Source organism: Typopeltis vanoorti, chromosome 3, assembly GCF_054136105.1.
Source record: "Typopeltis vanoorti isolate ZY-2024b chromosome 3, IOZ_Tvanoo_1.0, whole genome shotgun sequence".
NCBI classification, from domain to species: Eukaryota; Metazoa; Arthropoda; class Arachnida; order Uropygi; family Thelyphonidae; genus Typopeltis; species Typopeltis vanoorti.
Genome location: NC_143551.1, coordinates 175139213 through 175383005, shown reverse-complemented (window position 1 = coordinate 175383005; position 243793 = coordinate 175139213). Strand labels below are relative to the sequence as shown.

At 36.4% G+C, this 243793-nt stretch overlaps 1 protein-coding gene across 1 annotated transcript; it reads left to right on the top strand.

Moving 5' to 3' along the window:
• Positions 1-1865: 1865 nt before the first annotated feature.
• On the top strand, positions 1866-146226 carry LOC150108757 (uncharacterized). Its single transcript, XM_090416214.1, has 8 exons — positions 1866-2257; positions 28124-28233; positions 35220-35345; positions 49768-49966; positions 54573-54593; positions 74574-74716; positions 106094-106177; positions 144525-146226. Exons 1-8 carry the CDS (start codon positions 2062-2064, stop codon positions 145260-145262), a joined length of 1617 nt encoding a protein of 538 aa, XP_090272340.1. The 5' UTR covers positions 1866-2061; the 3' UTR covers positions 145263-146226.
• The last annotated feature ends 97567 nt before the right edge of the window (positions 146227-243793 follow it).

Below are 243793 nucleotides of genomic sequence, written 5' to 3'. Positions count from 1 at the left end.
TAGCAGAGTTCTGCCTGGAGGGTTATAAACGGAATATATATTTAAGATGCCTGCATTAATGGCGTAAATTTCTATGCCAATTTTTTCCAGATCAGTTGTAGGAATCTTTTTTATCTCATTGTAACGGATGTTTTTCTTGATAAAGATTGCAGTACCTCCACCTCTGGCATTAGGTTTATCATTTCTAATTAAAGAGTAATTTCACAGCTTGGGATTATCACAGGGCCGTAGATGAGTCTCATTAACTAACTAACAGGATATCAATTTTGTAGTGAGCAGCAAGTTTTTGGAGTTCTAGAATGTTGTTGCTGAGTCCATTTGCATTCCAAAAGGCGACCTGTATGGAATTTATTGTGATTGCCGGATTATCCATTGATCAACGAGAATATGACTTGGGTATTTTTAAGAAATCTGTTTGTGTCAGCCTGGTTTGGATTTGATTTGCTAAAAGCTGATAGCATTTCTCCCAAAGTGGCAGCAAGCATCGCAGCAGAGGTTTGGCTGCTTGATATGGTTTCTGCCGATTTGTTGCGTGAGGAAACTACAGAGGCATACGATTTATCTGGTGTAATAGCCTGCACTTTAATTTCCTATTCAGGTTGTGTGACTCGCTTCTAAGTGGACGGGGCTACTGCCTCCCTAGTCCTTGTCAGGTTAGATAAGTGGAGTGAACAGCCCTTGTAGTTATCTGGATGTGGGCCGCCACAGTTGGCATACTTAGCAGGAGTGGTTCTTGACTTGGCACATGTATGCAAGGAATGATTATTTCTGCACTTTACACATTTGTTATTCCACCCTACAACGCTTCTGCGCATGACCATACTTTTGCGGTGGCATTGTCCGGCAGATATCTTCCTTCTGAGGGGTTCATTCATGATAACCAAGTTGCAGACAGGCTTAAGGTCATAAATCTGGCTTGCCGGCCATCAGACCTCTGCATATTTCATACAGAGGGGGGAAATAGTAGGTCTCGAACTGCGTTAGTTCCAGTGCAATGCGAGCTTCTCGAAAAACCGTATATAAAATTCAACTAGGCAGAGTCTAAAGGAATACATCCGATTACAATGACAGCAAGAACCACTACCTATGCCCTAATTGAACAATTAAAGCTCTGATCATGGCAGGAGGGTAACAGCAATAGCCAAGCCTCAGTTACAACTTCACTGGCTACAGCATTGCCATCTATTACCCTCTCCATGCCCTAATAGGGAGTAGGCGAGGCCTTTATACCCTATGTAGCTTTTGGAGACTGAGTGCAGTTCAGTCTCCACCGGTAGCCAATCAGAGATAGCTGGCCCATGTCTATCACTAATTATAGCAACCACCGATGAAGAGGCTGGCAAACAAGTGCTGCCAACTCTTGGACTTAACCCTAACAAAATATGTCGCTGTCTAAAATAATGTGGGTACTACGGTCGATTTTCTTGTGTTTACGGGACGAAAACCCGAGTTTCCGGAGGAATAACCCGCTTGCCCGTGACAGAGATCGACTAAGTCGGGAACCGGTGTATATTCCTGAAACATTTGACAGTACTGAAAATGTTTAAAATTATAATATTCTATTTGAAATTATTATTGACTGATGTGATGCTATTATTCAAGAAAACTTTTTTTTTTTTTGTAAATTTTTTCAGTAAACTTGTTTTGATTGTTCATCAACTAAATTACTCTTTATTTTTTTTTTAGTTTATCAGCTAAAGGAAAAGAATGTGAAAATGCCAATAGTTCGTAGAATCAATTGTCAGCTTAACTGAGGCAAAACTTTGGGCTAAAGACGAAAATTTACGAAGTTTCAGTATTAGTGTATTTGTACGGCAAGACAGCGTCTATTATCAGAATACGAAGGTATGGTCTAGTAATGCACGTTAAAAAATAATAAGCAAAAAAAAAAAAAAAAAAAGTGTAACCGGGTACATGTTTCATTGCCGCGTAGGATTATTTATTCAAAACCTCTTTATTACTGAATAAAATATTAATAACTTAAACTGAGGATATGCGTATAATCGCATCATAAATAGTTGCTCGCTGAGATGACATAATGTAATGTAGGCCATGCTTTAGATGAACAAATATCACATTTTAGATTTCTGTTCGGTTTCTATCAGTATCATGGCTGTAACAGAATTCGGAACTGGGAAGAGTGTTGTTGTTTTGGCTATTGTTGTAGGATGCTTTGCAATTCTCTGGCCAAAAATTTTTTACCCAATGATGCAAACAGCGTTTTCTATGACATCGCCGAAGCACGATAACGAAGATGGTGAGTAAAGCATGCTAATTATTTACATCAAATTATTGCTTTTGTGTGAGATTATTGGTTGTTAAATAGATAAATTTAGTTTGCGCGTGAAACCTGCTTATGAATTTAACAAATAGGAATTGATCGAGAATTTATTGTTGAATGCGCTTTTCGCAGGAAGTAGTTTACTGCGGAAGCCCATGTTTATGCTTATATACTGTTCCATAATAAGTCAGATGGAATTTACAAACTTTCAACCAGACACATTTCCTGTGAAATTTATTATTATTATTATTAACATATTCCTGTGAGGTCTTCTAATAGAAAATTTATGTTAAGCGGTCTCTCCTAGTAAATAACATCTGTCATATTGTCTCATGTTATTTAGGACGTCCAAGTGTAACACCATGTTTTTCCCCTACAGCCCAATGTATTGAAAAATTTCTTCTGTGTCAATCTTATATAATCCCTTTAGTAACTAATAAGTTTCTAACATATCACCTATCCTCTGCAATCCACAATCCTCATAGGAAACATTCCACAAAACTGTCACCAGCTTTGTCACTCATCTTCTCTGAATCCTCTCTATCACCTCTTGATCCCAAGAAATGCAGGTGACCAAATCTGTGCTCCATGTAAAACATATATTCAGTATACTCTTATACAACTTTATTATTATGTGATACCTCCAAACTTCAAGCAGTGTTCCCTCTCCCCCCCCCTCCTTTATTAAATTATAATAATCCCTTAGGGGTGCTTAAGGGTCAAAGCTGTATAACTGAGAGGAGACCTCCATATAGCCTTTGAAGGAATGCGGAGAACCGACCAGGGCTTCTGACCTAATGTCCAATCCTCACCTTCTCGTGGTGCACCCTGTTGGGTATCTACTTTGATACCGAACGAACGAGGATGGGCTGGCAATTTGGGATTTAGCCGACCAAATTGTATTTTTATTGGTTAAACCAAAATAAAAAATGATGGTACAACATAACAAAATTTCATACCGGCTGGGGCGTCGCCTGGTTAAACAAGGCCCCCGTTGTTTTTGTCAGGGAACCAGGGCAAACAGCGAAAAGTCAGCTACTGGAACAAATCTGAAAACAAACCCCAACTCAACATCACCAGAGTTAAAGATCGGTACTATCAATGTAAGAAGCCTGAATGGCAAAGAAATGGAGCTAGCTGAGGAATTAGATAAGTACCAGATCGACATAATAGGGGTGACTGAAACAAAAAAGACCAAAACTGGTGAGATCTTTCTCAGCAATAAATACAAAATGTTATATTCAGGCAATGACAATCAAGGAAAAGAAGGAGTAGCCATAGTATTCAACACAAAATACGAGGCTAATCTTCTTGAATGGTAGTCAGTCTCAAGTAGAGTAATGTGGGCAAATATGAGAATGGGGAATTGAACAATGAGACTTATTTGTGCCTATGGTCCCACAGAAGGTTCTACTAAGGTAGAAGTGGAGGAATTTTTTGACGCTTTAGAAATAGCAACTGACACAATGAAAAAGGAAAAGTTGGTCCTTGTTGGGGATCTAAATAGCAGAGTAGGAAATGATTGTGAGGCATACAAAAATATTTTGGGAAAATTTGGAGAAAAGAGCAAAGCTAATAATAATAGCAAATATCTGTTGGATTTCTGCTCAGGACATGGACTGGTTATTACTAACACCATGTTCCAACATAAAAATGCGCACAAATTCACATGGAGAGAAGAGGCTAGGAATAAGAAAAGTCTCATTGACTATGTTATTGTTGATAGTGATGTTTTCTCCCTGGTGCAGGACACCAGAGTGTATAGAGGATTTGAAATTGGAAGTGATCACTATTTAGTCTTGAGCAGGATAAAATTGAATTTCATATTGAAAAGAATGACATGTAAGAAAGTTTTAAAGCGAATAAAAGTTGAGCAGCTCTCAGATGTGAACTGTAGATTAAAATACAGAAAGATTATTGAAAAGAAAATGAAAGAGTTTGAGAACAGGAATCAAACCTTGGAGATTCAGTGGCAGACTCTGAAGAAAACATTGATTGATTCTGCCAGAGAGGCATGTGGTGAGGTTGTGTGCAAGGATAAAAAAATCAGAACTCCCTGGTGGACACAGGAAGTTAAAGAGGCAGTGAAGGAAAAGAAGAAAGCATATCAAAAGTACCTGGCAAATAAGTCAGCTTTTACTCTTACAGAATACAGAGACAAATGTAAGAAAGCTAAACAGTGTGTAAAACTAGCTAAACAAAAGTCATGGGAGGACTTTGGAAAGAATATAGAAAATAAATATCAGGAAGGTGGCAAAATATTCTGGAGGTTGTTGAAGAAGCTTAGGAATGGAGGAAAGAGTGCTGTAAAAGGAGTTAGAGATTATAAAGGTGACATGAAAACAGGAGAAAAAGATATCCTTGAAGTATGGAGTAATTACTTTGAAAAACTGCTAAAAGAAACAAGCAGCGATAATAGCACAGTGGTAAAAAACATTCAACAGGTATTCAGTCAGGAATACATACCCATACTTGAAGTAGAAAAAGCCATCAAAGGCTTGAAATGTGGAAAGGCAGCAGGAGTAGATGATATTCGGCCAGAAATGCTGAAGTATGGTGGTATAAGAGTCTTACAGTGGCTGCACTGCATAGTTTAGAAAGCCTGGACAGAGGAATGAATTCCCGATGATTGGAGTAGAGCTCTCATAGTACCCATATATAAAAAGGGAAATAAAACTGAATGTGAGAATTACAGAGGTATTTCCCTACTGAGTGTTCCTGGCAAGATCTATGCAAGTATACTTGAGAAAAGGTTGATAAGAATTGTGGAAGAAAAGCTTGGTGAAGAACAAGCTGGATTCAGGTCAAATAGAGGCTGTCAGGATCAGATCTTCACTTTACGACAAATAGTCGAGAAAGCATGGGAATATAACAAAGATCTGTATTTAAGTTTTGTCGATTTGGAAAAGGCATATGACAAGGTGCCAAGAGAGAAGCTATTCAATACGCTGCAATTATATGGTGTCAATGTGGCATTATATCAAGCAATACTTAGTCTTTATTTGAGTTGTAAGTCAGCAGTTAGAATTGAAGGAAGTACAGGAAGATGGTTTAATGTTAAATCTGGTGTGAGACAAGGATGTACATTATCCCCTCTGTTATTCATTATCTATATGGATCACATTATGAAGGAAAGTGGTATTAAACCTGATATCAAAATTGGAGATGTTAATGTCAGCTCTTTGCTTTATTATTATTATTATTATTATTATTATTGTTCCGGGAAACTCCAAGGAGTCGACAGACTCATCGAGGGAGGCCCTAACATCATGTCTGGAACAACTATTCAACATTCACACAGTATCTATCAATCATATCTTGCCTTGAACTCATTCATGGTCGTAGCACCCAAAACAGACTCTGGAAGCTTATTCCACTCATTCGCCACTCTCCAAGTAAAAAACCTAGCTCTAACACCCTTGTCAAACACGCTCTTGCCCAGCTTCCATACATGGCCCCTACTCCTCCCACCACCAGTCATATTTTCAAAAATATCTTCTGGATCAATCTTATAAAAACCCTTCGGTAATTTGAATGTCTCAATCATTTCACCCCTCCTTTGCCTATCGTCCAATTTCTGCAACCCACAAATCCTCAACCTATTCTCATAAGGTTCATTCCACAGTCCTGCTATCATCTTGGTCACTCGTCTCTGGACCCTCTCCACTTCCTCCCCATCACGAAGAAACCCTGGTACCCATAACTGGGCACAAAAGTCCAGATGGGGTCTTATCAAGGCTCGATATAGAGGAACAACAACTTGTTTGTCTCTGCATGTTAAAGTATTTTTCATAAGCCAAGTGATTTGGTGAGCTGTTTTAGTCACTTTTGCAATGTGCCCCCTAAACTTCAACCCCCTATCCACCAGCACTCCCAAATCCCTGGCCTCATCAATCTCCTGGAGTACGGTTCCACCAATGCGATATACTGCTGCTGTTCTTTTCACCCCAAAGTGCATAACCTTACACTTTGCCACATTAAACTGTCATTCATTTTTCCTAGCCCAGTCCTCCAAACTATCCAAATCATCCTGTAAAATTTTGACATCCTGTGCACTCACAATTGCTCTACCCAACTTTGCATCATCAACAAACAAGTGAACACTTCCTCTCAAATCCTTTCCAATATCATTGATGAACAAATTGAAAAGCAGTGGTCCAAGAACAGAGCCCTGCTGTACTCCTCTAGTCACAAGATGTCTTTTTGACTCCACTCCTGAATAAACCACTCTCTGGTATCTCTCCTTCAACCACCCTCCTATCCATCTTACCAACCCTATATCTATCCCCATCTGCTCCAGTTTTCTGATTAGGGTTCCATGTGGTATCCTGTCAAAGGCCTTGGCAAGGTCCAGTAGTATCACTGTAAACCCATTACTCCTATCCAGTTCAGCCGTCACTGTGTTATAAAACGTGAGCAAGTTACTGAGGCATGATCTACCCTTCACAAAACAATGTTGTCCCCCATACAATATCCCATTTTCATCTGTCCAATCCTGTATTCTTTTTTTGTCTAATTTCTTTAAGACCTTGACAATGATTCCTGATATGCTAATCGGTCGGTAATTTACAACAGCAGTCTTGGAACCACCTTTATGCAGTGGAACTATTTTCCCCTCCTTCCACCCGCTCGGGACTAACCCGGACCCAAGACTCAAATTAAACAAAATGGTCAAGGGTACTGACAATTCTTTAGCTGCTTCTCGTACAACACGAGCTGGTATACCATCCAATTCCACAGATGTATTGACATTGAGGTTATGCAATAGACTACTCACCTCCACTTCATTCACCACAATTCCTGTATAATCTACTGGTTTATTCATTTCTGCAATGTCACCACCTGGATGATATATTATGCAGATGATATTATACTTCTAAATAAATCCGCTACAAGTCTGCAAGATTCTCTGACTAAATTGAATAGCTGTTGTAATAGATATGGTATGAAGGTCAGCAATAAAAAGACAAAGACAATGAAAATAGGCAGAATCATTGAAAATGTCAACTGTGTTGTGAATGGAGAACCTGTGGAACAAGTAAAACATTTCAGCTACTTAGGCACAATTTTTACTGAAGATGGTAAATTAAATATAGAAATAGACAACAGAATCAGCAAAGCTGGTATGGTGGGAAGTCAATTGAATAAATTCATATGGAAATAGAGAGAAATTAGTCGAAACACTAAATTAGCTGTATACAAGACAGTGTTCAAACCAGTTTTAACTTATGGATCTGAGAGCTGGGTCAGAAGTAAAACACTTGACCAAAGACTAGAGACCGCAGATATGAGAGTCCTGAGAAAGATTAGAGGCGTGAACAGATGGCATCAATGGCAATATCACATTAAAAATGAGGATATTAGGAAAGAACTTGACATTGTCAGCATCCAGGAATGTGTTAGCAGAGCTAATCTCAGGTGGTATGGTCACTTAAATGGAATGGGAGAGGAAAGATTAGCAAAACAAGTTTTCTCTGCCAGGTTGGCAAGAAAATGACCCAGAGGAAGACCAAGATATAGGTGGATTGATACGGTACAAAGTGCCTTAGACGATAGAAATATAAGATCTGATAATGTTGGAGTCTTGACAAGTAACAGACTGATTTGGAGGAAAATTGTAGATAGGAAGTTAGTAATGATATAATTTTTTCATGTAGTACTGTCATATCCTGTGCACCCCTTGAGGATACATGGCAGGAATTTGATGATGATGATGATAATCCCTTTAGCATGTTATACATCTTGATCATATAATCCTTCTATCAATTCATTCTTTCTGTAAACTATATTCATTCAGCTTACCCTTATAAATAACATTCTAGAAGCGTAATTTAGTTATCTCTCTCTCTCTCTCTTTTTTTCCAGAATCTCCTTTATGAAAGAAACACATTTGGGATCAATTATTAGTCCAGATATATCAAATTAGCCAAGCAAATAAGAAAAGGGTGATCATTATGGGCGATTTTAATTATGGCAATATAGACTGGAATGATGAGATAGCAACTGGAAGTAAAGAAAATGAGTTTCTTGAGTTTTTGAGGGATAACTACCTCAGACAGTATGTAACAGAGGGCACTAGAGGGTTGAGGGTCTCAGATTTGGTCATCTCATCAGAGGATGTAATTATAAATAAGGTGTCAAATCATCCACCGATTGGTGAGAGTGACCATGAGGTGATTACCTGGGTGGTTGCCAGCAGTGTGAGGACCTCTGTGAGAAAAGGGTATATGTGGAACTACAAGGGGGGGGGATGTGATTATGAATAGCTCAGGAGACAGCTTGTGGGTATAGCATGGAATGAGGAGTTAGCTGGAAAAGAGATCAGTGCAGCTTGGTGGATTTTCAAAAACTATAGTAGATGCAATGTCTAAAACTATTCCAAGGGTGAGAAGGTTAAACAAGGTAGGTGTGAGATGGATGAATAAAGAAATTAAGCATGCGATACAGAGAAAAAGGGCATTATGGAGGCAGCATAAGAGAAGTGGAAATAACCAATTCCATGAGGTTTACAAAGACCAGGCAAGGAGGGTGACGTGGTTGGTGAGGATAGCTAAAATGAGGTATGAACAGCAGTTAGCTAATGAAGCCAAAAAGAATCCTAAGGAGTTCTTTCGATATGTAGCCAGAAAAAGAAAGAATGATTATGGAAGGATGACATTGATTGGAGAAAATGGTATAAAGACAGCTGTTGCAGAATGTGTGGTGGAGATACTTAATGAGCAGTTCATAAAGATCTTTCAATCTTGTGAATGTAACTTCATGGAGAAATTGAGAGCAGTTGATGATGGGGAAGGAGAGACTGACTGTAGGTGAGTAAGAGGTGTATGGGGAGTTGATCAAACTAGATGTTAATAAGGTTGTGAGACTTGATAATATATCACCACATATTCTGAAGGAATGTGCCAGTGAGTTGACACCTGCCTTGACATATTTTTTTAATACGAGTGTTGCACACGGTCAATTTCCTAAGGAGTGGAAGAAGGGCAAGATTGTGTCACTTCATAAAGGAGATGATCAAACTCAAGCATCAAACTATAGGCCTATCCGTGTGTCAGGTGTTGTGGTTAAGTTGTTGGAGAAGCTTGTGAGAACTAGGATCCAGAATTGGGTTGACAACAGTACTATTATCTTTGATGGACAGCATGAATTTGCTAAAGGGAGGTCATGTTTTAGTAATCGACTTACTTATTACAATAAAGTGACTGCTTCCTTGGACAGAGGAGAAGGATATGCAGCAATATACTTGGATTTCGCAAAGGCTTTTGATAGATTACCTCATGATAAGTTGACAGTCAAACTAGAACAGATGGGGTTGGATATTGGATTGGAGACTGGCTATCTGATAGATATCAACAAGTTGTGTATGGGGGAGCGATATCCAGGAAAAGGAAAGTCACTAGTGGAGTGCCTCAGGGGGGTCTGTTTTAGGGCCATTACTGTTTAACTTGTATATTAATGATATTGGTGAAGATTTGGATGGAGATATTCAGTTGTTTGTGGATGATGCAAAGTTGGGAACGAACCATGAAGAGTAGGGAAGATGTTGTAGCCTTACAAGAAGACTTGAATAAATTGAGTGATTGGGCATGGAAATGGGGATGGGAGTTCAATGTTGCAAAATGTAAGGTTTTAAAATTTGGCAAACAAAGATGGGATGTAGAATTTATGCTTTTTGAGGATATATTGTTGGAGGTGGAGGAAATAAGAGATCTGGGGAGGGGGTGATAGTGGATAAGGATCTGAAATTTAGGGGACACATAGCCAAAATTGTGAAGACAACACAAAGGCTTCTGGGAATGATGCAGAGGACACTGACTTGTAGAAGGGGAGATTCTTGTTCCATTGTATAAGGCTTTGATTAGGCCACACATGGACTATTGTGCCCAGATTTGGTCACCTGGTTTTCAGAAGGACGAAGAGATGTTGGAAAGGGTACAAAGGTGACTGACTAAAGTAGTTTCTAACCTGTGGAATGTCGAGTATGAGGAAAGATTTGATGTAATTTGGTAAAGGAAAGTGGACAGGAGGAAGAGGGGAGATATGATAGAGAACCTACAAGTTAGTAAGGGGTTGTTATAGGATCATTGCTGGAGAAGTTCTACAGAAAATAGTGGGAGATCGGGAGAGAACCAGAGGTCATCCCTGGAAACTGTATAAAGAGGGTGTGAAGTGAGAAGCAGGTTTTTTTCGTGTAGAGCTGTAAATGATTGGAATGCCTTGCCTGAGAGTGTGGTGTCTGCAAGGAGTTTGAGTGTGTTTAAGACATGGTATGATGAGCTGTGTGTGTGATAAAAGGACCTCCCAGATGAGTCTTTGACTCCATGAGGTCTTGGGATAATAATAATAATAATTTGTGTAATGTTGGCTTTACAGCAAGATGGCTTTATTATTGCCTGTTCTATCATAGCAGTAATAAGAAGCAAGTTTTTTTTTTGTTGACTATTGCAACATGACCCTAGAACCTCAGGTTCCCAACAATAGTCTATCACTCATATCTCACTTTCTGGATCTGATTTAAATCTCTTTGAAAAGACATGATATTAAGCATTGCTTCATATTACTCTCTCTAACATCACATCTGATAATGCCAAGTTGAAGAGATTTGCAAAACCATTGCAAATGAGTGGCTTTAGAATATTAAAAATTTTTAAAAATATTAAATATTTTTCTCAGTCATTTGTAATATGTTAGGGCCAAAATATTAAAAAAATATTTTGGCCCTAACATATTACAAATGACTGAGAAAAAAAATATCATCAGTGAAATGAAAAAAATGCCTAAATTGGTAGAGAATGTCAGAAAAGGAAAGAAGAATAGCTAGTTGGGAGAGTCAGAAAGAAGCAGAATTAGTGGCATAAGTGGATCCTTTTAGATCTTGTTTTTCTCTATCAGTTTGTTAATAAATAATTAGATCAGAGATTTCTGTAACATACAGTTAACTCCTTTAAAAAGACAGATGTATCTGGAAGAAACAAATCTTTGTCTTATGTTCCATGGAGTATGAAGAGGATAAGTAAGTACGCAGATATCACTACTGTATCTATGCAGATATCATATCCAGCATACTCATCACCCAGTCATAAAATGCAAGGTAATTACTGAGGTAAGATGTCTCCATAAAAAACTCACTGATCATTATAGAGAATGACTCTAGTCATCCTATTGACTTCCTCTCTTGTATTTTAGCCATAATCAATTTTTCTAGTGCCTTAACTACTAAAAGCTTGTGCACTTTGTGCAACACCATTTTCTTCCTTTTCTTGATAACTAATAATTAAGGAATTGACAGCATACACTAGAAATGTAAATTAAATAAACTTTAATATATACTTTCCGATATTTCGGCAAACGTCATGTTCCCATCTTCTTGGGAACTTAATACAAAGACACGTGCACACAAGTACTACATAACAGCAAATGAGAACCAAAGCTAGGAAGCTGACGTTTCCCTAAAGTCCTGATAGTGCCCCCTGGTGGGCTATATTGGTAGTTCTTGGCCTTTGGGCTGAAGTTCTTCTGATAAATGTTTCCCAAATTTGGGGCAGTCTCATGCATCCAAATTTGTTGAGGTTTGGCATATTCCTAAGGGCTGAGGCTGATTCCATGAATAGTCTTTCATATTTGAACTTGCTGCGGTGTATTACTGTGGCTTTTTTCCATCTTATTCTGTGGTGAATATCCAGAGCGTGGTCTGCAAGCCCAGAGTGGCTGTACTGGTGAAATCGGATGTAATCCTTGTGTTCTGAGATTCTGATATTTGCTGTCCTGCCTGTTTGGCCAAAGTAGGACAATTTACAGCTGCAAGGGACCTGGTATACACCAGGTAGGTCTAGGGGAAGTAGTTGGTCTTTAGTGGAGCGGATAAGGAATGCCAATTTTCTGTGTGGTCCGTAACAAGTGGTCAAGTCGTTTTTTTTTTTTAAGATTTTGTTGATTTTTTCCAAGGTGCCTCGGACGTAGGGAATGATGATGGATTTAGAGTAATCTTTTTTGTGAAAGGGGGGGGGAGAATAAATTCCTTAATTATTAGTTATCATATTATCTTCCTTTTCTTCTTCTCCTTTTAGATTTTTTGATGTTGCCTTTGTTTTCCTCTCTAAGTCTGTTATTAAATAATTAGATCAGGAATTTCTTTAACATACAGTTAATTCCTTTAAAAAATCAGCAACTTATCATCCTGTCTCATGACCTTGTTAATATCAAGTATGTTCAACACCCAATATACCTCCAGTTCATTTACTTCTGGTTTCCTAGGCGGTCTCTCTCTCTCATATCCCATTCTCGTTGTGCTTTGCAAAAAATTACTCTCTCATCCATAGAAAGACCTCGACACAGTATTCATCAAACGGCACCACTGTTATCTGTGGCAGTCATTCTGTTGCCATTAATTATAGAATGCTGAACAGTTCGAATTTTATTTTATTTTATTTATTTTTAATTTTATTTTTAATTTTTTTAAGCTAAAACACTAGTACCTTCAATTGGCATATAGTTATTGTGAAAATAGGCATTTTTTTGGTTTGTACAGTTGAACTTAATTGGTTGATGGACTGAGTCCTTGACTCTTTATCCCTTCATCTGGATTTTAGATTGTGGGTGATGAGATTATTGTGGGTAATTTACCCGCTCATTGTGAACATTGAGGCTGTATCAGCTTTCTCTTGAGGTGGAGGATTTCGGTTTTTTATGTTTGAAACAATCTGAGGGTTTGTAGTCCGTTGCCTGTCGAACTAGCTGATTTGGGTGATTATCCGTGATTGTGAAGAATTTCTCCACAAAGCCTGTCATGTAGGTCTTAATATCTGGAATGGCTTCTTGATGTAACTGGATGTTTCTGATGAACCATGGGGGCATCAAATGCCATTCTTAGGCATTTATTCTGTATTATCTAAAGTCTGTTGATGTTGCCTTTAGTTGTGTGACCCCAGGTTGGAGAGGCGTAAGTTAGTTGCGGTCTGATTACCGATTTGTAAAGGAGAATTTTGTTGCTTATGCTTAGGAAGTTCCTATTCAAAAGTAGATATAGCTGTGCTATGGTCTGACTTGCCTTAGTGGCGACACTATCCATATGTGACTTGAAGTTTAGACGTCTATCAAGATGAACGCCCAGATATTTGGTAGAATTGTGCCAGGGGATGATTTTACCAAACATTTGTATGCTTGTATTCGGTTCTGCTTTATGTCTGGTGAAAAGTACTGCAGAGCTTTTGTTTGGATTAATTGCGATACACCATTTGGTGTACTGATCCTCCAATTCATTGACTGCTCTCTGCAGCTTGATTGTGGCCAGGTGTGGACGGAGGGATCTAGCTATAATGATTGTGTCATCAGCTTATAGAGCAGTGATAGCTGAGGAACAGTTTGGGGAGATCTGCCATCTATATGGAGAAGAGTAGGGCAGAGAGCCTTGAGGGACTTCGGCCGTGATTCTCCTCTCTGTGGATCTGATACCGTTGAGTTTTATTTTAAATTTTCTGTTATTTAGATATGATTTGATAAGTAGAACTAGTGGTAATGGAATACCAACTTCGTGTAGTTTAAAAATTAGTCCGTGATGCCACACTATCAAATGCCTGAGTTTTGTCCAGGTAAACTGTGCCAGAGTGTTAGTGCCATTCATACCATTGGTTATATGTTCAATAACTCTGTAAATTTGTAGCGTTGTGGAGTGATATTTCCTAAAACCGAATTGTTCATCTTAAATGACATGGTTGATATCTGTTGCCTCTTGAAGCCGTGTGAGAATAGCACGTTCGGCTATCTTACCTATGCATGAAAGAAGGCTGATTGGTCTGTAATTTTCAGGAAACCGTGTATTTTTTCCAGGTTTGGGAATTAGGAAAACGTCAGCAATTTTCCATCGCTCTGGGAAATAATTTAGCTGGAGGATGGCATTAACGATGGCTACCAGATGCATAATCCCTTTGCAGGGTGAGCACCTTGTTTGTTATTCCATCTGGACCAAGAGCCTTTTTGTTATTTAGTTTTCTTAAAATCTCATATATTTCTGTTGGTGACACGTATTTGTTATTGGATTGGAGTGAGGCATTTTGAGTTATTTTATGCACTTGGGTGTGAATTTTACTTATGAAATTTATATCTGTATTGATATAATTGGGGCTGCATTGTTTTTCGAAGCTGTCAACAAATGCTTCAGCTTTTTCCCCGTCGTTGTAGACAACTTTAGATTCACCTTGGATTTGAGGAAATGTAAAACGCTTTGAACAGAGCGATTTCATCATTTCCCATATTGATTGATCCTCTATGTTTAATTGGTGAATTTTGTTATTCCAGAGTTGGTTACGCTGGTCCTTTAGGGCATATCGAACCTGGTTTGTTGCTCTGTTGACTGCTTGTTTATCCACTGAGTCCATTGTTCTCTGATGTTGTCTTCTCAATCTGTTTTTCTCTTGGATAAGATGTTTTATATTCCTCTGGGAGTTTTTTTGCTTTGTAGCAGAGATCTTACTTCTCTTTACCACCATGTATATGACCATATACATGGTGGTAAAGAGTAGAGTGTCCTCTTGCAATGAGTCCTTGGACTCCATGGAAGTGTTGTGTTGTAATAATAATAATTTAGCAGCTTTTTTCAATCTGATAAATGCATTATTATTCTATCCAGAGTCCAACTAAAAACAACATCTTTGCTTCCCATTGCATAGGTGTTGTTTACCCTAGTCTCTTTGCATGTAAATTTATGCATGGAAAATCTCCTTCAGAAATATTATTTACAGTTTAACTTTATAAACATTCTGAAAATGAATATAATAAATGGGTAATATATATATATACATACATACATACATATATAGAGTCAGGTCTCTTTTTATACGGTAGATACGTTCCACAGAAAACTGCATATAAAAAATCGCACAAAAGAGACCTAACTTACATTGAAAAATTAGAGATACGTTCCATAATTTTCTAAAAAAACCACATAAAACCGAAGCAGTGAATTAAAATAAACCTAAAATCATATAAAAAAGTTTATAAAAATTCAGGAAAATAAGATTTTCCCCAGTTTGTTTTAAAGCTTTATTCATTTAATTTTATTGAAAAGTAACAATTTTTTGTACATTTTTTCATCAGAATTATCATCTCTATTAGACAATATTCACCAACGTTTGGGAACTGGTGCGAAGTCACTTTCATCATCACTAGAAGAGATAGCGCATCCGATCTGTATAGTAAAGGCAATGGTTCTTCACAAACAGAATTAGCTTCACCCTCGTTCTGTGCTGATTTTTTTCTTCTGACAATGTAATCAGTGATTAAGTATCAGTGATAAAGTAATCGATAATGATTTTACTAATTTTTATGCAGCTCGCGATATCCAGACATACAGTTCCTCAGCTCACATTTTGACACTTAGTTTTATGCCAGACATGATAGATTTTCTTATTGCGACTTAATTCTTTTTAATTGCTCTTATAGTAGATACGCCTAAATTAAAATGTTTACCAATCTCTGTAGATCCCTCTCCTTTTGCTAAGCTATCTAAAATTGCAATTTTCATTTCCAAAGAAATTGCTTTTCTTTGGTGATTTTTTTCCTCCATTGGGCCAAATTAAATTTAAAATAAAAATGAGCAAAATTTAGACTTACAATAATGAAAAGACAAAACTTACTCACATGCAAAATTAAACTTCATGGACACTCACTGCTTACATGTTATGCCAGAATATGCTGCAACATGCTGTTCATTATATACAATGGGGAAACCCCGAATCTACATGAAATATGCACCGCATAACTTCAAAACTGCATGAAAAAGATACACATCTGAGACCCGAGTGTGTGTGTGTGTGTGTGTGTGTATATATATATTATGTTCCATGCAGTCCTTTTCGGCACTTGATGATCCTGTGAACAAAGGCTCTCCATCCCATTCGATCCCTTGTCCTTTTTTTTAAGTAATTGTAAGTTCAAGTTAGTAAATTCTTTTATGTTGTCCATCCAACTCTTTTTGTGGTCTTCCTCTTCTTCTCATTCCCTCAATCTTCCCAAACATAACTGCCTTTTCCTATGATTCATCAGCTTGCATAATATGACCATAGTACATCAACTTCTGTTTAGCAATCATCACTTTCAAGGGACATTCTGCATTTATATTCTCTAAAACCATCTTATTGGTTATTCTTGTATTCCATGGGATTCTTAATAGTCTCCTCCACGCTCGTATTTCAAATGAATCAATTCGCTTTCTGTCTTTCTTCTGAATAATCAAGCTTTCTAGCTTTCACATCCATACATCACTACTGGAAATACCATTGCCTTAACAATTCTAACTCGTGTGGCCTTACTCACACCTCTATATTTCATAATTTTTGTCAGATTTAACGTCTCTTTTTTCCTCATGACTATCCTTCTTTTAATTTCATCTTCACATTTACCATCAGTTCTGATTCTGAACCCCAGTAAATCATACCTTTCAATGATTTCTATTTTATCTCCCTCTGTTATAAATTCATTTTAGACTGGGTCAGTGTTAGACAATCACTCTAAAATTGGCAGACCTTCAACACCAACGACTGAAAGAACATTGAAAAAGTTCAGATTAAAGGTAAACATATTGAACACATTGTAATATAAATGGCATAAGATGTAGATCTTAATACACCTTGGATAAGATTCATATGCCTCCTCGTTCAGGAATAATACAGCATTAAATTTGGTAGGTACATTTTGGACCACCCTATATGTACATCCAAGCATAAGACAATAAAAAAAAAGTGCACAGTATGAAAATTTCTAAATTTATTATTCATGTTTTTAAATAGTGATACCATTCCTGCTTTTACTTGAAAAAGAAAATAATGAAATGAGAACATTTATTTATTTTTTTTGAAATTTTATTTAAAATATATATAATGTCATTCAATGTACAGCATCATATTAGTATTCTAGGGTTAGCTAATGTTATGATTCCATTAATACCCTTCTTTTCACTTGTCACGTAAAGAAAGATTTCCCTTAGTCAATTTCTTCTTATGCTTACTTTTTCTTTCTCGCATTTGTTACTTACCTTGCTTGCACTTTATTCTCATGTAACTGGTCATTTCCTTCCATCTTATACACTGAATTCAGACAAATCAGTGTATAACATTTTGTATAACTCATGATTTCAAGTAGAATGTGGGTACACATTTAAATTTTTGAATCGGCCACAAAGGGGTTATGTGGCATCGCTCAGCTGGATGAAACACTGCACTAAGTAAATTGTGTTTGAAGGAAGCTCTTTTCATGAAGGAATAAAGTTGTAAACTTGGATGTCTTGTAATGTCTCAAATACATGTAGATAATTTCACATGCGGAAGAATTAATGGAAAGCTTCAAGAAGGTTGCAGAATTGCTGATATTGCCAGAGAGTTTGGAATCTCTCATAGTGTGTTATCCTGGTTCTTGGCAGCATTTCAAACTAATGGAATGTTTTCCACACTTTTGCTGAAAACTACCCTCGCTCTACCATGGAACATGAAGACAGATTTTTGGTTATAACAGAAAAACATAATTGATGCATTATGGTAGGTCAGCTTGCAAGTCGGCTCCATTCATGCACAGGTATGTGGATATCTTGACAAAACTGTGACAAGATGTCTGCAACAAATAGGCCTATATGCCTGAAGTCCTGTAGTTGGTGTCCCTTTATCCACAACTCATTGTAGAGCACATTCTCACTGGTGTTGTATCCATAAAAATTGGACAAGACATCAATGGGCTGATGTACTCTTTACACATGAGAGTTGTTTTAGCCTTTCGTCTGATTCTAGACAACACTTGATTTGGTGTGGAAGTGGAACTAGCATGAAACCATCCTACGAGATCTCGACATCACATTTATTAACTGTTGTCCTCACTTTCTTATATTATTGTATAGTAAATGATTACACAGTTCAATTTGCTTCAACTTATGTAATAGAGTTCTATACCATGTGCATTTTCTTGAGGGTACGGAGAGCACTCTTGCCATCACACTTGCTCTGATGTGTCTGGCATCTAAAGCATAGGATTCATTTATTATTTGCAAGCCTTGCACATGTAGAAAACTGGACAGAAATGGAAGTGAACCTGGAATTAAAAGAATGCACAAAAGCAGGAAAAAAAAAAAAAAAAAAAACCAGCCCAATCATGAGCTTCTTATCATGGAATACTAGATATTGCTCTTATATCTTGGGTGGCGTGGCACATCAAAAACTTCTCTCAGAATGCTAGATTATGTCCAGAGGAGAGCTGTTTGCTTAATACATCTCTCTCTCTCTCATTACTTTCTCATACATGCTGTTTCTGCATTATATCTTCTATAGATGTTTCCATGGTCTCTGCTCCACCAAACCGGCCACTACCATTGCTCCACTCCCCCTCTAGCCTTGTATGAATACAGGCAACTGCTAGTCAACATCCATATACCATTAAGCTCCCTCACCTAAAACCACTTTTCTTCCTTCATTCCATATGCACTATTGTAGGAACAGTGAGGGCAGTTGCTAATGCTGCCAGTGTCAGAAGGGCACAAGTAATAGAGTATTATCACATTAAAAATTATCGCATAAAAAAAAAGTATGTAGCTATGAATTTGCCACGGTTGCCAAAAACTTAGCTATGTTACTATCCAGATTCCTCTGAAATAGTCTTTTCCATACCATTTCCCAAAGAACAACAACAACCTCCAGCTCTTCAAGAAACACATTAACTTTGTCTTTTTTTCTCTCTCTAATTACTTGCCTCTACATGGCACTCTAATGTATAGATCTTGAGACCTTTTGTGTGGAGTTGATATATATTTAAAAAAAAAGGGGGAGAGAACAAAAATACTGGAAGCTGCCATAACAGAAAAAAAAAAACGGGGAAAAAAAGGTTTAAAGAACTAAGAGGATATATTCAAATATATAGTGGAGTAAAGAAATATGAAAGAGCAAAAGCAAGAACCATTCTGATGATGTCAAAAAAAAAATAATAATTGGTTATAAATACTAGAATCGAATGCATCAAAGCAAATTAAATACTAAGAAGAAGATGAAACAGCGTGCAGACAAGGAGAAAGGTATATGTGTTGGTAGTTCATGCTGAGATTTTTGTCTTGGTTTAATTCAGAGCACAAGGCAGTACTAAGAAAATAATATATTTACTTCCTTAGTTGCTAATATTTCATTCATTTATTTATTTATTTTTTTAACCAGCATCTTCAGAGTGCAAATCAGTTTGTTACAGTACACAAACAGCAACGATTTGTTAAATGTGGGAAACAGTTTAAAATTATAACGGCAACATACAGAACTATAGACCTGATTGGCACCATCTATTGTAGGATACAGAGAGAAGTTGGCAAGTATTAATTTGATTTTAAAATAACTGTCTGACATTTTTTGATAAATTGATGCAACCATACTTGTTGAGGTTTGGTGAATGTTTTAAAACAGCTACTGATTCCAAAAAACAGTCCCTCTGACTTCTAATGACTTCTGTGAAGCAGTTTTGTTTTCTTCCATCTAATCCCCGTGAAAGGGTGTCCAAGACGTGGTCTACTAGTCTTGACTTGCCATAATGATGATGCTGAATGTATTTGTTATTCAAGGCAGATGTCAACAGATTTTCCTGCCTGTCCATAGCAGTAAGGTGAATAAGTTGAGCGGGTAAGCAGTGTTGAATTTCTACATTCAACACTGCCATGCTCAAACAGTGGTTTGGCTGTGCTGTGTAGATGATGTGTTTGCTATTTGGCTACATAGTTGCCAGTTTGATAGGTGGTTTAAATGTGGTGTGGAATTATTTGTTATGCATTCTAGATATCTTTTCAGCTGTGCCTTGAATGTATGGAATAGCAACAATCTTGTTATGGTCTTGTGCATTAGGGAAGGGAGGAGGAGATTTTTTTTTTTTGGGGGGGGGGATATTTAGTGTTTTCTCTATTTTCTGGGGATTATAACACTACTGCAGCAGTAATCAAACAGAACATGACAATAAACACTCGATATTCTACAAGATCATTCTATACAAAATCATAAACCATTATCCTGCTAATACACAAAAGAATAAAGTTTGTAAATTATAGAAAAAATGGTCACTTCTTGGTCCAAAGAAACTGTTAATAAGCTTAAGTCTTTTCAAACTCAAGATACACCCTTAAGCTCAGTTGTTGATAGCATAAACAGTTTTATATACAAACTTGTTAAAAATTCTGCACAATCACTACACTAGTTCTCCATCCCTTACAGGTATTTCTTTCTCCTTGATACAAAAGTATATTAAATAACCATATTCTAAAAAGTTCATGCATAATAATTAACTTTGATATTATTTCTCTATTTACTAATGCACCATTAACTAAGACCTTTGAATTGATAAAGTCCATCCCCCCCCCCCACAGATATATTTGAATTATTCAAATATAGTACTTGTATGATTATTTCATATGGTGGAAAGTAAAAGTGTACAATTAGATGGAGCAGCCATGGTTCCCCCCCCCCCCCCATGCTAATTTCTACATTCAACACTACTGCCATGCTCAAACAGTGGTTTGGCTGTGCTGTGTAGATGATGTGTTTGCTATTTGGCTACATAGTTCCAAGTTATTAGATTTTTATCCATTTAAATAGCCAATATATTAAAATTCACTACATAATCGAAAAGGAATCGGATAACTGTTTACCCTACCTACATACACACATGCATACATTAGTCACATGCCTTCTGAATGGTTCATTATCTTATTCTATTTACAGAAAGCCCAGACAAATTGGAAGATATTTGCACAATCACACCATCATCCAGCATAACAGTGTGCTGTTATGCTGGATGATGGTGTGATTAGCATATGCATGCACACAGAGAAGAGAGAGAGAGAGAGAGAGAGAGAGCCAGTCAGCCAGAGCCATCTTTTCCAGTGATACTGCTCTTATCACTTAACCCTCCTATCTTCACAACACTTTTTTTATCTAATGGATGTAATCCTAAAATGATTACACTTTTATTCTGAAAACACCCTCCAACTGTTCCTTAAATAATGTCTTTTCTTTTTAGGAATTTTTTTTTTTTTCAAGAATAGCATATTTTGAGTATTTTTTTGTCTGTAAATTGTGTGTATTCTCATAGCTGATTTGCCTGTATGCAGGATGAAAAACCCAAGTTTTAGAGAAAAAATCCTGTTACCTCAGTATGAGACTGGCTAACTCATCTTCAGTTGAAAAAGCCAATATAAAGAGTCCTCTTGTCACAACAAGAATTGAACTCGGATATTTTTTTCATCTGAAGGGTGCAGTTTCCTGTTGTCTTCCAATTGCATGCTGTTTTTATTATATACATGTATAAAATCCAAAGACATACTTCCAAAACCTTTTTTTTATTTCAAAAGTTGCTAAAACAAAAGAAGTTTTGTTTTGAAAGATGCCACAGTGTGCAAGCAGTTAATATGTTACGTACCTATTACGTACCAATTTAAAGTATGTATATTACATACTTTAAAGGCATTGCATTTTACATCTGCAGATAAGCTGAAATATTCATAAACATATAGTTGTTACTTTTTAGTGAGATATAAGAAAAGTAGATACACTGAAATAATATAGTTGTAGATCAAAAATTTATTAGATGTGGATAGAGCTGCACTGGTCAGTTACAAATAGTTCGGTTCCATAAAAAGAAACTGCTGGTGAGGTAACATGAGTCTACTATTAGAATCCAGAAACCTAACAGAATAAGTGTAGTATAAATATGGGGGGACTGCATATATAGAGAAAACAATCATTCAGTCTGTAGACCTGTGTGCAGTGACATGTTATTGTTGATGTTTCGGTGGTGATATTCATACTGTACTTTAGATTTGTTACATATTTAAGAATACAAATTACTCATTCAATGAATTAACATATATGATATTGCTGTATGAAGAAGCACAGTAACATTGCAGCCACTGTGTCTTTATACAAAAAAATGTTCAATACAGAAGTATCCAAATTCCAGAACATTTATTTTTCTAGATTGTTATTTGAAAAGAAAAAAATCACATATTGTCCATTATTATAATTGATAATATATAGTTGATAATATATGTCAAAATCCAGTCAAAACAATATATCATTCAAACAACAATTTGACTGGTGATAGTGATACAGAGCAATTCAAATGCAATTCAATTCTGCCCAAGAATCTATGAATAGTCTGTCAGGCAGCGTCGTAAAAAATATGGACTGTTCCAAGTAATGCTGTTTTTTATAGATCATATGGGGTCACTTCTTGATGTTCAATTCTCTTAAATACTTGGATAGCTTTTTTGAAATTGCACCAAGTGCATCAGTAGCTATTGGGATGACTTTGGTGTGTTTAATCCATATCTGGCCAACTTTGATTGCTAGATCTCGATATTTATTAATTTTTTTTCTTCTAGTTCTTTGTTGTTAATGTTGTTATCACTGGGTACAACGATATCAATAATCCAAACCTGTCGGTGTTCAATAATTGTGATGTCAGGTCTATTGTGTTCCAAATGCCGATCAGTTTGTATTCTAAAGTCCTAGAGAATTTTCATTGTTTCATTTTCCAATACCGTCTATTTTATGCTGCCACCACTTATCAGAAGTAGGAAAGCCATATTTTTTTGCATACATGCTAGTGAATTATTTTGGCCACTTGATCATGGTGGTATTTATAATCAGTTTGAGCTATCTTGCCGCAGTCACTGATTAGATGTTCTGCAGTCTCATCTTTCTGATCACATAATCTGCATTTGCTATGATTATTGATGTTCAGAATTTTTGCTTTGATTGCATTAGTTTGTAATGCCTGTTCTTGAGCTGCTAGAATAAATCCTTTTGTTTCTTTTTTAATGTATCCATATTGTAGCCATTGCCACATCTTGTTCATGTCAGTTTTTATTTCAATATCTCAAAGAAATTGGCCCTGCAAGGGTTTATTTTTCCAGTGCATGTATCAATTATTTTGCTGTTCCTTTTTATAATCAGATTTGTTTTCTGTTGCTTTTAGAAGGCCCTCTTGTGTAATTGCGTGAAGCATTTGCTCAGAGCTATAGTCGATTTAACATTGTAAACTAATTTCTCTAGTTCTTCTTCTTTCACAGTCTGTCTCACTTGCAGCAGACCCCATTCACCACTTCTTCTTGGTAGGTACAACCAGTCAATGCCACTTTGTGGATGTAATGCATGATGCATAATCATTAATTTTTCTAGTTTTGTGGTCCAATTTGTCCAGGTCTTCTTTTGTTCAATCTATTATGCCAGTTGTGTATCGGATCATTACTATAGCCCAACAGTTCATTGCTCTAATTGTGTTTAATCCATTTAGTTTTGTTTTCAAAATATTTCTAATGCTTTTGGTTATTCTGCTGCTGCCTGTTGCTTAACTTTCAAATGGAGAATATCACTGGCTTCTAATATTCCTAGATATTTATAGTGTTCGTTAGCTGAAATTGCTTTTATATGTCTCTCTTGATCAAAATTAAAATTGCTAATGTTATTAATTTTTCCTCATTTAAATTGTGCATTTTTCTAAACCAAATTTCATTTTGATGTCCTGACTGAAAATGTGAACTGTGTTTAGTAGAGAGCCTATTTGCTGTGCTGATTTTCCATATAACTTCAAGTCATCCATAATCTTCATATTATATTTAGGAATTTCATATCCAAGTTTTGTTTTCTTCAAAATCATAGACAAAGGTATCAAAGAAATGTTGAAGTGTAATTGGTGACAAGGAATCACCTTGGAAAATTCCACGTTTAATGCTAATATCTGCGAATTGTTCATTATTGACTATTAAAGTTGTTTTCCATGATTTTATAGCAGCAGTCAGAAATGAACATATGTTTTGGGAGGGAATCGAATGCTTTCTTATAGTCTATCCATGCCATGGATAGACTATAAGGATTGGGTTTTTATTAATAAGGATCTGGTCTTTTGTTCAACTAGATTTTTGAAAATTGCCTTTTTGTTCAATTGAATAAATCTGAGTATCTGATAAGTAGTGGTATATGGAATTTGCTGTGATTGCAGTGGACAGCTTAAGTATAGTTGGTAGGCATGTTATTGGATGATAGTCACTTGGGTCCGCACCCTTATCCTTATCTTTCATGAAGAGAAAAGTATGCCCAGATATCATCCAGTCTTCCACTAAGCCTGACTGCCATTGTTCTACCATTCAATCATGTATACTGGTTAGATGTTTTAGCCAAAATGCATGTAGTTTGTCTTTGCCAGGGACACTCCAGTTTTTTAATTTTCTAGCTTGTGCACTGACCATTTCTTTAGTGATAATGACATTTTGCATTTGTTTTTGTTTCATTTCTGATTCTATTTCCTTAATCCATGAAGCATCTTTATTATGTTCAATAGGATTATCCCAGATTGGCTTACAAAATTTGAGTGTTTGTTCTTTTTCTGGTGAATGATTCTTTGCTTTGTATTTCTCTGGAGAAACTGAAAGAATTGACATCGGTTCAGTCGAAATTGCATATTTTGTACATATTGGTTTATTTTTGCTTCATATCTTTTAATTTTCTGTGCAGTCATATAATTCTTTGTTTTAGCTCTTTGCTAACTTCAGCAATTGTTCTGCTGGCCAAATATATGTTTTATCATAGATTGAAAGCCACATGGCTATTTTTCTGGCAACCTTAATAATAATGAAGGAGATATAAATCTTTTGATGTTTAACTGCCAGTAAGCGAAACTCGAGGAACTCGGACTAAGATCTATGAGTTTCATGCTGAAAAAACTATCGGCAAATCCAAGTGTAAGTAACCACTTGGTAATGCAACACCAAGGCAACTCGAATCAAAGGTGGAGCAAGCTCCCTCACTATCCTTGATATTTTCTCACAATGTAAAAACACAGCCCCTAGGGGATGTAATACTGTAATTACATTATGAGGAGAGGTCACTACCCAGACCGGTTTCAACCTTTTTTGAGGTCTCATCAGTTAAACATCAAAAGATTTATATCTCCTTCATTATTATTAAGGTTGCCAGAAAAATAGCCATTTGGCTTTCAATCTATGTTATAATATACAGGCACACCTTTATGGCATTCGTATAGTGAAGGTATGCAAGTTCTTTTCACTTAAACCTTGTTATCTTCCAGTCTACTTACTCACTGATTAGACCTCAAAAAAGGTTGAAACCGGTCTGGGTAGTGACCTCTCCTCATAATGTAATTACAGTATTACATCCCCTAGGGGCTGTGTTTTTACAATGTGAGAAAATATCAAGGATAGTGAGGGAGCTTGCTCCACCTTTGATTCGAGTTGCTTTGGTGTTGCACTACTAAGTGGTTACTTACACTTGGATTTGCCGATAGTTTTTTCGGTATGAAACTCATAGATCTTAGTCTGAGTTCTTAGAGTTTCGCTTACTGGCAGTTAAACATCAAAAGATTTATATCTCCTTCATTATATGTTTTATCAGTTTGTTTTTGATGCTATTATTTTTCAGCCGTCCTTCTTTAAGGTTCCTTAAGTTGCTCAGATCAACTTGAAGTTTGTTGACTTTTCATTCCAACTGGATTTTCCATGGTGCAAATTGCTTCATTCTTGGCTTTTGCTCTTGAAGTTTGCAACCAGCTTCACTGTAATGATATAGACTGTGCTGTATAAGAGAGCTGATTTGTTTCCTTTATACTGTTGCGATTGTTTTTTTTTTCACAGCATTTGTGTATAGCTTAGATTTATGTAAAGCTTTTAATGGCAGTAGCCTTATACAGTCATTTATGGAGTTAATGTGTTCCAATATTTCTGACTTCATTTTACACTGTACTTCTGTCAAACCATTCTGAGGTATGTTGTCAACTTGATGCTCACTGAGTTAAATTCCAAAGTTAGATATAGCTACCTTCTGATGATTTGCTGCTACTGGAGTTGTTGGTTTATTACGTAACTCTTGCAGCTCAAGTTCAGTGAATATTTTGTTGCAGAAAATGAAATTCGTTTGGTCCATAAGTCTGTTCTGTTATTGTAGATTGTTTTTTTTTTCATATTAAATGCATACACTTGCTAAAACTCATTTGATCTGTAAAAAATTTCATAACTTCTCTGTTTTCTTCAAAAGTCCATTTTTTATATTTGGTTTCTTCCAGTTTTATTAGCTTCCTGCGCTGGTTGCCCAGCAAGGAACTGGGTTCTGTAGCCCACTGATGCCCAGGATCCCCCCAAATATCTGACACAGTCCTTGATGACTAGGGCATTGACTGATCCGGTATGGATTTCTTCTTGCTTTTCACAATTGAGATGGAACACTGTTAGTCTGGTTCCTCAGTTGAGAGCCGTCTGACTAGGATGGCCCTTCTGGTAGCTATGGTACTGCCAGCATAGCTCTCAACATCATTGAAGCACGCAAGTCCCACCACCAAGACAAGGCCGTGTTCCTCGAGGGGATTATTATTTATTTATTTATTATTATTATTTTTTTTTTGGTAGACTATGAAATCACAGAAGCATGGATCGAAGAGGATGCTGTGTATGCTTTTGAATGATCCCCCCTAGTACTATTAACAGGCAATTTTCTGCTTGTCACTACCTTTCTAAGTTTATAGTGTGGTGAATGTTGCATGCTTACTTGTATCCATTCTTTATATGTTCTGTTTTTAAACTTTACAAGTGCTGGATTTTGAGTTTTGAAAAGCATTCTACAAATGGCTACTGCAATAATGGATGCACTGCATCCACCACTAAGTGTTGTTGATAGGATGAAGCCTGCATTCAGACAGATTGAGATTTCAAATAGTCATAGTCAACATACCTTGACTGATGAAAATCCACACTATTTTCAGGAAATACTATTCCAATGGTAGTCTCCTGAGTTCTTATGTGCTGCTGCTCCAACTATCAAGACTTCTTATTTACCTTTTTTTTTAGTTTATCTGAATATTTAATGCAATTACTGCATTAAATGTTTAGATAAACTTTAGATAAACCACCAATAGTGCAACAAACAGTGTGGATATTTCATAATGGGAACTCGAGCCCATTTTTCTCATGAATACCAAGTCACATTAATCTATCTACTACATTGATAGATAGGGTAAAATGAACCATTTGTACATCCATATTCTTCTAATCTCATTTCTGACTTCTGTTATGAGCCCACCTGAAGATCATCATTTACACCCAGCAATATAGCATACAGGATGAGCTGTGGAATGCCATTGAAGACCGGAATAGCATTATGTGGGACATTAACAGGACATTTATACAAACATACTAGGGGGGGGGGGATCCATCCTCCTGGCACCTGAGTTCCGGGCTGGTAAGACAGAAAACATGACATAAAAACATTTCAAATTTCAGCTTATCTTTTTATATATAGAGAGTAGATATAATAACAGCACTGATGAAGACTTTAACCCTGCAACCGTCCGTCATGTCTAGACATCCAGCTAAATCTGGATACGATTCTGTAACACCCATTGAATAACATGGATGAGAAGTTCAGTTTGGTCTCACTATTTCATCCACCTTGGCCGGTAAGGAGGTTAAAGAAGCATGTGGGTTATCTTGGAGGATATGGAGGATTTAAGGTGGAACACTGTCAAGACCAGAAAAGCTGCTGACTACCAGGGTAAGGAAGTTATTGCAAATATTCATAGAAAGGTGAATTTCATAATAGCATTTTTGAGTAACAACACTGTTCATTATCATAACACTGTTTGTTCATACAGACATCTCAAGACTTCAGTGCTAAGCCTTGAAATGTATGTGGTAAAGTGACTAGAAACTGGATGACAGAGTTATGAAGTGTGTCATATTTTTACAGTATTCAGTTAAACTTTATTTCTTGGGTAATCAGTAAAGTTGTTTTGTTTTATACCCTATTATTTTTAACAAAATATTTTGTTGTACAGATTACGTTCGGGGAAATAGACCACCACACTTACATCCAGGTATGGTACATCCAAATTTAAGGGATACCGCTGGAAGTCATGGTGAGAGGGTTCATGTAAGAGAAGGTAGGGTAAGTATTATCCAAATTGATTTATATAAGTTAATTTGTAGCTTAGACTCATAATGTGAAATTTAGCATGCTTATTACCAAGTTGTCCTTTTCTATTCTATTATTTCACTCTTCCTTACTAGAGATAAACCTCTTCATCATTAACCTAGTAACTTGCAGAATATTAAGCATATTGTAGAATAAACTTAGTTATCCAGATACGAATTATCTGCTATTAATCAACAAGTGCTTAGTTCTGTAGTCATGATTATCAGTGATACGATAATCAAGATTGCTTTGTGCACTCCAACCCTCTGTTGTCTTGGTTTATAATTGTTTAAAAACAAAATAATGATTGCAATTCTTCATTTTTTTAAACATTATAAAAAAATAAAATAAATCCTTGAATACTTTTTATTCCCAAATGGAGTATGCAGAGTTCCTTTAGTCTTAACCTTTCTTGCAGATTGGTAGGCAGCTAGTCTCCATCCTCTAGCCATCACTGATAGTGAGCTTGAGGCTCTCAGTGAGTCGAAGCTTTCAGGGAAGATATTATGGTAGACTAATGCTGTTGTCTTGGGGGGGAGGGGAGGAATCCTAAACCTTAATAGGTATATATCTTAAATAGTATGTGTTCTACAGTCAGTTTTTTATTTATTTATTTTATTTTTTTATGTAATAATTTATTGAAACATACACAGAAAAAAAAAAGCCAGCACTTTATTTATTTATTTATTTTTATTTTTTATTTTTATTTTTTTAAGTTATTTCCTACTATACACCATTATCATGAACCCACTTTCTATAACAGAGTACTGAATAAGTCTCGGCCAGCATTCCATAATGTCCTTTAAGAATTCTAAAAGAAATTCACAGTAGCAAACTTTTCAGTATAATAAACTATAATTGACTCTGACTATAGCAGACATAGTTATAACAAACTCACTTGCTATACTGCATTGCCAAAAAGTTCCAAATGAAATCCAATGGGCACAATGCTATTCTAAATAAAATTCATTATAGCAAACCGTTTCCTGTATTTGTTACACACTGTTTTCTTTGATCCCCATGAGTGTTCTGTAGTGGGAGTTCATTGTATTTCTTTGATCCCTTTGAGTTCTTTATAGTCAGAGTTGGCTGGAGCTGTAATTTCATTAACATTAGACCTCAAGTAATTGCACTGACATCAGAAATTTCTGCCAATAATTGCTAAGACAGAAGAAATATTCAAAACAATAATGCAATGTGTACTTGTGTAATCTTGTTTTGAATATTTATTTTTGGTAATAACTATTAAGAAGCAGTTATTAGTAGGAATTTTTTGTGGTCTTTGCGGTTTCTTGAAGTGTAATTCCAGCTGTGATGGGTAATGAAATTCTAGCTGGTCAACTGTATGTGATGCTGGAATCCATGATGCTAAAACTGATCAGTCAGTTGTAATGTTAATTATATTGAAATAGCTATACTATATGGATATTGAAGGGAATCATTTTACTTTTTTGAGCAGGATAATTTCTTACAGCATCAGCAGATTCCACTTTTAAATTTAGTCCTGTGGCTATCCTTGTCTATTCTATTCTCTGAAAGTATATTATAAGATTGTAAATAACATGAAATGTTCAACATTCTTATATGCAAAAACAAACATTTTTCAGTTCTTTTAAGGTTACATGGTGATCAGCATTTATTTTGATAAATTATGGAGACTAAATTGTGACACCTAGGACAATTAAAAAATTGAATTTTATATACTATATGGTCTCCCAACCAACATAGCTGATAAAATGCAATTAGAAACTTCTAATATTTTAAATAATACTAAAGCAATAACTATCAACTTCACCAAAACTGAATTAGCAGCTGTGAAATCTTTAAAAGCAAGTCAGAATATGGTATGAATTACTATAGCCGATAAAGGGAGTGCTACTATTATTTTAAACTTGAACAACTTTTAAAAAAATGAATCAGTCTCAGACAACAGAATCTATCAACCTGTGAAATATAACCCAACTAATCAGATTAAAAATAAAACAGTAGAATTACTTAAATCAGTCACTTCTTGGCCTGCAGACGCAGTTAAAAAAAAAAAAAAACCACTGCACTAAGCTCATGTCCTAAAAATTTATGATTTGCCTAAGATTCATAATTTTTTTTATTTTGGTTTAACCAATAAGAATACAATTTCGTCGGCTAAATCCCAAATTGCCAGCCCATCCTTGTTCGTTCAGTATCAAAGTAGATACCCAACAGGGTGCACCACGAGAAGGTGAGGATTGGACATTAGGTCAGAAGCCCTGGTCGGTTCTCCGCATTCCTTTAAAGGCTATGTGGAGGTCTCCTCTCAGTTATACAGCTTTGACCCTTAAGCACCCCAAAATAAAAAATGATGGTACAACATGACAAAATTTCATGCCGGCTGGGGCGTCGCCCGGTTAAACAAGGCCCCCGTTGTTTTTGCCAGGGAACCAGGGCGAACAGCGAAAAGTCAGCTACTGGAACAAATCTGAAAACAAACCCCAACTCAACATCACCAGAGTTAAAGATCGGTACTATCAACGTAAGAAGCCTGAATGGCAAAGAAATGGAGCTAGCTGAGGAATTAGATAAGTACAAGTTCAACATAATAGGGGTGACTGAAACAAAAAAGACCAAAACTGGTGAGATCTTTCTGAGCAATAAATACAAAATGTTATATTCAGGCAATGACAATCAAGGAAAAGAAGGAGTAGCCATAGTATTCAACACAAAATACGAGGCTAATCTTCTTGAATGGCAGTCAGTCTCAAGTAGAGTAATGTGGGCAAATATGAGAATGGGGAACTGGACAATGAGACTTATTTGTGCCTATGGTCCCACAGAAGGTTCTACTAAGGTAGAAGTGGAGGAATTTTTTGAGGCTTTAGAAAAAGCAACTGACACAATGAAAAATGAAAAGTTGGTCCTTGTTGGGGATCTAAATAGCAGAGTAGGAAATGATTGTGAGACATACAAAAATATTTTGGGAAAATTTGGAGAAAAGAGCAAAGCTAATAATAATGGCAAATATCTGTTGGATTTCTGCTCAGGACATGGACTGGTTATTACTAACACCATGTTCCAACATAAAAATGTGCACAAATTCACATGGAGAGAAGAGGCTAGGAATAAGAAAAGTCTCATTGACTATGTTATTGTTGATAGTGATGTTTTCTCCCTGGTGCAGAACACCAGAGTGTACAGAGGATTTGAAATTGGAAGTGATCACTATTTAGTCTTGAGCAGGATAAAATTGAATTTCATATTGAAAAGAATAACATGTAAGAAAGTTTTAAAGCGAATAAAAGTTGAGCAGCTCTCAGATGTGAACTGTAGACTAAAATACAGAAATATTATTGAAAAGAAAATGAAAGAGTTTGAGAACAGGAATCAAACCTTGGAGATTCAGTGGCAAACTCTGAAGGAAACATTGATTGATTCTGCCAGAGAGGCATGTGGTGAGGTTGTGTGCAAGGATAAAAAAATCAGAACTCCCTGGTGGACACAGGAAGTTAAAGAGGCAGTGAAGGAAAAGAAGAAAGCATATCAAAAGTTCCTGGCAAATAAGTCAGCTTTTACTCTTACAGAATACAGAGACAAATGTAAGAAAGCTAAACAGTGTGTAAAACTAGCTAAACAAAAGTCATGGGAGGACTTTGGCAAGAATATAGAAAATAAATATCAAGAAGGTGGCAAAATATTCTGGAGGTTGTTGAAGAAGCTTAGGAATGGAGGAAAGAGTGCTATAAAAGGAATTAGAGATGATAAAGGTGAAATGAAAACAGGAGAAAAAGATATCCTTGAAGTATGGAGTAATTACTTTGAAAAACTGCTAAATGAAACAAGCAGTGATGACAGCACAGTGATAAAAGACACTGACCAGGCATGCAGTCTGGAATACATATCCATACTTGAAGTAGAAAAAGCCATCAAAGGCTTGAAATGTGGAAAGGCAGCAGGAGTAGATGATATTCGACCAGAAATGCTGAAGTATGGTGGTGTAAGAGTCTTACAGTGGCTGCACTGCATAGTTCAGAAAGCCTGGACAGAGGGACGAATTCCCGATGATTGGAGTAGAGCTCTCATAGTACCCATATATAAAAAGGGAAATAAAACTGAATGTGAGAATTACAGAGGTATTTCCCTACTGAGTGTTCCTGGCAAGATCTATGCAAGTATACTTGAGAAACGGTTGAGAAGAATTGTGGAAGAAAAGCTTGGTGAAGAACAAGCTGGATTCAGGCCAAATAGAGGCTGTCAGGATCAGATCTTCACTTTACGACAAATAGTCGAGAAAGCATGGGAATATAACAAAGATCTGTATTTAAGTTTTGTCGATTTGGAAAAGGCATATGACAAGGTGCCAAGAGAGAAGCTATTCAATACGCTGCAGTGATATGGTGTCAATGGGGCATTATATCAAGCAGTACTTAGTCTTTATTTGAGTTGTGAGTCAGCAGTTAGAATTGAAGGAAGTACAGGAAGATGGTTTAATGTTAAATCTGGTGTGAGACAAGGATGTACATTATCCCCTCTGTTATTCATTATCTATATGGATCACATTATGAAGGAATGTGGTATTAAACCTGATATCAAAATTGGAGATGTTAATGTCAGCTCTTTGCTTTATGCAGATGATGTTATACTTCTAAATAAATCAGCTACAAGTCTGCAAGATTCTCTGACTAAATTGAATAGCTGTTGTAATAGATATGGTATGAAGGTCAGCAATAAAAAGACAAAGACAATGAAAATAGGCAGAATCATTGAAAATGTCAACTGTGCTGTGAATGGAGAACCTGTGGAACAAGTAAAACATTTCAGCTACTTAGGCACAATTTTTACTGAAGATGGTAAACTAAATATAGAAATAGACAACAGAATCAGCAAAGCTGGTATCGTGGGAAGTCAATTGAATAAATTCATATGGAATAAGAAAGAAATTAGTCGGAACAATAAATTAGCTGTATACAAGACTGTGTTCAAACCAATTTTAACTTATGGATCTGAGAGCTGGGTCAGAAGTAAAACACTTGACCAAAGACTAGAGACCGCAGATACGAGAGTCCTGAGAAAGATTAGAGGTGTGAACAGATGGCATCAATGGGAATATCATGTTAAAAATGAGGATATTAGGAAAGAACTTGACATTGTCAGCATCCAGGAATGCGTTAGCAGAGCTAATCTCAGATGGTATGGTCACTTAAATAGAATGGGAGAGGAAAGATTAGCAAAACAAGTGTTCTCTGCCAGGTTGGCAGGAAAACGACCCAGAGGAAGACCAAGATATAGGTGGATTGATACGGTACAAAGTGCCTTAGACGATAGAAATATAAGATCTGATAATGTTGGAGTCTTGACAAGTAACAGACTGATTTGGAGGAAAATTGTAGATAGGAAGTTAGTAATGATGTAATTTTTTCATGTAGTACTGTCATATCCTGTACACCCCTTGAGGGTACATGGCAGGAATTTGATGATGATGATGATGATGATGAAGATTCATATACAGAACATAACACTTCAGCCAACAGTTGAAGGTATTGACAGTCCAATTATCATCTAGTTAAGAAACTAGCATTAACACTCAAGAAATTGGTAAGTCATTCCCCCTACCTTTCCCCCGACCCATATAAAAACCACACAATGCTATGTAAACAAAATTAAAAACATCATACCTAATGTCAATGACACAATTCTTCTTTTACAGGACAGATTTCTGCTCGATATCATGGTGCTCTTTGCCCATGCGTTATGTTCTGGTTATTTTGTGTGGCAAAATACTTTTTACCTACAAAAAGAGAAGGCACAGCCATGGGCTTGCTGTTATTCCCCGTTACTAGCTTTTATATGGAAGCTTTTAACCAACATGCTCTAGATTCTTTATTTTAACCCAAAGACTAGCTTAGGTACATTCATGATGTTTCCATTACCTGACCCCATGGCTGCTATAATTTAGACACCTTCTTCAGTCTTCCTTTACCATTTACTGTAAGCCTACACATGCTGGTTAATATATATACATAAACTCTTACCACCACCAACACAACAACTAGGTTTCATTTTTCACTGAAAAAAGGGCTTTAAAGATTTACTTCCTTGAGTAAACACTTAAGCATGAATTAGAAATTATCAGCAATACTTTCTTAAAAAAAATGGCTACAGCAAAAATACTATCAACTAAAGTTTTCACAAGGCTGCACCTAACAAGGGGTGCTTAATGGTCAAACTGTATAACTGAGAGGAGACCTCCACATAGCCTTTAAAGGAATGCAGAGAACCGACCAGGGCTTCTGACCTAATGTCCAGTCCTCACCTTCTCGTGGTGCACCCTGTTGGATATCTACCTGGATACTGAACGAACAAGGATGGGCTGGCAAGACTTGCACAGCAGCAGACATTTACCATATGGCACACAGCAAAGAGATTTCCTCACTTTCTTTTAATAGATTTTATTCTGAAGAGTTATATCCATATTTCTGTATTTATTTTTCCTGTTCTTACCTGTAACTTGTGCTGATGAATTGCATTAAATAGTTCAGTAAAGTAATGCATATATGGCAATAATTTTGAGTAATTTTTTACAGCATTTTTATTTTTACTCTCTCAATTTGCGATGTGCCTATTAAATTATCAATACCATTGATATTCCATTGAAATAACATGGATATGAAGCTTAACATATTTCATCCATATGGATGTTGGGTGGTTAAATTCAAAGTAATATAAAAAATATCTTGTTTTTGTATTAGCTTCTATGTATATGAAAGGAAAAAACTTACATTTCACTCATGGGTAGTTATATATATTATTTGCTTATTTTAGCTCTCATTTAATAAATGATGGATTTAAAACAAATTTAAAAAATAGTAGTTATCAGGATCTGTTGTATCCATGTTTTTTTTTTTTTTTATATATTGCATTATAAACATTGATCTAGATTTTGCATTGATTTTAAATATATTGTCATTTATCTACTTTTTCCCCCCCAGCCTTTTCCTCATCCTTCCAGTAGACAGCCAATAAAGTCTCAACCCAAATCTGGGGGTGCAATGAGTATAATAATGCCCATTTATACCATTGGCATTGCAGTATTTTTTTTGTATACTGTTCTAAAGGTGAGTTTTGAAAATGTTTTAAAGGTGAGCTGTTAGTTTTTAGATATAAAATTTTTAGATATAAAGTACATATAATATAAAAATCATGAAGTGTATTTAACATTTTCTGTGAAAAACATGAGAATGTTAAATATGATGCATTGGGAGAATAATATCCAGAAACTTAGATGAGGATTCAGAACTGGAATGAAAAAGCTCAAGACAGAAAGGAATGGAAGAAGCTGGTGCATGCAGCTAAGAATCTTAGAGGTTCAACTAGCTAAAGAAGAAGAAGCTGTTTGTTTTATAATTTAATGTTGAAGCATAGTTTTTTAATTAAAGAAATTTAATTAGTACTTATTTTTTGCGTTTTCATTAGTTTAGTTTAGTTTAATACCTCCACAGCACAAGAAGATCAATGGAACATTGGGCTCTTCCATTGGAAAAGACCCAAGTTCAATTCTCATCATGACAAGAGGAATCTTTATATGTGCTTTTTCAATTGAAGGTGAGTTAACCGACCTCATACAGAGCTATCAGGGTTTTTTCTCCTGGAAACTTGGTTTTTCATCCTGCATGTTGGCAAATCAGCCATGAGAAACACTCAATTTACAGACAAAAAATACTGTTGTTGGTAAATGGTAGTAGTGTCATAAGTGGAGAATTAGATAGTAAGGGAGATAGCAAGATGTATATAGCGGAGTAGAGTACAGTGCCCTCCTGCAATGATATCTTTGTATCTCATGAGTCCTTGGAGGCAACACATTATAATAATGATGATAATAATTCCATTAGGCTGTGAAACTGTAATCTCACAAGGGAAATGTGTACCTAACTTTCAACTGGATTTCAGTTGAAATCCAGCAAATAACTAGAATATCCCATAATATCTTATTCAAAGTAGAAAATGCAATTCTTCTGTTTATTGATCTATCCTGAAAGGACAGTAATGATCTTTACTAAGCTTTTCCTTGAAACATGTAAAAGATTGGTATTGCTATATTTGCTTATTTTGATACTTTTCAACAGATCTTTATTTACCAGGAAGGACAGAGTATATTCTTTATTTTTCCTATGGGAGCCAACTTTTGAAATGCCACCTTTCTCAAAATGTGTCCAAGTAAATTTAGATTGTCTCTCTGATATTCAGAATAAGTTTTCTTTTTATAGTCTGTTTTCCGTGGAATATATTCATTTGTAGCAAGACTTGTTCTTGACGCTTAACATGCATCTTAAGAATCATAGTCACTGCCTCTGTTTTTCTTTCAAAAGTTGGTAGCATTATCTATTAGTCTAAAGCAAAAGTCATAATTGCTATTATATAACAAGCAAGAATTGTAAGTTTTAGTTGAAAGTTTATTATTTTTCATATGTTTTTCATTTTGAAAAATGCTCCTTTAGCCATTTCTAATCTTTATTATTATTATTTTTTTTTCAAACTTAGAGGTTGCTTAAGGGTCAAAACTAGTTAACTGGGAAGAGAACTTCACAGCCTTTTAAGGAATACGTAGAACCATAAGGCTTCTGACTTAATTGTATAAAGTTTTACCACCGGGTTACAAAGTACCATATTCCCCCCCCCCCCCCTGCCTTATCTGTGGGTTCACTTTCTGCTTTCAGTTATCCCAACCCCAATCTGAAAATATTAAATGGGAAATTCCAGAAATAAACAATTTATAAGTTTAAATTGCACACCAGTCTGAGTAATGTAATATATCTCATGCCGTTCCGCCTGGGACGTGCATCACCCCTTTGTCTGTATCGATGCTGTACCATATATGCTACCCACCCATTAGTCACTTAGTAGCTGTCTCAGTTATCAGATCAACTGTCGCAGTATCACAGTGCTTGTGTTCATGTAACCCTTATTTTACTTAATAATGGCCCAAAGCGCAAGAGTAGTGATGTTGGCAATTCGGATATGCCAAAAGAAGCTGTAACATGCTTCCTTTTAAGTGAGAAGGTAAAAGTTCTCAACTTCATAAAATAATGAATAAGTAAACAAATAATAAAGTGTATGCTGAGGTTGCTAAGATTCCATTCATACTCATATAACCTTTATTGCAGTATATTGTTATAATTGTTCTATTTTATTATTGTTGTTAATGTCTTACTGTGCCTAATTTATAAATTAAACTTTATCATGGGTATGTATGTACAGGAAAAAACCATAGTATATATATATATTATTATTATTATTATTACGGGCAGCTCCAAGGAGTCCTCAGACTCATCGAGGGAGGCCCAACATCATGTCAAGAACAACTATTCAACAATCACACGGTATCTATCATACTTCTCCTTGAACTCATTTACAGTCGTGGCACCCACAACAGATTCTGGCTGCTTATCCACTCATTTACCACTCTCTCCAAGGTAAAAAACCTAGCTCTAACACCCCTGCTAACCACACTCTTACCAAGCTTCCATGGATGGTTCCTAGTCCTCCCACTACCAGTCCTATTCTCAAAAATATCTTCTGAATTGATCTTATAGAAACCCTTCAGTAATTGAATGTCTCAATCATATCACCCCTTTTCCGCATATAAACCAATTTCTGCAGCCCACAAATCTTCAACCTGTTCTCATATCTTGGTCACTCGTCTCTGGATCGTCTCCACCTCCTTTATTTTTATTTTAACCTTCTCGTGGAGCACCCTGTTGGGTATCTACCTGGATACTGAACAAATGAGGATAGGCTGGCAATTTGGGATATAGCAGACCAAATTGTATTCTTATTAGCTTAAACCAATATACAAAATAATGGTACAACATGACAAAATTTCATGCCAGCTGGAGCGTCGCCTGGTTAAACAAGGCCACTGTTGTTTTCGCCAGGGAACCAGGGCGAACAGCAAAAAGTCAGCTACTGGAAAAAATCTGAAAACAAAACCCTAACTCAATATCACCGGAGATAAAGATTGGTACTATCAACGTAAGAAGCCTGAATGGCAAAGAAAAGGAGCTTGCTGAGGAATTAGATAAGTACCAGATCGACATAATAGGGGTGACTGAAACAAAAAAGACCGAAACTGGTGAGATCTTTCTCAGCAATAAATACAAAATGTTATATTCAGCAATGACAATCAAGGAAAAGAAGGAGTAGCCATAGTATTCAACACAAAATACGAGGCTAATCTTCTTGAATGGCAGTCAGTCTCAAGTAGAGTAATGTGAGCAAATATGAGAATGGGGAACTGTACAATGAGACTTATTTGTGCGTATGGTCCCACAGAAGGTTCTACTAAGGTAGAAGTGGAGGAATTTTTTGAGGCTTTAGAAAAAGCAACTGACACAATGAAAAAGGAAAAGTTGGTCCTTGTTGGGGATCTAAATAGCAGAGTAGGAAATGATTGTGAAACATACAAAAATATTTTGGGAAAATTTGGAGAAAAGAGCAAAGCTAAAAATAATGGTAAATATCTGTTGGATTTCTGCTCAGGACATGGACTGGTTATTACTAACACCATGTTCCAACATAAAAATGTGCACAAATTCACATGGAGAGAAGAGGCTAGGAATAAGAAAAGTCTCATTGACTATGTTATTGTTGATAGTGATGTTTTCTCCCTGGTGCAGAACACCAGAGTGTACAGAGGATTTGAAATTGGAAGTGATCACTATTTAGTCTTGAGCAGGATAAAATTGAATTTCATATTGAAAAGAATAACATGTAAGAAAGTTTTAAAGCGAATAAAAGTTGAGCAGCTCTCAGATGTGAACTATAGACTAAACTACACAAAAATTATTGAAGAAAAAAATGAAAGAGTTTGCGAACAGGAATCAAACCTGGGAGATTCAGTGGCAAACTCTGAAGAAAACATTGATTGATTCTGCGAGAAAGGCATGTGGTGAGGTTGTCTGCAAGGATAAAAAAAAATCAGAACTCCCTGGTGGACACAGGAAGTTAAAAAGGCAGTGAAGGAAAAGAAGAAAGCATATCAAAGGTTCCTGTCAAATAAGTCAGCTTGTGCTCTTAGAGAATATAGAGACAAATGCAAGAATGCTAAACAGTGTGTAAAACTAGCTAAACAAAAGTCATGGGAGGACTTTGGCAAGAATATAGAAAATAAATATCAAGAAGGTGGCAAAATATTCTGGAGGCTGTTGAAGAAACTTTTAAAGGAGTTAGAGATGATAAAGGTGACATGAAAACTGGAGAAAAAGATATCCTTGAAGTATGGAGTAATTACTTTGAAAAACTGCTAAACGAAACAAGCAGTGATGACAGCACAGTGGTAAAAAACACTGACTGGGCATGCAATCAGGAATACATATCCATACTTGAAGTAGAAAAAGCCATCAAAGGCTTGAAATGTGGAAAGACAGCAGGAGTAGAATGCTGAAGTATGGTGGTATAAGAGTCTTACAGTGGCTGCACTGCATAGTTCAGAAAGCCCTGACAGAGGGACGAATTCCTGATGATTGGAGTAGAGCTCTCATAGTACCCATATATAAAAAGGGAAATAAAACTGAATGTGAGAATTACAGAGGTATTTCCCTACTGAGGGTTCCTGGCAATATCTATGCAAGTATACTTGAGAAACGGTTGAGAAGAATTGTGGAAGAAAAGCTTGGTGAAGAACAAGCTGGATTCAGGCCAAACAGAGGCTGTCAGGATCAGATCTTCACTTTACGACAAATAGTCGAGAAAGCATAGGAATATAACAAAGATCTGTATTTAAGTTTTGTCGATTTGGAAAAGGCATATGATAAGGTGCCAAGAGAGAAGCTATTCGATATGCTGCAGTTATATGGTGTCAATGGGGCATTATATCAAGCAATACTTATCATTATCTATATGGATCACATTATGAAGAAAAGTGGTATTAAACATGATATCAGAATTGCAGGTGTTAATCTCAGCTCTTTGCTTTATGCGGATGATGTTATACTTCTAAATAAATCGGCTACAAGTTTGCAAGATTCTCTGACTAAATTAAATAGCTGTTGTAATAGATATGGTATGAAGGTTAGCAATAAAAAGACAAAGACAATGAAAATAGGCAGAATCATTGAAAATGTCCACTTCATTGTGAACGGGGAACCTGTGGAACAAGTAAAACATTTCAGCTACTTAGGCACAATTTTTACTGAAGATGGTAAATTAAATATAGAAATAGACAACAGAATCAGCAAAGCTGGTATGGTGGGAAGTCAGTTGAATAAATTCATATGGAATAAAAGAGAAATTAGTCGGAACACTAAATTAGCTGTATACAAGACGATGTTCAAACCAGTTTTAACTTATGCATCTGAGAGCTGGGTCAGAAGTAAAACACTTGACCAAAGACTGGAGACCGCAGATATGATAATCCTGAGAAAGATTAGAAGCGTGAACAGATGGCATCAATGGCAATATCATATTAAAAACGAGGATATTAGGAAAGAACTTGACATTGTTAGCATCCAGGAATGCGTTAGCGGAGCTAATCTCAGGATCTCAGGTGGTATGGTCACCTAAATAGAATGGGCGAGGAAAGATTAGCAAAATAAGTGTTCTCTGCCAGGTTGGCAGCAAAACGACCCAGAGGAAGACTAAGATATAGGTGGATTGATATGGTACAAAGTGTCTTAGACGATAGAAATATAAGATCTGATAATGTTCGAGTCTTGACAAGTAACAGACTGATTTGGAGGAAAATTGTAGATAGGAAGTTAGTAATGATATAATTTTTTCATGTAGTACTATCATATCCTGTACACCCCTTGTGGGTACATGGCAGGAATTTGATGATGATGATGCTGTTTGTTCTTTCATTTCTGCAATGTCACCACATGCATGATGTACTCTTGCAAAGTGCTCACTCAGTAATTCTACTATATCAACTGATTCGGTTACCTCCCTACCATCGGCATTCTTTAAAATCAATCTGCCATATACGTTTTTTCTTTTAATTGCAACATATCGAAAAAACTGTTTGGGATTCTCTTTAGCCTGCATGGCTAATATTCTTTCATATTCCGCTTTTGCTTTTCTTACCACACTTGTTACCCTTCTGGCCTGGGTTTTATACCGTTCATGTGCCTGCCGGTCACCTTTCTCCTTAAATTCCCTCCACAGATTTTGCAGAAGGTATAGGTATACCTTCTGCAAAATCTGTGGACATCCACTTCATTCAACAACACGTTTTCAAGTCTCCTTACGCCGAATCCATTCAAATGCAAACCATCCATCTTATATAGATCCTTTCGCCCATCGAACTCACTCCACACGTCCACAAATTCCACACCACTTGTCATGAATAACCCACGCATAAAGTCATTTGCAATTATGGCCCTCCTAAACTCTTCACTGTCATACCGCAACAAAATACTAATCATCCTAACTCTCTCACTCTTTTCTTTTGCTACCTCAAACAATTCATTCAGGTCCTCTATCATTTCCATTTTATCTCCTTTCAAATCATTCATACCTGCCACTACTATAATTTCTTTCACCCTTTGCTTTTGCTCCCTAATAGACTCACTTACCTCCTTAACGGTCGCACCAGGTTGGTATGATTTTGTCAAATTCTCTACTATCACAACTCATACTATTGAATCTCCATACAGCACTCGCTCCTTCATTTTGTTTACAATCATGCTCTTATTTTTCCTTTCATACTTTTTTTTATTGGCTGGTACACTCAGGAGATATTTGTGCATACGCTCCGGCTGCCGCTTTGCTCCCTGTATCGCTCCGCTCAATACTGCGATCTCACTCATTGCATCTATCTCATCTTTTTTATTATCTATTAAACCATTAATTTGCTCTGTATTACTATCTTCATTCACACTTTCTACATTCATGCCCTCACAGCTCTCTGGTACAACCTCGCAATTTCTTACCATATCACTATTTTCTACATTCTGAGATTTGACATAAATATCACACTCGCGACCTGAAATACACTTTAATTCCTCATTTTCCTTACATTTTCTACACACATTTACTCCATTATCATCATCTAACCATACTCCAACCGCTCTCCACAACGCATACATTTCACAGATAGTACACTGAATAATCTCCTTTATGTTACCATTATTGAACAAAGATGGCGAACCATTATTACTAGCCACCATTTTCCTTCTTACTGGAGCCATGTGTGCTTCTATCGTATTTTATCAAATTAATAATTGAAACACCAAAAACACACAAACAGATACACTAAGATACAAAAAGCAAACAAAACTATGTAATATTCTAGCAAAATTGTCAATGATATATATATATATATATATATATATATATAGGGTTCAGTACTATCTATGGTTTCAAGTATCCACGGGGGGGGGGGGGGGTCTTGGAACGTATCCCTTGCAAGTAAGGGGGAACTACTGTATATTGTACTTGACAAGAAAAATTACATTTTTGTTTTTATTCTTTATGAAGTATACGCAAACTGATTTTGCATGTGAAGTATCTTCAAAACTAGTCTACTTGTTTATAGAGGCTGTAGATTTCACATTGGTTGCCTCATATCTCATAATATAAAAACATTATGAGAAGTGCCACCACCCAGACCACTTTGTAAGTAATGGGACCTTCTTCTAAAACTAAGTGATCCTTCAGATTACTCTAACCTCATGGAGTGACCCAAAGTATAATACTTAGTCAATACTCTTGATCACTCCTGAATACTCAATGGTGGTTCAGCCAGACAACACTTGCAAAAACCTTGGTTCCACCCAATGCTAGACAAAAATCATTGTAGACATCTCTTAAGGCTAGTACTACTGAAGGGATCCTGATCAGAGTCACATCAGCAGAAGCTATGCCATAAGCACACATCCATTGTAGAAGTCACATATTTTCTGAATGGTGTGTTACTATATTAAAAACTCTGGATCAGAGACAGTTGTAGATAGTTTTTCTGCAGGATATCAGAGTATATTATACCTGACAAGAAATTATATTCTTGTTTTGATCCTTTACTTAAGCAAACAAAGTAGTTTGTTTGTGAAATATCTTCATGACTAGGACATTTGTATATCAAAGCTGTTGACTTCACATGTGAAGCAGTTGATATGAAATCAACAGCCTCTATATGCATGTAGACTTTCTGAAGATACTTCATATGCAATTTAAACTTGTGTCAACTTATGGTGTATTAGTACTGAGGGCAGGCTAAGAATGTTTTTCTATTTTTATTAATTTTAGATTTTTTTTTTCTTTTTGCATTTTTTATTTATTTTTTTAGTCTGGAAACCACCTCCTCATCCTTCTCCCCCCCCCCTGCTTGAAGCCACTTAATTCCTCCAGTCAGTGGTCTCACACCGGATAATGAAATGCATCTCCCAGCTAAAGACAATCATAAACATCATGCCCATGGTTAGATTTATATTTGGATACTACTGAAATAAGTTATATGTGAAGCTTATATTTTTGATATATTTTATCCATGTGGATGGTTAAAACAAGCATATAATTTTTTGACAAGTATAATATGCTTCTCACCTTCTCACCGTTAATAGATATCTGCCTAGATCACTGAACAAATGAGGATGGGCTGGCAATTTGGAATTTAGTGGACCAAATTATATTCTATATTGGCTTAAACCAAAACAAAGGATGGTACAACATGACAAAATTTCATGCTGGCTGGGATGTCACCTATGCTGCTATGGTTTTTGTTAGAAAATCAAGGTGAACAGTGAAAAGTCAGCAACTGGAAGTAACTCCAAGACAACATCAGCAGAATTTAAAACAAGCACCACCAGTTTAAGACATCAATTAAAAAAAAAAAAAGAGAAGTGGAACTGGCAGAAGAATTAGAGAAGCACCACCATAATTTGTGTTACTGAAACAAAGAATACCAACACAGCCACGATTCTTCTAAATAACAAATACAAGGGTGGTCTGAAAAGTTCTTGGCCTCAACCATAGATGGCAATACTATCAACAAGATTTTTTTTTTCCTAAGCTGGTACATCTGTCATACGCATCGATGTGAAATTGCAAGTCATTCTATCAAGTAATTTTATACAGCTGTCTGAAAGCAAAAGTATTATCTGTATCCCTTGTAATGGATAAAATCTGAATTTATAATTCTTTTGCAAAGAATTTTATAATTCTTTGCAAAAGAAGGTTTAATGCAAAAGAAATTCATTCAAAGTTCATAAAAGTTTATGGGCACTCTTCTCCTTCCTTTTTGACAATTAAGAAATGGGCTGCCGAGTTAAACTTGGCAATACCAGCCTTGAAGATGATCCATGTGAAGGACGTCCAAAAAGTGTAACAACACGAGAAATCACTTATCAAGTGCACAATATGGTATTGAATGACCGGCGAGTCAAAGTGTGTGAAATTATTGAGACTATAGGCATTTATTTACTGTAGGATAAATTTTGCATGAAGAATTGCAAATGAAAAAGCTTTGTGCAAGTTGGGTGCTGCACTTGCTCACAGCAGATCAAAAACGCACTCGTATGAAAATCTCTGAACAGTGCTTGGAGCATTTTAACAAGAATAAAACTGACTTTGTGTGTCAATTTATTACTATGGATGAGACTTGGATTCACCATTACACACCAGAATCCAAACAGCAGTCAAGACAGTGGACAGGAGCTGGTTGATCAGCGCCAAAGAAAACAAGGTTATGGCGTCGGTGTTTTGGGATGTTAAAGGCATTTTGTTTATTAATTATCTTGAAAAGGGTAAAACAATAACCGGGGAATATTATTCCAATCTTTTAACCAGACTAGACGAAAAATTCTTGAGAAAAGACCCAGTTTGCAGAAGAAAAAATCATTTTTCATCAGGACAATGCACCTGCCCAGAAAGTTATTTTGGCAATGGAAAATTAAGGGATCTGCATTATGAATTGTTAGAACATCCACCCTATTCCCCAGATTTGGCTCCCTCTTCTTTCTCTTCCCAAAACTAAAGCTCTTCCTTGCTGATCAGTGTTTTTCTTCGAATTAAGAGGTGATTGCAGCTGTAGAGGGGTATTTTGCAGATCTTACTAAGAACCACTACAGGGATAATGGTGCTGGAGCATCGCTGGAATAAATGTATTAGTCTTAAGGGAGATTATGTTGAAAAATAAAAATAATGTTGAAATTATGGATTCGTTTTTTTTCCATTGTTAGGCCGAGAACTTTTCAGACCACCCTTGTACAAGATGTTATATTGCAATAATAGTCAGTGTATGGAAGGAATAGCTGAAATATTCAACACTAAACATGAAAATAAACTTATTCACAGGCATACAGTATCAAGTAAGGTAATGTGGATAACTGTTAACATGGGGAATTGGACAATGACACTTATTTGTGGTGACTGTTTGAATAATTAGACAAGACAGCTAACATAAAGAATGAGGAACAGTTGTTCTTTCTTATAGACCTAAATATTGCAGAGAAAGAAATGCAGAAATATTTTGGAAAAATTTGTAGAAAAGAGCAAAAGTTAAGAGGTAAGCTGTGGATCTTGAATGGTGGAAACCATACTGGTGGTTGCTGATTAAATGGTGAGCCCTAAGTAGTGAAGACGTTGGCTATTAATGACTTGTTCTCCATTCTAACTCATAGACATTTTTTATTAATGCTGGATGCATTTTGTCAACATATTTTGCCCTATGGCTGAGTATCTTCAGAAGGCTATGTAACATAAGTAAAGAAAACTAAATATTTCCCAACAGCTGTCAACTAATTGGAAGGCCATTCTGATTTTGACTGATTTTAATAGAACTGATTTAAGTAATATGCTTAACATTCAAGACCTCTCTTATGCCAGCAGTCACATACAGAGTTTATACAGCAATGTAGAGACCGCACGTAACATGTCTAATAATTTATAGAAATATTTAGTTTTTTGTCAGCTTTTTACTTAGGTTAAGTAAACTGAAGATATTAGCCATATGGACAGCAAAACATGTTGAAGAAATACATCATCATCAAATTCCTGATGTGAACCTCAAGAGGTTCACATCAGGAATTTGATGTGATATACAGGATATGATAGTACTACATGAAAAACTTGCACCATTACTAATTTCCTATCTATGATTTTCTTCTAAATCAATGTGTTTCAGGATTTATTCCAATAGCTGCCTTTTCAATGTTTGCCCTTGCAAAAACCATGGGGGGGCCTTGTTTAACTGGGTGCCATCCCAGCCAGCATGAAATTCTGTCATGTTGTACATAATTTTGTATTTTAGTTTAAGCCAATAAGAATACAATTTGGTTGGCTAAATCCCAAATTGTCAGCCCATCCTCGTTCGTTCAGTATCCAGGTAAATACCTAATAGGGTCCAATCCCCACGAGAAGGTAAGGATTGGACATTAGGTCAGAAGCTCTGGTCGGTTCTCTGCATTCCTTTAAAGTCTATGTGGAGGTCTCCTGTCAGTTATATAGCTTTGACCCTTAAGCACCCCTGACCAATGACATTATATTATGACCACCCATGACATTATGTCAGTTTAAATGGCTTAAATCACAGTTTAAATCACACAATCTTCTACTGGCAGCAGCAGTGCAACAGTAATGTTCCTGAATGAACGTACTCCAAAAGTCAGGCAGACAGCTATCATTTAATGATAGGTTTTTAATGGGAATAAAGTGGATAGTAGAAATTCTCATTCACTCGATGGTAAGGATAATTTCAGGGATATCAACTCATTTTAGTAGACATGCTTATAATGTTATTACCATGGAATCAGATTTCGTGTGGAATTAAGTCTGAAGATTAAAGTTATTATTCTGGGTACACTAAACATGTACACACAGATTTCTGGCATATTACTTTTCTTCAAGGCAAATCCAGTAGTAAACTAATAAAAATACATAAATGAAAAGTTTTCAAGTATTTTCTCCTAAAAGTGAGAGTGAGAGAAAATCATCTGCAATCTTCAAAAGAAGATATTCATAATAAACATTAAACTATGGCAAAAGCCAAAATATTTTAAATTACAAATAATCAAATGTTATTCTTACTACAAGAAATACTACAAGCAGGCTTTATAAGTGGATGGCAATTTCCCTCCCACAGGATATCTCCTGGGCCATTTTTTAAAGCTTCTAATGCTGTTTGTTTATGTAGTTCAGTTTTGAAGTGTTTCCAGTTATTGGCTATAATTTTAAGTTTAGGAATTGTTGACTGATATTCTGATATATTTTCATTATGCTGTCTTTTTCTATTTCGCCGTATCCTATCTCTCCAGCTTCTGTTCTTTTGTGACGATGACCACCTGTCAGTGTGATTCATGTTATTTAACTGATGAGATATATATCTAGTTTGATCATTATACCTGTCTGATAATGTACAATTGGATATACAGTGTTCTTGTCTGTACACATCATTTATGTGTTCTGCTGAGCGACCTGAAATATTCAACTCCTGTGGCTCACCAAATTCTTGTTTATTACAGTTATCATTTTCAATATTAGTTTCTTTATGTAAGTCTGACCTATACATTCTATTTATAGAAGATTCTTTAACATGGTGTTTGTAATGCTGAATATATTCATTCGATGCATAAGCTTAATGTTTCTTGATTTAAATTTGGAACTTGTGCTGAAGTATCTTCAGATGTCTGATCACAGAGAGAGAGAGAGAGAGAACCAAGCGTATCTGAGTTTATATTATGTTGGTTATCATGAACAACAGGACTGCAGTTAATAAAAACAATGAATAACCAACTTAAAACCTGGTTTTTCATTGTTCATGACTCTCTCCATTATTTTGGAGAGGACAGAGGTGATGGCAGTTGGTAGGTTGTTTGACTGTAGACTTCTATCTTCCATTTTTGAATAGGATGGATACGATATTGCTTCCATGCATTGGGATAAGTACCAGGCTAAACATAATAGAATACATAATAGAACAGAGGTGATGGCAGTTGGTAGGTTGTTTGACTGTAGACTTCTATCTTCCATTTTTGAATAGGATGGATACGATATTGCTTCCATGCATTGGGATAAGTACCAGGCTAAACATAATAGAATATAGAGACAGTGCTGGATGGGTGTTAGCTCTAGAGCACAGTGAGAACAATTGGAAAGGTGCCATCAGGACCAGAAGACTTTTTTAGTATCCAAGTTATTTAGTAATTTTATGATGGATTTTTTTTTTTGTCAAAAAATTACAGTAGGCATATGGTGCTCAGATTCTGGTATGGTAGGAGGCAGTTTCCCTTGGTCATCAATGAAGGAGTTCAAGGAAAAGAGCAATGCTAGGAGGTCAGCTTTATTTTTGGGTGAAGTAACCATGGTACAATCAGGATGGTAGAATCAGAGGAGAAAGTGCAGGTGAGCAGAAGTTGCATCCGACAGCCTTAGCAAGGAACCAGAAGGTATGACTTCCATTTGTATAGGAGAAAAGTTGCTGTTAAAAAAAAAAAAAAAAGAAAAGAAATTCACATTTGATGTCCATAGACGCCGTATGGTCACTGCTGTACCTTATCTCGCATGGTTTTGGCAATGATGTCTTCTGCTAGAATAAGTGGTAGGGTCGCAGATTCCCTTTCCACCAAAGTTTGTAGGACAATCACAAAAACCTATTCCCATGGTGGGATTCGAACCCGCAGTTTTTTGGCTGCAGAGCGGACATGCTAACCAGGCCAGCCAATCACCGAATGCAACACGGCGTCCCCACGGTTCACAAAGTTTCGACTGCATTGCAGTTGGGGTGCTCCATCTCGTGGAGCACCACGATAAAGTTGCTGTTGGAATTTATTAAATCAGATTTCGATCTGCTGTTGACTGTTTTGCATTTGTTGCATACTTTGATATAGGCAGAATATGAAGCTGGAGTTTTTGATGTGAGCCATGTTAAACTGGAGTTTTTTTCTTTGATTGCGTTGATACACTTTCTGTTGAACCAGGACTTGGAGAGCAGATGAGGATTTTGGGTAGATTGGGGGATAAAGGCCTTCATGCCAGTGAGGATAATTTCTGTTGACTGGTTTGGAGCAACTGTTAGGGTTGGATGAGTGGATATAATCAGACTAAGGAAAGGAGGGATAGAAGATCCAAAGGATCCCAAATGCCACTTTTGTGTTGCTAGAGGATGTGAGGTTGGGAGTGGTTTGAGGAAGGTTGTTCTGTGGTTTTTCTTCCCATTTTATATGGGGTTTTCCCTCTCGCAAAGCAGGCAAACCGGTCTTAAGAACACAACGCTTCACAGACAATTATGCATGGTTGAGCATGGGGGTAACAACCCCACCTCGCAGTGAGTTACGAAACCCAGAAATGGAAGGCCAGGGTTCTACATGGAGCTGTAGTGCCAGAGAAGAAGAATTGTTTACTGACTATGATTCTATATAAGTTTTCTACCTTGCATTAAATCTAGTATTGTGATAATGCTGAAAGATGGTGGTATAGTACTGTTCATTATCTTTAATTATGATGCATGAATAAAAATCTGTAATGATTATTTTTTTTTGAATGTGATATATTTCAAATTGAAGTGGAATTAAGTGTTATATTTCTGAAAAATTTTGTATGTCTAAATAGTTAGTATTTAAGAAACCTACTGAAGAGGAAGAAGAAAAGAAACCAATTATTAAAGATTTTCATATGGATCCAGACTATCATAAGTTTGTGTGTGAAGAAACTGAAGAAAATGGGAAGTCAAATATGCGACGATTCACCCCCAAAAGAACATTGGAATGTGAAAATGAAACCCACAAGTCTAATCCAAGCTTTGGAAAAGGTATGTTTTGTAATTTCTCTCTCTCTCTCACTCTTCCAAATGTGTGATCTTGCATTCATGCATGCACACACATAACTGAACAACACACACACACACACATACATACATACACACACACTGCTTGGGAAGAAGTCACTGGAAACCATAGCATGAAGAACAAACAGCCATGGCACCCACCTTAATAAGATGTAGGTCCTTTTCACCCACAAGTGTATAATAATGATCAATGGGAATTTTGAACCATTCTTCCTGTAGGCATGTAATGAGGTCCTAGACTGTTGTGGGGCAGACATCCTTTGACCTTGTCCGACACCCCAGTTCATCCCACAGATGTTCAGTAAGGATGAGATCATGACTCTGTGGAGGCCAGTTAAGTGTGATGAAGTTCATATCCACAAATCACACAGTTACAGCAGCAGCAGCCTTCCTTATGACACGGGGCATTGTCTTTCTGAACGAGACAATGGTCAGTTCTATAGAAAAGCCACAAAGGAGGAAGCATTGCATTGTCCAGAATTTTCAGATACTTCTCATAGTTCACTGTTTGTGGCACCACAAACAGAAGTCCAAGCCAAACCAGGAAAAATTGGATCATACCATCACATCTGCACTTCCAAATTTCATAGTTGGGGTTATGCACTGTAGTAAGAGACATTCACCGGGCATCTACCACACCCATGCTTCTCCATCTTCTCCACAATGCCTGTTTTAAACTTCGTCAGCTCCCTTCTTACAGCCATTTCACCTGGACACAGTTGCACTGACATGACTTGTTAAATCGCGAGATGCAGCTTGCCCATTGGAGTGTTTGTTGACTTCTTTCCCAAGTAGTGTATACTTCTATGTTTGTTATGATGCCAGTACTAAAGTACTGGCATCATAGCATGGAGAAATAAGTGAAGAAAGGGATTGTTTCAGAGGACAAATTGAGCTTGCAATTATGCTACAATTATTATTACATGCCTGAATTAACCGATTGTTCTTCAGACACTCCACAGAGTATAAGTTTAAAAAAAAAAAATCTTTAGTGTCATCTGAAAGGATACATTAAAACATTTTTCCTAATCTAGATTCATAACATTTTTAGTGTGGACTGGACCTTTGTCTCATGATATACTTTATTTGCCTTTACTGCAGTCATTTTATTTAGCATTTCTCATTACAGTAGACTGCATTCCATGGATATATCTTTCATTTCTCATGCAATATTCTATATTCTTAATTTTATTCTTCTGCCATTAACTGTATACAGTTATTAATCTGTTGGACTGAACTATTCTTTCCATATTTTCACATGTTTGATGAGTTTGTGGTCATTCAATTCTTTCATCTCACACATCTTCCCATTCCTCTCAAACCTCTTATGTACACTAAACTTTTTCATGACATCATCACCATAAACCACTCTTAACATGTCTAATTTCACTTATGCTTTTGACTAACTTTGTGCAAAACTTGATGTTAATGTGTTCATTGTTCTGAATTCTGTTTGCTTATTTTTTCCAGTAAAAGCAACAAATACATACGTGTGAGTTTTTCAACTACTGGGTTAATTGTTTTGATATAGCTCTATGCCGTTGCCTTGAATGGTATCAAAACAATTAAGTAGTGCTCATGTACATGTCAAACATGCACAGTCACATGGTTTTGCTGACTTGACATATGCATGATAGTGCACAGCCATTCTCAGAATTTAACCTCCCTACTGGCCCAGGTGAATGAAACAATGAGACCAAATTGCACTTTCTTATCCATGTTATTCAATGGGTATTACAGAATCATATCCAGATTTAGCTGCACATCTATAGACGTCATGGCTGGTTAGGGGATTAATTGTCACATCTCATATGTCTTACTTCCTTGAGATCAGCAGCAAACATGCTACTTATTGCTACGTGTTCTTGAATCCAATTTTCTCCTTTATCTTTCTAATGAGCTTTAACATCTTTCCATTAACAGATTAGCAAGAATATTTGAACCCCATTGAAGAATGGTTTGGAGATCAGAATATCATTCTGTAGAAGTTTATATTCATGGTGTATTGGTAATTTGTATAATTCAAGCCTTTTTAAAAATATCAAATGAGAAACAGGAGTACATTGTGCCATCATCAGAAAAAAAACTGTATTTGATTTCCAGTCAGTTGGTGAAGATTGATATATAAAAGGAGTGTAGGTGAGAGAACAAAGCCTCTTGGAATGCAAGCATTCATTTGCAAAGTTGGTGTTTGAGGAATAAAGATTCATCCACTATTTCATGTAATGTGCATTCAGATAGAAAGCTGGTAATCTAGTTGTAGATGTTGGAAGACAGACTGTATAATGGGAATTTACTTTATAGGCCTTAGTGCAAACCTTATCAAATGCTTTAAAAATATCAATAGCAACTATATGAGATTTCCCAGATTTTCCATTGCATTTGTCCAAAGGTGGATGGCATAAGCAGAAAGGTTTCTCAGTTGATTGACAGACAGAATCTATACTAATAATCATTTATTAATTAAAAGGCTTCATGATAATTTTGAAGTTGAGTGTTAATGGGTTTCTTCCTTAATTGAGAAATATTTTAAGCGAGAGAAATTTAATGCAGTTTGATGATAAAGATTTGTTACTTTGTTTTAGGAGTGAGTGGAATATTGCTAATTTACAATGTGCAGAATTCTGTTTGATTTCTAAGGAACAGAAAAGAATAAAAAGACAACAACGAACAGGAATACAAGCTATCAGAACAACTGGAGAAATTAACAGAACCAGGAGATATTTGGTATCCATGGTCAGCATTCTTCTATTTCTTTCAGGCAAAACAAAGAGTGCTTTGCATGTTGCATTGTTGTAGCAGTAAGAGGACTTTTCCAAGATCAGCAGTGAAAGAACCGAAGGAAAAGTAAGATTGTCAGGTGATTATCAGATAATTGACATAATGAAGGAAAGCAGTATTAAATCTGATATCAAAATTGGAGATGTTAGCCTTAGCTCTTTACTTTATGCAGATGATGTTATACTCCTAAATAAATCCACGACAAGTCTGCAGAATTCCCTGACTAAATTGAGTTAACTGCTGTAATAAATTTGGTATGAAAATCAGCATTAAAAGGACAAAGACAATGAAAATAGGCAGAAAACATGATCTGCATCCTGAATTGCAAACCTACAAAACAAGTAAAACATTTCGCTATTTAGTATACCTTTTAGTGAAGATTAAAATTAAATTTGAAAATAAACAGCAGAATTAGCAGAGCTGGTATTGTAGGAAGTCAGCTGAATAAATTTATATGGAATATGAGAGAGATTTGTCAAAACACTAAACTAGCTGTATACAAGGCAGTGTTCAAACCAATTTTAACTTCTTGATCAAAGGAAACCATAGATATGAGAGTCCTGAGAAAGATAAGGAGATTGAATAGATGGCATCGGTGGCAGTATCAGTTTAAAAACAAGGATATTAAGAAAGAACTTGACATTGTTAGCATTCAGGAATGTGTTTGTAGAACAAATCTCAAGTGGTATGGCCACTTAAACAGAATGGGAGAGGAAAGATTAGCTAAACAAGTGTTCTTTGTTAGGATGCAGGCAAAAGACCTAGAAGAAGACCAGGATTTAAGTGGATTGATACAGTAAAAAAAAAGTGCCTTAGAACAGAAATATAAGATCTGATGATATTGGAATGTCGACAGATAACAGGCTAATCTGGAGGAAAATTATTGATAGGAAGTTAGTAGTGATGTAACTTTTCATGTAGTACTATCATGTGATCATGTATGATAGTACATCAAATTCCTGACGTATACCCTCAGGTATATGTCAGGAATTTGTTGATGATGATGATGATATAAATATTTGTTTTCTGATTGAAAAGACTTGGTTTTAAAACTAAAATGCAATGAAACTAAAATTCCTTGAATTTTAGATGCAAGATTTGGATCTAAAATGCAAGAAACCTTTGTGAGGACCTTTCAACTGAGGATGAATTAGTAGGCTTTATACAGGGATTGTAGAATTTTCCTCCCCAAAATTTGGAATTTTGTTGTGGTGCAAAACTAGTAAGCTGGAGAACACAATCAACTCTCGCTGTAAAAAAAAGCTCATAGGAATCACTGAAATAATTTGTTATAGTGGATAATTTACTGTAGTGAATTTCTTTTAGCAAAGCAATGTATCTGTTGAGGCTTTCATTTGTTTCGTTATAGTGAGCAAGCTGGTTATAGTGAGTCAATTGAATATTGGCCTCATAGCTTAGTAGGCCAGAATTCCAACCAGCAACAGTAACTTTTACAATATTAAATATGGATTGACATTTAAATTCTGGTTTTAGTCATTAGGCAGCTAGGATAGATTTTATTTAGTTTTGAATTGTTATTTCTCTTAACTCTTATCCCTTGTCAAGTACGATGCCAAATAACAAGTACTGCCATAGCACATTACCTATATATAGGCAGTGTACTATGGCAGTGATACTATGTTTTGAAACCTTTCATGTGTGGGATTTGTAGAATTTCATTTCATATTTTCAAATTCATTATTGAAAATTCAGTATATAGAAACATTTGCTTGATTATTTTTTTTTAAATATAAAATGTCCTTATATTTAATTTTTTTATTTTCCATAGGTGAAGACAAACTGGACGAAAGTAAGTAGTTTATTAGTAATACTTATATTCAGAATTATAGTTCCTTATTTAGAGTTTGCCTGCTATAATCAGAAAATTCTGTTGCTTTGATTATGTATTTTAAAAGATAATGCTGTATTTATTCAATACTAAACAACTTTTCATGTAAATCAAATAGAAATAGAGGATATTAAATATATATTAAATAAGGGTTCTATTTAATTCAAATCACCAAAATGAAGCCATATGGCTCGTTTTTTGATATTAACTTTTTGTGTGTTTTGGATTATTAGATGTATAGCTTTAATTAATAATAATTTGATTTTATATTTTGCAGGAATTTAATTTCTGTAAACCATATAAGGAAATTATTACTAGAGGAATTTATTCTATCTGGATAGGTTTAAAAAAATGTAATATTTTAGATCTTTATTAAAATTTGTCAACACTTTTCATTGTGGATTTAAACTGCAAAGTTTTTATATCTCTCACCACTTCAGCACCATAGGCTGGCTAAGGATGTTTTAAGATCATTTTTTATTTTTTTTTTGTATTTCGTTAATTTATTTTTTACATAGTTTGGAAACTTTACAGAACAAAATTGGAACTTTTTCAAGTCACTTCAGACCTCCAATAAGCAGTACAGTGGTCTCATATTAGGCAGTGAAATTCATCTCCCACCTAAAGACAATCACAGACATCCATGCCTAAAGTAGGATCTGAACCTGCAGCTTGTTGGTTGGAGAGTGTGTACATTAACTACTTGATCAGTCAGGTCAGCTAAACAAGAATTAAGGTAAAATTCATTTCTTTTTTTCTTAAAGACCATTGATATACCAGTTCAGAAATGTACATCGACATTTCTGGTAAAATATTGAAGTTGATTCTCTTAAAAGCTGTAAGACTTGCTATTGCTAATGTGGGTGGTTAACAATCAGTTAGTTATTAGCAGGACTCAACATATAATACACTCACCCATTTATCCATGGTGAGTAGATTTTGTCAGCTGGTGACTAGCTGCAGAAAGACGAGACAAAATAAAAACAAAATATTTTTATTGAATAAAAAATAATTTTCAAAATCTTTTAATGAAAAAATATATATAAAATCACTAGTCCCTTTATAGATCTCTTATAAACACTTACTGCAGTGTTTCCCAACCTTTTTGAAGTCGTGGACCCCATGTAGCGAATGTTATTTCACCGCAACCCCCATAAAATCCGAAATGGAAATTTTTTATATTTTACATATCATAAAGATGAAGTAATAAATTACAATTATACAACACTAAATGTGTCATTTATGACAATGCAATGATGTTATAAATGGAGATATTTGGAAGAATATGAACATATCAATTAGGCCAGGTGTTGTGAGCAACATGATAAGATAAAGTTTAATGAAAACAAACTATCCCATGGACCCCCTTTGAATTACTCGCAGACCCCTGGGGGTCTGCAGACCACAGGTTGGGAAACACTGGCTTACTGGAACATTAAAAAAAAATGGGGGGGGGGGGTTGAAGCGAGTAAATATTTTGCATGGCAAGTAGGATATTTTTGTAATTTGCTGAGCCATGGTTATTAGCATATCTCTTTGTATTTGAAAAGTATATAATGTATCTCAAAATGTCCCTCTCACCTGGGCATTTATATGAGATGCATATTGAAAGCCATATACAGTAGACTTGCGACTATTCGGCTTCCATACTATCCGGAGCCCGGATTTTCTCACAGAGAATTATAATAACACAGTAATTCTCCATGATAAAATGAGGAATACGTATTGTAATTTACTTTGCCAAGGCGTTGCAAGCTGGCGTCTGCTAGAATCCTCCTACATGCCGTGTGCATAACACAAGTTGAGACATGCAAAGTGCGGATTTTCCTGCTTTGTCAGTCGTGTATCAGATGTCCACAAGTGCAGAATACGTTTGCCACTGTTCCTGGTTACGTTAGTAAATTGTTGTTTGGTGTGCTTCGTTGTTTTTTTATTAAAGATTATGAGATGGGTGATAAACGAAAAAAGGTTGTAGTGACTATGAAGAAGAAACTATGTGCTATAAAGCGACTAGACTCTGGGGTAATGGCAAAAACTATTGCTTTGGAGGTAGGAGTTGTGAAAAGTACAGTTGGAGACTGGAAGAAAAATCGAACAGAAATTTAAAAGTGGTGTGCTGCCCAAGCTAGTGGAAGTGGAATGAAAGTAAGAAAAAGATGCTGAAAGGTAAGCATAAAGAAGTTGAAGCTTTATTTTTGTGGCATGAACACTTAAGAGGAAAAGGCTTACCTGTTACTGGGCCGATATTGCAGGAAAAAGCATTGCAATTTAAGCGACAAATACATGTAGAAGGAGAAGATTCAGAATTTAATGTCAGTGATGGATGATTAGATCGGTGGAAAAAACGATTCAGTATTCGCCAGATTACCATAAGTGGGGAGGCTGTACCTTTGTTCAAAGACTATCTTTTTTAAGCTTATTGAAAAGGAGGGAATTTCTGGGGAGCAGTTGTACAACTGCGATGAGACCGGTTTAAATTATAAGATGCTCCCTATAAAAACGCTTGTAACAAAAAAAGAAGCCGCTGCACCAGGATGCAAGGAATGAGTCACCATCTTGGCTTGCAGTAATGCAACCGGCAACCACTAGCTTAGGCTTACGTTAATAGGAAAATCAAAGAAACCTAGAGCTTATAAAAAACTGAAAAATCAGGAATCACTACCTTTATATTACACACATCAAAAGAAAGCAAATTCAGAAATCTTTAAAACCTGGTTCCAAAATGAATTCGTACCAACTGTAGAAAAATATTTGAAAGACAACAATTTGCCGAGAAAAGCTGTGCTACTTCTTGACAACGCGTCTTCGCATCCTACCAATCACACGAACTCACAGATGGAAACATCAAAGCTTTATTTTTATCACCCAATGTGACTGCTGTTTGTCAGCCGATGGACCAGGACATCCTTGAAATGCTAAAGAAAAAGTATCGTCAGCGTCTTCTCAGTTCGTTGATATCAGTGATTGATAATAATGAAGACTGCCTAAGCACTCTGAAAAAGATTGACTTGCTAGATATCATAAGCATGGAAAGAGATTCGAAACATATCACTTGTAAAGTCTTGGAAAATTCTTTTGGACCATGAAGGTGCACATTTCAACCTTGAACCCATGTGTGAAACCGAAGTGGAAGATGAAAACGATAAACTTGTTTCGTTGCTCAAAAATGTACCGAGCTGTGATGACGTCAATGCAGAGGACATTACAGAATGGATGTCAAACGACGAAGTTGATGAAATAAGTGACAACGATATTGTGGAAATGGTGACACAGCGAGAAGAAGAAGAGGAGGCATCCTTAGATGATAGGAAAAATCTTATCCCACATTTGGAAGGGTTCAAGACGATTGAGGCAGCACTGCAGTACATTAGTGAGCAGGAGGAAGCGACGCCAGCTGATATCATCTGCTTACGTAAGTGGAGGGACATTGCATCGCAAAAGAGGGCTTAAAAGGGTGAAGCAGTTATTTATCAAGGACTTTTTCAAAAATTAAAAACTGTAAGTTTTGACTCTTTCATCTTAGGCCTACCTTTTCACATTTGTGTGAAAAGGTAGGCCTAGAACTCTGGCCTGTCCGACCTACCCTTCTGCCACATTAGACTGGATAGTCGAGAGTCTATTGTATATTTAATAATTGTAAAAGGTGTCTAAAAATTCACGGAAGATTTAAATTTAGCGCCATTTGTGCAGTAAAGTGTTGCCAACGAGAAAAAAAAAGACAGCATGACAGCTGACAGTTCAGGGTTATTAAAAATGGAGCGCTACACTAAAGAAGAACGCATTTTCATTGTTGAGCAGTATTTTAAAAATAATGAAGGTTTGGCAGCTGCAGTTCGCAATTTTTGTACAAAATATGGTCGGAATAGTGATTTAACTTCATCAACCGTGAAAAGATTAATTAAAAAATTCAAGGAAACCGTATCAATCAGTGATCATCCTTCAACAAGTCGTTCAACAGAACACATCGAAAGCAGTTTGTGAGAGTGTTGCTGAGAGTTCAGGAACATCAATTCGGCACCGTGGTCTTGAATTGAGCATTTCGAGAAGCTCTCTACAGCTTATTCTCACGAAAGATTTGCATCTTTATGCTTACAAAGTTCAATTGACTCAAGAACTGAAGCCTACTGACCACACACAGCGAAGAGAGTTCGTTGAATGGATTATGGAACAACAACACGTGGATGCTTATTTTTCGAACAAAATCATCTTCAGCGATGAGGCTCATTTTCATCTTGATGGCTTCGTTAATCGACAAAATTGTCGCATTTGGGGTTCAGAAAATCCACAAGTGATTGTTGAGAAACAAATGCATCCACAACGTGTCACTGTTTGGTGCGGATTTTGGGCTGGAGGCATCGTCGGTCCATTCTTCTTCGAAAATACGGCTGGTGAGGCAATAACAGTTAATGGTGCTCGCTATCGCGACATGATAATCCAGTTTTTTGTGCCTAAATTGCAAGATATGGATGTGGACGACATGTGGTTTCATGACAGTGCCACATGCCATACAGCCTGAGAAACAATTCAATTACTGCATGAGTCATTTCCTGGTCGTGTAATTTCCCGTTTTGGTGATCAGAATTGGCCGCCCAGATCATGTGACTTAACGCCATTGGACTTTTTTCTTTGGGGTGTTTTGAAGTCTAAGGTTTATGCCAACAAGCCCATGACCACCCATGCCTTAAAGGAGGAAATTGAGCGCTGTATCAACGAAATTCAGCCACATTTATGCAAAACGGTCATGGAAAATTTCGACAAAAGCGTGCGTATGTGCCAGCAAAGCCGTGGAGGCCATTTACCCGATATGCTATTCCATGCATAACTGTATACTTTATGAATCAACAAGACATTACAATTTTTAATTAAAAACCTGTGTTTTTTATCAAAATTACTTCTTGCGTGAATTTTGGGACACCCTGTACTTTGATATGCATTGAAAGCAAACCAGTTCAGAGTGCACTTAAAGAGCTGAGGGTTCTCTTTAGACAACTTTGATGAATACATATGTTTCTGTGGTTTAGCAGTTCAGTAGATAGCATGTGGTATTGAGATTGCATGTTTAAGATAAATGATGAGTTTAATAAAACTGAATATAAATATAATATAACCCTACGGGTTTCATAAGTTTCAGATTTACATTGTCAGAGGTATTAGCAAAAGATGTACAAAAAAGAGACTATAAACAATTATGCATATTAGATATTATCAAAACTTCACAGTTGGTGCATATAAATAAGTAACCAGAATAAAAAAACGTTAAATTTTAAACATTAAAAACATTAATTACTGTATATGTGATGGTACATTACTAGTTGTTACTAGTTCTGTGGCATTGCATGTGTCATATCTGATGTTCACAGCAGTTAGGTTTTTAATAAAAGCAGACCAAACTTGGTGTAGGATTAGGCCTTGATTTTTGCTATATTGTGTGAGGATCTGCAGCATTTGCAAGGCTTCCTTGAACTTTCTTATAAAAAAAAAAATTATGATCAATATAGGTATTTTTCTTTGTTGTTTCTAGTTGTATGGGATACTAACCTGATTTATGCTATCTTCTTTTTTCGACGTCTCTTATGTGTTCAGACATGCGAATTTCTCTTGACCTTCCCATCCTGGCCTACATAACAAATGCCACAAGAGGAATGAATCTCATAAGCACCTAGTTTTTTCGTGGTATGATATCGAGGTTTTGTTGGATGTAAGAATCTGTAGATTTTATGCAGTCATGAAAAAACTACTTTTAATGTATTCACAGAGCAACTTTGCTACTTCGTCTTTCACATTTTTGATAGCTGTATTATGAATTTTTTCAATCGTCTTGGGTTCATAACCATTGAGTGCAAGGTTATGTCTCACGTAGTGCAGTACATCATTCCTGTTAATTGACATACTGGACATATTGTATTGTTATATTTTTTTTTTCCTTTGCTCATTGTTATATCCCTTATCTCTTTATCCCTTTATATTATTCTTTGCGTGATTTACTTTCTTATATAAACTTTGGCTTCTATGACTTCGTGTATCCCTAAGTCGTCTATCTTACTTGAATATGCGATCTTATCGCTTTTCTAGCAAATTTCTCAATTTTGGGCCCCCAGAAATACCTGTTATCTGATCACTATAAGCTATCCTTATTCACTCAGGCAAATTTATTTACTGCGCTAACCTGGACCTTAAGGGTAGAGTTAAACTCAGCCTGAGGATAGTTATAGGGTATCAGGTGCTACTAATATCATTTACTATAATTCAGAAGCCTAAGATTTTCTAGTTTATTTGCAGTCGTACCCCTTTTCTCTCTTAATTGGGATATCCCCGCGCACATATATGATCACAGGTTCGACATTTTATGAAGGGTCAGTCAGCATGGTCAGAAATACAGGCATGACAGGTATCAAACAATTTTAATGAATTCATTATTTAATATAATACAGGAACAAAACAATTATTAATACTAAGTTAAACTCTTATTTTCCTCTCACGCTCTCGTTCTTAAAATATACATTGATTTCTAAATCTTTACAATTCAATTTTCTCAACTTATTTGACATTTTAGTTTACAACTCATTAGGCCAGCTAGGCATTTAGCACATTAATATTTTCCCTCGAGCGGATCACGACAAAATATCTAATAAACTAACAGTTCTTAAAATTCAGTCCAAAGGTATAGAGTTATTCACATAAATTTCAATTCTTCATACTTCCTTTTATCACATATTTGATAATACACTCTTTTCCGTACTGTTAGTCAATTTCTCTAAAAGGGGCTAGAACATATGAAAGTACTTATCTACACTGTTTTGGTTTCGCTTCCTCTTTCCTTTGTGAAGATTCTAGCTATCTTGATTCTACCGCCACGTGGGATTCACGTGCTCTTCCTGAATCTGGCACTGTTTCTTTGCTATGGATTTACTTCAACGCTTCTTTTCATTGATGGCCTACGTTCGATCTTGCTGTGCTCTGTAGCGGTGCCATGCTGGAACACGATGAACACTTGTAGCACACGGTGAGAATCCAGGAACAAACAAAACGGGGGGGGGGGTTCACTCCGTGTTGCAGGTTTTATACGCTCCCCAAGAGCGCCACCTTTCCAAGTCTGATTTCTCCTATCGTCCTGCCGATTGGTCCCCGACCGGGTGACCTCACCAATCCTCATACGGGGCTTTCTAATTCCGGGAATACATGCATCATGATATTTTCTCAGATGTAACACCCGCGGGCGCTTACGCTCCTCTTGTAGCATTAGGGCAACCTTTGCCACATCTTGCCGAATAATTTACATTCTTTTACGTGTAGAATATCACTAATAATTTCTCTTACAATTTCCCTTTTTGTTGACTTACAGTTACATTTGATATACAGATACATTAACTTCAATTCAAACAGTTCAAAATTTAATTTACAAGATGTTATTTCCTATAAAACATAGTCACCTGTGCTAAATGATAAGTATGCTTATTTAATTTATGTTTACTGTTAGACTCTGGAAGGGTAACATCATTTAGAGTGAGGTAGCCTGTTTCAGATCTAACAGTATGCTCTATTTCGTAGTGTTTTTATCATACCTCTTTTGTAATGGATGATTAGAGACTATAAACAATTACGCATATTAGATATTATCAAAACTTCACAGATGGTACGTATAAATAACTAGAATAAAAAAACGTTAAATTAATTACTGTATATATGATGGTACATTACTAGTTGTTACTAGTTCTGTGGCATTGCGTGTGTCATATCCGATGTTCACAGCAGTTAGGTTTTTAATGAAAGCAGACCAAACTTGGTGTAGGATTAGGCCTTGATTTTTGCTATATTGTGTGAGGATTTTATTCTGCTTGATTGCAGCATTTTCAAGGTTTCCTTGAACTTTCTTATAAAAAAAAAATTTATGATCATTATAAGATATTTTCTTTGTTGTAAAATTTTTTCAACTATTTTTCTTTATTGTTTCTAGTTGTATGGGATACTAACCTGATTGCTATCTTCTTTTTTCGATGTCTGTTATGTGTTCAGACATGTGAATTTTTTCGTGGTATGATATTGAGGTTTTGTTGGATGTAAGAATCTGTAGATTTTATGCTGTCATGAAAAAACTACTTTTAATGTATTCACGGAGCAACTTTGCCACTTTGTCTTTCACATTTTTGATAGCTGTATTAACAATTTTTTCAATCATCTTGGGTTCATAACCATTGAGTGCAAGGTTATGCATCGCATAGTGCAGTACATCATTCCTGTTAATTGACATGCTGGACATATATTGTATGCTCTATTTTGTAGTGTTTTAATCATGCCTCTTTTGTAATGGATGATGTGGTGTGAAGTGGCATGTAAAAGTGTAATCTTCCAGTTGCAGTAGGTTTTGAGTATACTGAAAAGGATAATCTTTTTTCTTTGTTTGTTTCAACAAGGATATCAAGGAACAGTAATTCTTTGTTATCTTCCAGTTCAAGAGTGAATTTTATATTGGGATGGCTTCTTTTTGTTCCCAATATTTGTCCTGAAATATGAAAGCACTGTTTTCCATACAGTGTTTGTATAGCCTTACTGTGTCTGCTGGGAAAGGGTTTACAAGCAGATCCACTGTGCCATCCCTAGGTACATTGATAAAACACTGGTTACGTCTAAGTTTGCTAGGATTTCAGATGGCTCTATATTTAAATCTTTAACCTTTTCAATAAAATGTAAGCTATTTGTCACGTGTGATGCAACAGAACATAACAACAACAACTAGCATTATTCCAACATGTATACGGTAATTAATTTAACTGTTTTTATTCTGCTTGATTACTTATATGTACCAATTGTGAAGTTCCGATAACATCTAATATGCATAATTAATTGTTTTTAGTCTCCTTTGTACAACTTTTACTAATACCCCTGAGAACGTAAGTCTGATAACTAAACTTGTAGAGTTATATTTGTTTAGTTGTATTAAATTCATTATTTATCTTAAAACGTGGTCTTAATACCAGAAACTGCCTACAAAAGTTTTTACCTCTTTTTATATAAAAAAAAAAAAAATCAGTGAATTTGAATGGGATAGAAATTAATTATTGATTTCTAATAATAGTTGTCTTGAAATTGAATAAAAGTTGTCTTATTTTGACTCGCAAACACACCTACAAAACAAGAAGAAACTCCAAATATGTTGTTGTTGTTGAGAGCTAGGACAATGAGTAGATGAGCAGAACAGATCTGAAATGTCATGTGTATGATGTTTGGAATGAGTCAATATTTCAGCAATTAAGCATTGTATTGTATTGTATAAATATAGATTTTTTTTAATATTAGAAAGTTCTATCCTCCATGGCTCAATGGACAAAACGTTAGAGATTCTACTTAATAGCATGTTGGTCCTCCTCTAGAGCAAATAACAGTCTGTACTCTCCGAGGCATTGATTCCACCAGACGTCAGATAGTTGCCGGAGGTAATTCCAGCCATGCCCATTGCAGCATTTGTCCACAACTGCACCTTAGACACCGCTCCCAGATGCATGGATCTGATATCGTATGTTATGTCATCCTAGAGAGATTCATCCTAGAGAGATTCATTAGACCACATGACTCTGGTCCACTCTGCTGAGGTCCAGTTTTGATGGTCCCAACACCATGCAAGGCACAATGCCTGATGATGAGTTGTCAACAGTGGTACATGATCAGGGTGTTTGCTCTCATAGTCCATGGTGTGCAGGGTATGTCATACTGTTTGCTCGCTGATGCTACTTGGACCTCCGACATTGAAATTAATATGAATGTGATTTGTGCTGTTTGCCCTGCAGTTGGTCTGTACGAGCCTGAACAATCCATGTTGACCCTGGTTTTCAGTGGTGTGTGTGTGTGCGCGCGTGTGGTTGGCCACCACATGCTTGCTGGGCGCTGGTACATCTGTTGATGGTATACTCGTGGTAATATGCCTACAATCAAAGTTGCTAAGATTACCACATTCACCCATGTTGGTTGATTGCGATACACTGTTGGGGAAGCCCTGATGTCTGCCTATTTACCATCTGCATTTGGTATGGATATCTGCATTTGATATTTCACTCTGTATGGGAGATGGTGGTGTCAACTTCCCATCACCCCTATCTGATGCTTTGTCCATTGAGTGTATTTTGTGAGATATCTATTTCTGTATCAAAGCCTTTCTGTGAAAAGTATTGCATAGATTCATTATAACAGATTTGCATATCCAACTGCCATTTTTGCACTATGCTAAATTACATACAACTATACCCTGACGTCTTATCAGATTTAAAGAAAGTGTATCACATGGATATTTTGTGATTTGCTGTTGAAGAAGGAAGGAAGCTTATCTGAACTATGGACACTGAACGGGCATTCTGATAATATCCTAATTTTAAGAAATAATTTAAATACTAAAATTCTATTACATTCTAATACAGGGATCGCCAAAGTTATTTGCCCGTCAACCCCCTCAAGCGTTTCTTGACTTTTTATCGATCTCCTATATTTTACTATTACGTAATTATAATAGGACAAGCAAAGAAAGACGCTTATGTGAGTTTTTAGATTGTTTATTTTATAGTTACAGTGTTTATTGTATGTATAATATAGTATATATTATTATATTACTATGACTAGTAATATCACTGTTATTACTAATGATATTAATAAACTACTGGTATTAATATCACTGGTATTACTACCAGTCCTGCTTAATTCTTCAACATAGGTAAGTTTAGTTTGTGAATGAATAACGATTGAATTATAATATGTATGTCGATGCACAAAATGAGACTGGGATCGAATACTTGTAAGTATCAGTAAATAAGAACCATGCACGTGTTGCAATCTCGCTCCCACTGTGCCGGCCGGCAGGAACCACCAACATCTGTTTATTGGTAAATACGTCATTTTGGCCTACTTGATTGGCCTCAGTAACTATTTTCATGACTTTACTGCATCTTACAGGTCCTATTCATGGACTCGCAAGATGGAGGTACTGATCCCATGATTCACTCTTAATTGCGTTGTCATTACCTCCATGTCTTTTGTCATGGAGGTAATCCAAGTTAACCGAATTAAATATTATCCATACAATGATGTCTTATATTTTTCTGTCGACCTCCAAGCCTGAATTGACCCCTAACAATGTCATATCGAACCCAGGGGGTCGATATCGACCCCTTTGGCGACAACTGTTCTAATATCTAAATATCAAAATGTAAGTAGACAATATAATAATAATACTATATAGCAACAGAATGACACGTATGTTAGGAAAAAAATATTTAATATTTGTAGAATTTTCAACTAGGTTTCCTAGCCATTGTCAGTATAGCTGAAAAGAGATAAACACAAAAAGAACAATTCTTAAATTGCAAGCACACAACAGTATATGCTATCAATTGCAGAAGGAGAACTCCATCTACAATTATTAGAATTCAAAGAAATAAATTGAAATAAATCCAATTTTAAGAAACATTGGAATGAGGAGTGTTACTTAGAATGATTTCTTTGGCCAAAATTGGAAAAGTTTAACAGATTTGTTTTTGTTGAAGTTCACACTATGAATGTGGGCTGCACAATTGTTTTTATATAATTTTCAAGAAGAAAATAACTTTTGTGTAGGACTTTAGTTTTGTTCCAATGAATTCTATGCCTAGTGGATGACACTTTGTTTGCTAATCCAGACTTATAAGACTCTTGAAGTAAAATATACTCTTGATGTTCTTCTAGATGAATTTGAACTGAACGACCCATCTGCCCATAGTAAGAAATGCTGCATAAACAAGGGATCCTGTAAACTTCAAGATAACACACACACACACACACACACACACACACACACAGAGAGAGAGAGAGTAAGATATTTGTCTTTCAGAGAGGCTAGGAAGGAATTTAGTTTATGAACTGGACAGAAAGAAACTTGAATGTCACTATTGCAAAGAAGTCTTGCAGTATTGTCTGATAAGCCTTAACATAGGAATTGAAATTCTAGAAACTGAAACTTCTTGAGGAGGATTAGGATGAAGGCAATAATTATTAATTATTTTATCAATTATTTTTGTATTATTACCATTAAGAGAGAAAGTAGTTTTGATAAATAATAGTTCATTATTTAAAAGAGAATCAGTAGAACATAGCTTATGTGCATGGTGAACTAGAGTTTTAATCACACCATATTTCTGACAGGGTGATGATGAGAAGCAGCATTAATATATTTACCAATATAAATTGATTTCCTGTATACCGAGAACTAGACTGTCATTAGGTTGATGTAGAGCCTATACAGGTTATAGTAGGTCTTAACAGAATATTTTCTTTATGTATCTTGGGTAGGACCATAAAGTTGGGGAGATTTATCATAATAAACTCTTAACTTTTTGATAGTTTCTTGATCCCAAGAATGAACTTCATCTAGGAGATTATTATGTTTGTTGATTTGTGATTGGGTAGGATCTTTGGAAAGTCGGTGTTATGGTCATGAAATAGAAGGTTAAGCTTTCTTAACTCTTTGGAATAATATGTTTGGAAGAAAAGTAATCTTGTTTACACCTGTAACAGAGAGGAGAGGGAGTTGATCCTCAGGAGAGATAAGTATATCCATCTTCATATGAGGTCTGAAAGAAGTGCAAAGATTGTATTTCTTTCAAGTTCTATTTTTTTTTTTTTTTCCCTGAGGTGGCCTGTATATAGTGAATTGTTACTGTAATCTGTATGTTGTGAGAGATGTGAGTTAAAAATGTTATTATTTATTTTGTCATTGTAGCTATAGAATATGAAGTATGGTGGATAAAGGAGAGTTCAGCTGTGAAGGAAGCCTGGTTGGAAGAGAGGTTGATGATTCTATTAACAATTTTTATGATGTCAGATTGTTGGGAGTGGGCTAGGGAGGGAATGATGGGAAGTATGTGAAAACATGTTTTCAGTTTCTAGAAAAAGCAAGAAGGAGTGCTAATGGCACTCTTTCTTTGTTTCTCAGTTTATCTTCTTTTTTTCATTTAGGTCAATCGTGATGATTATATAAAATTCTTCATTATAATTTCCATTTTTTTAAATTAATTTATTGCCAAAAACTACATAAAAAAAGTAAAACACTTCAATAAAATAAATAACTAGTTTTGTACAGCTCTATTGTGCACTTCTTCAGATTGAGACAAAACACAAATATAAAGAGGTATTTACAAAGAGATTTCTGAATTACGTGTCATTTTATAATTCATCCACATTCAATATCTGTTGTTGCATGTTGCAACAAATGTTGAATGTGGGAACAAGGTATTCTTCCAGTTTGCCATAAAATTCCCCGATTTCATCATCTGAGTGATCTGATGTTGTGGCTCATAGTTGTAAAATATTTAATTTAAAATCTTTTGTTTATATTTATGTTTTGCAAATTTAGTTGGTATTTTTTGAGTACAATTTTATATATTGTACTAATATACTGTATATCAGAGCTGGGGTTGTAATCATTGGAGAAGACTTTTCCAAATTCTAAGATTGGCAGATTTGAGATTTATAAAGTGTCAGGAATTGAGCAAAAAAGAAGTATTGTTTAGAACACCAAACTTTTTGGGAGCTGAAGAGGTTGTGGATGTGATGTGTTTGCATCCAGGAGAGGCTAGATGAGAAAGTCAACCCAAAAAGAGAAAACTGATTCTAGTTGGTGAGCAGAATGTCAATAGGAAGAATGACCTATTGTCTCTCTTTAGGTAAATGAGACAGAATTGTTTGGTGGCATCATTAAAACTCATTACGTTATCCTCACTTCAACTTTAAGGCCTTGATTATGGAAGATGTTGAAGCATGAATCACCTCAGCTACAAAGTTTTGAAAATGGAGAGTCATCAACAAAGTTAAGAATTGCATGGAATATCATGGAGACAGAGAGAGAGAGAGAGATCATCGATGTATAAGAGGAAGAGTGTAGGTAGAAGCACATACCTCTGGGATACTCCAGCATTAATTGAAAAATTGGATGAGAGGAAAGCATCACCATGACCAGAGAGGAAGCTGGGGGATCCACTTACAAAGAGTAGAAGGAAGACCATAAGATGATAACTTGGTAAATTGTCCATGATGCCAGACTCAAATGCTTGGAAATATTAAGAGTGACCACTTGTGTTTCTCTATACCTTTCCGTGGTTTGCGAAGGTGGGGTATGGTTAGCTAGGAGATTTGCTGTGGTGTGAGAATGGCAGCATCCATGTTGGTGATTAGTAATAATTGACGAATCTTCAAGCAGTAATGCATCTGGTTGTTGGTGACCTTTTTTCATCAATAATTTTTGAGAGGATCGAAGTGACAGTAATTGATGGTTGACTGTTATCTACTTTTTTGGAGATAGGCTTGGTAAAAGCTTTCTTCCAAGTTGTAGGATAGATGACAGCTTAGAGGATATAGATATTAGCTCTGGAATAAAAGTTTTTTTTAGTACAACTGGCATGATATCATCATAATCAGGAGAGAAACTAGTTTGTATCAGGGCTATTTGAGTATATTTTTGATGTTCTAGCAAAAGATCAGTAAAGGCATACTGTGGGTAGTTTGTCGAATTGTGAGAGGAGACTAATGCCAAGTGGTCTGCCTTATCTTTAAGAGATGTTACCATTGTACCATCAGGGTGTGGGAGGGGTGGATACATACTGAGAAAGAGGTGAACACATCTCTCCAAAACATTGACTACATTGTCTTTCACCACGTATATCTGTGCCCATCTGAAAAGTTGACAAAAATCATAAAACAAAATACAACCTTGTAACCATCTACAGGCTGTGCAAAAAAATTGGCATCCCTTATCCATTCCCTCAAAGACCAACTACAGTCTCTAGACTTGCTTTTTACTTGAGCAAAAGGACTACATCTGGTCCCACCAATACAGCCACCCAGAACTCACAGACCGTGTTTTGAGCACGGTCACAAGATATGGTAGAAAACGGCCAACTTACTTCAGCATAGCAAATACAAATATAAGAAGCTATTCTACCAGTCCATCTCTGCTTTCAAAAAACCATCCAAACCTCAAAAAATTTTGAGTTTGAAGCTCGTAAAAGGCAAATTTGTTTAACACTTCTGTGAAATAGGTGATTTTTATCTGTTTGTGTTATCTGTTTTTTTTTTTTTTTTTTTAGAATAATTAGCTTTTTATATTATACTGCTAGGGATTTTCATGTTTTAGTTGTATTGGGTATATGCCCTAATATTTTGTTGAGGTATTGCAATATTAAAATAGCATAAAACAGTCCAAATATGCAAAAGAACAATAGAGTAGCAACAAAGAAAGAATGTTAGCCTGAATAGTGAAGTTGAGAAGACAAAGTTTTGCCCCATTGAGAAACCTTCCAACGCTAAAACTAATGAGGATATTGAAAATGAATTAATGTATGAAATCTCAAGGCTTGAATTATTAGAAATACAGGCAGAAATGAAAGAAAGTTAAGCAGCATTTTTCTCAATAATATCTTACCTACTGAAGTAGGTAAGATATTATTAAGAAATATTAATTGGGTAAGTAAAGTAGGATATAAAAAAAGAAATATGTTATATGGTATAGTGATTTAATTATAAAGCATGCCATTCATTACCACAAAGTTTTCTGAGTAGTAAAATCAGGAAGTTAAAGAATGTAATTCAAAAGCAGAAAAGTAAAAGAATTGGTACTTCCGGTAGGTACAAATAATTTAAATAGTGATAAATACAGTTTGAGGGTGGCTGTTTTGTGTGCATATTGAAACACCTGTAAAATAGACAATTTTTTATTTTTAGATTAGTGTATCTTTACTATATTATTGTGATTTTTACTGATTTTATTGTATTCGGTATATTTGCTAATATATTTTACAACTGTCATATTAAGATAGTTTTTAAAAGTGGCACCAAAAACTCTGCTGAACAATAGAGCAATGTTGAAAAAATAAAAGTAACACTAGTGTAGAACCCAGAAACAAGAATCTTTATATTGATGACATAAATGAAGAAAAATTAACATATGAAATTTCAAAATTAAAAGGAATTACATGAAAATTAACCAGGTATTTGGAGAAAGCCGAAAAGCTGAAACACACAACACAAGCACACAGTAATCTACTATTTATTTATTCATGTTGGAGGTTTAATGGAATAATTATCAGCACTGAGAAAGGATTAAAAATAACTTTAATACTTCCACTATTTTGTCTCTATCACAGAAACATCTTCAGGGATTACAAAAAACTTTTTGTAACAACACACATACAAAAGCAATACAGTAGTGAGTGAAACTCAAGTCCTATCTATGTGGTGCATCCTCTATGGGCATTTGCAGGTGGCCTAAGATGTAAAGAGGGATCTCTAATGTTTCCCAAATTTTGGGAAGTTTAATGCAACTGTATTTGTTTAAATTAGGTTGATTCTTGAGTGCCGATGCAGATTCAAAAAACAGTCTTTCTCTTTTGAATTTACTATGGTGGAGCATGGTCATTTTTTTCCAGGAGCTTCTGTGGGTAGTATCCAAAACATGATCTGCAAGGCCAGATTGACCATAATCGTGATTGCAGATGTAAGATCTGTGTTGTTCTAACCAGATGGATGCTGACCTGCCTGTCTGTCTGAAGTAAGCCAGTTTACAGGCACAAGGTACTCTATATACTCCAGGCACTGAGAGAGAAGGGAGCTGTTCTTTGATGGAATGGATAAGGGTAGTAAGTTTATGGTAGGGCTTAAAAGCTGTATGAAGGTTATACTTTTTCAATGATCTGACTATTTTTTCTGATGTTCCATGGATATAAGGTATGGTGATGGTATTTCTGTAGTCCTTCTGAAGAGGTGGTCGGGAAATGGGGAAGGAATTGATTATTTTTTTAATCCTGTAGTCATTGTAGCAATTGGAAAGGAAGGTGTTGTGTGTGAGTTAAGTTGAAAGGGCAGTTTCACTGGAACAAAGATTGTGGGCTCTATTGGTTAGAGTTTTAATAATGTCATATTGCTGAGAGGGATGGTGGTGAGAGAGTTTGTGAATGTATCTGCCTGTATGAGTAGGTTTTCTATATACCAAGAAAGAAAGAAGGGTTACCATTAGGAAGGCGTGTTACTAAGGTGTCCAGGAAGGCTAAACTATTGTTATTTTCCTTTTTTCATAAACTGGATTCTTGGGTGTAGACTATTGAGGTGACTGAGGAAGGAATCTAATGTGTCTGGGCCATGAGGCCAGACACATTAGATATAAGGCTACTACATATCTTAGCCAGATATAGGGTTTTAGAGGGGAAGAGTCTATGGCTCGTTTTTCAAAATTTTCCATGTAAAAATTGGTGAGGGGGGGGGGGACCCCATGGCAGTTCCCTCTATCTATTTGTAGATTTTGTTCTTCTAAGAAAAATAACCAGAGTTGATGGAAAAGAGATCGAAGATATCAGAAGATGAAACGTTTTTTAAGAGTGTTAAGGTGTCAGTCAGGGGAATATTGGTAAACAATGAGATGATTTCAAAGCTGACCAATATGTCTGTACTATTTAAAGTAAGATTTTCAATTAAGTTTTTAAAGTGTGTAGAGTTTTTACATAAGAGTTGTAAGACCAGTGAGGGGGGGGGGTCATAGAGTTAGCTAGCTGCTTTGACAATTTGTAGCAAGGTGCATTGGTGGCATCTACTATAGGTCTTAGTGGAAAATTAGGTTTATGGATTTTAGGTAAACCATATATACGGGGGGGGGGGGCGAGAACCGAGTGGTTTGAGTTGTTTTGTAATGTCAGGGAGCCAGGAGGACACTTTTTTAAGAAGTTTTTTAATTTTTTAACTTGAGTTTTTGTAGGATCGTGTTCAAGTGGTATGTAGGTAGTGCGTGTAAAATATTTTCTTTCTTTGCCTTTTTGTTTATCAGTTTATTTATCTGATTACTTAAACTTTTTCTTGCCCCCTCCTTTTTCTGCTGTTAGGTAGACCTCGTGTAATAAGTCTATCTAAGGTAACAGTCCCTGAGCAATCGCACAATGTCAGTTAAGAAATTTATTTATTCATAACTACTGTGCCACTTAATTGATCTTTTTGTATTTAAAAGTCAGGGAGAGAAGATGACAAAATTAATATAACACTTCTATACAAATTCTTTTTATGCAAGTCGTGGCTCGTAACTATATTCTGTTCCTGCAGGTTCGATATTATTTTCGGGATAGTGCATTGGCTAAGGAGTGAGAACCAGGTAGTTACAAAACAAAAACATATTTATTATCAAACTAAAAGATGTGATACAGAGCACATAAAAGTTAATAAAAGATTAACTTAATCAAAAGCACTTTAACACACAAATTTACTTGCTATCTGAGCAACGGAAACTATAGTGCTTTCACTATCAGAAAAACCCTGGTTTGCCTTGATATAAAAGTGTCTTCTAAGACACAACTTGGCTTACAAGTATGCATAAGTATTCCAGGAGGGATTACATTCAACTTTCTTCCAATATATTCAAAACTTAAATGACACTAATTCAGACACTATCGCAATCAACCTGTGAATTAGACATACCTAACAATACATAATTTTCTGTTATTTCACATTCACTTTTCCCACTAGTCAACAAGTAACCTCTCAATCCTTTACGATTTTGAGTTACATACACATAACATACTACAACAAATTAATGGCTTACTTGCTAACAATCTCAAGAGGAAAGTCTGACATACATTCTATTATACACATTGGAACTGGAACATCCTTCGTCCGTTCGATCCTCGAGAACTTTTCTTCGGCGAACGCGCTGGGGTTCTGCCATAGCTACTGGGAGCTTAGAGTGAGCTGGCAGCGGTGAACATTGGGCAACGACGGCAGGAAAACAAACTTCCTGGATTTCGGGAAGGAACCCCGTAGAACAGTAGGTGAAGAGCCAAGGACCAAAAAGCCTAGAACCACGTGCTGTATTGCTTTTATTCCATTTTCAGTCTTTGTTCGTACTTAGGAGTATTCCAAGATTAGCCAGAAGCAATGAATGAATTGACGTCATCACTGGCCGCTTGACCTTATGATTTTGGTGGCATTCGGCGCTAATCCGGCTTAATTCTTATTAAGCTCTTAACAAGTCTAAAGTGCAAGTGCATTTTAACAGCAATTTATACTTTTACATTTTTATATTATTATAACTAAGTACATTTTTTTTTATAATTTCAGACAAAAAATATTGTAAAATATTTAGCGAAAATCCTCTAAAAAAAAATTTTCTCGCGATATTTTACAGCGCGATCACAGAGAATAATAATTATTTTCCGATTATATTCTGAGGCGTTAAGAACGACAGTGGCATTACCCTTATCAGCTCTGGTGATGACAATGCTTTTTTCTTTCCGTAATTTTCTGAAGGCAGAGAGTTGTCTGGAAGATTAATTCATTCTTGGAGGTGACAACTGAGAGAGAATGCTAGCTGCGTCAAGTCTAATGTTATTGGCTGTTTCTGGAGCTAAGTGACATATTCCGCATTCAATGTTGTACATTATTAATATCCAATACCGGAACTTCTTTAGGTGTTCTTCACTACTGTATTGCTTTTGTGTGTGTGTGTGTGTGTGTTGTTACGAAAGGTTTTTTGTAATCCCTGAAGATGTCTCTGTGACAGAAATGAAATATTGGAAGTATTAAAGTTATTTTTTATCCTTTCTCAGTGCTGATAATTATTCCATTAAACCTCCAACATGAATTCTGCACAGCACTTAAGCCTCAACACATGGACTATTTATTTAACCCTTCAATTATCAGAACAGCAAGTTCGGATAACTAAAGGGTTGAATAATTGAAGTACTGTTACATAGTGCTCTACAGAGAAATTGTGCAGTCTTGACATGTAAGAGTTAATTGAAGATTTGTTGTTTTGATGGTCAGATAAATGGTATATTACTGTACATATCTATCTATCTATCTATCTATATATATATATATATATATATATATGTGTGTGTGTGTAGAGATAATGGGATTTTTTTTTTTTTTTTTTTTTTTTTCTCCTGCTAACAGAAGACTATGAAATTTATCAACTGAAGAAAAGACTGGAAGAAACTGAAGCAGCCATGCAACATATCATGAAGCACATGGGTGCTGTTAGCGAATGTTTAGCAAGTGGAATAGTGGGCCGAGATCTTAATTCTTCAATTGATAAGGTACACTTCAAAATATTTAAACAGTATATTAGTTTGTTAAAAGCATTACACACACACACACACACACACACACACACACTGGTTTTTAAGAGGTTTCCTTGACTTATTTGTGGTTTCTGTTATTTTTCAGAACTAAAAATATAAAAAATCAAAATTGAGACAAATCAGATGTAACTAATGACAAAGTTAATAGGTAACTTTAACTGCATATAACTGGTATTTTGCACAGTCAGACTCTCAGAATTTTAGAGGTGCACAGGTGACAAGGAAATATTCTGATTATTTGGTACACATTATAGTACACATGTAGTTGCTGACTAGTACTGTATTTACAATGAATAAATGTTACTGAGATATTCACTCTCTTTTCCAGTTTTTAAACCTTCTCCCAGTCAGACCTGTGAAAGGTCATGTATTTTGAAAGTGAAAACTGTTTTTTTTTTGGAGATTGTAAAAAGCTTTGAAGTGTCTACACTAGATAGAAGGTTTTGACATTTACTGTATTTAATATAGAAGCTAATACTTCAGGACATCTCACCAATGTGTGATAAGAGATGTTCTTTATATATCCAATGTCTGTGATGGTTAGTTCAGGCTTCTTAGCCCTGTGGAGGTTGCGGTCGTAAAAATTGCAGGCTTAGATCGCTTGTATCCGAGAGATACATTCATTACTAGTATGTGCTAAAATGCGATCAAACATAAAAAAAAACAAAAAAAAAAACACTGCAAATATAATACATGATGGTTTATTTATTTTCAGTTACAATCTAGAAATTATTGAACAAAGAAAAAAAACAAAACTAAACCAATACTATACTGACATCGGAGTTCATGGTATCTCTCAGATGCAATTTATTATCAAATATCACTTTCGCATTCGACTCAATCATTCTCATCAACGGACTCGAGTAACACTCGCTGAATCTCTTCAACATCTGATGGATTATCCAATCGATATATTTTTCCAGCCATTTTCAACAGTAAATTTAAAAAAAAAAACAAAGCCAATACTATACTGACTTCGGAGCTCACTGTATCTCTCAGACACAATTTACTATCAAATATCACACACCTTTACATAACACATGTTAAACCAAAACTGACTGCATAAACAGTGTGGAATATCACTCTTAATATATGCATGTGCAGCTAGTCATAACCTCCAAGCTATACACTGGATATGTGTAAGAATATTTATATTTGATTATATAAAGAAACCTGTGGAGAATTCATGACTAAATAAACACACGTAAAACCACAGTAATAGGTTTTTTTTAATATATAAATATTTCGACCTAAATGTCTTAGGACATCATCAGTACAGTTGAGAACAATACTAGGAATAACATACAGATAGGGTGCATGAATACAATGGAATCCAAATGCATGCAGCAGCGCTTTTTAGCCTAAAAAAACAACAACAAACATTAGATTATTTAGATTAAATTAAAATTGAATTATTTTACACAATTTTGTATGACAATTTCCCATACTTTGGGAATGGCAAGAACATCATTGCTGTTTAGATTGGGTCTGTGAAGTAGGACTTCAGCACTTTCCTTATATAAACGTTCATGTTTGTATCAAGATCTGTGTAAAAGTTTGGTCTTTTTCCAGTGGATCCTATGGTTTGGGTTTTCAACTCTGTGTTGGGAGAGGCTGGATATCTGTGACTTGATGAGACGGATGTGATCTTGATGTTCAGAGATGCGTTTAAGAATAGATCTGCTTGTCTGCCCAAAGTACGACAGTTTACAGGAGCATGGTACCTCGTACACGCCAGGTAGTAACAGAGGTGGGAGTTTGTCTTTAGACGAAGGTAACAAGTTGTAGATCTGGTTGATGGGTTTGTAGGTCGCAGCAAGATTGTATTTTTTCATAATTTTTGAAAGTCGCTCCGAGATGCCTTTGACATAAGGTATGGGAATCCTATGGGCTTGTTCTCTAGGTTGATGTGTGGAGAAGTGGCTGATGATTTTTTGAGTAGTTTTAGAATTGTATCTATTTAGAATGGCTGTGTTTTTGATTATTTCCAATTTTTGTTTTAGAGATTCCTCAGAGGAGCAAAATCTGTGTGCTCTGGTTACCAGTGATTTGATGATGCCAAATTTTTGAGAAGGACGATGAGCAGAAGAGTTGTGGATATAGCAACCTGATAAGATCAGCTTTCGATAGACAGAAGTGGAGATGGAACCGTTGTCTTTTCTTTGGATGTATAAATCCAGGAAAGAGATACCCTGTGGAGCTTCTTTTTCGAACGTAACTTTGATGTGGAGTGAAAAAGGTTTATTTTATCTAGAAACAGATGTAGCTCTTGTTCAGAATGACCCCAGACTGCAAAGACGTCATCGACATAACGTAGCCAGATTTTTGGTTTGAGTTGAAACGCGAAAGTGTTTTCCTCAAGTCCTTCTATAAACAGGTCTGCTAAGTTAGGTGATAAGGGGGAGCCCATAGCTGTTCCCTCCTCTTGCTTGTAGATTTTTTCTTTCCAATTGAAGTAACCGGAAGTAATTGTAAATTTGAATAGTTCAACAATATCAGACGGAAATTTTTGAGTTAACAGGCCCACTGTTTCCTTATGGGGGATATTAGTGAAGAGGGAGACAATGTCGAAGCTAATTAGCATATCAGTTTGTAAAGTTGAGTGTCTTTTAGTTTAGCATGAAACTCTGTGGAATTTTTAATTGATGAGGCTGGGTACCAATGTGGGGATGAAGAAGGTTAGATAAGAATTTTGTTAACTTGTAAGTCGGGCTGCTAATAGAATCAACGACGGGTCTGAGTGGAATGTTGTTCTTGGGTAAACTGTATATTCTAGGAGGTCTAGCGTGGTATGTCTTGAGTAGTTTTTTTACAGTTTCTTCATCTAAAGAAGTTGTTTCATCAAGTAGCTTGTTCAGTTTCTTGAGCTGTCTTTTTTTTTTTTTTTGTCAAAAATGTCGCATTTCAACCCAAACCAAAAATCTGGATACGTTATGCTGATGATGTTTGCAGTCTGGGTCATTCCGAACAAGAGCTACATCTGTTTCTAGATAAAATGAACCTTCTTCACCCCCGCATCAAATTCACATTAGAAAAAGAATCTCCACAGGGTATCTCTTTCCTGGATTTACTCATCCAAAGAAAAGAAGACGGTTCCTTCTCCACTTCTATCGAAAGCCGACATTTTCAGGTCGCTACATCTACAACTCTTCTGCTCATTATCCTTCTCAAAAATTTGGTATCATCAAATCACTTGTAACCAGAGCACACAGATTTTGCTCCTCTGAGGAATCTCTAAATCAAGAATTGGAAATAATCAAAAACACAGCCATTCTAAATGGATACAATCCTAAAACTACTCAAAAAATCATCAGCCACTTCTCCACACATCAACCTAGACAAGAACAAGCCCATAGGATTCCCATACCTTATGTTAAAGGCATCTCAGAGCGACTTTCAAAAATTATGAAAAAATACAGTCTTGCTGCAACCTACAAACCCATCAATCAGATCTACAACTTGTTACCTTCGCCTAAAGACAAACTCCCACCTCTGTTACTACCTGGCGTATACGAGGTACTATGCTCCTGTAAACTATTATACTTTGGGCAGACAGCCAGATCTGTTCTTAAAATGCATCTCTGAACATCAAGATCACATCCATCTCATCAAGCCACAGAAATCCGGCTTCTCCCAACAATGAGTTGAAAACCCAAACCATACGATCCACTGGGAAAACTTCTACACAGATCTTAATACAAACATGGACATTTATATAAAGAAAGTGCTGAAGCCCTACTTCCCAGACCCAATCTAAACCGCAATGATGTTCTTGCCATTCCTAAAGTATGGGAAATTGTCATACAAAATTGTGTAAAATAATTTAATTTTAATTTAATCATCATCATCAAATTACATGAAAAATTTACATCATAACTAACTTCCTATCTACAATTTTCCTCTAAATCAGTCTGTTACTTGTCAAGGCTGCAACATTTTCAGATCTCATATTTCTATCGTCTAAGGCTTTGTACCATATCAATCCACCTATATTTTGGTCTTCCTCTGAGTCATTTTCTTGCCAACCTGGCAGAGAACACTTGTTTTGCTAATCTTTCCTCGCCCATTCTGTTTCAGTGACCATACCACCTGAGATTAGCTCTGTTAACTCATTCCTGGATGCTGACAGTGTCAAGTTCTTTCCCAATATCCTCATTTTTAATATGATATTGCCATCGATGCTATCTGTTCACGCCTCTAATCTTTCTCAGGACTCACATATCTACGGTCTCTAGTCTTTTACTTCTGACCCAGCTTTCAGATCCATAAGTTAAAATTGGTTTGAACACTATCTTGTATACAGCTAATTCAGTGTTCCGACTGATTTCTCTCTTATTCCATATGAATTTATTCAATTGACTTCCTACCATATCAGCTTTGTTGATTCTGTTGTCTATTTCCATATTTAATTTACCATCTTCACTAAAAATTGTGCCTAAGTAGCCAAAATGTTTTACTTGTTCCACAAGTTCTCCGTTCACGATGCAGTTGACAGTTTAAACGATTCTACCTATTTTCATTGTCTTTGTCTTTTTATTGCTGAACTTCATACCATATCTATTACAACAGTTATTCAATTTAGTCAGGGAACCTTGCAAACTTGTAGTGGATTTATTTAGAAGTATAACATCATCTGCATAAAGCAAAGAGCTGAGATTAACATCTCCAATTCTCATATCATGTTTAATATCACTTTCCTTGATAATGTGATCCATATAGATAATGAATAACAGAGCTGATAATGTACATCCTTGTCTCACACCAAATTTAACATTAAACCTTCTTCCTGTACTTCCTTCAATTCTAACTGCTGACTTACAAACTCAAATAAAGACTAAGTATTGCTTGATATAATTTTCCATTGACACCATATTACTGTAGCGTATTGAATTGCTTCTCTCTTGGCACTTTGTCATATGCCTTTTCCAGATCGACAAAACTTAAATACAGATCTTTGTTATGTTCCCATGCTTTCTCAACTATTTGTCGTAAAGTGAAGATTTTATCCTGACAGCCTGAATTTGGCCTGAATCCAGCTTGTTCTTCACCAAACTTTTCTTCCACAATTCTTCTCAACCGTTTCTCAAGTATACCTGCATAAATCTTGCCAGGAACACTCAGTAGGGAAATACCTCTGTAATTCTGACATTCAGTTTTATTTCCCTTTTTATATATGGGTACTATGAGAGCTCTTCTCCAATCATCGGGAATTCATCCCTCTGTCCAGGCCTTTTGAACTGTGTAGTGTAGCCACTGTAAGACTTTTATACCACCATACTTCAGCATTTCTGGTCGAATATCATCTGTTCCTGCTGTCTTTTCACATTTCAAGCCTTTTATTGCTTTTTCTACTTCAAGTATGGGTATGTATTCCTGACTGAATACCTGTTGAATGTTTTTTACCACTGTGCTATTATCGCTGCTTGTTTCTTTTAGCAGTTTTTCAAAGTAATTACTCCATACTTCAAGGATATCTTTTTCTCTTGTTTTCATGTCACCTTTATCATCTCTAACTCCTTTTACAGCATTCTTTCCTCCATTTCTAAGCTTCTTCAACAACCTCCAGATTATCTTATCACCTTCTTGACATTTATTTTCTATGTTCTTGCCAAAGTCCTCCCATGACTTTTGTTTAGCTAGTTTTACACAGTGTTTCACTTTTTTACATTTGTCTCTGTATTCTCTAAGAGCAAAAGTTGACTTATTTGCCAGGAACCTTTGATATGCTTTCTTCTTTTCCTTGACTGCCTCTTTAACTTCCTGTGTCCACCATGGAGTTCTAATTTTTCTATCCTTGCAGACAACCTCACCACCTGCCTCTCTGGCTGAATCAATCAGGATTTTCTTCAAGGTTTGGTTCCTGTTCTCAAACTCTTTCATTTTTTCTTCAATAATCATTGTCTATTTTAGTCTACAGTTCACGTGTGAGAGCTGCTCAACTTTTATTTGCTTTAAAACTTTCTTACATGTTACTGTTTTCAATATGAAATTCTGTTTTATCCTGCTCAAGACTAAATAGTGATCACTTCCAATTTCAAATCCTCTGTACACTCTTGTGTCCTACACCAGGGAGAAAACATCACTATCAACAATAACATAGTCAATGATGTTATTCTCTCCATGTGAATTTGTACACATTTTTATGTTGGAACATGGTGTTAGTAATAACCAGCCCATGTCCTGAGCAGAAATCCAATAGGTATTTGCCATTATTATTAGCTTTGCTCTTTTCTCCAAATTTTCCCAAAATATTCGCAGGGTTACTAAATCATTTAGGGAATTGCGGGCTAAGTAGATGTTCTTGGCTGTTGGGCTGAAGGTCTGCTGATGTATGCCTCCCATATTTGGGGCAGTTGCATACAACCAAATTTGTTGAGGTTTGGAGAGTTTCTTAGGGCTGAGGCTGATTCCATAAATAGTCTTTCGAATTTGTATTTGCTACGATGTATTACTGTAGCTTTCTTCCACCGTATTCTGTGGCATGTATCCAGAACATAGTCTGCAAGACCAGAATGGCTGTACTTGTGAAACCGGATGTAGTCCTTGTGTTCAGAAATTCTGATATTCGCTGTCCTGCTTGTTTGGCCAAAGTATGACAGTTTACAATTGCAAGGGACCTGGTATACACCAGGTAGGTCTAGGGGAAGTGGTTGGTCTTTGGTGGAGCGGATAAGGGATGCCAATTTTCTGTAAGGCCTGTAACAGGAGGTGAGGTCATATTTTTTTAAAATTTTGGTAATTTTTTCCGAGGTGCCTCGGATGTAGGGAATGATGTTGGATTTAGAGTAATCCATCCCCATTCCCTGGGGGGGGGGGGTTGTAGGTTTTAATATTTTGTGGATTTTTTTTTTGGGGGGGGGTAGGAAAATGGCAACGTGACGTTGCTGAAATATCGGATTTATTAAAGTATAATTTAATTTATATTCGAATCTACGTTGTTCAATTCCCTAAATGATTTAGAAATGCATAACCAACGTATAAGCCTGTCTACGAGAATCAACATCATCCACGGAGATACTATCGCACGGAAGGCCCGCCAATATGGTAAAATGAAGTTGAAGCTATCTAGACAATTAAATTGTCTAACTTTCCTGAAATGCTGCCAGAATAATAAAGTAATCCTGAACTGTGTAAAATTCAAACACCGTTTTGTTTCGCAAAAAGCTCTCTGTACATATAACCGCGCTAGCTACGCGTTGCTTCGCGAACAAATCACTGCCACGTGGTTTCTCTTAGCGGAAATTAATGAAACTATTCTTGCCTACGAAGATGAACTTTCATGCACTTTAAATCACGAACTGTGGTCTATTCTACTGCAGCGGTACATCTTGTGTACTGCTGCAGACAAAGAATTTGAAAAAATACGAGGCCGACAAATGAAAAAATTCGAAAAATTAAAAAAGAATTCTACTGTTAATCCAAAACTAGCTACCAACACCGTAATCAACCTTTCTTCAGTCACCCTGAAGCATGAAGCACTCAGCGCGCTTTCACATGGCCACAACTTCGCCATTGCACCCAGAAAAATACCTAGTGAGGATATTATGATCCAGATCGAAAGAGGAATCCGCCACCTTCCACATCAAATCGCCAAAAGTGTGAGACTGGATGTAGCTTGTGTCCTTTCCAAAACAAGACCACCAGAAACTACCAACATATCCAACAAGGAATTTAAAGCTCTACAGGAAATGAGGAATAATAAAGAATTAGTTATCACCAAAGCGGATAAGGGAAATGCAACTGTGGTACTCAATCAAAAAGACTACAAAGGTAAGCTAAATGCTTTAGTACTAGACCGTACTACTTACCTCCCCATTGAATACAATCCGACCAGCTCTCAGATTAGAACTCTCCACAGACTCCTTAAGAAAGTCACTTCTTGGCCTGTGGAAGTCACCAACAAACTTAAACCTTATAACTCTAGAGGCCCCCCCCCGATTATATGGACTCCCAAAAATATATAAACAAAATGTGCCATTGCGTCCCATAGTGGATGGCATTGATTCCCCCACATATAAATTAGCCAAACATTTAGCCAAAACGCTCACACACTACACTGGCAACACACCATCACACATAAAAAACTCAGCCCACTTTAAAGCCAGTATAGAAAACCTCACACTCCAACACACTGACATAATGGTTAGTTTTGATGTCTCCTCCTTATTCACTAATTAATGTCCCACTCAAACAAACTTTAGAGCTAATCCAAGCTAAATTTTCTCCCGATATCTCAGCCCTATTTCAGTTCACAATGAACTAGGGCTATTTTGTTTGGCAGGGAAAATTCTACAAACAAATAGAGGGGAACAGCCATGGGTTCACCACTCTCCCCACCCTTGGCCAATTTCTTTATGGAGACCTTTGAAGAAAAAGCCTTAGCCTCTGCCCCACAAAAACCAACCATATGGCTTCGCTACGTTGATGATGTGTTTGCTATTTGGCCACATGGTCTGAAACACTCCTCTCTTTCCTTACACACTTAAACAACCAACACACCAGAATCAAGTTCACCCTGGAAAAAGAGGAAAACAACAGCCTCCCTTTCCTAGACACACTAGTCACCCGTCAGCCTGATGGAACCTTGGTTTTCTCAGTTTATAGAAAACCCACCCATACAGGCAGATACATTCACCAACAATCCCACACCCTCCCTCACAACAATATGGAGTGGTGAAAACACCATACAACAGGACTAAACTAATCTGTTCTAACGACATGGCCGTAAACACTGAACTAAATCACATCCTCAACACTTTCTCAGCCAATGGCTACCCCCCCCCCTTCCCCCCCAAACCCACAAAATATTAAAACCTACAATTCACAACCCCCCCCCCCCCTCCACAACAAAGATTACTCTAAATCCATCACCATTCCATACATCCGAGGCACCTCTGAAAAAACCAAAATTTTAAAAAAATATGACCTCACCTCCTGTCACAGGCGTTACAGAAAATTGGCATCCCTTATCCGCTCCATCAAAGACCAGCCACTTCCCCTAGACCTACCTGGTGTATACCATGTCCCTTGCAGTTGTAAACTGTCATACTTTGGCCAAACAGGCAGGACAGCGAATATCAGAATTTCTGAACGCAAGGACTACATCCTGTTTCACAAGTACAGCCATTCTGGTCTTGCAGACCATGCTCTGGATACACGCCATAGAATATGGTGGAAGAAAGCTACAGTAATACACCGTAGCAAATACAAATTCGAAAGACTATTTATGGAATCAGCCTCAGCCCTAAGAAACCTCTCCAAACCTCAACAAATTTGGGAGGCATACATCAGCAGACCTTCTGCCCAACGGCCAAGAACACCTACTTAGCCTGCAAGAGGGCACCATCAGGACTTCTAGGAGAACGATAGCTTCATATCTTCATTCTCAGTTACTGTGTTGTAGTGCCTGCGTGCACGTGCCTTTTTGTAAGTTCCTTTTGAAAATGGCAACGTGACGTTGCCGAAATATCGGATATATTTATTAAAGTATAATTTGATTTATATTCGAATCTACTACGTTGTTCAATTCCCTAAATGATTTAGAAATGCGTAACCAACGTATAAGCCTGTCTACGAGAATTCGCAGGGTTAATCTGTAACAGAATTGGAAGAAGAACTCTCTTTAAGTAGCCATTGTAAAGGAAGGGTTACATGCTTTTTCTTTTCGTCTCTTAGGATACATATAGCTCTATTTTTGTAATGCTGTAATAATCCTCAGCTTTTGCCATGGTCATGTGATGGAGTGAGTTCACATGAAGATATATGCAAGTATGTGTTGGGTTATTTTAGATATCCAGTGATACATTGCCATCTACCTCTTTATTGAATAAAACATCTGGACTTTAAAGGGAGTTTGCCTATTCCTATTTCAACGAACTTTATTTTTGGATGGAGATCTTTAAAAAAAATTGTTTAGATCATTCAGGCTCTGTTAATAGTTCAGCAATATAATAATGTCTGGAATAATAGAGAAAACAATTTCTTGGGTGATGAGAAGACAATCTTATGATATGTTTATGCCAAGAAGGATTTTAGGATAATTATTCCAGACAAACAATCTTCAGTGTCTACATTTGGATGTTGTCAAAAGTATGACCGAAAAAAGGGATTCATATGAGAAATAAGATAATTAGGTTTTATTAGAATGCTGTGAAGATCAAATATTTAATGTCTTCTTGAAGTTTTGTTGATTTATATAGTGGACGTTTGTCACATAGGAAAAAGGACATAATGGATTGGATTTGCTGTTTGAGAATGTTGCTGATATACTTTTTCACCCTCAAAAAAAAAACTTGGTATCTATCAGTTTCTGCTCATGACACTACTCATTTGTACAATTACATAGCTAACACTATATAATTCCCAAATATGCTCATCTTTGGAATATTGTTTTCATATATAAGGTGCACCAGAAACTTCTCTAAGAATGACTTATACCATCCAGGGAAGGAAGATATTCTGGTTACTTGATGACTTGCCTCCCTCTCTCTTCCACAGATTCACTCCAATCACATTCTTCTAAGTAGAGTTCTACTTAGTTCATCTGGTCAAATGCAGTGTTCGACTTAACTGGTCACCATTATATTATTATTATTATTTCATGGGCACCCCCCATGGAGTCCTAAGACTCCATGGGAGTGCCCATGCAATAAACTAAACTATCAACAGAATGTCTGTTGTACCTCTCCTCAAACCATTAACAGACAAAGCACTCACAACTGACTCAGGCAACCCATTCAACTCATTTATTTACCACTCTCCAAGTGAAAAATCTACTCCTCACACCTTTGTTAGCTACACTCTCATCCAAATTCTAGAGATGACTTCTTATTCTGCCTCCTCTAGCCAAGTGCTGAAACATTTCCCCTCCTGCATTTATTTTATAAAACCTTTAAATAGCTTAAATGTATCTATCATACCCCCACACCTTTTTTTTTCCCTATGAACAAACTTTTTCAATGCACAAATCCTCAATCTATCCTCATAGGAAGCATTCCACAGACTACTCACTATCTTGGTCACTTGCCTCTGGATCCTCTCCACAAATTCCTCATCTCCAAGAAATCTAGGTGACCAGACCTGAGCACAGTAATTCAGATGGGGACACATTAAAGTTTTGTAAGGAATGATAACTCTCTTTTTTCTGCTTGTTAATGTGTTCTTAAGTAACCAAGTAATCCTATGCTACTCTGGCTACTTTAGCAGTATGCCCTCTAAACTTCAACTCTGTATCTACTACTACCCTGGAATCACAGACTTCATCTGTTTCCTGGAGTACACTTTTCTCAATGTGATAGAGAGCTTGTAATCTTTCTATCCCAAAATGCATAACTTCACACTTTTCCATATTAAATTGACATCCATTATCTTTTGCCCATATTGTCAGCTTGTTTAAATCATTCTGCAAGCTTTCTACTTCACTTGATTAACTGTTGCTTCCCTTCCCAACTTTGCATCATCAGCAAACAGCTGAATATCTCCCTTCAGATTATTTCCTATATCATTTATGTACAAATTAAAAAGCAGTGGTCTAAGTGCAGAGCCCTGTGGCACACTACTAGTCAACTGCCTTCTCCTGGATTCTGCTTCTTTATATACTATTATTCTTTCATATTATGTCCATAGAACATGATTAGTTTGCTGGTACACATCCATTTACTCATTGCTCATCAAACTTACTGAATCAACTTCTTCTCCCTTAGCTCTTTGTGATATTTCTACATCTTTTCTTTAGAACAGCCTTCTTCATTTCTCCAATGACAGCTTCTGTCTATGCAAGAAACACCTGAACAAATTTTTATTTTATTTTTTTGTTGACATTGCAATGATGGTTTCTTATCCATGAAAGGCTGTAAACTTAGAGTACATTAATACTGTAGATGGGCTAAAGATTCTTTTTCTATTTTTATTAATTTTTATACTTTTTTGTACACTATTACTGTGGATGGACTAAGGATTTGTTCTATTTTTAATGATTTTTATAATTATTTTTATTTTTTAAAATTAATTTTTTACCTGATCTAGAAACCCTGTTCTAGACTAAACATGAAACTTTTCAAGCCATCCCAAGCCTCCAATAAGTAGATGGTAGTTGTCTTACACCAGGCAGATGAAATTCATCTGTCACATAAAGACAAACATGTATATCCATGTCCCCAGCAGGATGGAAAGCTGGTATGCTAACCACTTGGCCAGTACATACATATGGTATTGTCATTATGGTAAATCATTCTGGTAGACCATGCATCACACTCCTTCACATAAAATTAAATGGAAAAAATACAGTATTATATAGAACCCAGAAAATGATCATTTAGACATATTTGAGAGAGACTGTTTTCTGAGTTGCCATAATGTTGAAGCACTCCAAACTTTGACAAGTATGGCTACATTAATTTACTAAATAAATTTGAGGAATCAGCCCAGCTACTATAGATTATTTAAAAATCCATTTTTGAAGGACTCTGTGATAGACGCTGCTTCATCCATTACAATTTCGAATTGTTTTCAATAGTACGAGTGTTAGTGTTGTCCGTTCTGCATGATCAAAATTGCTCAAAGGATGCAATTTGAAATCAGTGAAATATCAGCGGTTTAATAAATCATCATCGTATATTTTGTTCGTGTGTTATGGTTAGTCAGTAACTTAAAAATTTACTGTTAATAGTTACCAACACCCATGCCTTTCTTCATATGGGCATTTGAGTAGTTTACTTTGAAACAATCACAGATTCTGCTGTTTTTACTTTAGGCAGAGATCTTTTTAGATTGAAGTCACCTTAAGTACTTTTGGATAGTATGCAGATATTAAATGAATATTGTTTATTGTGTAAGAAATGCTCTTGTATAAAAATTGATAACCCAGAAATCCATTTCACTTTTAATTATAGTAAAAAGAAGCTTGGCTTCAGATATAAAAATAGCATTCTATGGTTTATAGGCTTCGAAATTTGTATAGAATTAGTAATTATCTAAAGGAAAGTAATTCTTGTACTAAAAAGGAAATTTTTTAGATGCTGAAAGTTATGTGTCTGCACCCCCCCCCCCCCTTGCTAAATAATGAAATAGTCTTGTTTGTTGAGTGAAATAGCTATGATTTAATGCTGCTTCTGCTTTCATGTCCCTTGCTAAATAATAAAATAATCTTGTTTGTTGAGTGAAATAGCTATGATTTAATGCTTCTTCTGCTTTCATGTCCCTTGCTAAATAATAAAATAGTCTTGTTTGTTGAGTGAAATAGCTATGATTTAATGCTTCTTCTGCTTTCATGTCCCTTGCTAAATAATAAAATAGTCTTGTTTGTTGAGTGAAATAGCTATAATTTAATGCTTCTTCTGCTTTCATGTGAACAATAGGTCTGCCTACATGGCAGATAGTCAGCATAAATTTCATTCAAGAACAAATTAGACATATGCAACTCAGCAGTAAATTGTACTGTGACTCTTAGGCATTCTGCATTCAAATACAACTTTTATCACAAATATTCTTTTGAATTGGAGGTGGGGAAGAGCAAAGTAGTTAATATATTAGCACGTGCACTTGCTAAAGGGCTAGATTATTAAAAAAAAAAAAAAATGTGAAAAGCATTCCACAGACATATGCCTGATTTCTTTTTGATTTCTATGAAAAAACCATAGAATTTTCCCTGCCAAACAAAATAGCCTGAGTTCATGGTGAACTGAAATAGAACTGAGATATCAGGAGGAAATTTGGCTTGTTGAGGTCCAAAGTATCTCAGTGGGATATTGGTGAATAAGGAGGAAACATCAATGCTGAAATTATATAAACAAATAGAGGGTACAGCCATGGGTTCTCCACCTCTGGCCAACTTCTTTATGGAGACCTTTGAAGAAAAAGCCTTAAACTCAGCTCCACTTAGACCTACTGTTTGGCTACGCTATGTAGATGATGTGTTCGCTATTTGGCTTGGACACACTCCACAACTTCTTATCATACTTAAACAATCAACACCCGAGGATCCAGTTTACCTTGGAAAAAGAAAACAGTAACAATCTCCCTTTCCTAAACACTCTGATTACACACCAGCCTGATGGATCCCTGGCTTTCTCTGTTCACAGAAAACCTACACATACAAGTACATACATTCACCAGCAATCCCCCCCCCCCCTTCCAACAATATGGGATTATAAAAACCCATAACAGGGAAAAGTTAATCAGTTCAGATAACAATGCCCTTACTACTGAACTTAACCATATTCTTAACACCTTTGTAGCCAATGGCTACAACCCCCCATAAAATCCAAAAAATATTAGAACCAATTAACCTCTTGCCCCTCCATAACAGGGACTACTCTAAATCTATCACCATTATTTATATTCGGGGTACTTCTGAAAAGTTAACAAAAATTCTAAAAAATATGACTTGACAACTTGCTACAAACCATATAAAAAGTTGGCATCTCTTATCTGCTCCCCCAAGGACCAGCTACTTCCCGTAGACCTACCTGGAGTATACCAAGTCCCTTGTAGTTGCAAACTGTCTTACTACGGCCAAACAGGAACAGGCAGGACAGCTAATATCAGGATATCTGAACATAAGGATTATATCCGTTTCCCACCAATACAGCCACTCAGGACTTGCTGACCATGCTTTAAAATCATGGTCAGCAAGTCCTGAGACCACCCCCTATAAAATATGCTGGAAGAAAGCCACCTCACTACACTGCAGCAAGTTTAAATATGAGAGATTATTCCTAGAATCAACCTGAGCTCTAAAAAAACTCTCCAAACCTCAAGAAATTTGGATGCATGAGACTGCCCCAAATATGGGAAGCTTGCATTCTTAGAACATCAGCCCAACAGCCAAGACTACTATCCAGTTTAGCCCACTAGGTAGCACCTTTTAGGACTCTAGGACTGACCTCAGTTGTTGTCTTTAGCCATATTTGTTCAGTGTTAGTGCTTGCATGCACATATCATTATTTTTTGTTTCCTGAAGATGGTAAGGTAACATTACCAAAATATAGGAAGTATTAATTAAAGTTTTTTTTAATTAATATAATAATATATGTTGTCTTTCCCTAAAAATTAACAGTTAAATTAGGAACTTGTTGATATATTTTTGTGGCCCTTGGCAGTAAACAATGTAAAATGTTTCATAGAACAGGAGTGGATGGAATGAAAGAGAAGAAAAGGTGATGTTATCTTGACAGTTAGAGGCTGTATATATTGCACATTCCTGTCCATTAGTGGCCTAAATTTTACTTAGTCCTAAACTCGAGTCCTTGTTAAGTCAGTGTTAATTATAACAAATTAGTGCACACAGAATCGTCAACAAAGTAAATATTGCATCAGAATACCACACTTCACTTTGTGAGTCCATTATTATTAGTTAATTCAAATATTACAATTTTATGTTTCTACTTTGTTTCTCACTAGATTGTTTCAGATAATTTGTTGAAATATAATTGAGGGGGGGGGGATTTCTTCTTTTCGGTGAGAGTGTCTGTTTTATCTATAAACAATCTCTGGAAAGTCCATACCATACCCACAGCAAAGCCAGCGTCATTACCTTCCATCACAAGGAAGTTTGTCTTCTTCATAGGCCGTTCTTGATAGTTTATTGAATCTTATGGATTCTTCAGTCACAGTTTTTCAGGACTTATGCCTAGAATATGCATAATTTTTCATGCTCAAGTTTTGAAACCCCTTTTACTGTTACTATTCACTCACTACATTTCACTTAAGTTGTTGCTGCTCTCTGGTGGTAGTCTTGTTCCCAAGTTACTTTTCTTATCAGAGTCACATATGGCTTTTAACTTTCTAGACTTCTAACTGCCATTCTAACCAATTACTCTGTTATTGTTAAATCTGTGTGTGTGTCAGGTCTAGGTTAGGTCTATTTTTGTTCATGATATCACATCTACTTATTTACATGATGATAGGGTATTTCATGCTTTTAAGTATAATGTATTATAACTCATGCTCATTCTCTTTTTATAGATAAGGTAATGATTTTAAAAATCTTACATGACAGATTGATATTGCAGAGATTGGTCTCTGAATGATGCCAGTGAGTTTTGTGCAATGAAGCAGCGTTTTAAATAAAAGAAAAGTAATAGCCCTATGCTATTGGTTTCTGTTCTTGGGCCATCTGTTTATTTGTTGATATTTTATGTCGATTGACTGGGATTTGCTGACAGCGCAAAGTTAGGGAGAATAATAGCATTGTTAGTGTTAATTCCCTTCAGTTACCAATTGTTTAATGGAAACATGCATGTTAGACATAACACTATTTTTTAAATAACAGTTTCACATATGTAAGGGAAACCAGAAATTATTATAAATACTCCTATTATTATTTTGCTTAGTGTAATATTTCTGGGAGAAAGCAAAAGAATTGGCTATAACATTTAAAATATGAGCACAAGAATCAATCATAGATCATGTGCATACTTCCATGTCTTGGTTGCAGCTGAGTGAGTAGGAGGATTCCAGGTAAACAGGTATAGTTATGTAATTTTAAAAAAAAAATAGAAACAATTAATTGTCATTACTTCCCAAAACTTAGTGATAGGCATACAGTCTGTTTGATTAAGATTAGGGCAGTGGCTTAGGGATTTGCACAATTCAAGAAATACACTATCGAATTTATACCTCTTGTAGTTAATGGCATGAGAATTAAGACCTGAACCTTTTAATTCCAAAAATCTTCATATCATTTTGATGTTCTTAGATCGGCAGAATAAGATTTAATATCCTCTTATTTTAATAAAATTAGGAATTAAGCCAGCATTGCAACTGGAATAAATTTTATTCTACCCAGATACATCATACTATTTTATTTTCAAATAATACCGAAATCTAAGAGTTTGAGAACCTTCTGAAGAATAATCTTAGTCCTGAACATTTCGATTCAATTTATAAAATTTATCTTTTCAGCTAGATGAGTTCATGTAAATTATAAACAGAAGTTGATTCATAAGTTTGAAATGTTAGAACAAAGAAGCTGTCGGTTTGTTCATCGTTCACCTAGCTATAACTCATTTGTCACCTCTGTCTGTGACAGATGGGTTATAAATTTAACTAACCTTTCACTAGTGATGAGTTAAGTATATCATCAAAAGTTCCAGATTTTGCATTAACACTTGAGCTTGTGGACTTAATGACTTAATACTTCCCACATATTTATGGCCTTCCTAAAGTGCACAAATCTAGTTATCCATTATGTCCAATTTGATTTTTTAATTATTCAGTTTTAATGAATTAATTTTAATTATTTAATTTGAGTTTTTGATTATTAAGTTGGTTTTAGGATCTACTTGGAAAATTAACTCAAGTCTTCTGCAAAACTGTCTTATATCAAAAATAGTTTTATCTTCAAAGAAAAAATTAAAGATCTTCCTCTTCAAGAGTCTGAAATGATGGTTTCTTTTGATGTGTTTTTTCCCTACGACATTGTTAAATTATTTAAGTTTGCTATCAGTGCTGGTTATTTTACTTGGCATAATAAACTGTTCAAACAAATCGAAGGTACTGCAATGCGCAGTCCTATATACCAGTTTTGGCTGACTTTATGGAGCACTTAGAAGGCTGAATTTTTAACACCATTTCTCCTCAATCCAGTATTTGGCTATGTTTCAGGGACAATTTCTTTGTGATCTAGTTCTGCTCTGAAACAGAACTTCAGTTTTTGGACAAAAAATTAACTCCTTATGTATTCACATAAGTTCACTACTGAGCATAGATATAACAACTGTATCTCCTTTCTGAATACTGTAACTCTACTGCTAATATTGAATTTCCTGTTTACAGGAGGCCATCCTTCATTAGCAGGTATATCCACATAGCTTCACATCATCATCCTTCACAAAAGACAGGTATTATTAAGTCTTGTGCACTGAGCATGCACAATTTGTTCTTCAATTATCTTCTATTAAAAGAATTAAATCAAATAAAACTCACTCTATCACTTAATATAATGAAATCATGATATAGAAAATAATCAATAATTATCATCCTTTTCCCAGACCAGTAGTCTGATGTTTTAAAAAACTGCATACCTTAATGAGACTTCTGAACAAATAACCAATATAATCTGTGTATCATCTTCAAACCAGCTCAGAGGCTGTCTTCTTTCCTAACACCTATTAAGGATAAATTATCACCTCTGTCCTTGCCTGGTTCAAATACCCTGTCAACTTTGTTACTTTGGACAGACTGGCTGTTCTTCTGAAATCAGAATCCAAGAACATCAAAATTATCAGAATGATCATTATGGGTGACTTTAATTTTCAAAACATTGATTGGGTAGAAGAGAAATCTAATGATAAGAAAGAACAGGAATTTATTGAATTGTTGCGAGACAACTTTCTCAAGCAGCATGTGAAAGAAGGAACTTGAGGTCAAAGAGTATTGGATTTGCTCATAGCTTCAGAAGGGATCTCTGTCAAGAATATGGCTATTTTACCACTAATTGGTGACAGTGATCATGTGGTTCTTTCTTGGGAAGTATCTACTTGTATTGAAGCTATGATTAAAACAGGTTATATGCTGAACTACAAAGCAGGAAATTATGATCAACTTAGAAGTATACTATCTTTGGTCCCATGGTATCAGTTACTGAATGGAAAAAATGTCAGAAATTCATGGGAATCTTTGAAAAAGTGCTTGAATGAGGTGGTGTCTCGATGTATCCTAGTGTTCGAAGAATAAATAGGTTGGAAGTGAAATGGATGTGCAGCCTTATTAAGCAAGAGATCCACAAGAAGAAGATGATGATGTGGAAAGAATATCATGAGAATAAGAATGACAGGAGCTATGAAATATATAAAGCTCAGGCCAGACAAGTAACGAGTATTGTGAGAAAAGCTAAAATGGAGTATGAAAAGAAATTGGCCATGCAAGCCAAAATCAATCCAAAAGAATTTTATCGTTATGCCGCAAGCAAAAGAAAGAATGGATATGGAAGAATAACTTTATTGAATACAGATGGTACACGAGTGTCGGAAGCCAAGGAGGTTGTTCAGTTAATGCATACTCACTTTGCTAAGATATATCAACCAGGTGTATGTAGCATGGTGTACAGTGCTACTGCTACATTGGATGAAGAGTTAGAAATTCATGAAAATGAGGTTGAAGAACTCTTACATAACTTGGATAAGAATTTACCAATAGGAACAAATGGAATATCAGCCCGTCTGCTAAAGGAATGTTCAGCTGAATTGGCTAGGCCTTTCACATATTTGTATAACTTGAGTCTCAGCTCAGGAATAATACCATAGGAATAGAAGGAATGTATGATAGTTCCATTGCACAAGGGTAGTGCAAAAACTGATGTGTCTAACTACCGACCTATTAGTATCTCTGGTGAAGATTTTAGAGAAGTTGGTAAGAACTCGCATACAGAAATGGGTAGACAAGCATTCTATACTCTACAGGGAACAGCATGGGTTTACTAAAGGAAGATCATGTTTTAGCAATTTGCTCATATTTTATATTTTATAACAATGTTATGGCCGAGTTGGATAAAGAGAATGGATACACTATGTTGGATTTTTCTAAGGCATTTGATAGGATACCACATGATACGCTGTTGCGTAATCTGCAGAATATGGGATTGGAATATAATCTATCGACTTGGATAGGGGATGGTTGACAGATAGATATCAAAAAGTGGTATACAGTGGGTGTGAATCTGCCAGATTTAAGGTAACCAGTGGTGTACTTCAGGGTTCAGTCCTTGGGCCATTATTGTTCAATCTATATATTAATGACATCAAGCAGGGTCTATCATCAGTTTTGCAATTGTTTGCTGATGATGCAAAGATAGGCAGGGCAACCGGGGATGCTACTGATATTCAGCAATTACAAAATGATTTGAATAGACTGGAAATCTGGGCAAATGAAAATGGCTGTCAGGTTAATGTTAATAAGTGTAAAGTTATGCAATTTGGCATGATTAGAGTTCCAGCAGCATATTATATTAGCAGGGTTATGCTACAAGAAACTGAAGAGCCAAGGGATCTTGGTATGTTGGTGGATAAGAATTTAAAGTTTAAAGGTCACATAGTAAAAGTTGCAAATACAACTCAGAGGATAATTGCTATGTTGAAGCGAACCTTGACATGCAAGGATAAGGAAGTAATTTTGCCTCTTTATATGGCTTTGATAAGACCATACCTGGATTAGATTACTGTGTGCAGATTTGGTCTCCCGGGTTCCAAAGAGATAAAGAAGCTGTGGGAAGGGTGCAAAGAAGAGTTTCAAAGATTATGGAATTTAGATTATAAGGACAGATTGCAAGTATCTGGATTGCAGACTCTGGTTAACAGGAGAAAGAGGGGTGATACGATAGAGGTCTATAAACTTTTGAATAGGTGTTATAGCATTTCAAATGATGAAATTTTTCATTATATGGAAGGCAGGGTGAGTTGAGTGGAATAATTTGCCCTTTGGGGGTAGTGAGTGCATCTAGTGTAAATGAATTTAAGGGAAGGTACGATAGCTGGTTTGGGTAATTTACAGCCTCCCTTGATGAATCCCTGACTTTCTGGAGGTCTCAGATAGTAATAATTATATAGGATTTCTGGAATCAGAAGGTTCAGACCTTGTTTCTTATGCCATCAACACTAGACACAGAGTTCACTGGAATCGATCAAAGATGTTTGCACTACAGTAGGTTTAATTTTGATAGTTTATTTCTGCCGTTCAGAGTGGCTGAGGATCACTCAAAATTTGCCAAGGTTGCACTCTTTGAGTGCGACCTCCGATAGGAGATGGCACTCAAAGAAGATGTTTATTTCTTAAATAATGGGAAGTCCTATGATACTGCCTTAATCTCAGTTGAAAGACTATGTCTGTCTCTAAGTTTTGGGAAGTGATTGCAATTAATTGTTTATATATATATATATATATATATATGCTAGGGTTGTTTGAAAAGTTTGGTAAAAAAAAAAAAAAAGTTAAACAAATTTTTTTTAAAAAAAATCACCTTTATTTCTCAACATGGTCTCCATCGAAGTCTACACATTTGGTCCGGCGAGTTTCCAATTTTTTATTCCATCTAAAAAGTAGGATTTGTCAAATTGTGCAAAATAGTCATTGACATCCTCGTTCGAGGAAACGTTTTTTTTGCACCGAGCCAAATTTTTAAGTTTGGGAACAAGAAGAAGTTACATGAGGCCAAGTTTGTAGAATAAGGTGGATGTAGAACCAATTCGAACCTCAATTTGTGCAATTTTGCCATTGTGATGGCCAGTGTGTGGGACGGGGCATTGTCTTGATGAAAGAGCTCTTTTTTGTGTGCCAATCTTGGCCGTTTTTTTCTTCAGTTCTTCTTTTAAACGGTCCAACAATGATGCATAATACACTCCTGTTATTGTCTTACCCTTTTCCAAATAATCTATCATGATAATTCCCTGGGAATCCCAAAAAACAGTGGCTATCACCTTCCCAGCTGACAAAACGGTCTTTGCTTTTTTCGGAGCTCTTTCACCAGGCATTGTCCACTGTTTTCACTGCTGCTTGGACTCAGGCGTGTATGTGTGTGTGTAGTGGTGGATCCAAGTTTCGTCTACAGTCACGAATTAATGCAAAAAAACTGCAAATTACAATTAACATCACCAAACACTGTGTTGAAATGTCTTTTTGCATGCATTTTTGATTGACAGTCAACAATCGTGGCACCCATCGCACACGCAGCTTTTTCATGCGCAATTTTTTATACAGGATGTTATTCACCCGTTCAGTTGAGATGCCTACATTTAAACACCCAAGTTTATCCAAAAACTCATTTATCCAAAAATAAATAGTCTTTAATGCTGGTGCAGAGTCCCCATGAACTGCATCTAACTTGACTTTGATCTGTGCAGCCATCCACTTTTTCAAATAAAAGTGTTTTATCACTGCACAAAACTTGTTTTTCTCCATTTATATGAAAAATGCCAACATTTTGGTCATTTTAAATGTTTGCCAAACAAGAACTATGCGTTGCACGTGGCTAAAATTTTGCCAAAGGTCATGAAAAAGATGACACTGGTATGAATGAACGAATTGTGTCACCGTCTATTGGAAATTTAACAAACTTTTCAAACAACCCTCGTGTATATATATATATATATATATATATACGATATATATATATATATATATATATCATATATATATAGATATGTATATTTAATTATATAACTACATTTATTTCCCTGGAACTTTAATGGCATATCTTCCTGTAGCCAGCTCTTTTTTTCTCTCTGAGTGATGCTCATGTTACATTGGGCAAAACAAATAGGAGTACTTAATAAATTCTAGTTTCTCTTATATGTGTGAAACCATTATTTAAAAAATAGTATTAATTCCCTTCAGGAAGATTTGAATTGACTTTTAGCTTGGACAAGTGAGTGGGATTGTAGTTTTAATATTAATAAATGCATGGTGTCGTAATTTGGGATGCCAAGATATAAGTATGCTATATACTTTATTGGTGAAAATGTGTTTCAGGAAGTGGATGAGATTTGAGATCTTGGGTTGATAGTTGACAACTGAAGTTTAGAGGACATATTACAAATTGTTTAAAGACTATACATCACATTGTTGCTATGATGTGGAGTTAAATACATTGACAACTTAGGATATGAAGGCTCTTGTACCATTGTATAAAGCATTAATCAGACAATCTATGTGGTCTCATCTCTGGTCACCTAGTTTTCATTGTAATGTGGGAAACATTGGAGAGGGTTCAGAAATGAATGACTAAGTCAATATCAGGACTATGGAATGTTGGTTATAGGATGAGATTGAGGAAATGTAAATTGCAGAGTTTGGCAGATAGGAGAGAAAGAGGCAATTTGATCAAGATGTTTAAGTTACACAGGGAATGCATTTTTGGAAATTATGGAGACAACTACCGTGTTTGAATAAAAACTTTAGTTTACTATTACTAAAATTTTACAATTCGACGTTTCGACCTTTATGTTAAGGTCATCTTCTGGAGCGTACAAATATACACAGGAAACAAGCTATACTACAATCATACTGGTTCGTTAAAGACACTGACTAACCACTACCACAATTGTTGGCCTGACCTCTGGTGGGGGAAAAAAAAAAAAAATTGTACATCAGCGCTAAAGTCCTATTATTTGTGTTGTCTACTATATACATATATTAACATTTTATTAACATCATTCCAGCCAGTTGGAGTGGAATGGTTTCTAATAATAGCAGATTGGCTAGAGTCCTGACTTGTGTTGAATCTTTCAAATTAGGTTGGCTGAATGTGTGCCATCCAGATCCTTGGAATTTTCATACCATCTTTATTGTTGATATTTGGGTGGTTTATCAGGATTTCGCAGGATTCTTTAAATTTTCTTTCGTACCATGTTTTTGTACGGTGTAAGGAGCAGGTGCTTTTCCAGTTGATTTGGTGTAAGGTGTTGAGTGCGTGGTCTGAGAGGCCTGCTTCACCATAATGGTTATATTTAATGTGTCTAATGTGTTCTTTTTTGCGTATAGGGATTGTCCGTCCTGTTTCACCAATGTACGGTAAGTTACAGGTGCAGCGGATGCAATAGACTCCAGGATGTACTAATGGGAGGAGAGGGTCCTTAGAGGAGCTGAATATGGTTTTAAGTTTAGTGGGTGGTTTAAAGGTGGCATTAAGGTTATAATGTTGTTGGGGGGTGGGGGGGGGGGGGGGTGGGGGGGGGGGGGGGTGGGGGGGGGGGGGGGTGGGGGGGGGGGGGGGTGGGGGGGGGGGGGGGTGGGGGGGGGGGGGGGTGGGGGGGGGGGGGGGTGGGGGGGGGGGGGGGTGGGGGGGGGGGGGGGTGGGGGGGGGGGGGGGTGGGGGGGGGGGGGGGTGGGGGGGGGGGGGGGTGGGGGGGGGGGGGGGTGGGGGGGGGGGGGGGTGGGGGGGGGGGGGGGTGGGGGGGGGGGGGGGTGGGGGGGGGGGGGGGTGGGGGGGGGGGGGGGTGGGGGGGGGGGGGGGTGGGGGGGGGGGGGGGTGGGGGGGGGGGGGGGTGGGGGGGGGGGGGGGTGGGGGGGGGGGGGGGTGGGGGGGGGGGGGGGTGGGGGGGGGGGGGGGTGGGGGGGGGGGGGGGTGGGGGGGGGGGGGGGTGGGGGGGGGGGGGGGTGGGGGGGGGGGGGGGTGGGGGGGGGGGGGGGTGGGGGGGGGGGGAATTCCAAGGATCTGGATGGCACACATTCAGCCAACCTAATTTGAAAGATTCAACACAAGTCAGGACTCTAGCCAATCTGCTATTATTAGAAACCATTCCACTCCAACTGGCTGGAATGATGTTAATAAAATGTTAATATATGTATATAGTAGACAACACAAATAATAGGACTTTAGCGCTGATGTACAATTTTTTTTTTTTTTTTTTTTTTCCACCAGAGGTCAGGCCAACAATTGTGGTAGCGGTTAGTCAGTGTCTTTAACGAACCAGTATGATTGTAGTATAGCTTGTTTCCTGTGTATATTTGTACGCTCCAGAAGATGACCTTAACATAAAGGTCGAAACGTCGAATTGTAAAATTTTAGTAATAGTAAACTAAAGTTTTTATTCAAACACGGTAGTTGTCTCCATAATTTCCAAAAATGCATTCGGATCACCGTGCAAGCCTAAAAGAAAGGTTACACAGGGAATGTTATCATTTTAATACAAAAGATATAAAATGAGTGAGGGGGGGGAGATGAACGAGAGGCAGTTCCTGTAAGTTGTATAAAGGTGTGCAAAAGAGTGTGAGAGTAGATTTTTTACATTGAGAGTGGTGTGTGTATGCCAATTACATAGTAGAATGCTTTGTGAATGCTCAAGCATAAATGAGTGAGGTTGTACGTGGTAGATACATTTCTAGTTCAATGGATCTTCTGCACCTAGTCTGCTTACTTCATGGAGGTTGCAGTCATAAACTTTACAGTGGTTTACACTACAAGGTCTGATCAGATTATCAAATTCCAGATGATAGGAGTAGAACTATCTTGGTACCCATCTGTACAAAAGAGAGATAAAAACTGAATGTGTGATTTACAAAGGAAATTTCCTTATTGAGTATTTCAAATATAAATAATAAGTTATGATAGCATACTGAGAAGTGGTCCAGAAAAATTGTGGCTGTGACAGAGACACTTGCAAAAGATCAGATGCATTCAAGTCAAATTGTGATTGTTGGGATTGGGATCAGATTTCTACTTCAAGACAAAAGGCTGAGAAATCGTGGGCATATAACAAGGGTCTGTATTTAAGTTTTGCACATTAGGAAAATGCATGTAAGGTGCAAAGAGAAATTCACTTCAGTTACGTATGTGTCAATGGGACATTATGCAGAGACGCATATGACCTATACTTAGATTTTATTTATGACTGATTTTATAGATGAATCAAAAAGTACCATCTCCATGTTATTGGTACTTTGGTATAAATTAAACCATTAAATCTCATTATTATTATTATTATTATAGACACCTCCATGAAGCCCAAAGACTCATTGTAGGAGTGTCATCTCTCCTTGAACCCATTAACAGACAAAGCACTCGCAACTGATTCTGGCAACCCATTCCACTCATTCACAACTCTCCAAGCAAAAAATCTACTACTCACACCCCTATTAACCACACCTTTATTCAACTTCCAGGGATGACCCCAAGTTCTGAAACATTTCCTCTGCATCACTCCTATAAAACCCTTTAAGCAACTTAAATGTTTCTATCATATCTCTTCTTTTTCTCCTATCAACCAACTTTTGCAATCCACACACCTTCAGTCTATCCTCATAGGGAACATTCCACAGGCCATTCACCATTTTTGGCCACTCACCTCTAAATCCTCTCCGCTGCTTCCTCATCCCCAAGAAACACAGACGTGAGAACAGTAATCCAGATGCGGGCGGGCATATCAAGGCCTTCTTAAGAGGAATAACAACTTTCTTATCTCTACTTGTTAATGTGTTTTTCCATACCCAAGTAATCTTATGGGCAACCTTAGCAACATGTCCTCTAAACTGTAACTTTCTGTCTACAACCACCTCTAAATCTCTAGCTTCATCTATTTCCTGGAGTACAGTGCCATCAATGTGATACATGATGTGTGATCTATTTATCCCAAAATGCATAACTTTTCATTTCTCGAAATTAAACTGACGCCCATACTGACAGCCTATTTAAATTTTCTTGCAAGCTCTCCACATCGCCTTGATTAACTATTACTCTACCTAATTTCACATCATCAGCAAACAACTGAATATTTCCTTTCAGGTTATTTCATATATCATTTATGTACAAATTAAACAGCAATGGTCCCAGCACTAAACCTTGCGGCACATCACTAGTCACCTGTTTTTGCCTCGATTCTGCCCCTCCATGTACCACTTTTGATATCTGTCCAGCAGCCAACCTCTTATCCATTTAACCAGTGTCATATCCATCCCCCATTTGTTCTAATTTGCATAACACAGTGCCATGTGGTATTCTGTCAATTGCCTTTGCAAAATCCAGCAAAATCATTATCTCAGCTGTTACTCTATTATAAAAAATTAGTAAATTACTAAGACATGACGACCCTCATACATTATCATTCTTGAATTCTCTTTTCCTCATACATTATCATTCTTGAATTCACCATGCCTGAGATACTGATTTGTCTCTAATTTGCTACTGCAGTCTTAGAACCTCCCTTATGCAAAGGAATTATTTTGCCCTCTTTCCACTCCCTTGGAACTCTACCAGAGCTGAGACTTAAAAAAAGCCTAGTCAAAGGCATTGCAGGTTCCTTTGCACATTCTTACAAAATTCTTGCTGATATCCCATTTAATCCCACAGCAGTATTTACATTGAGAATTTGTAATATCCTAAGAACCTCCAATTCATCCACCTCTGTTCCCACATTAATGTCTGTCATATAGGTTAAAGCTGTAACCTCACTAGGATGATATACCCTTGCAAAGTGGTCACTCAGCAACTCAACTATTTTATCTGCTTCTTGGAAGTTTATTTTTCACTTGGTTAGACTATAATAAATTTAGTTTAATCCTTTATCCAAGCGTAAGCAAACAAAGTTTGCACCTGAAAATATCTTCGGGACTGAGGTAAGGATTAAACTAAATTTATTATAGTCTAACCAAGTGAAAAATAAACTTCCAACATCTTTCTCTAAATCCAGAATAATTCAGTAATAAGATGGTACACCTGTTGGCAACTCCTATAGGTAAATATGACCTCTCCTATTGCTTCTACCTTAGTATCTCCACATTTGGGTCTGCCTCCCATTGACGAGACCTCAATAAAGGTTGAAACCGGTCTGGGTAGTGGCCTTTCCCTTAATGAATAGCAGTATACATGTCCACAAGGAGATGTGCTTTGCATTATGGGAGATATTGAGACAAGGAGTGATGAGAGCTTGGTCCACCTTTGCTCGGAGTTGTCTAGTGTTGCACTACCTTACCTCAGTCCTGAAGATATTTTCAGGCATAAACTTTGTTTGCTTACACTTGGATAAAGGATTAAACTAAATTTATTTTATTCGCTTCTGTCTCCTCGTGACCATCACTCATTAAGGTTAAATCTTCCATAGTTATTCTTCCTCTTACTTGCCATAATGAAAGAACTCTTTGGGATTTCCTTTTGCCTACTCGGCTAGATTCTTCTCATAATCTGATTTTGTCTTACTTGCCATGCTGATCGCCTTTCTTGCCTGAGCCTTGTGCTGTTTAATGATATCCATCTAACTCCTACCCAATTAACCTTCCTTACCCTAGGTATAGAATTTAATACTGCTTTCTCTAGATGACCCTTATTATATCCTATGCACTACTAACATTACTTATAACCTTTCCCTGCAGTGGTTTATGCCATGGTACAGATTTACTCTTCTTCCTAAGCATGTTATAATCTCGTGCCTTGTGGTTTCACAAATACCCTTTCTTGAGAGAATATTCCTCACGTTTTACAATCTGCATCACTTTCACCAATTAGAGGCAGTGTTATCGCCTTGGTTATGGATAGTTCTAATGATCCTATGACCACCCCCTAGTCCCCTCCATCACATGGTGCCTTTAATAATTATCTTTGAGTAGCTGTATAAATTCTATTTTCTTCCTGCCATGTGATATTTCTTCCTTTCAGTCTATATCTCCATAGTTGAAGTCCCCCAATAATAATCACTTGACCTGTACTCATTGTACTAATTTGGTGATCGATGTTTTCCAGATCATCTGTGGAACTCCCTGGCCTATAGCAACAGCCAACTGCATATTCTGTCTCACTAGCCTTAATATCACACCAGCTTGTTTCAAATGAACAGCTACCTCCTGCCTGTCTCTTATTTGTTTTGGTTGCAATTCATTTGCTATCATCAGCAGTACTCCTCCCTCCATCCTACCAAACCCTTCACATTCAGTCCCTGTAACTACATCATCTGCTGTTAGCCAAGTCTCACTAATGCCTATAACTTTTGGCAAGGTTGCACTAACCAATGCCAAAGACTCTGCTCTCTTGTTCCCGATACTTCTGGCATTATTATATAGAAACCACAGCATTTCTTTAGTCCCCATCCACCTTTACTTTCTGAATTGATTACCCTATTCAATATTTTTCCTTGAGAGACTAGATTCCTCACTTGGTCATTTTCACACTCACTCGCTTTATGGGTGCTTTCACACAAACTCACTCGCTTCCACCTTTGTTTAAGTTTACCTGAATTTGCACTTCAGCATACTTGGTGAACAAAGCTCTCCCCAGACACCTAACACCAAAACCATTTAGATGCAGTCCATCAGCATTGTGTACGAATTCTTCTTTCCATTAAACAGAAACCATAGATTCCCAAATTTTCAGTTTGCCTCTATCATAGTGTGGTAGGAGACTTATGTTCTCAAAATCAGTATCAAAATCAGATACTTTAAACTTGGTTCTTTATGTGAATCATGTTATAAACAGTTTTTCAGGACTTTAACTAACCTTGAATAACTTGAACTAATCTGATATTGAAATAAAAAGACAAAATATATAAAAACATGGGAAAATATGAACTGCATTTGCAATAGAGATCCTATGAAATAAATGAAACATTTCCATTATTTAGGTGCAAATTTTAGTGAAGATTGCAATTAAATATAGAAAGAAATAATAGACTAAACAGTGAAAGTATGTAGGGAAACTAGCTGAATAAATTTATGTAGAATAAGAGATAAATTAGCCAAAACACCAAAGCAGTATAGAAAGAAGTTTTGCAAGTCAATTTTAACTTACTGATCTGAAAGATAGGTTCTAAAAAACAAAACTGTTTATCAAAGACTAGAGATTGCATTTATAGGAGTTCTGGAAAAACTGTAGGACTGACAACATTGCATACATGGCAGAATCATGTTTAAAGTTAAGATATTAGAAAGGAACAGGATATCAGCATATAGATGGACATACTTGAATGCTAATGATATCCTGTTCCTTTCTAATAAGCATTCAAAGCTAATCTAAGATGGCATGGTTACTTAAAAATAAATTTGGTGAGAAATCTTTAGCAAAAGTTTTTGATGCCAGGATGGCAGGAAAAAGAACTAGAGAAAACCAAGATCTAGATGCATTGAATTAATTCAGTTAATAGTGAATTATGTTGAAAGTTTTTCCATTGGTTATACTATAAATTAAAGTAGCCAAGAAATTATATTATTGGTTTAATCCTTTATCCAAATGTAAGCAAACAGAGTTTGCGCATGAAGTAACTTAACGATCTCATATATAGAGGCTAACGACTTCACTTGCTTTAATATCCCATAATGCAATGTACATATCCTTACGGACATGTATAATGCTTATTAAATAATTTAAGGAATTTATAACGTACGCAGGATATAAATTAAATTAAACTTTAATCTATATTTCCAATATTTTGGCAACGTCACGTTGCCATCTTCACAAGAACTTAAAATAAACATGCGCACCAGGCACGCTAGGGGGCACCAGCAGGACTTTTAGGAGAAACAATAGCTTCCTGCTTCATCCTCATTTATTGTGTGTAGTGCCTGCGTGCATGTCTTTATTTTAAGTTCCTGTGAAGATGGCAACGTGACGTTACCAAAATATTGGAAATATAGATTGAAGTTTAATTTAATTTATATCCTGTGTACGTTGTAAATTCCTTAAACTATTTAATAAGCATGTTTAACCAACGTCTAAGCCTTTCTATGAGAAGGACATGTATAATGCTGTGCGTTATGGGAAGGGTTACTACTCAGAACGGTTTCAATCTTTATTGAGGTCTCATCAGTGGGAGCCAAACCCAGAGATACCAAGCTTGAAGTAATGGAGAAGTCATATTTCCATATGCAAAGTATCCAGAGTATTTTAGTAATAAGGTGTGACACCAAAAGGTGTCACACCTTATTACTAAAATACTCTGGATACTTTGCATTATGGGATACTAAGGCAAGTGATGTGAAGTCATTAGCCTCTATATACAAGTTGCTCAATTGTCAAGTTACTTCACATGCAAACTTTGTTTGCTTACACTTGGATAAAGGATTAAACCAAGAGTATAATTTTTTGGCATCTTTAATTTATAGTATAATCAAGTGAAAAAACTTTCAACATCTATCTCTAATCCCCACAGTATATATGGAAATATGACTTTTCAATTACTTCAATCTTAGTATCACTTCTGGGTCTGGCTCCCACCGATGAGACCTCAATAAAGGTTGAAACCGGCCTGGGTAGTTACTTCGGTTACTTCCATTACTTCAATCTTGGTATCACTTCTAGGTCTTGCCCCCATTAATGAGACCTCAATAAAGACCAAAACTGGTCTGGGTGACCCTTTCCATAATGCATAGCATTATACATACCTGTAAGGATATGTACTTTGCATTATGGAATACTAAGGCATGTGATGTGAAGTTGTTAACCTCTATATATGAGTTGCCCAGTCGTGATATTACTTCACGTGCAAACTTTGTTTTGTACACTTGCATAAAGGATTAAACCAAGAATATAATTTCTTTACATCTTTAATTTATTTTATTATAATAGTGTATCAGAAGTCCAGAATATAAGATTTGACTGTAATAAATCCTGAGAAATAACAGATTAATTTGGAAAAAAAATTAGTTGACTGGAAGCTAGTAATAATGTAAACTTAATCACATAGCATCTATCTTAGTAATCTTTACACTCCCTGAAGTTAGGGAGTGTAAAGATTATATATTTTCAAAGATAGATTATATATTATCAAATTCCTACAAAGCAGGAATTTGATAATATATAATCAAATAATTTGATAATATATAATCATCCCTTGCCCACTCATATTTTGTTATGCTTTTTTAAAATGTATTTGTAAGCACTTCTATTTTAGATCAATTTTTTTCTTTTTCTTTGTTTATAAGGCTAAAACTCCAACACATAAATCAGTCAAAGAACAGGTGAAAGAGGCATCTGAACTGCATACTAAAGTAGAGAGCCATTTGAAGGTATGTTATATTAATTATGTTAATTATTTTTAATGTGTTTTTACTGTCATAGTATTCTTAGAATTTTATTCTTATACACAGTTTCTGAATTTTATATATTAAGAATAGCCTAAAATTCTGTTTTGTATAGTTTACACACACACACACACACACACACACACACTGTCCAAAAAGAAACTGAACTTTTGACAGAAAATAAAACATTGGCCAATTATAATTATTCAAATAATTTATTTCAATCAATATACTCTCCCTCAGCTTCGATTCGACTTTGGCACGGTCAATTAATTCGTTAAATGAGTTTCGTGGTGGTGCAGTAGAGGTCCTTATTAGAAGCCATTCGTGGATGAACAGATATTACACTATAGCAAAGTGGTTGTGTAATAGAGGTCCTTCTTTTTAGACATGGGACCCATGCAATACAAGCCCTTCTTATTAGACATGGTGCAATAGAGGTCCTTCTTATTAGACATGGGGGTGAATGGTGCAATAATGGTGCAAACAAAACTTCTAAAGTGATTCTGATTTGTAGAGGTGGTGATGCAAGTGAAGCGCTTCTAATCAGAAGCCATTCATTCAGGAACGATATCTATAGCAAAACCCAACTTGGTGGACACTAACTCAACACTCATGACACTCCCCCCCCCAAAAAAAAAATAAAATCGTTTTCCCGTCCAGTAGAGGAATTGGGTCCTAAATCTCCTCATGCATTTTTCAATTAAAATGCTCTCTGATCAGTAGAGGAAACGGGCTCGACAACGGTGGTGCCATAGAAGTCTATGCAACATGCATCGTGGTGGTGCAATAGAGGTCCTTATTACAATTACACTGTATTACATTATTGCAAAGTGGCTTCTTTTGTTGCTCGTATCTTGACGACATGGTGGTGCAATAGAGATCCTTATTAGAAGCCATTCGTGGATGAACAGATATTACACTATAGCAAAGCAGTGGTGCAATAGAGGTCCTTCTTATTAGACATGGGACCCATGCAATACAAGCCCTTCTTATTAGACATGGGGGTGCATCTGAACTGCATACTAAAGTAGAGAGCCATCTGAAGGTATGTTATATATGTTATGTTAATTTTTAATGTGTTTTTACTGTCATAGTATTCTTAGAATTTTATTCTTATACACAGTTTCTGAATTTTTTATATATTAAGAATAGCCTAAAATTCTGTTTTGTATAGTTTACACACACACACACACACACACACTCTGTCCAAAAAGTGGTGTCATATTGCTTTCCTTTCATCGGCAAATGAAGTCGGGGGAAGAGAAAGAAGTCACGGTGCTAAATCAGGTGAATAAAGCGAGTGATCAACACACAAACTTGGTTTTTGCTCAAAAACTGTCTCACAATGTTCGAACGATGAGATGATGCATTATCGTGCAAAAGTGACCAGCTGCCTGCATCACAATATTCATGCCGTACGTGATGAATTCTTGCTATCAATCACTTCAAAATTTCGAGATAAAACTCACCATTGACCATTTGACCAGGCGGAATGAATTCTTTGTGATGCTCTTGTAATCGTAGAAACAAATCAGCATTTCTTTACTTTTGACTTCTCCAAGCGACTTTTTTTCGGATGTCCCTCTTCTAGTGGTCTCCACTCAGCGCTCGGGCTTTGTTTCAGGCTCATACTCAAAATGCCACGTTTCATCACTAGTAACGATCGTTTCAAGGAAGTTTGAGTCCTTACAAGCAGGTTTAATGAGGTCCTTGCAGTGTTCAATTCGATATATTTTTTGGTCGTCGGTCAACTTGTGGAGAGCAAATCGCGAATTCAGTTTACGAATGTTCAAACTCTCAGTCAAAATGTTGTGCACAGTTGATTTTGGAAACTGACGATTTCGGGTTTTCTTGGATGAAATCACACACTTTTTGGATGTTAACTTTGCTCCAGTTTATGGATGGCCTGGCTTTTCGTCGTCCTCGAGCATCTCATGACCACTTTGAAATCGCTTAAACCAGAGTACGGGATAAGCATTCATCACCGTATGCTTTTTGAAGCATTTGATGTGTTTTGGTAAAACTTTATACCAAGTTTAACACAAAAGTCAATCGCAGCTCTCTGTTTAAAACTCATTTTCCAAAAGTTTGTCAAAACACACTGTCACTCTTTCCACTATAACTCAGCTTCTAATGAAACAAATGTTATAAATAGTTGACGCAACACTAACGAAGGTTACCACTTTCGACAACAAAAAGATACAACAGGTGGCACCACTTTAATCTATCTGGGATTAGTATTGTTAGCACTAATTCCAGATAGAGTTGAATAAAAAATGACATAAAAGAAAAGTGCTTATTCACAGTGAACACATGCATTTCTTTAATTTATATGCTTTGTATATTATACTATTCAAAACATTTTTCACAAGTGTAGTGAAATATGCAACTTGGCAACAATTTGACTCATTACGTGATGAATTTTTGCACACATACCTGCTATTTGAACTTTTTTCTATTATTTTCAACATTTTTTGTTTGATAGTTCTTGCATATAGGCAAGAACTATCAAACTATATAGGACAGTCCAGAACATCATCTTATTGTTTGGTTTGTATTTATTATTATTATTAAAAATAATAATAAATACAAACCAAACAATAAGATGATGTTCTGGATAGAAAGTACAGTCTATCATACCGCTCCTTGAACTCATTGGCCGTTTTTGTACTCTTGCAACTCTATCAGGCAATGCATTCCATGGTTCAACTACTCTCCATGCAAAGAAACCAATCCACTCTCTTGATCACAACTTTCTTTCATAACTCCCTTGTCCTCACTCTTTCCCCATTCAGCCAGATGAAAGAACTCTCCAGCGTCAACAGTGTAACTGCCTCTCAACAGTTTTAAAAGTCTTAATCACATCACCTCCCTCTCTCTATTTACCAAACTCTGCAGTCCACATTCCTTCGACCTATCTTCACAACCAACATTGTGCAATCCTGATACCATTTTTGTTATCTGGCTCTACATTCTTTCCATGGTTAATTTATCTCCTTCAAATCCTGGGTACCAAATCTGAGCACAGTAGTCCAAGTGTGGTCTGATAAGAGCTTTATGTAATGGATGATAACTTTTTTATCTCTGCAGGTCAGCTTCCTTCTCAGTATTGCAGCAATCCTCTGGGTTACCTTTGCAATATGTTCCCTGAATTTCAGGTTTCTATCAGTTATCACCCCCCAGATCCCTTGCCTCCCCCACTTGCTCCAGTACAGTTCGTCTAACAGAGTACGTAGCTTCCCATCGATGTATCCCAAACTTCAAGACTTTATATTTAGCTGCATTAAACAGATTCCTCCATTCATTTGCCCTTCTGTCCAGTTTATTCAAATCATCTGCACTACTATTACTATTAATGCTCCCAACTTCATATCATCTGCAAACAACTGAGTATCCCCTTGCAATCCATTAACGATGTCATTGATATAAAGGTTAAACAATACAGGTCCCAGTACTGACCCTATAGGATTTCACTTATAACATTCTGCCTTTTTGATACTGCTTCACCATACAACTCTCTGATACCTATCAGATAGCCAATCCTGAATCCAGTTCATTAACCTGACATCTAAACCCATGTGATCATCATCAAATTCTTGCCATGTACCCACAAGGGGGTGTACAGGATATGATAGTACTACATGAAAAAATTATATCATTACTAACTTCCTATCTACAATTTTCCTCCAAATCAGTGTCTGTTACTTGTCAAGACTCCAACATTATCCGATCTTATATTTCTATCAACTAAGGCACTTTGTACTGTATCAATCCACCTATATCTTGGTCTTCCTCTGGGACGCTTTCCTGCCAACCTGGCAGAGAACACTTGTTTTGCTAATCTTTCCTCGCCCATTCTGTTTAGGTGACCATACCACCTGAGATTAGCTCTGCTAACGCATTCCTGGATGCTGACAATGTCAAGTTCTTTCCTAATATCCTCGTTTTCAATATGATATTGCCATTGATGCCATCTGTTCATGCCTATAATCTTTCTCAGGACTCTCATATCTGCGGTCTCTAGTCTTTAATCAAGTGTTTTACTTCTCATCCAGCTCTCAGATCCATAAGTTAAAACCGGTTTGAACACTGTCTTGTATACAGCTAATTTAGTGTTCTGACTAATTTCTCTCTTATATCATATGAATTTATTCATATGGTGGGAAGTCAACTGACTTCCTACCATACCTGCTTTGTTTATTCTGTTGTCTATTTCTATATTTAATTTACCATCTTCAGTAAAAATCGTGCCTAAGTAGCTGAAATGTTTTACTTGTTCCACAGGTTCTCCATTAACAACACAGTTGACATTTTCAATGATTCTGCCTATTTTCATTGTCTTTGTCTTTTTATTGCTGACCTTCATACCATATCTATTACAACAGCTATTTAATTTAGTCAGAGAATCTTGCAGACTTATAGCAGATTTATTTAGAAGTATAACATCATCCGCATAAAGCAAAGAGCTGACATTAACATCTCCAATTTTGATATCATGTTTAATACCACTTTCCTTCGTAATGTGATCCATATAGATAATGAATAACAGAGGGAATAATGTACATCCTTGTCTCACACCAAATTTAACATTAAACCATCTTCCTGTACTTCCTTCAATTCTAACTGCTGACTTACAACTCAAATAAAGACTAAGTATTGCTTGATATAATGCCCCATTGACACCATATAACCGCAGCGTATTGAATAGCTTCTCTCTTGGCACCTTATCATATGCCTTTTCCAAATCGACAAAACTTAAATACAGATCTTTGTTATATTCCCATGCTTTCTCGACTATTTGTCGTAAAGTGAAGATCTGATCCTGACAGTCTCTGTTTGGCCTGAATCCAGCTTGTTCTTCACCAAGCTTTTCTTCCACAATTCTTCTTAACCGTTTCTCAAGTATACTTGCATAGATCTTGCCAGGAACACTCAGTAGGGAAATACCTCTGTAATTCTCACATTCAGTTTTATTTCCCTTTTTATATATGGGTACTATGAGAGCTCTACTCCAATCATCGGGAATTCGTCCCTCTGTCCAGGCTTTCTGAACTATGCAGTGCAGCCACTGTAAGACTCTTATACCACCATACTTCAGCATTTCTGGTCGAATATCATCTACTCCTGCTGCCTTTCCACATTTCAAGCTTTTTGATGGCTTTTTCTACTTCAAGTATGGATATGTATTCCTGACTGCATGCCTGGTCAACGTCTTTTACCACTGTGCTGACATCACTGCTTGTTTCATTTAGCAGTTTTTCAAAGTAATTACTCCATACTTCAAGGATATCTTTTTCTCCAGTTTTCATGTCACCTTTATCATCTCTATCTCCTTTTACAGCACTCTTTCCCCCATTCCTAAGCTTCTTCAACAACCTCCAGAATATTTTGCCACCTTCTTGATATTTATTTTCTATATTCTTGCCAAAATCCTCCCATGACTTTTGTTTAGCTAGTTTTACACAGTGTTTAGCTTTCTTACATTTGTCTCTGTATTCTCTAAGAGCACAAGCTGACTTATTTGCCAGGAACTTTTGGTATGCTTTCTTCTTCTTTTCCTTCACTGCCTCTTTAACTTCCTGTGTCCACCAGGGAGTTCTGATTTTTTTATCCTTGCAGACAACCTCATCACATACATCTCTGGCAGAATCAATTAATGTTTTCTTCAGAGTTTGCCACTGAATCTCCAAGCTTTGATTCCTGTTCTCAAACTCTTTCATTTTTACTTCAATAATCTTTGTGTATTTTAGTCTACAGTTCACATCTGAGAGCTGCTCAACTTTTATACGCTTTAAAACTTTCTTACATGTTATTCTTTTCAATATGAAATTCAATTTTATCCTGCTCAAGACTAAATAGTGATCACTTCTGATTTCAAATCATCTGTATACTCTGGTGTCCTGCACGATTGAGAAAACATCACTATCAACAATAACATACTCAATGAGAATTTTCTTATTCCTAGCCTCTTCTCTCCATGTGAATTTGTGCACATTTTTATGTTGGAACATGGTGTTAGTAATAACCAGTCCATGTCCTGAGCAGAAATCCAACAGATATTTGCCATTATTATTAGCTTTGCTCTTTTCTCCAAATTTTCCCAAAATATTTTTGTATGTCTCACAATCATTTCCTACTCTGCTATTTAGATCCCCAACAAGGACCAACTTTTCCTTTTTCATTGTGTCAGTTGCTTTTTCTAAAGCGTCAAAAAATTCCTCCACTTCTACCTTAGTAGAACCTTCTGTGGGACCATAGGCACAAATAAGTCTCATTGTCCAGTTCTCCATTCTCATATTTGCCCACATTACTCTACTTGAGACTGACTGCCATTCAAGAAGATTAGCCTCGTATTTTGTGTTGAATACTATGGCTACTCCTTCTTTTCCTTGATTGTCATTGCCTGAATATAACATTTTGTATTTATTGCTCAGAAAGATCTCACCAGTTTTGGTCTTTTTTGTTTCAATCACCCCTATTATGTCGATCTGGTACTTATTTAATTCCTCAGCTAGCTCCATTTCTTTACCATTCAGGCTTCTTATGTTGATAGTACCGATCTTTAACTCTGGTGATGTTGAGTTGGGGTTTGTTTTCAGATTTGTTCCAGTAGCTGACTTTTCGCTGTTCGCCCTGGTTTCCTGGTTCCCTGACGAAAACAACGGGGGCCTTGTTTAACCGGGCGACGCCCCAGCCGGCATGAAATTTTGTCATGTCGTACCATCATTTTTATTTTGGTTTAACCAATAAAAATACAATTTGGTTGGCTAAATCCCAAATTGCCAGCCCATCCTCATTCGTTCAGTATCCAAGTAGATACCCAACAGGGTGCACCATGAGAAGGTGAGGATTGGACATTCGGTCAGAAGCCCTGGTCGGTTCTCCGCATTCCTTTAAAGGCTATGTGGAGGTCTCCTCTCAGTTATACAGCTTTGACCCTTAAGCACCCCTAAACCCATGTGCTGAAACTTAAATATCAACTTATCATGTGGTAACCTGTCAAATGCCTTAATAAAATCCCCAAAAATGGCAGAATATGCCTTTCCGTCATCAATCATTCTTGTCGCTTTATTATAAAAGGCCATATTACTAATCATATTACTAAAACTTGAGCATCCTTTAACAAATCCATGCTGACTCTCACAGATAATATTATCCTCGTCTGCCCAATGCTGTAAATCATGGGTGTCAAACTCGCACGCCGCATGCGGCCTGCGACGAATATTTTTGCAGCCCAGCCAAACGTTTGCCAATGAAAGTGATTACTGCATATAGCCGTGTTGCATGCATTTCCTTTACACGCAGGCGAACCATTTCCCCCACTATTTCTTCCGGCCGATTATATACCTACTATCACGTTGCCAGTGCTGCGCCCACATCTAGTCATCAGTCTTGTTTGAACTGACTTGTTTGCTGTGCATAACAGGAAATATTTTGCTTTCGATGAACAAGAAAAATAAGTTTATTTACGTTACGCTCATTAGTTTGTGCGGTTATTTAGTGTCTGGTAAGTTGATGTTCAAGAAAAAATATCAGTTTTTATTAAAATATTCTCTCATTTTATGTTAACGATTATTAATTTTTATCAGTCGTTTGCATTCGGCATGTCTCTATCGAAAACAAGCGATAGTAATAAACAAAAAATTGCTGATGAACATAGATATTTCCAAGAAAAGCGGGAATTGGAGAATTTTTGCTGTGAAGTAAAAAATAAAATAATCTGCTTAATATGTAATAATGTTATCAGTGTACCAAAGTTATACAACATTAATCGTTATTATGAACAACATAAATCAAAATGTGATAATTATGAGGGATTAATGAGACAAGAAGAGTTAAAAGAGCTCAAGTCGGGACTGAAAAAACAACAGTTTATGTTTACTAAAGTATCACCAGAAAGTGAAGCGGCAGTGCATGCAAGCTGTCTTGTCGGAGTTGATAGCTAAACACTCGAAACCTTTTACTAAAGGTGATTTCATTGAGGAATGTCTAATTAAAGCTGCAGAAATTATTTGTCCTGAAAATATGAAGGCTTTTCAAACAATCTCTTTGTCTCGAAATACAGTTGCATTAAGAATTACTGATTTGGCCAACAATTTAAGTGTTCAGATCAAAGTAAAATCATCTAGTTTCGAAGCTTTTTTCCATTGCCTGTGACGAGAGTATGGACATTGGAAGCGTAGCTCAATTAGCTGTGTTTCTTCGTGCTTGCGACACTGATTTCAACATTTTTGAGGAATTATTCGAACTAGTACCATTGCATAACACTAGTAGAGGACAAGATGTATTTAATTGTGTTTTTGAACTTCTTCAAAAATACAATCTACCTCTGTCAAAATTAACTTCTGTAGCTACAGATGTAGCTCCTTCTATGACCAGAAAAAACAATGGTTTCGTGGCATTACTGCAAAAAAAAAAAAAGCAAAGTGAAATATAAAGAGCCAACAGGCTTCATTTTGGTGATATAAACATTAATTAAATTAAGGGGATATTAGATCCCACATTGTTTTAAAACCGAATAAGAAACTCAGATTGGAATCAGAGAGTTTCATGCTGAATATAATATAAAAAACTATAAAAGTATCGGGTAATACTAGCGTGAGCTGAATGCAAGTAGTCCTAGAACGTAGTACAAACACGGCAACTCGGTTGCAAAGGTGGGGAAAGTTCTGATCGCTAATCTTGGTATTTTCCATAATGTAAAAACACATTTCCTAGAAAATGTATGCTGTTATTACATTATGGTAGGGAGGTCACTACCCAGACCGGTTTTTCAGCCTTTATTGAGGCTTCATCAGTGAGTAGCTAGACCAAATTAATACCAAAGGATATAGCGAAAAGAACTTATATACTCTGCTATACAAGTTGTCCAAAAAAGGTGCACCCATTAAGTTACTTAAATATAAAGAGCCAACAGGCTTCATTTCGGCGATATAAACATTAATTAAATTAAGGGGATATTAGATCCCACATTGTTTTAAAACCGAATAAGAAACTCAAAGATTGGAATCAGAGAGTTTCATGCCGAATATAGTATAAAAAACTATAAAAGTATCGGCGAATACTAGCGTGAGCTGAATGCAAGTAGTCCTAGAACGTGGTACAAACAAGTTGCCCATGTTTGGGAAAAGCAGTTGAAAAATGAAGATTTAACGCACTTTCCGACATGCAACATGAACAAATCAAGTTTAAGTGAAACTGCATCCTATCAAAAACGCAGAAAAAATTGTAAGCCTTAGAACTGAATTTGAAACAAGGTTTGCAGATTTTAAATTTTTGGAAGTCAAGTTTTCATTGTTTTCTTCAATTTTTTCAATAAATATTGAATCAGTACCTAATCAAATGCAAATGGAGGTAATTGAGATCCAGTGCGATTCAGATTTGAAGGCAACATTCAGTGAAGTTGGCATGCCTGGATTTTACAAATATTTACCTGCCAGGTTTAAAAATACTCGAAAATTCGCATATGAAATTATATCCATGTTTGGAAGTACTTATCAGTGTGAGCAGTTATTTACAATTATGAAGGGAAATAAGTCTCCTGTCAGATCCAGAATTAGTGACATTCACCTTGGATCAGTTTTGAAAGTAATCACTGCGAACAAGATTTTCCCCCGAAGTAGGAAAGATAGTAGCAGAGAAGAGATGCCAAGTGTCAGAGAGAAAACATTAATTTTATCATTGTTCTTGTTCTTTTTTTAAACTACTTTTCAAAATAAACCTGCGTTTTTATGAAAATTTAAGTTTTTGTTTTTTGCGGCACACATAAACTTAAACCTCGTTTATTTGGCCTGTGTTAGCCTTTGAGCTTGACATGCTTGCTGTAAATGATCCCTCACTAATTTCTCCAAGATCTTTATAATTACTGATGAAATTCAAACTGGTCTATAGTTTGACACTTCCAGTCTTCTACCACCCTTATGCAATGGCACTATCTTATCCTCGTTTCACTCCTTGGGTACCTTTCCCATGGCCAGACTTTAATTGAAAAGCTGGGTCAGTGGAGCTGTCATTTCTTTAGCACATTCTCTCAAAACCCATGGCATGAGTTTTGAGAGAATGTGCTAAAGAACTGACATTTTTATTGACATCAGAGTGCTCAGTATTTAAAACGCACTCTCTTTTTTTGCATTTCTAAATCTCGAATCTTCCCCATCCCTTTAGTATTAAAATCTACTTCTCCAGGATGAAATTCCCCAATGAACTGTTCATTGAACAACTCATGTCCTTTGCATTAGTCACTCTATTCCCATTTTTATCCAACAATGTCATTCTTCCATAACCATTGCTCTTCCTACTGGCCACATAATGAAAAAATTCCTTAGGATTTTCTTTGGATCTCAGGGCAATCTCTTCTCGTATTTCAGTTTTGTCTTCCTTACCATACTGTTCACTCTCCTGGCCTGAGTCTTATATACCTCTGTTTTTCACCCTTCTCCTTATATTTCTTTCATAACCTCTCTTTCATCTGCAGTTCCCATTTGATATTACTTGTCATCCACTTTACACCAAATTGTTTTCTCTTTTACTTCGTGGTATATTCCTTGTCATTGCTGCTAATAAATATTCCTTCACTAGGCAAGGGCAAGATATCATCCAGTTCCCAAGCACTGGATGATATCTTGCCCTTCCAATTCCTCCATCCATGGAACTGTCCCAGGCTGATTTCTGAGATTATTATAATCATCTGCCTTATAATTCCATATAGATTCCTCTTTCTTTGATATGCTTCTATGTCTATTATCTTCCAAATCAAAACCACATGGTCACCCTCTCTCTCCACCTGGGGGGTGGGGGGGCAGAGATGCCATCTGAGTGATAATCAGCTCTTAGGCTATGGCCAAATCTTAAACTCTTGAACCTAGTGTTCTACTGCATGTCGTCTAAGACATTTGTCCCTCAAGAATTCCAGTAATTCCATTCCCTTTTTACTACATGCAGCTTCTTCTTCCCAGTTTATACTGCTGTAGTTAAAATCTTCCATAACAATCATTCTTTTTTGTACTTGCCAAGCTCAACTGCCTTAACATTTCCTGCTCTCCACTCTCTGTACTACTCCCTGGCTTGTAGCAACACTCCACGAAATATCCTGTCTTGCCAACCTCTACCTCACACCATATGCTTTCAAAACCATTAGTGCCATTTCCCTCCAAATTCTCCACTCTGAGAGGACATCAGTCATCACTTACCATAAGTAGCACTCCACCACCTTGTTTTCCCTTCCTATTCTATTCAAAAATGCTATACCCTGCTACTTCTATTCCTGTCAGTATATCATCTTCTGTCAACCACATCTCAGATATCCCAATAATCTCTGGACAGGCTGATGCTATCAACACCACCAAATCATCTCCTTTATTCTGGATACGCCTGGCATTAGTATGAAGCAGGCGTTCCCAACCCTATGCCCGCAGGCACCATGGCGCCCTTCGATCAATTTGTGTGCCCCCGCCGCTGTTCAACCATGTGCCATATAGTTTGAAATAATCATGTGCACATCGCGCAACAATTCATGACATGCTATATGACGCATGCATTAATGACACATGACGATTATTAAACGCATACAATGTAAAGTAGACGTGCATTCGAAGTTGCATTCATTTAACAAGAGAATTCAAAAAATTTGCTTGAAAAAATAGATGGTGCCTCTCACCCTACCGGCATTTTAGAATGTGCTCTAGGAAACAAACAAGGTCAGGAACCTCTGGTATAAAGAATCAAGGCATATTCACTGTTTCTATACCTATCATTATCCTTTCCAGACTCCCTGGATTCAGCAATACCAAACATATCCCCCCCCCCTTCTTCGAAGCACCTATTCCTGCAAGAGGCCACCTCTGCTGCCATTCACCCTGATAATTCTAGTTTCCTTAACCCACTGACGTGTTCAAAGAACAGCACTCTCCAGATGCCTATGTCCTTCCTCACATGACTCACACTCTTGCTTGCCATCTATCCTCCCAATCAAATGGAAGCCAAGTCTCGCATACAGTTTCTTTCTGTCCTCAAATGCCCTCCAAGTATCCAAGCCTTTTCTCTCTTTCGACTAATTCTGGCTTTTATATTATTCATTATTGATGCTCTTCTCTGCAGCTTTGCATTATCATAACTGGGCAACAGACACACGCTATCTTCCCTCTCACAGTCTTCTTCTGTACAACCTCAAGCATGAACCTCAGATATCTTGCCACATGATTCACATTGCTTCTCAAGTCATTCGTGTTCACCATCGCAATCATCTCATCCACCTTGCTTAATTGCCATAGTCACACTAGTTATCGTTCCTCTATGCAAACACTCTTCAGGCATTCTGTCTTGCACACTACGGATCATCAAGTCTCCATACATCACACTTTTTACCACTCGGTTTCTTCCTTGCTCACCTGCATCCTTCATTCTCACTCTCTCCTCTAACACTTTCTTTCTTTGTTCCCCTATTTACCTGTTGTCCTGTCATCTTTTCATCCCTGGTTCCAGCACTCTCTTGCATTTTTCTCACTCCCTCTCCTTTACTGGTTCTCCTATTCTTTTCTCTTCTGTCATTCCCATAACTCTCTCTCACTTCTACTCTGATTCTTTGCATTTATTGTTTCCATTTGGCTAATCTCTTCTTTCATGCTTCTCAACTCATTCCTGAGACATTCCACTTCCTCTTTCAGGGCATCTCTCTCTGCAAGCCACCTACTCTTGCTTGCCATTCATCCTCCCAATTAACACCATCTTCAAAAACTTCACAATGTTGCAAACTTACCATACTCCCTACTTTTATTCTTTCATTCACATTCTGCTAGTTATCCTCACCTTTCATGCTAGTTATTTTCACCTTTCACCACACTGCTCATCTCTCTCCCTCTCTCTTGGTCGGTATTCTCCCATTTCTGATGTAATGCTGCAGAGGTCCATTATACTAATGTTTAGCTCACAAAGTTCTTCCCATTTTCTACTTTCCATTTACTCCCTGTTTATTTATTGTGCTTATCTCTTTAAGTTCTAATTTCTAATGAAAGCTACTGTATTATTTGCTTCAGAATTTGCCTTATCATAATACAGGCAGCCCTTGGTTTACGGCAGTTCAATTTACGCCAATTCACAATAACGCCGTTGCCTGCGTATGCTTTCCTACTGTAGTGTGGTTGACTGAGAAACAATGCTAACAGGCACTCTAGTGTTTGAGTGTTTACCGAGCTACTACGATGTATTTGTATCAAACCTAGTTTTAATGTGGAATCTACCTAATTGTTCTATTTAATTTTTTTGATGTACATACGTATTTAAATTGATAAAGTACGTAATTACATACCATGTCTGATAATAGAAGTGCAGAAAACTTAGCAGAACTTGGCGTTAAGAAGGCACAGAAATCAAACACCCTTGAAAAGAAGATGGAGGTGATTCGAAGAATGGAAGATGGGCAGATACGTGCTAATGTCTGTGAAGTATGAACTTACCTCCATCGACTGTTACTACAATTATGAAAAATGCAGATAGAATAAAACAATCTATGGCAGCACTAAATGCAAAATATGTATGTTATAGCAGGGGTAAACTTCATGAAAAAATGGAAAGATTATTATCATTATGTGTGGATGACTTGAATCAGAAAAACATTCCTCTGATGCAGGCTGTTATAACTGAGAAAGCAAAAACAATTTTTGAGGATCTTAAAAAGACAGATGGAGGCAAAGAAACATTTTTAGGAAGCAAAGGTTAGTTCATGAGCTTTAAGTCTCGAAGTAAGTGCCACGGTGTCAAATTATGTGGTCAGGCGGCAAGTGCAGATGTTGCGGCAGTGGCTGCTTTTCCTAAAGAATTTCAAGACTGTGTAGAACAAGGAAGTTATTCTCCTGATCTCATTTTTAATGTTGATGAGACTGGGCTCTACTGAACAAAATTGCCATCATGCACCTTCATTTCCTGTGAAGAACGTTCCACTCCAGCTTTTAAAGCCGAAAAGATAGACTTACACTTTTGTTGGGTGCAAATGTCGCCAGAACTTTGAAGCTTAAACCAATGTTGGTTTACCATTCACAGACACCATGCGCCTTCAAAGGTCTAAAAGCCATGCTGCCAGTCTATTGGAAATGGAACAAGAAAGCTTGGGTTATACAAGACGTTTTTATAGATTGGTACACAAATTATTTTTGTCCTACCGTGCTTCGCTTCTGTAAAGAAAATGATTTGCCAGTCAAGGCATTGCTTCTCTTGGATAATGTCCCTGGACATCCTCAAAACCTTGCTGAATTAAGAACACCATTGGATGTGAAGGTTTTTTATATGCTCCCTGATCCATCGCTTTTGCAACCAATAGATCAGAGGATTATATCAATCTTCAAAGCCTGTTACCTCCGTATAATATTTATGGAAATGGTAAGAGTCTTGGACACTTCAGGAAAAACTATTAAAGACTATTGGCGGTCATTTGATATTTTGAAGGGCATTAACAACATCGAGGCAGCTTGGAACGACGTGTCAGCAAAGTGTTTAAAAGGAGCATGGCGAAAACTTCTTCCAGCATTTATGCACAACTTCAAGGAATTAGAGCAAGAGGAGAATGTTATTGAAGATGTTACCAAGCTTGTGCAAGAGGCGTGATTGTACGATATTACAGCTGAAGATGTGACAGAAGTCTTAGAGAGCCATGATAAACCACTTTCCAATGAAGACTTAAAAGAATTAGCTGAACAATTAAGTCAACATCCAAAGGAGGAGAAAGAAAATGAAGAAGGTCCTCTGAGAGATATGAAAACTGCTGATTTACAGCCTATCCTTGCAAGCATAGAGACATTGATGATGAACTCTGCAAAATGGACCATGATTGGGAACGGAGTGCGAACGTAAAAAGGAGTGTAATCACATTTATTCGACCTTACTCTGAACTCCTTAAAGAAAGAAAAAGAAAATCTAGGCAGTTAACACTGGATACTTTAAAAAAAAAAAAATGCAGGTGATCCAAAACCAGGAACTTCAACATAGAAATGTGTAATATCTTTTCGAAGTTTCATATTTTTTGTATATAATTTTGTTTTGTTTATGTTATTAATAATTTTATTTTAACAAATATATATGTATGTATTATCAAAGCTTTAAATATAATAATGTTACACATGCTTCATGTACATATTTTTTGACTGCATGGAACATAACTTCATACCTCCCATTAAAAATGGGTTCGGTTTACACCTGCTTTTTCAGGAACAGAACTGAGGCATAAACCAACTGTATTGCATATGCTACTTCTCTATCTTGGGACCTTTTATCTTCGTGTTAATCCATCACTCTGTTGGAGAGAGATAAAAATATAATCGCTTCATTATATTCTACTTGGATGAAACCCAATCAGTACAATCCAAGAGGGGAAAAATCATCTCACTTTTTCCACAAAATGAGTTACCTCATCTATTATCAAAATGTGCATGTGCTTTGGACCAAATTAGATCTTGACTGGTGAATGTGATTATGTAACCATGATTTTTACGTATATGACTGAAATACTAAATGAGTGTGTAGGGTGGTGAGAGTCTGAAATGAAGAAATCTGTTGATATTGTCTTGAAAAGTTGAAGGTGGTTGTTGAACACTTCATGAGGAAGGGGCTGTTTTAGAGAACAAGGACAGGTGGAAGAGGAGAAACAGATGGTGTGAGACATAGCTGATAATCTTTATCCACCTACATATTTATTTATAATTTTCATCTAGAGATCACTTTTGGGCGAATTTATGCATGCTTTCACATTTTGATATCCCACAATGATTTGCGTAAGTCATTATGTAGATCAGGGTCTGCCCGTGTGTGTCAGATGCATTTCCCTTCTTCAGGGAGATATGGACTATTATCCCTCCTCGTCCCAAAAAATTGTGGATTTTTAGTTATATGACTAAAACAAAACTTGTTCGTCACATTTGTACTTTAGGATGAATCAGTTTATCTTTCAGTGTTTAGACAACTTTGTTATTATCAGTTTTTATATATATTTTTTTTTTGCGCTTTATCTGAAATCCTGACAAAGCCACTAGTTTTACTATTAGTAAAACTAGTTGGATATCAGTTTCTAAATAAACAACTAATATAAAAAAAAAATGAAATAAGAATTTGTGGCCATATGTAAATGAGAACTAGCATCAACTGTGTAAAGATTTGATGTGATTACATATTGGCTCTGCTCACTAATATGCCATACTGTTCATTCACACTGTCTGTGCATGACTTACTTGCTCTATATCATATCTATTATTTTATTATTGTACTGTATTGTAAAGAACTTATAGATGTTCAGTTAGTGTGTTAGTTTCTTATTTTTTCACTCATTTGTAAGTATTCAGATAATGCATTATCCAACCAAGCCATTGTTTTAAATTGAAACAGACACTGTTGTTTGTAAAAATCTTAAAATGGTATATAATTTTTATCACCTAGTGTGAGATCATCACCCTTCTTATTGGAGTACTTTATTTTATTTCTAAAGTAAGGTGTTCAAATTTTCTAACTCTTATAGCCCACCTAAGTCATAAATATAAAGTGCTGTCCAGAAATTTGGGAATTTTGACCATAAAAAAAAATTACTTACCCTAATTCCTAGTTTTCACCATTTCTTTCAAAGTAGTCCCCTTGGGCATGTATGTGCTTGCGTGTTGTCAAGGTGGAGAACCCAGTCATTGTTTTTCCACTTGTTTTGATGTTTGTGCCAGATGTTTTCCCTTAGCTGCTTAAAAACCTTCAGTAAAACTTGCCATTGATAGTTTGACCAGGATTGGAGAAATTCCTTGTGGACAGTGCCTTGGATGTCATAAAAAAAGATCAAGTTTTTTTTTTTTTTACCGCAGCAAATTTGGCAACTTCCACTGCAGCGACTGCTACTTTGTCTGAGGATCATAATCTGGCTTGATTTTGGTTGGTTAAGAGTTTATCACAAAGACAATAACTCATACTGCACAAAACCAACAGTTACAGTAGTGCTCAAATCCATGATTCATAATTGGTTATGACCTTAGAGATAAAGTTGGGATCATTTCTGGTTTGATCGCTGAGCTTCCTGCAGACAGCATTGCAATGCCCTTTCCAGTCGTTGCTCAGCAGTCTTGTCACAAATTTTGCAACAGTACATCTCGTGTTCCAAACATCTGACAAAATGCATTGAATGGTTCTGTACAACAGTCCTATGATCTCACAAATATCATGAATAGTTCGCCTACGATCTGCAAGGATAGCCTTGCACATTTTTTGTGATGTTTTTCTGTGTTGTGCTTGCCAGCAGTTGTCTAGAATGCTCATCATCATTGTCGACAAATGTTTGTCCATCCTTGAAGCATTGTACCACAAAAAAAAGTTTTGTTTTTGGCTCATGGCATTATCACTAAATGCTTCCATAATCTCGAAGCAAAATTTGATGCAGATTCTTAGCTCCATTTCAACTGGAAAAGAATATCGGGATACCACTAAATCACACATAACCTAAAAATGCAGCTTCTCAGCTTGCCAACTGTTGACAGACTGATTCGCAAAGGATACTGCTCATCCCTTATAGCTGCAGAAGACTGTACTATAACTGGATAACTGGCTCATGCTTGCTATTCAAATTCCCAAAACTTTTGGGTAGCACTTCATATTTGATAGGTATACAACTTTTGTAGGTGGAATTTGTATATAAAAGTTCATATGAGCAATAATTATGCCACATCCTAAGGAAAAGCATGATTCTTAATCTGTCAGCTTTGGGGATAAGGGTAAAATACAAGCATTTCAAAATTAATTAACGAAACTAACAAAATAATTTAAGCACTTAACTTTTGTCAGCTCAAACTAGCATTGTCAAAGGAACTTTAAAAGTATATACTTAGTAAAGACTGAGAATGAAATCAGACACAGCAATGCCAAATACACGACCACAATAATAAATGAAAAGAAAGAATTATTATATAATGTTGAGATATATTCCAATAACATCTTACATGTGAGGCAGATCAAAGATGCTGAAGGAAGAGTATTATGGAGGGATGTGGACATAAGAAACAGATGGAAAATATACTTTGAGGTACTTCTGAATGAGGAAAATGCAAGGACTCACAGAGGAGATGGGCAGCCTTCTGAGGGGATGGTGCAGAACATCAGTAGAATGGAAGTGACGGAGGCCATGAAGAGGATGAGGAATGGAAAAGCGGTGGGCCCTGACAGAATTCCAGTGGAGGCATGGAAGGCACTGGGGGAAGAGGGAATTGACCTGCTGTGGGACCTGTTCATGAAAGTTTGCCAACAGGAAAATATACCCAAGGAATGGAGGGAGAGTACTCTTGTTCCCATCTACAAGGGTAAAGGGGATGCACAAGACTGTAAAAATTACAGAGGAATAAAGTTGATGTCCCACACTATGAAGATCCTAGAAAGGGTTCTTGATAGTAGATTGAGGGAGGAGGTGGAGATTGCAAAGGAACAATTTGGCTTCATGCCTGGTAGATCAACAACAGATGCTATCTTTGGGTTACGACAGATGATGGAAAAATATCGAGAGAAACAAAGGGAGCTACATCTGGTATTTATTGATCTGGAGAAAGCATACGATAGAGTGCCAAGGCAAGAAGTCTGGAGGTGTCTGAGGGAGAAGAAGGTGCCGGAGAAATATGTCAGGTTGGTGCAGGAAATGTACAGAAATGTGAAGACAAGTGTTCGGACCTGTTTGGGACAGACAGAAAGTTTTCAAGTAACAGTTGGCTTGCATCAAGGGTCAGCATTAAGTCCGTTTCTGTTTAATATTGTGATGGAGGTGGTAACAGAGGAGGTGAGAGAAGATGCACCTTGGACAATGTTGTATGCAGATGACATCTTGCTGTGTGTAGATTCAAGAGAAGAAGCGGAAACTAAACTGGAAAGATGGAGAAAAGTACTGGAAGAGAGAGAGAGGTATGAGACTGAGCAGAAGTAAGACAGAGTATATGTGTTGCGCAGTGGGCGGTGGCCAGGAGACAGACCTGGAGCTGGAAGGAAATGTCATCAGGAAGGTGAGAGACTTTAGATACTTAGGTTCAACAGTGGAAGAAGATGGAGGAGCTGAGAAGGAAGTGGGATGCAGGATACAAGCAGGTTGGAGGAACTGGAGGGAGATGGCTGGAGTGTTATGTGATAAGAGGGTGCCGATCAATCTGAAAGGCAAAATTTATAGGACAGTAGTGAGGCCAGCTATGACATATGCTATAGAAACTGTGGCCCTGAGGAAAAATAACATTAGCAGGATGGAAGTAGCAGAGATGAGAATGCTTAGGTGGATGTGCGGTGTGACCAGAAAGGATCATCTGAGAAATGACTATGTCAGGGGAACAGTGAAAGTTACGAACTTAGGAGCGAAAATACAGGAGGCAAGGTTGAGATGGTTTGGTCATGTGATGAGGAGGGAGGACGAATATGTGGGAAGAAGGGTCATGCAGATGGATGTGCAAGGAAGGCGGAAGCGTGGGCAGCCAAAGAAGAGATGGAGGGAGCTGGTAGAAGAGGACTTGAAGATGAAGAACTTGGATGTGGTGACAGCCCAAGACAGGAAGGTGTGGAGGAGACTCATAACAAACAGTGACCCCACTTAAGTGGGAGAAGCTGCAGAAGAAGAAGAAGAAGAAGAAGATATATTCCAATAGCAAAGGACCCACAGCATTGAGAAAAAAAATAAAAATAAGTCTCTCATATAGAAGTATAGTTTTTTCCACTTGGTTAAAAATTAAAGTTAGCAAAAAAATTATATTCTTGCTTAATCTTTTATCCAACTGTTAGCAAACAGGTTGTGCATGAAGTGTCTTCTCAACTAGGCTATTTGCATATTGAGGGCTCACGACTTCAACTCATTTGCCTTAGTATTTCATGATACAAAGTACACTTATTTTTGGGTGTGCATAATGCTATGCATTATGGGAAGGATCAGTACCCAGACCAGTTTCAAACTTTACTGAGTGGAAGCCAGCCCCAGAAGAGATACTAAGGTTGAATTAATGCAGAGATCATATATTTCCCACATACAAGTAATCCCACTTTCTTATATGACACCTTTCCCATAATGCATACCATTATACACATCTGAAACTAAGTCAAGTGATGTGAAGTCATGATCCTCTATATACCACTAGCCTAGTCATGAAGATACCTCATGTGCACACTTTGTTTGCTTACGCTTGGATAAAGGATTAAGCAAGAATATAATTTCTTGGCAAGTTTAATTTAACATGAGTCTGTTAGATAATATTACAAGTTGCCAGTGTAAAACTTAGTTGAAATTAAAAATTGTTTATCTGCATACACCAAGGCTATATGGGCTACTTAAGGTCTACAAACTTGGACCGGCTGCACTCTATCATGGACATCATAAATTTTCCTACTGTAATTTTACTAAATATTAGGCATCTGAAATTAAAATCAGCAAGACATCATCTTACTTGAACTCCACACACTTTAAAACCACTATACGGAACCTTCTAGATTAGGGAACATGAGCTGGCAGCACTTGTTAGCCGTCTCTTCACTGCATGGTGATTAACTTAGTGATAGCATTGGGCCAGCTATCTCTGATTGGCTGCCAGTGGAGATTGAAATGCCCACTCAGTCTCCAAAAGTCAGATAGCGTCAAAATTTCCTTGCCTACAACATATATGGAAATAAAAGCGTTAGCTGATCTTTTATACAGAACATTCAGTTGTCAGAGAATGATCAATTAGCAAGTTTCAGTCTGTCTTCCCTTTTTGCTAATGTTCCAATAGATGACATACTAGAGCTCTTCAAAATATTTCTGACTTTTTTGTAATTTTTGAAGCACTGTCTTAAATCAGGAGCTGGAACAACAAACTCTTAAACAAGTTGAAGTACGTATTAGTGAGCTTCTCTTCCTCCCCCCCCCCCTTCCATTGCTAACTCACATACATGTAATCTTCTGAAACTTACGCACTAAATTTTCTCTCCCCCACATGCTTAAAGTATGACTGAAGTATATTAGATAGTGCCTTCACCATTTGGCTGCATGGCTCACAGGCTCTTTCTAACTTTTATAGTTCTTCAATAATATCCTGCCCAAATTAGTTTATAGTATTAACAAGGGCTCTAGCCTTCTTGAATACCTTCCTTATAAGGCAGTTGGATGGGTTCCTCAAGTTCAATCTACCATAAGCAGTTCACATACATGGGCAGATACTTGCCACTTCAGATCATCATCCTGCTCAGAAACTTGGAATTTTCATAACTTTAGTTTCCAGGGCAGAACAAATTTTGTGCTCAGGACCTACATTGCATTTGGAGCAATGGGCACTACTTACATTCAAACAAAATGTTGACAAAAAAAAAAAAAAAATACTAAATTTCTTGTAAAGCCCCAACCTGATTATACATACATTATATCCTTATCTTACATCTCAGGTGCAACAGATATCCTGGGTATGCCCCTAAAATAACACAGAATTAGATAGTGCAAACCTAATTTCACTTTCTTGAGACAAATCAAGACTACTAAGATCTCTCCATCCTGGTGGTCCTTGATTTGTCCTACTGTCAGATATGTGAAATATCCCATGTGAATATGGATATTTCAGACAGGCAGAATGAGGTCCATATTAGTAAGAAGAAAGTAACATAAAAAGTATATTCAGTATGGGTAAGTTGAAAGTGGACCAGCACAATATGCCTTGAATAAGGACTATTTCATCAGGTGGAAGAAATCAGGCTAGTATGCATATAATCCCAATTTAAATCATACTGACTGTTCCTGAAAGTGATTCAATTTCTACAGCACCTACAATAGAACTGATGATGTAGAAGATCATATGAAGAGCACCAGGGTTGCCCTCCATTCATATAACTGTCCTTTCTGTTCATTCTCAGTCTTCACTGAGTGTGTTGTCTTTAAAGTATCTTTGATAATGCCAGCTTGAACTGGTAAAACATCAGCATGCAAATAATTAAGGGAGGAGAACACATAGCAGAGGTATGCTTTTTCCATTCATTCATTCATTTATACTATTGAAAGAAATATATTGTATAGTTCAAATAAGCATTCAGTAAACTGCATATTTCATGTGTATTTTTTAAACTAAACCTTAATGCTTCTGAACTACTGTGAAAGACTGAATATCCAAAACTAATTGTAGAAAAAAAAAAAGTTCTTTGTTTTACATGACGAGTAAATAATAACTTCTTAAAAACAAAACAAAAATTACTAAAATTGGTAGGCTTTATGATTAGCAGTTATTATAATGTTGGGATTTTTGCAAGGAAAAAAAATCAAGAGGCATCTAAAAATAAATGAATATTTTTTAATCAAATTAATTAAATACTGATTTTTACAGGAAGTCTTCCTATTTCTCTTCCATGAAATATAGCTATCATTGTAAGTTAAAATATGCCCAGCATCCCACTTCCTCTTTCAGCACCCCCTCTCTCTGCAAGCCACCTACTCTTGCTCGCATCAATCCTCTCAATTAACACCATCTTTGAAAACTTCACAATGTTTCAAACTTGCTGTATTCCCTACTTTTATTCTTTCATTCACATTCTCCTAGTTATCCTCACCCTCGATCATGCTACTCATCTTTCACTCTCTCTTTCGCTGACATAACGCTGCTGAGATCTGATATACTAATGTCCAAATCACAGTTCTTTCCATTTTCTGTATTTTTTACATATATGCACTCCTCAATCTCTTACCTGCCACATATCTAACTGTCAGGATACATACATGACACAAGCACTGCATACCACAAAATCCTGTAGTGTGCTGTGTAAAATGTAGTTCTTAAATTGGGAGGGGGTGGGACTTTGTGATAAGCCATTGGCAAACTGAGGTGTGGCTGCTGCCATTATTCAAATACTACACAAAGAACTAAGAACTGTTACAAAGTATACTAAAATATTACGGTTTTAATTACAAATTATCCACAGACTACATGTTGTTACTAGCTTAGGATCCCCATAATTTAAAGTAATCTAATAAAAATAATCAAAACTTATCTTTTTTTTTGTGCTGCCACCTCTTATGTGTCCAACTCTGACCTCACCCTCTGGCTCACATTCTGCCACATTTTGCTGAAAGTTTTTCCACTTAATTAGAAAGAAAATTATACTTAATAAAAATTATATTATTGTTAATCCTTGATCCAAGCATGAGCAAACAAAGTTTGTGCATGAAGTAACTTCACGACTAGGCTACTTGTAAACAGAATCTTATGACTTCACATCAGTTGTCTTAGCATCTATCCCATAATGCAAAACACACACTTCATTTCCGAAATTTCTAAAAGGAGTGTGCTTTGCATTATGGGATACTAAGACAATTGATGTGGGGATCATCAACTTCTGTATACAAGTAGCCTCGTTCTGAAGATACTTCATGTGCAAATTCTGTTTACTCACGCTTGGATAAAGGATTAAACAAGAATATAATTTCTTTGCAGGTGTACAGTTTGCTATGTTTTTTTTGTTTTTTTTTCCAATTCATATCATCCTGTCTAAACTATAATCAGCTAAAATTGAGAAAAGACACAAAAAAACTTCAATTTGGTATTTTCGAGTACTAGAAATAATACATATTATAAATTCATCATTTCATAGCCAATTTAATATTCATGTACATATGAACATGAAATTCTTTTCATTGATTAAAATTTAGGTACTAACCAAGAGTTCACTTATGAAAAATACAAATTTTCAACACAGTAGAGCTCTGGTATTGAACATGGATTTTGTCCTCTTAAGATTGCTGCCTTAACACACAACTGGGCAGACATACAGGCATGCATTAAACACACAAGCTCTGGTTCATGTTTTAAGTAATGCCGTTTGAAGCCACTTGGATGCTGAAGGTTGTATTCTCATAAATTCTCTGGTCAATTTCACAATCACTTTAGTTTCATATTCAGTTAATTGGCGATGAAATAATAACTGGAATATCCCTTATTTCTATAACTACAATTATTAGTTTCTTTAACTGGAAGCAACAGTTGCATGCTTTTTGTAAATGTGTATGTGTTATTTTCAGTTGTTTGATACTTTCAAATAAGTCAAGCAGAGTTTTCTGAAGTATACTGAATGATCAAGAAATTCGTATATTTCAGTTACCAAGAACATCTTTAACTTTAGGTTTTATATATGACCTCTGTCATCTTTAATGGCAGATGTGGTATATTTTTTTATTTCCTACATTTTCTTTCTAAATTTAGCTGAAATCTGCTCATGATTGTTGTTGTTGATTTTGTTTATTCTTGTGGAAAGACTTAGACGTTGGTTATACATTCTTACTAAATAGCTTAAGGAAATTACAACATACTATAGAATATACATTAAAATAAATTTTGATACACTTCCAATATTTTGGCAATGTCACGTTGCCATTATCACAGGAACTTAAATACAAGACACGTGCATGCAAGCACAACACACAGTAAATGAGGAACGAAGCAGGAAGCTACTCTTTCTAAAAGTCCTGATGGTGCCCCCTAGCAGGCAATGTTGGGCAATTGGGCTGAAGGTCTTCTGATGCCATCATCATCAAATTCCTGCCATGTACCCTCAAGGGGTGTCCAGGATATGATAGTACTACATGAAAAAATGACATCATTACTAACTTCCTATCTACAATTTTCCTCCAAATCAGTCTGTTACTTGTCAAGACTCCAACATTATCAGATCTTATATTTCTATTGTCTAAGGCACTTTGTACCATATCAATCCACCTATATCTTGGTCTTCCTCTGGGTCGTTTTGCTGCCAACCTGGCAGAGAACACTTGTTTTGCTAATCTTTTCTCTCCCATTCTATTTAAGTTACCATACCACCTGAGATTAGCTCTGCTAACGCATTCCTGGATGCTGACAATGTCAAGTTCTTTCCTAATATCCTCGTTTTTAATATGATATTGCCATTGATGCCATCTGTTCACACCTAATCTTTCTCAGGACTCTCATATCTGCGATCTCTAGTCTTTGGTCAAGTGTTTTACTTCTGACTCAGCTCTCAGATCCATAAGTTAAAACTGGTTTGAACACTGTAGGTTTCCCAAATTTGAGGTAGTCTCATGCAACCAAATTTGTTGAGGTTGTATTAAATTTGTTGTATTAAAATTTATTTTAATATATATTCTATTGTACGTTGTAATTTCCTTAAGCTATTTAGTAAGAATGATTTGTTTACTTATTTGTGCTTGTAACTTAGCTTAGTATGCATGTTATTGTTTAGAGGGGAAGATGTCTCTTAATTAGCTAATTTTATTTAGTTGTTAAATTATTAAATCAGTATTTTACTCTGGTCATCAAGGCATTTTCCTGGCAAGCACAGAGATATATAAACTATGTACAGGTATGCAGGCACACTGGCATGAAGGTAAACATAGACGTGAGTGCAAAAAAAGGTCCTAACCTGCACTTTTTGTGAGTGTGATGATTACGAAAAAGCTTTCAATAATGTTAATCACTCTGTTTTATTTGATATTTTGCATAAAATACGAATAGATGAAAAAAAATTATCAGACTGTTGTTCAGAATATATAAAACTCAAGAAGCCAGGGTTAGATTTGAAGGAGAGGATACTGAATGGATCCCCATAAGAAAGGGTGTGGGATATCCCCACTCCTTTTTAATGTCTATACTGAATGTATGATGAGGGAGGCTTTGGAAGATCTGAAGGATAGAATAAAGATAAATGGACATCTGATAAATAATATAAGATATGCAGATGATATTGTACTTATGAGCGAAACAGAGAAAGGTTTGCAAAGAATTTTGAATAGACTGAACAGGGTTGGAAATGAGAGATATAAATGAAGATAAACATTCAAAAGACAAAAGTGATGAAGATTTCAAGGAAAGGAAATGATGGAATGGAAATCACTTTGAATGGACAAAGAATAGAGAATGTAAAAAGTTTTGAATACCTTGAGAATTGGATAACAGATGGCAGTAGATCTAATTATGAAATTCAGAACAGAATTAAAAAAGCAAAAGCAGCATTTTTCCAAATATACCACATAATCTAAACAAACACTTAAAAGTAAAAATCCTCAAGACGATGATCTGGAGCGTGGGTGACATATGGATGAGTCCTGGACAATCAATAAGGAGATGAGTAACCAATTGAATGCATTTGAAATGTGGTGCTTGAGAAAAATGGATCGTATCAGCTGGACTAAAAGAGTGAGCAATGAAGAGGTTCTTAAAAGATTCAAGGTGAAAAGAGACTGGAGTGGTGCCTTGGTTAACGACTCTCAATTATGTGAACCTCTATCTGATCTAAAAAACCGAAATTTTCCGATTGCACTCAGCCACGCATGGGAAGACATTGTCGAATAGAGAACAGCCATGCGGCATAGCTGTGAAGCTCAGATATGATTGACCCATCATAGCCAGCTGTTTATGTTTTCCGTTTATTGTTTCTTTTCTTGTACTGGGCTTTATTTTAAAATCTGTGGTTATAAATGTGTTTTATGATGAAAATGAGTATTTAAGCATTTATTTTTTGTGTTGGTTCATATAGACAATAAATCGGCAGGTGCGTGTCACTGTTTGTTCACCATCAAAAGACAAAATCAAATCTCATCTGTATAATAATCGTTGTATATATAAGCTGCTAATCAGTGTATGTTACAGTAAGTGCTGTATCTAATATCGTCACCATACAAGCAAAATGCACTAAGTCAAAAATTGTACGTTTCGAATTTAACTGTTAACTTTTATTTCAAAAAGTTTTTTTTTTTTTAACTTTTATTTTCAAGTGACGATATGTTCTTTGTGTCCCTTGTCTTAGTGTTGTACAATTTGTAATAATACCGTATTTTGCATATCTTTTTTTTTTTATAGAGTGAATTTTTTTACCGTGTGACAAAATGGGTCCCAAAAAGAAAGCTAGTGAGGGGGAAAAAAATACAGAAAAATTTTCTCTATTGAACAGAAGAAAGAAATAATAGCAAAACATCATGAAGGTGTGCAAGTTATGCAGCTAGCTCGAATATATGAAACCAGCCATTCTACAATATCAACCATTTTGAAGTTCCCTTACATATAAGGGAACTTCAGGGTTGAATGTCAGAGGGCTTCTTTTTGAGCAAATGGAAAATCTATTACTAATTTGAGTCAAAGAAAGAAAATTACAAGCAATACTACATCTTAAAATGCAATCTGTCAGAAAGCTAAACAGATTTATCAAGATTTGAAAAAGAAGACTTTGGGATCAAGTTCTGAGGTAGATGATGATGATGATGATTTCAAAGGTAGCAGAGGTTGGTTTGACAACTTTAAGAAAATAACAGGAATTCATAGTGTGGTCAGACATGGAGAGGTAGCTAGTGCTGACAAAGCAGCAGCAGATAAATCTGTCAATAGCTTTACAAGAATTATAGAAGGAGAATACCTACCTCAACAAATCTTGAATTGTGATGAGAATGAGTTATTTTGGAAGAAAATACCCAACAGGACATTTATCACAAAAGAAAAAAAAACATTTCCTGGGCGTAAACCAATGAATGATAGGTTAACATTGCTTTTAACAGCAAATGCAAGTGGAGACTGCAAGGTAAAACCAATATTAATCTACCACCCAGAGAATCCCCGAGCATTCAAAAAGTTAAATGTCTCTAAATCCAATCTCGGTGTTTTGTGGAAGTCTAACAGCAAAGCCTGGGTCACAAGAATAGAATTTAGAGACTGGATTCACGAAGTATTTGGACCAATTGTCAAAGCCTATCTTGTGCAAAACAATCTGCCTCTAAAAGCCATTTTAACCTTGGATAACGCACCTGGTCATCAAACGGGCATACAAGAAGAGCTACCATAGGAATTAGATTTTATCAAGGTGATTTTTCTTCCTCCCAAGATTACATCTCTGATTCAACCTATGGATCAGCTGATAATTGCAAATTTTAAAAAACTTTACACAGGGGCACTTTTTACCAGGTGCTTTGAAATGTGTGAGGCTACCAACATAACCCTAAGAAAATTTTGGAAGGAAGAATTCAACATTGTCATAGCAATTAGGCTAATTGTAATGGCTTGGCAAGAAGTAACAATGAAATATCTCAAAGCAGCATGGAGGAAATTGTGTCCTTCCTTTGGTAATGAAGAAACTTCAGATGAAGGACACAAATTGGTAAAGGATATTGTGGCAACTGCTCATGATCTTAACTTGGAAGTAGAGGAAAAAGATGTTGAAGAATTATTGGAGATGCATTACCGAGAACTGACTACTGATGAGCTAAAAGAACTTTTCAAGCATCATTGTGAAGAGAAGGAAATGGAAATTTCATCTGAAGATGAGGATGGAGAGAAAGAACAAATTACGACTGCTGAAATCAAAAATGTTTTGGCAAAGTGGGAGGAAGTTCAAAATGCTGCTATGAAATGGAATCGAAAACAGTTGAGGTTATCAGAACTGCAGATCTATTTAATGAAAAGTCCATGCAGTTTTTCAGAAACATTTTAAAAAAAGAGGCAGAAGCAAGCAACCCTAGACATGTTTTTTACAGGTCCATTTGTCAAAAAACTCCAAAGTGAGCCCAATTGTCCTTCTGGTGAAGATTGATAATTAAAAACTGTTTTCATGAACAATTCATTTTATTAATGTTAATTTTTTTTTGTAGCAAATACATATACAGTGGTATCTCGCTAATCCGAACTAATAAAACCGTGCTCGTTCGGATTAGCGAAAAGTTTGGATTAGCGAATTTCTCCCAAGAGGCCACAATAACTAGCGTTTAAGACAAAATAATCAGATTCTAATGATACGTCAATTTAATTCTGTAAATAAATGAGGTAACTAATAGAAAAAAAGGTACTGTATTGTAACGTAAAAACTTAGTTTGTATGTACTGTATTGTTGAGGATTCTGATTTAATAAAATTGCATAGTGCAGTACATAATTTAATTTGCGTAAAAATATCACTTTCTTGTACAGAACACAAAAAAAAGTTTAACAAAATAGCACAGTTTTTTTTATTTCTCTGTAAAAAAAGTCACTGATTTTCTTTTGCTTCTTGGAAGCTAAACTTTTTTCGAATGCTTCTTCTCGGAGCTGCATTAGCAATAAAATTTTGTGGAATGGCGTATCATTCTGCTTAGCCCATTCTATACACATATTGAAACTGTCAACTGCCTCTCCATGTTTTACTTTTTTTTCTTCGATTCTTCATCGTCATCATCATCTTCTAATTCATTCTGCATCGTCATATTTATAATTTCAGCATCTGATTTGATTTCGAATTCGCTTTCGGTTCTACCTGTAATCCATTCCGTAACATCTCTTTGTGAAATTTCAACATCTGGATTTATATTTTTAACCATATCATGCACGTTTTGAATTTCCTCTTTTTGTGTATCACCATAGTTATCTTGGTAAATTCTAGAAGGCCACAGTTTTTTCCATGACGCTCGAATTGCTTCAGGTTCGACGGCTTCCCAAGCAGCAGCAACCGAGAATGCTACATCCTTCAAATTTATGTTTTTTATCGATGTGGTAACATCATAATTTTGGGAAATTACATTTAAAAGCAGGTCTTTACGATATTTTAATTTAATGGATTGTATTATGTTTTGATCCATTGGTTGCAACAATGGAGTACAGTTTGGAGGCAAAAACATAGCCGTAAAATTTCCATCCTTACTAATCAATTCATCTGCTGGAGGATGTCCAGGACAGTTATCCAATAATAAAAGTGCTTTCTGTTCCAAATTCTGGGATTTTAAATAAGTTTTAACAGACGGTACAAAATCGTTGTGAAACCAGTTTGAAAAAAGTTCGATATTCATCCATCCTTTACGTTGACTTCGGTACAAAACCAGAAGGCAGCAGTTCTTAAATGGTCTTGGGTTTCTTGATTTTCCAATCATAAGTAACTTTAATTTATGTTTTCCTGAGGCGTTTGCACAAGGCATTATCGTGACACGCTCTTTGTGCATTTTTCGACCGGGTGCTGAGGCTTCATTTCTGTGAACTAGAGTTTTCTCTGGTAATGACCTCCAACAAAGACCACTTTCATCTGCATTATAAATTTGATCATCGGTTAGATTTAATTCAAGAATTTTTTCTAAAAAAGCTTTTCGGAATGGTTCTATGGCAGAAAAGTCACTAGACAGTTTTTCCCCTGATATTGATAAATACCGAATACCGTGGCGTGTCTTAAATTTTTCTAGCCAACCATCACTTGCTTTGAATTTCTGATCCGGGTAAATTTGTGAATGGAAATGCTTAGCTTTCTGCTTTAAAATGTCTCCGGAGATGGGAGTATGACAACCTCTTTCTTGAAGAAACCACGTGTAAACAGCAGAATCAAGTAAAGAAAAATCACTTGTTTTCAGAGTTTGTCTCTTGCTTGGTCCTTCTTCTGTGGTTGAAACATAAGTTAAAATCCTATCTTTGTTTTTTTTTATGTCACTGATTGTAGATTTGCCGACATTGTATTTAGTAGCAAGTTGTACGGCTGCTTCACCCTTTTCCAGACACTGAATTATTTTACACTTATCCGACAATGATAATGTTACGTGTTTTCTTTTGTTAGGCTTCGACCCGGTAGCCATTTTAAAGAAATAAATTTTAGTGTTAAAAACAGTAAAATAAAAAATGAAGTTAATAAACAATAAAAACTGTCACTTTTAAAATTTATCTGAAAAATAAAATCACTTACTAAAACAATCGATAATCATTCACTGAAAACTTACGAAAACACAAAACAATAAACGACAACTCAGACGTTTCATTTCAATAACCAAAGAAAAACTGAGCGTTATATACAACCAGGCTAAGTTTAGGCTAAGTCGTCATTGTTGTTGTAGGAACGTAAAGATAAACAAACACTGTGCAATAGTGGTGACTAATCAGTTCATTAAGGACAGCGGTGATACATGCCGACAATACGGTACGTACTGTACAGTATAAAAAAGCAAACGTGAACACACAATAAATCAAAATAGGTCTACAGTATAACCATACAATCGACAGTATGAAAAAAATGCTGTACTGTAATAATAATAAAATAAATAATAATAGTTAAAATAATTATTAAATAATAATAGTACACAAAATAATAATACGTAATAAATAATTTTTTTTCTTCTTTCAAACCGCAGTTCGGATTACTGGAGGGTTCGGACTAAAGAGGTTCGGATTAGCAAGATACCACTGTACTGTATAATAAATAAATGATATTTACCATATTTTTATGACATTTTAAATGAGTTTTATCTGCATTTTTAATATGTACTATGGTTGTGGGGAGGAGCTGGAACAAATTAATTGATTTTCGATTAAATCTTATGGGGAATCGCTCCTTGGATAACGACGGTTTTGGTTAGCGAAGGTAATCCTGGAACGAATTACCATCGTTAACCAAGGCACCACTGTATATGGCTGGTATCCAAAGAAGAAAAGTAGCGTATGCAGGACATTTGATGAGGGGTTTCTTCTGGAGAGCTCCCCAGAATAGTATTGCAGGGGATTGTGGAGGGAAGGAGAGGAAGACCCCTCGACTGCAATGGAAAGACAACATCGAAGACTGGACGGGCAAGCATCTTACAGAAGCAAGAGATAGAGAGGCATGGAAGCGGACTGTTCATCAGCTGCATCCCTCTTAAAAAGGAGGCCACAGGATTAGATTAGATTAGAGTTTAGCCCACCGGAAACAAGAATGAGATCCTCCTCCTTCATGCAGTGCGTATTTCTAAAGTTCATGCATGAGAGATGCAATCATAACATTCGGCTGGATTGGTCTACCCCATCCCACTTATAGTCTGTATCTGTCACCTTCTTACTACCACCTGTTTGGTATTCTGAAAGATGTACTCTACAATAATATCCTTTTGCTGATGACAAGATGAATCAGGCTGTTTGTGAATATCCCTGATGTCATGTAAATACTTCAGGGTTAGTGTCTCATTCAGTGATGGAATAGTAAAAGTATATAGAGAATGATGGAGATGTTGAAAATGACAGAATCCTGTGTAATGAACAGTTGGATCCAGCTGACCATATCTTTACCACACACACACACAATCAAAAGGGAGTGGGGAAGGAACTGCTATACTTCATGTAATTTGTATTTTTACTAAATAGTTTAAGGAAATTACAACGTATACTAGGATATACATTAAAATAAATTTTAATACACTTCCAATATTTCGGCAACATCACGTTTCCATTTTCACAGGAACTTAAAAACAAGACACATGCACGCAAGCACAACAAACAGTAAATGAGGACGAAGCAGGAAGCTATTCTTTCTCCTAAAAGTCCTGATGGTGCCCCTAGTAGGCAATGTTGGTATTCTTGGGCGATTGGGCTGAAGGTCTTTTGATGTAGGTTTCCCAAATTTGGGGCAGGCTCATGCAACCAAATTTGTTGAGGTTTGGATTGTTTCTTAGGGCTGAGGCTGATTCCATGAAAAGCCTTTCGTATTTGAATTTACTACGGTGTATTATCGTGGCTTTCTTCCACCATATTCTATGGCAGGTATCCAGTGCATGGTCTGCAAGACCAGAGTAGCTGTATTGGTGAAACCGGATGTAGTCCTTGTATTCTTAAATTCTGATATTAGCTGTCCTGCCTGTTTGGCCAAAGTAGGACAGCTTACAGCTGCAAGGGACCTGGTATACACCAGGTAGGTCTAGAGATTGGTCTTTAGTAGAGCAGATATGGGATGCCAATTTTTTATATGGTCTGTAACAAGACGTTAAGTCTTTTTTTTTTTTAGGAATTTTGTAATTTTTTCTGAGTTGCCTCAGATATAGGGTATGGTGATGGATTTAGAGTAATCCTTGTTGTGAGGGGGGGGGTTGTGGTTTATTGGTTTCAATATTTTTTTGGGGGGGGTAGCCATTGGCTGAGAAAGTGTTGAGAATATGGTTTAGTTCTGTGGTTAGTGCATTGTCATTTGAACAGATAAGCTTAGCCCTGTTGTGTAGTGGCTTAATGACTCCATATTGTTGCGAGGGGGTGGGTGGTGGGATTGTTGGTGAATGTATCTGCCTGTATGGGTTTTCTATAGACTGAGAAAACCAAGGTTCCATCAGGCTGGCGGGTGACTAGTGTGTCTAAGAAAGGAAGGCAGTTGTTTTTTTCTTCTTCCAGGGTGAATTTGATTCTGGGGTTGGTTGTTTAAGTGTGTTAGGAAGGAGAGGAGTGCATTGGGGCCATGTGGCCAAATAGCAAACACATTATCAGCATAGCTAAGCCATGTGGTTGGTTTTTGTGGGGTCGAGTTTAAGGCTTTCTCTTCAAAAGTCTCCATATAAAAGCATGGCTGTCCCCTCTATTTGTTTATAGAATTTTCATTGCCAAACAAAATAGCCTGAGTTCATTGTGAACTGAAATAGGGCTGTGATATTGGGAGGAAATTTAGCTTGGATTAGTTCTACGTATTCTTTGAGTGTGACATTTTGAATAAGGAGGAGACATCAAAACTGACCATTACATCAGTGTGTTTGAGTGTAAGGTTTTCTATGCTGGCTTTGAAGTGTGCCGAGTTTTTTATGTGTAAAGGTGTGTTGCAAGTATAGTGTGTGAGAGCTTTGGCCAAATGTTAAGCTAGTTTGTATGTGGGGGAATCAATGCCATCCACTATGGGACGTAATGGCACATTTTTCTTATGTATTTTTAGGAGTCCATAAATACGGTGGGAGGGGGTATGGAGTTAGATGGTTTTAATTTGTTAGTGACTTCTACAGGCCAAGAAGTGACCTTCTTAAGGAGTCTGTGGAGTTTTCTAATTTGTGAGTTGGTGGGATTGTACTCGATAGGGAGGTAAGTAGCCTGATCTAACAATAGAGCATTCAGCTTACCTGTGTAATCCTTTTGGTTAAGCATTACTGTGGTGTTTCCTTTATCCGCTTTGGTGATTATTATTTTCTTTTTCTTTAATTCTAGTAAAGATCTAATTTCCTTACTGGGCATGTTAGTTTTTGGTGGTTTTGCTTTGGTCAGAACACAAGCCACATCCAGTCTAATACCGTTGGCGACGTGGTTTGGAAGGTGTCGTATCCCGCGTTCAATTCGTATCATAATATCTTCAGCAGGTATTCTTCTGGGCGCAATGGCGAAGTTGTGGCCCGTGAGAGGGCGTCAAGTGCTTCAGGTTTCACACTAACTGATGAAAGGTTGACTACCGTAAATTCAAATACAAAAGGCTTTTCATGGAATCAGCCTCAGCCCTAAGAAACAATCCAAACCTCAACAAATTTGGTTGCATGAGACTGCCCCAAATTTGGGAAACCTACATCAGAAGACTTTCAGCCCAATCACCCAAGAATACCAACATTGCCTGCTAGGGGTCACCATCAAGACTTTTAGGAGAAAGAATAGCTTCCTGCTTTGTCCTCATTTACTGTTTGTTGTGCTTGCATGCACGTGTCTTGTTTTTAAGTTCCTATGAAGATGGCAACGTGATGTTGCCGAAATATTGGAAGTGTATTAAAATTTATTTTAATGTATATCCTAGTATACGTTGTAATTTCCTTAAGCCATTCAGTAAAAATGCATAACCAACATCTAAACCTTTCCACGAGAATTTCATGTAATTGGAAAAGCGAATTTTTTTTTTTTTTTTTTTTTTTTTTAAGAATATTTAGCTGCCCTTAAAATTCAACTTTAGTAATGATGTAATTTTTTCATGTAGTACTGTCATATCCTGTACACCCCTTGAGGGTACATGGCAGGAATTTGATGATGATGATGATGATGATGATAAAATCTAACTTAATTTAAATAAATCTGGATGTATTAAACTTTCCAAAATATGGAAAGCCGTAATTCTTAAGCATTCTGAGTTACAACTGTGCTACCTACTAGCACTCGGTGTGTGTGTGTGGGGGGGGGGGGGGGATTTCAAGCTAGTATGCTGTACTTTGGTCTACAATTAAAATTAAAAGAAACACACATATTAACCACAGTGAAAATTATTTAATTGTGTAAATATTTCATCCTAAGTATCTTAGGACATCATCAGTACAGTAGTTTAAAACAATAATAGGAATAGCATACAGTTAGCAATAGAATCTCATTAAACGTGCTTAATGTGTTACAGAAGTTTTAAAAAAAAAAAAATTATTTAACACAATTTTGTATGACAATTTCCCATACTTTAGGAATAGTAAGAATGTCGTTGCGCTTTAAGTTTGGTCTGTGTAGTAGGGCTTCAGAACGAAGTCCCCCTACTACACAGACCAAATTTAAACTTCAACGACGTTCTTACTATTCCTAAAGTATGGGAAATTGTCATACAAAATTGTGTTAAATAATTTTTTATTTATTTATTTATTTTTTTTTTTACTTCTCTAACATGTTACGCACGTTTAATGAGATTCTATTGTAATCATGTGCCCTAACTGTATGTTATTCCTATTATTGTTTTAAACTACTGTACTGATGATGTCCTAAGATACTTAGGATGAAATATTTACAATTAAATAATTTTCACTGTGGTTAATACGTGTGTTTCTTTTAATTATGATCGCACCACAGGTTTCGTTATTTAAAAAAGTTTTGGTCTACAAAGTCTCACTTTATTTTGTGTGTGTATTACAATTTATATTATTCTTCTTGAAGATGTTTCTGTGACAGATGAAATATTGGAAGCATTAAACTGTTGCCTAATTCATTCCTTGCTATTTTTATTCCTTTGAATAAAATTCTTGAATGTAAATTCTATCCATCATTTAAGCCTAAACAGAGAACAAGACTTCATATCTTATGTTTGATTATTAGATTTAACACTGCTCCTTAACAATGTTGACAGTCTACAACCTTGTCTTTCACCTGATTTAGCATCAAATCAGTAACTCTGATTTGTAACTTATCTATAAGCCATGTATTATTCTGTACAAGGTTTTCTTTACACTATGCGGATTTAGTGTTACGAATATTTCTCCTTTGGTTATTTTATTTATTTCTTTATTTATTATTATTTTTGAGTTAACTAGGCCTTGAGATTGTCATTATACTTTCAAGATTTTTCTGTTAATTCTTGAAAGATAAAAATTTGGGCTTGACAACCACTGTTTGGGCCCAACCCATTTTGTTTTTCTTCAGTTTTTTTTACAACTTTTTTTTTTAGTCTTGCAGGGAAAATGTAATTTTATGCAAGCATACTGTCCGACTACAGATTTGAGACCCTAGTCTGGCACCTTGCCAAGAAGAGTCAATTCACGTTGAAGGGGGAAAAAGAAATAAGCTGATGTACGAATTGGTCTCCAACTGTTATACAAGCAAAATAGTTACTACTTTAAAAACTGCAATGTTCATAAAAGAAAAGTTAATTTTCCGATGTGTAATAATAAGCAACTCATCCCACAAGACGGATTGATTACCCTATTATCAGAATGGATTTTCCTTCTTCTGACATGCACAGAAGTGTCGAAGGGTTTCGTATCTGTGGGCATACAGTACTTCAGAAAAAAATGGAGTAAGAAAATTCTGTCATAATTCTCATTCTGTTTTATTTCATTTTTTTATAAGTTAGTGTGATGATTTCTTTACGTCAGTCATCCAGGATTTAGTTTGAGACCAAACTTCTTGGATTTTGCATTGTAGCCACTGCAAAATTTTTATTCTACTCCAGCTTTTTTTTACACATTTAGGTTTCTGATAGTTTCTACTTAGGTATTGATATGCATTCCTGAATGCATCCTATTCTATTCCCATTTGTTAACATTGCTTAATCATTTTTTAAAATAATTTCTCTAGATGTTTAGAATATTCTTATCTTCATTTTTTTTTTTTAAATCAGTTTTTCGCTTTGTCATATATGCTTTTCTGTTTCTAATGCCAAACGTTTTCCTCTATTTACCAAACCATTTTGCCACCTTCATATTATCTTCATATTTATCTTCTACATTATTTTCAAAATCTTCCTTTGAGTTTTGCCTATCCATTTTTACATGCAGCTTTCTCATATTTTTTCTCTATATTCTCCAGAAACAAATACTAACTTATTAGTCAGAATTTCTTATGATTTCTTCTTTCTGTGGACTGCTTCTTTAATTTTCTATGTCCATCATGGAATTCTTATTCTCCTATCCTTGCATACACCCTCATTATCTGTTTCCTTCTTCAGTTCATCAGCGCTTTCTTCAGTTTGCTATTCATTCATTCTCTTTGACTTTGTTCTCCTTTTCAGACTTTCCAGCAGCATTTGTATTTGACCCCACTTCTGAAAGCTGTTTGACTTTGAATCTTTTCAAAGCTTTAGCACATTTAAACTGGAAGTGATTACATTATTTCTTGTTTAAACTGCCTGTGAATTTTGTATTTTGGACAAATTGAAGATATCAATTAACAATAACATAATGACTGAGACTTTTCCTGTTTGTTTTCTCTCTGTGTTAATTTATGCCCATTTTTATGTTGAAACGTGAATATCTAGATTGCAGAGTGTGAGAGTGTGTACCTGATTACTATTCTTTTTAGTTAGCATTGTTCTTTTCTCCACATTTCACCCAAACATTTCTTTCTTTCTGATTCATTTCCTTCTCTGCTGTTTAGATCTCTAATGGTCAGTCTTATCTTTGTCGACTACCCTCTAATGACCTCTCAAAAAATTGTACATCCTCCTGACATTAGTAAGTTTATCTTACAGGTCTTATAGTAGTCAGCATGCTTCACTGTGTAATACTGCTTCTGTTATCTTATAGTATCAGAAGTATATTATGACATACTTATAGTTTCAGAATGCTTTCACATAAACATTCTCTCAGATTTGGGTATCATACATTAGTAAATGTATTCATATACTTGTCAGGTATATGCAAATAAATATAGAGCTCCCATTTCATTTCTTAAAAGTATACTTTTAAGAAATGAAAGGGGGGTGTGAGCACCATACTTATTTAGTATAGTAAATATATTTACTATGCAAATATATTCTTACTTGTAAAGATCTTTCCAGATTTTTGCAAGTAAGAATTTCCTCTCTTGGAGAGGAACATAAATAATCCATTTCTGAAATAATGAAATTATCAGTGATAACTTCAAGCTGTAACAGAGACTATTTTATTTTGTCTACATATTTGAAGAATTTTTTTTGCAGAATGACGTTTCATAAACTGCACAATTCTGAAATATTTTCCATTGTTTATTTTGGTCCTATGTAATTTGAGTTGTTAAATCATTTTTCTTAAAGGTGTGATTGCTGTTAAGTTAATTTTTTTCTTTTTTTTTAATATGTAATCTAAAAAAAATAAATTTTTTCATTTCTGATTTCTTTGCACATTTCTTATTTTAAATATTTATTTCTTTAATTTTGATATGCTACATTATAACAGTCTGTGCATTTTTATTTTTATTTATTTATGTGTGTATGATGTTAATCTAATCAGAAATTAGTGATTTTTTCTCCCTTTTTTTTTAGTTAAAAGACCTCGAGCTTTCCAAAAATGTAGTCACTAATGATGAACAGAGTCCAGATTTTGAGAGTTATGAAATTATAGGAGGCTCTTCAAATACAACTCCTTCAGAAAGTCATGATGTTCCAGAAGACAAGACTATTGTTTCTGGTGAAATAAAGTGCAGTATTGCTGAAGCTTCTGATCTTGCAGAAGATCAACAAAGTATTGTTACTACTAAATTTCATCCCACCAATAAGATAGAAAATGTTAAGAACAGTGTAGCTAATGATGAAGTGCCCTCTACCAGCGATAAGAGTGAAACTGATAATGTTAAAAAACAGTATGGTACAGCAAAAATGCTAGAGCGAGAATCCAGTATCAACAGTGAAACATCATCAAGTTTTGAGGTTCTTAGCCAGGGTCATGAAAATAGTAGTAGTAGCGGAGAAAGAGTCAGTATTAGCCCAACAGGCTCAGATGATAGTAGCAAAAAAGATGGCGACGGAATTGAAAGTGCCATCAGTAGTGACAGTATTAGTTTTGAACATGTTTCTCATAGTCTTTCTCCATTTGTCTTGAAAAGAGAAGAAAGTTATGAAACCTTTCCCATTACAGAAGATGATGAAATTGAAAATACATTTGGAGTAGTTGATTCTGCAGCCGAAGATACAAAAGAACAGTTACAGTGCATTAACGTTAAGGAAGATGTTTGCCATGTCAGTGAACAAATCAGCAGTCCAGCTGAACCACATGCTCAGTAGCAAACAAAGACTGATATATTTCAGCTTGTTAAGCTTAGTCCCTTATTAGAGACGTATATGTGATACATAGAACTTTGCAAAGTATTTATTATTTATTTATTTGGTGTAGTAAATATAATAGAGTTTATTTTCTTTAGATTTACTCTAGTCATTTATGTCCACATAATGTTAAATCCACCGAGTGGATGCTTTAACAGAATCTCTTTGGATTATTCCAAAATATGACACACACAAATACATTTTGATGTCTTTTTATTCTTCTTGCTGATTTTCTAAGAAGATAAGCATGACTTGAAAGTTTATGTCTCTTAACATTTAAATTATTGGTTGGTATATGTACTGTTCCCTTAATTAATAAATTTATATTTAAATACACACATTCATATGCACACAAGTATTTAGATAAGTTACAGATTCCTTAACATATGAAATTTGATGAGTTTGCAGAAGTGTTTCAGTACTGCTTCAGTTGCTCAGAACAATTTTCAGTAAAAACTAATTAATTGGAATATGAATTTGGGATGGTTAGATTTTAATGTGCAGTAGCTTTCCTAAATATATTATTGCATTTTATATGGGCAGTCTTACTGTGACAGTGTAAAGGTTGTTTGTGATAATTTGCACTGTATATATGAAAAACTAGAATGAAATATTAAATGAGAAGTATGACTAGATAATGCATTTAATTGTATAGGTGTACAGAACTATAAATGGTCCCTGGCAGTGTGATCTTGTGAAAGCTGTAACATTTCATGCCATCTAATTAAATGATCCCACCTTTACTTGCAATCATTAGAAAGTTGTTGCTTTCTATTAGATAGCCTGTATAATGTCATCTGTTGCTGTCTGATTTAAATTATTTGTTCATAACAGTTGTTGGATGTGAATGAGACATTTATGCTTAATTGGAAATTTAGTTCCTCAATAAAAAAAATAAATGAATAAAATAAATAACTGTACCTAATCACTCTTCTCCTAGGTTTGTCAGATAGCTAATATTACAACAGAGTCATGTTGATAAAAGCCATTTGGAACAGTAAATACCAATACCTCCCCCCCCCCCTTCTACAGCATCTGACTTGCTATAGCCAACTTATAGTGACCACACATATAATTTGCTGTAATGAATTTCTTTTTAGCATAGTATTTCACCTGTGGGACTTTGGTCAGAAGAATTTTCAGTAATTTGTTAAACTGATGTTAACAATGACCCTTGGTAACTGGAGAGTTCCAGATGGAATAATATTTGAGTAATGTTTTATTACAGTTAATCACCATGACCAGCTGCTTTTTTGAGAGGAATTATTTTTTACTGCATTGTCAGTCTGTGCAGTCCATTCTTTGAAATATCCAAGGAAACTCATTCCACTGTGCGCATAGAGTAGAATACAGTTGGTATAGATGGCATTCTGCTCTGTAATGAATTTATTTCCATTCTGATTTTTGTTGAGCATCTTGTTTTCTACTAGATAAGTTTATTGCGCTGAATGTAACATTTTCCAAACAGTTTCTAAAATTGCTTTTTCAGTATACGATGGTTTGGAATTTGCTTTTCTTAGACAGGCTGCATTTACTTTCACTCTCTCATTTACTTAATGGCATGTCAGGAGAATCCACTCCATACCAAACATTCTCAGGTGACAGATGAGGGAAGCTAGAAAAGAGTTATTGCAATAAAAACTGAGAATTATGGACCAAAGAAAACTAATAGGTATTTCACCCATACTGAGGAAAGGGCCTCTACAATCGTATCACTTTTTCATTTCAAACCCTAGTATGCACGTGTCTCATAACAAATCTTAAGCTGTATTAATCTTAAGAGGTTGGAAAGAGACAAAGGCAGGACATTGAACATCTTATTAACTCTAGGGAAAAATTAAAGCATGCAATAGCTGTTGTGTTGCAGAAAGGGTAAGGCAGATCATTCATCAAATATATACCCATAAATGAAAAAATACTTTTCATTAGAAAATTTGAAAATTCAAAATCTTTAAAGAAACAGAAAGCAATAACATTCAAAGTCTTCATGAATGTGGGATGAAAAAACGATGGAACTTTTCTTCAAGTTTGAGTTATCTCCTTCTACGATAAGCTTCGTGCTAAAGAATTAATGTTTTGGACGAGTAGAAAAGTGTGCTAATGCAATAAACTACTACAATGGGAAGGCTTAATTCCTTAAAATTGGAAAGTGTTAATTGCTTGAACTAGTCAGTCTCAAATTGTTCATATGCTGATAAACCAAGCTATGTTTTAGTCAGTGGTGTCTGTTCTCAACAGGTTGAGAAATCAGAGCATTGAGATATAAAACAAAAATTTGATGTGAAGCAGTGAAAGATTTCCAAGAAAATTTGCTGAAAGTGTTTGAAGGGGAATGCTTTCTTTCAAAAAAAAAAAAAAATTTTTTTTTCCCCTCATATTTATCTCATACATGAGAGGCACAAGACCCCATAGCACATTGGTGATGTGTGTGAGGTGCAGATGAGCATTGAGAAAGAAGAAACCGATTGACATTCTTCTTTAAAACTGCAGGTTGAAAATTTTGGGAACACATCATGAGGAAGGCTGTTTCAGAGGACAGGTAGGTGGAATAAATGAGGAAGAGGAGAAACAGGTTCAATGTGTTTGAAATTTTACTGTAAAGGGATGTTGGACAGCAGCTGCTCTTGTTTTAATAGACCTAACAGCAAGTGGAGGAATGATGTTTGGTAAATCACTGGAGCAATGACCAGGGCCCTGTAGAAGAAACACAAAGCTGAAACATTGCATCTGTGAGATAGAAGTTGAAGTGAGCCTGTGAGGGAAGGGTCATCTATGAGACAAATTGCTCTCCTCTGGACAGCATCAAAAAATTTTAAGGAGGTTTTAGGGGCACCACCCCAAATGTGTGTATGCAGTATTCTAAGGATGGACAGATTTGGAATTTACATAGGGTTAATAGCAGGGTGAGGGTAAAATAACTTCTTGGGTAGAAAATAATGCCTAGTTTTTTAGAGGCTGAGGAAGCTATTGATGTGATGTGTTCATGCCAAGAGCAGTTATTGGAGGTAAATGTCAATCCAAGGAGATGGACACATTTATGTGAGAGAAAAGGCAGGACTGCAATCTGGTGGCATTGAAGATGACCAGGTTATCTTTGCTCCACTGAACTATGGTGGAGATAAGTGTTTAAGGCACTGGTTGCAGATGATCTTGATGTAAGGGATGATTTCTCAAAAGAGTAGGAGTGGAGAGTGCTATCATCAGCAAAGCTATGGATAGGAATTTGTAGTGAAGGATGGCAGGTGAGAGAAACAGAGCCCTGAGGTATTCCTGTATTTGTGGCATATCTCGAAGAGGGTGCCGTCTACCATGGCATGCAGTTATAGAGGGTGAAAGGTAGACTGAAGGAAGTCAGTTTGCAAAGAGGCCTTGATGTCAAACATTGACAAAATAGGAATTAAAAAAAAAAAAACATGAACTGACTCCAACAACAAAAAATACCTGATTTTAAAGGAACTAGTTCACAGAAACTAGAATATTATTGGGTTCGTATATAAGGAGATTGCAAATTGGTGCCCTTTTTGTATGCTGAAAATCTGATTCACGTGTGTGTGGGTGGGAGGAAATGACAACTTTGCCAGTTAATGGGAAATGCAATGCTGGAGCTTTGATACCTGTATCGATTATTGAAGAATGATTTCCCATCAATTTTTGTTCCTATAATCAAAAGTATTGTGCTGACAGTGAGCTTCCTTTTAAAATTTTGCTACTTTTGGAAAAATGCACCAGGCCATCCATTGATCTTTAAACAGGCTCATCACCTAACATGATTTTATTTTCTCCAAATACTACTTAGTTCTTCAATCAATTAACGAAGTTGTTATTCTTCAGTGTATGTTATCTTCATCGAACACATCTGAAAAAGTGATAAAAAGCAGTCGATGTGGAAGATAGCTCAACAATTCTAGAGTTTTGATGAAAATTCAGCCCTTTGGATTCTATAAATTCCATTTAAAGATGCTTGGAATGAATTCAAATCGAACCTGGAGGATGTTAGCCCAATAAACGAAGAGCTCTTGGGAAAATTCAGCATTTTTGATGAACATAAAAACCATTGGATATACCAGGAATGATTTTGCTAAATCTCTAACCTGAAGAATAACAAACCCTATCCACAGTTAAAGACTGAGGGTCTTGAATATTTGGAGAAAGGCAAAAGTGACTATGGTTGAGATACGTCTGTAAGAGAGTCACTGAGGAGTTCAATCTTATACCTACTTTTACATTACAAAGACAGCGAGGAGTTTGAAAAAATTGACCCGTTTAAAATTTTTGAAAAGTGATCCAAGTTTTGAACGGTGTCCAAGCTGCGATTTTTCCAACGGAAGGGCAAATAATAGTTCTGCTATTCATGTAGTTTTAATTTTTTTTTTTTAAAGTAAGATTCAAATGTAAGTTAAACAGATAGAAAACATATCCTTTTTAGTACAATTTCAAGCTTCTGAATAAACGCGGTGGTTCTTTTGTTATACTGTTCGATAATCAGTTAAGTACTGAATGATTTGCAATGCCAATATGAATTAGCATCATCTAAATCTGCGTACTTTTTAGATTATATAACCATGTAACATAAAAATTTAAAATAAAATATAAATTATAAGAAAACTGTTATTTGAAACATTCACAAAATTAGAATAATTTTTAACGTGGTTCAGAATATTAGAATATTCCAATTTTTTCCGATTGGTTTTGAGGAGAGCATAGAAATAGCATACATTTAAGTAGTTGAGGAATCGTTTCCGCATGAATTTCAGTTAATCATTTGCTAAACATGGGTTGAACGAGTGACATATTGGAAGCTAAGAAGTGTCGTATGGTGTCTACACAAAGGCCGAACTCAACAGTTTATAGCTAAGGAATTGAATGTTCTCAAGCAAGCGTCAGTCGAGTATTGAGAGAGTATTCTAATAACCGGAGTTTTCAAAATAATCGCTGCAATAGCGGTCGAAAGGTAATAACTACATCAAGAGATGGGAAGAGATTGAAGAATATCGTGAAGAAAAACCGATTCCGAGGTGTAAGGTGGTATGTTCACAGGAGATGGAAAGAACAACTATCATTTGATAATGCATGAAACGTTCAGTGAAATTTGCAACCTCTGTCATTGTATGCCTGCATATGGTCCAGGTAGACTGTGTATAGTGTACGAAAGAGTCAATTCCATAGTGTACCAAGAAATTCTTGAGCAGTTTTTTTTTTTTTTTTTTTACCGGCATCGGAAGATTTATTGATGGTGATTTCCTTTTTCAGTAAGATTCAGCTTCTTGTCACACTTTCATGACTACTACTAGATGGCTCAAAGAAAGGCAAATCAATGTAATACCTTGGCCGGCAAACTCGCTAGATTTCTTCATAATTCCCCACAAATGAGAATTTGTGGGGAATTATGAAGAAACGTTTTGAAGAAGTTCCCCCAAGAAACAAAAATGAACTACTTTCTAGTCTGCAGACCACATCGGCATGTTTTGATTAAAAAGAAAAAAAAAGACAACTGCTACTAAATAATATGCCCAAGTGTACAAACGGTCATAAAAGCTAAGGGGGATGCAACAAAATACTAATTATGTTGTTTGTTTCCCTTCGATTGTAATTTTTGTGAATGTTTTCAAATAACAGTTTTCTTATAATATAATTTATATTAGAAAGTACATTTTTAATATACCTTGGGTATATACTATGTTAAAGATACCAAGCAATGTTATAAGCTAGGTTTTTAATCCTTTTTCCCAAGTAAGCAAACTTGACTTATTTGTCTGTTTGCTTACTTGGGAAAAAGGATTAAAACCGAGCTTATAAAATTGCTTGGTATCTTTAATATAATTTATATTACCTTTTTATGTGTTTACATGGTTATATAATGTACAAAGGACGTGGATTTAAATGATGCTAATTCATATCTGGTAATAATTATTTTCTATTCAATAAATTAGAATTGCAAATCATCCAACACATTTTCTTTGGTTATAATTTTTTGATTCGGAGGTGTTACTCAAACTTGCATGTTATTTTCATGGAACATTTTTTATTCATCACGTTGCAGTAAAAATTTGTTCAATAATCAACTGAATTCATTATAAACGGAATTAGTTGCTTATTGAACAATATAATTAAACACTCATTCATTTTATAAAATAGAGATAGGTATAATTAAAATGTATTTTATAACCAATAATCTCAGTAAGAGTAAAACATTTACTATTTTTATCCATATAGTGAGGGACGGAAAACCTTAATGTCATACTTCGTAAAGAATTAGGAAATCAGATCACAGTATTTTATGTGGAAAAGGTTGGGCATTATGAAAGATGACACCTATCTTAACTCACACAAAAAATAGATGAGTTAATTATTTCTTTTGCTTAAAAAAAAGTACGAATCCGCAAAATCGACTACCATAATTTTTATTTTAATTTTATGACTCCCAACAACGGTAGGTTGTGAATTTATAATAATACGTTAGTACTGATGTACTATAGATTTTTAACCGTAAAATTGCACCCAGACTATAATTTTAAGGTTAAAAAAATGTCCATAAAGTATGATTTTGTCTTTTTGATTTCATCTGTCTAGAGCAACGTGAAAGGAAATGCGACAAAACAACATAATAGGTTATGCATTGTTGCCAACGTGGCTAAAAAGAGACTGCCTGTATTCGCAATATTAAATGTCTAGATGGAAATAATATTCTTCGAGATACATTTCAGCAGACTGGCTTACTTTTCTTCTTCTCCGTCCTTCTTAGGTCTTAAGCCTTTTTTTTTTTTTTTTTTTTGTGGCAATATTGCAACCCATCTTTCCAGGTTTTTTTGCGGTCTTGGTTTTCTTTTTCTATTCGTTTAATTAGTGTTTCTCTTTGCCTTCTGTTGATATGCTTTTGCCATATTTTTCCTGTTTGTCATTAATTTATTTACTGGCTGCAAGGCGCAGTCTATTGTATATTTCTTTGTTTTTAATTTTATTTTTCTCCGACTTGTTTTCCTACACTTGTAGACAATTTTCAGAAACCTTTTAATTTCTGTTTGATCTTGAACATTGAACTTCGAGAGGAATCTGAACATTCTCCACAATGCACTGCTTCCTACTTTGTTGCATTTCTACCGAACTAACTATTGTCTCTTTCAGCAAGGCAATGCACTAATTTCATGGTTTGTGGACATGAACTTCACTACACAACTGGCTTCTCCTCCACAGAGCCTTGATCTCAACCCTCTTGAACAATCTGTGAGATCAACTAGAGCGTTGGGTGAGGTCAAGGGACGTGCGTTCACAATAGTCCAGGAGACGGCATTACATGCTTACAGGCTATCGTACGCTCGTGGAAAGTATGTGCCGTAGGATTACTGCAGTCATTGCAACGAAATTAGGTCCTGCATCTTACTAAGGTGGGCGCCATGGCTGTTCCTCACACTACGTTGCCCGTTGAGCTCTTTCCAAGCGATGTATATCCTCACTTATATAACATAAAAACAGATAAGAAGTCTAACGTTATAAATAAAAAAGTGTAGTAAGCAAAAGTAGTATGGTTTTTGAAGAAAATAAACTGAACATCAAATTGGTACTGTTTATGTTTTGAATGCACGTTAGTATCCTTGAAGAATTATTAATGATCCAATCTGTTGGATCCATTATCCAAAATAATTAATTTATACTAAGTTGAACAATTTTTCCTCATTTCGGTAGAAGAACAAATCTCGAGCTGCTTTCTTGTATCGTTTGGACTGATTTCATTTCCTATATCTTTAACCGATAGGCCGCTGGATATTTTTAGTATTAAGTATAGTGTTGATGCAATACAACTTGGTATAATTAGAAACTATATATTTCATAATTTGTTTGATAAAGGATTGTTTAAGGATGAATGTTATATAAGTGGAAGGAGATCTTCACAATATCTTTTTAAGGAATATAGATTATTATTGCATATCTGAAGCAAAAAAAGTAGAGCAGGAAAATAGATACCAGACACATAAAAATCTGTACTCAAAATTTGTGGAAAAGTGAAAAGCTATGATAATTGTATGTTGGATCAGGATACAGACTAGTCATCACTAATGGCATGTTTCAACACGAGGGTATACACAGGACCATTTTAAGGTATGTGCACACTCAATTAGGAAGCTCCAAATTCAAGGAAATATGTAAAATAAAAAAAATATATAAAAAACCCTGCTTTTATGGCTGAGAAATAACTTTTTACCGCATTTTTGCTGACCGCCAAACTTGCGCTTTTACGCATTGCCTTAGTCTCAGTGGGTTGTGACTGCTCTAGGTGTGCACAAATCACATGGAGAAGACATAGAATAAATAAAAGTCACATTTAGTTTAGTTCTTGTTTTCAAACTGCATTTTCCCCCCCTTGAATATTGTATATTTTAGTCTACAGTCAGGGCTGGATTAAGACCCATAGAGGCCCTAAGCACTTAAAAGATTTTGATGCCCCATATATATGTAATTCAAAATATAAACAATAATAAACCATAAAATAAGTTTTATTTTTCAAAATGAAACAAAACATATAGTAAGATGGAAAATAATGTTTATTTTTGTATGCTTCAACTTTATTTAGATTTGAAAAGTTTTCTACTTTTTTTAATTGCAAAGTCTTTGCTCAGATCCTCAAAATTAATCTTACATATAGTAGAGATAAGGCATTCAACCTGCCTTGTTGCATAGTTGTTCTGATGGGATTTTTAATATACTTCAACTGAGAAAATGAACGCTCAGCTGAACTATTTGTGACTAGTAATGTTAAAAATATACGAAAGGCAATGTCTATATTTGGAAAGGCACACTCAATATTGTCTTCTACAATTATTTTATATAAAGTTCAGCATGTCTGAATCTTGTTTTTACATTTTTTGTTGCACTGAACTTATGGTACACATATGAGTGAAACTGCTGAAGCTCAGCTGAGAAATTAGTGTTCAAGTCCTCTGGGTAAGCATCAATCAGCTTTTGACAACACTGAGAATACCTTTCAATTTCAGTAGATGATGAAGTCACTGAAGTAGCATTATGTGGCACATCACTTAGAAAAGAAAGGCTGTGATATTTCTTTGTATATCTCTCCTCTTCTCATCTCAGTTTCAAGTTTGTCAACAATTGTGTAAAAGGTGATACGAAATTTATCTCTGGCATTCAGATATACTTTTGGAGCATCTCAATCATTGGGTACCTTCTTTCTGATACGTTTGCGAATTTGAGCTGCCTTGTAATCAACATCTGGTAGCACTTCCTTTGTAGCTGCTTGATATCTTTCAAATTCATTTTGTGAAGTGCACAATTGGTCAGCTAATGATCCATACATATCTGCACATGTTTTTAAGTTGACATCCTCATTCTGTAGAGCTTGGCTTACTCTATGAAAATTTTGCAAAACCTCATCCCAAAAATTCAAGATAAAAACGAATTCTAGCTCTTGCATCTTATTTGCAATATTATCTGCTTCTCTTCTAGTATCTCCCTTTTGTGACTGGTCTTTGGCTATACAGTATAACGCTACTAAAATTTGAAGGAAAGATTTCAAAATTGCTGCTGTTGCCATAGCATGTGCCTCTCATCTGGTATCAGAGAGGGATTTTAAGACATTTTCATTTCCAATACGAATTGTCTACCAGCTGGTTGAGGCTGAAAAAAAAGGTATAGAGCAACCGCACTGTAGAGAAGAAATTAACCGTCTCTTGACAGCAGTCAAGGGCACTTCGTCGTACCGAATTTAGTGAATGAGCTGCACATGGCACATATATAGCAAACTTGTTTGTTTCTAAAAGTTTTTGCTGCATCCCCTTATAACGCCTAGACATGTTAGCAGCATTGTCATAAGACCCCTATTTGAAAAGGTTAGCTGACAAACTTTACGTAAGTACTGCAACACCTGATTTGCTATTGCTTCACCAGTATGGCTTTTCATTTCCAGAAAGGTTAAAAACAGTTCAATAGGCTGTCCATCTTTTAAGTACCCAAGTACAACACTTAACTGGTCGATATGTGACAAATCTGGTGTTGAATCAACTGACAAACTAAAATAACCAGAAGATTTTACTTCATCAACAATAAGCACGTGGACCTTTTGAGCCATCAGTTGAATGAGTTCCTCACAGGTGGCTTTGGACAGATAAGGATTTCCTTTGCCACAATTTCCATATTTTGCAATGTGACCTGCTAAAAATGGACCAAACTGACTTATGAGCTCAAGCAGCCCTAAAAAGTTCCCATTTTGCAATGATCCAAATCAGGGGCACGCCGGCCATATGTGCAATCTGTGCGATGCACACAGGCACCAGGATAGTAAAGGTGCCAAAGAGGAGAAAATACTTAATAAAAATTTTTTAAAGTGATTTTTTTATTGGAGGGGAGGGATAGGGGTGCCAGCTAAAGTTTTGTACACAGGTGCCGGACACTACTGGCATGCTACTGGGTATAGGGGCGCCAACTAAAGTTTTGCACACAGGTGCCAGACACTACTGGCGTGCCCCTGATCCAAATCTTTCTTCTGTTCCTCGAAAAATCTAAGCTACGTTCAGCTAACGTACGAATAACAGCTATGACAAGCCTCAGGACATGTTCCCAGTAATTACACTTTTCCTGAATTTGTTTTTCTAACAGTTGTCCCAAACCTACACCTTGTCTACAAGTTAAGTATGTTAGCATAGAGTCTCGGTGAATGGTGCTTTTTTCATGTTGATCAATTACAATTGTATTTCGCCAGTCACTGAACCCTTCTGTTGTAACAAAATGTCAGGAATTTTTAGGAGCAAACAGTTTACAAACAAAATAATAAACCGATCCTGTTGATGGTGAATACAATAACAACTCTCTCTTGTATTCCCCACCATTGGCTTTTGTCCCAACAAAAAGTTTCTGCGAACAGTATCTTACTGGTTTTCCACTATTGAAATGTTGGTAAGACTTATCAAATGGCCCATTGTGGTGTTGACAGTCACTGGGTCCACAAGCAGTCCAATAAGCCACGTCATCAGCAGAGAAATCAAGCCCCAACCCTTGATCTTTTGTTATATTTATTTCATCTTTTGCAGAGTGAATCATTTCACCACCATCACCATGGCCCACTAAACTTTCATTTTCAGCAATTATTTCAACCTCAGAATGTTTTTGCCTTTGTAAGGCAAACTTGCATCAACATTTGCAGTAGAGATATCAAGAGAATTTACAGACAAAGTGAGACATGTGCTAGATGAGCCTGCTTGTGACACCTTGATGATTCCAACATCATATTTTGATTTTGAAGTGATCAAAGTGGTATTTGCGTCCACTTCTGATGACGGAGATTGGCTCTGATCAGGAACTGGTATATAATGTTGTAGAACTTGTGTGAAGAAATCAGTCAGCTTTGCAGTCTTGGAATCTAATTCCAAAGTCTCCTCTTGTTTCTTTTTTGATAGTTTTCGCTTTTGTGCACCACTTAATTGAACACGTTTCACCTTGGTTCTTGGGATCTGTTAAATACAGAAATAAAAATTTGTTGAATATTAGGTGGCAATCAACACAGTTACACATATCATAGGCAAAATCATACGAACAATTTAATTTTCGGCTTACAGCTGAATCTTGTGCTTTAATTAACTCTTATTTTACCGAAGTCGCACTTTTGCAACAGCTAGGCCTTTTACTGGAGGGACGTTTCTGAGACAACCACGTGATTTGTTTTATATAATTGCTTCTGCAGCCTTTTATAAGACATAATTTATTAAAACAAGACCTAAAACAGACAGGAAAATAAAAAATAAAATCAATCAACAAAAAATCAGCTAATGTTTTTTTGTTCCCGTATAGGGAGTAGGCGAGGCCGATTTTAAGCCCTATCTATCTTTTGGAGACTGAGTGGGCAGTTCAATCTCCGCTGACAGGCCTAAGGCTATCACTAATTAATCGGCACGCAGTGACGAAGGCGGCTAGTAAGTGCCGCCATCTGGTGGTCCCTAACACAATATATTTAATATCTGAAAATAGTGTGGGTTCGACGACCGATTTTCTTGAGTTTATGGGACGAAAAACCCGCTAGCCCGTCGTGCCAGAGATCAACTTTTTCTAAACCTAATCGAGAAAAGGTTTAGAAAAAGTTCCTCTAGTCGGCGACTAGATTCGAATGCCTTTCGTCGTGCGGTCAAGTGCCGTAGAGTGCAAACGCCACTTCTACTGAGCTACACAGGCTCTCTAAAAAATAAAGTGGTTACATTAATTATAAAAAATTACCTCATTTAGCGCAGTGGTAGTGCCAGAAAGTATCGTGAGCGATAATACGGTGTAAACGAAGAGTCATGCACGTGGTTAGAGTTTTATTAGGCCTTCTACACGTCATTATTTATTGAAAGAAAGTAGGCAACAGTAAGAAAAGATAAAAACAATGAAAAACTAATTAAAAATTAATTAAAATTAAATTCGTCATCTAACTAAAGCAGAAATTCTCTGGTGCTCCCCCCCCCCTTTCCATGATGCCCTAAGCACGTGCTTATTTTGCTTAATGGTTAATCCATCCCTGTCTACAGTTCACATTGGAAAGCTGCTTTCAATCGAGTTCAATTCTTTTTAATACTTTACTTTCTTGCATTTTTTTTTTCAGTATGATATTCAATTTTATCCTATTCAAAACTATTCTTTTTAATACTTTACTTTCTTGCATTTTTTTTTTCAGTATGATATTCAATTTTATCCTATTCAAAACTAAATTGCATTTACTTCTTTCATATTCATATTTACTTTCTTGCATTTTTTTTTTCAGTATGATATTCAATTTTATCCTATTCAAAACTAAATTGCATTTACTTCTTTCATATTCCTAGAAGATTCAGTGGCAGATTCTAAAGAAAACACTAATTGATTGATCAATAGAAGTTCTCTTCAGGGATAGCCACGGAAATGAAGAAAATATCGAAAGTTCCTAGTAAATATGTCAGCAAGTGCTTTGAGAGAATACAGAGGAGAAACAAAAAAAACAAAAAAAAACGATGTAAAGTGTACAAGTAGTTAAATAAAAGTCATGGAAAAGCTTTAGTAAGAATATAGAAGATAAATAATCAGGACAGTTCAAAATGTCTAGAGAGAGGTCATTCCACTTACTTTTAAATGGAGAAAATATTACTACAAAAGGAATCAAACATGAAAACTGAGCATACAGATATTCCAGACGTCTGGAATAATTACTCTGAATGATTGATAAAGGAAACAGGAGCTGACAGAGTATTGGTCTGGTCTCCTGGTTTCCATTGTGATTCTGATACAGTGGAGAGAGTGCAAAAGAGAATATTAAAATGGACTGTAGAATACTGATTATGAAGACAGAATTTGAGGAGAAAGAGGGGTGATAGGATTTGAGACTTAAAAACTTCTGAAAGGGCTATACAGGATTTCAGTTGATGGAATTTTTCATTTTATAGAGGATGGGGAAATGACAAGAGAGCATCCTTGGAAGTTGAGAATGAACATGGCTAAGAAGGGGATGAGGGCTAGATATTTTTCTCTCATAGAGTGATGCGTGATTGGAATGGATTGCCATTGGATGTTGTGTGGGTAAGCAGTATGAATGAATTCAAGAACAGCTATGATAGCTGTGCGTGTAGTAAGTGGCCTCCCACGATGAGTCCCTCCAGGTCTCTTTTAATTAATAATAATAATAATAATGAATGTAATCAGGTGAATACAATACTTGAGATAGAAAAGGGATATGAAATACCTGAAATGTGGAAAAGCAGTTGGAATATAAATGTTTTACAGTGGCTGCACTGAATAATTTAGGGGCATCTGTAGCCAATCAGAGATAACTGGCCCAAGATTATCGCTAATTATAAACGGCATGTGACGAAGAGAGGGAGACAAGTGTCGCCAAATTCGTGATTCTTAATCCTAACCAGTACAGTATATATCTGAAATAACGTGGATTCGGTTCATTTTCTGGAATTATGGGAAGAATGCCCGCTTGTCCGTATTTCAGATCGACTAACTCCGCGACCGATCGAAGAAAAGGTTACAAAAAATTCCTCCAGTCGGCGACTAGATTCAAACTGAGATCAGCTTTCTTCGGGCGGCCTAGCGCTATCAACGCCACTTCCACAGGGCTGCATGGGCTCATCGTTAAAATGGAAAAATAAAATTATTTTTCCATTTTAACGATTGTCTAAATACACATTTTTCAATGTGTATTTAGACATTTCCCTACAGATTATTCAAGGTGAGATCCATACAAGTAAACTTGGGATGAGGCTAAGAGACATTTTGGAAGAGAAATTTGGAGAACAACTGGGTTCAGGCCAAACAGGTGTCACGATCAAATTTTGACTTTACGGCAGATAAGAATCATGGCAATATAAGAAGGGTTTCTATTTAAGTTTTGTAGATCTAGAAAAGGCACAAGTTTTTGTAGATCTGGAGATGGCAAATTAAAAGTCAAAATAGACAACAGAATTAGCAAAACTAGTATGTCGGGGGTATCAACAGAATATATTTATTACCACTAACTAATTGCATACAATAGTCTGTTCAATGAAATTTTAATTTAAAAAGAATAGAGATGGATTACTTATGTAGATAAATATTTAATAGTTGTAAAAATTTCGTCGAAGTATCCAAAGAATCTTCAGTACAGCCGAATAACAGAACACAATATAGAAATGCTAGTGAAAGAAGAATTTTATAAAGCCTCATCAGTTCAAGTAAGACCCGGTCAATGTCATTCCAAATTAAAATAACAAATATGTATATAAATATACAGAATAAACTTAGACATTAAAAATTATTACTAGAGTAATAATAATTATTGCTTGAAATTTGCTTCTACTTACAGTTCTATGAAATGCATGATTTAGACATGATGAACTTCCATCGAATCTTTTGGGAGTCCTTTGTCTAGAATATATTGTTCGAGGCTATGAAATCCATATGTAATGACACGGCCAATTATGGGAACCTTGTCAAATTTAATTTCGCTTGAATGCCATTCATTTCTTGTATAAAGTTAGATTGTGTGCAATAGTGCGACACATGAATAGAGATTAAATATAAATTACGATAATTTCAACTGTTTTCATTTTATGTCACTATACTATTGACGGGTATGAAATTTCGAATATTATTACATCTCTAGCTTTGTTGTAATCTCAGTAATGATAATATTTTTGAAGCCACCTATGTAGTGAAATTCAACATCATTTTTAATCTGGATTACTGTTAATATTAGGATATCTAACTGATAGTTCACATTTTCCATAAGTAATTCTATGTGTTTTAGAAGTATTGTCTCTTATTAAAATTTTGCCTTAGATCTTTTGTAATGTCTTGCTTCAAAGGCTGGTCGATTGCTAGAGCCTCTGATACTAATGGCTCAGTTAAGTAAGTTTGAGCGCGGTTAGTAGTTGGAAGGGACTCAATCGTTCGATGCTGTTGGCACACACACTCTCCCTCGATGAGTCTTTGGGCTCCCTGGAGGTGTCAAATAATAATAATAATAATAATTACATTTCTTGGCTCTAAATAGGAAGATGCTTGGGATTTCTAGTAAGGTAGTAAGGTGTTCATTCAGATATATTGTGCTGTCTTTGAAATGATCATATATCACAAGTCAAGTTTGCGCCTGCACGTATTTTCAAGTCTAGCTATATATATATATATATATATTAGGATAACCAAGCAATTTTATATGCTTGGTTATTTTAGCTCCTAATCCCAAGTATGCAAACAATTAAGTTTGCGCCTGAAACAAAGTTCAAGTCTAAAGATGGTACAACACCAGGGCAACTCATTGTAAAGGTGGTTAAAGCTTTGATCACTATTCTTAGTATTTTCCCATAATGTAAAGCACATCTCACTAGAAGATGTATACTGCAATGCATTATGGGTGGGATCACTACCCAGACCGGTTTCGACCTTTTTTGAGGTCTCCTCAGTGAGTAGCTAGACCCTAAATACCAAGGTTTTAGTAATACAAAGCCTTATCAACTTTACCTATATAAGTTGCAACAAGGTGTATTAAGTTTTAATAAAAATCTCTGGAGGAGATATTGATGGGAATAAATTTTTAACTTGGGTATATTGTATATTAGGATAACCAAGCAATTTTATATGCTTGGTTATTTTAGCTCCTAAAAATTTAAAAATCTAAAAAGTTAAAAATTTATTCCCATCAATATCTCCTCCAGAGATTTTTATTAAAACTTAATACACCTTGTTGCAACTTATATAGGTAAAGTTGATAAGGCTTTGTATTACTAAAACCTTGGTATTTAGGGTCTAGCTACTCACTGAGGAGACCTCAAAAAAGGTCGAAACCGGTCTGGGTAGTGACCCCACCCATAATGCATTGCAGTATACATCTTCTAGTGAGATGTGCTTTACATTATGGGAAAATACTAAGAATAGTGATCAAAGCTTTAACCACCTTTACAATGAGTTGCCCTGGTGTTGTACCATCTTTAGACTTGAACTTTGTTTCAGGCGCAAACTTAATTGTTTGCATACTTGGGATTAGGAGCTAAAATAACCAAGCATATAAAATTGCTTGGTTATCCTAATATACAATATACCCAAGTTAAAAATTTATTCCCATATATATATATATATATATATATATATATATATATATATATATATATATATATATATCAGCTAACGCCTATTTGTTGGTGCCTAGTCTCTAATTAATGTTCTGGTGTCCTTCCAGCCATATTTATCTCTAAATGCCTTTGTTTTAAATTTTATAATTATAGATTGTGCTTTGTTTTCTATGTACACTAGAAACGCGATATCATGTTCATTAAGGTTGACCTTAATTCTATTTGAAATTTTTCTTACTATTCGCAAACCTTTTTCATGTGGCTTGGGGAACATCAACAGTTACCAGGTCATCCACAGTTCGGCAAATTAATTTAAGTTCATTACATAGCTCGGATTTCAGCGTTTTTAGTCTGGGCTACTTAATTTTTTTTCGGGACAGGCTAGCAATGACAAATAAGAAAGTCATCTATTTTTTTTGAAGTATATCCTTTTCAAGTCATTATATTGTGTACATTGTATATTGCATGTTTAAAGATCTCCGAAATTAGGAATAAAAGTCTTCAGCTTACCCTTTGTAGGGAATATAGGGGTTTAGAGTATTTATTTGTTCTATTTGTTGCGATAATGAAAGTTCCGTTGCCATTCATTATTTCAACGAATCAATGAAAGAATGCTATCAAAAAAGCATCTAACCTCTTTTATTCCCTTATAGGGAGTAGGCGAAGCCGTTTTAGTCCTATCTAACGTTTGGAAACTGAGAGCAGCTAAGTCTTCACTGGTAGCCAATCAGAGACAGCTGGCCCAATACTACCACTAATTATCAACGTCATCTGACGAACAGAGTGAGACCAATGTCGCCAAATTCGTGGTCCCTAACCCTAATACAGTATAGTATTTGTCTGAAATTCTGTAACTAAATTGAATAACTACTACAACAAATCTGGTATGAAAATTAGCATTAAATCAAACAAAGACTATGGGAAAAAGTCAGGAATATTGAAAGTATCAGCTGCAGCCTGAATAGAGAATAACATAGAAAATATACCACTTTGAGTATTTAGGCACAATTTTTAGTGGAGATGGCAATTAAAAGTGGAAATAGGCAACAGAATTAGCGACACTAGTATGTTGGGGAGTCAACAGAATATATTTGTTACAATTAAAGTAAGCCACATCTGATGGAGAGATGACTAACATCTATCGTCATGCTATGGTCTATCATCCGGAAATCGATACAAAATTAATAACGGAAAAAACTCACGTACAAAGATTATTTAATAGTATAATTTTCGCCTGTGTGTCACAGGCATCTTCAGTACATTAAGCTCAAAATTAAACACTAACTGACAATTCCAAAAAGCGCGACCTAAGTAGCTGGTGTAAGATAACTAAAAAGGTCAATAACTTTCCTAAAAAATAAAAAATAATAAAAAAAATAAATAAAATAAAAATTAATACAATAAAAAGTTAGGAAAGATTAGCTGATTTGTAAAGTACTATCTCCCATAAAGGGGATAGACGTAAGCCGTCGGATCTGTTTAAGTTAGGAGAATGAAGTAGAGTTTCACGTGTTTGTTTCTTTATAAAGGCGTTCCATGAGGAACTGACTTTTGTGAAGAACTCTTGTCTTTCTCCAATGAACTCTGTGTCTAGTGAAGATGGCATGTTCAGAAAGTCCAGACTTTTCAGGTTTAAAGTATTCAATATAAGATTGGTGTTCTTTTAGCCGAATAGAGGCAGATCTTCCCGTTTGTCCGAAATAAGATAATCCACAAGAGCACGGAATCTGGTAGACACCTGGATGATTAAGATGTGGAAGCTTGTCCTTAGGAGAAGTGAGAAAGGTGGAGATTTTTCTAAACGGTCGAAAAGCAACAAAAATATTCAGTGGTTTTAAAACTTTTGCTATACGTTCACTGATGCCTTGTACATTAGGGATAGTAATGCGCGTTATTTCCTCTGTGTTTGAAGAGGAAGACATTAAAACTACTTAGGTGGCGCTTTTTGGAATTGTCTGTTAGTGTTTAATTTTGAGCTTAATGTATACTGAAGATGCCTGTGACACACAGGCGAAAATTATACTATTAAATAATCTTTCTACGTGAGTTTTTTCCGTTATTTATTTTGTATCGATAGGTCTACTCACGGTTTTCCTCTTTTAAAACCTATCATCCGGAAAGAGGCAAGGCTATCATCTGGAAGAGACATATGTCGAGGTGTCAAAAGAAAAACTGATTAATTCGCTACGTCATATAGTAAATGGGACAAAAAAAAAACTATAAACAGCATTAGAAAGCTTATAATTAAATTGTAAGCAAGCATCTACATCAATTGGAGTCATCTATGTTTAAGCCATATTCTCTCGTTATGAGAGAATGTGGTTTAAACTTGGTGATATGCAAGTCAACTCTTTACTTTACTTTACGGAGATGATGGTATACTTTTAAATAAATTCCAAGTTTTTCGGGATTCCTTAACTAAATTGAATAACTGCTGCCACAAATTTAGCTTGATAATCAGCAATAGAAAGGCAAAACTTAAAATAAGCATGACATCGAAACATAAACAACTGCATTTTTAATGGAGAACCTACAGTATGAGTTAAAACATTTCAATTATTCAGGCATGATTTTTAGTGAAGATGGAAAATCGAATATGGAAATACGAAGATAACCGAATAAAGAAAGCTGATAAAACTGAGAACCAGTAGATAAATTTATCTGGAATAAAGGGAAATTAGCCAAAACACTAAAGTAGTCGTATACAAAAGAAGATAGTGTTCAAACCGATTTGACTTGATCGATCTGAGTGTTGGGGTAGAAATAATCAGTGGCGTCTCGTGGCTTGAAGTCGTGGGGGGTGACGCAACTTTCAACTTTTTGTTCATGATGATATAATTAAATATTACAAGCAAATATAAATAAATTAATAAATATATTTATATATCAAGAAAAATTTGTGGCGCTGCAGTTCCGCAGTGCCTATGCAACAGCCGCCCCTGGAAATAATAGATGTTGTTATTGTTAGGTTTTATGGCAAAGTAACTAACGCTATTGGAGGTCAGTGCATCATGTTAGGAATACATTTGTTCTTCTGGTTGTCTTTCTGGTTTTACATTATGAGGAAACCAAAGTTTCGTGGAGGATATATCCACCTATGCCATATGAGACTTACTAACTCACCTTCATCTGAAAACGCCTAAATTTATAATCGTTCTTGGCGCCCTAGACTGTATAGGTGCTGAGTCTTTCCAGAGTTATAAGTCAGTTGATCAAACACTATAAACCACAGATATGATTGATGCGTTAGTTAGCTGATTTTTTAATTTACGGCTGAAACAATTAAGGCTATGAGAAGTTGTGTATTCTTCTTCTTCTTCTTCTTCTTCTTCTTCTTCTGCAGCTTCTCCCACTTAAGTGGGGTCACTGTTTGTAATGAGTCTCCTCCACACCTCCCTGTCTTGGGCTGTCACCACATCCAAGTTCTTCATCTTCAAGTTCTCTTCTACCAGTTCCCTCCATCTCTTCTTTGGCCGCCAACGCTTCCGCCTTCCTTGCACATCCATCTGCATGACCCTTCTTCCCACATATTCGTCCTCCCTCCTCATCACATGACCAAACCATCTCAACCTTGCCTCCTGTATTTTCGCTCCTAAGTTCGTAACTTTCACTGTTCCCCTGACATAGTCATTTCTCAGACGATCCTTTCTGGTCACACCGCACATCCACCTAAGCATTCTCATCTCTGCTACTTCCATCCTGCTGATGTTATTTTTCCTCAGGGCCACAGTTTCTATAGAATATGTCATAGCTGGCCTCACTACTGTCCTATGAATTTTGCCTTTCAGATTGATCGGTACCCTCTTATCGCATAACACTCCAGCCATCTCCCTCCAGTTCCTGCAACCCGCTTGTATCCTGCATCCCACATCCTTCTCAGCTCCTCCATCTTTTTCCACTGTTGAACCTAAGTATCAAAAGTCTCTCACCTTCCTGATGACATTTCCTTCCAGCTCCAGATCTGTCTCCTGGCCGCCGCCACCACCCACTGCGCAACACATATATTCTGTCTTACTTCTGCTCAGTCTCATACCTCTCTCTTCCAGTACTTTTCTCCATCTTTCCAGTTTAGTTCCCGCTTCTTCTCTTGAATCTACACACAGCAAGATGTCATCAGCATACAACATTGTCCAATGCGCATCTTTTCTCACCTCCTCTGTTACCACCTCCATCACAATATTAAACAGAAACGGACTTAATGCTGACCCTTGATGCAAGCCAACTGTTACTTGAAAACTTTCTGTCTGTCCCAGAGAGGTCCGAACACTTGTCTTCACATTTCTCTATATTTCCCGCACCAACCTGACATATTTCTACGGCACCTTCTTCTCCCTCAGACACCTCCAGCCTTCTTGCCTTGGCACTCTATCGTATGCTTTCTCCTGATCAATAAATACCAGATGTAGCTCCCTTTGTTTCTCTCGATATTTTCCCATCATCTGTCGTAATCCAAAGATAGCATCTGTTGTTGATCTACCAGGCATGAAGCCAAATTGTTCCTTTGCAATCTCCACCTCCTTCCTCAATCTACCATCAAGAACCCTTTCTAGGATCTTCATTGTGTGGGACATCAACTTTATTCCTCTGTAATTTTTACAGTCTTGTGCATCCCCTTTACCCTTGTAGATGGGAACAAGAGTACTCTCCCTCCATTCCTCGGGTATATTTTCCTGTTGGCAAACTTTCATGAACAGGTCCCACAGCAGGTCAATTCCCTCTTCCCCGAGTGCCTTCCATGCCAACACTGGAATTCTGTCGGGGCCCACCGATTTCTATTCCTCATCCTCTTCATGGCCTCCGTCCCTTCCATTCTACTGATGTTCTGCACCATCCGCTCAGAAAGCTGCCCATCTCCTCTGTGAGTCCTTGCATTTTCCTCATTCAAAAGTCTCTCAAAGTATATTTTCCATCTGTTTCTTATGTCCACATCCCTCCATAATACTCTTCCTTCAGCATCTTTAATCTACCTCACATGTAAGATGTCCTTTGCTGCTTTATTTCTACATTTCGCTAGTTGGTAAATTTTTCTCTGTCCTTCCTTTGTTTCTAATTGATCATACAGATCTTGATATGCCATGGCCTTCGCCTGTGCCACAACTCTCTTGGCTTCTTGCTTTCTCTCTTTGTACACCTCTCTGTCCTCTTCCACTCTTGACTCATCCCACTTCTGCTTTACCTTCCTCTTAGCTGTCACTGCCACTTTTACATTATTATTCCACCACTAACCCTCCTTCTGCTCTCTAATCTTTCCAGATGTCTCACCAAGCACGTCGATTGCACAGCGCAGGATTATTTTTGAATTATGTTTCCACCAGTCTGGTACACTTTCCAGTCCATCCGAAATCCTCTCTAACACCCTCTCCCTAAAACGATTCCTCACACTCTCCTCTTTTAAGCTAAACCACTGAATTGTCTTCATCCCATGGCATCCAGAAGTTCTTATCTTCGATCTTATTGTGTATTGTTTCTGTTAATTGCATGTGTTCTTCTGGCTTGCCGTTCTGACAAAAACTTTAGGGAATGAAGTGTTGGATCAATAGCAGAATCATATTTAAAATGAAGATATTAGAAAGTAGCTTGATTTTCGCACCGAGAAAGGTGTGAGGAGAGCTAACCTAAGATAGCATGGTCATTTAGGCAAAATGGGAGAGGAAAACTATCACACTTATCAACAACGTATCAAAAATATAAATGTTTGATTCCAAATGGCTAGGAAAAGAGACCCAGAGGAAGACTAAGATCTAGATACTCAATAATACCGGAGACTTGAAAAATAATAGAATGATCTGGAAGATTCAATTATTAGACCAATATTTTTCCTTGGTTACCATAGCGTCCTCATGGGTACAAAGATATACACTTCATTTGGAAGCAATCACCTGTTAAAGATTTTTCAAGAAATCTTTTCAAGTCATACGCTCTCAAGGAACTTTGAATATCCAGGAGCTATTTTAAATGAAGTTATATGTCTCTTATGTCCATGTATCATTACTATCATTAGAACAATAACTATCTAAATACTACTCGCAGATGTTTGCCAACCTAAAACAAGACTGACAGACACCATTAGACAACATCATATTACAATGTCCAAACTGAGGAAGTAAAGTTTTTAACAGACAAAGTTGGAGGAAACGAATCCAGGAGGTCAACGCCTGATCTAGTCTGTAGAACCATAAGAAGAAGAAAAAGAAAATGCTATTTGCAACAATCAAGGCGACAGTTGTCGCTTGGATTACCACATCATTTGGCATATCAGTTTACGTCTAATATGCCAAATGATTCTCGTTGATAATCCACGCTCTAATGCTGTAATTTCTTTTTTATATTATAAAAGTAACTGTTGTTAATCTTGTTAAGGATTCTCAGAGTTTTTTTTATAGCTCTCTATGGTCGAAGGCACTAACAGTAATAGTTAGCGAAACCTGTGCTGAATTTTCTTTGTTTCTGTTAATATTTGGAAGAAAACCTGCGATTTCTTTGAGTTTTCTCTGTGAATTTTCCCTGTTTGTCCTGTTCCCCGAAGAAAGAGCGAGGGCCTTGTTTATCTTCTCCGCGCATTGGTCATCATTCATTCATTTATTCAGTATCTAGGTGGATTCCTATTATTGGGAATGGCCCTGGACAATTTTCTTCATTCCTGACACTGTATGAGACAGTTTCCTTCCAGTTTAACTGACTTTGGCCGTTAAGCGATCTTTGGAACATTTTGTTATAAAATAAATAATATTTGAGTTCGACCATACCGAAACGCTGTAATCTGGAAGCTATGCGTAATTATAATCAACCAACGAACCAGTGGCAGCTCGTGGCTTGAAATCGTGGGGGTGCTGCAACTTTCGGAATATACATACACACTGTGAGTACAGTGTAGACGTGTTTGGATAAAATATCAAAATTATGGTAAAAGTTAAACATGAAAAAATATTGTTTATTATCTATAAAATTACACAGTTTGGTATAATTCAAAATCACTTAAAAATAAAACCCATTCCTTTAATTGTAATTATAATATAAATATAAATCCATTCCTTTAATTGTAATTAAAGGAATGGATTTACAGTTTTCGAACATTACAATTAAATCCTTTAATTGTAATGTCCAAATATTTAAAGAGACGGAGTAAACACGATAAGCACTACGAACACTCTATTACTGGCGCAAACTGCATATAAACAACATTGGAACTGCTCGACGGGCAGTGCCGCATTACGCTAATAGCTCTCATCTCACTATGACGTGCATAATGACGTGTCATGTTGCTACGCTTCCGCTCGTAGCAATTTGCTAGCGCCCTCCGCCCTCCTAAGTGCTACAGGATGGATTTTTATTATTTTTTATACAAAATAAGGGAATTGTATAGGAGTGTTGATGATAAAATTAAATATTACAAGCAAATATAAATAAATTCATAAGTATATTTATATATCGAGAAAAATTCGGGTTCTGCAGTTCCGTAGTGCCTATGCACGAGCCGCCCCTGCAACGTACTATTCTTCTAAGTGTATCTTAGAAGAGAAGGTGTAGAAATATATCAAAGAAATTATCTTAGAGAAAATCTCTTCTGTCTGGTAATTGTAGAAGTGAATGGTAGAAGAGCAAATGATGCTGAAAAAGCAGTTATGGAGGAAATTTGCTGGTTGTTAAGGTTAAATATTCGAAATGGTTATTATTACGTGTTTATCAAACAGCTGTCAACATCTATCGGGATATTTAACAATAAATGGTTTTCTATTTCTAGAAAAAAATATAAATAAAAAAAATGCAGTCGTTTGAAAGGAAAATGTTTTGGCTAAGAAAAGCCCATATGCGACACGCTAGGTGGAGGAACCCACATAATATATGTACGTCCTAAAATGCAAGCTGAGAAGATTTGAACAATATATCATTCCCCGCGTTGTTACTACTGGGAACGTTAAACACAGAGTTTGTTTACCAAATGGCACCCACGGATTCCGATTTCAGTACGTGTTTTTATCCCTGGTTCATGTCTGCAAGTAGATATTCCAAGTAAAACAAAAACGTTAAAACACTGCATGAAATATGTATGTACGGGGGATTTATAAACTTTAGGAAGCATGAATATTTTGAGGGGAAAAAAAAGTATTGCAAGAATCGTAATATTTACGCTCTTGCGTCTCCGCTGCTGCATAGAAATATATTTGTGCGAAATGTCTTCCACTACTCTGCGATATTCCTTTGATTTTTGGAACGCCGTTACGCTTGAACAGACCCACCACAGATATCATACCTGTCATTTTTCACTATCTCGCAGCATTAATTCACGAGACGCGATTCATCGCTCACTATTATGCATTCTAACTTCCACCACAGGATTTGTAATATTTTTATGTGAGGCAGTCAGCAATTTTAAAAGCTACTAGAAAGTGAACACAATTTCTTCATTCTCTCTCTCTCTCTCTCTTTCTCTCTAAGAGGCAATCACAAAAAACAGGATGCTTCTTTTTCTGTAGAAATATGCGTTTCTTAATTTGCTAAAACTACATCCATTTGCAAACTATTCTATCCATGTAGAACTTTGTCTGACAAATCAAAATGCTTTAGAACTTATGCGCAATTTAAAAGATCACGTGAAAAATGAACAATGAAAACATCGTGTTTATCTTCTGCTAGCTACTCTTGTAGCATACCAGAGTGATATCCAAAAGGGTAGCAGTTATCCGTCTGCTTCTTCTTCAGTAATTATCGAATGCTATTTAAAAAAAAAAAAAAAATTCATACAAGCTGTTTTTAACTTCTACTTCAGATTTTTTTCATCCTCTTTCATTGAGATTTGCAACGCTAAGATGACAACTATCTCTTTCCACCTACCGTCTTAATTACGTTATTTCTTAGACCACATAAAGTTAATTTATTTAAATTAGTTTCTGTCTTTTATCGCATTAATTCATTGCTTGTAGCTAGCAGTTTCTTCTTGAAAAAACAAACACCTTAAACTTTATTAAGGCAAGTAAACGTTTTTTTTAAATATTTTTTATTTTTATCTCGTCACCACTAAAACTTCCTCTGATCTGATTAACCCAAACCAAACATCGGCAATAATCGGATATATATTGACACTAGTCTGTTATTTCGCATTCTCCATTTTTATACTATGATAAATAACCAAAGTAAAAAAAAAAAGAAAAAAGACGGAGGCGATAGATTAAAATCAGATTCGCTTTATCAAGAACGATGTTTTGTATAGTAAAAAAGAAAAGCAAAACAAAAAATGAAATAAAACATGGAATAATTTTACTGTTAGCAAGATAAGACACGATGACTGCGTTGGTAATTTTTTTTTTAAATGAATTTATTCCACTCACTTAGTCATATCATTGAACTAGACATAGTCCTATCACTGAACTGTGTGTGTGTGTGTGTGTGTGTGTGTGTGTGTGTGTGTGTGTGGCGAATATTCCTGGTGTGCTAGGTGTGCGGTACTCATCGACTGAATATCAGTATCACTGATCATATATTTTTGCATTTATTCCCGTTAAAAACTCCTCTAATTGTTTCCGGACTTTGCATGTTCCTAAAAGTACACACAATATATTAATGCTTCATGAAGAGGATACTTTTCGACACGTAAACATTGCATCATATTCGAGTTAATATCCAAGTGTACGCAAACCGAAGTCTGCGCCTGAAGTACTTTCAGGACTGGGAAAACTCGTGATAAAGGTGGTATATCATTGAATCTCCCATAATGCAAAGCACCTTCCCTTAATGCATAGCATTATATGTCCGCAAGGACATATAATGCTATGCATTAAGGGAAGGGCCACTATACAGACCGGTTTCGACCTTCATTGAGGTCTCATCAGTGGGAGCCAGATCTAAAGGTGGTAATAAGAGTTGCCAAATTGTGTCACACTCTATTATTAAAACCACCTCTGGGTCTGGCTCCCACTGATGAGACGTCAATAAAGGTCGAAACCCGTCTGGGTTGTGGCTTTTCCCTTAATGCATAGTATTATACATGTTTGCAAGGAGATGTGCTTGGCATTATGGGAGATACTAAGGCAAGTGATGAGAAATCATACCACCTTTACCACGAGTTGCTCCAGTCATAAAAGTACTTCAGGCGCAAACTTTGGTTTGCTTACACTTGGATAAAGGATTAAACCAAATATATATACTTAGTAGCATAGCCAAGTGAAAAAACTTCCTTAAAATTGTTTGGAATACTTCACGAGGAAGGCTGTTGCAGAAAGCAAGGGTGGAGTGTTTGAAGTTGCAATGAAAAGGGATAATGTAGATGCTGCTATTATTTTAACAGGGCCAACAGAAGCGGGGAATGATGGTTGCCAGTTCAGTGGAACAATGCCAGTACCTGTAGAATGGACACAGTGGAACATTGGGTCTGTACATAGAGGTTGAAGTAGTCAGTAAGAGAGGGATAATCTATGAGATGAATTGCTCTCCCCTGGAGAGCATGAAGGATTTTTAGGAGTTTTATGTGCACCATCACAAACGTATGAACAGTATTCTAAGGATGGGCTGATTTGGGATTTGTGTAGAGTTAAGAGTTGAGTGGTCAATTATTTCACCAAACTTGAAATAGGTGACCACTGCATGTTTCATGAAATGAGCTGGACGAATGGAGAGTACTATCATCCAGCTGTTAATAGGATTAGTGTGATTGGGTGTAGGTTATTTGTAGAGGGAAGTTTTGTAACAATCTTTATGCTTACTTGGTACATTTCTCCTTTACTTGAATGTAAAGGAGAAAGAGAGTAGGTAATGGAGCAGCGTCCTGAGGCTCTCCTGTATCGGCGAAGTTCAAAGGGAGGAAGCGATTCGCCATGACATGGTGAACGACCAGGGAGAAAGCTGGCTACCCAATTACCAAAGGTTGTAGACCAAAGGATGGCAATTTGTTTAACAGGCTTCGATGCCACATGAGGTAAAAAAGCTCTGGAAATGTCAAGGGTGACAGCACGTGTTAAAACAAAACCTTTATGTGTTTAGGGGTTGTCAATTTGGGTAAAAGGTCAGCAGTGGATCTTGAATGATGGAATCCATATTGCAGGTCGCTGATTAATTGGTGGCCCTCAAGGCAATGAAAAAATTAACTATCGATGACTTTGTCCATTATTTTGGAGAGGACTGAGGTGATGGCGGTTGATCGGTAGTTTGACGGTAGACGTCTTTCTCCCTTTTTTGGAATAGGCTGGGTATATGATTACTTCCATGCATAAGTACCAATCAATATGGATCATTTCTGTATTGCAAGGAGTGATTTACCTTGGACATCTATGGAGGAGTTAGAGAAAAATAATGTTTTCAAGTCAGCTTTATCTTTGGGTGCTGTAACAGAGAGAGAGAGAGAGAGAGAGAGAGGTGAAAATGCAGGAGAATGAGCAGAAGTGAATGAGGATTTTTAATTGAGTGAGGAATGAAGGCCTTCACCCCATGAGTATAAGTTGTTGGAGCAGAAGCAATAGTTGGGAAGAGTCAAAATTCAGGAGATTTCCATTTTGCACCTTTGTAGTGCCAGAGGACACGAGATCGGGAGTTGGAGAGAGAGAGAGAGAGAGAGGAGAATTGCATAAGCATGTGGTCTACGGTAGAAGAAGAACAGGTTAAAAATAGATCAAGGGTATTGAGAGAGTGAAGAGGGCTACCAGGATTTAGGGAAGGGTTGTGTACGACTTGTGTTAAGTCATTCTTAATAGCAAAAGACTTCTGCGTCCTGTTCTGCTTTCGGTGGGATTGGAAAGGGGGGACGAGTTTAAACTGTGGACGTTAAGGTCTTCTAGGAAGATGACCCTACTGCTTGGATAACTGGATTTCGGATGGTGGAGATTCCTAGAAATAAAATTGAAGAATTCTTCGAGGAGATTGAAGAATTTTTCAGCTTCTTTCAACAAGCGTTTAATGAAATGTAGCGAATTCTACTAAATGAGGCAAGGAGGTAAAAAGTGGGCTAAGGCAGCCATTTTCTTGCAAGTGATGTGAGATCTATCAAATGCACAGGCATCATCCTTGTAGCGGAAGAAATCGTGTGTAATTTGGCCATTAAGGTAGATCTACAGTATTTGTAGATCAAGAGAATTTATAGTCTGAATCAGGGGCGAATTCTCCATGCTTGCTATGCTTGCTGCGCAAGCTCATTAATTGAGAAAAAAGCAATATTTATTTGTTAATAAATGCATGCATTTATAAGCTTTCCATTTAGGCTTTTATTTTTGTAGACAGAAGACGTCTTAAGCTTGCACGGCAATAATTGAGCTTTGCGTTGTGTATCGAAGGCCGATGCTTGCTCATCTAGTCAAAGCTACCTTGGCTTGCCCGGTTGTAGGAGCTTCCAGGTCCTCGCAGCAGCACTGTGATTTCATGCATGCGCATAGCCATTTCACGTCGTGTCACTCTGTTGTTTAAACACAGGCCATACGCAGTCAACGTAGCTCTATCCAGTGAGCTTCAGCCAGCCTTTACAAATGTGCGTGTTGCTTGGGAAAATTAAGTTACAACCAACATTTTATGATGATGTTATTGACCAGTTCATAAAGAAGAGCCGTAGGGTAGAATTTGTATTCAAGTAGCTAAACTGAAAAAGATAGAATATCATTTGTAAAATAAATGTTGTATTTGTATGATTAAATGTGCACAAACTTCTAAATATATAGTTTTAAATGGTCAGTAATTCATTATTCCGCTAATCAGACTTCACTCACGCCTCTCACTCCGTGAATGATAACAAGAGCAAGCGTGAATTTCAAGACCAGCATTCGCCCCTGGTCTGAATGGCTGCAAGTGATCATGAACGTCGTTTAAGATCTCCTAAGAAGACGATTGTACTGTTTGGATAACTGGATTGCTTTGTATGTTGGGCGTTAACGAACAACATATCGCTCTGTACGTTAACGTTAACGAACAACATATCGTTATGTATGTTGTGAATATTCTGGCATGATTCGAATGTTGTAGTTTTTGAGGAAGATTCGTTTTTATTGTAGAATCACTGTCAAAGTTCATTCGTGGTTAGATGGAGGACAAAGCGGCGACGTGCGGTGAGAGTACATAATTATTTGATATACGTGTGGTCTTGATCATGATATCCATGCAGAGAACGTCGTCTCCTTGCCATGATGTGGCATGTACGCAGCACCTCCCACATACCACTAGATGAACTCTCTCTCAAGTACTGCCATCTGGCCGAATATGTGGCAGCAGGGTCATGCGTCAGTTGACCGGGAAGCCCCTTGACTCGTTACTTACAGGTTCAGATCAGTGCATTATTTGACGCCGGCCCTGCCGCGCTATCCCAACACACACACACACACACACACACACACACACACACACACACACACACACACACACACACACACACACACACACACACCGTGTGTGTGTGTAGACAGTACCGTGAGCTAGGTAAGTTTTTTAAGTTATTGCTTAATTTTATTGAAGCACAGCTTTAGCTCTATTTAAAAACTTACTGTCCATGCGTGTCTGCTCTTTTTGATGAAATCACAAAAAAAAGGTTAAATAAGAGGGAATATTTGTCAGCATTTTATTACTAAATAAAATGCTGATGAAATGCTGGCATCTATCCAGAATTTATTACAGAGGTATTAATTTTTTTTTTTTTTGAGCATTTCAGTGGCGTAACTAATTTTTCAGATTCTTTCAACAAGCATTTAATGAACTCCCAATAAAAATGTGAATCTTTGCTTTTATTAGTTTCAAATGATTTTGCTTTTCTTTCTTGTAATTTCATAAACTCTTGAAAGCAATGTTAGCCAACCTGATCAATCATATCAATCTGGAGAAATCCACCTGGTTTGATTTCTTCTTTCTTAAAAGTACCTTCATTTTTCAATAAGAAATCTCCGAGATTGACACTGTTGATAATCCAGGGAAAAACAAGTCCAGAATAATTCTAGCTTCACACCTTCTAGCATTAAAGCTGGGATCAAGTCTTCAGTAAGAAGCCATAATTCCAGCACTACTAGAGCTTCAAAAACATTATCACAGCAATGTTAATGACATTAGAAAATATATTGTCTCCCTTGATATATTGACTTCTCTTACTGACAAGAGAGGTAAGGACAATGAAATCCAACAGAAATATGCCTCTCGATTATCTCCAAGCTTTTACATCTTTAGAACTCATCGAAGCTATTGATTCCCTGGAAAAATGAGAAAGCGGTGACGAAAATGGCATCTATCCAAAATTTATTTATGAAGGATTATAGCCAACACGACATTAAAACATCTAACTACTATGTATAAATAATATTCTAGATAAATATTATTATTACTATTATGAAAATCGTTGATAGTCTTGAGTGAACTATGGGGCTGAGGGTGGATTTGGCTCCCCAAGTTTCCAAAAGTTAGTTAGAGCTAAATGGTTTCGCGTACTCTGTTTAGGGAATGAAACGCATTAACGGATTTGTTTTATTTATTAATTATTGTTATCATTATCATCACCATCAGACATATATGAAGGAAGGAGACTCATCAGTGAGGCCCCGCTGTCATCACGCGCACACATAAATCATGAAATTCAGCAACCACCACTCTCTGTACAGAAAATCTACCCATCCGGCTCACACCACTCTCCTTAAGCAGCATACTCATAATCGCACAAATTAATAATTTATAGTCTTATAAATATGATGCTTTTAGATTTTAGATTATCTGTCAATGATTAAAAGAAATTCCAAAAGGTAAGGAATTGTCCTTCATAAGCTCTGTGTTAGATCCTATGACATCCCAATTCAACTCAGTACATCTCTGTTCAAAGTGCATACTAACAGAGGAAGTATCGAAACAGGTTGCAAACAATGGCGTTTGCAACCTGTTCTAAACAACGAAGGTCCTTGCTTTCCATTTAAATAACAGCTAGTCAAACCGCGCTTCTAAAGTGTAACTTAAAAATAGCATGGTGGAATACACCATGATCCTAAAGCAAATTGAAATAATCCTTGACAGATCCGTGACCTTCAAAAAAAAAAAACCAGTAAAAAAATAGTAAATTAAAATGTCGCAGTCAATCTTGTAGAAATTAGCAGGCTCTTCACGGGTGCAAATACCAGGCATTACACAGAACAGCTTGACATTAGTGCATTCTTCAGCAATGCATCAGTGTAACTTAGCAGTGCTTACACCTCGTTGGTTGATGTTAAACTCGACCAAGGCCGAACTTTAAAACAATACGATCAACACAACTTACTGGCTTCTAACTGATGATAATATTACTTCTCCATAACCGACGAAAAGGGCTTTAGGAAACCTGTTCGATAAAATTACTGAGAATAGCAATTCGCCCACCTATGAGAACATCTCCCACAGGCTGCTCATGAACTTAAATTTAGACGACCTGACTGGAGAATTGCTGTGCAAATGTTGCACGAGGCTTTTGACATCACGGTAGCACAGAAACTTTACTGGCTGGAACACACTTCTGATTTATGCTACTGTCATGATCCAACTATCAGGCTTAAAGGCTTCACCTTCCAAGACATCTAGTCTGCACTTAACGAGTCACAAGACATAGGAGATGCAAAACAGATGCTTTTCGTATGGAAATGATCTTCCCACTGTGAATGTGGCGATTTAGCACCGATTATTAACCATAATATCAGTGAAATTTCAACGTTCTATTATCCCGAAACTTATATGAATTTTGCTTTGCTGAAACTTTAATGCGGATTTAGAATCTAAATATTAAACTAAGCTTGCTTATGCGATAGCTCCGCCTGTTGATTTTGTTATCATTTTCTGTAGGATTCCAATATTTCATGTTCTTGTTTAGTTTCTTTTATCATTAGCGCACTTCTTCGATGTAAGAGGTTTGGCCTCACTCTTTTCTCAACATTTTTGCCATTCGAATCCTTTTTCTGACCGTTTTTTTTTTTTTCATTTTCTCTGCAATTCAAAACTTCGGAATTCTCTATCTTTAAGACCATTCAATCTTTTTGCCTATCTTTCTCTCACCCTTTTTCTATTCGGTCTTCTTTCTCTCCAGATTTCCTTTAGGGAAATTTTGAATGCAGACTTTTTAAGATGTTTTTTTTTTTTTATTATTGAATGTCTTCACTGCAGGGGACAATTGCTGCCCTTTTAATCCGTCAGAAAAAAAAAATTCTTTCGGTCCTTCCAAGAGGGGGCAAATTTCACCGAACTGAGTTTGTTTCTTTCGCATAATCAGAACTAGGACGAAGCGAACTCGGATCTCCCCGTTGCGAGAGCGAAATCCGGAGGTGCAATAATTTGCATAAATGCAGTAAAATATTTTTGGTTATTTTATAATAATGCATTACTCAATATTAATATTGAGTAATGTATTATTTTACATTAATAAAATTTAATCACTAAAAATTAAACGCTAAGAGCCATTCTTCAATTAGAGGACATAATTCCCATTTTGCAAGGGAATTGACTTTCGTCATTAATCATTATTAATTTTATAATTTATATAAAAAGAGCTGCAACAATTAACACATCCGGTTCTGCTAAATTAAGAATTTAGTAAGCGAATATTTAGTTAAAACGAATGAAGTGTTTGGCGTCTCGAAAATTCAGTAACACCGGAAACTTCGTATTCATCGCTATTCGATTTTTTTCTTTCTTCGCTATGACATCTTAACAAACGATAAAGGCGTCCGATTTGCTTTTTCTCTGTCTCAAAGAACACGTGTCACACGTGAAAAACGACTTTATTATGGAAAATGTGGAGTTAATGTACGAAGCATCAAACGTTATTCAGCAGCCCAATGGTTTAGCTAAATCCTTTGCGACGGCTGTACGTGAAAAGCCGATTTTATGAACCGGAAGTAGATGGAACTTCTTCGTGGACAGCATATAGAGTAGGTATAAACTATGATTCACGAATTTTAGTTTTCATTCGTAATCGACGAGGTTTTTTTTTTTCTTTTTTTTCCCGGAATAGCTACACCAAAGGAAGAGAGATTTTTTTTCAAGATCATCTGCTTTTTAAAGTCCTTATTTAAATCAATGTACTTACGAGTGACTGTGAAATACTACTACAATAATAATAATAATAATTTTTTAAAACATTTTATTAAGTCTCAGATAAATAACATACAATAATAATAATAATAATAATAATAATAATAATAATAATAATAATAATAATAATAATAATAATAATAATAATACTTTTTTTTATTGTTCTTTCAAATATTTACATATGTACAATGATCATCTATTCAGTATATTATTTTACAGGGTTCAGCACTCTGTGCTACATATAATGAGATTTAAATAGTAATGATGATAACAGTTTTTTTTTTATATATAACAATCATAATAATAATTTACAATTATATTGTCGAGAGTTACATAAGTTGTATAATATTACATGTTGTGGTTTACTTTTTTTTTTTCAAGTTTGAAAAGGTGTGATTATACAACAGTATTTACACATATGCAATCTAAATATTATATTTCCTTATTCTCACAAACATACAGTGTAAACTCATGATTTACATTTAAAAGAATTTTTTTTTTTTTTTTTTACATTGCATATATTTGTTACAGTTATTATATACATTACGTACATTGGTTTACATATAATACATACATTACATAATACATTGGTTTTCATGTGAGATACGTACATTACATACATTTGGTTACATATGATACATCTTGGATGAGAACTAATTTCTTTGCTTTCATCCTCGAAGCTTATATGTAACCTTATCTCTGAGGATGACACCAGTTGGTTATTATGTATTTTTTTTTTTTTTTTTTTGCTGTGTTAGGATGCTACGGAATCTATGATTGAGAAATTCGCGCGCGCGCACTCACACACAAACACGCACGCACGCACGCACGCACACACACACACACACACACACACACACACACACACACACACACACACACACACACACACACACACACACACACACACACACACACACACACACACACACACACACACACACACACACACAATAACTTGGAATGTATTGATGCGTCGCTGAACTGGGAGCCTGAACGTTTCTGTATTCAAAAGGTAATTTGTTTATCATGTCTGGGATGTAGAAGTTTCGCGTGGCCTTTCCGTAGTGATTATTGTATTTATATGTGATATAATTAGTAGTCTGAGGTCTTGTTATACGGTATGTATTTCTGACTGTCCTGTAGTTGGCATCGAAATAATGTTTTAGCAAAGCTACATAGTGACATAAATGTTTTGTTGTCAGTATTTTGTGTTCTGACATTGCAATGTTTATAAGGTCGTGATTTTCTCTTTGTTCACAAAAGATCAGTTTTGTCATTTTGTACTGTAGCGACATTAATCTATTTAATTTGTAGGGTGCACAGAAAGCATACGTTGTTATAGCGTATCTTAGTATATTTTGGCATAGTGCTTTGTATATTAGTGTTTTTAGGCGTGTGGGAACTATGTCTTTTAACCTGTAGAGTTTGCCACTTATTGTTCGGAGTTTGTCGTGTAGATGGTTTATGTGGCTATTCCAGTTCATATCTGCATCGAAGTAAATTCTAAGGTATCGTATTGTTTCAACCTGAGTGATTGTAGCGGTTTTGCTGTTCTTTGTGTTTTTTATGTTGGAAAGTGGATGTTGGATGGTTATATATTTGTTGTCAACTGGTCGAGTCAGTGGATTTCTGAATATCATTAATTTTGTCTTTTCTGAGTTTAGGTGTATGGAGTTTTTCGTGAGCCAGTCTATAATCAGATTTATACCATGTTGCATATTTATTTGGGCTATGCGTGCGTTATTATGGATGGATATTATTGCTGTATCGTCTGCGTATTGGAATATATTATCTTTGAGTGGTAACTGATTAATATCGTGCGTGTAAATGTTGAATAGAGTTGGGGAGAGTACAGCTTCCTGTGGCACTCCACAGGTTACTGGTAGCTCTCTGCTTCGGTTTGACCCGATACGTGTGATATGCTTTCTATTTTGGAGGTAGTTTGTAAACCACCTGTGAAGAGGCCTGTCTATTCCAACATGCCTCAGCTTTTCTAACAAGGTTTGATGTGTAAGTGTATCGAATGCTTTAGTTAGATCTATAAAGACTACCATGGCAATTTTGTTTTTGTCTAAGGCGGTATTAATTACGTCTGTAAAGTCTTCCAAGAGAGATGTTGTTCCCTTATTTTTTTGAAAACCATATTGTGTTTTGGGGATAATATGAGAGATCTCAGTGTATGCTGTGAGTTTCTTCAGTATGATCAGCTCCATAATTTTATTGATAATTGGTAATGTTGCTATGGGTCTGTAATTGCTGATTAAATTTCTTTTTCTTTGTTTGTATATGGGTGTGATTATGGCGGTCTTTAGCATACTTGGTATCTGTCCTGTTTTAAATATTTTATTTATTAGTTTTAGTAGGATAGGACTTAAACTAGTTGCATGTTGCTTTATATCTTTAGCTCTGATACCATCTATTCCTGGGCCTTTGTTTGGTTTGATTTGATGTATTGCAGAGAGAAGTTCTGCTTCTTTTATGGTTGGGAACCATAATGTCTGTTTTGATTGTGGCCCAAGTGGAGGGTCTCGTTTTGTGATTGGGGGAATATTTCTATGCAGTTCTTGGATAGAGTCTGCAAAGTATTGGTTAAAGTCATTTGCTAGTTGTTGGATAGGTTTTGCGTCTTTCATGAAGCTGTGTTTTATGGTTTCGGAGGCGGTGGTGTTGGGAACAAAATCTAGCATCTCATTGATCAGATGCCAGGTTTGTTTCATGTTGTTTTGTGCGGAGGTTAGTTTGTCTCTGTAGTAGCTTCTTTTTGCATTTCTGATTTGTGTTGTAAGGCGATTTCTTGTTATCTTATATTCAGTTTTTAAAGCTGTGTTATTTGGATATCGCTTTAATTCTTTCCATAAAGCGTCCTTTCTGTGTATTTCTAGGATTAAGTTTTGTGTTATCCAAGGATTTTGTGTTGTTTTTGAACGGATTCGGACTTTCTTTGTAGCTTTCTTATATATTTCCTCCAGTGTGAGTTTAATGTTGTTGTATAAGATATCTGCTGAATCTGATGCCAGGTGTTCCCAGTCTGTTTTTCTTATTTCGTGGTTGACTATTTCTTCGTCTATTATTGTTTTCTGTCGCTTTTTTTTCTGTGGGACATTGCATGGATATTGCCTTGGTGTGCAGATTTAGAGCGGTGAAGTAATGGTCTGCTACTTTGCACTTTATGACTGATGCAGTGTAACTATTTGGTGGTACTCGGACGTTTATATGATCTAGACAGGAGGCAGTGATAGTATTTCCGAATATTTCTTCTCTAGTACATGATGTTATTGTTGGTATTAGATTATACATGGATAGTGTGTCTAGGTATTGTACAGCGTTGTTCTGGTTTTCATTCGCAATATTTATGTTTAGGTCGCCAATTATCATTAGTTATTCGGTTGAGCATATTTCTTGGCTTGAAAGCCAGCAATTGAGTTCGTGCAAGAATTTTATCATGTTTAGGTTTGGTGGCCTGTAAATAGCATTTAGTATTATGGGATGCTGTGTATTCTCGGTATAAATGATTTCTAGGCAGAGGGTTTCAGCATGCTCAAACTGATAGGCCGTTTCTTTTGCTATTAATTTTTGTTTGATAAATATTAATATTCCACCCCATATTTTTTGGCGGCATGACCTATGTTGTTGGAAGCCTGGAATTTGGAAAGCAGTCGCTTCGTCATTAGTTATGGATACTTCTGTAAGAATCAATATATCAATAATATCGGTGTAATTCCTCAGATAAGCCTGTAATAATAACCAATGTTTTCGGATGCTTCTGATGTTAATATGCAAGATTGAGAGACCTCTCGCATGTACTGTGTTTTGTTTCCATGCATCAAGCGATTTGAAAGTACAATTACTGTTGTATTCTGGTGTAATTACATCTGTCTGATGGTTCACATTCATTTTTGTTGTGTTGAGATCTTCTTATTGAACTAAGTTGGAGTCTTTTGTTTCACTCTGGCAACCTGGCTATATTTTCCGAGCTTTTTATTTGTATAGACTTTGAAGTCTGTGACTTTCTCAAGAATATTTTGCCGTCTTTGATCCATAAAAATTGATACGTTTTTTTCTGTTTTTTCTTTTCTTGCTTGGTACAAAAGATTTTGATTGAAAGGTGTTAAATACTCAGATAAAAAGATTGGCATATTGTCTTGCGATGCATTTAAATCCTTGACTACTGGTTTTTTCAGCCTGCTGGCTTTTATGAGATTGTCTCTTGTCGCCTTGCTTTTCAGACGAACTATGACTGGTGCGAAATATGACTATGACTAATAATAATAATAGTAATAATAATAATAATTTACATTTCATTTCAATTAAAATGTTGATAATAATACTTTTTTGCATCTATATTTACAACCCGTGTTCTAATATTAACAATGAAGATCACACGGAATTTGTGAATAATGGATAATAATAATAATAATATGATAATGTCTCAGATAAATTACATACATATGATTATTACAGACATTTTTTGCGTGTTTACACATTACGTATAAAATAACAATTTTTCTATTTTCATCGTACAGAGTATTTACATATTTACAATTATTGCATATTACACTTGATGCTCTGTAGTACATTATACTGTGCGCAGTTTAAGACTTCAATGTTCTATTCTTTGGATACAAATTCATATACTTTTTTTTTATTTGTATCCTCATTATTATTATTATTATTATACACCGTACTAACTGTTTTGTTACATAATTTGCAGTCTTTGATTGTAAGGATTACGTGTGGATGAATGAGGCGATTTAATCCCACCTACTTCGAAGCTTGGGTTAGCTTTTGTGAAGAGAGTGAGATTAGCCTTCACTATTTATGTTGTCGTTACAGTTTATGGATGGGATGTAGGCATTGGATGCTGATGATTTGTGATGTGTATATTAGTATTAATGGCATATTAACTTTGTTGGTATATTTTCCAGAGTTCGTGTTTTAATGTTCTGTAGTTGTTTATGTTTTTAAATTTCTGTGTATCGCCATGTGCTGGTCGGATATTGGCACTGTTGCGTATAAGGATGAATGAGGTATAAGGTGTTCAAATCACTGCTGACGCAATTTTCCTATGCAATATTTCTAATTTTGTTAGGTGGCTGTTTGATGTGTTTGCATAGACTGTTATACCGTATCTAAATAGGGATTCACAGATACCGTGATATAGGAGTTTTTTTATGTTAGATGGAAAAATGTCTTTTACTTGGAAGAGTTTTGCTGCGATGATACAGAGTTTGGTATGTAGGTAATCTATATGTTTTGTCCATTTAAGGTAGCAATCTGTGTAAAGACCAAGGTATTTTGCACGTGTTACAGGTTTGATTCCCGGACATTGGCAGTTTTGTTGTCGTTAATGCAGCGGTATGTGTGATAGTGTATCGATAGTGGTGCGGGGCGCATGATTCTCTGGTTGTGTATTATTAACATTTGTGTTTTGGGTGCCGTTGATTACAATTGCATTTTAGTAGAAGTATGTTGTGATTTCATTTAGGTCTTGTTGTGCTTTGGAGAGAGCCGTGTTGATGTCTGTGTGGATTGCTAGTAGTGCGGTGTCATCTGCGTACCGAAATATTTGACTCCTAATGGCCAGGTTATGAACATAGTTAATGAATATGTTGAATAGAGTGGGTGATAATATGGCGCCTTGAGGAACACCGTGTTTCATTTGTATACCCCGGCTGTGACATGTACCTATTTTTGTTACTTGTGTTCTGTTTGAGAGATAGTTCCTGAGCCATGTATGCAATGTTCCTCTTATACCTATTGAGTTGAGTTTGGTGAGTAGTATGTCATGTTCAAGTGTATCAAATGCTTTGGTTAAGTCCAGCAGTATAAGGACGGCGTACTTGTTTTTATCGAGAGCTTTGTTTATTCCGTCGGCGATGTCTTCTAATAAAGTGATGGTGCTTTTTGTTTTCTGAAAGCCTTATTGGTTTTGTGAGATGATGTTGTGCTTCTGTAGATAGTTCTGTAGTCTGGTGTGTGTTATTTTTTCTAGAATTTTTGAGATGACTGGTAGGGTAACTATTGGTCTCTAGTTCTGATTTTTCAGATTACTGGTAGGGTAGCTATTGGTCTGTAGTTCTGAGTATCGTTTCTTTTACGATATTTGTAAATTGGCGTAATTATTGCAGTTTTTAGTTGTTGTGGAATAATGCCAGTGTCGAATATTATGTTCACGAGTTTCAGAAGTATTGGATTTATTTGTACAAAGTGTGTTAAAAGGTCTGAGTCTTATTTTGTCTATTCCTGGAGTGGTCTTTAGTTTTATCTGTAAGAGTGCTTCTTTCAGTTCCTGTTTTGTTACATGTGGAAATACATCGTTTGTTGTTGACTTTGTGTCGGTAGTTTTTTGTTGATCGTTGGTAGTTTGTCTTTTTTGAGTTGTGTAATATTGTTTGTGAAGTAATGGTTGAATGAGTCTGCTAGTTCCTCTTGGTTTGTATCCTGATCGAAACTTTATGCAATAAAATCTTGTGCTGAAGTTTTCCTTTTTCGAGTTACTAATTCGTTGAGCGTAGCTCATGTTTTCTTCATGTTGTCGTTATATTCCATGAATTTTTGGAAGTAGTAGTGTCTTTTTAGCCCTACGCATTTTTGTTGTTAGTTGATTTCTTATGTTTTTGTATAACGTTTGTAAATATTTGTTACTGGGTGACTTTTTTTAGTTTTTTCCATAGATTTTCTTTTACAGTAATACTATTTAGTATGTCGCCATTTATCCATGGATTATTGTCTGTTTGTCGCCTCGTTTGTGTATGCTTTTTTTTTTTTTGTATATTTCTTTGAACTTTAGTTGGAAATTCTCATATAATGTTACAGGATCGTTTATTTTAGGTATGCAATTCCAGCCTGTATTTTTTACAAGGTTGTTGACAATGCTCTTTAAGATGATCGGGTTTTGTTGACTTTTGTGGTGGTGAGAGGGGGGGGGGGATAGGTAACGTAATAAAACGAAGTTGAGACAAAGTAGTGATTGGCAATTTTGACGTTGATGTATATGTATGGATGGAAGGCCTTATGTTGATATGATCAATGCATGATTGTGTTAGTGAAATGTTGAGTATTTCTTCTCTTGTTGGGAAGTTAATGGTAGAGTTTATGTTGTACTGACTTAGTATATCAAGATATGTGCTAGTGGTTGAAGGAATATGGTCAAGAGTATTTATGTTAATGTCTCTTATTAGGATAAGCCTGTGTGTTGTACGCGGTTCGATGCCGCTTAGCCATGTTTCTAACTCGTGAAGAAAACTGAGTGGATTATTATCTGGGGGTCTGTATATTATGTTTATTGTGTATTTGATACTATGTTTGTAGCTATTTGTGATTTCCAAAATTAGTGTTTCAGCATGTTCGAAATGAGTTTGTTTTTCAGTCACATTGTAGTTTTCTTTGATAAATGCCACGATGCCACCTCCTCTTTGGTCTACGTAAGTTGTAGGTTTGGTAATTATTAATGTTGTATGCGTAACTTTCTGTGTCGTTTATTGCACCTTCGGTCAGTATTAGAGCATCTATGTTTGTCAAGGTGTAATTGAGCTGTGTTATCAATGTAAGCCAGTGTTTTTTTTAATACTTCTTATGTTTGTGAGTACGCTAGTGAAGTTGATATTGGTGGAAATGTTGTTGACTCTTTCTTCAACGAGTCAAAGACCTTGAAGTTTATATTGTCTGACTGGATATTATTATTATTTTTATTATTTGACACTTCCAGGGCGTCCAAGACTCATCGAGGAAGGGCACCTGCTCTACAAGCTCTGTTTCAACCACTCAATCCACCAACTGACCACAACTACGCTAACGCCATCTACCGCCAACCACCACCACTAGACAAGCACAAACAAATATATGTTCGCCTATATTTGAGATCTCCATTATATAGTTTTTAGGTGATTTCTAATCTTGTTCTTAAGGATGTGAAGAGTTAGTGTTTTATATTGGTAGACTGTGAAGGTCGAATTCTCTTGCAATTTTATAAACTCGAGTGTTTTCATTCTTTCTCATAAATATCTGTGAATCGTTAGTCCACAGGAACTTGTAGTTGTTCTCCGTTTTTGTCTTCCTTGTTTGGAATAAAATATTTTTAAAGAATGGAGTCCAGTGTTCAGTTATATAGATTGGTGTTGAGAGTTTCTTGTCAGTTAGGATCACTGTTGTCGGCCTTATTTTCTTGCTTGCTGCAAGAATGGGTCTCTCAGACTTCTGCTGGTAAAACGAGCGATGATTGGTGGCGGTCTCTGTTTGTTTTTTGTGGGCCTCGGTTAATAGAGGCGATGTCTGTGGTTGCAACTTGAATGCCAATTTTGCTGCCGATCAGTTGCACTATGTTGCTTAAATCTTCTGTCTTTTCTTTTTGGCATTCCCTCAATTTGAATTTCTTTTTTTCTTTCTTTTTGTAGCATGTGCTCCGTTTGACACTTGAATGTGTTTACCTCTGCTGCAGTTCTTCATCTTCGCTTGAGATGATGAAGTGATAGAACACAAGAAACACTACCGTTAATTTTGTCTTTATTTCTGGCACGGTTCCTAACATTTCTTCTACAGTCATGTTATTGTATTGTATGTACTTTTCATACTCATCGAATTTTTTGTTAATTTGTTCCATGTGTATATTTAACAAATCTTTACCAAAAGTTTGAAAGAGTTTAAGTTGTCTGTAATTTTAGGATCAGGAAGGGACTTACTTCGATGTGCGTCGTTGCTTTTTCATTGTTGTCTGTTCTTTGTTCTTTATTTTCTCACGGCATTGCAGACAGCGCCATTCGGTCTGTTTCGCGGCTCCTTTTGCTTTCCACATGCTTTCTGAGATCCCAGAACATCGGAAGTGTTGTCTTCGGCCACATCCAGAACAATTCCCCCTTCGTCACTTAATGGCTTATTGCACTTGTTACAGCTCATTGTGCTTGACCTGCTGTATCGGTGACGTTTGGACTTTCTTCCCTTTAGCGACTGTAGTGCGACTTTTAAAACGGCGACGTACTTTGATCTTTGTTGGTTGGTGGCAGCAGTTCACTCTATGACTTTCAGCACACAAAATTTGGATATTACTTAGCCGATTTTGGTGATTTAAACGTCCCTGTATTCAGCGTGACTAGTGGAATTAAATAGCAGCACTTTCAAATTAAAAACATGAGTTTAAACCACTTCAAACTTATATAAATGGGAGCAGCGATAACATCGTGCGTGCTTTCGTAGGCTACACGCCTACAATAATCAGTCTGCCTACAATAATAATAATAATAATAATAATAAGATACTTTTGCGTAGCATCAAGATTTTAAAATTACCATTTAGAATGTTTCTGTTATTCTTTGCCATTACTTATAAAGTTGTTTAGAAAATATAAGAGGTAGTGAATTTCATAATCTTTCAGACAATTACACAGCTCGAAGCGACATGAATTTTCGTTTAGTCGTTAGCTTGGCTGAATTATTCTTAATCCATTCTGGGAAAAGTGCAGGATATATTCGAAGTTTTAAGAATCCAAGCTAACGACGGAACGAAAATTCATATCGCTTCGAGCTATGCTGTTATTTTCTAAACTAAAGGTGAGTAACATTCATTTTCATTTAAATTAAGTAATAAGTATTCATTTGTGTTGTATAACTAAGAAGGTTTGCTTTCTTTTTATTATTTATTTATTTTTTCAATACACTGCATGCCATTTTAATGAAGAACATGTACTGGTTGCAAAAATTCTAGGACACAACTATTTTCCTTGATGACTGCGAACAGCGACTCTATTGCAAAAATAAAGGAAAGCCATTCCTCCATCAAAGCAGCACTGAGTTCAGCGACAGATCGACGACGGGCTCTGTGGACCTCAATCGCCGCTCTAATTCGTCCCACAGGTGTTCGATGGGGTTGAGGTCAGGACTCTGCGCAGGCTAGGACAGTTGTTTAACACCCATCTCTTCATACCTTTCCATGACAGCTGCAGCTTTGTCGCATGGGGCATTGTCGTCTTGATAGTAACACGGGTCCTTCCATAAAAACTCCATAGTATAGGCAGCACGTGATTATCCAGAATATCAAGGTACTGAGCTGCGTTCATGGAACCACAGACAAAGACCAGTGATTCCTCTCTAAACCAGCTGAATGCACCCCACACCATTACTACCCTACCAGCAAACTTTACTGAGGTTACAACACACAGTGGTAACAAGAGTTCGCCAGGCTTGCTCCACATCCACACCCTGCCATCAGACTGGAGATAGGTGTACTTTGATTCATTGCTCCAGAGTACCGTTTCCGCTGGTCAATTCTCCAGTCCACATGCTCTTTGCACCAAGCCAGACGAGCCGCCTTGTTCGTTGTTGTGATGCTCGGCTTATGTGCCGCTGCTCTTCCGTCAAAACCCGGTAAATGGAGTTCTTTTTGTACAGTATTACTCCTCACCATGGTGTTACTGTCGCTCTGGAACTCATCACTCATTGTAGTTTAACACAATCGGCGCAGACTCATTTTAACGCCCTCCTGTCCCTATCGATCATTTTTTGCGGCCGCTCTGGGTGTTTTCCTACTTTGGAAAACACCCAGAGCGTCTGCATCTCCATTTGTTGATCACATCGTTGATTTTAGATGCTTCACTTTAGCTGCAATGGCATGTGTGGACATTCCACCAATGTGACAGCCCACGATGACACCTCTCTCGAAGTCACTGAATTCCTGGAGAATTATTGATAGATAGTGTACATGGCATCTGGTGAAGAGAGGCAGTTGACAAGTGACGCCACCTCGTGATCCATAATCCTAACACTGTGCTTATTATCTGAAATAGTTTGAGTTCTACGGGCGATTTCTTGCGTTTACAGGACAAAAAAAAAAAAAAAAAAAAAAAAAAACGAGTTTCCAGGAGAAAAATTTCGCTTACCCATGCCACAGATCGATTAACTTGGGAACCGGTCGAAAAAAGGCTTAGAAAAAGTTCCTCTTGTTGGCGACTAGAATCGAATCATTCTTCGGGCTGTCTAGCGCCATGGACGAGCACAACACTTCCATCGAGATACACAGGCTCCCCACTTAGATTGCTCGATATCAATCACTAAAAACAGAAATATGAAACGAAAATCTAAGACATTCAATGACCACATAATCTGTGATAAAAGAGATAAACGAGCAGAAAAGAGTTGGGTTCATTCGTCAAGCATCAACAGTTCGCTGAGAACTCCTGCTTATATTAACCAAGAAGTCTTCAGGCATCAAACACAACAGCTGTAGAACTGTTATCTTTGTACCAAAATGTCGCGTATTGAATTCCATGCTCGCATTTTCCATGATAGAACTGCAGTGAATAAGGCAGACATTATTATTTTTATTATTACGTGACACCTCCAGGTAGTCCAAAGACTCATCGAGGGAGAGCACTTCCTCTACGACTCTCCACCAAATACAGATAACCACAACTACACCAACGCCATCTACCGCCTACCACCACTAGTATTGCTACAGACAACCACAAACATCCATGCCCACGGGGGAATTCGAACATACAGCCTTTTGGTTGGAAAGCGGATACGCTAACCACTCGGCCAACCTGGCCAGGTGGTTAGCCCGGGTGATTAACCAAAAATGAACTCTCAAGTTTAGCATGCGCGATGTAGGGCTGTCTTTATTAGCAAAAGCCAAAAAAAAGCTGTGACATGAAGTGATGTATTGATGCACACAATCATGGAAGTTTAAAGAATAGAGCTTTTTGGGTAAGATAGCGTTCAGGTTTATCTTCTTCTCCGTTAATTGGGACATTTGTATCATGCAGAGGTGAGGTCATTTGTGGATAATTACGCACTTCGTTTGCTTCGTCAGAAATATCAGGGAACCTTTGAAATCATCGACTTCTTTAGACCAATTTTTCTTCAAGATTGAATTCAGAAGAAGGATTTATCTTGCGCAGATTTTCAAATTTTTGAATCTGTAATTCTTAGACCTCACGCTCCTCTTAAGACTTTTAGTTTAATACTTATTCTGAGGTTTATGTGTATTATTGCAATTCCTATACTGTATCCCAGATGACGCGTCTGTGGAATATTGGAACATTAAATAATTTTTATTTAATCCATTCTTCTATTGTCTTCATTCTATTCAACCATAACATAAACTTCTGCATATCCCTCATACTATGAGCTTCTCGTAGATATGTTACAGAGTTTCGTCGTAAACCTGTTAACGGACAGTTTCCTGCGGAATGATCCACGCCATCAAATACTAAGTAGTTCTATTTTAAGGAGGAACAGTATGACACAAAAACAACAATAGGTCAACAAAAATGCAAGTAAAATTAAAACAGAGAGAGAGAGAGAGGTGCAGATAACAATGTGTATGTAGACTAAGCTGGTTAAATGTAAAAAAGATGATTTTGCGATATTCCAACTTGTTTTTCATCTTCAGCTAGGATTACGCGCTCTCTCTCTTGTCCTGTCCCAAATAATTACAGCATCCTTCGAGATCCGTAAAGCAGGATGGCTGAACATTACGAATAAACGATGATCAAACGGTAAGCTTCTGTTTCGTTTTTAATTTGACAGTGGAGCGATAAGAGGCGTGCAATTGGAAACTAACGAAGTAAACTATGCTGGAACGTCTATGTTAAAAGGACACGCGAACATGACGTGAAAGAAAATCATATAATTTCTTTCATGTCCATTAAATGCAGTCGGTTTGATGGGGAAAATCCATCCAGTTAGTGTAGGGAATGCATCACGAGGTTGAGATCTAAAAAAAATCATGAAAGACAGTTAGAAGTAGTCTGTTAGGTTCAACCAGTCTTTTTCAGTGGTAATCTTACCTTAATCGAACCTCCAAAATATTTTCTATTGACAATCTGTTTGACTTTTATTATTGATGCCCTTTTGACAAATTTGTGATTGGGTGGAAAGCTCCATTTGAATTCTGTCTAGGATGCGAATAACATTTGGAAATGCCTTTCAACTGAATATGAATTAGGCAGTCTCATGCGGTGGGAGCAGGATTGCATCTGGTTTAGCAATCCACGAAACAGACAAACTGGAAGAGTAATAAATGCATTTAATTGACACGACGCACACCTCGTGGACTTAGTTGATTAATCTACCAAACTTGCACGAACAGTTATATCTCTTTCCAAATAACTGGGCCCATCTCAGTATATAACCGCATCGCTTTAATCCACCGTTGCTGGAATTAAAACTCAGCGGGGCTCACGTGAGAGCGCTAAGGATCCTTTTTAATATTCTCACATAGGGAAGCCGAAAAATCGTTGTCACTGGATCACTTGTGCTTCGTGAGATTGTTATACCGAACTCAGGGCGTAGCACTCTTCTGTGTACAACAAGACAATCTCCAGGAAGACTCATTTCTCATGTAAACTTCATACATATTACAATTCCCGTTCCAAGATTTTCAATTTTTCTATTCGATACTTGTATCAAATGTGCACGTTGACGTCCTGGTTACTCCAGCGACCTAATAAACACATTCTTCCTTGAACTATAAAAAATAATAATTTCCTCATTTTTCTGCACGAGTGACATATTCTGTGCGTTAACGTAAATCGTCCACGGAAGCGGAAGGGTTTATAAGGAAGAGTGTAGTTCAATTGGCTACTGGCGTACTTTGCCATCAAATAAGAAACCTTCGTTGCAACGTGGGAAATCTGTATCTCGCTGAATGTGAATTATGATGGGAGGAAATTTAATATCGTACACGCCTCAGTGTAATGAATGTTGTTGCTGATAACGGAGTATTCCTCGCATTTTCTAGCAAACGTCGGAATTTCTCTGCAAGTTCAGTTAGCATATTTAGATAGGCTTTTATCGTTAACGCATGCTTTATACTCATTAAGCGTGTCTGTCGGTTGGAAACGAGATTCCAATTAAATCTAAATATTATTACACGAGTGGCCCCAAGTGCTAGAAATCAACTTCCTTTTCAGATTGTTTATTTAGCTGATCATGACTTTGTATAAATTGTAATGAACATTTCCGGATAATGACGACCCGCACAAACGTACCGTAATTAGGTCGCCAGTAATTAAACGGCATCTATTGATATCCAGGTGAGAATTCCAAATTAAGAATATTAAATGATATTCTCTTTCAATGTTCGGTATAAGAAAATTAACATAAACATGGACCAGAGATCGTCTCTTGGTGGAGGGTCGCAGTGGTTTTAATGCTTGATTTTTTTTTTGTGTTATTATTAGTTCCGGCAAAGTTTAATTTGAGAAATAAACAGATCGACATCATCTTTTAAACAAGCCAAGAAAGGTTTTCGTCATAGCGTCTGCTTCTAAAGGAATTTTCTTTAACGGCAATTCATATTTTAATCGCCGGAAAGTAAAGGAAGCGAGGAAAGAAGCAACTTAATGCACTTTGTAAGAAAAGAAGTAATAAAGAAGACCCACAAGGTATGAAAAAGATCGGAAATGAAAGAAAGAGTGAACGAGAAAGGAAAAAGAGTAGTCGATAAAGCTTCCAATAAAAACAGAGCTTTTTGGCACACTTCCACAGTTATACAAAAGAGCAGGGAAGTTATTATACGAGATCAATGGCGTAGTTTATTCTCGTTTTGGTCTTTTCAGTGACAAGTCGACGTATGGTGTTTGTGACAATCACTTTCTTCAGATTAACGTATTTTGCTGTCCAATGTGTTTCTTCTGGAGTCTTCATTACTTGTTGAGGTTTTATCGAATGGGCCTTTTTAAAAGCCTTGGTGACGATATCGGGACTGCCCAGCTGTTGAAACATAAGCTCTTTTTAATAAGCTCATTAAGTGATGGCACAGGATAATAAAAACCATCCTTTCATGCATGCATTTCACTTTTTAATTCCAGAATTAAGAAAACAGATTCAGTTTCCATCTGTTCGTTCCCCCCATCTCAATTTGGCTTTTTCTTTTCTTTTTCTTTTTCTCTAATCGTTTTCTCAAATATCACTTATTTTACAGCTCAATCGGTAAACTACTAATGAAAATTTCCTTTTATGATAATCCGTGAAAGGTCATAAAACCAACAGGTCTTAAGTATCGTCGGAGAGATAAGGGTCACATAATACGAGAACTCTGCCCTAGAGACCAAACGTCTTCCTTCAGGCCTCCAGTAAAAAGGTTCCGGTACTACACTAAACGATAAAAATCATGTCCACACATGAAGATTTTTATTCCCCCCCCCCTTACAGATGTCCTTGCAGCAGTAATAACTGAAACTGGTTGTTTAACCTCTAATAATAGGTGGAAAGGTGGCCAACTCGGTCTGCGATCTGTGGAAAGAATATGCATTTCATCACTCATTCCTATCATGGTTAATAACCTTCCTTCATAATCTTAATTTGGAACTTCAGCGTACCTTCCGTGTTACGTGAAAGTTTAGACGTTTTAATATTTCACCATACGACTTACGAAATTTTCAGCGTGTCAGTTGACTGGCAACCGACATATAGAGAAAGCTAATGAATTCTTCAGTCAGAAGTGAGTTGGACGGATTCACTCCAGAAGGAAAACCATTATCCTTCCTCCACTGACGTTCTCATTACTCCCTGAATCCTTTCAACTCATAAACGATCGCTGTATGGATTTCACCATTGTCGACTAACTTGGGGATCTTAATTATGCTACCCATCTTTAGACAAGTGCCACGAAAAGTTTGGGAAATATCGAGTGTTCCAAGACGTCCGGTATAGTTTGACGCAAAGTTCTGTTAAGTAAGCTTGAATCATATGATCTGTCTACAACTGATTTTTCAGCTGCCTGGATGTACATTAGTGGTGATAGTGGATTATTATCTTTCAACTTTGCAATTAATGCTGGTGTTTTACCATGCTCTGTTCTTCCTTTACTCTCTTAATGATCTTCTCGAGCTGACTGCAAATCCAACAAGCAGTTTTGCTGATAACAGTACGCCGCACTTCTCATTTGACAAGCCTCGTAGTGCTATATAAATCACAAAAACTTCCAGAATATCAATTTCTACGATTCTAAATTCTTATCTCCAGATCAGTCTTCAATGGAGTTCTGATAAGACTGTTATTTTCAATGCCAATAAAACGCTTTCTCGCAAAAAAGAGAAAAAAAAACTCTTCCTTTTAGTCTTGATTACAGTAATCTCAAGAAGAGATTGCTCTTCTTAGGATTACTCTAATCCAGATCTCTCTCTCTCTCTTGGCAAAACATATCGGAAATATCCCTACTAAGCATCCAGAAGGATCTTTCGCTTGAGGCGTTAGAAAATGGATTCAGACATTCAGTTTCTGCCTTTTGCATTTTCTATAAATATTTCCACAGAATTGGCGTCAATAATTCCCCACCCCAGCTTGAATTTGTTAAAACAAGTGTAGCATTCTTTCACAATCGAACTCCATAGTTCACGGAACAATTTTGCTCCGTCTTCATTCATTCTTTTCTTCCTTAGACAGTTGTCGTTTGGAACAGTCTCTTCTCATATGTATTTCCTGCAATTCTTCAATCCAATTCTAACAAGGTTCTTCTTTCTCATTTTTTCCCATCCACGGCACTAAAGTATTGCAGGTTTAACTTCCTCTCTTGGATGTGATCAACATTAAAAAAAAAAAACACAAAACAACGATATAGTTCAGAGGATGAAAAATTATTACTCAAAGGGCATTAGGCCAGCAATTTATGACTTCCAAACGCTTTGAGAATTATCAATTGTTGGGATGCTGTTACAAAGTCCAATGAAGTATGCCGTTGTATATACAAGAGAGGTGAATAAATCATATAGTGACTAAACACTAAGTTCTTAAACGTTGTGCTATTTCAATTCTCTAAAAAAAGTATATAATTTAAAAGGAAATGTTAGCATCAAATGCAGTGTTTGTTATGCAAATTTTATGCGTAGTAGAGTTCAATTAAAAATTAAAAATTTAAGAAATAACTAAACAGTTTTATATACGAAAGTTGTGCAGTTTCAATTATGCGACTACTACTATTCGCTTGTGATGCTATACAGGGGGGGGGGGTTCAAAATTCCACGTACAAACTTTGAGGGGAGGGACAGAACATCAAAATCAACCCTATTCACGTAGGAAAGCATGACCGGAAACGCCACCCGAAAGTGATAGGTGGCGCTGTTCGCCAGGTGAGGAATTGGGGCTTCCTCATTCAAGTTTTCGACGTCGTACGAAGAACACGCGTCGTTTTACGAACGCTGAGATGGCAGACATGCACCTCGTTTACCATATTATGTATCCAACTACTATTGAATTGTTGTTGGATACGTATTATGTATCCAACAACTACAACGCCTAATAATGTTTTTTACACTACTTACTGCCTTGTGTTATTTCTGTATCTTTGTGTCCCTGTTAGTACCTTCCGGTGGCGTTTCCGGTCATGCCACATTCAAAAAAAATGCTCGCATGCATTTTTTTTGAATGTGGTTGATTTTAATGTTCTCTACCTCCCCTCAAAGTTTGTACGTGGAATTTTGAACCACCCTGTATACATATCACCAAAGTGATTTTTCATTTCGCTTCATTAATTTTTAAATCTTGTTTTAAGTGTACTTCTGCTATGGATCAAATGCGAAGTTGCCTTTAGTTCTGAATTCTGCGCTTGTTTCTGGGAGGGAAGTGAAGAGCTGTTGATGTCATCTGATAGACATTATTGCTGGATATGTGAAATCACGATGTCTTCCTTGAAAATCAACAAAACTTATTATGTGACAAGAAATCCAGTGAGGTGAAGTTAGAAAATGTGAATGGACAGAAAATAGATATAAACGATGCTGTCGATAGTATCAAATACGATGCTATCATTCAGGATTGTAGATTGTCCTCTACAATCAAAATCAGAAAACGATATTGATAACGGTTTTAAAATTGACGATAGCGTGATGAGAGTTGCATAAACTATTTTAATTTCTTGTGGGCTTGCAATACTACTTTTATCGCTTTAGCGAGCTAGTTAAACCAGAGATGACTAATATTAATCAGATCAAGTTTGATTTGCTTGAAGGACAAATCTCAGGGGCAATAACGTATCTTGAGCGGAAAATATTAGTAATAACAGCACTCAAGGGCAATCACTTCATGCTCTCGTTAAAGCACGTTGCATTCACCAAGCACGGGTATTGGTGCAGTATTTCGACCATTTTTATTATACTCTTGCTTCAGTGAACACGGCTGCTTATATTACTGGAAGCTATTTTTTAATAAGCTTCACGTTATTTGTTATTTTTACATAATGCTTTTAAGTAGCTTTTTGTTGCTAATCTCAACGACTTCATAATGTACAAACATTTCACTCGAATCGGTATCAGCTGTAGGTTTAAGAACGCTTTATTTATATCTTACTTTTTCGTTAAACAAATCTCCGCATATTGAACTGCTGCACTTTGTAATTTCACAAGATGTACTACAATAAACACGCAGAACTAAACAGAAGTACTTGCATTCCAAAGAATTCTGTAGCATTTCTCCCTCACCCACATAATACATCCCAGTGGCACACTCGAGATTTAATCTTGGGGGGGGGGGGGGGCACTCAAGATTTAATCTTGGGAGGTGGCGAGTTGAGTAGATGATTTGAGAATACACACTACATTGCGTACGAGCTATGACTGAGCATCTGCAGGGATCGCCAATCCATGATACCTGTGATCTTCTCTGGCCCGGCTCGGGCAAATGAAGTAGCGCTCGATCCGCCCGAGCACTACTTCGTTCGCCTTGCGTTCACAACGGCCGTGATTCCCGATAGCCAGAGGGTATTCCCACCTTATATGACCACTAATTCATAAGTAGCATAGAAATAAAAGAGACGACACAACATAACTAAAAAAAAAGAATTTTAATTAGGAAAAGATTTTTGGAAATTTTCTAGTGTTTTTTTTCCTTCTTTTTCTTTTGGGAGAAGGGCTCCTTGGCCCTCTCCTGGGTGCGCCATGGATACATCCATTTATTAATTTAAATCCAGCAGAACTATTACCAGCAACATTGCAGATGCCATAGAATGGTCAATAGAATGGTCCGACACAGAAAAGGCAACATTTGCGGTCTGTCGGTACAATGTTAGGACAAGAGATTCTTATATTTTCCTCAACTGCTGTTGTTCTCTTCCGAAAATGCTGACAGCATTTGTAAAGGCTAAAAGAGATGAAGTCAGAGGAAGAAAAGCTACTACCGTGAGTTAGAAGTTCGACATCATATGACTGTCGACCAGTTTCTGCTTATCTTCAAAGAGTCGCAAGAAAAGTGAAAGAATTCTGGATATCAGCAGAAAAGATCTTTTACAGAGAATGGAAGGAGCGCGAGCAGCTCATTCCACTGGTCATGAATTGTCCAAGTACTGTTTTCTGAACAAGAATCAACGATTTTTTAAGAATACTTTAGATAAAGAAAATGCCTCTCCATATTACATATCTTCATCAACATGAAATACTGTTTATCTTTTTCGTTCTTTCTAGCATCTCATCGAATCATAGCTTTCCTCCTAACATTTAAAGAAGATTTTTTTACTCAATTTTTACCAACATTTACTCAATTTATCAACTATTCTTCTCAAGATATTGGTACTGTTTTTACTTTCTCACTGCAATATCGTCGACTTTCTTCCGCCTAAAGAACAACTTCATTATTGCTATCTTAAAACGTCTAACTAATGTTGTTGTACGGAAATATGACTGTTTTTACGAACACAAATTTCTGTTTGAATTACTCTGCGTAAAGCAATAGCAACCCCACAGTTTCATAAACTTAACAAACAACTTTGTCTTTGCATCATTTCGACTATCTGTAATCATGGCTACCTTCTGATGTCCGCATAAGGTTGGAAGCAAGCTCTTTAATTACACCCTTTGGGAGTTGGCTACCCATTCGAGTTCCTTAATGGCAGAATATAGCCTTCCTTCTCAGTCACGTAACGCGTGTCATAAGTACGTCTTTTTGCGATAATTTGGCTTTTACGCGAGTCTATTATGAAAACGGTTTCCTCGGTAACTGAAACGTGCCGTTATGTGTGGCATCAGTGCTACGCACAACTCATTTTCTAATGGGCCTATTTACATTCACATTTTTTCGTGTTTCTTTTTAACTTATACAAAATTAAAACTTTGTGCTCACACAGAACTCAGAAACGACATCAATTCCACGGAAAGAAGAAGCTAATGCCCCACTTTCCACACGTCAGACTTTGTCGAGGCGATTAACTTTTAAGAAACACGTTTTCTTTATCAAAACAGAACGATAGTTTAAGGGACTCAATTAAGAGTTCCCTACATTGGTGAGCGTAAAAGTAGGGGATGGGAGAAAGTTAATCACAATCGAGGGAAATACACACCCACAGTATAAGAGATATACGCAGCATTTATGACAATTTAAGTAATTATTATATTAAATGAAATCTATCAAGTACAAATCAGAGCATTTAATTAATATTTCTGAAACAAAACCTCCCAAATCAAGCACCATCATCCCATGATGGTTGCCTTTTTTTCCCATTTAAATTACGATTGTTGGTGGCTTAATTTGTTTTCGTTATGACGGACTGCTTGCTGATCTGCTCTTCTCTTTCAGTCGTTTCCGACCGTAGGTGACTTCGTAGGCATTACCCACAAGTATTCCTGGTGAGATTTTTACAGGATAGTTCGCCATTGCTTCCCCCCAAATTTTATCCTGGCTCGGGACCGGCATACGGCTGGGACACATTCATGACTGTAATCCATGTGTGTGTTCACGGGGCCGGTTTGTCTGTTCTGGGAGACTAAAACTCGGGTTTCAGGGTGAAAAAAACCTCTACCTCCGTATGAGACCGGCTAACTCACCTCTAGTCTAAAGAGACCAGATAAAGGATCTTCACGTCACTGAAGAGGATCGAATCCAGGTCTTACCGACCGAAGGGCTTCGTGTATACTGACTGAGCTACGGAGGCTCTTGAAAATAACAGCAGTGCGAAATAATTGGTTTGCCTGGTAAGCCGAATGTTAGCATGTTCACTCTCCTGTCGGAAAATCCCGTCGTGGGAATGAATATTTGTGATTGTCCTCAGGTCAGAGATGAATTTCATCGCCTTATGGGAGGACGAGCACTTCGCTTACTGCAGGCCTAAATTGGCTTCTACAGGGAAAAAAAGTTCCATGTTTAGTCTGTAGAGCAGAGTTTCTGGATTATGTGGGAGAAAAAAAAGAAAATACCCGAATAATCAATCCTCTGGTGAGAGCATATCAAGAAGAAAAACGAACTAAATATAAAATAAGGAATGCGAAATATTTTTTTATTAAATAAAAACAACAACAGGTTTATAAGCTTGGAGAACCAAAGCGCTATCTACTTAAAGCGGCATATCGAGAACTATTCACAACCAAACGGTAATTTACATTCACGAAGAGTACAAAACTTAAGAAAAATGATTAAATTTTAAACGTTTTGAGCTTAACTTGAAAACAGGTCACTTTGGGCACAATACAATGCTACTGGTCAGGATGACGAAGAGAAAAGAAAGAAACGATCAAAGAAACAAGAAAGAATCATTTTTATTTCTCTTCTGCTTTATTTATTGGTTTATTATTTTCTTACTTCCAAAACATGCGGCGAATCGCATCAGGCTGGTTTATTTTTCAAAATCTTTTAATATTCATCTTTTCATTTTGTTGTGCGCATGAATATGAGAAGACGTTTATTCACTTTTGTTTCGTTCTTTTCATGAATACAAATACTTCATGAATATAAAGACTTTATTCAAGAAGTTTATAATAAATTAGTTTATTTTTACAGCTTTTACTTAATATTTTGCACTCGTAGGTGTATCTAAATTCTGCTCTCTTAGTCTTCTACCAATTTAGCGCAACAACTTCGTTTACGAGAAGAGAATGGCGATTTGATTTTTTCAACCAAAGGACTAATTCTGCAATTTATTCAGCTATTTCTATATAACACAAAGGTGGGTTATGTTTTTGACAACGTCGTCAGCCGGGCGGATAGGCACGCTCTCCAAGCAACAGGCTATTGTTCAGAATGCATTATATTATATTATATTATGAATGTCTTCAGATAGCAGGGGTCTGTTATTGTGAGGACATCGCCTGCTTACTAAAGACTCTAGGTAGCTTGAAAAAGTACCATGATTGGTTTATCGCTGGGTAGAATTTTTCGGTGGGACACGTGATCATCTTTTGCACTCGGTAGTAGAAATCACGAGTTAGTGAGTTTTCTAATGTTGATTAGATACTGCAGCGCCAAGGCAAGGAACAAAATTATGAAATATCATCGATGGAAAATCATCAGTTTATCAATTATCAAAATCTGGCTTTTGAAAATTAAGAAAATAAAAGACAGATGAGAACACATAACCCCCAATTGTGCGAGAGAAAAATATTCCGAAACTCTTTAGCAGAGGGATATTTTTTTATTTAAGCAGAATTATAAATATGAAAGTAGTTTTTTTATTGTGCTCAGTTGGTAACGGGGAATTCTCTGTCATGAATTGCAAAAGACATTTGCGAATTACGTATGGGAATGTAAACCTCGCTTTTATTTTAAATGTTTTTTATTGTCCTCTTCCTGTTATGTTTAACTTATATGTCAGCAACCAACGAAACGTGCTTTTGTTATTAAAAATGGATACCCTTGGATGACCGTTATATTGAATCTGAATGACCTCATCGTATAAAATTTGTCATTACATTCATTAAAATGTGCCCATTTTTAATCACAAGTCTTGTTATGATCAGAAGACATCGCGAAAAACCTATAATACAAAAATTATTATTACGAGTTTGTTATATTTGTTAATTTTATATATTTATAAAAATGAAATAAATTTGTTAACGCCTTTTATTCGAGTAGGCAGGACAGTTTTAGACCTATCTAGCTTTTGGAGACTGGCGGGGTAGTTCAATCCCCACCGGTAGCAATCAGAGATAGCTGACCCAAATTTATCACTAATTATAAACCGCATTCGATGAAGAGAGGCAAACAAGCGCCGCCATCGCTTGGTCCCTAACCCTAACATGTATATTATTTCTCTGAAATAGTGTAGTTTCTCTCTTTTTTCTTTTTTTTTCTTTGAGAATCTCCGACTTTGTTGAGTTCGCGGAACGAAAAACCCGAGTTTAAGAGAGAGAGAGAAAAAAAACTGCTTGACTTGCAAGAGATCGACTAACTCGAGTACCGGTCGAAGAAACGGTTAGAGAAAAACTTTCAGTCCGCGACTAGATTCGAGCTGAGAATAGCTTTCTTCTGGCCACCGAGCACTATAGACGAACAACACTTTATAAGGGGGTAAGAAGGCCTTTTATTTATTTCATTTTGTTTTATTTTTTGAGTTGTAGAATTTACTCGTGAACCCATGTGAGAAACTACGGGATAATATTTTAAAACTGAACAAGCATCAAACGACAACTTCTACAGCAAAAGTTGTTGAATATAATATTATATAATATTATTATAAGCGTCAGAATTTCAACAGAATTACTGGAAGATTTTAATGAAATGTTTACGCGGAAAATAAAGTAAACCAATCAACACGATCCTAAATCCTAGCGATATGTGTAAATCAAAATGAGCTTAATTAAAATTCATGTAAAAAAAGAAGAAATAAGTAACTTATGCACTATTCACCGCGGGAATATCTCTTTAAACCTAATATTTGAATTAAATGATTTTTTTTTTTTTGTACGAATTATGTGGAAGAAACAATTATAAATTTCCATGAAAATAATCGCGCTACGAGTTTATTTATTTTTATTATTAAAAACTTCCGTCATTTATTATTGCTTTACATTAGTGTCATAATTTAATATTCGTCTGCGTTTTGATCGATGTTCTTAACCAAAAAAAAAAAAAAAAAAGCACATTCATTACGAATTCCAGCAAGCATATTCGCAGTATTTCTTTTCTTCGGAAACGAAGGGGTTGGGGGGGGGGGGGGAGAAGGGACGTTGAATTTGAAAGCCTTGTTTTCTTTGTGCGAATTTAACTCGCGATTTAGAAGTTAGCTAAAATTTACGATTTATTCCCAAAAAGGGTCGTCATTAATTATACAAAGACATTACATTTTAAGACTTTTCTTAATGTATTAACATTTTTTATACGCGATCTCCGCCCATCATCTCTTAATAGAAAAATATTATTCTTCCAAACAGGTTAAAAATACCAAAGACTGCTTGCACAACCACGTTTCCCTGTTATCCATTAATTAACAGGACTCGCAGTTTTAACTGAATAACTATTTAAGAGCAAGAGATGAAATTAATGAACCGAAGAAAATTTTAATTAAGAAATAACATACAATTCACATTGATCAAAATGAATCCTACATTTCTGGCGCTTTTAAATGATAGCTTTTCACTAAAGTGACCGTCGGAAACATCAGTTTTTTTTTTTTTTTTTTGTTATAACTTGAGTACTTCTCTGCTAGTTTCTTTTACGGGGTTTTCTGATCACCCGCCGCTTCTCAGACAGATAAATTATTATTATTATTTCGTGACGCTTCCAAGGAGTCGTAGTGGGAGATTCATGAAAGTAGGAGCAATGATTTAATACCTACAGACACATTCTTGTCCCCACTCCCGCGAGTAAAAAACAAAAAAACAAAGAATTAAAATCAGCATAAATGATGTTAAAAGGAAGATTTATTGCTTCAGCCGATGCTTTTTTTTTAAAAAAAAATGTACATTATATCAACAAGGCAACAGTTAGGAGAAATGTGAAGCAAACTCCTACGCTATTATAATATCCTATTTAAAAAATTCAGTATATACGAGACTATATCAGAACACCGAACCGAAATGGGTACACGACGCCATTTCGGTTCGGTGTTCTGTCATGTGGCTTATGCAACCCACGCTACAATATTCACATCAGGCACGATTGCATTTTTATCAATGTATGAGGGTTTTAAGAGCACCTCAGTGTTCATCTTAATTGGCCGAATGCAATTAATTGTAGATAACTTCGAATACTTTAATTTATCAATTAATTGTAACCAAATCTGCGCAGAGTGGGAGGAACAATGCGTCTGTTTCAAGATATATTAGAAAACAACGAGAATGCTCTGTTTGGTTGTGCATTTGAATTACTCAAAGCTCTAAATATAATAGTAAATTTGGAAGAGGAGTGTAAGGCTATCCTCTTTCGACTACAATCGTACAATCCGCAAAAGTTCTGGCAGAAAACAGGACATTCAGTAGATCGTCAACTGTTTTCCATTATAAATATCGGCAAAAAAAGATATAAATTATTTCTAGAAAATTCTATATTAAAAACTTGTCGGTGTCCTAAACACGTCAGTTCACGCACGCAAAACAGATGAAACTCAGAAAACCAAAGCAGCAACTCATGACAAAGGACAGCGTTCAATTGGATTGGTTGATACAATAACCAATCACAGCCACTGATTTCTGGGTGCTGTTGTCTCAGTGCACACCCTGCCTTGCCTTCTGGATGGATTAAAACCACCGAAAAGCTAAGAATTTGACCCGCTGCGGCATCTGTACGTCTGTTCAAAGGTACCCGGATTTGTGATCACATACCGGGGATGTTAACTCGAATATGATGCGATGTTTACGCGTCGAAAAGTGTCCTCTTCATGAAGGATTAGTGGGTTGTGTTTAATTTTAGGAATCACGCGAAGCCAGGAAACAATGAGGGGAGTCTTTAGCAGGATTAAATGCAAAAACATAATATCGGCGATATTGGTATTCCGTGGGTGTGTACCGACAGCACACTCTGAATATATGCCTCCGTAGCGCAATTGGAAGAACGACGGTACACTGCGCCCTTCGATTGGAATAGCCTAAGTTCGATTCTTGACGGTGAGTTAGCCGATCTCATAGGAAGGTAGCAGAGTTTTTTCTCCAGGAAACTCGGGTTTTTCATCCTGCATACAGACAAATCGGCCCTTCAGAACACACACAATTTACAGACAAAAAATACTAGTTGTGGTGGTGGGCGGTAGATGGCGTTGATGCAGATGATTGGTAGTAGAGGTTCGGTGTAGTGGTGGAGACAGTTGTATGGCGGGTGTCCTCCCGCGATGTGTCTTCGGACTCCTTGGAGGTGTCACGAATAATAATAATAGTAATAATAATAATTACCATTCGATATTTCTCTCTCCTCACAGTTTCGTTGACAGTTATCAGAAATATGTTCCCATTCATATTACTCTATGAGTGCAGAGGAAGATGAATTTGAATAGTAAAATGAACTCAGTATCCACCATATGACATTAAACAACGGGACATACACAAGGGAGGCAGAAACAATTAAGACAGGGAATTTTGCCTCGATATTTACCACTTTAAAGTAAAGGAACGAGGGCGAAGAAGTAAAAGTCAGATACGAGAACAAACTCTCAAATTCAACGTCAGCAGAATTCAAGACGCCATCAACCCCTAACGAAACATCGACAGCAATAGAAAGGAACGGATAGAAGAATTAGGGAAGTACAACATAATTGATGGTATCCATAAATAAAATCCATTCTGCTAAAGAACAACTACAGGATGTTATTTTGTAACCTGTCTGTATGTTGGACTGTGACACTCCTGTTTCATAGCCCACGAAGTGGCCGCTTGGAGACTCTGATATACGCAAGTTTGCCAGCGTCTCCAAATGGCTTCTGACAAGCAGATGTAAGTTGCATCTTTACAGGAAATCTTGCATGTAAAGCGATCTTCTTCGTGGGGGCAAACTTTCTTAACATCGGTAGCAGTCTAATGTGCAGTCGAAAGTCTCAATATTACTCAAAAATAAGTTAGTGAACATATTATTTTTATACAGACCTATACCCACACCCACCCACACATATATAAACTCCGGGGATATCTAGTAAGCATCTTTTGCTCTATTTAAATTAAGGGGATATAAAATCGAATAAGAAACTCAAAGATCGGAATCAAGGAGTTTCATGGCGAATATAGTAAACTATAAAAGTTACGGCGGATTGTAGCGTAAGCTAAAGCACGTAGTTCAACACTAGGGCAACTCGTAGCAAAGGTGGGTAAAGTTCTGATCTTTATTCTTAGTATGTGTGTGTATGGAGATGTGTTTTGCATTAATGGAAATACTAAGAATAGTGATCAGAACTTTACCCACCTTTGCTACGAGTTGCCCTAGTGTTGAACTATGTGCTTTAGCCTACGCTAGTATCCGCCGAAACTTTTATAGTTTACTATATTGGGCATGAAGCTCTTTGATTCCGATCTTTGAGTTTCTTATTTGGCTTTGAATAATGTGGGATTTAATATCCCCTTAATTTAAATAACGTTACATCGCCGAAGTGAAGCCTATTGGCTCTTTATTTAAGTAATCTTTTGCTCTAATTTTTTAGTGTAATGGTTTAAATTTTTACTCAAAATTGTAGCAGGAAAGGAACATAAAATCACACTTGTGTTTCATGATTAACTTCGGTACCTGAAGATTAATAATTTTTTATTTTTTTTAATAATGCTAATATTTTTTATTGATTGCTAAAATATTTACATACAATAAACATCTTGAGTGACATTGCAACTTATGATTTTACAGAATTCAGCACAAAGTGCTGCATTTTCTACATTGGATTTCAATAAAAAATTTTAATAATACTGTTTTGCCTCTATATTATGTATTTACAACACATGTGCTTCTAATGTTAACAACAAAGATTATACAGAATTTTTGAATACAGAATTTACAGAATAATAATAACAATAATAATAATAATACTCTTTTAAAATAGTAATAGTAATTTATTGATTGCTAAAATATTTACACATACAACAGTCATCTTGAGTGACATTGCAACTTATGATTTTACAGAATTCAGCTCTAAGTGCAGCATTTTCTAAGATTTCAACTAACATTTTTAATAGTATTTTTTGCCTCTATATTATGTATTTACAACACATGTTCTTCTAATGTTAACAATGAAGATTATTCAGAATTTTTTATATAACAATTTTTTTTGTTTATGTAATTTTTTGATTATAAGAATAATTTATTACATTATTTTTTCATGTTACATAAGAGTATTATATTAATGATATTATCACATAATAATCAGTATCTTCTTCTTTATTGTTGTATATTTTACTTACTGTTTTATTACATAATCTGCATCTTTGGTTATAAGGATTACGTGTGGTTGAGTGGGGCATATCATAATAATAATAATAATTATTATTATTATACAAACTTCAAAACCGATAGAAATTAAAAGCTCAGAAGACATAGAAAGGCTGCCACAGTGAAAAAAAAAGTCTCCTAATTAGTTCAAAAAGAAGACCACAATAAAAATGAATGTGAGCCATCAAGACAGATGCAATAACACCATAACATATACCGGCAATTTCGCTTTGATCAGACCTTTCAGATCATTCATTTCACCTCCCAAACATCAGCCCACTTCCAACACAGTAATCAAATCAATAATAATAAAAAAAACATATATTTAACCGGTGTCATCCTCAGATAAGCTCATTAAAAAGCTTCGAGGATGCAAGCTGAGACATTACATCTCACCTGAGATCAACAGAAAGAAAAAAAAGAATTATTTATTACATTGAAGTGCTGTAGTTACAGCGGTTAAAAACATTAAAAATAAAAAATTGTAAAATATATATAACTTATTGTTATACTATAAATGCTGTTAAAAATGTAATCTTATCCAATTGCAAACTATAAATTATTATCCATAGTAACTATTATTAACGCGTTTTAGAATACAAAAAACGGAACAATTTGTATCAAATTCACTGTAAAAATATAGGTAATATGTAAATATGTGTATATATGTTCTGTAAGATGATAAATAAAATGTTGATGTTTCAAAAAATTATTATTCTAAATCTGTAAAATTATAAGTTGTAATGTCACTCGAGATGTTTGTTGTATATGTGTAAATATTTTAGCAATCAATAAATTATTATTAAAAAAATGATTATTGTTATTTGTAGAATGATTTCATGTTTACCAAGAAAAATAATCTTTTTATGATTCCAATGCTCACTTTGAAGATAATTTCGTATAAGTTTAGATAGGCAATACATTCCTTCCTTGTGTTTTTTAAAACAACAGAGTGAAACTTAGATGAGCAAAATTTATATGAAAATTAAATATCTAAATTTGTTAATTTTTTTTGCGCATAAAAATAGTTAGATGATGAACTAGTAATTCCAAGGAATTAAACAAGCACATCCAGGCCCTATAGGTCACACACACACACACACACACACACACACACACACACACACACACACACACACACACACACACACACCACTGAGCGTTTTATCCAAGGACACTCTGGATTCAAGATATCTCTGCTGACAGCAGTGCGGAAGTACGAAATTCTTCTCACATTGAGAAATTATCGTAAATGATTTGAAAAAGGAGAATCGTAAAAATGGCAATGATGGATGGTTGTTCATATATGGCTATTTACTACACTTGAATATTTGTTTTATCTTTACAAGGAATCAAAAGCGATCCTTTCTAGTTCGTTGAACTGTGTTAGACATGCCACAATGGACGACATCCTCACATATCCTTCATGCGGATAACCAATGATGGTATGTTCGTGGTCAGATCTTTGCTACAAATTTCTGCAATTAATTTCCTTGTCTCGCTAAACTGCTATAGTAAAGTAAATGTAATTTTGAACATCACCTCCAAAACGACAACTCGATTAATTCTTAATTCATTCTCCAGTTTCTGTTTCGCCTTTGGCACGCAGCCAAACGGGCAAAGTTACTGCAATGGCTTGTGCTTAAGTTTTAAAGCGTGTTGGAAGAAGTACCATTAAAATAGAAATGTTATTTGTAGAAGAGACGCGAGTAATAGAGTATGCTCATAGCGCAAAGTTTCTCCCTCATCTTATTGATTTCATTTAAGTGTAGACAACTTGTAAATAAAGTTTAAATTAACGAAGTACTTCCCCTGAAGCTGTTGGGGATAGAAGTTGTAAGACGATTAAAAAAAAAATTCCTTCTTTTAAAAATATATTTGGAAAGATATCAACTGGGCACTTCATGTGTAAGTTATAATGCGCACGCACACATACACACAGAGCATCAGAAGTATTTACGGAAAAGAAGTGGAAGTGACAGAAGAATTTAAAAAATAATGCGTCGACATAATCGGTGGTATAAAATACACAATATAAACCTACAAAAAAAGGGAAATTCTTCTCTAAATTACAATTACAATATATTATGTTCAAGCAATAGTGAAAGAAAAAAAAAGTTATATTCTTCAATCCTAAACACGAAAATAATCTTTGAATGACAAGCAATTTCAGATAGAGTGATAGAGGCAAACATCAACATGGGGAACTGAACCATGAGGTATGATTATGGTCCTATAGAAAGTTCTCTCAAGTGAGAAACGGAGGAATTTTTTTTAAATCATTACAGAGGGAAGTTGACATAAAGAAAAAAAAAAAGAAAAGTTAGTCCTTGTTGGAGATCTAAATAGTATTGTAAGAAATGCGATGAGAAAATTTTGAGAGACGAGCAATGCTCCTAATAAGTGTCTGCTAGATTGACGTTCGTGACTCGGACGACAGCACCGTGGGCCAACATAAATTCGAGCACAAATTCACGTGGAGAAAAAACTCCATAAACAGGAAATGCGCAATCACAAATATCCGTGCCAACAGCGGGATACGTCAACCGCTCGGCCTTGCGCTTACCCAATTTCATCAGCGCACACGAAGACAATTAGTGAGAAGCAGCACCTTAAAATAAAATAAAACGAAATAAATCCGCTCCTGCATAACCAATTTCTTTTCTAGCTTTCCGCACAACACTTGGTACTTTTCTGGCGCGTGCTTTATATATTTCATAACTCCTCTCGCTCTTATTGTCACGATATTCTTTCCACATCATCTTCTTGATGATGATCTCTTGCTTAATAAGGTTGCGCATCCATTTCACTCCCAACCTATTTATTCTTCGATCACTAGGGATATATTCAGATACCGTCTCAGGCACTTTTTCAAAGATTCCCATACATTGGTCACATTTTCCCATTCAGTAACTGATACCATGGGACCAAAGATAGTATTCTTCTTTGGTCCCAACTTCTTGATCATAATTTCCTAAGTTGATCATAATTTCCAGCCTTGTGGTTCAGCATTTAGCCTGTTCTAATGGGAACATCTCCATATAAATAGATACTTCCGAAGAAAGCACGGCGGATCTTTGTCTGCATCAGCCACGCTATAATGTATTCACTATAAATATTAAAAAAGGTCGAACATAGGCTATTGTTTAATGGTTTTGATCTGAATGAAGCCCAGAATGTCTTTGGAATAAGCGGAATCAGAGAACAGAGTGAGGAAAAATCCTCACACATCACCTGCGCAATAGTGATTTCATTGACAAGGAATCGAGACCAGGTTCACTTTCCAATATTGTATTATAAAAATACTCATTCAGAACAGAAATTGCACAAGTCTAGTGCTCACCTCTGATTAACTATAATATATACTGTAAATTCAGTTTTTTGATGTGCTGATAATTTGCATGCAGGTTTTGTGCTTTGTAGCCCAAAATATTATAAGCAGAAAAGGAAGATTGAGATTTTGATGAAAACCTGCTCCAGTATGTTTTTTTTTTTTTTAATGACTATTTTACGTTTCTGGAAGGACTAAGACTTGGGAATGATAAGTTATGGTGTTAAAAGGCTGAGAATTGTTTCAGTGAGGCATTCTTCACACATGTTTTGGATTAGGAGACTGGAAAGAAATTGAAATTAAAAAGGTCATCTCATCATGCGTTGAGAATGGTTGCGTGTGAGTTTTTTCATAAAAGAAGAATTAACATCCTGTTGATGGCGATGCCTTCAAGTTGGTTCGCTACATGGTGATCGCTTCTTCTTTCAGGATAGGTGAAAGAGGAAGCGATCTGCCATTTGGTTTAGAACAGGATAAAAAAAAAGAAAAATGTATATTGAAAAGAAAAATATATAAGAAAGTTTTAAAAAGAATTCAAAGTCAAACAGCCTTCAGAGGTGAACACTAGCTACTCGTGTATGCAAATATTAAAAAATGAAAGTGACTGAAAACAAGAACTAAACCTTGATTCTTGTTTCCATATTGAAAGTTCCTATCAAAAAGTCAACAAGTTCTCTGAGAGAATACAGAGAAAAATGTAAGACAAAACTACGATGCATACGGGAAGCTAAAAGTTATGAAGACTTTGGTAAGAATATAAAACATAATATCAAGAAGGTGGTTAAACCTTAAAATGGAAGAAATGGAATCGAAGATGATAAAGGTCACATGAAAGCTGGAGACAGTGTCATTATCTTTAGCTTTTCATGATACCCTGGATGCCTACACTCATTAGGCATTGTATGTGCATCTCTTTCAATTAGAACACTCGCTCACAATTTAGACTGCATCCCTTTGTATCAAGTCCTGTTAGAGAATTATATTTGGAATCGTCAAATAAACAGATTCAAAATAAGCCCCCCCCCCCAACTCCACACAACGTTTACATCTGTCGTACAGGCATTCTAAGGCACGGTGGAAGTCCCGAACGGAGCTTCCTTCAGTGTCTGGATCACACCGCTTTGGATGTCCTCAATATCGCTGAAGCGCTTTCCTTTCAAGGCACATTTCATCTTTGGAAAACGTCAACAGGAGCCAAAATCTGGCGAATGAAGGGGGCGGGAATATTCGATCACACAGACCGACTTCGAAGCCAGAAACTGTTTCACAGGCAGCGCACAGTGCGCAGGAGCGTTGTCGTGCAACAGAAACCAACTGTTGTTGTTGTTGTGGAACAGTTCTTTCTTGACACATCGCATGCGGGCGTACAGACGTTGTATTATCCCTAAATAATACTGACCGTTCATTGTGCCGCCCTCAGGAACAAATTCGCGTTGATTAATTCCAGCAGCGTCGAAAAAAACAATGACCATTGTCTTGACACGTGAATTTTTCGACCTGGCTTTCTTCTGGCTGGGAGAAGACGTTCCAGCCATTCCATGCTCTGGTGTTTCGTTTCCGGATCAAAGTGAAAACACAACTTTAGCATCACCAGTGACAATTCTATGCAACTGCATGGATGAAACTTTGACCACACGAAACCCGGTGCTCTCTCTCTGTTCGTGTGCGAACGTGTGTGGCAAACCTCGAAATCTTCCTCTTGTGCAAATCTCTTTCTAAGATTAATCTGCCCGTTTCCTTACCGACACCGAACTATACAGCGAGTAGCCTAGTGGTATTCGCCTGTCATGGGCAGCAAATTCCCAGGCTTTCACCACAGTTTCATTTGTTCGTACAAAAACTGGCCGTCCACAGCGTGGTCCACATCCTCCAGGGACTCCTCTTTAAACATTGAAAAACAGCGGAACACCTGTGCACGGCTCAGATAGTCATTGCCGTCAACTTTTGTTTTAGGTATTGGAACATTTCTCCAGCAGTTTTTCCTAATTTACATTAAAATGTTATCAGAGCTCTTTGCTGCATGACGCAACTTCTGACATTCCACTCGCACACTCTTACTTCAACGGTTGCCACACGAAAACTGCTGCGTAATCCGACTCGAAATTTACATTTGCGATTATAACACACTCTAGCGGTCAAAACTATAGACACGTTTGTTAGTTTTATTCAAAGAGCTGTCCTGTAAAAAATCCATCTCGTTACTGAACGGGCATTTTTGATGTAAAGTGTAAGACGGGTGCACATCACATACTTATTCATTCATTCATTACTTATATGGATCGTTATGAACGAAAGTGGCCTGATATCAAAATTGGAACGCTAATCTCAGCACAGATGGATTCCATGATCAAACCGAAAAATTTCCGTAAAATTTTGATATGGAAATCGGCGATAAAAAGACAAAGATTGGAAATATGTAAGAACATTGTAAATAATTTCCGTATCCTGTATGGGAGAGAACAAGCAAAACATTTCAGGCACAATTTGTAGTGAAGTGAATAAATGAAATATGGTCACAGACAACAGAATAGCAAAGTTGGAATTGTGGGGAATCAAAGAACAATTTTATATAACATTAAACCAGCAGAACACGTATTCAAACCAGTTTTAACCGAGGAATATCAGAGCTGGGTTAGAAATGAAGCACTTGATCAAAGAGTAGAGATTAAATACGCTGACAAAGAGTTAGGGGAGTGATCAGATGGTGGCAGAACCACATTAGCCATATTGTAAATATTAGAAAGAAACTAACATTATTAGCGTTCAGGAATGTGCGAACAGAAATAATCTAAGAGAGGGCGGTCACTTAAACATAATGAGGGAGGAAAGGCTAGCAAAAGAAGTTTTTAATATCACGATCGCAGACATAAAAAAACAGAGGAAGACCAATGCCTGGGTTGATTTATAGAGTTAAAAGAAGCTTCAAGCACCGAAATATAAGATCTGACCATATCAGAGTTCTGACAGGTAACATATTAATTTGAAGAAAAATTACCGGTAGGAAGTTTTGTAATATAAATTTTTTCATGTAGTGATATCCTAATGTCCTGTGCTTTACTTTTCTTGAGGATGCGTATAAGAAATTTGATGATAATAATGACGATGATATGTATATTCGCTGCAATTTCTCTATGCAATATGTGTCTACAGGCACGCTTTTCAGGTATGCAAGTAAAAAATTAAATATTTCCCCCTAATCTTATTTCAATGAAATACTTGACTAACCAATATCATAACTAAATAATTATGGTAAATGTATTCTAATACGTATAGGATTTGACTCTCATAATCAAAGAACAGAAGATGACGTCTATATGATCAGGAAAACCCACTACAAGTCAGTTGCTATTCACCAGATGTTCTGATTTTGAAATTGTTGAAACGTGGAGCTTTGAAGAATAAACTGGTAGTTTGATAAAGTGGCGTTCCGGTTCCGATAATTCAGGGCCGATCTCAGGAAATAATTTCACGCATTCTAGTTGATTTTTTTTTTTTTGAATGCCTATTCACATCTCTTTCAGAAAGAGTACGAAAAAAATACGTAAATCAAACTTTAATGCTTCCTGACTGCAATTTTTACTAATTCTATAATTTAAAGATTCAGTTTGTCTATTCTGAAATATTAATCCTATGGAAATGACGTTTGCTTCCATAGATTTAGACTGCTAAAGACCATCATAAGTTCGATTCTGGGTTTTCTAATTTTCCTCGGGCCTTTTTCAATCTTTGGCACAGGAAAGAAGGTGCTTTTTCTTGAGTTGCAGGGTTAAAACAAGGCTTTCCTGTCTTCAATCCCATAATTCACGAAAATTAACTGTAGAACTCCCTCTATTTCAAATAATAATGTATGGTATCACAGATAGAGCATCTGTATCTCAGTCGGTATAGACGAAGCCCTTTGGTGGGAAAAACCTGGGTTCGATTCCAGTCAGTGACGTGAGGAACATTTATCTGGTCACCTTTCGACGAAAGATGAGTTAGCCAGTCTCATACGGTAGTATGCTTTTTTTTCGTTTTTTTTTTTCACCCGGAAACTCGGGTTTTTCGTCTCTGAGAACAGGCAAACGGGCCCCCTGAACACACGCATCTGCAGACATAGGACACACCGGGAGGCATTGGCCTAACCATCTTATCCTCGAGACTGGTACTGTTTGGAAGAGCCAAGAACAGCGCTGACAGGTCACGAGGTCTAATGCGTGAAAAGGAAGAAGTATCTGAGGTTAGGGACAAAAGGTGGTGTACTTCCATACTCTCCTCCCCCGAATGTTTATGAAAAGCATACTTCGGCCGATGAAGGGCGGAGTGTGGCTGATCTAAAATCTTTAAACGTCACTTAGGGCTAAGCTGCTTCACCTACTTCTCTTTGGAAATAATACATATTATTTTATTAATTATTTTCCTAATTATAGAAGCTCTGGTTTAAGAGTATATTTTGCTGAAAGCCGCTTAATGTAAATTTGCCATGAGACTAATGTATTGTGTGTGATGCGCCATCAGTGTCCAAAAGCTAGGTAGGGCTAAAACGGCCTCGCCTACTCCCTATAGGAAAACAAAAGACGTTAGCGGATTTATTTATTCAGGCTATCTGTTCATCCATAGATGTATATCATATGGGAATGTTATTTAATCTTGAAGTAGCAGACTGTTTCTCTCTCTCTCTCTCTCTCTCTCTCCTGAAACTAATACTGTTTCATTCGCATCCAGGCAACTTTACAGACGAAATTCCATATTATTGGGAATAGTGGCGTCGTGTGTAGTTGGAGAATTAAGTAAGTAGACGGTAGGAGGGTGGTGGGCCTATAGCGACGAGACACTCCTTGGATGTGTTACGGTGTACTAATAATAAAGTAGACGTCTGTTGATCGGAAATACTTCGATCTAATCTCGGCTGGATGCAAGAATTTTTTCTTTGCATTTTGTCCGCATGGTTAAATTGAATGTGAATACTTATTTTACCAGACAGTTAATTTGGAATCCTTAAATTTTTGGTTCAATTCAGTCATATTCTCTGGATTTATCGTTTAGAGATTTCACATAATTTTTCTTCATCTTCTTCTGTACTCGGATGAAGTCACCAAAGCTTTCTTCTTACATCAATTAAGGATTAAAAACGCTGCTAAATTTGCATTGCCTTTAAGGAAATGCAAATTTCTGCTGGTTTATTTATTTATATTTTTAAATGCTAAACCAGTAGTTTAGCATTTAAAAGACGATCTGAAAACAAGTAAAAGTCTTAACTTTATATGTATTCGTTTTCTTCCTTTGTGAAACCAATTTATTCACTTCTTTCTTATAAAAATCTGAGTGTTCTTACTGATCTAACTCACTACACCAAACAATAAAATTACTTCCCGCAACTGCGTAAATTTCTTCACCTTGTCGTAAGAATTTCGCCTTGACGAGCAAATGGGATCTCTATATTGGGGTGTCTTTTTTATCCTTTGCGCTAAGCACGGATGAAGTGAAGCGAGTTTGAGGCCGCTCTTCCTAATTGATTGCCTTCGGATACTGTTGTGGTTGACAGTATTTTATTCAACAACATTTCTATCGAAGAAATTAAATTCCGAGTTCGGTGAGTGATACCAACGCTTTTTCCGGCATTACATTGCATGTGTCCTTAGAATCATTTGACGCTGTCGTATTGGAATGCATTTTCCCCCTCTTGAACCTTCCCGTTTGGCATTTAATACTCGAAATACAGTTTGTAGAAACAATAAAATAATAAAAAAGCGATCTGCATAGTTTGAGATTTTCATTTGTTATTGTTTTTTCGATTGTTGTTTTTGCTTACAAATTAAAATAAGATGAGTTAAAAAAGAAAAGAAAGAAAACGAAATATGAACATTACATAAGAGATGATAGTCGGTGACCGGTTAGTTCTAAAAATATTTTTCATCAAATTAGTTTTCGCATAAAATAGTTCACAGTTGCAAATGAACCAACATCTGATGCATACAAATGAATCCATTCGCCAGCAATATAAAGGCCTTTCTACAGCAACAGCTTATCAATTAATTATTTTAATTTTTTAAAGCCCTCTTTGGATGCTCCTTTCGATTCTTGGCACTCGTTCTGAATTTCAGATGAGATTCATTGAAATCTCTTAAACCTTTGACGTATCGCGAAACGAAGATCATTCACTTAGCGACACGAAGAACGAAATGCTTTTTGGTTGAAGAGACTTGGTTTCGAATCTTGTCTGGAACTTCTATAAGACTTTTCATCTGAAGTCGCATTGCGCAATTCCATATGGTGACCACAGTTTTTTCTGCCATAAAGTTGGCTTCCCCCACGCAAAAGATCTTCCAGAAGAGAGCACAGTAAGCTGACAAATGTAATCTACTCTCTACTGATCTCGAGATGTTGGCGCTCTCGGTTTCCCTTTATCTTCCTCACGGCGTCCTCTTATTCAACGGGGACGTTTTAGTTCGCTTCCCTAGCAATGACAAGAACAAGACCAACAACAACAAAAGGAAATCAAAGCGATGTGTTCGCCATAATTTTTATTCCCAAAGATGTCAGCAAAATATTTTTTCTGCTTTCATTTCTTGGATCGTTCTCCGTAACAGGAACCCCCTACTGCTTTAGACCGATTGTTTTCTGCGACGTAACGAGTGCGAGCACAACTCTAACTCGTGAGATCTCACCTTTACTTGCATATGCTCAACTTTACCCACGCATATGCTTTAATAAAGGTGCGGGATAATTCTCCTCCGCTACAAGAGAAAACGCGTTCCAGTTGAGATCTTTCTTGTGAACTCATCAGGCTTTTACGCATAAAGTAAAATTAAAACAGCTCTACGACCCCCCGGTCACTCGCTGAAACCTGCGTTATGTCGAAACATGGAAATTGATCCTTGTGGCCACGACTTTTGTTAAATTTTTTTATTTTTTATTTTTTATTCCTCTGAACTCCGTGTCTCGCGGTGATAGCATGCTGAGCAAGGCACCTGACCCCAGGTAAATATTAATATTTTAATATCTACCTGGGGTCGTTTTATTAAACATAAATTTCAATCTTTTTCCTCACTAAACCGTCGCCAGCTTCCTATTTTTCTGGAAACTCCTGCACAGGATCATTATTACGACTCAGCACGGACGTTTTCAAACCAGAGAAGCGTCTTTTGATACCACCTACCTCGATTAACGCGATCTTCTTGCTTACAGGCAAACTCTGAACATGAGAAGAAACGCGAAGTTATAGAACCAGGTTTAGCAAGCACGTGAATCAAGTAAGCTTCCATTTTGTTTCTCTTTAATTGCACATGCGCATGTTGATCTCTATCCCCAGCTTTTGAAATTAAATACCTTGGACAAATAATAAAAAACTTGGACACCTCTCTCTTCCAAGTTTTTTCGTAGAGAGGTATGAGAACGATGCCCGAAGTTTTTTCTATGAATAATTTTCTATCAAATGTATCCGACCTAAGAATAAAATCTGGATTTATCAATGAAATTAAACTCCTGTTGTAAAAGCGCTTCTGTGGAAAAAAGGAATATGAGCACGTAGATGAAAGTTTGGATGAGACTTGACTTTTAGATAGGATGGATAATACTTTGAATCCACGCATTGCCCTGTGATACTTTTCCATCTGCAGCCAGAGAATTGAAGGCATGGAAAATGAATAGAATAACTTTATACAATTTCTATAATGTAAACTGGATTCTATGATGGGTGGACATACACACATTTTTGAATATCCAATTGAGAGGAATTGCCGAGGACAAAACATCGTCAACATAACTCATCTGGACGAGGAATGATAGTTTTTGAGGAATGTCTAACTGAAAATTATTAATGAACAGTCGGTAGGTCCGTTACGAGAACCCCCTAGCAGTTCCTTCAACCTGTTTCTTACTTCGTTTAGACATTTTTAATATCCAGCATTGATAGGAAATTCGAAAAGTTTAAGAATGTCAGAGGGAACTTTCTTTTTTTATTTCGATAATTCTTGGGTATTATCAGCAAACGAAATATTTGTAGACAGACAATATTAAAAACGATAAGAATATCAGAAAAACACGACAACGAATATCTTGTTTTTGAAGCCTACGTCATGTTTTATATACGACGAAGAATTTCCTATAAAGCGCGAGAAAGCTCGTGATAGTTCTTTGGCTTGCATATTTGTCGGATAGTCTATACAACGACTACTGGCCTAAATGGAACATTGCCTTGGTGGAATTTCTATAAACCATACATCCTGAAATTCTGGCAAAGCGAATCCTAATTTCAGCTTTTAATTCTTTTTCCCAAAACATTACTTCGTCTAATAGTTAATTGAATTTGTTGATTGAGATCATGCTGGTCTCTTAGATACATTAGTGAGTAGAATGATCTCTAAGTAGAAGCGGCAGTTTCCGATAATATTTCCTTTTGTCTCGAATAACCGCTGTGACGCAAAGTTTTGGTTCTCCTTTATATGAGCCAGTTATTACTACGTTGTTGTTCCTTCTTAGAGAGTGAATAGCGCTTTAAATTCTGAAGGAAGTGACTTAGGAGACGGTGGTGAACAAGGTTTGAAACGCAATTTGCCAGTAGTGTTATGCAAGATACAGGGTCCGCTATCAATGCGCTGAGAGGTTCGTAACTGGAAACTGCTTTTGGGTTATGGCATAATCACAGCTTTTAGCTAAAACAAAGATCGCATAGTTAGTAACTGAATAGTATCTCATAAGGAAGCCAAATGTATTTAAAAGACGTGCGTGTGTGTGTGTGTGTGGCTAGCCTACCTTCAAGTGAAAAGTCGCTATTTAGGTTCTTCGCGTTCTATACCGGATTCGAACTCAGAACGTTCCAACCAAAGTTCACCGTCATTAAAAGCAAGTGGACGGTGAATGCACGCTAAGAGATTTTTGGTTTCGTGCAATTAGAGAATGAGAAGAGATTGTTAGCATTCATTCGCTAAAAGATCCCACGCGTTGTTTAGAGTAAGTTGCTTTCAATTTATTGTGCATGTCGTGTTTATGTATCATTAAGTTCTCACACTTTCTTGCGTGATTAAAATAAAAATGGTCAAAACAGAGAACACACTCTCTAAAGAGCTAGTGAAATCACCTTCTTAGTGGATTTCAAATGTTCTGCTACGCTGTTTGGAAGAAATTGTTCTCCTCAGAGGGAGGCAGAAATGGGAACTTGCAATGCATAGGCGTATAATGTGGATGCTAGCAGAGCAAGAAAAAGGTATTAATTGCAAAATGCGCTCATTTCTTTTTTTTCTTCTCTTACTGATGTTTTTTATACCTTCATGTGGCTATTGCTCGAATAGGACCTTAATGCTAGAAGACAACAGAAAAATTCGCTCATTCGTTTTGCATATTTCTCAGATAGACTCATAAAAAGTGAATATTTATTTTAAACAATGGTACTGCTGCAGAGTGACGTCATATCATTTTAAGTGAATTGCTTTATGTAAGAAATAAACATATTGTTTTATTCAAACTCGTAAATTGTTATCGATGAAATTATGACTCTTTAGATTCGACTCTTACCAGGTAAGCAACGATTTTAAATTACGAGCCAGTTCAACAGCTCACATTAGGACAGTGGCATAACCGCGATTTTTCAACAGCTCCTAATATAAACTTCGGATCGACTCCCAACAACTTTCTGAGGCTTTCCTTTAGAGGACATTATATTTCCGAGAGATCAGAAGTTGTATCTTCTGATCTCTCTGGCTCAGCATGGGATGAGGCTACTTTTACGTTAGGCGTACCATCAATTAGTTATCGATTAGCTTTCAGTGAATTATTGACGAAGTTAGTATGTATGTCAGTTAACTGACCACCGCTTGTCTGTTTCGGGGATGAAGAACCCTTCCACCGCTGCACGAGATCAGTTGACTCATCTTCAGATAAAAATTCGAGTCCCATCTACAGAAGACGACTTCGTTTTTATAAAACGTTTTCATTTTCAAATGGGACTCGAATTTTTCCAACCAAAGATAAATTTCGCATCCTCCTCTCGACTGCTGCGTGCTGATTAGGAAAACGTAGAATGGATGAAGTAAAGCAAACCCTTTCGAATTTATCGCTCTATTTCGATCGTGTAAACTCGTTCGTGTCTCCTAGCTGTAAAGTTTTGCTGATAATCATTCATACTTTGGTTTGAATGTGCGATAAATGAACACATTGAGGTGCAGACCATAAATTCAATGGGTTGGGGCTTAACTGCCCATAGCCCTTAAGCCCGAAACTGCCGATCATCTCCAGTTTCATAACCTGTGAAAGTGCACTTTCAGGTTATGAAGCTTTTTTCATAACCCGAAGAAAGAAGAACACAAATTCTGTTTTGTATATATGGAGAAATTGCGCAGAACACCCCACAGAGAAAGAACGAATTCAGTGTCAAAATTGGTGGCTCGTAAAATCCTGTAAACGTGCTGTCACTCTCGCCTCTTTCAGCAATTATTATGTAAGTGCATAATTTGTTGATCGCTGTCTCGACTCATTACTCTGAAATGAAACAGGACGGCGCAGGCTCACTCCTGTGCGGAAGCCAACTGCCGGCATATGATTGAAGTCATGTGGCTTTAAGGGTGGAACATCGCTGTATTCATTCCGAATGATTCATCGAGTAACGAATAAACGGAATTCATTACCGATATTACTGCATTCTGTTTTGTCCTTTTGGAACTCCAACATCCCCACATCCAAAGCAATAATTAATCGAATAAATAATCACAACGCAGTTCATCGAAGAACAATCGATCGAAAATGCGATTAATTGAAAGGCATTCCTCGAAAAAAAGAATTCGTCGAAACACACAAAGTTAATTAATCTGAAAACCAACAATTCATTGGAAAATCGCGATTAATCGAAACTACAAATCGTTCACTGACAAATGAATTATAAAGCACGCGGAGTTAAGTCTTCCTAATAAGTTAGGTTCTTGATAAGAAAATTCAAATTTTTGTCACACTTAATTGGAAACGTGATGATTCACCTTTACCTACCTTGGGTCAAGTTAGTTGCACTTTGTAATGAAAAGAATTGAAATAAAAGTTTATTTTCGTGAAGCATTTTCTAGCTGAAACTGAAGTCAACGTAGCACAACTTGGACCCAACACAGTGCTGATTTCTTTCCTTGCAGCACATTATTGGTGCATCGATGGCCTACACTAGGTTCACTAAATGCTAATAATTTAATTATCCTCTTAATGGGTTTGATTAGCTTGCAAAGTATTCCGCAAGATTCGAAAACTGCACGTTAAGAACATTACGCAGAAATGATTACGCAATGAATCTTTTTTTAGTAACATTTAACTGTGTAGTAGAAAATGTTGGTAAAACTGTAATAATCCTAGAAGAAATCTTTAATAAGGGGGCCCGTTAATGATCTAGTCTGTCTTAGACGGTCTAAGATAGACTAACTCATTACGCAAGCGTCTGTATATTTGTACGGTTGGACAATGTTCTTTGGTCAAACTGATCTGAACTCGAATTCCGTCTAAGACGCAAAGAACGCTTAACTCACTCGGTATAAGACAGAATTGAGTATTTTTTCCCGCCGAAATTCGAGTTTTTCATCCTCCAGAACGAGCAAACCGGCGAAGAGAACCACCTAGTTAATTAATACATTGGCCCCGTAGACTTAGTTGCTTTGGCTGTAAATCAACAATTCTTCTTTTATCAAATGTTAATCGAACTGCGATTCGTGGTCATCAAGAATTGCAGCGAACAGCGCTTCATAGCTTCGTCATAACTGCCGTTTGAATGAGTCAACTGGAGAACCGACCAATTCTGACGAAACATAACATTAAGACCTTGAGGAAAATTGTCTGGGAATTTTAATTTTTGTGAAAATCGGATAACAACAACTGTCTGTCACTTTACTCGAAGACTAAAACACACTTTTCGCTGCACCAGTGAATCCTCGTAAATGAGGTCACCTTTTAGCGTCAACAATTTCAATAGCTTCCTTGGGATGCTAATCGTATCCAATTAATGTAATCCCACATTTATCTTATTTAAGTGACGGTGTATTATAATAAATTATTTACTAAACACATGTTGACATCGCAAATATTGCGTTGGTCTTACCTTTTCTGTCTCGAAAAAGTAATTCGATAAAGAATCAGAAACCCACCTAAACATCGACCACCGTCCTCACATTTGGAGCAGCCCATAACAGCTCTAAAATGTAAACTACTCCACTTCGTGCAGAAGAGAGCGATCAGGTTGATCAGTGACTTGCTGCTTGCCTTGTCAACTGATATTTACGATCACTGTTCGTCAGAACTGGCATCAATTGTTCCCCAATGCTCTTGTGAATCAGTCGGAAAACGCCTTCTCAGTCCCCAAACAGAACAAATTATTCTTATCTTTCCTCTTTGTTAATTTCTTCTATATTGTTGAAGAGTCTACCGTTTTATGCATTTTTAAGGGGATACAGTCGGCTTGTCTTCAAATCGAATGTTAACATTTCTTTTTCCTCCTCCTCAGCATCCCTCAAATCCACTGTACTCACGTACCACAGATGGAACAATCTCCCATCCCATGTATGGGATTACCATAAAATATTCATAAAAGTTATTTTTACACACCTTTTTTTAACAAAGAGCACGAGATCTAGGAAAATACCCCACACTATCACTTCGCCTCAAGCAATCAAACATGGGGGTTCATTTCCCCTTTTTTGCCAGCATTTATTTCTAACATACACGTTAGGAATCGGGATCTACCATTTGTCGCAATCTTTATGCCCGATTCTCGTTTTTTCACCTTAACTCACTGGTTTCTTGAACAAGAATGTATTTTCGATGGTTCTTTTCTTTATACCAATTTGGTATATTTGAACGCTTCATGCATCGGACCCCTAATGCACGAGATGTATTTTCGAATACACTGGTTTCCGCTCCTTGGTTGAATTACATCTGGCTAATTGCGAGCGCTTTTACGATCCTGTTGATCCTTCGCCTACCACGCGTACCTATCAACTGTTTCCGAACGCATATCCGAAGTCCCTTTATATTTTCTGTTTCTTATTCTAATATTCGAGACCTGTTAAATGCAGACATCCCACCAGGGCAAGCATTATGTGGCTCCAGCTGTCGTCCTTCATTTGTGAAGATCTGACGCTTACTTATATCGACACCTATCACGCATAGTTAGTCACGTGTTAATTAGCTGATAGATTACGTTCAGAATGGAGGATGTCTAATATTTTTACCACCGAATGTAGAAAGTTTCTATTTATGTGTTTAGGATGCCATATGAGCCAAACTGCCGTCTACCTAGTAGAGTGTTGCGCCTCCTTTTGTCCCAGATAACCCCTTGCACCCATCTTGCTATGGACTCTCCGGACCTGAGGTATTCGGACCAACTAGACATGTCCTTTCAGTGGCACCGGGAAGCACTGGCGTCGACCAGAGGATGCTGCAATCCCACAAATGTTCGAAGGGATTCAAATCAGGAGAAGAGTCACGTGGAAGGATTGGATATGTTTTTTGAATCACGCTTATGCATTGCAAGCCTTATGACATTAGCGAGACATGGCGTAAAAATGACGTCACTTCTGACAGCGAGGTTAAACCTTTTTTCATTTACTTGTTGCTTCCTCGGTGTTATGTTACACAACCTCGACTGTGGACGTCAGGATGACTTTCTCCGCTTTAAATACTTTTTGACTTCCGAACCCTGTAATTTCTATCAAAAAGATTCAGCATTTTTTACCAGCTGATTTTTTTGTATTTCTTGGAGGAAGAGGACTTTCTTTTATTCTCTAGTATTAAAATATAAGTAAGTGAAAGGGGGGAGGAGGAAGAGTAGCTTTTCTTAAATTTGAGAAAGAACAATCCAGTTACAAAAATAGAAGTTTTAATTAAAAGTCTGAATCTTAGCGTTTCACTGATTGCTGTCCTGAGACTTAAGTTTTATGTAAATACGAAGATATAAGGACGTTTAATCAGCTTTAAGACGTTACTGGGCCGATTTCTTAAGGTTCATTTATTTTATTTAGTGGGTATAAAAGACCCATTTTTAATGATGGTGAAAAGCTGAGCAAATATTTAAAATAATAGCGCGAATAATAAAAAATAGAATCGTGGTCCAATTAAACTGAATAATAATAATAATTATTATTATTATTAATTTCTCATTATATTCGGGATTGTTTTCTATTGCAGATAGAAATATTGATTTTTTTTAAATATTTCCACTCACTGCATGTTTGTGTGACCCACTGATTACGGCGCATCGTAGATCGTATCGCTAAAGGGGTTTCGTTACATTTAATTTATTGGGATTTTTTCGTGTAATTTCAAAGGCTTTCTCTCTCAAACTCATTCTTACGTCTGAGAAAAGAATCGAAGGTGCCGAAGGAATGGAAGAGCTGTAAATAACTACTTTTTTTTTCATAGTGAGACCAGTATCGTTAAAATTTGTAATACCCCTCCCCCTCCTTTCAAAATACACTTTCGACGGATCCCCCCCCCTCTCTATTTTTTTTTTTTTTTTTTTTTACTTTCAACTAGAATGTCAAATATTTTAATATATTATTTTTGACTGGATCAGATCGAATGCCGAAGTATGTTAATAATGTGCCTGACGAACCAGTGGCTTTCTGACTCGGTGAAGATACTTCACGTTAGTCAAGTAAGCTGTACTTTTTAAATTCCCTACATTTTATTTGTGCGTATTTATTACATAAATAGACATGAAGCTGAATTAGGCGCTGTTGTGATAATGATAACCAAATATTTCTTGTTTTTCATTTGTTAGCGATTCCAAGTTGAAAGCGCTGGATTAGGGTACAACTGATTATAAGAAGGGCAATCACAGTTAACATCACCTGCACTTTATTAAGAAGGTTATCTTTTTATACGTCAAATAAGGAGGCGAAGAACAGTCCGAGTGAACTAAAAGCATACCCAGTTTTTTTTTTTTTTTTTTTTCAATAATACCAAGATATTCGTGGTTCCAATGCTGGAGTTAACCAACATTCTCTTCAATATCTCTTGAGAACAGCGCGAAAAACGTTCTTGGTGAATTAAGAATTAGATGGGGAATGTACATTGCGTTGAACTTGACGAGAGAAAATCTGCGATTAAATAAATCGAAACAAAACAACCGAAACAGATTTAAGCTGATTTCTTTTGATTTCGTGGGTTCTGTTGATTTTGAGGAAAAACAGTGCAATTGCAGAGGAAGTCTTAAGGATTGCGCGACACTCTAAGACAGATCATCTCAATACGAAGAAAAATATTTTCTTAAACCATTGATGAGAGCGGAAATAGGATTTTGATTTCTTACTTATGTTGAATTACGATGAGCTCACTAGATCGACTGAAAGGATGGGGGGGGGGGGGGAGGACTGCGTAGCGCAGACGTAGGCCAGTATGAGAATTTCAACAATTCCTAATAGGAATACAAACTTGGCTGAAAATGTTGAGAAAAACTCCTGGTTCTAGCGCAATAATTTTAAACCATAATTTTTTTTTTATTCTTGGTGCTCTGAGATCTTAAATATTTTTGTTATGCGAAGCATTATGGTAGGCGATACCTTTTTCGTAAGTCGTGGTGTCGTTAATAATATCTTGGTGTTTGTTGACATAAGCGAATTTGTTTATTGTTAATGTTTATGGTCCTTTTGTCGACTTTTTATTATTAATTTCTCCGCGTACACCGGAATGAATTAAGAGCTCCTCTCTCTTCCCTTTTTTAGAATTTCCAATATTATTTCATAATATAAGGAGAATAAATTAATCTATTTCCCTAAAGATGCTTTCTTTATTAGCGGTGTGCCTTAAAAAAGCGAATTGTGGTTCTCTGAATTCCCACACATGATTATTTCTTTGGGGTCGAAAACTTCAATTTACTTTTTTTTTTTTAAGGAAGTTCTTCATATCATTTGGAATGGCACTATTAATGACGGAATCGACAGCGTGTATCCCAAGAGTATTCTTCAAGGGGGTGGACAAAGTTTTCCCTAGGGCATGATCTTAATTTGTGATTATTTAGCTTGAAGTATGTTCAATTGATGGAAACGATCCCTTCTTGGTGTTGTGTTGCATATCTCGACAAAGAACCAAATGTTTAAAAGTACCAAACTTTTCTTCACCGTAAGAGACCCTCGTATTATTCCTTTCCCATCTTGCCTCTTCTCTCAAGAAATCCGATTTTTTTCCCATTTGTTTTTTGGATATTCTGATAAAGGGGGATGAGGAGGACCGTCTTTCTCTCATCAGTATTGAAATGAAAAGTACATTTTCAAAGAAAGGAAAAATTCGTAAATTTTCTGAACTTTAAGTAAGAGCAGTTTAATTTAACATTCAATTTTTTAATTAAAAACCCCAATCTCGCTACTTCTGTAATAACTGCTGGTTTGTGCCCTTGCATTCAGGTTTTTATATAAATAGGAAAATAATTTAGTCATGCTTAAACCATTGTGCGGTTTCAGAATAATTTATTTTGTCAGTGGAGTAGATCTTAATAAGGGTGCGAGGTAGCGTGGACATGTATTTAAAAAATAAAAAAAATAAAAAAACACTTTTCTACCCAATACAGGGTGACGGCCTCTCCCATTGTGGGGGATCGAAAGGTGCAAGCTGTACCGTTCGAATCCCACTGTGGCATGGAATTTTGTAGCCCAGTGCGATACTACCATCTGCTTATTGTAGACCTGAAGTGGCTTAAAAACTTCCACGTTTGGTGTCTACAGTAGAAGAGGATTACCTTATTCTTAGCCCACTCACAGTATTAAATGGCAAGAGATTTACAGCCTTTTATGAGCAGGAGTTTACTCTTCCTGAGAGGAAAATCCACCTTTTCAATCAAGGTAATTAAAAAAAAAACCTTAACTACACGAGTTCCTTTAAACACATAAAAAATAGATTTTGGCAACAGAGGATGACCGATTCCATCGATGGAACCAGTGCAGATAAAATCATTAACTAATTAAAGATTGTAAAATTGAAAGGAAAAAAAAAAGTTATATTCTGCTCGTAAGACTGCTTATTTTATAAATATTAAAAATATTTCCTGTAAGGTGAGCTGTTAAGTAACAATCGCTTATTAATAACCTGATGCTTAAGTTATGAAAAAAGTATCCTTATATTTAATTAACTAAAGTTATAATCCGAAGTGCTTTCTTTCGCCATCTTTTCCAATAGAAAGATTATGTAAAATAAACAAGGTCTTGCGAGCAGAATATGTTTTTTTTTTTTCCTTTTTAGTTTTACATCTTTAACGATTTTATCAGCACTGGTTATATAGATTGGATCGGTCATCTGATATTGCCGAAATCTATTTCTTTTTATGTGTTTAAAGGAACTAATGCGCTTTAGACTTTTTTTTTTTTTTTCCAGCAGTCTTGATTGAGAAGTGGGTTTTACTCTCGGGAAGAGTAAAATGCTACGTAAAAAAGAATAAACAATAATATAGTGAGAACAAACAAAGTGCAAAGGGGAAAAAAAAATATTCCAGCGCGAGTCATTTTACACCATTTGTTACCTGAACGACCTGTCGAGAAGAATCGTGTGGTCAACTAGATCAGATTCATGCATTTATTAACTTATGTGGATTCTCGTCATGCCATTACCATGTTCTTCACTTGCAGATGGCTTGTGAATAAAACATTTATGGACATTAACACGGGAATATTTGTGTAGAGTTTTCAAACACCGCAAATGTTTCTCAAACTACGGACTACACGCTTATATCCTACTGGTGACAATTTTCGTGTAGAAAAGAGACGGTGTTGTGTTTTGTACAAAAATGTCTTCAGATATGGAAAAGAGATTGAATCTTTCATTTCGGAAATGTTGGAAAATAGTATTTTAATCTGCTATTGAGTTTCCCAAGTCTTGGAAAACTGGAGAACGTGTTTTCTCACTCGGGCAGAACATACAAATGCAGTTATGATGCAGGTCTTTGAAATAAATTTCAAAAATATTCTGTACTATGGTTTTTTGAAGGAACAAATAGAGAAATTATACATTTTTAGGCGTTTGGCAAATAGTATTAGAACTGTTTTTTTTTTCTTTCCATCCGCCCGTACTTAATAATAACCGAACGATTTTTAAATGGATTTTCACAAAATTTGATACATGAGATGCGTATAAAAATTTGTCCAAAGAGAATTCCAAATTCGTTTTTTTTTTTTTTCAATTAGTGAGCTCACAATTAGGCAACTGCTTTCGAAAATATTCAAAATAATATAACTCTGGACAGAATTAAACGAAATTTTACGATTTCTACTTTGGAGGTCCCACGTCGTTTCGATTTTGGTTTAAATTACAAAAAAGTTAGTAGAAAATTTGCACTCTACAGTGCAAAGCCAAAACAATTGCTTTTGTGATAATAAGTGACGCCATCATTATGCATGACTGATTTATTCAATTTATAAATAATTTATTTCATTATTTATTCAACTTACTGTCATAATTTGCATTATGACAGTAAGTTGTGTTAAGAGTCTAGTGAGCGAACTGGGTATATACACTATATTGAAAAAATTTGGACAATTAGTTGTGGTCAAAAATGCGTTTTAATTACATTTCTAGTACTAAATGGGACCACCGTTGGCCTGAATGACAGCAAATACCCTTCGGGGCATGCTTTCAACTATTTTCTGATTGATTATTCTTTTGCTGATGACAGCCGCTGTGGTTTGGAGCGAATTCGTCCCAAAGATGTTCGATGGAGCCAAGGTTTGGACTCTGAACTGGCCAGTCCAACAATTCAAAGTTATTTTGTGGAATCCAACATACAGCGCAGTAACATGGCACGGAGAACTGTCGTGCTGAACCATGCAAGGGTTACTGCCAAAGTACTTCCACAGCGTCGGAAACATGAACTTGTCGAGATAGCCATTAGACACCATGGGTTTTGGGCACGTCCACCAAGGGACCAAGCCCCATCCAACTGAAACACCTCCATACCATATTACAGAGCCTCCATCAAAGTTGACATTAAAATGACGCAGTCCTGCCCGAACCATTCCTTCAGGTAATCTCCAGATCCTAACATTATCATCAGAGTGAAACATTTGAAAGCGCGATTCTTTCTCCACAGAACCCTTTTCCGATCATGTACGGCCCAGGAACGTGTGAAAGACACCAGTCCAAACGTCGTTTGCCATTGAAGGGAGGGAGGAATGTGCGGCTTGTTCGCAACGACTCTGTCATGGAATGCAACTCTCTGCGGACAATTCTAGTGCTGACAGATGTCCCTGTAGCATTTTTCAGGTTGACTGCGACGTCCGCCGCTGATGACGTGATGAAGACAGAGCACGTGGACTTCGGTCAGTGAGTGTCTGTGGCCTCCCAGGGCGTTTTCCCTGCTGTGGTAGTACGAATGACATAAGCAACGGTGGATTTCGGTATACTGAGACGGGAGAATGTCAAGGACAGAAAGACCACTGATGTGACATCCAACTACCATCCCACTTTGGAAGTTTGTCAGTTCAGCTGAACGTAGCATCTTGACATTGAGTACAGTGCAGATCATGCAGCACTTCCCAATCCCACCTTTTATTACCAGACACTCCCTGAATATTCGCATGCGGTAGTGCGAGCAAGCGCACAGATTTGTATCGAAAATTCTTTTACGTCCCAGTAGTCCATCGATACCTCATCATCTGATTTTTCTCCTTTCGTATCGCTGGACAAACCTATGCGCAAAAAGAAATTGGTTTAAGAATAATTAATCGAGCGGTATTTAGAAATTTATTATCTCGTAGAAAAAGGTTATCTTTTTCATGAATATTTTTATTTTATTCTGTAAAATCACAAGACATTTTAGGACAATGAAACATTAAAAACTTTCAATAAAGAGAATGTTTTATTAAATTGTTTATTAAAACAATACAGTATGATGTTTGATTTCCACTAATACAAAAATAATCTCTGAAATTTGCAAGAAACTTAAAGATGTTGCCGATATAATTTTCAGCAAATAACGATTGCTTAAAACAGTAAGATTTTTATTATTGCCGTAGAGCAGGTACAATAACTTAAAGAACGTGTTTATTTGATAGATGCTGGCTTTCGACTTCAAATGATACGAAGGGACCACTTTAATTTCGTTGAGCAGCAAATGAAATAACTTTTTTCTCCCTCAAACAGAAGCTCTTTTCTAACTTTCTCCAAGAACAACGGTCTGCTAATCTTGAAGTTTCTTTTATCGCTTGCACGTTCCAGTTCAGTGACACCCGTAATTGGTGCACCTTCTCTTTTGTTTGCACAGCCATCTAGAAAAGGAAATGGAGAGGATTACAAGTGGAATGTTTAGAGTAAAGGAACTTCACGTGCTCGACTCTGGTAGTGTTTCTGTACTTATTCTCTTGTCATCGAGACAGTTAATATGCTCCGAATGATTCCTCTGCCACGTTCTTTAGTGATGCGTAAACTACGAGACAAAAGTCATAATTATTAAATGTATATCAATAATTAACGGGGAGAAAATTGGGTGAACTCGCATTAGTACTGCCGCTTGGCTAATCCCCTAAGAGATCAAGATTTCGAAAGGTTTTTGTAATCTAATTAGAGAAGGGATCTTATTACTGGAAATTGTTAGCTGCTTCTTTTTGTTACTGGAAAATTTTTATTTTTAGGTAATGCTTAGCGATCGTCACTGTAGTTAAAGAAAGATTTAAAAATATTAGATTTTATTAACGTAAATCAGTTAAAGTTGTCTTTTATGTAAATACGTATCACACAATTAAAAGTCATAACCATTGCTTTGCGTCTTCAACTTTTTTCCCGCAATCTATTGAGCTGTATAAATAGACAGGAGGAATCTTGAATAAGATCGTGGCTAAGAAGGCTCATGGAATCTTCTTATATAAAGAAAGATAAAATATATTTTCTGAAGTTAGTACCATGTTGTAATACAATAGAAATCAAGGCATATGCAACTACTAGTTAGTTGCTCACACGTGACGTCAGTTTGACACTGTTTGGTTACTCTCGTAGGTTTTGGGAGCGAAGCCTTCTGTCGGATGAAGCGGAAGGCTCGCAGACGTTCTTTCCACAAAAAGTTAGTAGGAAAATCGCAAACATCCATGCTCCTGGCGGGATTCAAACCGACAGCCTCTTGGCTGGAAAGCGAATACGTTAATTTTGTTACATGTAACTACATTAGCATTAACTTGGCTGTAATATTAATTTCGCTCACCAAATATTGCGAAATCGATGGCGCATTATTCTTTTGAACCTACTGATGTTCCTTTTGAACAGTAGCAGGTTTAATCCTTTAGGAACAGTTCATGCCAAAAACTGTTGCAGAGAAAAGAAGTAGGGGGGGAGGACGAACGAAAAAGAGAAGCTACTTGGGTGAACCTTTATTCGTTGCTGCTAATTATTAGGCGAAATTTCATTTACGGTCATAGCAACTGAGTGCGTTATATCTGTTAATGAGAATGTTATTCCAGTGTATTTTCTGGATGAAAATAGGCCTTATGACAATTCACCACGTGCTAGCCGTATCGTTGTAACCCTATAATCTTTCTGATCATAGGATTACAACGATATTGAGTTACTAAGGTTCGCCATTTATGCATCCACATATATCAAAGTATCTACATACTAGTTAAAAGCAAAAAGGGCGTGATTTGTATGCTGGGAATTGAAATGGCCTTCCACGAATATCATCAATTATTTCCCTCTTTCTGAATAAGCACAGAGGATTTTTAGTGTGGATTTTGGTGCACCACCTGAAATGTGAGAACAGCATTCTAAGATGGGGGTGGATTTGCGAGTAGTGAAAAGTTATTAGCTCTAAGGAAGAGAAGCTAGAGCGAAAGAAGTTGAAGAGTTTCTTGGAACCTGATTAGAAGCTATAGAATTGTTTGTGCTGCCAGAATCCTGAAAATCATATCTTGACTGCAGTTTTGGGTATACATCAAGGCAAAGTGAAGTGCAGCCATAGACAGGACATGCGATGGCGGTTTGGTGTAATATTGATTGAAGCACAAAAAGTCTACGAACCATTTTTGTCAGATGGAGAAAGCAGAAACAAAGAAAATGGAGTATGGTGTGTGTGCGTGAGAGAGAGAGAGAGAGAGAGAGAGAGAGAAATGGGAAAACAGTGAAGAATTTCATTCTTCACTGTTTTCGAGAGAACCGAAGTCAGAGCAATGAAACGATAGTGTGCCACATAGGTTAATATAGATTTGCTTCCACGTTTCAGATTAGGCAGAATTAAAATACATATCTTAAAAACGATGCAAAATGTATTGTAATTCTGAAGTACAGTCTGGGAGGGATACCATTAGGACAAAGACCGTTAGTCCAAGCAATTCTGGATTCTTCTTATATCATTACAGCGAAGACCAGGAGAAGTATATAGTCAGCAGTTTAGTTTTACACATTACCAGGGCCGTCTGAAGGTATGGGCATACTGGCCAGTTGCCCGGGAGCCCTCATGCTGCCATATTGTTCATGAGAGATCTCTTGGCAGAGTATATAAATTACTCGACCTCTCGCTGGAACACTGAACTAAGAAAGAGAACTGGAGATGGCGCACAATACGTCAATAACTAAATACTTTTCATACTATACTAGAAATAAAATTTAAAAAAAAAGCATTTTTCCCAGGTGGATAACCCTTTGAGCAGAAATGGAGGGTACTTTTATTTGTAAAGCACAGAAGAGGAAAAGAGAAAATGAGGAAACTTCCAAAGTTAATTGGAATCTTGGTCCAATCCAGGTACATCAGCTATTAGTACTGCTCCTCCAAATACAGCATCGCCATCTACTCCTGCACCACACCATCCAGTTCCAGACATACCGTTTCCTGTTCCAGTTGCTGGGGGCATTCCACAAGAGGAAATGCGCAAATTTGTAACGTTAAAGGAATGTGCAATTCGCGTCACAGATCCTGGATCTGTCCGACACGAGATAGTCGTCACATTTCGATGCTGTTCATGCTCTGCATGACGTTTTGAGAAAAGTAAACATACACTTGATTCTGTATCAGCTGACACTGACCTGGAAGTGAATGCAAGGCGAGAGGCAAAAGGATTGAGCAAGAAAATGGAGAACGTGGAAACGATATTTCTGACAATTCGTTTGAACGACAATCTCAAAAGCGTGAACAAAACGAGTGCGGTCGGGCAGTCAAAAGATGCGGACATACTTGTTGCCATGAATCTTCTTGAGTCTGTGAAAACATATCTTCAAGAAATTAGAGACAAATTTATTGAATATGAACTGAAGGCGAGTAGTAGATTCGGGTTAGTTATAGCAATGTGAATAAACGGGAACGAAAGCGAAGTGTACGTCTTGCTGGATATGATGAATCAGAAGAAGAAGAGAGACGTCTAAACAAAAGTAAAAAGTTCAAGATGGAAGCATTTCCTCCCTGTTCTGGACTCTCTGAATTCTGACCTGAGAAAAGGTGCAGAAGCTTATTCATGGATTGGAAATCTGTTTTCCTTCTTCAGTCAATTGAAAACAGTTGGTTCTGATGAGCTAAAAAAACATCTGGCAAATGTGTGTCACAAAGATATGGAGACCTGAATAAATGCAAGCGTCTCAAACACTGCATTGGTCTTGATGAAAATTGTGAGACTATACCCTGCGTAGTATAGAAAAATAATTTCGGAGGACTTGAAATGTGTGTGAACGTTCATTTTCAGGATTTAAACTTAGAAAGAATCAGCTTCGCAGCACAATGGGGCGGCAGCGTTTGAACTGGCTTTCACTCATGTGCGTGGAAAATGACATCCTGAAGACTGCATTAAGGTGGGAAATATATAATTTAGTTCAGCATCTACTTTTATTGAAATTCAAGAAGTATCTCCAATTGAAATTTGCTCTGTCATAAATGCTACGCCTTAAGAGAAATAATACGTAAGCTGTCTATCAAATGGAGAGACCAACGGACGTCGGAATGATTCTTCTGATGATGGCCACGTGCTCAAAAGCGTAGGCTGTCTCATATGAATTCATGTGAAAAGAGTGAAATCGTAGGAAGATTCGTTGCATCCTTCATTAGGCTTAATCCAGCCAACGCTACAGCGGTGTCAACAGTGAGAAAGGAATTTTCCCTTAAATTTGGCAGCTATAAATACAGTTTTGTGCCAACCATGTTTGTTGCTGTTCTGCGCAAGTGCTGTTTCCTACCCTGGGTAAGTAAAAGTTTACGAAAACTAATCGTGTTTTAACGGGAATATTCTTTTTTGAGTGATCAGATCTCCATTTCTTACGCGCAGAAAATGCTTATGCTTGGAACGAAAGAAACCTTGTCTTGTAAATCATTCGTCCTGTCGTTGAACACAATCGATAGCAAACGTGAAACCGTACTTGAAACGCTAATTATCTTCGGTTCGCTGGTGTATTTAAAACCTTTATCGTGGACACAGGTGTGTTCGCAGAAACTACTTAAAACGGAATGATAAATCTAAATATTCGCCTGTCTTCATTATACGTTAATGCAATTTAGGATTAATTAAAGGATTTGTTAGGGTACTTAGTGTAAGAAACCATTAATTGCACCCTTAGGAAATTAGAAGCGCAAGTTCCATTAATCGATTAGTTCCAACACATTTCTGTTACTTAAAACAGACAAAACGCGTAAAATGTCACATCCCTAACTAGGCCTGTCACTTAGACATGTCTGAGCGGACTGCACATCAACTGCTGTGACTTTCACTCGAGCTGTCTTAACCCGCTAATATGATTTGCGTTTCCATATTTCTCATGGGTTTGAGGGTAAAACGCGTTTTAATGTTCAGTGCAGATTATTCTTCAACCTCTTATTTTTTTAACAATAATCTGCGCTCCACACCACAGTCTTTCCGGTGACAAATATCCAAGTGCGATGTCCACTTCGATATCTTACAGGAAAAGGATGCTCGATATCGTTTTCAGGGAAAAAATCATGCTTGTATATTCACACAATTACCATATATCTCGGCATATAAGAAAACAATATTGAAACCTGCTTCGGTATATATTCTGAATCAGTGATGGAAAACATTGTCAAGCTATCGTCCATCTCCTAGAATGTCAATTCTGTAGGTCTTATGCAAGTACTTTCGATTTTATATTCTGTATGTTAATCAGAATATCAATACACTGAGAATATTCGTTTATTTTGCGTATAAATATAGTATTCGGTGAAACCTTACTGATTTGATGATCACACGAATAACAAAAAACGAAGACTGGTTGTAAGCATCGCCATTTTACGGATCGTTTCGTACTGGAAGACACCGTCATAAATTACAGTAACGAAAATACCTTTTGTGATTTCTTTGCCTTATCTAAAATAAAAGTGACGCGTAAGAAGCTGTTAGTGTAAAATTTGTGATCGTCTTATACGGGAAGTATAGCACAAAATAAACGTTACGCAAATAAATTTTAATAAATAAATAAATATCCGACCAGTTGCCTTGTACGCTATTCAGGTTGTTAAATGTGCCTTCTTGTTCTTACACGCAGGGATGGTCATCACTGTGCACACAGAATTACTAAATGCCGGTGCATAAATTATGTCAAAGCAACTAAAACGACGACAGGAGTGTGCTGTGTCTGTACTTGTCGGTTTCTTGCCGCCGTATGAGATTGTCAGGCTCATTTTTATTTGAAATGTTCCTATTTTATCTGATAGATGATCACCATCTCTCTGTGTGCAACCACTTTCTGGAAACACCTAAAGTGGTTTGAAGAAAGACCACTCTTGGTCTCCAGAGATTATGCCACTCATAACCTGTCCACAGTTTTTCTGGATTATGCAAACCAAAGAAATTTCGCAAAAGTTTGTGTTGATTAATCCTCGCTTTACAGCATGTTTAAGCATCGATTTTGTTAAAAGTACCAATAAATCTATAGGCTTAATTTTACCGATCATTTACATTTTTATTCCCGTGGGTAGGGGGTCCCAGTGCATTGCTTTGCCAAAAGAGCCTACAATACTGTTAAGACGGTACTGCATATTACAGTTGTTTTCTAGAATTTCACTACAAGGTGAAACTAGAAATCGACCGTACTGCATTAAGGTGGAAAATATACGATACTAAAATCTAAAACCTACCTACGATACTAAAATCTGCTGCACTTTACAATCTTCCGTGTGTGGATGAGACGCTCATTAAAAATAAAATGTTCCTTTTGGACTCGGATGGAATTTAACCCAACTCATTCCGGTTGAAGGGTGTCCTTGCAACCGACTGCGTTAAAGAGGCGACTGAGCCAACGGGAATTTGACGAAATTCTATTTTTTCACAAATTAATTAGTTTATTTTTTTGCATTTTTGAAGATTCTCTTATTCTGACATTTTAAAACTTAATCGCATGTTCACATATATTCACGCGAGTTCATCGTTCAGACACACAAATATTTAAACAAAAAATTGACTGCACATTTTGGAATAAAATGTTTGACGATTAAGGTATTGTTTTTCTCATTCCTACTTTCATTAACGATATAATTGTTCTCTGCATTTATTCAGTAAAATTAAAAAGGAAAACTTAGAATAATTTTGAAATACGCATAATATTGATTTTACTTTAACCCACTGTTAATTGTCTACCATTACCGAGGTTACCAAGACACCATCGAATGGCTGACACCAACCGTGAAGCCAAAGAAATCGGTTGTATCTGCTCTGAACAAATGCAGTTAATGATATTTGAAACGTAGTTTGACATGACGTCCTAAACTGCTGCTGATTGAGATAATCGGCTAAAGTGGGACATTAGAGGCACACAACAGTTTCAGCACTTGCCTACCCCTTCCTGTTTGTGTTCTGTCCAATTGTTTCTTGGGTCTTCTTTTGACGTAAGTTATTACAATAGATATTTCAATCGCATGGACTGACACAGTAGCATATGTTGGCACCTAAGCTGTAAGATGTTTTTCAGTATTGCGTACAAGTAATTTTTTGTTATTCCATGATTTTATTACCTTTTTACGACACTTGGTTTGTTATTGTGCATTTGAGAAATGGGAGGTGTTTGCTGTTCTCGTGTTCCGCTCCTGAAATTTTTTTTTTTTTTTTCGGTGGGGAACATCTGTACCATCTCAATTTAATGAATTTATTACGTTCGAAGCGGTTCATAGAGCCACGTCCACTAAATTATTTCGAGCCCATTATCCCTATGATGGCATTGACTCAACGATACAAGAAATGGTGTCGCTTTTAATTCGTGTGAAGACTTTTTTTTCTAAATCACGAAAAAGCACTTTTGCTTCTTTTAAGTACAGTTAGGGAATTTACTCGTTTAATTATCAGTTTTAAAAGATGGTAGATTTAAGTAACTTCCCCTGTTTATACCCAAAGCAAAGTGAATTGTTACAATCCAACAACTATGGGTATTTGAGAAGAGCTCCAGAGGATTTGAACCGTGACGGACTGAAGAACCTGTTAATAAAAGGGGGATAATATTTAAAAACGATGACTAGAGTGAAGTTTGAGGCCTTTTTTTTCTTCTTTCATTCTACTTATAATTTGACTTCTCTAATTGAAAGGCACGGGAATGTACAGTAAAATCATCCGATGGTGGTTGATTTTAATTTTAAGCCATAAGTGTTTGGAGCCTCCGTAGCTCAGTCAGTATAGACGAAGCCGCTTGGTCGAAAAGACCTGGGTTCGATTCCCGTCAATGACGGGAGGAAGTTTTATTTGCTTTCTTTCGGCTAAAGGTGAGTTAGCCGGTCTCATACAAAGGTAGGGTTTTTTCACCCAGAAATTAGGGTTTTTTCATTTCCAAGAACAGGTAAATCGGCCCCGTGAACACGTACATCTACAGACATTGGACACACCGGAAGGCATAGGGCCAACCACCTCGAGTTACGGTTGCAGAGTCCAAGAATACTTGGAAAGGTCGTGGGCGCTCAAGTGGCTGTTAGGGCCACTGATAGGATAGATAAGTGTTTAAAGAGAATTTCTTATGATATTTTTCACCAAGATATCTTAACTGCTATTCCATACCTCCGTCTGGAAGTTGTCTTGTGACTTAATGCAGTGTATACACGCCATTGATCTTATTCTTTAACCTCGCCGTCTCTTAGGATGGGTGCATTTCCCTGATTAGGGTCACGACGAATTAATGGAGGCTGCATTTCACTGTTTTGCTGCATCCCCAGAGGGAATTTATCTTGTAGATCGGAGTATTCTATTCACGGTGCGGTTTGCTTATTTTGATGGACGAAAAACCCTCCACCTCCATATAAGACTGGCTAACGCACCATTTGATTGAAAAATCTAATGTTTCCTCACATTATAGACGAAATTAAATTCGAACCCTTGTTTTTCCAAGCAAAGGGCTCATCCATACTAATTGAGCTACGGAGGCTCCTTTTGTCGTTTTTCAAAACGTTAAAGATTTAAAGAGCTAACTCGATTCGAAGTCGGTGAGGATATTCTGAATTTTCCAGCAGAAATTTCTGTATATTTGGTGAAGAGAATAAACTGAATGAGCGGACGCATTATTATTTTGAAACCACTCTTCAGCAATTATCTACAAAGGTCTAAGAGTATTCCAATTTGTTTTTCAAGTTTGATCCTTGAAAACGAATCGTTATAGAAAATCCCATGAAAATAAATAAATAAATAAATAAATAGACCATATAAAGAAAAACCAGTCGAACGATTGAACTGTTTCCGTTGCGAAAACTAATTAAAACATTTGGACCGCTTCTCTGATATTTTGTATTTCATTTTTATACAGGATTAGATTAGCACGTTCTTTGAGCCTGTCTCATATTGCTGTTTGTTTGGACGGAAATCTCAAATGGCTTTAGAAGTGGTCATCCTGCTAAGCTGACATCGAGCTTCAGTTGCATTAGCCTCGATCTCAATCAACAACCACTTGAAAGATGTTTCTCTCTAATGCAAAGCAAACGTAACTTTGAAATAAATGGTGATGACTCGATGGATTCTACCCTTTCTCGTAGATGACTACTCCTTTGACGTAGTTCTGGCCATACTTTATACCCGTTTCCAGCCTACCTGCTTTCATTATTCTCAGCCATCAATTAAACGCTTCTGGCTAATGATGCAGTAATTTGTATAATTATATACTGCTGTCAGTACATCGTTAAGTTAATACGGTTGAAGATGTTCCTCAATTTCAGCACAAGCCGAGGAGCTAATTAATGGATGCCCATGAAATAATCATTTAAATAAACAAAACGATTTGTAGAATAAGTGGATTCAGTTTCCAGTTCTGCTGAACGGAAAGAGATTTTTTTTTTTGGGGGGGGGGGGATTTATGCATTTCGGACACAAAATTGTTGGCTTCCTGTACATACCGTGTGTGAGAGAGAGATTTGGAAAGTTTGACACACACACAGACACACACTTTCTCGCTTAATAATTTCTTTGGAGTGGATATTTCCTTAGTATTAAATTCAGATCTGCTGTCGGAGTTAAATCGGAAAGAGAGAAGAGAAATGCTGCTTGCCTCTTTCCCGACGGGCTTCAAATCCCACTGGATTTGAGAGGATTTAAATCTCAATTCGGCACTGGATTTAACGCACTTCAAAATGTGTCCACCAGATTCGTATAACTTTACAAAATAGGCGAGTTTTTTTCATAGGCGCAGTTCCTACGAGAGCTTTGCTAGCTATTTTTTATTCTATCAGTCGTTTTGGGTTTTCTTTCTTTGAAATGTGCCACACAGCAAATATTATAGAAAAATCTCTCTAATTTTCTATAGTGCTCTTTATCTCTTTATTTTTTTCACCATCGCATAATTTTATTATAATTAAATAATGATGTTAAGTTAAGAGTAGCAGTTCAGAGCGAAGTCGTCTAGTTTTTGAGGTGAAAATGCGTTCCGACTTCACCCGATTGCATGCATTCCAATGCCTTCGTTGTCTTGGCAGCTCTTTTAGGAAGATACATCAGAGGCGAGGAAAGTTTGCATACTATTCTAAACGAACACAAAATAATTGCAATAAAATAGTGAATATAATTTAGAGTATTTAAATACGTTTATTAAATACTATATTCTTTAAAAAAATAATTATTATTTTACTGATCATATTATTTATAAATATTGTTCAAAGTACATTCCTTTTTTACGTCATTTTAGGAATATAATCATCTGGGAATCGTGGTAGTCTCGCATCGGGCTTTGAAATTCAACTCCCATGTGATCTAACAGATTAAAACTCAAATTTTCTCTAAATTATTATTTCTTAATGTTAAACCTTCTGTTGTTGCCTAAAAAAGAACTTCAGTAAACTGATAAGAGCTTATAATAATGAAAATATTTACATGGCCGTCCACAATATAGTTTATAGTGTAGCGCTTCAAAAAGAGAACCATCAGTTCAAATGCTGACAGTTCAGAAGTCGAGCAAAAATCCAAAGAAGCCAGGATTTATAAAAAGAAAAAAGATAACAGAAAATAAATAATCTTATACGATCAGCTCAAACTGGAATTGTGTGCGAATCTTCGGTTGAGGGAATGTATTTTGAATCATTCGAATTAAACACGTCGCGATATTAATGTCGGCTTTAACGACGAATTCATTTAGGATATTACCATTTGTCATACGTGAGATGACATGTTTAGAGCAATCAATTTACGTCCTTTAAACACGTTGACAACTCTCTGAACTACAAATATGAAAACAAACATAATTAAGACTATTTTTTTTAAAAAGAAATCAATCAGAAGAAAACACATTCTTGTGGTAATGGTGGTTGTGAGGAATGGAGTGTCCACAATGACTCCTTGGAGGTGTCGCACAACAACAATAAATTCAGAATTTTAATTTTTTTTTCTCGTCAGTAGCAGTTTTGATTTGCATTTCATGACTGATAACGTCACACACAAACGTGTTAATCATTACCAGATCGATGCACTGCTCATAATGGAAATTGAGTGAAGTAAGAAAAGCCAGCAAATAATAAAAATTTAGCGAAAGAAAACGAAAACCCATCCAGTAATGAAAATTGAGTGAATGGGAGTAAGAAAAAGCCATTACATCCTAAACATTGACGATGACGCAGGGTTATTCGGAGAACAAACATTAATCTGAACAAAGCACTTTTTTCTGAACATATTTCAAATTTATTTCCGTTTTACTCTTTTTATGTATTACACGAGTTTGTGAATATGAATGATTAGAAGTCTTTTTCAGTTGATACGAGAAAAGTGATTAACGAGAACAATTCACGTCCATTTAGATGAAACGATAATGAAACACGTGACGAACCAAACAATGTCTTATCCTATTACGATGAACGATGGAGCGGAAATAAAGTGTTCTATCGACTAAATCATAATCGCAGTTTTTCTCGGACATAATTTTTCTTCCGAACAATGACCGATTTTCTTACGAGCAATCTGAATTACTCCGCACTCTGAAGGACGATATCGAGTTCCCACGCTACAAGAGTAAACAGCCAAGCAGTCAACCAACAGATACTTTCCATTTATCAATTGTATAGATTTCTGAACGGTAGAGGGCACTGCTTAAACGTTTTCTTCAGCGTGAACAAAGAGTGTCAGATCCATTCGCTTTTCTCCCTTCTGTTTTTCTATTTAGAGATTAGTTTTTTAAAACATATTTTATTTGTAGAAAACAAGATCGAATAGGAATCGCTTTCGAAAACCAGTGCTTTACTGAAATATTTCGGAATTGAGGGAAGGTAGGGGGGGATGATTTTGTTTTAGCTTTACTTTGAACAACCCATTTGGCAAGATTATTTCGAAAACAACTACAAATACACGTTCATTCTCTTGTTTTTTTTTTTTTTGATAAAACCCAAGTTTTCCAGATGCACTCATCTGTCATATCTTAAAGATTGACTTGGATTTGCTTGAAAAATGCAACGAAAGCATTCTTATTAGAAGGAAAATCCAAGATTTTCTGACTGCAACGTTTCATGAAAATCATTAAAAATAATGTTTGTCACGCAACAGAAGAAATTTGTGTCTCCTCCTCTATGAAGTGAGAACGTCTAACTTTCGTTGCTGACAAATCGCCTTCTGTTTACCATTTTACGCATTTTTGCTGGTTTCAAATGATTTCAAGCATGTTTGTTTTCTATACTTTTATGCGAATTCCAAGAAACGTTTAAACTCATGGTAGATGAGCAACCTAAAGTTGTTGAACCAGAAACTGCTCTCGAGATCAAGCATGAGAATTTTCAAGCCACTTAACCTTCAGTAAGCAGGGTGGAGTTCTCATACTGGACAACGAGGATCATCTTATAAACAGCCGCAGTGGAGGTTGAACTCATAGCCTGTTGATTGGTTAGCAACAACGCTTGTCCATTTGCCTAACCAGAATGACCGTGCATTTAGCTTCTGCACAAGTTCTCTCAGAAGTTTGAATAGACCTTCGTTACTTACGACTTTTAAGATCTCTCCGCGCTCTCAGTCAACTGAAATTGAAAAAAAAAATGTCTGAGTGAATATGAAACAGTTCTGAACGCAGCCCTCTTCTCTACTCTCTCCAGCCATTTACTTGTTATCGAGTTGATTATCAGTTTCTAAGTCCAAATTCACCTTAGAAACAATCGCTCAGATCCAGATTCTAAGCTACTCCTTGATTAATCCACTATACTTAAGTTATTTTATTCGTGTGAGGGTTCCGCCCCTTAGGACTGGTTGAGCCCTCCTAATAAGGGATTAAGTGCTATATCCTATGACTGTAGCCGTTCGCAGGGCCAGTTTGCTTGCTTGCGGGATGAAAAACCCAGATAAACTTGGGGGGGGGGGGGAAACCCCTGCTGTCCATGCCCAAGACCGGCTAACTTGGCTATGTCTGAGAAAGATCCTTAGCTCCTCATGTCGTTGACGGGAATCGAACCTAGGACGCTCTTTCCCCAGGTCCCCGCTTCACAACCAGGCATATGGTTGTGAAGCGCAAAGCCACTCGGCTAACAGCGCTGATATATTTAAGTAGAGTATTGTGAACTTATGTACTCTGGTATCGTGATTATTCACACTGTGTGTTTTCAAGCGCGATTTATCTATTTCTTATGTCTCTTCCATATAAAACTGGTCAACTCCTCTACAGTTGAAAAATAAAATCTTCGAAATGTTCTTCAACATCACTGATGAGATTCGCTTCATCCGTGAAGTAATTTTCAAAATTCTTCACATCGCTTTCTTTTTGGATCTGTTACGGAGGTGTTTAAGAGTGGCACGTGATTTGAATATTTTTTCTTTTAAATTTAAAACTACGCCTTAGTCCGCGTAACAATATCACCTCTTCTTTTTCTCCAAATCAAAACTATTGGAGGCACAAGACTGGCTCAAAACGCAGAATTGTTTATTTAGCGACTAAAAGCTTTGTGGTCATTATCACAATTAAACAAAATCAGTAACAGGTCAAATAGAACTGAAAAAGTTGAGAAACTTGTTAAAAACCAATGATATTTCCTCTGATAGTCTGGACTTTATTTTTGAAAGGTTTTTCTTTCAATGTTATAAAACTGTTGATGATGTTTATTAAAAGTAGATATGAATAGCACCTTTCCAGTCTGAGTAGATAGTGCGTAATCGCTTCAATCAGCAGCTCACAGGTTCTGAGGTGGGAGATGAATATCATTCCATTTCATTTTCGGAGGCCCGAAGAAAAAGTTCCACGTTTGGTCATCCTTCGTTCATCGTCAGTGACAATATAGAAGAAAAAATACAAAATATAACTTTAAAGATAAATTAA

What these genes read in the sequence shown, in the direction of transcription:
- LOC150108757 (XM_090416214.1), top strand. Translation starts at nt 2,062, where the DNA reads ATGAACAAATATCACATTTTAGATTTCTGTTCGGTTTCTATCAGTATC. An exon ending in GAAGCACGATAACGAAGATG is followed by an intron (nt 2,258 to 28,123) that starts GTGAGTAAAGCA and finishes TTTGTTGTACAG; the next exon opens with ATTACGTTCGGGGAAATAGA. An exon ending in AAGTAGAGAGCCATTTGAAG is followed by an intron (nt 106,178 to 144,524) that starts GTATGTTATATT and finishes CTTTTTTTTTAG; the next exon opens with TTAAAAGACCTCGAGCTTTC.